This window comes from Squalius cephalus (assembly GCF_949319135.1).
Source record: "Squalius cephalus genome assembly, chromosome: 23".
Taxonomy (NCBI): Eukaryota; Metazoa; Chordata; class Actinopteri; order Cypriniformes; family Leuciscidae; genus Squalius; species Squalius cephalus.
In genome coordinates, this window is record NC_137144.1 from 9,827,423 (window position 1) to 10,067,881 (window position 240,459).

At 37.2% G+C, this 240,459-nt stretch overlaps 6 protein-coding genes and 1 long non-coding RNA gene across 15 annotated transcripts; 4 read left to right on the forward strand and 3 right to left on the reverse strand.

The window, feature by feature from the left end:
- Positions 1 to 482: 482 nt before the first annotated feature.
- Positions 483 to 23,361, reverse strand: mrpl23 (mitochondrial ribosomal protein L23). The gene is made up of 5 exons (XM_079859934.1): positions 22,976 to 23,361; positions 22,066 to 22,188; positions 14,428 to 14,510; positions 9,464 to 9,537; positions 483 to 1,224 (listed from the first exon to the last, which is right to left on the reverse strand). Exons 1-5 carry the CDS (start codon positions 22,990 to 22,992, stop codon positions 1,060 to 1,062), a joined length of 462 nt encoding a protein of 153 aa, XP_079716060.1. The 5' UTR covers positions 22,993 to 23,361; the 3' UTR covers positions 483 to 1,059.
- A 12,134-nt stretch (positions 23,362 to 35,495) lies between these two features.
- LOC307151787 (SITS-binding protein) lies at positions 35,496 to 71,638 on the forward strand. The gene is made up of 10 exons (XM_079859950.1): positions 35,496 to 36,310; positions 37,912 to 38,083; positions 51,575 to 51,782; positions 53,370 to 53,517; positions 61,083 to 61,277; positions 62,941 to 63,191; positions 63,865 to 64,001; positions 64,895 to 65,016; positions 66,998 to 67,177; positions 68,153 to 71,638. Exons 1-10 carry the CDS (start codon positions 35,840 to 35,842, stop codon positions 68,327 to 68,329), a joined length of 2,061 nt encoding a protein of 686 aa, XP_079716076.1. The 5' UTR covers positions 35,496 to 35,839; the 3' UTR covers positions 68,330 to 71,638.
- Positions 71,639 to 72,627: 989 nt separating this feature from the next.
- Positions 72,628 to 77,328, forward strand: LOC307151696. The gene is made up of 5 exons (XR_013819917.1): positions 72,628 to 73,040; positions 73,270 to 73,301; positions 73,466 to 73,712; positions 74,120 to 74,284; positions 76,849 to 77,328. It is a non-coding gene; the product is annotated as an uncharacterized lncRNA (long non-coding RNA).
- A 7,564-nt stretch (positions 77,329 to 84,892) lies between these two features.
- cpt1ab (carnitine palmitoyltransferase 1Ab (liver)) lies at positions 84,893 to 112,194 on the reverse strand. Of its 7 annotated transcripts, XM_079859948.1 has the most exons (20): positions 111,733 to 111,876; positions 110,948 to 110,998; positions 106,596 to 106,776; positions 105,429 to 105,571; positions 101,947 to 102,118; positions 101,495 to 101,596; positions 101,227 to 101,364; positions 100,284 to 100,361; positions 99,835 to 99,942; positions 95,997 to 96,081; positions 94,404 to 94,599; positions 91,609 to 91,797; positions 91,086 to 91,191; positions 90,706 to 90,822; positions 90,456 to 90,620; positions 88,703 to 88,837; positions 88,472 to 88,624; positions 87,507 to 87,620; positions 86,400 to 86,492; positions 84,893 to 86,056 (listed from the first exon to the last, which is right to left on the reverse strand). In XM_079859948.1, exons 3-20 carry the CDS (start codon positions 106,734 to 106,736, stop codon positions 85,967 to 85,969), a joined length of 2,325 nt encoding a protein of 774 aa, XP_079716074.1. In that variant the 5' UTR covers positions 106,737 to 106,776; positions 110,948 to 110,998; positions 111,733 to 111,876; the 3' UTR covers positions 84,893 to 85,966. The 7 variants fall into 7 exon arrangements, with proteins under 7 accessions (XP_079716074.1, XP_079716072.1, XP_079716069.1 ...); XM_079859946.1 differs by lacking the exons at positions 110,948 to 110,998; positions 111,733 to 111,876 and adding an exon at positions 112,025 to 112,194; XM_079859943.1 differs by lacking the exons at positions 95,997 to 96,081; positions 110,948 to 110,998; positions 111,733 to 111,876 and adding exons at positions 96,977 to 97,064; positions 112,025 to 112,172.
- A 5,444-nt stretch (positions 112,195 to 117,638) lies between these two features.
- nap1l4a (nucleosome assembly protein 1-like 4a) lies at positions 117,639 to 142,154 on the forward strand. Of its 3 annotated transcripts, XM_079859953.1 has the most exons (15): positions 117,642 to 117,722; positions 120,398 to 120,444; positions 121,896 to 121,974; positions 123,853 to 124,012; positions 124,831 to 124,914; positions 125,072 to 125,203; positions 127,337 to 127,408; positions 127,505 to 127,644; positions 128,453 to 128,598; positions 135,164 to 135,180; positions 135,587 to 135,706; positions 136,031 to 136,066; positions 136,145 to 136,195; positions 137,364 to 137,396; positions 141,200 to 142,154. In XM_079859953.1, the coding sequence occupies exons 2-14, from the start codon at positions 120,411 to 120,413 to the stop codon at positions 137,367 to 137,369; spliced, it is 1,077 nt and encodes a 358-aa protein (XP_079716079.1). In that variant the 5' UTR covers positions 117,642 to 117,722; positions 120,398 to 120,410; the 3' UTR covers positions 137,370 to 137,396; positions 141,200 to 142,154. The 3 variants fall into 3 exon arrangements, with proteins under 3 accessions (XP_079716077.1, XP_079716079.1, XP_079716078.1); XM_079859951.1 differs by lacking the exon at positions 137,364 to 137,396 and having other exon boundaries at positions 117,639 to 117,722; XM_079859952.1 differs by lacking the exon at positions 137,364 to 137,396 and having other exon boundaries at positions 117,690 to 117,722; positions 120,395 to 120,444.
- Positions 142,155 to 157,238: 15,084 nt separating this feature from the next.
- Positions 157,239 to 158,343, forward strand: phlda2 (pleckstrin homology-like domain, family A, member 2). The gene is made up of 2 exons (XM_079859659.1): positions 157,239 to 157,852; positions 158,200 to 158,343. Exon 1 carries the CDS (start codon positions 157,302 to 157,304, stop codon positions 157,824 to 157,826), a length of 525 nt encoding a protein of 174 aa, XP_079715785.1. The 5' UTR covers positions 157,239 to 157,301; the 3' UTR covers positions 157,827 to 157,852; positions 158,200 to 158,343.
- A 19,848-nt stretch (positions 158,344 to 178,191) lies between these two features.
- On the reverse strand, positions 178,192 to 237,726 carry osbpl5 (oxysterol binding protein-like 5). Its single transcript, XM_079859893.1, has 22 exons — positions 237,288 to 237,726; positions 211,398 to 211,554; positions 210,181 to 210,254; positions 205,366 to 205,446; positions 203,875 to 203,976; positions 203,591 to 203,794; positions 203,430 to 203,514; positions 203,181 to 203,343; positions 190,100 to 190,301; positions 188,552 to 188,736; positions 188,353 to 188,434; positions 187,673 to 187,771; positions 185,631 to 185,727; positions 185,420 to 185,518; positions 184,629 to 184,726; positions 184,450 to 184,539; positions 183,071 to 183,207; positions 181,908 to 182,087; positions 181,621 to 181,750; positions 181,359 to 181,473; positions 179,994 to 180,096; positions 178,192 to 179,920 (listed from the first exon to the last, which is right to left on the reverse strand). Exons 2-22 carry the CDS (start codon positions 211,531 to 211,533, stop codon positions 179,785 to 179,787), a joined length of 2,598 nt encoding a protein of 865 aa, XP_079716019.1. The 5' UTR covers positions 211,534 to 211,554; positions 237,288 to 237,726; the 3' UTR covers positions 178,192 to 179,784.
- Positions 237,727 to 240,459: the final 2,733 nt, after the last annotated feature.

Sequence of the window (240,459 nt, forward strand, 5' to 3'; positions counted from 1 at the left end):
ATCTGTGCCAGCTGTGTGTGTAAAGTTCAGTTAAATGCATTGTGTTTCAAGGTTTTTATAAGGTTTGGGCAAGAGAAGGAGAGTTGATTGGATTGTCAAGGGGAGGGATGCTGGGACGAAGGAGGCCAACCTTGGCAACCATTGCAAGACTTCCCGAATATAACGTGGACTCTCCTCGTTCTTTCAAGCAATGAGGATACTGGACAAAAATCCAGGGTTCTTTCTTTGCTGTCCAGCTGCTCCCTTACAAGGAATTGTTTTGCCTTAAATCAAAATTCTTTATTGCAGTGCAGGGGGTACTTGACTACAAGTACAAAACAGAGGGCAAATGTTATCAATATTGACATTCTCCCTGGCGAACACCAGGTTGGCTGAGTGAGGTAAGCCTCTCTGGTATGAAAACTGGCAAGCGGTTATCCAACACATCTGTGGGGAATACCTAACTCTAGAGACAACAGGGTTGAAGAAAACACAAAAACAAGTCATGTTGTACTGTTTTATTGGAATTGAAGTATGCAGGGTTCTTTTTTTTTCTTTTTTTTTTTTTTTTAGCATTAACAGTATGATTTTGCATGAAGAACTGGAGTCACTTCATTAGATTGACAATTTTACCGCAACTAGTTCATGAAATGTCTTGAAGATCCACAAGGGGAAAAGGGAAGAAAGAAAAATTGGATAAACTTTAAACAAAAGGAAGTGTATGCTCAAGAACTTTGCAAGGAATATCTTAGTTCAAGCAAGTTTCTGAGACCTGTGGGAGGAGAACATAACCTGACTTTCATGACAAGGCAGATGCTCAGAAGTGATCGTATGCTTTGTAGACATTAGTATTTTCTGACAGAGCACATGATTCTATTCGAGTAATGAGTTTCCAAGCCTTCTCTCAGGCAGTCTGACTTTCCATCAAGTCAGATCAGATCACTGCAAACGGCCCTCTATAGACATTAGTCAGATCACTGTAAATGGCTCTTCCTGCACAAATACATAATCTACAATACACCACATTCTTCATTCAGCTGTTGCCTCTCTGAAGTCATTCTTCATTCAACACTTGTCTGTCTAGAGGCCAAACCATTCAGTAACTCCTCCTCTTCTGGGATCTGGTTTCTGCCTCTGACGCTCGTCCTCCATGAACTTCTCCTGCATCTCCTCAACAGAGCCCTCCTCATTCTTCTTATCCTTCTCGGGAAAGATATCTGGGAACTGGAAGGTTTGCTGCTGAGCCTGCAGGAAACACAGGAATTGTTAAAGGTTTAAAGGAAGATTACATGTCTGTCAGGAACATTCTGTTTGTCTGTTTGGCATAAACATAGGTTCACAACAGGTTTAATGGTCACTGATGTCCCTGATTTTTTTTAATTGGCTACTCCAATGTCCATGTGTCGGGGGAAGGGAAGGAAATTTACATTATGTGGGTAGGAGGTGTGTTGAGGGGGGATTGCTTGACTATGATGTACGAAGACAGGAAAATAAATTGTTCATCGATTCCTCTTTACTGGACAGAAGAGTGTGGCTTTTCCGGAGCTCTGCTTTCCAACACTGGCCCTGAAATACTCCAAAAATAATCACCATCACCATATCTCAGGGGCCTGGTCCTTATAGAATAAATGTCAATTTTATTGTAAAGACAGAAAGGGGGCATAGTATCGTATATGACAGCAGAAAGATAATGTGCTGGTGCCACCAATCATACCAGACCTGGAAGACATGCCACTCCATACCAGAAATCATTAATGCTGTTCCAAAGATAAAACAAGGTGCAGCAACAGCAGTAAACAGGGATTGCAGTGAGTTTGTGAATGAAAAGCAGTGCCTTTCTGAAACAAATGCTTCTAGTGGGATGATCTATTATTTTGGCCTGTTTTTTTTAAGTGTGCAAAATGACAAAGAATAGTGGAGGGGAAAAAGGAGAAAAACAACAAGTGAACCAACTAAAATCAACAGCTTGGCCTCCAAGACTCTGCAGTGGTGCTCAATCCCTACCAACTAGAAATGCAAAACCCCACACTATAAACAGAGAGTCCAGCCAAATGAAAGTACAAGAACCAAACCTATTAAAAACAGGGCCTTAGTAACAAGAGTACTAAAATGGATGCCAAAAATGTCTGTTCCTTCACCTGTAGTAAACTCTCCTTGAAAAAACAAAAAAAAAGACACTGTGACTGAAGACTGGCAAGGGGACCCGTTCGCATGACAATCCAAGAGTGGAGTTCAAAAGTTTGGATGTTCTAGCCCTGACAGAGGGCTGATTAACAAAAACAAGTCACCACATGATTGTTCAACATATTCAGATCAACAAAACATTAATGTACCTTTAAAAATTGACTAATGGACCAGCACGGATGTTTGTACATGTACACAGTTTGATTTAACAAAGAGAACAGCATTAATATTACCATTTCAAATGTAAGTGCTGCATATGCATGTTTATTGTGTAATATTATGGAAATGTGGATATATAGTCATGTAATATATTATCCTGAAAAGTGCTGGAAGAATCGATTGGGCACTGACATGCCCCCAACCCCAATGAGTAAAAAAAAAAAAAAAAGTTTTAGGAAAAAGGAAGACTAAAGCATGGAAGAAAAATGTTGTTGTTGGGTTCAACCCAAAATCTGTCTCTGTTATATTAACCCTCCCTCCCCCTATCCCTCAATAATTCAGGCCCTAAATGTACACCATAACCTGTACATTCAGTGGCTTAACAGAAAGCATGTCTATGCCTGATGAGCCCCTGTGAGCAAGAGAAGTTTCTTATTATATTAGGAGTTAAAGCAGAAAAACAGCAGTGTCAAAAACATGTAAAACCAATGAACAGGAAACAATGAATTAATGTATCATTTTAATCTTTTGCACCATGGTTTGTGAAGACAGGTGTGTTATTGCTTAAAGAAATTGGACATACAATATTTGTTCAAAGGGGCTCTTGACTTATAAAGGAGGAACTTCAGTCTAATCTAGCAACTAATATATCATATAAACTTGGGGTTGGGCTTGGGCATGTGAGCAACAACCTAATAATGCCCTAGCAATAACTGAGAACACCATTGCAATGATCTAGCAACATCCAAGCAATCATCCTGTCCCAGAACACCTTACGAACCACTGAGTACAGAAAATATTGGGAAGGTTGTTAGCCAACACTGTGGTGGCACATTTCATACGGGCAAGCACAACTTGCAATTGTAAAAATGTATTTATATATATATATATATATATATATATATATATTATATATATATATATATATATATATATATATATATATATATATATATATATGACAACCAAAGGTGGAGGGGGAGTGTTCAGAGAACCTCTTTGCAAGCAGTCCCTATTTTGGCAATTACATTTGGTGTTGATAGTGTCACAAAAATCACACACTTCAACTTTAATGGCCCAACTTTAAAGATTCCTAAAGTAACCACCCTAACACTAGTACTCTTGGTGAACTCTAGTGACTCACATCCCACAATCACTTCCACGATCAGTCAAACAGGAACAGCTGGCATGACTTGGGCCAGTCTGAAAGGATTAGCAGTAGATGGGGTTTCCGTACATAAAGCACCACCCTCTCCTCTGTAGTCACTGCCTTATCTCCACTGTTTGCTCTTTGACAATGATTGCTGAACTATTAGACAGAAGCAGAAGCTCCAATTTACAAGCAGGCTTTCCAAAATGTGTCCTCTTCATATTCCCATATATGAGTGGAGAAGAAAATTAACAAGTTCTCTCTCGAAAAAAAAACTGCAAGCACAATAAAACAGTATGAACTGGTCAGGGAATATCAACTAAGAGTTTGTAATACTCAAATGTACTATCAAGTTCATTAGCAAAATTCTTCTGCCAGACTGGTATCAAGACCTGGGTGTATGCTGATATCTCCTCAGAGACATTCATTTTTCTTCTCATGTTTATATCTATTTCTCTTTGGCCAATCGCAGCTGCAAGAATGAAACTATGACAATTGAGATTTATTTTGCACCAAGTTAATGCCAGAAATTTTTTTGTAAATCTGTTCTATGTATGTGACTGCATTTTCATGATGTTTAATGACGAGGGGATATTTGCGTAATGTTGGAAGTCTATTAACAAGTTCATTACCATACAGGGGAGCAGGAAATGTATGGAGATGCTTGTAAACAGCTCTCTTTGCCAGTCTCACTGGGTGGGCCACACTGCTACTTCCTCTAAGTCTACAGTCTTAGCTGACAACCAATACTCACTAACCACAGATATTTGGCTGTTCTAAGATACTTCATATCTCTTGGTCTTGACACACACTATACATAAAAAATGAGCGTGAATCGAGCCAAAAGAGACAACAATGGTGGGACAGTGGGGACAGGCTCCTGATAAAAAGATTTGCAGCTTTAATGGTTTTTGCAAATCACAGTGGTAAGTTCAGGGCAGTTATATGGCTAGGCAGAAATTCCAAGGATAGTCTCAGTAGCGAAGACCCAGGTTGAGACAAACAAATGGAAAACTCCCAGACCACAAGGGAAGAGTCAGATGTTCTCAATGAGTGCTTGACCTCTACTCCATCCCAATAAACTGGCAAATTTGGTGCGACCTTAAACCACAGTGACCAACAAAATGCTATGTGGATGGGTTTGTTTATGTAAAAGTATGATTGTGTTTAAGTGGAATGCAGCCTATGTGCAATCCAAAAAACGTAAAAACAATATAGACTATTTGGGACAATTCTAGCATTTTATATTTGATCTGAATTTGCGTTGTATATTATGTTGGAGAAACACCAAAATCATATATTTGATTCACAGGGAAAACATGAATAAAAAAATAAAAATAAAAAAGTACACCATGCAAGTTGCTTTGCACTCTATTCGTGCAAACGTTACATTTACGTTACATTTACAAACCATCCACCAAATTTGTAAATGTAACGTAAAAAAAAAAAAAAAAAAAAAAAAAAAAAAAATCATCATACCGAAACAAATAAGCAATTATTTGTCTTGGAAACTGAAGACTATGACTTCTACATGTATGGAATGGGATGAATAAGGCAAGTTTATTACACAAAGAGTACTGGTCAGTTTTTGTCCCCAAAGTTGTTGCACCCTCTATGAAAAACAGCATGGACCAATAGCACTAATGTAAAGCATTTCAGAGAGAATGAAAGATATGGCCCATCTGAGGCCCAGCTGGTCCATTGCCAGTCTGTCTGTCTGCCCTGCTTCACTCTTGACGCCTAGACTGCCTCCCAGCAGAGGACCATCGTTTGTGCATAAACACTTCCTTTGGGCATGGATACAGTGGCCCAGCTGTCAAAACCTGACCGGCCACAGCAGTAGAGAACATGATTCATGCAATGCGTTCCCCATGCCAAGACACAGCTACCCTGCCAAACATATGTGGGGGTCCAGAGCCTTTGTTCCCAAAACCACTCTAATGAATCTTCAACGCCAAGGAAAAGTGTGTGGAGGGAAAAATTAAACAAAACATATTTCCTCAATGAGGACAGCTATAAGCCAGACGTTTTTGTACCCTTACTGTAAAACAGAAGCATGTTTCCAATGCAACTCGGGAACTGTTTCTCATACACATTGGCGTAGACAATCGGCTGGCACATACTCTGGCTTGTTAAATCATTACAGTCAAGCCAAGTGGTCAGTCTAAAGTAAGGGGCGGCAAAGTCTCCATTCAGAGTGGTATCAGCCCTTATGTCATTTTAAGCCACTGAGTCACTCATTCCATGATCGCAGTGATGACAGTTGTGACCAATCGACTTGTTCAGACTTGCCCGAGTCCTGGCTATTTTTTGGTTCTCTAGGATATTGGACCCTGTCAACAGCAATCAAAGATAAACCCTACATTTGCACATAGAGTCTTGAACCTCTCCCTAAATCTCTGGTGTAAACAATACACAAAAGAAAATAGAGTGGGAAAGGGAAAGTCAGAAACAGAGATAGAAGTAGCAGGGAAATGGAGGGGGTGGTACCATAACAGGAAAAGCATTGCTAGTATCTGAGGAATTTATTTTGAAAATTTTACTGAAATAAAGCTGGGTGGTGCCTGGACATTTTGAGAGAGATAAAAACAGTAATGGGGTGGTAAAAGGTCAGGTACAATCAGAGCAGTCAGTTTGAAGGAAATGCAAGAAACACACAGCACACAACTTATAAAGGACATGGAGTGGAGGTGGAGGGAGGGACTTCAATATCATCTCCTTTGCTTTGCGTCTGCTGGCACTCACAGAGGCTGTCTCGTAGTTGACATACACTGGGGAGCTGAGTGTGTGTGTGTGTGTGTGTGTGTTTTCTTCAAACAGGATGCCAGAGACCCCGCTGGCCTTTCCATTATTCATGCTGTGTTTCTTTCATCCGAACACAGCGTTATGAAAGTCCTTGTGGTCGATGAAATACTGTACATTTGTAAATAAAAATGGTAGTAAAATAGACCATTCTTCCTAAAAATGTCCTACCTACATACACACCCAATTCAAATGATAAATGGAATGGTTTTTTCCACCATTGAAATAAATGCCATAAAACATTTTATCTTTCTATTTTACGATGATCTTTTCTATTCTACAATAACAAACGTATAAATCACACCTATATATTAAACGTACCTCATACTTTTCTGTTCAATAATCACACTTACCTTGTACCTTTTTTATTCTACAATGACAAACTTACCTTATACATTTGCTACAATGATAAGCTTTCCTTATATCTGTTCTATTCTACAGTACAATGATAAACTTACCTTGTACCTTCTCCAAATGACAAACTTACCTCTTCTATTCTACAATTATAAACCTGACTCACATTGTTTGCGAAATCAATACTTCAAAACATGTTTGAACGCATGCAACATGTGAATTACTTATAGACATGTCAGTTTTTTTCTTTAATTACTTTGACTTACAGCACTCTGAACTACAAGGAACACATGACAGCAACTTTGTAGGGTCCTACAATCAACACCACTGAAGCCAAACGTTGCCATCTAGTGTTGATACGATCACAATGTGAACTTTTACAAGCCTTCAAAACTCAAAACAGCAAAAATTGCAAGGGTGTTAATTTGTGCAGGGTATTTGGTGGGGGAGATGTGTGTAACAGGAAGGAACCCATTTGAATAGAAAAATAATAGTATGCCTTAGCAAGGTTGAGTTTCAGTCAGTTTTGTTCAGTGGTAATTGAGCAGAGTGTGCTCACAAGTTCAGGTGGAACATTGCGATCTGATCTGAAAGGTAGCCTGGCTACCAGCTGATCTAGACCGAAACACGGCGCGAAAAAATAACGACTCAGCAACAAGCTCTCAAACAACAACAAACATCCATTAGTACCAACAACAGTTGCCTTGTCTTGCCAAACACTGATGCTTGCAACAAGACCCTTGTGGAAAAAGCAGGGGGGATGAATATAAACTGTTGCTGTCAACAAACGGGCAAACTTGAGTGTTCCCACAAAAACTTTGCTTTGTGGGGTAGTAAGTGTTTCAATGATGAAAATGTATACCACAGTATAGATCAGTGAAATCTTCAGTTCAGTGGGGGCATGTGATTCTGATTGGGTGCGTCTATACAATAAATTGTTATGTCCATTATACCAGCCAGCCAGGAAAACTACAGACGTGACATCAACAAACAGAACCTTTATCCTGGGACCAAACAGGTCACGGCCTTGCAAAGAGAAGCACAGGATATCATTGCATCTAACTAGAGCGTTGCTTGCAAAACGGCCGTATGCAAAGCTTTGATATTGTCTCAAGATTTTATGTTGCTTAAGATTTCCCTGACCCCTGTCTGGACCTCCCTGTTCTGGCACGACTCCACGGTGCCCTCACTCACCTCGCTTTATGTGTTGACTCCATCCGCAACTCTCTCAACCTCCTTGATGAACTCTCTCTCCTTCACACTCCTCCCCACTGTGGGGAGGTCTGATGAGAGAGTGGCCGTCAAGGAACCGTACTAACAACTTTTTCTGCGAGCCTGGAGTTTGTAAAATCTGGGGGTTCAGAGAAAGGGGAGTTGTAGAGAGAGTTCTTCGCCGTATTGCCTCTGGAATATTAGCTGATGTAGTGTATTGGGGGATGGGCCGGCGGGGGGAACCATTGAGGGTATCCAACCACAGAACACTCCCCCACATGTGGTGTCAATTAGGAACAATCTTGTTTTTACCCAGCACTGAATAGAGAGGAGGGCTTTTCTTGGGCAGTGTTTTTTTCTCTTTGCAGACCTGCTGGAGGAAAAGAAAAAGGCCGGAAATTTGGTTTCATATCAGTGTTTTTTTTGCCACAGTCTGAGATTTTTTAGCTTGCATGTTATTCACACATAAATAAGCATGACTTTCTGAAAGACTGAACAACAAGGAAGTGATTCTCTCCTCAAATGTTTAAGCAAATATGGCACTGTATCTGAAAGAAGACAAATGTTAGGAACAGGATGCAGTAATTCTCCGGATCCAAGTCCCTTACTGGGTTTATGAGAAGGTTGAATTGACAGCGCAAAGCCACACAGGAAGTCATTCAACTCTTGTCAAGAGGAAGTTCACCTTTAAATATTAATTTGCTTTTCAGTTTTGTATCCCATTACAAGCTGCTCTGTTTTGACAACTTTAATTATTTATCCCTGTCTTGATTGATGGCTAAAAAAAACAGCAGCACAAGTACAAACAATCTAATTCTTCCCTTACAAACTAAAAACCATAAAGAAACAAAAGCAGTTTTCGCGAATGAATCAAAGAACATCAGATTAAAGTATTTTCACGCCGGCATACTTCAAACACACTCGGTATCAACAGCCCAGGGCTCAGCCCAAATGCAGGTGTGAACCCAGCAGTGTGGTTCACCACTGGATTGCGACCAACGTTAACGTTCTGATGCCCCAAGAAACAACTCTCCCATCCACCCATAACAATAACCATAGCGCTCTGAGAACTTAACTCTCTGTACTATAATTCCTGCATAAAATCTGGCATGTAACCAAAGACGACCTTTTGCCTTCTTGGCCAAAGCCAGAACCCAAACTAACATCTTTCTCAGGAGGGCAGGGAATAATGTGTGGGAGAGACAGAAGCTAAACAAGCAGTGCTGGGACTTTGAGGTGAGGGTTTCGCATCAAAGAGTACCTGTGCCTCAGGCTTTTTTTTTTTGACGGAACATAAGCTGTGACAGGCCCTCAAAACAAGAACGAGAAGAAACAAAAAACTGGGACTCAAATGCCCAAGCATGTGAATGCCCAAGCCCATTTCTCAAGGGAGTCTTGTTTTGTTTAATAACTTCAACTAAAAAAAATGCATCTGACCCAGGCACGTCTAATTAAAAAAAAAAAAATCTTTAAAAGATTATTTTACAGTTGACGTCCTTCACTTTGAATTGTCCTGTGCTAATGAAAATCAAGATAGCCAGAAGGGACCACAAGAACAGACAGGAACTTTCACAATGCATGTCAGACCCCTTCAAGTGTGGGCCCAAACTAGACAACACTCACCAGTTGAACGTATGCCACTTTGTAATCTGGCCTCTTCACCCGCTGGTTTAAGTGGTTTCTTTTCTTGTTTGAACCTTGGTAGGAGAAAAAAAACGGAAGTGATTAACATTTAGTTAAAAGATTATTACATCAATAATTAACAATTGCACCAATTAATACCATAATACAAATTTAATTTAGCATTTTATATTTAGAAATAAATCTTTTTGCACTTTGATTTGGTGGCACTAGATGAGGCACAAATCACATACATAAATACTGTTAAAACTGCTCTTCTTTTTACTTGCGTCTAAAATGTATTTTTGTTTAACATGTTATGTTATGCACAGCAGCTCAGATATCCATTATATGACTTTTAGGGTTACAAGGGTTGGTTTTATAAGAAGCCCATGTCTTCAGTCCTGTTAACTGTGAAATGCATGTGAATCTTTTCCCAGGTTAAAGGAGAACTCCGGTCAATTTTAACATTGAGCTCATTTTTTTGTAAATTTGGAGTGCTGTCAGTACAGAGAACAACACAAAAATCGGTGTTGCCTACACCGTGTTATCCTCTTTTTAAAATTTGCACCCTGTTGACTTCAATGGGGCAAGTTTTAAACCTGCTTTTAGCCTCTTAACATCCTTGATGTGTCATTACAAGTGCACCAGCCATGTGAGTGATTCCTTCTGAGTGAACACGAGTGAGTCTGACTGCAGTAGATGTGAAAGATATGAATAAAAGTGATGTTATTTCAGCCAGCGCACATACCTGTATTTACATCCTGTTTTCGGCTGAAGTCCACAGTAGTCGATTGTCGAGTTCGGGCGCATGATCGTACGTACTAAACCTATGCGCGTGAACTCGACAATCGACTACTGTGGACTTCAGCCGAAAACAGGATGTAAATACAGGTATGTGCGCTGGCTGAAATAACATCACTTTTATTCATATCTTGCACATCTACTGCAGTCAGATTCACCGTGTTCACTCTGCAGGAATAACTCACATTGGCTGTGCACTTGTAATGACACATCAAGGATGTTAAGAGGCTAAAAGCAGGTTTAAAACTTGCCCCATTGAAGTCAACAGGGTGCAAATTTTAAAAAGAGGATAACACGATGTAGGCAACACCGATTTGTGTCGTTGTTCTCTGTACTGACAGCACTCCAAATTTACAAAAAAATGAGCTCAATGTTAAAATTGACCGGAGTTCTCCTTTAATGCACACAAAACCCAGAGAAAGATGTCAAGAAGTGCATTTGAATCAGATCACTTTCAAGAAAACAAAAGCATACACAGAGGACATAAGGATTAAATAATTAAAACTCATAACAGGATAAATTCGGTGGACACTGGAAAAAGTGTGTTTCACTGGAGATACTAAAGCATGATATTTGATTCACTGCGCAAGTTCGAAAGGTGCTTCAGAGTTTAAAGGAATAGTTCTTAGCTCTTTTTCAACTTGATAGAGACCACATCTGTTAACACCAAAATGTTATTTAACAGTGGTTCATAGAACTTGAGTGCTACATCTCAGGTCTCCTGAACCCCTACAATAGCTTTGTATGAGATACAGGCCAAAATGTAAGTGAATATTCACTAATTCACTGACAGTCAATTTTGGATCTTAATAGCTGTAGTTACTAGGAACTGCTGTTGTATGAAAACGATTGTTCTTACGTCTTCCACAGTGGGAAGCTCTGCAATACTAAAAAGTATGAAATTACATGAGAATAATGTAAAAATGTTGGGGTGAAATCATCTTTAAAAACTTTCTCAAGTTAAAAGTTTCAATGGCGGCTTGTGTGATGAGTTTTCTTATACATCACAGAAAGAATTGGCAGTCTTCCTTTACTAGTACAAGGAAACCCTAAACACACAAACACTCCCTCCATTTAGGGTCAACTCAACGGTCAACCCACAAAACAGGTGAGAAGCGCTTTTGTTCATGTATGCGAACCGTGTTTCCATTCCAGTACTCCCACCCAACATTATATAGTATAAATAAATATTCAATCAAGCTCTCTTTTGAGGTTGTGTGTTGGCTGGCTACTATTATGTTACAAATCCCAGGCCTGAGGGGTAGTTATAGAAACCCCTTTCCAAAATACTCAGTAGGAAAAAGAATAGATGCCTTGAGCCCGGGGGTTCCACCCGCGCCCCCCTTTTCTCCACATCCTTTAAACCATCAGCGAAGTGGAACACATGACGCAGAGCGGGACACCTTCTCTGACGTGGTCTATTTCACCTAATGGGTGTTCTGCATTTTTTTTTTTTCAGCTTTTACATTGTGGCTGTAAAAATGGCCACTTTGCTTACTGGCCCTATCCAGCGTTGGCGTGGAAACCTCACGGAAAAATCACAGTGGCGTAAACCCAACTGGCAGCTCGTAAAAGTGGTTCCCTCTGCGTTAACCAGACGGTAAAGCCTTTAATAACCCCTGCATTATTTACTTACCCGTTGGCATTATTGTTTGATATATTAACATAACATTTATGCTTTGAAGGAATAGTTCGACTTTTAAAAGTATGTTATTATCTCATGTCGTTCCAAACCCAAGACTTACTTTCTTATGTGGAACAAAAAATTGAGATTTTGAAAAAACTCTAAGCAAACTGTCTCTTTTCCATACAATAACAGCTCATAGTGACCACAGATGTTAAACTCCAAAAAAAAATTCATGAAGTGATCGATACAACTTATGCGTTATATTCTAAGTTCTCAAGTCATACATTATTTTTGTGCGAGGAACAGACATACATTTTAAAGTTTACTCTCAGTAGGCTGTTAACTTGCGAGCGGATCATTGAGTCACTGAGTTCAGAACTCAGATTCATGAATTTGTCCAGTTTGAAAACCAGATCAACCAGTTCACTGAAAAGAAAAGGCTCAAAAAAATGTATGATCTTACATCTATTATGCCTAATAAATGTGTAATGTCATGTAAAATGACTTCATCAATTAAATCGCTAAAACCCATTTAAGGAAAAACAAAAACAGTTAATAATGACTTCACGTTGAAAAGGAAGTAGTGACAGATTTTCTTTATGTAATGTACATTCAAGTAAAAAAAAAAAACAAAGAAAAAAAATCAAAAGATGGGTGGAGGGAGAATTATTGTGTCTATAGACTTGTTCGGATGGAGGCAGATCTGAATGTGAGCTTGAAATGTATGCAAGCAGTGAGGTTTATGAAAACTAAATGATTGCAGTCCAGAATACATCACTGGAAGTCTGACATTTCACTGAAATATCGAATTATGACCAAAAAATGATGAGGTCAAATATTAAATGAAACCTATGCAAAAAGGAATTGTTCACAATAAGATCACTAACATGCATTTAGGAAATAGATTTCCTAAATGCATTTTAATGCTGTCTTGAAATTTAAAGGTGCGTTCAAATAATTACGAGATTTCAACTTGTAAAACAAACGTGCAAGTCCTCGTAGAGCTGATAATTCCATTACTAGGGATGCACTGATACGAACATTTAGACCGATGCCGATAACCGATAATTCTTTATATTAGAAAGCCGATAACCGATATATTGGCCGATAAATCTAAATCCACATTTTTATGTCATTTTTGAGAGCCTGATTTCAAAAACAAAAGTTTCACCATTAAAATCCATGTTCTAAACACACAACTATGATGTTCTCATTATAATTTTATGTAGCCTATATAACAGACTTACGCTGCACATGTTGCACTGAACTGTATTTTCCTCAATCTGAAGTGTCTCAGCTGAAGGAAATAATCCATTATTTATCGGCTTTAATATATCGGGCAAATTTTCTTATCGGGCCGATAACGATAACATTAAAAATTAACCGATATCAGCCGATACCGATATGGTGGCTGATATATCGTGCATCTCTAACTGTCTTTGGAATGGCATGAAGGTGAATAACTAAAGTAAAATTTTTGGGTGAACTACTGCTGTAATCTGGATTGTAAAAAAAAAACAAAAAAAAACACACACACACACACACACACACAGGTTGTGTAACATTTCTGGCTCACTTTGTAAAGAAATAAACAGGGCAGGGCATCCTAGGACAACTGTTGATCAGACCGCTACAGCAATGGACAGAGAGATAAGCAGCTGTGTGTGGAATCACGCAAACCACTCCTTCTTTCATTTCCCTCTCCCTCCCTCCCTAAGCGTCTCACATTTTATCCCAAACACAGTTCACTGAATTAGCCATACGTTTATACATATAATTCAAATGCTGTCAATTATCTCCAAAACATCTTGTCAGTATTGATCGTTCTCATTGACTTACATGCGTATCACCCCTATCTAGGTGACCGACCTAAACAAGTGACAAACACACAACATTGGTGAATTATTGAATAAGGGCTTCTTCATAAGGTTAAGACTAGTTGACGGACCCATCACTGTTATATTTACGCTATCAGCTGAGTTTAGCATGCGTTGTTAAGCGAAAGTGTAAAAAAGAGTGAGAGGGTGCTAAAAGGACATGCTCTTGCATTCAAAAACAGCTGGCTGGAACACACTGGAGAATGGAACAGAATCCAGGGGTCTTGATGCTTTTTGTTTTTTATTCATCAAGCTGTCTTAAAAATTTAACTATTGTGGAGCAAGACACTAAAATGACTTGAGACCTGACACAATTGTAAGTGCGTCTTTTCGATTTAAAGTTGTGCAATTTAAAATGTTGCTGATGGTGTTTCCAAATTAAAGAGGAAATATATTTTCATAAACCATAAAAAATATAGATCCCCCCCCCCCCCCCCCCCCAAAAAAATTCCATCTATCAAACGTTTTTTTTTATAGCGCCACAGTTACACCGTTCAAAGCTTTTCAAAATATCCGCAAGAAATGGTTAGCTTGTAAATGTCTGCTCATATAAAGATGGGATAAACTGCGAATATCTGTCATCTGCTTTAAAAGAGCCTTAGCTCTGTAAATGAGTGAAATTCTAAATCAAATATGATGATAAACAAAGATTTACTCACAGTATTGGATCCTTGTGCGTACAGCTGCAACAGGAACGCTGTAGATCTTTTCTAGATAATTTCTGACATCAAACTTGGTCATTCTGAAAGAAAATTGAAATGGATAGAGATTTAGAGTTGCCATGGAGCAAGAGAACAAAATATGAAACTATATGGCTTTCTAAAGTTCAACCCTAGAATGTACGTCATATGGAAGCATTTAAGACAGTAATTCACAACTTTTTTTGGTTCACAATGCATCTTTAAAAGTTACAAATGTCCTGTGACCCCACCCCACCGCTGCATCTCTGGTGACCACAAGCTTGAGAACCCCTAGTTTAACTTTGAATGTTTTATTTTAATGAATGTTAAGGACTGAAATGACACAAAATGCATTGAACATTTTTGGATCTCACATGTGGCAAATTATGTTCATCTATATTTCTTGTGACCTCAAGGATGAGAAGCCCTAGTTTAAGTTTGAAACATTCTGTTTTCTGAGGACCAAAAAATGACGTGAAAAGCATTTTGTGACATGCTTTCATTGCGTGAATAAACAAAAGAAAATTGTATCATTATGCTTTCAGTTACAGAAGACCCGACAAGAACCATTCAGAAAATATGACGCTGGAGCTAACAGGCAGAACATACTGAACTGCTTTGAAAAACAAGGATGTTTGTCCACATGTCAGTCCAAATAATAAGCACAGATTTATTCAATTTTTTTAAGGAGAGGGTTTCCAAGAAACCTAACAAACAGATGCTCCATCGGAAAGAGTATCAAACACACATCTCAACTCCAGGGTGTGATGCCCAGATTTCAATGAAGTGGAGTGGAGTTTTGGCCACGTAATTTATGTGAGAGAGGAGAAGCGTACAAGCGCACATTTGTCTGTGTGAAAGTTACAGAGAGGCGATTCCTAGAAAGCAGAGCACTCGAGCCATAGTGAGATGAATAGTTAGTAGACCTAAGTGCTCTCTAAGATTTTGGAGAGGAGAATTCGAGATCTTTTTCGATTTTGCCCCCCTGGTGACCTTGACCACTCTGCCAACAGGAAGGACCTTTGCTTCCCTATTTACTTCTATTGCTGTATAGGGCTGGAGTGAATTAAAGCCTACGGTTAATGTGCAGGAGTTAGATGAGTTCAAGACTGAGTTCTGCATCAATCTTTTTTTTTAAGCAGTTTGAGGAGAATTGGGACACGATGCCGCCTGGAATCGACCCCACATCTCCCACATGAGCAGCACAGCTCAATGTGTCTGGAAAATGTATTCAAACCACAAGGCCGCATCTCAAAAAGTTAATCTTGGAAGGCAGGAAAAAATACCACATTGAGCCTTGGTGCTTAAATGGGAAACCCAGGTTCAAGTTTGGCGTGCAACATATTTTCTTTTTTCCTTGATAATTCCGTGTAATCGTTCACTTCATCTATCATACAGAGAAGGGTTTGCGAACCCCTGAGGGTTCATGGGGGAACTGCAGGGGGACAGTGAGTTGAAGAAAATATAATAATTGATTAAATCATGACAGTGTTTTATTATAATACATACAGTATATAAAATTACTATTCTTACATATATAGGCCAGAGGGGACCGACTGACCATATTTTTTTTAAAGAATCACTCATATAAATACAAAATTGTGAAGAGTGACATGCCATTCAATTATAGATTTAATAACCATTTAATAACCACTTCATTTATTCTGTAAACTTTTAGTCTATTTGAATGAAGTTTATTGGTTCCACTCCACAGAATCAATTAAATGAAGCACTGGGCAACGAGGTCATGACCTTCAGCAGATGTAAAGTGTCTTGTGCCTGTGTGGCTTATCTTTTGTAAGCACTGACGTCTTATAAAGATAGAGACCTCCTTGTTGTTCAATCCTCTCCTCCTACTGTGAGTTTGAGCTGCGCCCCACCCTTCACACATAAACAGTCCACGCTCATCCCTAAACATGTGCACTCACACCGCCCAATTCCAAGGCTTTCCAAGTAGGTGACTCAGAGGTAGCGGGACAAAACACTCCAAATTTTGAGGAAATCCAAAAAAAGGGGGATCTTTTGTTAGCCCATGACCTCTAGGTTACATTCACACCACTGGGACTATAAAGGCGGCGAGAGAGTGAACAAATAGCTTTAATGAACTAAGAAAAGATCATTAAAATTAAATTACTTAAAAGCAAATGTAAATAAAAAGATGAAAGATCAAATGTTGATGATGGATCAAATACTTAAAAAGGCACATAGAATGGTAAATAAACGAGGTTAAACAAATCCTGCAAGTACAAACACTTTGTAAAGAGGCCCTCTTTCACAAAAACAAGCGCTTTGAAATTCTTTGGCTCTGATAATCACTATGCAAACCAGGTTGGTTTCAAGCAAAACAACTCCTTGCCAAAGTGGAGGGTATCTTTGAAAAGTAGAAAGTGAAGAGGTTTAATGTTTTAATGATATCTCTGTTGCTTTGTCTACTTTCATACTGTTTGCGATGGGACTGTGTCAAAAGCAGCTCTAGAGGAGACAAAACAGTTCTTGATGTCCAGCGAGGCAGCAGTGGCTACAAAACAAGAGAAAAAAATAAATAAAAAAAACGCTTCCTTTGATTGCACTGGCAAAAAAAAAAGTTTCGATTCAGGTGACAAGGATGCCTGGTGCAGATTAAGACACTTAAGATCACAAAACAGTCTGTAAAAACAAAGGAGTAAGAGCAGGTAAATAAAAAAAAATAAAAAAAACTTCCTCTTAGCACTTGCGCAAGTGATAACATATAGCCCCAATTACAAACGTGTGTGGTTTGGAACACATACTGGCGGAATAATAACCGAGGAACAAGCCTCCACCGTCACTGCCTTAGATGTACGCCCTGAGGTTCTACAGAAAACAAAGCAGACTTTGTCCTCTTTTCTTCTGTGGACTCCGATTAGACCCATTATTAACAGTCTGACTGCCTGTTTCGTATTACACCGCAGCAATGCAATAATTACGGCTGGATTTTTAGTGACGTTTAACAAACGTCATCAATAAAGGGACGAGATGTTGGATTTTAAGTAGGTGAAAGAGCTGTAAACAAATCTGAGAGTGTCAGGAAGCACCGAGGCATCATCGGCCATGCAACCGCACACCGAAACGTCATCACGGGTTTTGTTACGAAATGCTGTGTTGCATCTTACCGGTCTGCAATTATAGTTAAGCATCACTTAAGATGCTTCAATTCTTTGTGAACATCATGCAAAATAAGATACCCACTCTGCAATTTACAGTGTCAGAACGAAATACATTTGTGAGATTTGTCTGCCACCTAGTGGAACGTAATGCAACTGCATCATTGTAAAATATGGATTTCTGTTACATAATATTAAAGGGGACATGAACTGAGAAATCTATAATTTGACATAGCAAGATGTCATTATATTACAAAAACATCCTGTAAGTTTCAGAACTCAAAACTTCCTTGTTAGTCCAAAAACAGCTTTTATTGAAACCAAGCTCTGAAGACGACTCGTTTCGGATTTTGTAACATTATGACATATTTGACAAGTGCTTTCGACTTCGGCTGGATGTAACCGGTCGGCCAGTCGGGGAGGAGCTGAAAATGGAGACGTGAAGTCGGACACTTTCCGCTTCCCGTAGAAGCAGTGTTTGCATACTTTATCACAGCTGAAGTGAAATAAATGCAATATTTGACAAATACACAGATGTTTCAGAGACGTTTTCATTCAATACTTTATGTACTGCTTAATACAGCGTCTGTTTGTGCAATAAAGTTCAACATGTATGCTTATAAACCTATACTATTTAAATACCAATGAAGTGGGGTCTACAGTTGTGTCGTCACCAGAGCTCGAAATGCTCTCGCGGTACTTTGATGCCATTACGTCATCAGAGATACTGAGAAAATAGTTGCTAGGAAAATAGTTATTTAATTTCAACTATGTGAATGTCTCAGCTGAGCATTATTTGTTTGTTTAGTACATGATTTCACTGTGGATTCTTTGGTAAATCCATTGCACAGGCTTTGCAAACTTTTACTGTAAGATATGGACCCGACTGTAATGCCACAATATGTAAGTAACGGTGTTAATTCTAATGCCTGATCTGTGACCTGTGATTTCTGATATGACTCATGTAGTCAGACGTTATTTGTCTTAAAATTGTGTATTACTGTTTATCCGTCAGTAAATCAAGCCAGTCACTAAACAGTCAACCTCACATTGTTTCTCTGAGTAGCATGAAAACATGATTAAAATTTGTGATTAAATTATATACAGAAAGCGATCAAAGAATATTATAATCGCTGGAGCTGTCAATCACACAGCGCAAGTTTATCAGTAACGGAGCTCTGGACTCTCGCAAAAACTTCCATTATAATCAATGACGCTGTTACACTGCACAATGAATCTCTTATTTAGCCTGGCAAGCATCAAGATGTATAGGTCTGGCAACTCACCATAGACACGGCTCAATCCGAGAGGCGGGATAAACGGCTGTCTTTCAAATTCCCTCTGCACGCAATAGGACAGCGCTTCAACCAACCAGAGCGTTTTCCCAACAGTGGAGCTAACGTTAGTTGATAGATTCAACTTTTGCCATATCTGGCCGGCAAAACTACGGACACATCTTCCTTTTTTAAGAATGACTTGAGTGCCATTCTTTGTTCTTTTCTCAAAGAAAAGCTTAACTCCAATTCCTCCAGAGTCGCGGCCAAAGCTGATTCGAAAGACCGCTGTTCGTCATCAGCCAATCTTTGTTTTCAAGTAGCAGGGAATTCACACGGAACCGTCACAACTCTGTACATGGCTTTAACCAGTAGATGTCCTCAGCATGCTATGTGTCGAGTCAATCTAGCTAGCGTAATCAGTCTAATCTAACAGTAAATTTAGCTGATGAAGTCAATGTAGCAGAATAAAAACAACACCTAGTTTTTTTTACTGCATCTTCAAAGGAAGTAAGAAGACAATGTTGTCAAAACTAGCACTGGATACCTGAGATCATTTTATGTTACGCTGTTAGCTAGCCTGGCATAATGATCTCATTCTCAGCTCCGTTAATACTTCTCACCAATTGTTTTCCATATATATATATTTTTTTTTAAAGTATCCTCACTTCTCCGCAATGTCATCTGCCATTTTAAATGCGCGAGGCCTTAAATTAGACAGGGCTCCAAACAAAAAAATCAATTAAGGAGCCAATGGCTCCTATAGGGGAAAAAAACAGGCGCCAAATAATTTTTTTAAGAGCCACATAACAATGCACTTACTTCTAGTCACCCTGTTGTGTGCATGTCTCTCCTCTTCTTACAGTTTCAGCATTTTCATCTTGTGAATGTTCTGGGAACTGGAGCTTATTTGGTAACTGAATGTCACTTCCGACTTATGAACTATTTCATAAGTTCATATTTTGGCGCTTTCACTCAGTGAAACGTTCACGCAAAGCATCTCATTTCATGACGTTAACAAAACAAATGAAGCGATAGGCTAGGGGTGGGCGATATGGCAAAAATATCATATCAAAATTTTTTTCAGGAAAATCACAATTCACGATTTTATCACGATTCTTTTTTATGTTGGTTTTACTATTTTGTGACTGAGCATTACAGCCAAACTAATGTCCATATTTTAAAAACAAAGCCTTAGGTAACAAAATATAAAATAAAAAAGAATGGCAGAAAGGGGCGAAGATAAAAAATGTAGTCATTATTTTCTTTGTTATTAAATATTCAGATCAAAGATAAACATTACACATACACAACTTAATATACAAATGAAATAAAGAGTGTTTTGTTTTCAGCTACAGTAGGTGTATTTAACAGTAGCATTGAAGAAAGTAATTAAATTAACAAATATGAAAATAAAACAAAACATAGACTTCACTGTATAAATTATAAATTGATACTTATTAAAGCTACTATTAAAGTTATCAGTCAAGAGCAGTGAGTAATTTTCTCTTTGCATTTTGTTGTTTCATTAACATCAAAGGGATAGTTCTAAAAATTCAAATTGTCATAATTTACTCTCTCAAGTTGTTTTAAACTTGAATATTTTTTTTTTTCTTCTGTTGAAAATAAAAGTTATTTGGATGAATGTGGGTAACCAAACAGTTGATGTACCCCAGTGACTTCCATAGTATATTTTTCTCCTTTGGAAGTCAATGGGGACCAGCTACTGTTTGGTTACCCACATTCTTCAAATTGTTAATATTAGAAAATATTAGAAGGAAATTAATACAGTTTTGGAACAACATTAGAGTGCGTAAATAATGAGATAATTTTTATTTTTGGGTGAACTATCCCTTTAAGAACAAGCGGCATTTGCTACTGTCTCTTTAAGAGCTGCGCGCGACGCGTCTAATATACAAGCATTTGACAAGCAGATTTTCTCTCAATTTTCTCAAGTTTGCTTTCACTTTAGACATACAGTATTAGCACAATAAGACTCGAAAGATAACTTAGTCCAGTATCCAGGCGCTGGTAGACAGGCTTTTAGTGCATGTGAGCTTCACATGTACGCGCTGAGAAACGCACACAGAACAGCGCATCAGCACGCGAATTAAATGTTTAACCGACAAGGCATTAAAGCACATGCAAATTAATAACTTTTGTGAACTGCAGTGTCCCGTTCCGCTGCGTTAACATTTTATGTGAATATACGTCGCGTTGTTCAGTAGGGGACAGAGGCGCCAGAACAGCAACTAGAATGCACGATTCTACGATATTTCTTCAAAAGCAGATCGTGGAGACATTTTAATCGTCCATGATCAAAAATCGTCATATCGCACACCCCTACGATAGGCTACTGGTTATAAAACATGCACGTAGGATGGAAATTTTACAATTAAAGGGAGTTAATTTGTATTGTCGCCAATGGCGACCTTGGCAGAAATTTCACTCGCAAATAAATATTTTTGGTCGCAAATGCGACCATTTTAGTCGCAGTTTGGAGCCCTGTTAGAATGGACTTTGATTGGCTGTCAGTGTTTTATCGTTCAACAGCTGGAAAAAAATCCTTCTGAAAGTGATCCCAACAATATCGTTTCTCTAGTTATCGTTGTAGCTATGGTGTGGACTCTGCTATTCTTTTATTTTGAGAATGTTTTTTTTTAACTTTATCGTTATCTTTACACTACGTTATGGTTCTTGGTGTGAACAAGCCTTTAGATATGATGAAAGCATCACTGAGAGTGCAGAAATCGAGTTGCAATGATGAGATCACTGCATTCATGTCTGTCAACAGCTATATGCTTATCGCTGCAACCTTTCAAGCAACGGGAGTGAGATCTTAATATTACGCTATAATCAACACTTTTCACGATTAGTTAATCTCGAAGCTGTAACAGTAAAAACGTAGTAAAAGTTTCTGAGAGAGTTCCACATGTAATACTTAGTTCATATGCAAAGATGTTAGCCAATCATAGCAGTGGGCGTTTATTTAAGTCTCACAGCAGACACACCCCTTCAAACAGAGAGTTTAAATCTAGGGCTAAAATCAGGGTAGTTTTATTTCTAAATTATGACAATTTTTTATGTCAAAATCATTCTAAACAAAAAAAATATAATAATAATAAAATATAAAGTTCATGACCCCTTTAATGCATCAACTAATTAATAACACAACAGTGACACAATTGGTTGTATTGATGAAAATGGCATTAAACACTTACTCCATAGGAATGCGAAACTGTACTGTATCAGGTGGCTGTTCTCTGCCTGGTCTGACCAGGGTCAGGTTGAAGGTGGGTCGAAATATTCTCAGCTGTGGGTTACCCAGCTGGAATAAAGGGTATCTGAACAAAAGGCAGAAGAGAAATGACATGAAATTCAATTACCGTTCCATTTATTCATATTCCAATGTATTACCATACTTTCAAAAAGCTAAAATAAAACTATGGTATATATGACTTTTAGGAGTCTTGCGCTTCAAAGTTAATACCTATAGGAGAATATTCGAGTTCTTGGAAGGAAAAAGTAATTTTCCAGGTAAAGTTCAGAAGTTTATGCGGTTTCAAGTTTTTTTCCATAAACACACACACACACACACACACACACACACACACATATATATATATATATATATATATATATATATAAAATCACTTTTGGTAATGGTACTTTTGGTAATGGTACTATGATTGCCATATTACCAAATACATGGTACTCAGGCATAGCCTAACACTTTAAATTCATGGTACCATGGCTAAAAAAACACATGTTTTTACTAGTATTATGAATATACTATTATCTTATCAATTAACTAGAATTATTCTTTCCCCATGTCCAAAATATCATTGCATTATTCTGGGATATTGTCCAAAAACATAGTATTGTCGTGGCACCATGTTCAAAGCATTACCATGGTACCACGTCCAAAACATGGTATTATCATGGTGTAACGTTACGCCCCAAAACATGTTAATAAGATTTGGCAGTTTTTATAAGTGCTCGCATTAGTAGTTTAAGTATACTGTAGATCTACACAGGTACACATTTTGTAATGTTACTGTTTATATAGATAAACAAAACATCAGCTTAGATTTACATCATTAGATAAAATAAAACACTGAAAACACTTACAGTATCCGTTTCGACATGTCCTGCAAATATTATAGACGTCTACAATCACATGTGCTTGTTATGTTATTTTCATATGCTCAAGGTCCTCGAGCACTGCTGTGCTGTGAAAACTGCGCGGACAAGAGTCTGAACATGTTCAAAATAAAAGCCCTGTTATCCACACTGTTGTCCAAGGCTCTCGTTAAATACATAAATGTGGAGTATAAAATAAATACACGTTTAATATCTACTTCAAACATTGGATTGTGGTTATGAAAACGAGAACAAAAGTCAGTTAATGTGAATATTTTCTTATGTCCATTGTGTCCTTATGTCCATTATGTTCTTATGTCCTCATGTCCTTAAGAAAGATTTCCTGTTAGAACTTTTATTTTGATTTAATTGTCGTGACGTAATCTTGACGTCGTTTAACGTCCTCTGCCTTGTTTCTTCATGTCACATTTCTATTTCCGCCATATAATGAAAGTTTCCTTAGACATTTAATATATTTCCAGTTAGAACCATGTATCTTTCACCAGATCTCTATAGAAATGCTTTCAAAATGATCTAATTGTTTATTGGAGTTGCTCTTTTGAAAAGTATTTTGGGTGTGTATAAAAAATATTTGGTGTCTGTCTGTCCCCGGAAATGCCCCCGTTTTACAGCAAGTTCAAAACACCTAGCAAATACACTGCAAACAAGCCCGAACAACATGCTGGTTTACGAGAGCAATCGTGTAGCGATTCTTTTCACCAACAGAGGGGACTACAAGATACATGATTTTAAAGTTTCATAGCATTTGAACATTAACAGAAATGCAGTTATAGCTGAAAGATTTACAAACAAAGACTGTGATTACATTCCGTTTTTACATCACATTCTACACCACATACCAAACAATAAGTAAAGACAAAGGGAGGAAAAAGAAGTAGCCTAAATGAATAAAAAGAAAAGTAGGGGAGTTTTTTATAGGCTATAAAACTCCAATAAAGAATACAAAGACTTTGCTTTGGGACATTTCATCCTTCTCAATGTCTCCAAATATAATAGAAAAGTAGAGCTTAACTCTGTGAAGCTGACTTGAAACAATCTACATTGTTAAAAGCGCTATATAAATGAGGATGACTTGACTTGACTTGACTTGGCCTATGTAAAATTTCAGCAAAAGCAACCAATTATTTATTACACAAGATACCTTTTTATCCTTAATTAACAAACCAAACTTAAAGGGTTAGTTCACCCAAAACTAAAAATGATCCAATAATTTACCCACCCCAGACAGCAACATACTGCAAACATGTCGGCCCAGATCCGGCCCACATCTGGGCCATGTGGAATCCACGTGCACCGGATTTGGGCCGACATTATGTTGCTGTCTGGGACGACTTCTGGCTTCTTTGAGCCGAACACAATCAGAGTTGTAATTAAAAACATCATGGCTCTTCCAAGCTTTATAATGGGAGTGAATGGAGTTTTTGAAGCCCGAAAAAGCGCATCCATCCATCCATCCATCATAAAAGTAATCCATACGGCTCCAGGGGGTTAATAAAGACTTTCTGAAGCGAAGCGATGCGTTTTTGTAAGAAAAATATCCATTAATAACTTAATTAATCCGGTAAGATGCGAGTCTAGTTCCGGAGGAAGAGAAATGAGTTGCCTCTAATTTCTGGATGTAGATGCCTCTCGCGGTTCAAACTAACAGGGCTGGGCAACAAACTCAAGCTCCTCCCACATTTCTCTTTAAAAATTCTCATTTTAGACTTCTAATACGTGACCCGTGTTTTGTTTTTCTCTATCCTGTGCGCTTTCGCGTTCATCAATACGTCATGTGTCGGGTCAGAGGTCACTCTTCAGCCGGAACTAGACTCCAACAATTCACCCCACATTGGTGGTGCTAATTGACTTTTACACGACTTGCTAGAAGTTACATAATTTCCTCGGAGGGGAAAACAACTATAGGATCAGAGTAAGCCACATTTATCTCTTTTAAAAGGTTATGAATATTTACATTGTCCCAACAGACATGACATCTAAAGACTTCTCCAACAAGTGTCAGTGGCGCAAAGCCCTTTTCCGTCAAAAGAGGGAAACCTTTCCTCACGACAATGATCTGCAAACCTGAACCAACACTGACTCAAATTTCTATGGGTGTTATAATAACTGTACACTTTTCAAAGCCTAATATTCTTCACTGTTATTAGCCTATGGCAGGATTATTTTCACCCCAACTTGTAATTTCACATTTGCACCTTTTATTTATATTATTACTGTGGGGAAAAAACTCAGAACTGTCATAGAAATCTGTAATTTCTTACATGATTAGTTATTTAATTTCACTTTTATTTATCAAAAATCTCACAAAGATTCTTTTCACCAGAGACAAACGTTACCTGGTCCTCAATATAATTGTTTATGGAGTACCTGTGTGAGATTAGAAAGAGCTCTTGGGTTTAAGACAGTTGGCCGAGGCTCTTGTAATTGAAGCAAGAGCTCCTTGTCAAGGTGCCAATGTTTAGCAAAGGGTGGGCTCGGGTGGGTTAGAGGAGACATACTCGTGCAACTCGACTCCTCTCAACCTTCAAGCAAAGGTCTGTTCACACACTGTTTTCCAACGCTGCCATTTATAGATTGGACCATGCAGTTTGTTTGTGACTGAAACTGATGCCTGCTCTGTGGCGGGGTGAAATCTGAAATGATTATTTCTCATGAAATACGTCTTAATTAGCTTTATTATTTATAAATACTTGTTCAGACTACTACTACTAATCACACTGCTTATAACATTAGACTCATTGTTGGTTTGCTCTTTAAAAAAAGATCGGTCAAGCGATTCAGTAATGTATTTGATTCATTGACGTAAGTAATGTCCACAGTTTTTCTTTTTTAATAAAAAACGCTTGCAAATTAATGAGTAAATTATTTGAATTTAATGTTAAACTCTTCAGTTCTGTATCATTGCTACCATCACTCAGTTCAACAAAATTCTATTACAAAAGAAGTCAAGATCATTTATTTGCATGGAAAATTGGTCAAGGCAATCAGAATGGAAATTTGTTTAGCAAGATAAAATATGTGGACCAAAAAAATAACTAAAAATTGGGGTTAACTGTGGTGGAGACGCCAGGAGTGCAGTCGCGAGAAAAGCTATGGAAACTTTCCCAGCTTGGGTTATATTAAATATCCAAAGGGAAATTGTAAATTGAAGATCCAGACAGGAAGATGGAAAAGTATTTTCGCTTAAAGTGAATACTTGTGCTTGTAAAGGTCTTTGTGCTTTTTTTTTTTTTTTTTTTACTTTTGTCAAACAGCATTTTATATTTCCTTGAGGGACTGCCATGCCACTCATATTTTCCGTTATTGCATTGACTGGGATATTATGTTACATGAATGTACATGAAAAAGATCTGCAACTGTAAAACTCAAGGTGGTCCAAAACATTCCAGACGACTTGCTCCATGAGAATCCATGAGAATAGGAGAGATGGATATATGTGTGCAGATGCAAACAGTTGAGCAGTCCAATTCTTTCAATAATTTAATACTGCAATCTCTCTTCGTGACTTTAATGTATCTGTTTTAATGACATACAGTGGGGTTCAAAAATCTGTGAACACATTGAAAATCGTATTTTTTGTACTTGAGCAAATAAAAAATATTAAAATAGAATTGAGTTAATATGAATAAATAAATAAATTCAAAAATAAAAATATTGTTCTGCAGATAATATTTAAAGTTAATTTATTATTAATTTATTGATATATTTATTTAAGTGCAAAAGAGGGAAATAAATAAACACAAATAGGGAACATAAAATAAAAATAATTGTTCTGTCGATATAATTTAACATGTTGTGTTATGTGATATCATATCTATTATTTATTTATTCATTCAAGTAAAAGAGGTAAACAAATAAATAAAAACAAAGTAATTTTTCCGCTGAAATTGTCTTTTAAAATGTAAAACGGAAGCATTTACACAGATATACCAATCAAAATTTTGTGTCATTCACTAAATCATTTATTATCCTGTATATACTACCGTTTATTTTTCACGCTTCACTCCCACAGTCTGTGGAAAGCAGAGCCAGCCACCAATCATTCAAGCTGTTATTTATAGCACTTCTCAACGGAGTCATATAGTTGATGTGTAAATTGAGACTCTTCCTTTGGACATGGCCCCAAAGCACGCTCAACTCTAACCCTGAGCCAAGGCCACTGTAAAGATGAACTTGGCAAAGTCACACACACATCCACAGACATGAGCAGAAGATGGAACTGGCAAGCCTTTGCTGCAAATCTGAACATTAATCAAAATAAATAAGGCTGATGGGTGAAAGGAAAATGGGGGCAACCAGTAGTCAGCTGATAGGTGAAGCCGTCTAGTGGTTATGTGATTATTGGAGAAGAGTGAACAGCAAAGGTGAGGTTCCCACAGCCTTATCCAATGACCAGAGCCCTGCCAGCAGAATCCTGAGGTGCAAAAGGGCTGACTTACAGAATCTGAGCCAGTCGCAACTAATCTTCAAGGCATTTAGGCTATTGGCCGCTTCGACACTTCGGTGCTTTACTATCAGAAGTTCTTTCTCTATGAGTTTTCTGGGAAAGCTAGGGATAGAAAGACAGACAGACAGATGATAGATACTGTAGATAGACAGATTTTACTTTGGACAATACACAATTCCCATACGTTTTTGTTCCCTTTTGAAGGAACTCCACGTTGCATCTGACATTGACGCTATGGGGATCGCCTCAGCGTGACTGTCTCAAGCATGTGTGCAACTATCCCAGTCCTGATTGGCGCAACATTACCCTGTGACCCTTCCACTGAGAATGCTCCCCAACCGCCCGGCCCTCTTTGATGAGAGCGACCAGGTTTGCGCCCCCTGTGGCTCAGGTCCAATCATGGGGGTCGCAAATGGAGCTAGCGGAGGAGTGTGAGATGGGATCAGCCCTTTCTCTGCTCTCACCCACGGGTTCCAGTGATTTCACTCAAGATACAGAAGCCTGCGATCATGGATATCGTGAGCATCGAGGCAGGGGATTTAGAGGACTCGCCACCTCTTTCCCCTGCTTACGAGGAGCTGGTGGAGATTATCACTCAGGCCATAGCTAAATTAAACATCGATTGGCGGGCCGAGAAGCAGGAAGCATGTCGCAAGAGTGAACTGGACGAGTATACTTGCCTAGCAAAGCTCAATCGTTGAGGCCTGCTCTTCTTTTCAGATCTCCACACCGAGGTGTGGAGGTCTTGGAGCAAGCCATTCTCGTCTAGTATATCCCACTTCACACAAGCTCGGGTGCACTTGCTCTTCCGCGGAAGGGCGCAGCGGCCTCCAGCAAACACATATCTCAGTTTCTGCCTGGTATATTTGTGTCACTGAGATGTGTGCCCTCTCTAAGGGGGGTTCTACCAAATTTGGTTCGGTTGCTCCCTGCCAGTCAGCCACTGCTGGGGCAAGATCCTCGAGGGCGGCTCAACTCGAGGTTTGAGGAGAGGGCATCATCTCTCTTGGCACATAAACTGCCTGGAGAAGATGGCTGTATTTCTAGCTTTGAAGTACTTCCTCCCAGATCTCAGGCTATCACGTTCTTGTCTGTCCAGACAACCCATCGGAAGTCTCGTACATAAATCATCAGGAGGGTCTGTGGTCACATCCTCTTTGCAGACTGGTGCACCATAACTTTTTGTGGTCTCAGGGCAAGCTGGTCTCCCAGAGTGCAGATTACATCCCTGGGTATCTGAATCAGGGAGCACCATTTAATAACCTGTTTCATATGTGGCACTTTGAGGCCTGAAGTTCACGTGAGGTTTCCGGCCTGGGATTTGGCCCGTGGAGCTAGAAGGGTTGTCTCTGGCATCCTTCGAGGCCCTGGACTCAGCATCTGAGAAATTCCTTACACTAAAAATGGCATTTCTCTTGATGTTTATGTTCCTTAAGAGGGTAGGAGATTGGCAGGCTCTGTCAGTTGCCTCCTCCTGCCTAGAGTTTGCCCAGGGTAGGGTCAAAGCCATCTTACACCCTAGCCATCTTACACTTTAGGTATATGCCTAAAGTACCTACGATCTTGCAATCTATGTTCTTGCAGGCCTGTCATCCTCATCCTTTTGTGTCGGCGGACCAAAAGAAGCTCAATCTGCTTTGCCCAGTAAGGGCTCTTGAGTCTTGCGTCTACCGGACTACCCAGTGGCGTAAGACTGACCAGCTGCTGGTTTGCTTCGGGTTCACCCGATATTCCTTCACATCTGCTTGTGAGAGCCCACGCTAATAGCATGGCAGCTTCTAAAGCTTTATTGTCAGAAGTCTCACTTCAAGAAGTATGTGATGCTGGCTGGTCTTCCCCGCACACTTTTATAAGGTTTTATAGCCTGGATCACAAATGTTTTAGTCCCTAGCTGTGCTCTTAATGACTTCTCACTAGGACAGGCATTCATCAGTATGGCGCAGTGGGTATTTTGTTCCCAATAGCATCAATGTCAGACACAGCATGGAGTTCCCTCAAAAGGGAATGTCTCAGGCCTGCATGCCTGTGAGTGGCTTGCTTCAGCCATTCAGTAACACTATTTTTTTTCTGGGAATCCTTTACAGCTTCCACTATAAAGTATTGTCTATTGTTATAAGGGTAATTAAGAATAGGTGTGCCCATACTTTACTTTGGTGTACATGCATATGTATTAATCATATTTGTGGTGTAGGCTATTCAAATATTTATTTGAACTAATTTTAAATGGTTGTATTCAAAAACTGTGAGTTGTGATGATTTTTGATGTTACATGTTAAATTATGTACTAGACTTGTTTTTAAAATCAGAATTAGAATTCACATTTACTGGCCAAGTTACATTTACAAAGAAAATGACTTGGTGGTGTGCTCCAAGTAAATATGCTATATACTCACAACAAACATTTCACACAATATCAAATATTTGCACATACAAGATATACACTCACCTAAAGGATTATTAGGAACACCATACTAATACTGTGTTTGACCCCCTTTCGCCTTCAGAACTGCCTTAATTCTACGTGGCACTGATTCAACAAGGTGCTGAAAGCATTCTTTAGAAATGTTGGCCCATATTGATAGGATAGCATCTTGCAGTTGATGGAGATTTGTGGGATGCACATCCAGGGCACGAAGCTCCCGTTCCACCACATCCCAAAGATGCTATATTGGGTTGAGATCTGGTGACTGTGGGGGCCATTTTAGTACAGTGAACTCATTGTCATGTTCAAGAAACCAATTTGAAATGATTCGAGCTTTGTGACATGGTGCATTATCCTGCTGGAAGTAGCCATCAGAAGAAAAGGGATGGACATGGTCAGAAACAATGCTCAGGTAGGCCGTGGCATTTAAACGATGCCCAATTGGCACTAAGGGGCCTAAAGTGTGCCAAGAAAACATCCCCCACACCATTGCACCACCACCACCAGCCTGCACAGTGGTAACAAGGCATGATGGATCCATGTTCTCATTCTGTTTACGCCAAATTCTGACTCTACCATCTGAATGTCTCAACAGAAATCGAGACTCATCAGACCAGGCAACATTTTTCCAGTCTTCAACTGTCCAATTTTGGTGAGCTCGTGCGAATTGTAGCCTCTTTTTCCTATTTGTAGTGGAGATGAGTGGTACCCGGTGGGGTCTTCTGCTGTTGTAGCCCATCCGCCTCAAGGTTGTGCGTGTTGTGGCTTCACAAATGCTTTGCTGCATACCTCGGTTGTAACGAGTGGTTATTTCAGTCAAAGTTGCTCTTCTATCAGCTTGAATCAGTCGGCCCATTCTCCTCTGACCTCTAGCATCAACAAGGCATTTTCGCCCACAGGACTGCCACATACTGGATGTTTTTCCCTTTTCACACCATTCTTTGTAAACCCTAGAAATGGTTGTGCGTGAAAATCCCATTAACTGAGCCGATTGTGAAATACTCAGACCGGCCCGTTTGGCACCAACAACCATGCCACGCTCAAAATTGCTTAAATCACCTTTCTTTCCCATTCTGACATTCAGTTTGGAGTTCAGGAGATTGTCTTGACCAGGACCACACCCCTAAATGCATTGAAGCAACTGCCATGTGATTGGTTGATTAGATAATTGATTCTCATTGCATTAATGAGAAATTGAACAGGTGTTCCTAATAATCCTTTAGGTGAGTGTATATGATCAATGATATACAGTAGCGCTCTTTGTAACAGACTAAATTTTCCCATGATCCTCCATGGAACCTGATCACGTACACATGCCCCTCGTCAGCACTCCAAGGAGGCAATGGAGGAAGTGCCTCCTCAAAAAACAAAATTGGAGTCTGAATGAACAAAATTATGTTGTTAATGGGAAGACAAGTAAACAACTCACCCATTTAGAAATCACCGCTTACACGAGTGAAAACATGATGACTGTGGGTTAGTGAGCAATCAGCTTGGTGAAATTAAAGGTACATCTTCATGTCTGTGACTAATGTTTACCAAGCTTGATGACTGATGATCTGAAAATAAGTTGAATATTAAAAAGAACAGCTGAGAGTTCACAAATAAAATATATAGTTTAAATTATTACTTTAGTTATTATTTTTGAATAAATGTAAAAATGATTAAAAACACTAACTTGATGAGATTTATACTTGGCTTTGATAAACAGAACAATAATAACATTGTTAATGTAAAAATACAAAATAGAATTCCTCATTTCAGACACCACTGCACGCCACTGCTATAAATCTTCAGCACATAAACAGAGTCTTTAGCTATGTTTCAATCAAAAGTTGTGAATTTAAATTGTGCGTAAATCCAGCGAGTCGAAGAGAAAATAATCGTCACTTCCTGATAAACTGGCACTAAATATCACTAAGAAAAATGGAAGGTGCTGCAGTAGAAGCCATGTTATCTTGTATTCAGATGCCTGGTGTTTGTGAACGCAATCATGTGATGCACTTCTGAGAGGGAATTATACCAAACCACTTTGATAACAGACTTAGCTCAGGCATTACAGAATGATGCTGGTTGGTCTAGTTATGCCATCCCATCGAAAAGTCACGTCTTTTTTGATTGCGCATCAAGAAATGTATTCGGTAAAAGTGTTTCCATTGTAGTTTATGCGCATGTTGTCATATCGCATAAAAATATTATCTGACTATTTTGAGGGCATATGTATTTATGCACATTTTTAGAACTTATGCGCATCTTGGCGTTTCCATCCAGCGTTTCTTTATGCGATATCCCAAAATGCGCATACAAATAGGTGGATGAACACATAGCTTTTGTCTGGCCTTATCTAGAGCAACGGACCCACTTACCTGGATACAAACCTTGTGAGAACGGTCCAAGTCATCTCCTTGTCTCCGTGTCTTCTCCTGGTGATCCACTCTGTGCTCCTTGTCTTGTTTTCTCCTTGTGTTTGTGCTACAATTTCCGTCTGCAACAGATAAGATTCAAGTTATCATTCTGCTTGGTCACTCCACAATCTGCCATCCAAGTCTCTACTCCCCTGCCTTGTGTTCATCCTGCTGTTGGTTCAATAAAGTCACCATTGTGTTCTCCAATTCTGCCTCTATCGTCTCTGTATCTGTGTATACTCTGACAGAAGGCCAGACTCAAACCAAAATGAACCCAGCTGTATATTCCAGTCCTCTCCCTTGCACAAGATGGCCATCCCCTGGAAGACTGTGGATGAGTACATGGCGCAACAGCACCTTAAAGACCTGTTTCTGGAGTGGACTGGATGAATTCCTATTCCAACTGTTGCTAGCGGGATCTACCACCTGCAATCTGGCACACTATATGGACTATGCTCTGTGGTCGAGTGGCTCACCATTCACTGTCAGAGAGATGGAAGAAGAGGACATTCAGCCGCAACCTCCTCACCCCACGACCACCATACAGTCATCATCGATCCTTGTTCCAGTGACCCCACCTGCCTGGGAACTCCTCCCTAGTCCTTTCCAACTCCTCCTTTCGCCAGCCACGGACCCAGAGCCAGTGCCTATGCCCACCAAGGACCCAAAGCCAGAGCCCACCACAGACCCAGAGCCAAAGCCAGCCGAGCCTGACCAGGTGTGTAAGCCGGCCCCAATGTCCATCCAGGAGCTCAAATCTGAGCCATTGTCCGTCCAGGAGCCTAAACCTGCAATACGAATACCAGTGGACACTGAGCATGAGCCCACCACACACATGGAGCCAGGGCCTGCTACTGTTTGGTCTCGTTCAATCTCCTGACTCCTTTGCCTTCTCCACAGGTCCTGCCTGACTTCCAAGCTCCTTCGCCCACTCTGTTAGTACCACCCAACTCCAAGACTCCTTTGTCGCCGCTGGTTCCGCCCAGCCACAAGTTTAATTTTTCACCCAGCCTCTGGGTGAAACACTGCACTGACTTCAAGCTCCTTGGCCCCGCCTTAGCTGGTCCCATCAAGTTCTCCACCTCTGGCCTGGCTTCCCGGCTCTGCCTTGGGCTTTCCGTATACCAGCATTGCCTATGTGCGCAGATCCCCTGGCTCAACCTCGGGCCTCCGAGCCGATGACTCCACCTTGGCCTGTTAATCCTTCAGCTCCACCTTGGCTCGACGCTCCCTCGGCTACACCGTGCTCCCTCATCCCTCTGGCGTTGCATTGGTCAGGCATCATCCTGGTTGCACCATGGACTTCCAGTGCCTCCGGCTACACCTCTTCTCTCCTCCCCTCCAGCTCCACCAGGCTCCTCCTTTCCTTCCGGCTTCATAGTTGTCCTCAATCCACCGGCTATGCGACGGTGTTGTAAGCCCTGTCTCCACTTCAGTCCTGCGAGCCTGTAGTTCCGCCATGGCCCTCAAGTCCAGCGGTGTCACACTGGGTCTTCCTCTACTCAGCTCCACCTGGGTCTCCACCTCTCCCGACTTCACCTCAGTCAGTTGTGCTCCTGGCTCCTCTGTTCATTGGTTTCACCATGGGCATTCATCCTAATGGCTCTGCTTTTGGAGCCACTGTACATGAGGAATATAGGATTACTGTCACGGACACAGTACACTGTATCTTTGATATCCACACCAAGTAATTTCCTTGTCAACCTCTTAGTCATCTCTGTGTATCTGTGTCTTCTCCTGGTGATCTCCTCTGTGCTCCTCGTCTTGTCTGCTCCCTGTTGTTATGGTAGCGCAGAAAATAGGAGAGGAGAGGATCTAGTTGCAGAAATAAACACATAGATTTACATACGTTTTTTTGGAAAGACAATGACTGACACCAGACAACTGAAACACAGGTGTATATATACACAGGACTACAAGAGGCTAACAAAACATAGGTGCAGGTAATAAAGACACAGGTGCGAGAGTCCTAGAACACACAACGCACTAAACACAAGGGAAATCGTGACACCTGTGTGCTCCAATCTCTGCCAGCAACAGGTAAGATTCAAATTTTCATTCTGTTTGGTCATACCATGATATGCCATCCAAGTCACTAGTCATGTGCCTTGTGTTAATCCTAAAATTGACTCAACAAACTCTGTTTCTGTATATACTCACACCCCTTTGTCTGTGTATACTCTTACACTATTTTTGACTGAATTTATTAAACTATTAAAATTGTTTTAAAATTAAAATGAATAGAGATTGTAATATTTTTTGGCATACAGAAACTATGCCAGTAAGCATTACGTTTTATTAATAATCAGAAAAGTAGTTTTGTTTGTCTATATTTTGTCCACTAAATTCATTGTGGTGAAATTTATATGCATATGGCAAGACATAAACAGAAAATACTTCATTTGAAATATGATTTCAATAAAATAGAAAATTGTTTTTATTTGCATTTATGTATTATTATTATTATTATTGTGTATACATTCAAGAAATAATGAAAAAAATGAAAAATGAAATAATAAAAAAATTATATATATAATAATAATAATAATTATTATTATTATTATTATTTTGTTTTTTTGTTGTTGTTGTTTTTTTTGTCAAGAATGGTATTAGTGTTATTCAACCTATAAGAGTAAATTACTTGGCACGTGTTTTAAACTAAAATACGTCTTTTTATCATTTGAGACATCTTTATTTGTCAATGCCTTATACTTAGAATGCACAAAATACAATAAACGCAAACAATATAATATACATGATATACAATTCATAGCAACACAAATGTACAGTACTCACACGATGCAATGCATAATGATGCAGATGGAGCGGTACTGTAGTGAGGAGAATAAAATAAAACCTTAAACAATAATATATATTTTCAGCTTTCCTCTGGTGAAAATTAGACCAAAAGTGTGGGAGTAATCGCCTACTTGGTGCACCTGCTGAAACATTGCGCGCAAGGTTGATGCGTGTCTCTTGCGCGTATGTATATGCGAGTAAATCACTCTGCACGCGCGTCTCCAAAATGCCAAGCGCGTGCACTCAGAATGAGAATGGGTGATTCATCACACACTGCGCTCTGTCCGGCCCCTGATCAGGGGCCCCGGTAATCGCAAAGCTCGCCTAATCACTTTCTCTTTACCTTTCTGAAGAAGCAGTATGGAGTTACGTCACACCAGCGCGCAAAAGTGCCGGCCAAGCAAATAAGCCGCTGAGGAGCTATTTGTAGGCATTGCTGCCAAACCCGGGTAAGGCTACTCACTCTTCTGCGATCAATGCTTTAAACTTGCTATTGCACTAGAAGTAGCATGCATTACATTTCTGATTTATTCTGGAATGATTCTGCTTGGAGAACTTGACCTGGATCCGTTGATGACCGGCGGCCGGTGCGCGCAACAACGCAATTAGATCCAATTCAAAAATTCACATTCACAGACAATCGAACGCGTTACCGTGAAGGACCGGGACATGATGACGATTCTGCATGTTTTAGCAGCGAGATTGTTATTTTTTATCATCACTTTCGATTAGATTGTTTCTTTCTTTCTGAAATCACCATGCCACACACTCGCAACAGGAACCCAAGTCCAATCCCAGAGGTGACATGGGACACGGGGTTGAAAGAGATGAACGAGACCTGGAAAGGGGCTATTGCATGCTTGGGAGTTGCTATTTTTTTTGTCATGACAATTGGGATCATTTATTGGCAAGTTGTGGATCAGCCCAACAAGAACTGGATCCTTAAGGGGAGCTTTAGTGGGCTCATTTGGGAGAGACGGACGCAAACTCTGGTCATACAGACACTGACTGAGGACAAGACTTTTGCGGAGATAGACGTGGAGAACGTGGGGAACACTGATATTGAGGTTCCGTTCGTGAGGAACATGTGCTGGCTTAACAAAACCGAGTTCTGCTACACTTGGGATTCGGTCGCAGAGGTGAAGATATCTTTGGAATCAGAAGAGGACTCGGATACTGAGTGCTACAGTGTAACCTGGACTCCAATTCACTGCCATGTGGATCTGAAGGTAAAATATCATTAGAACTTTACTCTTGAAAATATAGGTTATGTTACAGAACCAAAAGAGGTTTTTTTATAGCCTGCACGATGTCTTTGAAAACCATTTGAAAGTCCCACAAAAAAACTTTGCATTCTTTTTCAAAAACAAAACTATCGTATTTGTTTCCTCCACACATATGATTTGAAGAACCTTAACATCAATAACTTTTACTCAAAATGTATAAGAACTACCAAACCAAAAACCAGGTAAAATAGTAAATCTGTGAGAGTTGTGCTTGCATGTGCAGTGACTTTCAGGGGGGGTTTGGGTTTTAAAAATTTCGACAGGAAATTTCTCGCACGGAAACCAAACAGAGTTATAGCTAAACGTCAAACGTAAAGTCTGTTAAACAAAACACTATTTTTGTGAAATATTTGTAATATGAAAATTAAAATCATATAATGAAAATCCTCGCTATATATATTATTATCGCTATAATGTTCGCTGTAGTTGCTATGGTTACCTCGCTATCAATTATCGCCCGATGAAAATACGCGCCATGACTAACTTGTAATCTCATTTTTGTGGATACTAACTGAAACATGGGGCTAATCCATCCATTCTCCAAATTGCTTTATCCTCCACATAATTAGGCCTTATGTAAAATATCTACTTTTAAGACCTCCATCTTTTTGTTTTGACTTCCTTTCAAGTATTAATTATAAAGTGGGTCAGACCCCCTTAATAAACAAATAATTATTAAGTGGTTTCTTGTTTCACAGTGTTGAATAAGAATATAGCTAACGTGTGAATATGTGTTTACTTCCAGCATTTATCTTTATTTAACTTTTTTTTTTTAAATGTATTATTTAATTAGGGGCTTTTGTGTGATTTTTGTGTGATTTTAAAGAGTACAATTGGTTCTCTTATTTTTTTATATAGTAATATTGTTATTAATGCTGTCAAATCATATATGTGTGTGTACATATATATACATACACATATAAACACATACATACACATTATATAAACACTAACTTTTATGTTAGATGTGATTAATCACGATGAATCGATTTGACGCCACTTAATAAATAAATAAAAACATATTTGCATTAAATGATAAAAACATATTTACTTTGCCTTCCTACCTGCCGAATGCATATCTAAAGCAGGGTTTAAAGTTCACTAGACTGAAAAGGCCTCAAAGATAATGTACAATGTTCCATACATTTCACAGATATCCGATAAGACAGGGACTTTCTTTGTTCAGCAAGGACCTAAAGCAGTTCGGAAGTTTTCTAGTTTAATCCCTTCATTTTGCACATTTCATACCTCAGTAATGCTCTGGCATGTGTTATTTCAGATTTAAGCCTAAGAACACATTGTTCAGTCCAATCCTTTGACTTTTAGATGTTCTGCACCTGTTTGTATGTGTTATGATAGCCTAAAGCTTCTTTGCTAGATATGCATGTCCAGATTTTGCTCACTGATGAAGACCTTATTCAATCTATATGAAGGAACTCAATATTGATCAATATTGGTACTTTCACATGCAATAAACTATCAAGTTTTGGTATAAAGATGGCCCATGATACATTTTAAGGATAGTTATCCTCTCTCTCTCTCAGGACTGCTTTTCCATGGTGAATATTTCATGGTACGGAGGAGCCAGTGTCCATGCGCTCAACTGGCCGATAAACGATGCCAACATTTCTATGCAGCCCTTCACAGTCAGCGACCTTAGGGACAACCCTTCTGGCTTCGGATCAGTTTTAGAGCGCTACTTCCTGGGATCCTCAGGTAAGCAAAGAGGAGCTCTGCGTCATTAACCTCCTCAGCCAAATTTGGCCACCCTGTACTTTCACACATTGCTGACCAGACCAAACATGTATTTACTTGGGACAATGTACACAATTCAAAACACCCTCGGGCCTGAGATCGCGGGGACCTACTGTACATAGAGAGCGTAACACAATACGGATGGTTACTTCTGCTTGGTGAAAGAATGCAAAACAAAGGACATCGGATTTGAGTCTGAACCCATTGGTATTTGTCAGCAGATGTCTGGTGTTTATATAGAGAGTTAATTAAGCAAACAATCTCAGAGGCAGATTTAAATAACCATTGTGTTTATGTCTGGCTGTTATTTTGATTGGAGGCAGGGTGGAGGATGTTCACAGACAGATGCAGTGAATTCAAACATTATTCCAAATTTTTTACATTTTAGTGTAGTAGATTTATTTCACACACACAAAAATACTATGTCACGACAACGTGAATTTTCAGAAAAAAATAAAATAAATATGAATCATAATTATTAATATTTATAATATTAATAAACATTTTCATATTCATTCAGTATATTTAATAGTTATTGAGATCCTTATTTGGCAAAATTATTGGGCATTTTTTTAAATCTGCAGTTCCATAGCAAATTGTATTATTATTTTTATAGTGTAAGTTATGGTGTACTCCGGTTCGTGATGAAATTACTCTTATGAACAATTGCTCATAAGTTACGGGTTTGAATCAGTTTAATGAATCCTTCACTGAACTCATTGAATCTGTCAGAGTGTCTCGAAATTAAGCATGTTTTGTGTTTTAAGGATTGTGAAACGTAAATCATAGGGGTGTACATATCAAGATATTGAACTCACGATACAACATTATTGCGATACTCATATGGTAAAAGGTTAACAAAAAATGTTCTGTTGATTAAAATGGTACATTTGGTATTACATTGGGTGTGTAAATGAACAGGCTTGGAAACCCAAAGCACAGGACAATAATGACACCAGAATAAAAATATTTATGATTCTGAAGCTGAAAACAGAATTATTTTAGACAAATATGCTTGCACTCTTTCACTGACTAGATATATTTAAAATAATGTAGGCCAGTTTTTACTGGTAACATTAGACATTTGGCATTTTCAGGACCCACATATATTCCCAGATTGCATTATTATACATTATATTCAACATTATATTGTAGTTTAATGCAGTACTGACACTAAAACTCTGAAAACTTGAATTTTTTCTCACACAGTAATTTTTATTTTGGTTGAACTATACACAATACAGATTGTCACTATCCAAGATACATATTGTTGCATTTTTCTATTGCGATATACAGTATTGTGACAAGATATATTGTTGCACCCCTAGTAAATCACTATCATTACTCATCGGTTGCTGATATGTTCAGTTATTACAAGGCTCTGTGGAATACTTGATTCTGATTGGTCAATCGCGCCATCGGTGAGCTAATAAAATATTAAACCTCCGTCGAATCAATATTTTATGTACAGTTATTTAATTATGCCATCCAGTATCGTAGCCTCCGCTTCGGGTCGGGGTCCTGATCACCCTGTCGGTGTTTATTCTGAGATAACAACCGGTTTGATGTCCAGACAGACGATTCAACCACACAGCAGAAACCAGACCGCCATCGACCTCCAGTACAGCACCGCGTCAATGCCTTGAGCTGGAAAAAGCTATAAAATTCAAGCTTCCCAGATACATGTCTCATTATTGACATGTGAAGGAAGTTTGAAACCACCACGACTCTTCCTAGAATTGACCATGTGGCTAAATGTGGTATTCTAAGAATCTGTAAGGTCAAGAAGGTGATGAAGAGCCCCACGGCTCCTCGGGAAGACCTTCAGATTACCTGTGTAAAGATAGGAGGTCCTGTCACTAACCATCACTACAACACTTCGTCAATCACTTTAGGATGAAGGAGTTCCCAAACTGTCTTCTGTAAAATGGCTGTCCACGGTCCATGAGTTGAATAAAAAAAATGAAATAAAATATTTGCAATTGACACAGAACATCAATGTTGAATCCATCAACTTTGAACAATTAATTAAATGATGCTTGAGCTATATAATGCATCTGTAGCTCAGGATTGAAATGGATGTCAAATGAGACCCCAAATGAGTAATCTGTATTTGTTATTTTATTGTTTTTTGTTATTCTTTTTAAAAAAATAGCCCAAACATTTTCATTTCCTGATCAAATTGTCTCTTTTTGTCCTGTCACCTCTTATATTATACCAATAAAATGGCAGAGGAGCCAACAAATTTAATACGTTTTTTTAAATCATAAATATCATGCCATACTTAGCATTTGGAGTATATTTAAAATTCACAAGCATTGTACTCTTAGTGTACACACACTATAAGTGTTGTAGTATGTGTGAGCATGATATTCATTGTAGGTCTAGAAAGTGTCATTATCAGTAGCCACGTTTTCATTACAGATTTGAGCAAAACTTTTGCGATATTTTCTAAATGTCAATAAAAAACGATTGCGAAATTACCGATGTTATGCGACTGAAAAGTAATTTCTTTTTTCCTCTCGTGATAAGTCATTCCAACAATCATGGCGTCGGGTTGGTAGGTTTACATATATCCCAGCCACCAACTAGCCATTGGCGTGGTATTCAAGCTTTAATGGCAAGGAAAGGCCCTTATACTTGGGAGCGGCACGTATGAGGTGTTTGTTGGTGTTTCTCCCTCATATCTGCTTTGAGGTCTTGATTGTGGCATTTTTAAGTGGTTTAGAATCCAGTATTCCGGTAATTCTTTTGTCTTTTGTCTCTTTTCATCTTTTGTCCAAACATACCACGGCATCTTAGCCTGGGTTTCCCCATGCTGCCTTGCACGATTTTATTCTAGGCAGCCTGGATTCCATGGACCAGATTTTCGCCTCAGCGAGGGGACCAATCACAGAACGGGGAGGGAGCAGCAAGACGATGACGACGTCTCGGATAAACTCGGTGGTTTTTTCGATAAAAACTATGTCTGTAGAGTGTCCATACCTTCTACCCTCATGTTTGTCTTGCACAAACGGCAATAGTCGCTGAACGCCATCGTGTACACATAAATGTCTGACCCATCGTCTTCTTCCTCGTCGAATTTCTGTCGCTCTACATACGTCATCTGGTATAATTGAAACGATTGGCTTTGAGCTACGTACAGGCGCATTTGATAGACATTCGTAGCGCCCAATAAACGGCTCTGGGCATTCGTAAACCACGCCTCAAATACGAGAAAATGAACATGTGGTTCCCAGACCACGTCTCAATGAGACGAGGTCTGACGTTAGCCAGGCTAACGGCATCTACGTCAGGTGATCTGTAAATGCGCAAAAACTGTTTCCATTGAGAGTTCTTGTTTCCATTGGGCGTATTTTCAATTCGCAATTTCAATTTGCGCATTTGAAGGGTAATGGAAACACGGCTGGTGACATACAGTTTGCAAAATGCCCAAGATTTGTTTCAAAATGACTGCTGGGAAAAACAACAAAACAAAACGCCAATTGTACTTTGTAGCGGTTCCACCTTGGAGCTTACAGTTTACTGCCAGTAAAACCAACAAAACAGACAAAACACAAACAATGGCTTTCAGTGGATTAGTTAATTTTTAGAATAAGTAACACAGCATTTTAACACAGGCTACTTTTAGTAGTAATCAGTGTTGGGGAAAGTTACTTTTAAAAGTAATGTGATACAATATTGCATTACTCCCTAAAAACTAATTGCATTACCTAGTTTTTCATGGAAACTAATTTCATTTGTGTTACTTTTTCTCACCTGGACTGGGCTTGCTCCATTTTGCAAAGGTAAAGGACCTTTCAGTGCCGTATACGCAGGTCTTGAGCCCCTGCCTTTTTAATTGCTAATAGTAAAGTGCGATTGCTCCCCATTTCTCTCAACATGGGACATTAGAGCTATCAGTCAATACATGGGAAAACAATGCACTTATTTGAAAAAGTAACTCAGATATTTCATTCACTGGTTACTTGAAAAAAGTAATCTGATTACGTAACTCGCATTACTTGTAACGCATTACCCCCAACACTGGTATTAACGTTGCCCAACACTAGTGGTAAACAGCTGCCAACTTTACTCACATTCATGCTGCAAATATACCACTTTTTGGATTTCTTACCTGGTTTGATAAATGTTCAGTTAATGGCTAATAATGTCATCGAAGGGGCGTTGCGATGACCCCTCGTGCTTCGGGCCACCAGGCGTGCCATGAGAGGCTTGTTTAGGTGGGCAGCTGGTCTCTAAACATGGTTACCACTCACAGCCGAGACACCCTCACACTCACACAGCACCTCGTCACCCGCACACAATCCAGCAATTAATAACCCGACTTACTCAACACAGTCACGCTGCTTTTTTCGTGCGGGCGCATTGTTTGCAGCCTCATCGGTGTCTTCCAAGTTTTGCGTGTGAGCTTTCGGCTGCTGAAAGGTGAAAGTGTTAATCTGCGTCCCAGACGGCTGAACAGAATTAGATTAAAGCGAAAGGGCATGCCATCAGCTAAGGACATAATATTCATCATGTGATACAAACAAAGGCCTTTTATGATTTCCTAGATCATTGTTTGCACAGGCCCACAAAGAGTTATGTAACGGCATGAGCAGTTCAACCGAAACAGTCGTATGATTTTAATCCCTTTTCCACCTCGCTAGAGGACGGCCTTGATTTCGGAGAGACCTCTCAAACCCCTCTGTAATCGGCTCACTTTTGAGACAGAAATGTTGAGCTTCCTGCCAATGCAGCTGTCTTGCGTTGCCAAGTAACCACAGACATATCATGGTATATAATGCCCAGTGGCATAACAATGACAATCATGTTGGCTCAGATTCGTAAGGCGACCCAGCAGCTGCCTGTGGTCACGGCTCTCGCCTTCTATTGGTCGGCGATGTGTTGATAATGGACATAATTGTTTTTCCTGAGTTGCCGCTCTGCAGCCAAATGGCATGTTGTCGTGCAGGCCTGTAAAACGACCTGGGGCAAACCCAAAGGTAAACTTTTCAGCACTGTATATTTACATTTAGGCCTTGAAATCGGATAGTGGTTTTAAACCGATTGGTTATGTGGGGATTCGGTCGTGCGACGTCTGTCAAATAGCTTTGTCCACTTTGTTGATGAGAGACATTATTGATGTGTCCAGGCAAGTCATGTCCTGTCCAAACTGATGACTGAATCATCTCTTAACGAGATGGTGACATATTTAGATTTTGCTAGTCTCCAAGTAATGATTGTCCCTCTGTGTCCACGTGTGTTAGCTGTGTGTTTCATACGCCAATTCATTGTTGACACATTTATTCAAGTGTGTTGTTATTATACTTCTTTTAAAATAAAAATAAGAAGGTATACTTTCAGTCTATTTTTTATGTACTTCTCAGAAATATACTTACAATTTCACTTAAGTATACTTGACAGAAAATGTATTTGGCCTACACTTGTACATAATCTTTGATCGAGATATACAATCAAGTATTCTAAGTATACTTGGCTTGTAGTAGTTGTGTTTACTCTTTTGATTGAGTAGAATACTAAATACTTTTTTACTGTCTTAGAAACTTATATTATTTGAAAAAAACAGATATGTTCCTAATTCTGAGTATCTGAATTTTTTGCGTAGGCTAGTCCACTGGTAGAGTACATAGGAATTTACTTTACATTTCCCCGCCATTGACAGAATATCCATGTTTTCACTGTTATACGGTAGGGGGCGCTATTACACATCTTCTCTCCAGATCAAAACACAGGTGATGAAGAAGCAGAAACAAGTGATAGAGTATTGCTTACGCAAATGTAAAATAACGTGATCATCAAACATTAAACAGCATATAAGTTCAAAACTGCCAGACGTTAACGAATGAAATGTCGACTTAGGAAAGGTTAACATCTGTGAAACTTTAGGCGTGTTGATGGACTCAATCTTCTCCATCTGTGTTTAGATCATGGTTCTGAATCCCATCTGGACGTAGTCCTTGACAAAAATGCGTTTTTCTCAGCTTTTTGTTTAAAAATTAGCTTTTTTTTTATGACACTTACATTCAAGTGTTGATAACAAAGGATGCATGAAGCTATAATAAAATGTTTTTAAAATGGAAAGAGTTCAAGTACAGTTAAAGGTATATTTCAAGTATAGCCTACTATAGCATACTCAAAAAGTGCCAAAAAATATATAAATATTAAACTATAAGTATGATGTTATGTTCACTTAAAGAAAACTTCCAAGTATAAAACTACTACATTATGAAAAATATAGTTTACTGAGAGTATACTTCAAAATGTACTTTCATAAACTAAAAAATGTGCTACAAGTATTTGACTTGTAAAAGTTCATTTGTAGTTGCAGTACAAAAAAAAAAAAAAAAAAATAGTTGTGTACTCAGTTCACTACTGTTATACTTAAAGTATACTCCTATTACATTGATATTAGTATACTTACATAAATTATACTTCAATTAGCCTATACAGTATAGTTCATTTCATACTTAAGTAAAGTTCAAGTATATTTTAAGTATACTTATTTTTTGTAAGGGTAAATATATGTAAATAAATGTAAATGGTGGCTGCAACATATCATTGTTTTCAACAAAATTACACAGTGATTTTTGCCAATCAAAATCAGACATTTGTGAATGATACAATAAAACAGTTTCGATAACTTAAGACTCGAGTTGCCTAGACTTTTAAATGTACAATTTCGGTTCTCTTGTTTTTGAATGGACACATACACGCAAAATTATGTCAAAATGCCTGTCTCTGCGAGTATCCTCATAAACACAGTCGCTTATTGCTTATGTGAATGTAAACAACTGAGATAGAAAACAGATGCGTATAATCATTATATTGGATTAGTGCATTCGATCTGAAAGTGACAGTATCCTGCTGACTGTCAATAATGTTAATCAAACAACACAATACAAAGAGTACATCACATTTTTTAAGCTTTAACAAATATTATTTCAATTTAATTTATACAGTGTCTACTGTGCAGTTATTTTGCATTTGATTATTCAATTTCTGTTTGAACTTTGTTCTATTGCATTTATCTATGCTTGTAATTTTATTATTTTCTATGCAGATTGACTCCCCTACAAAATCACCCCAATCGTTCTAGAATGATTAATTCTTTCCAAATTTAGCTTTTCAAGTCATCTGCTGAAATTGTTTTCATATCGCAATATATATCACAGAAAAACAAAATATAGCAGTGTCAGTTTTATTCCAATATTGTGCAGCCCTATCCTTTGGTGTAAATCCATGGGATTTTTAATCTCATTTTATTTTCTGCCAGGTGAACGTCATAAACACAAATCCAAAAATGTATTTGGTGTTTGTAAAAATCACTAATCTTAAGTATAAGCAATAGTAATAGTGATACTTGACGTGGAAAACACCACTGATAAACAGTTGTGTGACGTGTGAGATTGAAGTAGAGCTGCTCGATTAATCGTTAAAAGGTTGCAATCTCGATTTAACACCAACATGATCTTATTCCTAAATGACAACGATTCGGCTATGTCTATTAAACCTTTGACAAGTACAATCACAGCACACATTAAAATCTGCATTTGTCATGAGTCAGTCTTCTCAAACACACAGTATAGTAAAAGTTTACACTGACGTCTATGGTAGTGATCAAAATAGAGTAAATCAGCCTTTGAAAGTAACTTGACACTTCAAATAAAGATTGAATCAATTACATTGTTACACCAGTAGGTGGCGACAAGTGACTGATAAAAGATTTATTTGTCATTGAATCATTCATTCAAGAGATTTGTTCAAAAACACAGAGTCAAATTACGTAAGTATATGAGTGAGTCGTTGAATCATTCTTTCAAACCAATTTTTAAAAAAATATTCCAAATTAATGAAATATTTGTGGACTGCAGCAATTAACATTTTGTCAGAACCTCTTGAAAATTACGTTATTTTGTTTAGTTGCCTGTTCAGAATCGTGGGAGAATATTGATCTTTATTTAAAAAAAAAAAAAAAAAAAAAATGTGATTCTCCAATTATCCAGAAGTGCAGCTCTAGGCTGAAGTCATGTTGAAGATTGGCAATTTTTTGTATCAGTCCAGAGTCGGACGCTTCGAGTTTTACCCTTCAAAAGCTTGGAGGCCCCTTTCTTAAGGCGTGAATAACATGGAATCTGCACAGAGGGGAATAAATAACTGTCATTTGCTGACGTTTAAGAGACTTTTGGCTTGAGTTATGAGCAAGGTGGGTTCTACAGAAGTTGAAAAAGAGGGGGAGCAGTCTCTTATTTTTAGAATAATTCCCCACGGTAACTACTACCAGCTTTCCTGAAATATTTTCCACTCTGTCTTTACAGCAAAGATGAATAACAGCATCCCATCCCACTTTTTCACCTAATATGGCCTGGATGGGAGCAGAGAGTGGAACCATTTTTTAACAATAAATGAATGATTCTTGGATATGCTTAGTGCTATTTTAAATTATGTCAATAAATAATAACAGTGTATCATATAACCTGATAAAGAAAGAACTGAAAACATGTAGTTCTATTCAGTTTCAGCCGTTGCTTTGTCTTCCAGTTGGCTAGTCAGAGCTGTGAATTTTGAGTTTGAGCATTCAAACACACTCTCTTGTATGTTTGGATTGGAAAAGTTGAACATAAGCTCTCATTTTTTGACTTAAAGGGATGGGTAACTCAAAAATGAATATTTTGTTGTCTTTACACACCATCATGTTCCAAACCTGTATGATATTATTTCTTCTGTACAAGCCAAGATTGTTTCAACTGTTTTTGTTAATATAATGAAAGTCAATGGGGTCCAAAACAACACTGCACTCCACTGACTTTCATTTTATGAAAAAAATAAAAAAATAAATAAATCTGGAAGGTTTTTCAAAATATTTTGCATTCTACAGAAGCAAGAAAGCCTAAAAGGTTTGGAACAACATGCTGGTGAGTGAATGACATGATTTTTAGCATGAACTGGCCCTTTAAGAAAACGTATACAAAATCTTATGCCGAAAGTTTGGCTTTTTTCCTTAACTTGGCAAAGTCTATAGCAGGTGCGATACCACGCAGACCTTACACCCGTACACACTATTATTTATAAACGCTAGCCACGACAGCAACCTTCATATCTCTCCAAGTCTAATCTGCAGTGATAAATAGAGGGAACTGGTGAAGTTTGCCAAAGAATCTTATTTAAGAGATGTTTCTCTCTGAGTCTCGCAATATAAAAGGGAAAAGGAAACTAACGAGACAATAACTTTTGATGGAGAACAAAATTCCATTCGGAGTCTGTAATTGACTTTTACACATTACACATATTTTAAACCTCAGTGAACGCAAAGCAAAAATGAATCTTAACTTTACAATGTACAAATAATCATCACAGAATAGTGCACATTGCAACCCATTTAGATACCATTTGTCTAATTAATTGTAGGAACAAGAATAACACACACTTAGTTTAAGCTGTATTTATTAGCTTTATTTAAGCTTTTGAGGCACAAATCACAAGATGAATAGAAATGTTAAATAACTACTTACTACACTGTAAAAAAAATATTATTGGAATATGTATTACAAGAAAATACAGTAACTTTATTTTGATGGTCCACTTCAGACATTCAACTAACTAAAAGTACACTGTAAACCTGAATAAGTTGGCAAAACTCAAAAAATTGAGTCACTTCAATTCAAAGTTTAAGTAAGCAGAACTGGCAGATTTTTAATTGCTCTTAACTTGAAATATTTAAGTAATCTAACTCATACTTTTCACTTAGTAATTATTATTACTATCATGTATTTATCATTATTTATGATAAATTATAAATGTAATATCAACTTATTTTAAGTTGATTAAAATAAGTTGATGTAATTATCATGTAATATCAACTTATTTTAGTGGTAGAAACTTAACTAACTAGGCTAATTCAGTAAATGCTAACTTGCTAATTTGTAACACAATGCATTGTGCATATAGTAATTGCTGAATGATACGGTGATATAGAGCATTTAAAATAGCTGTTCTTAAACTAAGCTCATGCTCCACTTGTCACCATGATGGTAACCCCCCAAAAAACCACATAATAGGTTGCACAAAAAAACAGACAAGGATAAGCTTAGTCCCAGACTAAAATGCCTGTTTAAACTGTCTTAAATGTCCTAATTGAACTAACGCCTAATCCTGGTTTAATCTATAACACCTATAACACTTAGTTTTAGCATTTACTCTCCCTTTCGAGTGTCATGGCAAAGCATGCTGGGAAATAGAAATCCCAGCCCAGTTTCAGTTCAATTTAAGTTTGTCTAAATGAAAAGAAACAAATTCATAAAGCTCTAAATCAATTAAACAGTTTTGGGAACTTAAAAGAAAAAGAAAGTTCTATATACTGATAAAAGTTAGTTGATAGAGCTAATTTGCTAAATTTAAGTTTACCCTACTCAAACCAATTAATTATTTGGATCATTATGGGTTTACAGCGTAACTTTGCAAGAATAACTAAATAATCAATAGACTACAAGAATAAGCATAGTATGCATTATGAAATGCCTTACAGTTGTTAAGTGTGTCCCCGGCTTAAACCCTATAAAGCCTGTCGTACACATTTTTCTACATGTTTTTTTTGTCGTCTGATTGATAGTTTTTTATCAAGTAAAAGGCCTTTAATATAATTCTACAAATGTCCCCCTTCAGCTCGTGGTTCACGTGTCTTTATTCTGTGAATTCTTTACTGAAATCTAAGCAAACTTAAGAATAACTTAGTAATACTTCAAGATGAACACTTGCTAGACAAGCAACATAAGGTTTACTTGATTATATCATTTTTTTTAGATAAATCATGTTAAAAATATAAAACATTAGGTTTTTAAGGAATGCTTATTCGTTTGTCTTTGTATTGTTTGCAATGCGTTATATATTTTGTCCCCCACAATTAAAACTAGAGTTTTTATCAACTAAGCATTTAAATATCATCTTACTAAGACATTATTGGGAGATATATTGTGTGACAACTGATATTTATATGCATTTTATGTAAGTAGTCTGTTATAAAGATCTGATTGATTGTTTGATTTACATGACATCAGAATTTCATCTCACTTTTTGGCCATATAAATATAAGCAACTGCACTCAGTTTGGGCCTCTGAATAAAACACGTTTTATTCTTTCTCGTGTATGAGCTCCATATTCTACTATATCATACAGTATATGAGCCATAAAATCGAGATGCGTCAAATATAACTCTGTAGTCAACAGAGTTTTTTTTTACAAATATTTTGTCTAAAGGTAAAAAAAAAACGTTTAAATTCCTGATGGATTTTCTTATATGTCAGGCTTTACTGGCTTAAAGCGAAGAATAATGAAAATTCTGTCCTCATTACTCACTCTCAAGTTGTTCCAAACCTGTATGAGTTTCTTTCTTCTGTTGAACACAAAACAAGATATTTTGAAGAACGTTGGTAATCAGACAGTTGACGGACCCCATTGACTTCCATAGTGTAGAAAAGAAAATACTATGGAAGTCAATGGGGACCAGAAACTGTTTGGTTACTGATATCCTTCAAAATATCTTGTTTTGTGTTCAACAGAAGAAAGAAACTCAAACAGGTTTGGAACAACTTGAGGGTGATGTGAACAAAATGATGACAGAATTTCTATTTATGGGTGAATTAACCCTTTAATGTAATATTTTTGGTGCTATTCTATAGAGACCCAAGATTTATCGATGCACCTGAGTTTGAAGAATCAATAATTCTTGAATAATAATGAATAATTCTTTCATTCATTTCATAATTCTGAAATGATGTAGTGCTTATCGCAGGACAATATTTCTTGAGATGTATTGTTTTGTGGCTTGTTTTGTGGGTTGAATCGGCAGAGTTTGGTTAGATGTGCGGGCAGTTGGACGGAAGGTCCCGTGTGTGTGTGTGTGTGTGTGTGTCCACACTGGGGTTCATTGACATGGTGGTGAAATCCGAGAAGCGGGAAGAATTCCAGGGAGGGCAGCTACATCTGCGGACATAATTATCTGCTTCACATAATCTCAACTTTTCAGGTGCGGAAAGACATCAGAAGCAGCCCTCATAAACCACCCACCTTCTCAGAAAGCTTTGAAAATAGAAATATTCAATTATAAATTCCAATGTTTCCTGTTCCAAATGTCACAGGCCCCAAATTTCCATGATACATCAGGCTGTAAAGGCTGCTTCTCTGGGGTAGGTCGAAAAACGGTATTTGGTTTCGTTCATGCTGTGTCTGCCATTCACACAGAGTCACGAATGGAGTTACAGGAGTTAACGTGTCATCTGAAATCACCTGACGTCTCCGCAGCGTCTCATGCATGTATTGAGTATTGAAAACCAAGACTATATGCATGTCAACATCATTGAATGGACTCCAAACTTCTCTTCAGCATTTTAGTTCCGATGAAAGGACTTTTCTTTTTGCGTTGACGTATTTCCAGGACGTTGTGGCGGGACATACACAATTCAAAAGTTGTTGTTTTTAAAGAAATGAATCATTTTATTCAGCAAAGACACATTAAACTGATCAAAAGTGACAGTAAAGACATTTTATAATGTTACAAAAAATGTATTTCAAATGAATGCTGTATTTTATAACTTCAGTTAACCAAAGAATCCTGTTTTCAAAAAAAGAATATACAGTATCGGTCAAAAGTTTGTAAGCATTACTATTTGTAATGTCTTCTGCTCACCAAGGCTTCATTTTTTTGTAAATCAATAAAATCAATTTTTGAACCTTCAGGATTTTTTCTTGAATAAAAAGTTAAAAAGAACAGCATTTATTCAAAATAGAAATCTTTCTATCACTTTTTATCAATTTAACCATCCTTGTTGAATAAAAGTATTCATTGCTTTCAAAAAAAGAAAGAAAAGAAAAAATACTGACCCCAAACTTTTGAACGGTAGTGTGTATTATTAGAAAATATTTCTATTTTAAATAAATGCTGTTCTTTTTAAACTTGTTATTCATCAAAGAATCCTGAAAAAAAGTATCACAGGTTATTAAAAAAATATTAAGTAGCGCAACTGTTTCCAACATTGATAATACATCAGCATATTAGAAGGATTTCTGAAGGGTCATGTGACACTGACACAAAATTCAGCTTTGACATCACAGGAATTTTTATCACATTTCTTTTTCATCACATTTTATAATATATTCAAACAAAACATTGTTCTTTTAATTTGTAATAATATTACACAATATTACTGTTTTTACTGTGTTTTGATCAAATCAATGCTGCTGAGCAGAAGAGACTTCAGTATTTGATTGGACAAAAATATGTAGACGCCCCTGAGTGCGCGATGATGTCATCAATATTTTTATGTGTGTGTGTGTCGTCAACTTTTAGGAGTACACTAGCATAACAGACGTGGACTAAAAGCAACATTGATTGGGGATTTCCAATAATGCAAAGCTGGCCATCAGTAATCCAGTGGTGTTGTGGTTTTCTTTTAAAGGTGTGTCAGTTCTCGTGGCCCCAAACATCCCACTACATGTAGGATTGGAAAGCAGACAGCATTACTGTTTGCAGACGCCCCCCAGTATGGAGCGCATGCCTCTGGAGTACACCGTGTGTGTTGGACACGACATTAAGGCCGTCCATCAGGAGTCAATAAACCGGCTCTCCACAGCCAGACGAGAGCTGCCAAACATGGATGTCTTACGGTACTACAGATTTAAAAACTCTCTTTCTACTTCTTCCATTGTTATATTTTTTACTTTGAATTTCTAGGGATGCACAATAGTGTTTTCTTTATTATTAGAAGTATCTGTCCAATATTAGAAGCAGACACTTTTAATGCTAAAAAGTGATCCATTGATTTTACTGTACATCATAATGTTTTGATTTCTGATTCACTTTCTAGATTAATGTAAATCAATACTGCTGATACTGTGTTCAAGATTTTTTTTAAATTCCTTACTATGGTGTGGTGCCGATTTTAGTATAATTTATGTACTATATAATTTTGGTTAATATTTTCAATTTGATTTTTGACAATTTTGTTTCAACTTTCATTTTAGTGAAAGTTTTAGTCATTTTGATGTTTTTTGGGGCATTTTTATTAGTTTTTATTTTAAATGTCTATATAGTTTTAGTCTTTAGTTTATTTACTTTTAGTTATTTTAGTACTTCAAATTTGTATGTTTTGGCCATTCATGTGTTTGGGGCCTGAAAACTAACTTTTGAAAACACGATTTGAAGTGCAAGTTTTTGAAAACGACGCTATTGTCGGGGTGTAAACTACAAAAACATGAATTTGTGAAAACGGTGAAGTCATGTGCATGCGTATTATGTATTTAGACTTACGCCGCCTTCACACTGGCAGTTGAAATCAGCTCCGTAATACGCAATACGCCCCCAGCGGACGTCGTACTACACCGTTGAAAAGCGTCGGAAGCTTCGGAACCGAGTAGAACAAAAATGGTGGAGAGATTAGAACGGTTGATTTTGTCAGTGTCAGAATGTACAATTCTGTATGATCCCTCGGATGAGGGTTATAGAGACATTAATCGGAAGGCTGCTGCGTGGAGGAAAGTTCCCCAGGACGTTGACATGTCAGGTCGGCTAAATGTGATATTGTGGTATATAGGGCTTTTAATTGTATTAATTGCCCTAATAACGTTAGAAAATAATGAAAATAAAAAAATTACATGACAACTTATCGTTATAAAATCATTATTTATTTTATTAAAATTTAAGAATTCAGGTTTGTTTATCAGTACCATAGCAACGCTAACTTCCGCTGGAATTGTCGGATAGGAACCGTCCGTAGCCTTTCGCAAGAGTTAAATTTTTTGAACGCATCCGGATGACCAACTGACACGATTTTTTTCGCACCGCACTCGTCCGGACCCGGTTCGGACCCATTCGCATGCGGTCTGCGAATCTCCATAAGAAATTAATGACTTCCGGCCGTTTCGAAGCCGTATCGGAGCTGATTTCAACTGCCAGTGTGAAGGCGGTGTTAGTCTATTGGCACGTAGTGTTTCTCTACAAAGTGACATCGCCATCTACTGGCCTGGCATGTATAATACAGTGTTTTTAGTCGTTTTTGCGGATCCATGTGAACAGGGATTGTTTTGACCATGTTGTCATCTGTAAACGAAAAAAGCAAACGAAAACCGTTTTTAGTACATCGTTGTTATGTAAACGTACCCTTAGTTTTAGTTAGCGATAATTACCTTAGTGTGGTGTACTATGATGTATAACCTTTAATCTAACACCTCTAGCCTAACAATATTTCTCTTAAGGCTGCCCTTCTGGAAGCTTCTAGCAAATGTGGACTCTGGGGCCAAGCTAGAGAGAGAGCTGAGAACCTTCTCAAACCGGCTGAAGCGGCTTCACCTGGAGGGAGTCATCGGCCTCGACGAACATTCCACAGCCCTCCTCGCCAACATGGTGAGTGACGCTCGCAGTCCCAACACAAAATCACCCTCTGCCTCCATCCCTCAAGTTTGACTGTTCTGTATTTAAACCAGCTAACAGAGGCGTAAAGAGTACCTGACAACCATACAGCGAAAATGACCCCATTACAAGTTACAAGTCACCAATTCCAATAAGACTTGAGTAATGTCAGTATCAGATTTGACCAGTATTTTACTCGTACTGAATGTTGGCTCAAAGATGCACTAGTCCTCTACGCCAATGAAAAACAGGAAATGGTTGATTTGCGAGGAGAGCAATCATGTTTATTTCCTAAAATAAAAATAACACTGAACACCTCAAAATTGCAAAATGGATGCTCAAGAAACATTTCGTAGTATTATCAATGTTGAAAACAGTTGCGCTGCTTAATGTGTTTGTGGAATACGTGATACAATTTTTTTTCAGGATTCTTTGACGAATATAAAGTTCAAAAGAACAGTGTTTATTTGAAATATAAATATTTTGTAGCATGATGAATGTCTTTATATTTAATTAAAATAAATATTACTTTTGAACTATACTGTATATATTTGAAAAGATTAGTATCAATCTAATTAGCCTGAAAATAATAGTAACTATGTATGGCTTGTTTCGAAAAGTAAAAAAGAAAACCACAACAAACAATGAAAGCCAGTAATAACCCAGATTGCCCCTGGCGAGTGTTGTGTGTGTATCTGCAGCAGATTCCCCGTGTCTGACCTTCAGTGTGTGCAGTTTAATCTCCAGCCGTCAGCGGCTCAGGCTCTGCACCTGTTATAGCTACGGGTCTTTAGGCCTTCGTTTTCCTGCCGAACACCCTCACACACTGCAGAGAACCAACAGCACTGCATTTTCTATCCTTTCAAAAAAACAGTGTGCATGTTAAAAATGATCATTTATGCGTTCATTTTGTGTGTTTTACGTCTATATTTGTATATGGTTGAGTAAAAATAAATAATCAGTAACAGCTATCATTAACTAAAACCAATGCATAAAAAAGCATTTGTTACTCTAAATAAAATAAACTTTTTAAACTGAAATAAAATAAAATAAAATCTAAAAAAAGTTCTAAAGTTCTATAAGTTCTACTAAAACTAAATAAAATAAAATAAAAAAAGTTAATAAATACTATATAGACATATATAATACAACAAAAAAAATACAACAACAAAATGACAAAATATCAGTGACAAAAATAAAGTGAAAACTAAAATCTAATCCAATATATGATCAAAAACTATAATAGTAATTCAATGATTCAATATTTTATATATATATATATATATATATATATATATATATAATTATATAGATTCTTCATTATCGGCAATTTCAATGGCCGCTATACATAAGCCGTCCGCCATATTGGAACAGTCAAAGCTGGTCCGTCAACACTCGAGAGCAAATTGAGTGGATGTGATTGCAATAGACTTTAGCTGATGTTTTTGCTAAACTAACACAATACAACAAGATGAAGGCATCAGCTAAAAACAACATTAAAAAGTTACAGTAAAAACATGTCATATTGAGTTAATACATATAAAAACACAAACCAACACATTCTCACCTGTGAAAGGTTATCCCATTTCTTTGTGATTTGAAATCTCAGCGGTTTCATAACCAGAAGCTGCACAATGTTGTGGCATCATTGGCTGCGTCCGAAAACTGAAAAATGCTGCCTTCGGAGGACGCATTACAAGGCAGGAAGGCATCAAGACACGTCCGAATCCAAAGTTAGCTTCAAGATAAATTCATCTGATCGATTTTTGAAGTTAGCATAGATGTATTCTTCACTGCCTTTGAGTCTAAAAAATAAAGATGGCATCTAAAAGCAGCGGTTGCTGGTCAGTTTGTGTGAAAATGTACGTTTTTGACCAACGTTTTCCACTTCTGATGTCATTTCTAGTGAGAAATGCAAAGTCATTGCCTGATAAGGCAGCAAAGCAACAAGACACACTGACTGTTGCAAGATGGCGGGCGGCCCAAGGTGTCTGGAGCGCTCGAATGTGGCATCTACATATCTATGGTTACCAACATAGTTCAATGATTTGGTGTTTCTCGAAACCATAGTTCCAACGAACATTCGCAAACAACGTCGGAAAGCTCACTAACTGTGGTTAGAAACATAGTTTCTTGTTAAAACGATGTGTGGACATAAATAGATCATGCATCTATTAAATGCATTCAATATCTTTCATCCCATTTATATATATATACACTCACCTAAAGGATTATTAGGAACACCTGTTCAATTTCTCATTAATGCAATTATCTAATCAACCAATCACATGGCAGTTGCTTCAATGCATTTAGGGGTGTGGCCCTGGTCAAGACAATCTCCTGAACTCCAAACTGAATGTCAGAATGGGAAAGAAAGGTGATTTAAGCAATTTTGAGCGTGGCATGGTTGTTGGTGCCAGACGGGCCGGTCTGAGTATTTCACAATCTGCTCAGTTAATGGGATTTTCACGCACAACCATTTCTAGGGTTTACAAAGAATGGTGTGAAAAGGGAAAAACATCCAGTATGCGGCAGTCCTGTGGGCAAAAATGCCTTGTTGATGCTAGAGGTCAGAGGAGAATGGGCCGACTGATTCAAGCTGATAGAAGAGCAACTTTGACTGAAATAACCACTCGTTACAACCGAGGTATGCAGCAAAGCATTTGTGAAGCCACAACACGCACAACCTTGAGGCGGATGGGCTACAACAGCAGAAGACCCCACCGGGTACCACTCATCTCCACTACAAATAGGAAAAAGAGGCTACAATTCGCACGAGCTCACCAAAATTGGACAGTTGAAGACTGGAAAAATGTTGCCTGGTCTGATGAGTCTCGATTTCTGTTGAGACATTCAGATGGTAGAGTCAGAATTTGGCGTAAACAGAATGAGAACATGGATCCATCATGCCTTGTTACCACTGTGCAGGCTGCTGGTGGTGGTGCAATGGTGTGGGGGATGTTTTCTTGGCACACTTTAGGCCCCTTAGTGCCAATTGGGCATCGTTTAAATGCCACGGCCTACCTGAGCATTGTTTCTGACCATGTCCATCCCTTTATGACCACCATGTACCCATCCTCTGATGGCTACTTCCAGCAGGATAATGCACCATGTCACAAAGCTCGAATCATTTCAAATTGGTTTCTTGAACATGACAATGAGTTCACTGTACTAAAATGGCCCCCACAGTCACCAGATCTCAACCCAATAGAGCATCTTTGGGATGTGGTGGAACGGGAGCTTCGTGCCCTGGATGTGCATCCCACAAATCTCCATCAACTGCAAGATGCTATCCTATCAATATGGGCCAACATTTCTAAAGAATGCTTTCAGCACCTTGTTGAATCAATGCCACGTAGAATTAAGGCAGTTCTGAAGGCGAAAGGGGGTCAAACACAGTATTAGTATGGTGTTCCTAATAATTCTTTAGGTGAGTGTATATATATACAGTATGTGCGCATGAAGGAAGCCCAAAGTAATATGCATGAGGAAACCCAAGATGAATAAAATAAAATAAAACGACTGGGAATAAAAACAGTGAAGTAGTCCTCAGTTCATTACAGTGCAGTGGAGAAAACTGCTGACTGAATGAACCGCATGTATACGCGAGCAAAGTGTATAGGCAAAATACTGCATTTTAAATGAACTATAATAATATTAAATACATTAATTGGGAACTCGAGCAGATTAATTAGCAGAAGTTATTACCCCGCCGCCTGCATGTGACGTCATTAACAACAGTCTTATGTTGTTGAACTAACGTGGTTCAAACGACAAAGATGTTTCGGAAAACAAACTAGTCGTGACTAGCTAGTTTATGCAATGGTGGTTCAGCAGTGAGTTACGTCGTTATAAGGGAAATACACCCCAGTAAGAGTATAACAAACTATGTATTAAATGAATTTTATACCATGGTCTGTCTGAATACTCGATTCTGATTGGCTGGCAATAAAACGGTTTCATGCACAAGTAGTTCCAAGTCAGTTTAATCACTGTTCTGTATTAATGGGCTGTTTTTATTAAAACGCGCACGCATATATGTCACTTGGCATATATGAAACATTCAGGATCACAGAAACGCTTAAGAAAATACTGAATCGCTACATTATATTTCCCAGCAACGAGGGGGTTGCATTGCTATTTTGAAGTAATTAAACTCACAGCTTGGTTGTTAATAGAGAGAGACGCCGAACAGACGCAGACACGCATCTCTCAAATAAAAAAAAAAAACATAAATTTTTTGTCAATATACTGCATTATTTTCAAATCGTGGAAAGTTGTCAACATGAACTTAGTTTCTTCAAAAATGTGATGCCTTTTTTACCGCTGTGTTACTGTAGTTTGAGCAGAGTGGAATAGATGAGATTAAAGTGTTTACAATGCGTGTTTATTGCGATTAAAATCTGTACATGCCACATATTTTACTATGATTATGGTTGCTACGGTTATGAGCTTAATCGCATCAATTTGATCAGATTATTGTGTTTACATGTGGAAAGTTTAATCGCAACATTCTCATTATAATCGCATTACAAGGGTGCATGTAAATGCAGTCATTGTTACATTTTACAATTCGCCTTTGCATCCAAATAGTGACCGCTAATGTGCACAACCATTATATAAAATATATGAAAATCTGTGCATATAGCACTGTGCATTTGAAACAGATCTAGGGTCTTTGTTTAAGCAGATTTTGAATTTTTATTAGACTTTATTAGACCAAATTAAAAAAACATACTATTTTGATCAAAAAACAGTTAAAACAGATAGTTCATGCCATCATTTACTAACCCACATGTCATACCAAACCTGAATGACTCAGTGAACAAACTAGTGACCACTAGTGGTGCATAAATGACAAACTTTCCTGCGGTTGATCGTGAGGTTTCTGAAGGTACTCATTATAATCACAAACACAGGCTATGGGTTCTGGCAGAACACGTTTGGTTTTTATACCGATGTGCATACCAGGCCGAGTTACCAAGGGACGCGGGAACACTGTGTTCAAGTCGAAACGTCTCACGTTAAAAGCCACCAGCTGGGCTGTTAAGTTCAGTCTGACAGAACAAAAACAGTCAGAGTTGGTCAGTGTTACGGACATGAAAGGCTTGATTCTTCTAAGCGGATCTGCAGTCGCTGGAGAGGTCAGGGAAGTGCGATCTGATCCCCTGAGAGAAAGACACACATCTCTGGTTCACTCAAATGCCAGCGGGGAACTGGTTTCCAATTAGGTGATACTTGTTATGCTATGGAGACTGATATAGTGTACCAGTGTGGGCCATCTGTGTCACGTCAGCTGTAGATTTTTGTATAATAACACGGCTTTTTGCTACTTTTACGTATTTGGCAGACGTTAAAATGCATTCAGGTCATATATTTTAGCACAACACAGACTGTAAAAAGCGGGTGAGACTTGAACCTGAATTTCCCACATGAGCACCACAGCCAAACACCAAGCCACGACTCCAACAACACTTTTTAACATCATGCTAATGGTAAATATCACTATGTAGTAATGAGACTGTTTATATTGATGTTGGTCTCGGAAAACTTTTATACCTTTTTCAACACGACTCTAAAAATGTAATGTGGCGCAGCCGTTAAATAAAAAGTAGTGACATATTTTTCTTACACCCTGAATACATCTCTACCTTATGTTTTTAAAATATATTTTTTCAATGTATAGGTTTTTTTATTATTATTTATTTATAAATATCATTATGTTTTTGGAGTGTCGCACCATATGGCATTTAACAACCTGAACTTACACTTCCTTGCCATAAAAGGTCAGTTTTGGGGTCCTCTATTATATAATTTCCTGTTTTATTTTATTATAATTTTTTGTGCATGTTACCCAGACAACAACATAGTTTCGGCCCAGACCCGGCCCACATCTGGTATGTGTGGATTTCATGTGTACCAGATGTGGGCCGGATCTGGGCCGACACTATGTTGATGTGTAGTTGCACCACATGACTTGATATAAATACATAAATAAATAAATAAATATGGTTCATACGACAGTTATCACCCAGACATTTCTGACTTCAGGCCCCCAAAATATTTCAAAATGAATTTAAATTCAGAAATTAAAAACATGAAAACCATTCAGCTATTTATTTTATTGGTTTGAAGTTACTAAATTTAAAAAAAACAATAACTTCAGCCCCTATTAATGTACATGTATAATATTGTGTAATATTTATACAATAATAAAAACAGGCAAAACAGTTTAGATTTATAATATATCCCTCTATATTGGTTCACGTCCATAATATACAAGAATACAAAAATACTAACATCTGTATTGGCCAGAAAAATGCTTAAGAATTTCCATTTTAGGTCTGTCTTTATTTATTGTTTATATACATTTTTGAGTAGTCAAGTCATTGTTCTGCATGCATGCTTGACTGATCTCAAAACTCAGTGGTTCGTTTCACAGCTGAATTCCTCTAGGAAGATTAGAGGCAGGTGAAGGAGAAAAAATGGGAACTTTTTGCCAAGAAAAGAATGTTCTCTATGTCTAAAACACTTAAAAGGCTTATCAGAACATTAACGTCAATGTAAAGCTGAGTGCAGCCCTCCTTTTACAATAACTCATGACTTAATTTCTTACTTTCATATGCATTTTTTCATACCCCATTCTCATGATTATATCTTTCCTTCCATTTCACTTATACGTTTTGAAAACAACATATTTCAGATGTGGTAGGCTCGATTTCTCTGTGAAATTTGTTTTATAATGCATACAATTATAATGTTTTGATTATGACCTCAACTAACAAAAACCAAGGACTTTATAACAAATATGTCAGTGAATCATAATTGTTTGTGTATCTGATACGCGTACCACACGTTCCCATATCCCAACCTGAATAAACGTCTTACCACTAAATTGCAGTGGAAAACCTTCCATTGTGGGACAGTTATACAAAACTCCAATTGGGAAACAATCTCAATGCTTGTTTTTTTTTTTCTTTGCTATAGTTTCCATTTTAGCTTGAAATAACACAGTCATAAGCAAAACCAACAGCTTGACTTGGAATGAATTTGGTTATAAACACACTTGCCAGTATTCGCTATTTATTGCACAGATTCCTCATAAGCGCAGCGCTTGGTATGCCTGTACGATATGATTAATATAAATGACATTATTGTTATATTTTCTCAGACATCGTGGCACTGTTAGCGACTGTCATGGTAAAAACATTAATAGGGGTATTATTTTCAGTGATGGTGAAACAATAATATTTTCCGTACTGTTAAAACAATCAACAACATTTGAATCCCGAGACGTTAAAGCTGGCTCCTGCCAACATCTGTAATACCCGACGGCCTACAAAAGAAAACGGCTACTTACCGGCAAAGTGTGTGTTAGTGAAACCCTGATTTGAACTCATTTTTAAACCAATAGTGGAAATTGTCATGTTAGCCAAATGCCATAGTATTATAGGCCCTGTTTACAGTAAGGTTCAATGTGTCATTTCTGCACCACTGTTTTTAGCAGGTGCCGTTGGCCAGACAAAGAGATCTTTGCTAATTATTTCTTGTCTTTGTAGGACCACAGCTACCTCAATGGAAAGAAAAGGACGTCTAAGAGACAGACCAGGGACCTCCCTTTTGTAAAGCTTCTAAACATTTCCATCACCCTGTCCCCGTACCTGAGTGTGGACTCGCAGCTGTTTCAGACCTCCATTCAGACGGGCGTTGAAGACTTCTGGCTGAGCCTGCCCTCAGGACCACAGGGACGACTGGTAACACCGGCTCTTTGCTTAGCACTGTGTCTGTCTTGTCCTTTATGCACTGGGGTGTATGGGTAAATGGCATGAAGCCAGTTAGTTTCTTTGATATGCTATTTTCACTTCAATTTTAGTTAACGTTTTGGGGACACTTTATTTTAAGGTGGCATAGTTACATTGTACATACTCAGATGAGTACTGAGTAATATTAATTAGCTACATGTACTTACTATAGAGTTACAGTAAGGGTTTGGTTTAGGGTTAGTTACTTATAATTATGCATAATTTACTGTTATTACTATAGTAAGTACATGCAGTGTCACGTCACCTTAAAATAAAGTGTTATCAAAGTTTTAGTAATTTTGTTGTGTTGGTTTAAGAAAATTATATATATATATATATATATATATATATATATATATATATATATATATATATATCTTAGTGCTGTCAATCGATTAAAAAATATTAATATTAATTAATCACGATTAAAAACATCAGAGATTTTATTCTTTTTATATTGTAATAATTTTACAGTTACTCTCCAAATTAATGTAGAAACAACTTAAAGACAGTATATTTTAAATATTTGTTGGCAACTTTTTATGAATGAAGGCCGGTATCACTGATACTAATACTGGTCTGATGTAAAATTACAGTATAATTGAAAGCTATCAATTTCGACATTTATTAGGCTTTAAAAAAATAACAACTTTTAATTTAAGTGAACTTAAAAAGATCTTCATATCAACCCATAATAAATGTCATATTTACCACATGTCCTTATCAAAGTATATATATAGAAATTGGATAAAGTTATCAAACACTTTACAGTGTTTACACTTTATATAGATTTATCCTTATTTCATATTGACTTTGATTCTTTTATTTTTAGTTATTTTAGTTTTCAACTTAAACTAAACCAAAATGAGAAATCGTGCCTTGGCAACTAGCTCAAATAAAATTCAAAATAAGTTTCAGTGTTTTATTTTATTTCAGTTAATGTTTAATTTCAAGTAGTTTTTTGTTTTAGTTAACGTTAATAACCGTGTGATGCCTTTTTTTTCCAGGATCTATATGTTTAATCAAAAATACATAAAAAAAATGTAATTCAGACAAACAATGACTTGATATTTTTTGGGGGAGAAAGTATAAAATAAAAATGTGAGGGTGGTGCGACTGTCCTGATAAGAATAATAATGAAAAATAGCCTTTTATGAAAAATACATTTTTATAAAAATAAATTATTTTTAATTCTATTTAATTATATTAATAAGTAGTTTGGAAGTAGTTTTGAGAAGCCAAGGATAGTTCATTTTATAAAATGTCATGTGGCGCAACTCAAACAAAAAAATTATGACTTAAATTCATAGTAGTAGTAAAAATATTTTTACCTGAAATAATTTATTTAAAACCTTTATAAAGATTAAGATGTGTACACGTAAATGTACTCAAGGTATAAGGGGAAAAAGCAATTTTACTTGATGGCTACATGACATTTAAGAGTCATTAAATCTAACCATTTCTTGAAAATGGCATAAACGTTTTTCAGAAAGATATGACCTCAAAATAACTTCTTTTTTTTAAAGAACTCAGCATGTTTTAAACAATTGTCTTATTTGTTATTTACCTACATTACCTGTTCATTATTATTTTGACACTATTTCTCTTTCATAAGGTGCCTATGTTGACTCAGTGGAAAGGAAAGTACAGTGTGAAGCTCAACATCACCAACCCAAAAGCCACGAATTGGTTTCTGGACAAAGTGGACAGCTTACATAGTCATTTGGGCATGGAGTATGTCATCCTGGAAGGCGGTGAGGGAAACCTTTTCGAGGAACAGGCATCGGTCGGGGATGAATACATCAGACTCCTTGCGGACCTGGCAGAGAAGATCGGGGACAATACCATTGTGACCTCAGGAACAAGGTATTTGGTGTAATTGTTTAAATAATCCGGATCAATCACTGAATTTGCCAAGTAGGTCATGGATCAACATCCTTGTTGGTCCTAAAAACTGATTTTAGGTTAGATTTAGGGCTGGGGTTGGGATTTACAGGTGGTACGATTAAGTTTGTTTCACCGGAATGTTGTTCAAGGATCAACCGGAAATGTTAATCCAAAAATTCGAACCCATTTGGCAAAATCATGACCATCAACTGCTACCTACCACAATTGAGACTTTGTTCAGAAAGGGAACCAAAATCTGTAGTTATACTGTCTAAACCACCCAAAAAAAAAGCGTACGTGTGATTTGAAATCTGATTAAAATGGATTTTGGAAGATCTTATTTTATGATTTACCATGTTATCAGCACTGTGGATATACCATGTGCAACTACAGGCACGATTTCCAGTTTTTCATCCCCTCTTTCCGCATTAACAGCTACTCATATTTGTTGTAGAAGAAAGCCTCTTTGCATTTTTCTGACTCCAGTGTCATTCACCATTGCAAGATGCAACTTATATCGATTATGGTTTGAACAATCAGATCTATAATGTGCAAAAGATCACATGTGGGCAGTCACTCATTTGAAAAACAACTTTCCCATATGAAAAAATATGTTGTATTGTTTTGTAAATGGCCAATTTTGGTTGCACAGGTCTAGCCACAAACCGCTGTTCATCCGCATGAGCGCACTACAGTCAGACTGGAGTTACTCCGGCCTCAAGGGCATCATTCCATCCCTGCTGCATCACAGTCTCCTGGGATATCATTTCTTCATTCCTGATGCAGTAGGTAATACCTGCCCACACACACATGAATACACATTTACACACATTTATCTTTTGTGATGATGCATACCATAGATAAAGACAATATAATTTAATCAACTGTCTTCTTGAATCCTTTACAAAAACAAAGGAGTATCTTCACCGCTAACTGGCTCACAGTTGTATAGTACACAGGATGGTACGAGTAAATCTTTCAAGAACTTGACCAGGTCACACTATGGAAGCCTGTTTCCGCCACAGAATAAAACACAAAAAGGTAATTGCGACTTTTTACATCTTAGAATTGCAAGATATAAACTCGCAATTGCGTGTTATACAGTCAGAACTCTTGAGTTTATAACACGCAATTGCGACTTTAATCACGATTCTGACTTTATTTCTCAGATGTAAACTCGCAATTGTGAGATAAAAAGTCGCAATTATCTTTTAAAATGTTTTATTCTGTGGCGGAAACCAGCTTCCATACATTTCACCCACAAATCAAAGGAAAAAAATATTATATTTTGCATTAAGAAAATGAAGCCTCTTTTTAGGACAGTTATGACTGTTTTACTTTGACAATTAGGCACATTTCACTCACAAATTCATGTAATAATAAACTGTATACATATGTTAGATGTTAAATATATTGATTTAGATTCTCAAAAAATGCATTCCAGTTCAGAATCACAACTAAGAATATTGGGAAAAGCAGCAATGACAATTAAGCACTAAATTCTCATGAAAATAATAATCCCCCATTGCAAACAATTCCTGATTATCCTAAAAGATCTTTTCAATATAGGCAGCACTTTCTATTATATCATATACAATTTTGTATAAAATCGTTTTGAATAATTCCATATGATTATATATTTCTTTTGTACATGTGAATGCATTTGCATTCCTCAATGGCAGGAGGCTCTTTCTCTGCCGAACTGGTTGCAGACGACGAGCTCTTCGTTCGCTGGCTGGGAATCGCAGCCTTTCTTCCTGTCATCAGCTTCCAGACACCTCCGTGGGTCTTTGAGAAGGAATGGGTGAGTGCAGCAAGGACGGGTCCTCGGCCCTATCCGGGTTTAGCTTTCAGTTCAGTTTTTTCCCCCCCGTTGTGGTCAGGAAAGAAAAAGGGATAACGTGGAGCTAAGTGTAATAAAGACTGAGTTCCCTGGTAGGAAAACTGGGCGCAATATGTTGACCATTGAGAGTTAAACGCCTCAGAATGAGAGATTTCTTTTTCACTCTTAACATAACATTAGGAATCTAATACTCATTCACTCCATGGTGTATCATGAGAATGCCCTTCTCCAAACACTAGCTAAATACATACCAGAATATCTAGTCTCAAGCACTGATATATTTGAGCCCATAGAGCCCGGTTTGAGTTTAGGACCGGCACAGAGGATCCTCCAGGTGGCCGTTTTTCTTGCATTTCATGGTGTAATTGCTTGGCCTTTCCCCAACATCACCTGTGGTTAAGGGTCCATCTGGACTGCATTAGTGTCTCTTTCAAATTTATGACTCTCAATCTTAACTGTAATGAGAACCGCTGCACCAGGAATAATGAATCGCTGGATAAGTGGAAAAGAAAATTTCCAGAGACAATTACAGGTTTCGTTTGTGATTTGACTTTGCAGTCCAGAATAGAGGGTGGTTCTTTTTTTCTAATCACTGGTAGAAGTAGATCTTTCAATGCATTTCATTGCTACGAGTGGACGCATGTGGTTATATTTAGCAGGAAGTAGAGGGACAGCTGACTTTGAAAATGAAAATTCTGAAAGCTAATCACTGCCATTACAATGATCAGGCACTGAAGTTTCAAGCTTAAAGGGATAGTCCACCCAGAAATGAAAATGAAGTCATCATTTACTCACCCTGGTGTTGTTCCAATGCCATTTTTTCTTATTTTTCAGACCACAAAAGAATAATATTTTTTTTAAATGTCCTGCTCACGGTTGTCCATATAATGGCAGTGAATAGCGATCGGCATCAAGCTTTAAAAAAAAAAAAAAAAGTATCACGGAATATACGACACATGTCGCATGGGATCATTCTAAGTGTTGGAATCCAAGGTATGTGTCACATGGGGTCATTCTGAGATGCTTTAGCATCTTTTTTTAAAGCTTGATGCTGGTTGCTATTCATTGCCATTATATGGAGGCAGGACATTTTTTATAAATGCTCATTTTGTGGTCCAAAAAATACAAAAACAATGACATATACGACATTGGAACAATACCAGGGTGAATAAATGATTACTTAATTTTCATTTTTGGGTGAACCCTATAAAAAAATAACACATTCTAAAGTATTCTAAAAGTCGCCTTACGATTACTTAACATTTTCTCATTTTGTGTCTGAGGATAAAAGGATTTGGAATGGCATTGGGAGAATAAACTATGACAATTTTAGGGTGAACAATCCCTTTAAGAACTTTATGACTTCTATTTCAGTGAGAAAATAGTATTGGAACATGCACTGGTTTTGATCTTGGCTCATGGATATTATCTGGACAGTCTTAACCCATTTAAATCATAATTAATTAGTATTGATGTTAAATGTGCTGATCATACTGAAATGTTTTACTTGCCTTTATTTTCCATTCTGTTTGATTGGCCTCTGCAGGCAGTGTGTGTGTGTGTGTACTAGCTTTTGTGCGATTACCCAACACCAACACCCATTAGAGACTCAATGACTATGTTGGGTCTAAATAGGAGGAAAACGGGAATGGAAGCCACAGGCCTGTTTTCCCCATTTAAAATTAGACCGAACTCCGGCAGTTATTCAAAATTCATCTCATGAAACTTTTTTCAACTAGAGAATACATTTTTTATGAACGTGGTTTTGCTTTGTTTCCGTCACCAGAGGCTGGCTAGGATGTTAACTGAAGGATGTGACCTCTCAAGGAATGTTAGAAACGAACCACAGCAGAACTAGACGAGAACAGTGTCGAACAAAACTCACATCCTCTTTCATATAAGTTTTATTAAGCATTCACTGACAGTCTCACCTTCCGTCTAGGTCCTAAACCTCACCAGATTCTACATAGCCAAGCACCACGACTTTGTCGTTCCTTTGATCCTGAAATACGCAGAAGAATGGCAAGAAGCTGGAAACCCCATCTACAGACCGCTGTGGTGGCTTAGTCCAAATGACCCAATCACATTCACCATTGATGATGAGTTCCTCATTGGAGATGAGGTAAGCTGCTTCCAATCGGCACATTTAGGAGTAACCTGAGTGTAAACTCCTTGCTCAAAGACAGTGACCGTGATTTTACCAAGAAGGACATGTTCCTGGATCATTTGTTGGTTTTAGAACAACACAGTCCAAACCTAACCTGAAATCAGAAGGAGATTATATGTTTTCAGTGTTAATTTTCGTCAACAAAAGTTACGTTTTTTAAATAATTTTTTACTTCATCGGAATGATAAGAAACTTGGTAAAGGTGAAAACCACGGACATGATTCGAAAAGATTAAATGGTCACACTTCTATTGTTCGTGGTAAAAAATAAGCGCATTGGAAATGAATGGGAGACGAAGTTCATCTAGTGGAAACATTTGGTACTACGCCCAAACAAAATCTTCCTGAAAATTAATTTTTTGAGATATCAACCTCAAATTTGGAACAAAGCTTGTTTAGATGTATGGCGTTGATTTTCCCACATTTTTTGAGTAAAATGTGTTTTGGAAAATATATATTTCATATAAAGATTGAAAATCTTTTCTTGCAATTTTCACAGCAATAAAAGTAAAACTAACTTTTTCCAAGTTCACTTTTTAAACTTTTTTCACTTCAGCAATAATCTGCCAAGTGTCGTCTTTAAAAAGAAACCAAACAAGTCTTTGTTCAAAAGCATTAAAGATTTAGGACAGTTTAAGTTGGAAATTTGATTTTCAGGTCCAAGCTCAAAAAGTGAATAAATGGATTATAACTACAGCACCATATACAGCACAATATAATATAGTACAGCACAATATAATATAGTACCATAAAATCCCCTAAAAATACTAAATATTAAAGAAAAAACATTATCAAACTAAAATATAGTACATTCATTTCATTGAAAAAAACAAAAACAATCCTGTCATTTTTGACGGCCATGCAAAGAGCACCAGAGGGTTACGTGATCTCTGTTATTGTATACTTGAAGTTGTTCTCTTTTGTTTTCTAGGTTCTTGTTGCTCCGGTTACAGAGAAAGGAGCTTTACAAAGAGACATTTACCTGCCAGAGAGTGCCTTTCAGTGGCAGGACACTAACAATGCTCAAGTGTTTGATGGAGGGACGTTTCTGGAAAGTTACCCGGTCGGCCTTGGGGACGTGCCAGTTTTTGTACGACGGAGATCCTGAGGCTTACTTACAACTTTTTTCTATTTTCACTTGTGCTGATCTCAAATTGCACTTTCCATAAAGACCATTATCTGCGTCTCAAGGAATCTTGAGATTAGGTAGAAGATAATTTTACATTTGCACTTTAAAAATCAAAGTGATCTGTATTTTCTCATGATTTTTAGATCCCTCTCGTTTTTCTTCACCACTTGTTTTGTTGTTTCATGAGATTTTTGGGGGGATTTTTACTTCTTCAGAACGCCGTTTACATTTGATAAATTTATAAAAATCTTATAGCCTCTTAAAGTTAAATTGTTATCATGATATGGAGCTAGAAATCAAACCCTTTGCTTAAAAACAATCAATGGAATTTTACGAAGACCAAACAATCGAATGAAAATTGAGAAAGACTCTACAAGGACAAACCAATGCGCTAAATGGATGAAGATGAAAACCTTAAACATCACTCATCTCAGCTGGGTTTTTACTTGAACTTTGCTGAATACTTGCTGTAGTTTGTAATGTTTAAACTGTACCTCAAGTTCTCATGGTGTTTTTTTGATGCAAATTTTTCAGCATGAACTGTGAGAGAAGCACTTATTGATTGAGGAGACTGAAATTAAGGGCTTTTAACGTGAATAGCACAATCATTTTTTTTTTACTATATACAAAAATATTGAAGATCAATCAATAGTAGTAGAATATGAGCCAATGGTAAATATTTTTTTTCATAGCTGTACAGTCTTAGTTTTAATGCAGAACACACAAGGACAAATTGTTTCTTCATAATGGTTGTTTTTGAGAGATTTTGATATTATGCTGATTTTAATAATTATTTGTTTAGATTCTTACAATTGACCAGATTAACCAATATGGTATTTCTAGATATTAATTAATTCATACTGTAGGACAATATTGAAGGTAGAATTAGAGTTTTGTATTTATATCACTTCAGACTAAACTTAATCATTCGTTGACGACGTCTGCCTTAACTTAGAAAAACTTTGATGATTGTAGCGGCATTTGTACGTTTTGTGGTCATGTTTAAAATACCTGGTTTTATGAAATATAGTTGCTAATTGTTAGAAAGCTGAATTCCACCATTACAAATAATTTTACAGCCTGAGGGCAACATTTGTCCTGTAGAATTGTGGTTTAAAGTGCTCCTATTATGCAATATTAAAGGTTCCTAAATTCTTTTGGAGGTCTCCTACAATCGGTTTACATGCATCAGAAAAGGTCAAAAACACTTTAATTTTCTCATAATATACATTGCAGCATCAGCTCTTTTCTCTCATTGTCTGAAACAGCTCGATCAAGGATTCAGTCTAAACCCCTCCTTTCCGAGAGCCTACTCTGTTCTGATTGGTCAGATGACCCAGTCTGCTGTGATTGGTCGACTCTGTTCTGATTGGTCAGATGACCCAGTCTGCTGTGATTGGTCTACTCTGCTCTGATTGGTCAGATGGCCCAGTCTGCTGTGATTGGTCTACTCTGCTCTGATTGGTCAGACGGCCTAATCTGCTGTGATTGGTCTACTCTGCTCTGATTGGTCAGACGGCCCAGTCTGTTGTGATTGGTCTACTCTGCTCTGATTGGTCAGATGGCCCAGTCTGTTGTGATTGGTCTACTCTGCTCTGATTGGTCAGATGGTCCAGTCTGTTGTGATTGGTCTACTCTGCTCTGATTGGTCAAATGCCTCAGTTGTGATTGGCCTACTCTGCTCTAATTGGTCAGACGGCCCAGTCTGTTGTGATTAGTCTACTCTGCTCTGATTTCGGTTTTCAATCTAATCAAGTGTTTACAGGTCCTATAGAATGGATTAGAAAAAGTTTTTTTTTTCCCACCCCTCTCAAACCGATTAAAATTGTATTCAGTTTGTGCATTTTAATTTCAATTGAGGTGCTTACAAGGAGCATTTTCATTCGGATTGGACTTTTAAATCGATTGTAATCGCAATACAATGCTCCACATAAACGGACAGTAATGATGTCGTCGATTTTACTGTATTAATTCGTGCATGAGTCCTCATCTTTTGGATGTGGATGCAAAGTGGCTCCGCCCTCCTACGTACTTCTGCTCAATTTTCATTTTCCTTCAGTACTCTGTCTGGGTTTGCGGTATATTCTTAGGTTTTCTCCGGCCAAATTTTTACCGGTCCAATCAGCGAACAGAGGGAGTGGCTGAGAACGTTGAGGTTGTGCGCTTGTTTGAGTTGTAGGGTTTACGTCACGACCAAACGTTAGCGATTGGTTATGACAGATCCAGAGTGGCTCTGGGCAGATCCAATAGCAGAGTACCCGCCTTCAAGGAAGTTAACGCTCGTCATTGGAGAGTGGCCGGACTCTCTGTACAAATGAAATGTACGAGAGTCTGGTAGGACCAGGATAAAGTGGATGTGCTTTCGCAAAGTAGAAAACAGCGACAACTACAGTGTTTAAGGGTCAAAGTAGATGTTCGCAGGCAGCCAATGAAGACCATAGGTGGGTACAAGTGTGTTACAAACCTAGATTTGTAACAGAAAGTGAGACTTTTTCGGCACTTCCGAATTGATCCTTTCTTTTAGGAGACAATAAATGTGTTGTGCACTTTGATCTTTAAAACTTTGGAGACCTTTTACATTCACAAATAGCTATGTTACACACTGCATGAATGGCAATATTCGAAAAAAGCATAATAGGGGCACTTTACGTGAGTTTGGCAAAATCCAGATGAACTTTTAAAATAATTTGATAGATGTGCTGCTACTCAGCTTGTGAATCTCTTGTCTTGACAAGGTCCAACCTTGGATCATTGGTCCCTGTGCTAAAACACTAAATCACAATCACCACCATGTGAATCTACAGTGCAGAGAGAGGAGAACTTGATCAGTATCACCTGATACGTGTGGCCTACTGGGAATGTCCTCTTAATCATCACTGTGATTTTGAATGTTTACTGTATCTGCAGGTTTCTCAGGTCAAAGATATCAAATCCAAAAGAAAGAAAATGTCTTACGCCCCAGCGCACTGTTAATGTCTTAATCTCTTGATGCTCTTTTCATTTGAGCATTTACAGAAGAGACTAATTGTGATGATCTTATATAGAATGGTGTTTTGGGAGCCTTGTTTTGCTTGTATTTTATATTAAAATGCTACGCTATGAAAATGATATTCTGAAAAGTTCCCTGCTGAGCAATCTTTGACGTTTTCTTTTTAGAAATCAGGTGCCACAAGCCAATCAGCAATATGCATATATCATATATGACTCTGCCATTCAACTTTTCTGTCTTCTGTTAATCTGAAAAATAGAGATGTCAATCTGCAATAAAGTTTACATTTTGTTACTGTATAGGAGCCTGTTGTTTGCAAACTAAATCCTATGAAACCTGTCAAGATCATGTCCCATTTATTCTACCCCAAAGTCAAAAGAAGCAAAGGAGAAGGCATAAAGAAATATAAACCAATTTTGGGAAAATAGCTTTTCTGTTGTTGATGAAAATTCTCATTATTATAAATTGGGGAGGAAAATGTACTATTTAAAATGTTATGTTAACATGAATATTATATGTGTAATTTTATGTAGATATATTACATAATATTGCATAGTATTATTAAATATTATCTAAACTATTTACACATTCAACGATTTAATCATTCAGGTGAAAAATGTAAATAATAATGAGAATAACTGTGAAAATGGCACAGTGCAAAATATAGACATAGGCTTCATTGCAGAATAAAATAAAACGTATTCATTCACTTAAGTCTCGAACACATAATTACCATATGCATAATATATGCATACAGTATGTGTAGAATTGCATGCAAATAGAAATACACCAATTTAGAGGTGTTGGAATTCCCACCTTTGTCATTGTAGAAGTAGCCAACATCTGACCCTTCAATAAACACAGGGATATTCAAGTAAGCGTCCACTCTCACAGTATCAGTGGCTCTGCTGACGATGAAAACCTGCACTAATTCCACTTAAACCCAATATAAATTATTTATAGTAGGAGCATGCAAACGGAATCATTTGGAAAACACATACAGGGGGCCCCCTACCTATTCCATTACAGGCATAGGTAAAAAAAGAGATAAATTTCATGTGTAAGAATAGTTTACCTATAAAATTTGCTCTGCTGGTGTTTCACGAGTTCATCAGTTAAGTCATATCATACAGCTAACTATAAATGTCTTTCCTCAGACTCCACAGCTGCACACAAACTACACTACACTGTAAAACTTTACTGTAAATTTACAGCGAATTTCCTACAGAATTGTACTGTATTTCCATAATACAGTATTAGGCTGTATATTTTACAGAACAGCTGTAAATATACAGCACATTTCTGTTTTCAACCCGATAAATTCGTAATACAGTATCATACTGTAAAAGCACTGCATTGTGGGATTGATTTCTTTCGCGCTCAATTCAGTTCAAATGTGACGCGAGCCGACATGTAGCTACTACAGGCAAACTTGATTTGTCAGCGGGATTCAACTGAACAGAATAATCATTCCTGTTAACAAGATAAACAGTGTCTGCGAATCTGTGAGCAATTTTTAAGCTTTTGTGAGCTTCGGTTCGTGTTTGAAACATTAGTTGTCTGTGACGCAGCAGAAAATGGGCGACATTAATGTTACATGAAGACGGATGGAAGAATTTGTCATCTGAATAACCTGCGCCTGTGACGATTAGTGGGATTTAGAGTTTGAGAAGATGGAAAATTGTTCAACTGAGTGATACGGTAAGCCAATATATTTTGTTTTTTTGCGTTCGCATTTCTACATTGTTTTCACAAATGCTTATTTGGTTTGATTTTGCGATCGCGGTTTTCTACCGCGGCCGCGCAAACAATTCACTCTGTTCCACCTGTTTACCAAGTAAGTTAACGTTAACTTCGATATTTCACATAATAGGCAACATATACCATGTTATTTGCATGACCTGCTTTTGATATATATTTTTCGTTTCAGGCTTTGTAATCTGATGACGGTCCAGTGCTAATGTAAGTGCTTTTAAGTAGTGTTACAGTTATAGTCTATGTGGTAAAATAAAATAAAAAATGCTATCAAATGCTGTCAGTTCTGTGATCGTGCTTTTGAATCGTTGTCAGAATTTTCAATTTTGCTAGCATAAAAAAATCCATGTTAATGCTGTTTTCAAATGTAGTATTCCTGATTGCCATGCCATATGTTCCTACAAATTGCCTAACAATTCAAAGAGAAGTTAGACGGTGTTATCCTTCAAGCAGATAAGTAGATGATATTCAACAAATCTCATTAATCTGTAATATATGTTTTATGTTTTGGTTCTGTTGATCATGGTTGTGCTGTCCTTTTTAAAAATTGTTTCAGGAATTTGCAACGCTGATGTCCAGCAATCTACATTTGCCAGAGAGTCCACGCCTTATTTCCTGGTATGTATTAAAGGTTTAAGTTTAAACCTAAAATGAAAAGCCATCATTTACTCACTCCACTGCAAAATATGTTTTTCTTAATTAGTGTTTTTTTCTTGTTTCCAGTCCAGATATCTAAAATTCTTACATGAAGAAGCATTTAATTGACAAGTAAAAAGTGTCTTGTTTTCTGAAAGAATAAGTAAAAATTTAGTGAGTTTATGCTTAAAACAAGCAAAATAATATGGCAGTGCGTTTTAGTGTTCTTCTAACCCTAATCAATTTTAATTTTTAGGTGAAAATTTTAATTTATAGAACTATGAATAGATAGACAACTACATCGAACCACAGTGGAACCCACAATAGTTATTTAAATTATTAATATTATTTATTAATTCATTTTATTTGTATTTTTTTTTCAATTACAGGTCAATCTCTAAGCAACCAGTGCTGGACATTACGTTTGGAAGGTCAAGGTGTGTGTGGAAAGGATCACAGCCTAACTTCATCGCTGGCCTGGCAGCGCTGTTTGCCTCCTCCTATAACTTCAGCTTGCAGTACAGGAAGAGGCAGCACCTTGAGTTTGTTCAGAGGTTAGTCATTAGCATATTTGCCATTCATATAAATATTAGACTGAATTGTGACTTGTCTTGACAGTATTTATTAAGCTGACTGACTACTGGTATGAACAATATGGCCCTGGTTTCCATACTGGGCTTAGCTTAATTAGTTCACCCAAAAATGAAAATTATGTCATTAATGACTCACCCTCATGTCACTCCAAACCCGTAAGACCTCCGTTTCTCTTCTGAAGACATCTTAAGATATTTTAAATTTATTCCGAGAGGATTTCTGTCCCTCCATTGTAAGTGAATATATACATTTTGGTCCAAAATGAACAAAAACTACGACTTTATTCAACATTGTATTCTCTTCCGGTCTGTTTTCCATCCGCGTTCACGAGTCCACATTGACGCTGCTGACGTGTTATCTGGTGCGTCAATATGGACTCGTGAATGCGGATGGAAAACAGACCGGAAGAGAATACAATGTTGAATAAAGTCGTAGTTTTTGTTCATTTTGGACCAAAATGTATATTCGATGCTTCAAAACATTCTAAATAACCCACTGATGTCACATGGACTACTTTGATGATGTCTTTATTACCTTTATGGACGTGAACAGTGACACGTCCATTGACTTACAATGGAGGGACAGAAAGCTCTCGGAATAAATCTAAAATATCTTAAGATGTCTTCAGAAGAGTTCAGAGGTCTTACGGGTTTGGAGTGACATGAGGGTGAGTCATTAATGACATCATTTTCATTTTTGGGTGAACTAACCCTTTAAGACAGGTCTAGGCCTTAATAAAATTAGGGTATTTAAGCAGCTTTTATAAAAATGTCTAATAAAAAAAAAAACATTACTGGTGTGCATCTTGAGACAAAACAGTGGCAGTCACATATTTAAGATATGTCTGTGCAAGTTGTTTTCAGTTGAAGGATTAGTGTAAATTCTATCATTAATTACTCACCCTCATGTTGTTCCAAACCTGTAAGACCTTTGTTAATCTTCAGAACACAAATGAAGATATTTTTGATGAAATCTGAGAGGTTTCTGAACCAGCCATAGACAGAAATGTCTTTGCAATTTTCAAGGCCCAGAAAGGTAGTAAAAACATTGTTTAAATAATCCATGCAACTACAGTGGTGCAACCTGTTTTGTGCACAAAAAAAAAAAAAAAAAAAAAAAACCGACATTATTCAACAATCTCTACTCTTTCACGTCATTCTCCTACGCTGTTGACGTAGTGTAAACAGTGTCAAGTCACCTTCATTTATATAGCGCTTTTAACAATATAGATTGTTTCAAAGCAGCTTAACAGTGATAATAGGAAATTACAGTAACATAGATTGTTTTGGCTTTACAGCAGCTCTAGAATAAAGTTATTAGATCGACTATTTTTGACTGTCAAAATGCAGGCGGACACAGCTTCCGTGAGTTGTTCAAAATCTTTATTTTTGGTAAACTCTGTGTACACAAACAATGTTCTCAATGCTCTGGAGTTCATGTGTAGAGCCCCTGGTGATACTTAGAGCACAGTTTCATGTTGTGTCGAGCCTCCTTAGTGTTTTAAAAAATAGCGATTTTTAATGCTATCATAGTCCAAGCACTCCCATTCAAAAGGCAATTAGACCGAAAACGAAAATACGGTCAAACTTAAGTGGCGTTTCCATCCTAATTATGCTTTTAAATGAAAGTTTGCCTCTGGTAGATTAACAAAAAGACCCTAGGTTGCATTTTGGCGAGAGTTACCCTTTAATACACTCCGGCCTACTCATCCTCACAAAACAGTGTAGGAGAATGACATGTAAGAGAAGAGGTTATTTTGGGGTTATTTTGCGCACAAAAAGTATTCTCGTCACTTCATAATATTAAGGTTGAACCACTGTAGTTATATGTTCTATTTACCAATGTTTTTACCACCTTTCTGGGCTTTGAGAGTTGCAATGACATTGATGTCAATGGAGGGACAGAAACCTCCCAGATTTCATCAAAAATATCTTAATTTGTGTTCCAAAGACGAACGAAAGTCTTAAGGGTGAGCAATAATGACAGAATTTTCATTTTTGGGTGCAAACATGCATTTTAGTCTGGTAAATGTCATGTTTAACATTATCATGTAGTCATGTATGCAATAAACATTGCAAGGCTTGCAATTAAAGTTAAATTATTTCTGTCACAAAGGTTTGGGCTGGATTCTGGCAATGTGTGCTCTATATAAACAGAGTCTATGGCTGTCTTTCCACTGATACTCTGATGGGACCTGATGAGGGGATGATATTAAAAGTTGTAGAATAAAACTTTAAATCTGGCAACCCCACTTCCAAAAGTTTAGTTAGTTGACAGTGCGCATGTAAACAGACACATTGAGTTGATGTATTTTAACCAGGGCAGAAAAAATATCAGTTATTGATCACAACATCCAACATTGCATTTTTTTTTATGTTGTTCAGTTTTATCCAAACAGATTAGTCGTTAAAACCGATATCTGTTTTTTATTTACACATCTTTTGTGCTGTCTCTCTCTGTCAAAATATATAAACTCAGTCCATAATATTTCATTGTTTTTTTTCCTTTCTTTTCTGCCTTTTAGACGATTTCCTGACATCAATCCTGAACGTGGATCAAAAACAAAGAAAGGACAAGTAACTTCAAACAAAACTGGCCAAGTTGTGCAAAAAAAGAACACTGTAAGCCTACAGGTGTCCTCACTTCTGCGAAAACTTGAAGACTTTGAATGGGATTTCGTTTGCACTTGTATGGACTTCAAAACAGAAACAGCAATTCACTGCCATTATAAAGCTTGGAAGAGCCAGGACATTTTTTAATATATCTCCGATTGTATTCGTCTGAAAGAAGAATGTCATATAGACCTAGGATGACTTGAGGGTGAGTAAATTTGAGCTAATTTAATTTTTTGGGTGAACTATCCCTTTAATTAAGTGCTAAGTGTTACCTGTTTGTTGTTAAGTGTTAAAATTGCATTTTATGTTTAAAAAAAATTTAGCCAACATGTTCACAGAAGGCAATTTTCTGATCTTTGCTTTTAACCAAAATAAATGTTTTAAAACCCAGAAAATGTTGTTTTCTTTTTCCTAGTGTGACTACTATACAATTTATTGCTGTAGACAAGTTTAATATTGTAAAAGTATGTGGTGTATTTGGTAATTACAGTGGAGTACTGTAAATGCTGTTTACTGTACTAGTGCTGTAAAAATACAGTATGTGGCTGGCAACCCAGCTGCCAGTATTTTACTGTAAATTTACAGTACAATGTTTTACAGTACAATACTGTAAATGCTGTCTACAGTACTAGTTCTGTAAAAATACAGTATGTGGCTGGAAACCCAGCTGCCAGTATTTTACTGTAAATTTACAGTACAACGTTTTACAGTACAATACTGTAAATGCTGTTTACAGTACTAGTTCTGTAAAAATACAGTATGTGGCTGGCAACCCAGCTGCCAGTATTTTACTGTAAATTTACAGTGAAAAGTTTTACAGTGTAGTTGTGAAATTGTGGGCTGAGGCTACTTTTAAAATAGTCTATTAAAGGGAAAAAGTTTCGTATGAAAAGTTTTTTTTAACTAGTGTGAAAAGTGTGTGGCATCTGATAATAGTTGAGATGCGGTTTGGAGAACTTTCTGTGTTTTGAATAACAGCATGCAATAGACCAAACATTTTTTGAGGTAGTACGCACATTAAATGTGCTTTCAGTCGTCTTTTGGCATGGCGTTAGCATCGCTGTTGGTTGGTGTATTTTAACTACCTGTACCTGTACCACAATGGATGCTTACATTTTACATTTGTGCATTTGGCAGACGCTTTAAGCGACTTACATTGCATTTCAAGGAACACATTTACATTCTTATCAGTTCTTGCTTTCCCTGGGAATTGAACTCATGACCTTGGTTACAAGAGCCAATGCTCTACTGTTTGAGCTACAGGGACGTTAAACGGGATTCAGCACGATCGTCTTTGAGTTTAAGTAAATTACACTGAGAGTACTAGTCTTAAAGAGCGATCAATACTGACACTTTTCACAGACTCTGATTATGCGTTTCCACATCACATTTATAGCTAATCTAGTAAAGTTTTTCATATTTTTATTAAAAAGTAAATACATTACTTTGTGTTAGGCTATAATTACCTTAGTCAATGACAAACAAAAAATGAACGCTGCTGTGAGGATGTTTCTTCAAATACAGCGGCTCAAATACCCCCCCACAATAATAAGGGGTGACCCGAGCCGTGCAATACATAATTAAAACACTTTTTATAGAAATGTATTACGCCTGTATGCGATTCAGATGACTTTTAGAAAAACTTAACAAATAAGGGGAAAAAACACTGAATGCACCTTTAAGAATAGTAGCCTACCTATAAACATCCCCCATATTTAGGTTGAAAGTGTTGATGGTCTTGGCAGACAAGAACGCAATCCCCGAAATATAAGCTGCTGTGGAAATGGGTTATTGAATGTCTTCACTGGGAGTAACACTGTAGAGAAAATGTGTGTGCTTCCTGTTTTGCACTTATGAGATATTTGGCACCTTGCAATGGTTTTAAGAGTCTGCCTGATATACGGTATCTGAGGACCAACAGAATATCCTTTAAGACCCACAGCTAGCAGGGTGGTACAACTGTCTATGCGTTAGAAATAAGATGCAGGATACTATTAGGATTACCGGTACACGTATAGGAACTGACCTTTTATACAGTTCCCTTTACTTGAATGCTTCCATGTATTGACAAATGAGAAGCGCAATCTTGCAGGAAATTTGACTGGGAATATTATTTAGGCCTACTTGAGTCTTGCCTTTTTATTCAGTGTTAAAAGAATGTTCTGGGTTTAATATAAGATTTACTATCTTGAATCAACTTGAATTAAAAAAATAAAATGAAATTGTGTATCTACAGTTGTGATGTAATTTCCAGTACAACCAATGATTTTGCTCCTAATAAAGGTTTTCCAAAGATTAGTGGAAACAATGTGGGAAAAAAGAAGACATATAAAGTGTGACAAAAATATATAAATATTAAGATGTCACTTTAATGGTCAGCCTATATGTTGTGTAATATGATATAAATATACTAACTTATATATTACAGTTGTGTTATATGATAGGAAAATATACTAACCTACTAATATATTACAACATATTATATACTTTGGTACATAAAACATTTAAGGGAATAAAGCACATATATAATAACCCTTTTTCTGTATGTCAAGGACACTGTGGTGAAAGTGGGCATTCTAAGAAGAGGGCAGAGTGTGGATTTATATGTAGGTTACAGTTGACAAACATAGATAAATGTATGGCCCTGCAGCTATTTTACAGAGCAAAAACATAATTCAGTAGAGATTTCATGCCAAAAAGCCCTCCACAGACTGTGATTAAAGATGAACATATTACATGTTCAAGAGACGCCATCTACTGGAGAAACAAATAACATGCTTAATAAACAGCTTAATTAAACCAGCTTTAACAAATACATAGATAGGGCTACATTTTAGACTGGGTCACCACCACTCTTTTCAAATTATCATTAGTTTTCTGTACAAACAATATTTGTATTGAATTTCTATTTTCAACCAAACAAAGGATGGACGGTTGTCTGGCTATCACCAGACCAAACTCAATCTTTTAAGATTGAACATTGGTCTGGAGAGTCTGCTCAACGGGATCAGCTATTTTGCATAGTTCAAATGACTCTGTACACAATTGGATAGTCCTTCAACCAATCAGACCAACGATCCGGGTGCCGTACTTTGAAGAGCGACGCGAAAACTCCAGGCAAGAAATGTGTCAACAAACGTGTTGATCAGCGGTTTGCAGAAGCAGCAATGGCATCGAGCGATTTTTGCAGGTTAGGCAAAAAAAAAACATGACAGTTAGTGGTATTTACACCCACTCGAGCGATTTGTTTGCTAAAAAGAAACCATTGAGCATCGTCGAGAGGTTAAAAGGAATTGGACAGAGCCGTAACGGCTCTGGAATTGGATTGGATTAAACCCGCCAATTGCGCGCTAGGTGGATAAGCCAGTTTGTGATTGGTTCCCGCAAATTTGTAAAGGAAGCAGCAGAGATAAATGTACAGGTTTCCAGCCTGAGCTGCAGGTTGAAATCAAATCGCCGGCAGATCAGGCTGAGTTTACCCAATCTAGACGGACGGACTATAACCCGAAGAAAACCCATGCATTCAGACGCTTCGAGAACATGCAAACTCCACACAGAAAGGCCTGTCTATGTATATTTTTGATATGCTTTTTGTGTAATAGGATATATTAGGAAAACATTTATTGTTTGTATAATTTAAAATGAAAATTCTGTTAAAGCATGTACAGATCATAGTCCCTTGGGAAATGTCTGCACAGCATTGCAAACAACAGACAAACAGGCATTGCAAACAACAGACCCCTTGTGACCATGTCGTCGTGGACCTGCAATATCGCGGGTACTTTCTCCTGATGTGGTACTCTGGAGAGGAGTGCGCTGCTGTGCCTGGACGAAAGAGATTCTGTCAGATGTGTGATAAGTTTACATTAATATATGATAATAGATACAGAAAAATAATCCAGCAAGGACAAAATAAAATATATATCTATATATATAATACATACCCCAGTATGACTTATAGGGCGAGAATGTCCTTGCGTACTTTGGATGTCTCCCTGTTAATGAGAAGGTTCTCCAATTTGATGTCACAGTGGAAACAGCACATGTGCGCAACCTTAATCGTCACATGACTCGCTAGCCCCTCTTCGAGGCTTCCACTGCGATGCCTCAGGAAGTCAACTAAATTCTAACAGGGAGAGGAACATTCAAGGACCATGAAAAAAGGGTCAGGGTGGTCCTGCCAGTCCAGCAGCCTGATGATCTCTGGCATGCCTGGGCCTTTATTTGCCAGTATTGTGAGGGCGATCTTCTATGGAAAGGGTTTGGGGTGATTAGGCATCTAACTTTTATCATGGTTAGATAGAGGTGGTTTCTCAAATAGGGATTTATCCCAGTCTTAGACCTCTTTGTTAATTGTAAAAAAAAAATGTTTTGTCTGTGATTGTTAATATGAGATGTTTTATATTTTTTGGATAGTCCAGTCTACTTACCAGGAACACACATTCCATGTCTTTGGTCTTCGTGATGTATTTTAGGGCCATCTGATCAGCAAAACAAGCAATTAACTTGGAGACTACACTAGGAGACTTTAAAGTGATGTCAGAAGGATGAGATAAGACAATTGCTTTCTAGATCAGGTTTCACATATATTTAGTTGCTTTAAGATCACCACGCCAAAACCAGCTTGCCCCAGCTGGTTGTCCATAGTGTTGCAGCTGAAGATGTAGTCTATTAAAAGATGAAACACACTATATTGACAAAAGTTTTGGGACGTCTGCATTTACATGCACATTAACTTTAATGACATCCCATTCTTAATTCGTAGGGTTTAATATGGAGTTGGCCCACCCTTTGCAGCTGTAACAGCTTCAACTCTTCTGGGACGACTGTCCACAAGGTTTAGGAGTGTGTTTATGGGTTTTTTTGACCATTCTTCTAGAAGCACATTTGTGAGGTCAGGCACTGATGTTGGACGAGAAGTCCTGGCTCGCAGTCTCCGCTCTAATTCATCCCAAAGCTGTTCTATCGGGTTGAGGTCAGGACTCTGTGCAGGACAGTCAAGTTCCTCCACACCAAACTCGCTCAGCCATGTCTTTATGGACCTTGCTTTGTGCACTGGTGCGCAGTCATGTTGGAACAGGAGCATCCCCAAACTGTTCCCACAAAGTTGGGAGCATGAAATTGTCCAAAATGTCTTGGTATGCTGAAGCACTAAGAGTTCCTTTCCCTGGAACTAAGGGGCCAACACACTGTTCTTGAGCTAATCTGAAGGCCACACGAAGTTTGGAGGTCTGTAGCTATTGACTCTACAGAAATTTGCAGACTTCTGCGCACTGTGCGCCTCAGCATGTGCTGACCCTGCTCTGTGATTTTACATGGCCTACCACTTCGTGACTGAGTTGCTGTTTTTCTGAATTGCTTCCACTTTGTTATAATAATAATACCACTAACAGTTGACCGTAGAATATTTAGTAGAGAGGAAATTTCACAAATGGAAATATTGCACATTTGGCAACCTATCACAAGAATTCATTGAGCTCCTGAGAGCGACCCATTTTTTCAGAAATGTTTGTAAAAGCAGTCTGCATGCCTAGGTGATTAAAATCTTCAAGTGTGTGGCCAGCCATAGGTGTGTTTGACTTTGGCTGTGACTGGACGTAACCGATTGGTGAGATTTGCCGCTTCATGTAGCAACAGAAACACTTTTCATTTAATATTTTATGCACTGTGTACAGTGCAACCTTCAACAATAGCCTGGGTCGTATGCATGGTTTTACGGAGCCCCTAAAGGACATGGTGGTGGGAGAAAAAATATGAGAGGAGTAAAAATAATAAGTTGATACTTTTGCGTTCTCTCACAAAATGTTTTCGTTCCCCTGAGAAACTTTGCACTCTCTTGCAAAACCTTTTGAGCTCTTTGCAAGCGAACGCAAAGTTTCCCAGCTGAACACAAACGTTTTTGCGAGGGAACCCCAGAAATGTTACCCAAGTACTTTAAAATTCCTAGGGGTGACTGAGGACCGCCAAAACATTAATATCTGGTGACTTTGGATATCTAGAATATCTATGACTTTTTATCATATTTATTTAATCATTTTTTTATTCATATTATGTAACAAACATTAATGTAAGCATGTGCTTCCGATGATTTAATTAGTTCAATTTTACATTTTAATGAACTGTAATGGGCTTTGCTAAATTGCCACGGTTAACTTGTTAAGGTATCAAAATTGGCTACTGTTTAAGTGATGACAATGGGGGGGGGGGGGAGCATTCATTGATGATGACTAAATTAAAGGGATAGTTCACCCAAAAATGAAAATTCTGTCAGTAATTACTCACCCTCATGTTGTTCCAACCCCGTAAGACCTTCGTTCATCTTCGGAACACAAATTTAGATATTTTTGATTAAATCTGAGCGCTGTCTCACTCCTCCATAGGCTTCTAAGGGACTGAAACTTGCTGGCCCAGAAAAGTTATTAAAGAGATCGTTAATATAGTCCAAGTGACTCCAGTGGCTTAATTGTAAGTTAATCAAGCGACGAGAATACTTTTTGTGCGCTAAAAAAACCCAAAATAACGACTTTATTCCACTATTCATTTCCTTCTCTCTGGGCCTCGAGTGAGTTTACGTAGTATAACTGCGCAGCGCGTCACACACATGACCAGCGTCGGCCAATAGTGAGCCTACGTGGTGACGTGTAACACAGACGCGCTGCGCAAAAACACTACGTAAACTCACTCGAGGCCCAGAGAGAAGGAAATGAATAGTGGAATAAAGTCGTTATTTTTTTTATTTTTTTTGCGCACAAAAAGTATTCTCGTCGCTTGATAAACTTAAGATTGAGCCACTGGAGTCACTTGGACTATATTAACGATCTCTTTAATAACTTTTCTGGGCAAGCAAGTTTCAGTCCCTTAGAAGCCTATGGAGGAGTGAGACAGCGCTCAGATTTAATCAAAAATATCTTAATTTGTGTTCCGAAGATGAACGAAGGTCTTACAGGGTTGAAACAACATGAGGGTGAGTAATTACTGACAGAATTTTCATTTTTGGGTGAACTATCCCTTTAAGCCACAAACCATGCCAGATTATAAGAGATAAGTAAGCATTCTTTTAGATCTGAAAAATGGGATGTCCTCATTCAACTAAATTCACATACTACTCATTATCATCACAATAATCAGCGTTAGCCTGGTAGTTTACCTCTCCTCAGCTTATGAATAATCGTCTGACTGAGTGCAAGTCGAGGATTCCAGTGGTAAAAGTGAAGGAGGACGAACACAGCGAGGGAACGAGGCCAAGGCGTATTTTAACTCTTACTAAAAATGGTCTAGCGACATCACTGCTTTGCTTTCTAGTGTTGGCAGCGCAAGGATACCAGAAAGCCACTGTTTACAATCAACGATTCACTCATATGAAGCTCTGCCGCCTAGAAAAGTAGTCATACTAATAAAAATGACAATTTAGACAATTTTACAGCTCAAATAACACACCTATTGTAAGGAAGAGTTAATATTAGAACTTTAGCAAAAACTAAACTTGACATTTCTTCTTTTCAATCCTTCAGAATGTCTTTTCCTGTATTCCCTGTATGCAGTACAGGATGTAAAAGCTGCTGTCCATAGAGCTTAACCTTCACCAGACAATTCATAAGTTGAATTAGTTTATAGGTGTGACATCTGAGTGTCTTTAAAATAAAAAACAAAACAAGACCTAACTACTGTCCTATTTCAGACTGTCATTTCACTAGTTTATATCACCATCTGGTGGTGGCATCAAAGACGGCTTTTTTTTAGCATTTGTAAAATTACTTGAATAAATATATATTCATATGAATTTGTTTTATTTTAAGACCACATAAAACCACATTACAATGTGAAAAAAGAATTTCCTATATGTTTAAACATATTATTATTTATATTACAAAACCTATATGTTAAAACATTAAATATACTTTCAGTACCCACTTTACATAATCCACTAACAATATAAAGCAAACATTCAAATCGCAGTCTTAAAAGTCAACTTTTATTGTGTTTCACTGTGTCGAAAATTACAGTAACAATGCCAAACAGTTCCTACAGTATATCACACCTTTGCTGCAAACATGAGGTCTATAGTGTGATAAAAATATATATTTGATACATTGCACAACACATCTAGTGACATCTTCCCTTTAAATTGTATTAATTTTTTGCAATCATGTATTTATAGTCAAGAATAATTATTTTTCAATACATCCATAAGCACACTTTCAAAAAAATCTGATGAGGAGCTGATAAATAAATAGCACACGTTTCTGTCATTGAGAAACAACATATATACCGTACTTGTGAATGATATCTCAGTTTCTTCTCACTTGGCTTTGTTAGTGCACACAAGTGCAGAATGGAAAAAAAAAAACACCTTTTTGTGAACATACAGCGAGCTTCATTATGTGGAGTGTGGTTTGAGTGTTGTGAGTCCTACAAATAAGTTATTTTTGAGCATGTGCAAATACAAAAACACAAGTGACAGAAAAATATGTATTGTTGCCCTATATTATTGAAATATTTGGCACGTCTTCCCTGTATATCTTCCCTGTAACCTGTCACAGTGTTACTTCAGAAACAATTCAACTCACAACAAAGTGAATTAGTTGCAAACCTGAGAAATTCATCTGAAAAAAAAAAAAAAAACCTAGTTCAATGTTTGAACACAAGAGCAAAAGTGAAAATCTGAATGTACAGCAGCACAGAAAGGCAACAGCTCTCTGCTGGATCTTCAAGCACATTCACATTCATTCTAGAGATTAAGGCAACTGTGTATGAATACACCCCAGAACAAGCAAAAATATCTCATACAATCTGTGATATAACTCCCCAACCACAATGTATTTCTTGTCATTTACACTCGAAAACAATGCAATTTAACCAAATGCCCAGATAACATGCTCCATCCAATTTAAATTACCATTCTTTGAATTATAATTTAAATTAAAACCAACAATTTCTCTGTACATGCCTAATGAGGATCAGCCCTCTGTTTCAAATATTTTAAAATGATTTCCCTTTTTCAGAGATGAGACAACAAGACAAGATAGATCACTTGTCTTTAGCTTTGTTGTCAAGCTGGAAAAGCTCCAGGATTTCAAGCATCGCCTGTTTAATGTGATTTCCAAAGCGGTGAGAATCCTAAAAATTACAAGGAAAAGTGAAAGAGATGAATATATTACCGTGATTAACCGCATCTAACATAAAAGTTTGTGTTTATATAATATATAGGTGTATGTACACTATGTATATATATATATATATATATATATATATATATATATATATATATATATATATATATATATATATATATATATAATATAAACACAAACTTTTACATATTATATGAAACAAACTTTTATGTTAGATGTGATTAATCGATTTGACAGCACTAATTATATTACAAATTATTAATGATTATATATATATATGATATTATATACTGTATTATTATATTTGAGATAGAATAAAGTAAACTCACAGTCTCTGGGCTAGAGTGTTTGCTGGATATGTGGAAGTTGATGAAGTCTTCTCCAAGAATAATATATGATACACCATAACCATCATCAGCAACCTAAACAAAACACATATTGGTCACATACTGGTAAAAGAAAATAAATGAAAATATGTAATAAACACTTTTTTCTTTATAAACCCTGAAAACATGTTATTAAGTTCCGTAAAATATATGTACCGTTCAAAAGGTTGAAAGTTTTCTTAAAAAATAAATTCATAGTTTTATTCACCAAGGATGCATTAAATTGATCAAAAGTAACAGAAAAGACATTTTCACACAAAAAAAAATGAAGCAGCACAACTTTTTTTTAAGATTGATAATAATGAGAAATGTTTCTTGAGCAGCAAATCAGCATATTAGAATGATTTCTGAAGGATCATGTGACACTGAAGACTGGAGTAATGATGCTGAACATTCAGCTTTGATCACAGAAATAAATACCATTTTAATAGATATTCAAATAGAAAACAGTTATTTTTAATTATAATAATATTTCAGAATATTAATGTTTTTACTGTATCTCGGATCAAATAAATGCAGAAGAGGAATAAATGACATGTATTAAAATGGAAAACAGATATGTTAAATTGTAACATTTCTCAATATTTACTGTACTTTTGATCAAATGAATGCAGCCTTGATGAGCAATCATACCAACCCCAAAGTTTTAAACAGTGATGTATACCAACAGTTGCATCATTTCCAGGTAGGACACAGTGTTAGAAACAAGATGTTGAACTTAGGCACGTCCCGATTTTACCAAGTTAGATGTGTTCCAGGGTCAACATATTTAGCTGATTCTGGAACAACATTCCCGTCCGAAATTTTAGTCCTAACCATATCCTTACCCCTAAATCTAACTCTACCTATAACGTATCCCTAAAATCAGAGGGAAACGACAGCTGAATAACACTGATGTAGAAGCACCTAACCCTGGTTTTAAGCCTAAACTTGACAAACCGTAACCTTGTCCCTCAAATCTGATTGACTGGAATGTTGTTCCAGGATGAACAAATATGTTGATCCAGGAACATGTTCCACTTGATGAAATCAGGTTCTGCTTGAACTTACCGGTCCAAATCCACCTCCGCTGGTGACATATTCGGGATGTCTCTTTAAATCAAACAGCTCGACTTGTTGGAGAGGAGTCTGACTGGTGGACAACCTCCAGGGCTCGGACAACACCTGGAACAAACCCAACCCGTCACAAACTACACAGCTTCCAAAGGGCTATCCAAAAAAATATATACATGAATTAGTAGGGGTGGAACGGTACACAAAAATAGAACGAAAAGTGTAGTATGACCGCTCCTTTAGTTTGAAGTGCTTAATATAAAGTACATCCCATGTTTAAGGGCGTTTTCACACCTGAAAGTCCGCACCAAGGTCCGAACCAAAGTTCATGTTTTGATACATTTTATACATTTGGTAGGTTCTGGTTTGGTTTCACATTGCAATTATGCGAGCGCACTAAAGAACTTTACATGACATAATTGCGTCCTGTCATCATCATCTATGTGGGCTGCTTCTTGACATTGATTGGTTTGTAAACGGACGTGTGTCTGAAGTTAGCGTATTGTCAATTCGGCGGGTAACTTTGACAAGAATAAAAAAAAAAAAAAACTTTGACAAGAATGAATGAACAAACGAACGAACCTTTGTTCAGTTTGATCCGGAACGAGACTACCTCTTTTTGTCGGACCAAATTTCGTCTGTTTGGTCCGGGGGAGGTTTGTAAACGGATGTGCGTCTGATGTCAGCGTGTTGTCAATTCGGCGGATTTTGATTCGGATCAAACTGAAAAGTCCGAAAATCCAAACCAAACAAGGTAGGTGTGAAAGGGCCCTGGACGGTGCACTTATCCGACAGAAGCTCACTCTGTAAACTTTGTTATTTTTATTTTTTATTTTAGATGGGTTCATTTTAGATATAAACGATATTGTCGATATTAAAACAAAAATGAAAATGCTTGGTAAGGATACGTGTACCATTGCACCCCTATGAAATGGCACTTTATTTTGTGTCAGGTCTCAAACCTCTTTGAGGAAAGCTGAATCTTCACCGAGGTACTTGGACACTAAGTAGAGGCAGAAAAGATGGCGGTCGATGCCGTTTCCTGTCATGGCCAGTCTGTACAAATCCTGGTGCTTTTCCGCTGCCACTTTCAGCAGCTTCAACTTCTCTTCTCTCTGAGAAAATAAAAAGACATGTTGGAATTAGCAAACACACTCACTCTGAAACTAGCTAGCCATTTAAATCAACCCCACCGTTGCTTTTTCATTCATCATGGCTCGGACGAAATCGCAGGTCTGGGTGGTGCAGGAGCGCACGGTCTCAGTGCGGCCCTCTCTGAACAGACGTGTCATGGACGCTTCGTACGTCAGGCAGAACTTGCCTTTATCCTGCAGGAGGAAAAATTGAACATATTATACAGAAATCTGATGAGGAATCCACAAAGATCTAAAGAATCTCATGGTGTGTTCACAATTGTAGTTCTCTTGGATCTTTTGGTCCGGACCAAAAACGTAAATGATACAATTCGTCCTGAGAACTCGTGAAGAGCTTATAAAAAGGAGACAAAACAGCGATAGAAATTCCTCGGTCACACACACAAACGAAGATCTGCTGCGAGGAGACGCACTTCCGACGCCTGTACCGAAGTGTGATGGACAACATTACTCCTATGGTGAGAAAAACAGGTATGCTTTGAACATTCACGTCCTTTTTAGGGTCGCATCACGTCCTATTTTTGGTTCGTTTACATGTTTTTGGTCTATGTTGCTTTCATATTTCACTCAAACCGCACCGCAACAGAGTTAGTTTGGAAGTGGACCGAGATCTCATGAAAAGGGTGGTCTCGGTCCGCTTGTTTGGTGCGCATCAGGGTTCGGATGGCAGCGTTCACACTTATTCAAATGAGCTGCACTAACAGAGCAATCGCACCAGAGTTCATTTTAATTAGAGATGCACTGATATGAAAATTTTGCCCAATACCGATAACCGATAATTCTTTATATTTGAAAGCCGATTACCAATATGTTGGCCGATATATAAATCCAAATTTTTACATAATTTTTGAGAGCCTGATTACAAAAGCAATAATTTCATGTAGATTAACTTAACTGTTTCACTTAACTGTGTTTTCCTTTTTTGAAGTGATTCCAATCATATTTTAAGCAATTCAAAACCATCTTGGCGAACAGTGCCAACAGTTCGAAAGGAAATAATCCATTATTTATCAGCTTTAATATATCGGCCAAATTTTCTTGTCGATAACGACAACATTAACATATATCGGCCGATACCGATATGGATGCCGATATATCGTGCATCCCTAGTTTTAATCGAACCCAACCTGGGGTGTTTCCAGTACAAAAACATAATTCACTGCTTCACTACTATAGTACGACGCATTGTTGAAGAAATCAACTAGCTAGTCACGACTGTTTCCCGAAACTGTATTGTCGCCAATTGGTCGTTCAACCACGTTGGTTTATGACGTCACGCACGCGGTGGAGTAATAACTTCTTTTAATTAATCTGTTTGAGATCGAATCAATGCTAGATGTTTTGCTGTAAATTACGGACATGGCATCTGAGGACTATTTCTCATTTTTCTCAGTTACTTTGCTTTATTTCCAGATTCAATCATAGGCTCGTTCTTACGCACTAGAGCTCGTTCTCACATGCGCACTCTTCAAAAGAAGTTTTAAATCTCTTGACAAACTAAAAGATGTAAAAGACATTTGCACTGAATGTCAGCTTGCTTATTTTGCTCAAGATAAGGATTTGAGTCCACATGTCGTGCAAACATGAAACTATGCTTCTAACCACAGGTGGAGAGCTGTCGTTCCAAACACACAACTTTGCAATGCTGTTTGCGAATGTTCGTTGGAACGATGGTTTTGGGAAACACCGACTCTGGGGACGTTGGGGAACTTACGAACATAGTTGGCTAACGATGCTTTTGGGAAACGCACCCCTGCCAAGTGTGAACACACCCTCAGAAAACCTCTCGTACTCTGAAGTGTGCCAGCTGGAGGGCGATCTGAATAAAGCCGTCAGGGCTTGTCTTGCATTTCTTGATCATGCCTTTGCCAAAGTCGCTGAAGGGGAATATGTGCATGTCCACGTCGTCCGCCAGAGCTTGGGCCACTTTCAGAGAGCTGTCGATCACTGTCTGGCACTGTGAAGGAAAGAGGTATTTCTATATTAAACTATGAAGAGCAAGTGGAGCATATCTGAAGTGCACAATAAACATCTTAACTGACCTCTTCTGGGATGTCCCACTGCAGTCTCTGGGGTCCCGGGAGGTTGGGGTGGGGGTTTCCTTTGCAGTGTCCATCCTCACTATAGCCCAGTCGCACTGGATCCGATGACAAGACGTGCTACCACACACATACACGCAAAATATTTATAAGCATTACATTACATGCATTAATGTTCAAAAGTTTGAGTTCAGCAAGATTTTTTGGGGAAAGAAATTCGTTTATTCAGCAGGGATGCATTAAATTGATCAAAAGCAACAGTAAAGACGTTTATAATGTTACAAAAGATTTCTATTTCAAATAAATACTGTTCTTGAGAAATTTCTATTCATCAAATCTAACACTTCATATATCTCAATATTTCAATGAATTGGTTTCTTCACCTCCCACAAATGGCCAACGACGGGCGCATCGGCCCAGGAGTGTTCTGCATTCAATCCCATAGTGCCGTTCTTGAACACAATAAGGTTGAAAGACTTATCGAACCATCTGGAGAAAAAAAACACACACACAATGAAGTGAAATAAAACACTATTATATCTCTTCTGCTGACTAAGCCTGCATTTGTTTGATCAAAAATATAGTTAAGTTGTGAAATATTATTATAATATACAATAAACTTAATATTTCCTTAATATATGTTAAAATGTCATTTATTCCTGTGATCAAAGCTGAATTTTTCAGCATTTTTGTGGATTTTTGATAAATGGAAAGTTAAAGAAAAAAGTATTTATTTAAAAATACAAATCTTTTGTAACATTATAAATGTGTTTACTGTCACTTGATTAGTTAAATCCTTTAAAAACTTTTGAACAGTGTACATTCAATTAAAAAATGAAATGATTTCCTGAAAGAAATATATTATGTTTCAAAATAAGTGATTTTATCAAGAGAGCTCTTAGTCACCTGTCATAACACTTTCCATGGAGCAGAGATTTGCCGTATCTGTCCAGCGACTGGACCGGATTGTCCGGCTCAAAAAGCTGTTCGCTGTCATCCAGAGTAACAAAGAAAGCGGCCTTCTCCACAGCATCCAGAGACTGCTTGTTCTTCCCGCGACTGAAGAACTGTGTGCGGGCTTTGGCCCAGGGAACTCTGGGTAATGGGGAACAAAAGCACAGATATAATCACTTGGCTCATTGCATGTTCTTTAATTAGCTTTGATCACATTTCATTGAACAGAAAGAGAGGAAATACAGTTTCCTGAATGAAAGCTGAGATTTTTAGATTTAGCAGCTGCAGAATGTTCTCCTCCCTTAATTAAAGAACCCATATTATGCCCTTTTACAAAGTCTTGATTTGTTTTTGGGGTCTTCTAGAAATGATTTGAATGTTCAAAAAACACATTATTTTTCACATATTTGACATTGTTGCAGTGTAACCGGTCCTACTCGACCCAGTCTGAGCGGGACTTGAACCAGGGTCTTCGGTGCGCTAACAAGGACGCTAAAGACCGCAACCATTAATGTCAGTTGCTAGCCAGGGGACTGAGGCTTACACACACAACTCTTACTGGCCTACGTCCGTTAGCATCACCTCTCTTCCTCGTCTGTCAGTAATGCTCTGTTTACAGTAGTTCCTGTCTCTATGAAGCCTATTCTAAAGCCAAGTCAAGTCACCTTCATTTATATGGCACTTTTAACAATATAGTGTAACGACTGAGACAAATCAGACACAAGTATTTGTTATAGTTTATCAAATAATATTTAAAACTCACTCTGGGATCTGAAGTCCCATCCCCCCAACAAGGGCAAGAAGGTCTTGGTTACCATGACCACGATCAGATAAGTTGGTTTTATTGCTGTTAGAAATATGGTCACGTGGTCGAGACAGAGACAATGGGGAAGACAGAAACTTTAAAACAGACTTTGCTGCATTCATTTATCGATGAACTGATCTATAAATGAGCATGCATCCCAGAACATTTTGTGAATGACTTACTGTCTTGTGTAATGTCTTTTTATACTTTATTTTGTTGATGCTGTGTATTTTACAATAGAATCAACGGTCACCTATACCATGTTTGGTCTCTATAAATTGGTACTTTGAACGTGAATATGATCGTGTATATGATATGCCGATAGCTGCGCAACATATTAGTATTACAAGAATCTTTCTTAGTTTCTTCATCAGAAACCAATCCAGCTGCACATGCAAATGAGGACGCTTAAAACCAAGATTCATAAATCAACCACAGAGGAATTTTCCCACTTGGAAATTCCACCCTTCTCATTGGTCAAGCAAACCCGGAGAGGTGGGGCCTTTCTCAAGCTTAATTAGAGACAAATTCACAGTGACTCTCTCTCTCTCTCTTCTGGCTCTACTGCTGCCTCTTCGGGGTGATGTCTGTGGGGACCCCCCCACTGGGGCCCATGGGCCCCGGCAGGCTGTGACCACCGCCTGTTATGCTTTCACTCTCCCAAAGGAGTCAGACTATATTTTCTTCAATCCAACTCAGAAGAAAACTGCAACCTTACCATCACTGAATGGGCAACGATCAACTCTTGGCCTTCTCGGTACGTCCAGCGTGGCCTCAGCAGGCCCCAGGGCACCAGGCCTCGACTCACCACAGCCATGTGCTCATTCAGGAGAGAGAGGACTCTCTCCACCACAACAGCATCAAGGACAACCTCAGGAGTTCAACGTCTTCATTCAATGCAGAAGAAGTCCATCGCAACTCCCACCATTTGCTCTGCGTGTCCTCTCCGGCCCAGAGCTGGCAAGCCACGATCTGCACTCCAGCCATGAGAACAGAGTCGAACTAACCATGCAAGTTTATCATATCTTCTTCATCCAGCGGAGAAGAAAACGATTGCAACTTCAACAACTTCAATTTTCAACCACTTCAAGAATTGTGTCCACTGCACAGACCATGCGAGTATCACTTTAATGAGGTGCTCTGAAAATGATAAGCTGATGGTTCTTTTCATAGTTAAATGGATCTTTTCCATAGTTCCATTTCCTGCTTCCAGTTCCATATCACTCACCATTTTACCTATGCATGTTTGTATGTATGTTTGTTTAGTTTGTGATTTAGTTAATAAAACTTGTACACAATATGTATTTGGTTCTGATTCTCTGCTTGCAACAAAGTCTATTTTTCGATCTTGATCTTGTTACATGCTCTAAGCGCTGTACATGCTAAGAAATAATTATTTTTCGGTGGCCATGAAAGATACGCTTTTCTTAGAATAAATGAATAATCAAAAGAATTCGTTGGACGAACTGATTAATTGATTGTAATATTAATTTAGCATCACATTTTATGTGATTTTTTTTGCCATTTCAATTGGATATGCACAAAAATCGGATTTGGACTGACAGAGTGAACGTAGCTTAACACACTACTAACGCAACTCAACCAGGCCCAGCCCCATATGTTTTGGACAGGGATTATTTAAATGAGGAATGTTGTGATGTGTTCGTTCCCAGAAGAAAACTCAAGAGTACAATCAAGGAGTTTCAGGGAGTTCAGAAACTGTGACACTGATATAGAAAATAACTCCCTTTGGAGTGACTATGTAACTTTGCACACCCCTAATGCTCCAACAGCAACATTACACACTAAAGAAAGTTGAAAGTGTAAAAAAGCATAATATGTCCTCTTTAATGCAATCTCATTTTCCAATTTTCCAGGCTGCCAAAAGTTAAAATATTCTAAAAAAAAATAAAAAATAATAATAAATAAATAAAAACGCCACCTGTCGCCCGCTGTCAAAGCGGCCAGCATCTCCTCTCCTGGCTGAGGCTCGGACTTGTCCATCAAGATCCTTTCAATCTGCTGCTCAATCTCTCGAGGCAACAGCAACCGTCCATCGTAAAACATCCACACCTTGTAAAAGCGGCCCTTGTGGAATACGGCGATGTGTTTGCTCTCATTCACATGCTGAAGGACGTCTGATGAAGAACATGGAGGTGTATAAATGTGCATGAAATCAAAGTAACATTATTCTGTGGCTCATTCAACAATTATTTGTGCAACTGAAGTTGTCATATTTAGACTGTATTTGTTATGGGTTACATGATTAATGGTGGTGGTCAGAAAACAATGATGAGAAAAGCAGGTGGAAAAAAAGGCAAAGTACAGAAGAAAGGCCAAACGCTTGTTTTCTACACTGGACACATATACATTAAGACACGTATTACATGATTACTAACCAAATATATAAAAATGAAATATTAATTTGAGTGAAAAAAGATTTATGTAAGAAATCGGCTGCATGTGAAAACAGTCAATTATACAGTTTATGCAAAAAATATTTGGATTAGAATCAATGGAGTAAAACTTTCCATAGAGCTGTGTAATAAAAATATATATTTTATTATATTATACAAAATATATAAAATTATAATTTTAAATTAATATTTTTATGAAGTACAAGTTTGATTATACTTGATTATACTACATAAAAATTATATATTTTTATGTAGTACTATGAAATAATTCATAGTAATAAATTAGTAATACATTATTTAGTATTATTACACTATAAATGCTATATAAACACTATAAATGGACTCTGAATTATAGTTATTAATATATTAATATACTATATATATATATATATATATTAGTTTAGTAATAATTTATTATTAGATTTTAATAGTAATAATTAGCGACTATATTTCATAGATTTTCACATTATACTTTATTATATTATATTATCATTATATTAATTTTCTAAAATGCCATAAGTCAAAGTCATTAGTTGGTACAAACTAGAACTAATTCAACATTTAAAACTACTCACACTCTTGTTTCCCATTTGATTATTATATTACATTAATTTTCTAAATAATACTGTAGATCATAAGTGATCTGATGATAAATGATACTGTAAGTCATAAGATAAAGTATATTAGTTACTAATCTAGAATCAATTCAGCATTTAAAACCACTCACACGCTTGTGTCCCTCTTGAGTTTATGTTAGAAATGAGTGGCAATAAAAATAACAGATATCTTTCACTGGAACCACTGCATGATGGGTGTAAAACATGCTATTTCCTGTTCCTCGTTCATCCTGGTTAAGATTACAGGTTAATCATTAAATCACACAATAGATTATCAAGTTATGAAACAGTTAAGCGCATGTTAAGCACACAAAACAAATTCCCCGCCATCTGCTTCTTAACATCCACTATATAGAGTGTTTAAAGCAAACCCAAATCACAGTGTTGTGAACCAAACCGACTAGCGCATGCATTTAGGCCAACAGCAGTCACTCACTAGCATCTTAAAGCGGATTAATTGTCAAATAAAGGCGCGTGAAGCAGGCTCGAGGGAAGCTCTACCTGCTTCTACACCTGGAGTTCGACTGGTGTTGAACATACGCTCGTACTGGGACGAGCACATGGGGATAGTGTTTAAAACCATGAGCTGTGAAGCAGAAGGGAAGGTCAAACACTAACAGAGGAACAAGGAAGAAACCCAAAATACCACTATGGAAACCTGGAGGGGAAAACAGAGTAATGGAAAACTGGAAACAAAAAGAAAAAAGTGTGAGGAGTGAAGTGAAGGATCATCAGGAGGAATGAATTCAACATGGTGACTTCGCCTCCAGATAACAGCACAGTACTGGCTACAGTCAAATTAATAAGCAAAAGATATAGTCTAATAACAATTTCAAAACAGTGTTGACCGATATATTGTTCAGGCTGATAAAATGTATGATATATGCTATTTTAAGATTATTTGTTAGTGGTCACATGATATGTGTTTTCCAATGGTCCAGGCCAATTTTTACGGTGACTGATTGACAATATATATATATATTTATAAGTTTAAAGATTGCAAAATGAAAAATTAATAAAAATATTTTATACAATAGAATGGCTGTTACCTAACAAGATATTAATTGAATTATTTTCTGTGCCCTCCTCCACTGATATTTGCACACTTGGTAAATATGAGCAAAGACGGCTGTAATAATAAATCTCCATTGTTTTTCCTTTTAATCTTTCATTCAAAAACTTCAGATTCTATGGTCAGATGAAACTAAAAAAAAAAGAGCTTTTTGGCAGCAAACCATGGGCTTTGGTCTCAACTGATTAATCATTAAATTATATGATATCATATAAATTGTCCATCATTGTCCACCCTGCTAGAAATCAGCCAATAAAAAGCCTGTATCAGTGGACCACTGCAAGTGAATACGCAGCACTATTCTAGTGTCTACTGTGCTGTTGTCCTGAGGCTGAGTCTGCATGTTTCTGGAGCTGAGGAAGGAGCGCGGGTGAGCTGTGGGTCGTGTCGGACGAGCCCCTCCTCTTACCTGTCTCAAGCCCGGGAATGCGGGACGAGTTAAACATCCGCTCCCACTGTGCCGAGCACAGCGGCACGCGATTCTCCAGCAAGAATAACTGTGCATGTGGTGTGTGAGTACACATAGCAAACACAGCAACGTCCGGGTGTGAGGAACAAAACAGAAGATCGTTTATGAGGGGGGCTCTTTCACAGTCATGCAGAAAGAGTAGAGAGAGAGAGAGAGAGAGAGAGAGAGAGAGAGAGAGAGAGAGAGAGAGAGAGAGGCATGGTATGACATGACAAACAGCCTTTTTCATCATGGGTCTACTGATTTGGTCATTATACAGTACAAATGAAAACAAAACAAAATCAACAGACACCAACATGCACTAAAACGAATTTGACATGAAGTAGGAGAGACAAAAACATTCTTATAAAACAATATATAGCAACGACTGCAAATGTGATATTGATTTTACTCAACAGTTCAATAAATAAGAAGTTAACATTGTATTATATTTTAGACACAATATTGTCTGCTTTTGTTAAATTTGGCCAATGAAAATATTACTTATAAAGCCAGAGCAGAACTGTTGTGCATTACACACAACACACAGCGTTGTTTCGTTTCTGTGCTTTTTGAATCTGTGTTTTAAGCGAATCAGTCGGGTGAACCAATGATTCAATGGTCCATTCATAAAGAGAGTCATTTACTTCTTCATTGCTGAATGAATCAGCCGTTTGAATGAATGAAATTAATGAATGACTCAATGTTTTACTCATTTAGACATTTACTGCCACCTAGTATATATACAGTGCTATGCATAAGTTTAGACACCCATACTAAAGTTGACTAAAAAGAGGAATAAAAAATCATCTTTTGGAAATTGAACTTAATGCCTTAATTTAAAAAATGAGGAAAAATCCAACCTTTAAGGACACCAATTTTCTTTGTGAATGAATAATGTATCGTAAATAAATAAATGTTCTTCCTTAAAATACAGGGTGCATAAGTTTGGACACCCCTATGTTAAATTCCCATAGAGGCAGGCAGATTTTTATTTTTAAAGGCCAGTTACTTCATGGATCCAGGATACTATGCATCCTGATAAAGTTCCCTTGGCCTCTGGAATTAAAATAGCCCCACATCATCACATAGCCTTCACCATACCTGGAGATTGGCATGGTTTTATTTCAGTTAGCCTAATAGCTGGTTTGATTTGCATTAAGAGATGATCTTATGGAAAGTACCCCATGCCAATCTCTTTTTAGTCAACTTTAGCATGGGTGTCTAAACTTATGCATAGCACTGTATATATATATATATATATATATATTTTTTTTTTTTTTTTTTTTTTTTTTTTTTTTTTTTCATATTAATAAAAAAACCATCATTCCTCACCCTCATGGCCATTGAAGCCTAAACGTTTGTGTAATAAAATCTACGTCGAATCAAATACTTTTTGTAATGTCTTTTTGATGCTTTTCTCATTTAACACAATAATGACCTTAAATGATCTTTTGGGGGTAATTTCTCAGCCAAATTTGATGTGTGATTAATATGTGATTAATTAGATTAATTCATTTTACAATATTACTGTTTTACTGTATTTTTACCAAATAAACGCAGCCTTGGTGAGCATCAGAGACTTCTTTCAAAAAACATAAAAAAAACGTACAAACCCCAAACTTTTGAATGGTAGTGTGTATGTATACTTAATAATATATCATACTGCATGTAGTATAATTCATTCACTGCACTGTCAAATTTAATGATTTAATATATATAATATAAAATGTAATTATCATGTAAAACAAGATATCATGTTTTCACAATATACGGTGACTAATGCCAAGATTTTGGCCACCTCTACTGCATGCTATAGAGCAACATTAGCTTTTACTAAATGTATCTACAAATAAAAGCAATAAACTAACCAACTAGCCCAAGCCTCATCATTTCCTTCTGTGAAGTCAAAGACCTTGTGATCGTTAAAGCTCAATTTACAGAAGAAGTTAATGTTTCATCTGAAGTTCTGAGTAGTGCTTTACCGCAACTAACCCATACATTACCCTGACCTATGAAAAACATTAACAATCCAAGAGAACGTACTTTACTTAAGGGAATACATCACCCCAAAGAGGCACTTTTAAAAAGACCAACTTTTAAACCTGGCCCATTATGACTGCTCAGTAAAACCGGAATAATGTGAATAAGATTTGAGAGTTTTTTTGGCCTGTTTCACACAGAAAGCAATCGTATGACTTCAAAAAGCTTGATAAATACATAAGTCATGAGTCATATTGACTAGTTTCATGGTGTGTGTTTTTTTTTTTTGTTATTTATGGACAATGAGTTGTATGGAAAACAGCGGCTTGGACATTTCAACAAAATATCTGAGTGTTCCAAACTATTGCAAACTATTTCTTTAAATCTAAGATCTATTATGTAGGCACACCAATGAAGTAAAAGAATCGCAGAGTCCACACCACAAATATAACAATAACGGCACAGAGTATACTATATTGTTGGAATTACTTTCAAAACAAATTTTTCTACTGATGAACGATATAAATAATGATAGCCAATCCTGCTTTAAAGAGCTTGAGCATTTAAACTGCCGCGCATGCTTATAATAAACAGAACAATGTTGTGCGTTGGTGTGGACATTATCGTTATAGTCATCTTTATAGTTATCGTTCTTGGTGTGAACGGGGTTTTAAAGTGGATATTCTTCATGCAGACACTTAAAAGTGTGTGGTTTCCTTCGTCAGTGGTAAAACTAAGCCATTATCCTTAAATAGAACGATGGTAAAAAAATTATGTATTGATTTAATGTAAAATAGACAAATATGCTTGTGTTAAAGACTCTTTTGTGGACTCACTGGTTTGATCTGCGCTCTGTCCAGTTTTCTTCTGTACATCATGAGTGCGTGGATGGAATTACCAGCACGGGCAGCTTGGATGGAAGTCGGGATCACATAGAGGAAGTCCTGATAAAGACAGAGAAAGTGACATTCACTCTACTGAGATGTTGCCATTGAACAGTGTTATGAATTACAGATATGAATGTATTACAGGAACAATCTCCCTTGAGCAACCTTGAGTTAAATTAGTTACAATCAACTTTCCAGTCACCATCTCTAAGCCTTAATCGCTACACTACACAAATTGGTGCCGTGACCCGGATGTCAGATTTTAAAACTGTTTGTGCTACAAGCTTTCATGTTAATGGTTTATTTTTGAGTTTCATCATCTTCATTATGTTTTTGACAACTTGACTATTTATTTATTTATAACAAAAAACTAACTATCCATTTCATAACAGCCTTACCATTGCATAGTAGTTGCTGTTGACCATGATTGGTCCTCGACCTCTGAGATAAATATACTCTTCCCACCAGTCGCTGACCTGAGAGGATGACAGTAGAACCAAATCTCAAATAAAGGTACATTAAGGTTCATAATTTAAGAAGCTTCATGCTATTTTGAAAGAAAGATGTACTTGAAATACACTGATGAGCCAGAACATTATGACCAGTCACAGCAGGTGAAGCGAATATCATTGATCATCTCCTAACAAGGCCACATATTAAGGTCTGGGTAGATTAGATGGTAAGCAAACAATCAGTTATTGTAATTAACGTGTTGGATGCAGGAGAAATGGGCAGGAATAAAGATCTGAGTGACTTTGACAATGGGCAAATTATGGCAAGGCGACTGTGTCAGAGTATCTCTGAAACGGCAAGGCTTGTGTGTTGCTCCTGGTCAGCAGTGGTTAGAATTTACCAACAGTGGTCCGAGGAGGCAACAAAGGCTATACCGTCTGGTCCGAGCCAACAGAAGGTCTACTGTCACACAAAATTTTAATGACGGTTATGGGAGGAATGTGTCACAACACTAGATGTTTAGATCTCTAGATCTCAATCCAATTGAGCATCTGTGGGATGTGCTGGACCAGCAAGTTCAATCCACGGAGGCTAAACCTCGCAACCTACAGGACTTGAAGGATCTGCTGCTAACCTCTTAGTGCCAGAAACCACAGGACACCTTCAGGGGTCTCGTAGAGTCCATGCCTCGGCGGGTCGGTGCTGTTTTGGCAGCACGCAGAGGACCAACGGCATATTAGACAGGCCGCCGTATTGTTTTGGCTCATCAGTTTAGGTTCCAAGGCATTTTTATAAACAGATATAATAAGACTGCAATTTTTTTTTAAATGTTCCCCAAATCCCTCAAGAAAAGAGAAACTTTGAATAGTAGGCGCAGTGTGAACTTACATAATTGGATGTCCACAAGGATTTGAGCTTCAAGTACCACTGCAGTTTGGGGCCCAAGTTCTTCTCAAAGTCCTTTGCCAACCCCTCCATACGTTTGTACTGTTCATCGTCCATCAGAGGACGAGCTGACTCGAGATACTGAAAACATTTTTTTATAGGTGTGAAGAAGTGAGGGTACTTTTAAGAAAAAAATTGTTGAAATGGTTGTCACATTTGATCTATTAATGAATACGATCATTTTAGGACACAATGAAAATGCTTGACTTACTCTTCTGACGGTGTCTTTTACAAGAGGCACTGGCAAACGCGGCAGTGAACTCTGGAAGCTGTAGAGCATTGGCTTTTGCCCAGAAAATAACTTCACCAATACCTGAGGTGATAATATTAGGTCACGAGTCAGACATGAGACAAACATGAATACTTTCCAATGATAAAACCAGACATATTCCAGTGATATCAGAAGAGCAATGACACAATGACTTGGAGAACACTTCTAAAGAAATATGCCATTACTGGAACAGTGCTGATTTTATGTTATTAAAACAAATTCATTAAGACTTTGGACTCTAGCTGAATATACATAGGAAAATATTTACAAAGCTGGGTTGAAGTGTTAAACAAACAGTACATATGGACAGAGTCATATGGACTACAGAAATGGCTATTTCTTTTAGGTAAATTATTCTTTTAAGTGAAATTCTCCATCAGGGCCACACTCACCAGCCAAATCTTTGTTTTCAGGGATAAAGATCCATGGCGACTGAACATCCAGCCATGCCAGGACAGCAAGCACTTAAGGATGTTCCTCATAACGAAAGTCACAGTAATCCACAATCCTGTCCCAACCAGCACACCACCAACAATACGCTGCCCTTCTTCTGTTACATACTTACTGCAGGCAAACACAGCCATTAGGTGTGAAATGATCAGCAATGCCCTGTAATTCTATGGTAAAAATTACCATAGTTTCCACCAAAATACTGTAGTTGCTGAAAAATGCTGTAGTAGTTTGGTTTTGCTTCCAGTACACTACTGTAAAATCATAATAAATACTGGATGTCATTTACAGTTGATTTATTTGATTAAAATAATACTTTAATATGAATTTCAGAGACATGGGATTGTTTGTTTTGTGACTGCTCATAAAGTAAGCGGGAAGACTGTGTGTGATATAGTAATAAAAACTGTTCAGGGAGTTACTTGTATAACATTGTAATCTGTTTTGAAGATAATAGATAAAAAAAAAACTACAAATAGAAACCTTTGATGCTTGAACTTTCTGCTCTCCTGCTCTCAAGGTCATTAGTGCATTTTACTGCACATTACAGGCATCATGGTCTATGGACCTTTCATGCTTTACAAAATGTTACCATTGTAACCACAGTATCTCCCAAAACAAAACAAAACAAAACAAAACAAAACAATAAAACACAACAAAAAAGTACTACAAAACAAGCAATCAAATGTTTACAAATGACAGATACAGTTGTAATCAATATTATTCAACCAAAATCAGGTTTATTGGCAAAATTGACAGACTTTTAGCTGTTTGCAGTGAACAAATCAAACAAAAAATAATTGAAGTAGCTCAACACAACAAATGTTTCAAGTGGTTTCCCCCAAATTCAACTGAAAATTCAACTTTTAATGACTTCTGCAGTCTCAAAATTATACACCCCCCTGAATAGAATCCCTCACAACAGCACAAATCTGCAGAACAGGCGTCGTCTCAAGCACACCTGATGCAACTAATCAAGGGCTTCATTAGCTGCACCAGGTGTGCATGACCTAGAACACATGAAAAATCTGAACTAGCTCGGTTTGTTGAGAGTCACGATGAGGAATGGGCTAAGATTCTCAGAAACGCTGCCAGAAGCTGGTGTCTGGTTATACATCTCATTTGCAGCAGGTCATAACAGCAAAAGGATGTTCTACTAAGTACTAAAGATGCTTGCCATGAAGGGGTTGAATAATTTTGAGACAGCAGAAGTCATTAAAAGTTGAATTTTCAGTTGAATTTGGGGAAACCACTTAAAGCATTTGTTGTGGTGAGCTATTTCAATTGTTCATTTGCTTGATTTGTTCATTGTAAATAGGGTTGGGAACCGAAAATCGGTTCTTATCCAGAACCGTTAGTGTTTTGAAAAAATACTTCATTTATAAAGCTTGCGTAAGCACAAAACGGGGCTGAAAACATGCGTACGCCAGTTCCTGCGCAAAAGGTGGGATTTATAAAGAAAAACTTGAAGGGAAAATTTGCGCACCTGCACGCAAACTCTGACCCATGCGTACGAACGTTTTGGAGATGGAGCACTTTGGCGACACCGATGGTGAGCTGGAGTTAAATGTATTTTTGTATTTGTATGTATTTTAACCACAGAGATAATTGCTTATCATGATAATACCAGATTGTCTGAGAAAATAGCCCAAGACCTATCTGTTTCCATTAAAAATATAAATCAATTAAAAATACAATTCGGCAAGTGGAAAAGATTGAGAAAAACGTTCTCTGAAATGTATTTTACACTATTTGATTTATGTAGGCTATTCAAAAACAAGGCAAGGATAGACAACTACTTGATTTGTATTAATGTAATGTTTCTTGTACCGTTTATATCATTTGCATATGATTATTCATCCACGTGATAACGTTTAAGTTATCACGTGGATGAATAATCATATGCAAATGATATGTAGATGAGGATCTGCATAGTAAAACTAGGCGTTGTAAGCTCCATATATGGTTATTTCGGGTGGAGACGCATGTACGCACAATCTTCCGCTGACTGGGATTTATAATGTGAATTCTGCGCAGGTTCTGGCGTACGCACGGTTTTATAAGTCTGAATATTTTTTTGCGTACGCCATTTTTGGCTTTCGGGCGCACGTACACTTTTAGTAAGGTTCCTACGCACATTTTTATAAATGAGGCCCCTGGTGCGATGTGTGGGCGAAGTGCTAGGAGCTTAAAGGACAAGTTCGGTATTTTACACTTAAAGCCCTGTTTACAGATCGTTTCTGATGAAATAGAACAGTTAAGATTAAAATGTGGACACATGCTGCTGTCCCGAGAATTTTAGGTTTATTTCGATTTCCCCCCCACCTACACAATGGCAGCCTATGGGCACTGGAACAATCCTTCATAAAACGCATTAAACTTTCGTTTACAAAGACGTGAAACTCACCGAGTGGTCAGGGGTGTCCACTGATATGCTCACAAAAAAATCACTGCAAAAGATGCTTTCCAACAGGTGTTTTACCATTCGTTGTAAAACTGTGGACCTATTTTTCCAAAAGTCTCACACCTGTAGATTCTTCCGTTGAGAGCTTGAATAATAAACACTCCAGCCCAGTTGGTGGCGATAATGCACCTTTGCCAATTACAAGCAAACCACTGGAATTTAATTGAATACACAGAAGAAGCAGAAGAAGAAGCGGCGGAGTAATACCGTACCGCACACAGCCCATCCAATTCAAGTCAATGGAGTTGGACAAAAACTACGATAAAACCTGTTGGAAAGCATCTTTTGCAGCGATTTTTGTGTGAGCATATCAGTGGACACCCCTGACCACTCGGTGAGTTTCACGTCTTTGTAATCGAAAGTTTAATGCGTTTTAGGAAGGAGTGTTCCAGTGCCCATAGGCTGCCATTGTGTAGGTGGGGGGGAGAAGCGAAATAAACCTAAAATTCTCGGGACAGCAGCATGTGTCCACATTTTTATCTCAACCATTCTATTTCATCAGAAACGATCTGTAAACAGGGCTTTAAGTGTAAAATACCGAACTTGTCCTTTAAATCCTTTAATAGCGACGTCTCACCTCATGAATATTAAAATAGTAATGAATGCACTGGCCCTCGCGCTAAATATATACGTTTTGCGTCAGATATCAACGCAGAGAGAGAGAGAGATTATGTTTACATAATAAAATATTATGTTTCACCTGTCTGGATCTTACATGTGTGTTCAAGCATATTCTACCCCTTCTGAGAGGGTATTCTCCACTGCTGGAGATACAATAAGCTATAGGAGAGGTCCCAAATGATCCTAGAGAATGCAGAAATGTTTATTTTCCTTCATAAACCTGATTTGCAATGAGGTTGAATAATTTTGATTACAACTGTATACTTTCTCCCAATAACAAATTCCAAATACGTTGTTAATAACTACAGAATAACAGATGACAGTTTATCAGTGGGTTACCTGATTGGTAGGTGTGTCGATAGTTTAGTGAATATCCCAAGGGAGGGGTCTATTTTGGCATATTTGGTGGTGGACACATAACCCACCAGAACAACCAGGAGCCCTGAAGGACTTCCTGGATAGACCCCAGTCATGACACCATTCTACAGAAACACAGAATAATGTAATATTACAAATGTATAATATAATATAATATAATATAATATAATATAATATAATATAATATAATATAATATAATATAATATAATATAATATAATATAATATATAGGTCAAAACACAATACTAGTCTCAGCTTACATGGACAATTATCATATCATATACAGTATATCACAGTTCTAATACTACTTTTAAAGGGATAGTTCACTTTGAAATTAAATTTTGGTATGTTTTAGCTTACCTGAAGGGCATCCAAGATGTAGGTGTCTTTTTTTCCGCAGTAGTTTCAATTTTGATATTTTTAGGTCAAACCGTTCTTGTCTGACAGTCATATCATCCAGGTCTATGGTCACGGTCTCAAAGAGCATGCACAGAGTCCAAATTAAAACAATTCCCCATCGTCCAAATTAAACAATTCCCCATCGTAAGTACACATTGATGGCCTAAGACACGAAACGAGTGGTTTGTGTGAGAAAACGAACAGTATTTATATCGTTTTTACCTCTTATAACACAACCACGTCCAAGTAATCTGAGGGCGCGGGCGCTTCCTGCTGTGTGTCGTGTACGCAGACTGGTGCATAGATATATATACACTAGATGTCGCATTAAAGACATTCGTTCCAATGAACTGCCGTAGCCAAGGCGACATCTAGTGTATATATCTATGCACCAGTCTGCGTACACGACACGTGGACTCTGTGCATGCTCTTTGAGACCGTGACCATAGACCTGCATGATATGACTGTCAGACAAGAACGGTTTGACCTAAAAATATCAAAATTGAAACTACTGCGGAAAAAAGACACCTACATCTTGGATGCCCTTCAGGTAAGTTAAAACATACCAAAATTTAATTTCAAAGTGAACTATCCCTTTAAAAAACACAAACTATCTTCAAATAATCAATTCAACTTTGTGACATTCCGAGGCGAGTGCTGATTAGATAGCACTATTCATGTACATTAACTACTTAATCAATTCCAAAAGAAAGTCAGCTGTGAGGTCACCTTGAACCTGATGAACCTCTTCTTCCAGGAGTGAAGGCCTGACAGGTAGACCTGGCGCAAGGCCTCGTGGCACAGATGCAAGTCGATGCCATCAGGAGTGACGGTGAACTGGAAGGCCACCGCCTGATGCGCTTCTGCCATGCTGACTGCACACTGTCACTGCCTCGCTGAGTCAAAGAGCCTTTATAGACAAGAGACATGAATAAAGTTTTATTGGAGAGATTAGCTAAATGACTCACAATTCAGAAGAATGTACTGAAACTTTATAAATCATTATTATTAATGTGAAAAAAACAACTGCTCCATGGAACAATGATGGTATCAGATGGTAATATCAAAGACTTTAGATATACAAAGATGGTGCAGTCATATTACTATGAATGGGAGAACCTACAACACACAATATGGCGGAATAAGCCCCGCCTCCTACATAAAAGAGTCATTGTGCCAGTTTTTAATCGTGATTTAGAAACGAAATTTGTTGACAGTTGTTGTCAGACTTCATTGGTGATTTCAAATATGAAATTAAATAGTAAGCTTGGTGAACAGCTTTGATGTTTCCCCATTCAAAGAGATGTAAAATGCAGAGTAAAATGACTACCCTCAAATGGACTTTGGTAATAAATGTAAAAATTGCTTCTATAGTGCATTTTTTAAATCTAATACAAACATTGTATTACAAATTATATCAGAGTTTTTCACAAATTGAGTAGAATTGAAAAATTATAATTATTATAGAAGGGATATGAACAAACATTGTAACATTATGTAGCATAAAACCACCTAATGTGAATTTCATAATATGTTGCTGTAATAAAACATTAGTTGTAATCTAATCACATTTGTATTGCTGTTCAGTGTGACCTCAAGCATTTAACTGCAAGACATCGGATTACACAATGTGCTTTGTTCATGAGTCATGACCTCTGCAACTCTTTCACAAGTGTTTGTATTGTAAACATCACTCTGATGTAAATAAAGATGCAGGGATGTTTGAAAGGTCAAAATGACGTCTGACTTTTTGGAGAAATCATCATAAAATGAAAGTTTAATGGGGTCATGAATTGATAAATAAAATGTTCCTTGATCTTTTGGGTAAGAGGTCTTTGTACCATTAAAACATCCTGCAAGTTTCATAGCTTAAAATGTCCTCCTCATTATAAACAAAGTATTTAATTAATCAAGCTCCGAAAACAGCTCGTTTTGATATTGGGTGCAAATATGCAAATCACAAGACATTGATGAAAAGTTACATCATCACACCATAGGCCCCACCCACTGCCATTCAGTCACTAAAAGGGATAGTTCACCCAAAAATGATCTCATAATTGACTAACCCTCAAGCCATTCTGTGTGTATATGACTTTATTCTTTCAGCCAAACACAATCGGAGTTACATTAAAAAATATCCTGGCTCTTCCCAGCTTTATAATGGGAGTGAATGGAGTTTTTGAAGCCCAAAAAAGCACATCCATCCATCATAAAAGTAATCCATGCGTCGGGTCAGAGGTCACTCACCCGCCTGAACTAGACCCGTGTACGACCGTTACCGGAAGCAAGTGATTATAGTTTATAAAGTTATAAATATGTAGATTTTTCTTACAAAAACGCGTCGCTTCGCTTCAGAAGGCTTTTGATTAAAATAATGTTTTATTTTTTGGGAACATCTATGGTGACAATCATACCTGGCAAAACAGGTTGAATTGGATTGGAACGATTGGAACACTGTTAATGACCCTTTTTTTGGGTTGTTTTCTTTTTGTATTCGTAGACAGTTCCAATACACTGATATATTTCATCTAAATTTCCAATTAAATTGTCGTGATGAATGGAGGCACAGAAATTCTGATAAGATAGACTTCACTTGGAGTAGCCTAATAAAGATCTAGAACTGACTTTTGGTTAACGTCTGAGGAACTTGGAAATAAAATTCAGGAGATTAACATTGTGCCTTCTGTCTTCAGTGACCATACAATGATCCATAACAGTCTTGAAGATACAAGAACTCAAGGATTCAATTTCAACTACTGGAAATTAGACAATTCACTTCTTGTATACAATGTAAGAATAATGTTAAAAGTATGATGAGGATATGTTACAATAATGCTACAATATAACATTGTAGCTTATATGAAACAAATTGGGAAAGTATGCAATATGAAACTAGAAAATTTGCAATCTCAAGAATGAAATAGCCAAAGCCAACAGAAACAGAGAAAATTATATACATTTTAATTATACCCAATTCATTAATATAATTCTAAAGAAATTCAACATGGCTATGAAAAGAAGCTAAAACATATTTTAAAGTCTTAAATCTATTCTTTGAATAATTTGTATTCTTTGAAATTCTTTGTACTAATTTATAGACATTTATAGAATTTCTTGCTGCTTTCTCAATTCAATTCAAATATACTATTTGTTTATCATAATATTTGATTTGATGTAATTGATATGTTATTGACCTTGTATGTTCATTGTATTGCTAGGGCCCTATAATTTCCGCGATCACGGAATCGCGGACGGAATCGCGGAATTGGCAAATTAACGCGGAATCTAGTGTCAACGCAGAATTTCGCGGAATTTTACATATTTGGAATAAAATTCTGTTTTTGTGTGGGAGAAAAACGTATGTCTGAGGAAAATCGCATATAAAGATCGAGCGGAGAGAGCCAGTCGCGCGCGCGTCTTCAAACTGTCTCTCACTCCCTCGCGCTTGTTAATCTAAATCAATTGACACAATGGTAAAAGATCGGAAGAACGAAGTTTCACGTGGAGCATTCGGATATTTTTTTCCTGAATTAGGCTACCGCTGGGTGTGAATTGTGCAAAAAAAAAAATACCTTTTTTACCTTGCCGCCTTCTCTGAAAAGCGTTCTGCCCATTCAGCTGACATAAAAACACTTTCAATAAACTAAACAAAACCTATCCAATGATGAAATGTTTTCTGTGTTGACAAATCTTGTGCGATGTCCTATCTGCCGGGATAATCACACAACGCGTACAAGTCTGCTAATGATACGTCCGATTCGCGAACTAATGACTCCTTTGAACCGATTCACTTTAATGAATGGTTAAAACAACTGATCTGTCCAACACTGAATCGGTTCGGTGTATAACAAAATCGTACAATAAGGTTCCATTTATTAAACTCTAGTTAACTAGATCAGTTAACATTAACTATTAATAAACTGCACTTCTACAGCATTTATTAATCTTTATTAATGTTAATTTCACCATTTAGTAGCCTACATTATTTAAATGAAAAGTTGTATTTGTTAACATTAGTTAGCTTAATGCACTGTGTGGAGTAACATACAAATACAGGGTTAGGGTTAACTAAGATTAACAAAGATTAATAAATACAGTAACAAATGTATTGCTCGTGGTTCATGTTAGTTAGCCTAATACATTCACTAATGTAAACAAACCAAACCACATTTAACACCTCTTAAAATGAGAATTTTGTTTGTTACCTCAATAAATTTAGGGTCATTCCTATTTTATTTGTGTACATTTTAATCATTAACATTAAAAACACTTTTTTTACGACTAAAATAACAGTAAAGGGTAAAAAAAAACTGAATCCCCAAAAATTAAAACAGAAAAAACGGAATTTGCAAAAATTAAAACGGAAAAAACGGAATTTGGGAAAAAATAAAACGGAATTTGGGAAAAAATAAAACGGATTTTATAGGGCCCTATATTGCCCTTGTATGTTCACCAGTAACGATGGCTTAAAGGTATAGTGGAGGATTTTTTACTTCCGGGTGGATCACCTATACTATTGGTCCTCCTAATTGTCAATCATTCTGGTGAATCAATCAAACTTGTTCAAAAAGTGGAGAGGGCGGGTCTTATCTAAAATTCGGAAAGATCCTCCACTATACCTTTAACCAATTATGTGAATTTGGGACGGGTCTATCTGTTTGTCCAATCAATGGCAGACAGGACTGTTTGAATATTGAATAAAGCAAATATGAATATATATCAAAATGCATGAATCAAAAGTTCCATGACATATAATGCACAGTAGCCTAACTAATAAACTGTTCAGCAATGCTATTATGTGTAGTGTAATGTACATATTAATATAATCGTAAAAATAAAACAATATTATAAATTATATATTACAGTGTTAAAGCACAAATACACAGACTTCCTTGTTCAATCACCACATAAAAAAGTCTATACGTTATCAAAGGGACATAAATGCAATATTATTTTCATAAGGTCATTGTTAATTGTTTATAACAGTGATACTATCATCATATAACGCGAATCTAATAAAGAATACCATGAAGGTCATATTTTGTCAAGAAGGTGCTATGTTATGTATTAGCAAGTCATACCTCAGTCCCCCAGCAGCGGTGAATCACGTGATGCAATGGTGCAGATGGAAACTAGGGGAAAGGTCACGCGCGCGGGACCGCCATTATGGGTCACAGACACAGTGATTTAATAAGTTTGCATTATATATTCTGCCTCAACGGGTACCGACTTACTTTATAGTACAACAGAAAGAGGATCTATCGGCTATTTAAATAGTTGTATATCTATTTGCATAGTTCCTGCTCTATGATCGAACTATTCTATTAAAGGGACACTTCACTAAAATATGAAAATGCAACTAACGTTAATCTTATTTCAAACCCATATGACTGTGTATCTTCCGTGGGACACAAAATTAAATATTAGGCAGTGTTTAGGGACTTTCCTTCCCTTCCATAGCATCTATTTTGCTTACAATGGAAGTAAATGGTGACTGCTGTCATGTATCTCCTTTTGGGAACACATGCTATATGAGGGTGAGTAAATAATCATAGTATTTTAAATTTTGAATGAACTGTTCCTTACTTATAGTAATAACATGGGCAATGTGTTATTAATATATCTAGCCTACATTAAAATGTAAATAAACATTTGCATAAATTAGGCTGCATTTCACACACTTCACATTAGTAAACTTATTTGTCCCAAATCGAAACTATGAAGCAAGAGGAGCTATCGGCATCACGTTGACAAGTCCCGCTGATTACATTGCAATCAACAACAACAACAACAACAACACAATCTAACGAATTCCAATGCAACTCGCTTTGGCGAGATGCCCTCACACACCCGGCAATCCACTGACCTCGTCGTGCAACACACACACACCAGGTGCTCTTGGGTGTCAGAATGTCAACAATACACATGCATAAACAAACAAAAACTAATCGCACACCATGCTTTATTCAAAGAAAACGGTGTTGTTGTCTGGTATCACCTTGCGTTTCTCAGTAGCACGCAAGTGTCATCATGCCGTAGAGGACAGGAATACACCAGGCTGTGCGCGGACCCGTGCACTTTCACCCACTTACTCCACATTCAATCTCTTGCTGCAGCTTGAATAGGCTATATAGAGTTGATGTATTCTGGATTCTTACCTCTACGTCCTTTCCTGAAATATGGACGATGTGGATTACTGTTTCGCTGTAGGAGACGTGCCGGTTTGCCGCCGCCTGCTTTTAGTGAAAGATATGAATGAATGAATGTAACAAGGGTAATTTAGCAAACCCGCCCCCCCCCCCCCCCCCCCCCCCCCACGTGACGTCACGCTGTGCAGAGAGCGGCGCGCGCGGCTAGTTCAAGCGACGTCCTGGAAGATATGGATTGTAAATGTGACATCAAAGGATTCAACTCTTTTTCCACATATATAATTATGAACAGGGAAACGTAGAAATTAGCAAAAAGAAATAGCAAACAGCCTGTCCCCATGGTAGCGAAATCACTAGAGAAGCCAATTAGCAGCCTTGTTCAGGTGGGAGTATAACAAGTGCAGATGCAAATCTGATGTTTACTGTTCCTTCTTTTAGGAAGAAGGATATATATATATATATATATATATATATATATATATATATATATATATATATATATATATATATAGCCTATATATTTAGAGTGTATAATAATCCAGTGTATAATAAGGATGACTTCGACTTCCCTTACGAAAAATAAGTTTATTCAAGTGTGCTATTAGTATAGGCTACTTCTTTTAAACTAAAAATAAGATAGTATACTTTCAGTCTACTTTGAATAGCCTACTTCACAGAAATATACTTTATGTACTTCTCAAAAAGATACTTAAAATTGCACTTAACCCAGCAAGCAATTTTGCGTTTAATAGACGTCTAATAGTCGTTTAATAGCTAAATCGTGACTACAGATTGACCATGACATGAAATTCCACTTACATCTTATAGAAATTATTGACATTGGTAACATGATGGGATATCAACCTTCGCATGCGCTGGCCAAAAACTACAATGAATCAGTTTTGACTAAGTGGACTACAAATAGCATAGAAATTAAATGAAACCAATCACATTGTAATCACTGTTGACTTAGCTTACATGATGGCATATCACATCAGTTTACTTTTGAAATGTAATAGGTTACAGATTACAAGTTATTAAAATGTAATAAGGGTCATTCCGTGTCAAATCAACCAAATTTCTGAAACTTCCCCAGCTCAAATTTTTTATTTTGTTAATATATATATATATATATATATATATATATATATTTTTTTTTTTTTTTTTTTTTTTTTTTTTTTTTCTGTACAAAGACAAACATAAATAGTGATGAAATAATTAATTGGTTTGAGTAGGACAAACTTAAATTAAACGAATTAGTTCACTCAAATTAACTTTTATGAGTATTTAGCACTTTCTTTTTCTTTCAAGTTCACAGAACTGATATATTTTAAGTAAACTGAACAGTTTCATTGTTTTGAGTTTTATGAAATTATTTATTTTAATTTAGACAAACTTAAAGGTATAGCGGAGGATTTTCTTTTTCCGGGTGGATCATCAAAACTATTGGTCCTCCTAAGTGTCAATCATTCTGGTGATATGTTTACGTAAGGCCGTCGTACGTGCTCGTGCACACGATTCACACGATGGCGTGCGCTCAAAACACAGGTTGGGCTTCCCACTGATGCCTCAGTCGCGAAGTTTCTACTTGACAGGTAAAGTTTGGCATGCTATTTGGAGAAATCCATTTAAAATCACTGCTATAGTAAAAGTTAATGTAAGCTATGATTAGCTCGTGCATACGTTTATTAGGCGTTCCCTCTCGGGAGCAGGTAGAGTGTTGCGCATGTGCATTTTTTCAAAAAGTGGAGAGGGCGGTTCTTTTCTAAAATTCGGGAAAATCCTCCGCTACACCTTTAAGTTTAACTGAAACGGCTGGGAGTCTATTTCCCAGCATGCTTTGCTGATGGCATCCGAAAGGGAGAGTAATGCTAAAATTAAGTGTAATATAATGGGTTTTTTTTGTGTAAGATTAATGTTAAGTGGGAGATTTAGTAGTGATTAATGTTTTGTTATGCTAATTTAGAATAATTTCTGTTAATGTTGGCTTTAGGATAGTAACCATCATGGTGACAAGTGGTGCATGCAGCTTGATTTGAGAGCAAATAATCCCTTTATATTGTTGCACTCATACAGCAAGTGCTTCTGTATAACATACTATTGCTAATATGTTAGCAAATTAATATGTTAGCATATTAGCTTTTAAAAGCTAACTAAGTTTATACTAATAAAAGTGTTCACATTGAGATTACATGAAAGTTTTAAGTTAATTGTATGAATTAATATACTCATACATTTTAATTGTTCTTAACTTGAAATGTTTAAGTACAAAATAAAAATCTGCTAGTTCTGCTTACTTAAACTTTGAATTTCAGAACGTAAAAAATTTGAGGCAATTGATTGCCTTAAATGTTTTGAGTTCTGCCAACTTATTCGGGTTTACAGTGTACTTCATAGATTTAAGTTATATTCACTGAATGGAATTTGTACTATTAACTTTATTTACCCAAGTTATCTTAACAATAAGTTATTGAGTTACTTGGACACAAATCAAATATGTTTTATGCTTAAATTGTTTGAGTTAATAAACTTAAAATGATTTAAGGCAATCGGTTTCCTCAAACGGTTTGAGTTGAACTAACTCATCAGGTTTTACAGTGTAGGCCTATGTTTTAATTAAACATTGATGGATCAAAAGATTTTGTGGGAAAATAAATTATTAAAGTGGTTTCTTTCACCTAAAAATCATATAAATGTGTGAGGTGGCGAGGAGGGCCTTGCTCTCTGGAGGTAAAAGAATCACCGGGGCAAAAGGCCCTCATTATTGATACAAACACAGATTAAGTAATATGTTCTGCATAATATCTAATACTTTTTCAAAACTATTTTCTGTTTATTTTAATAAATAAAGGAAATATATTTTTGTTTAATAAATATATATTTAAATAAATATTTAAAAACTATAGAATCTGGAAGCTTAAGGAGATACCATAAAAAATGTATATGGCATTAGTAACAATAGATATAGTTTACTATATGAAATTATTAATTTAATATTTTATGCGGCAAGTTTTGTGCCATCTAGTGGTTTAGAGGAGAATAAAATCAATGCTCCTTTATGCATAGAAGCAGATATTAGTTAACAGCCTCCCGAAAGTTTGTAAAAATCATTTTATTATTACATATGACCGATATTGCAAAATCATCAATCACATTTAACATCTGCAAAATAAAATCATTCTCTAACTCTTTAATAAAAGATTTCCTTTATAGAATTAAATAAGAAATAGGTCAATGTAAAAAAAAAAAACATTTAAGTTTGTTTCAGTTTAAAGAGCAATATGTCCATTTTTATTTTCCCTCTTGAACTTCTAAGACAGAATCTTCCATCTTTTTTTATATGTATCAATTATAATTAATTACATGTTGCCTGCAAACCCATATCTCAGCGTTCACTGATGCGTCCAGGTCACACTCTCTCACCATTATATGTTTGGTCAACGCGACTGCTCTCATGTTTTGCCGCAGGACAGCAATTGTGAGTAAATCTTCTGTCATCTTTGCAGGACTGTGATATGAAGAGTGTGCAAAGTAACATATTTTAGCAACAGTGTGAAAGTGAATAGCATGATATAGCTTTTGGCTTGTTTAGTTGGGGACATTTAATATTCAACAATATTATTGATGTGCCTTACTTAAGATGGACGCAATTTTCTTCTAAAAATAAACTTTGTTGTATTACTGCTTTTATACAATCTGCATTGTAAAAAGCGCTATATAAATAAAGGTGACTTGACTTGGCATAACAGGCACAATAGCGGTATAAACATGAATATCTATTGATATGCGTCACATGACTAAACTTACTTCGTTGTTTTTAAACACCTCCGTTTTGACAGTATGCCTACACACTAACGCGTTTTCAAAAAGCTTCGTTTTCACTAATAAAACCTCCGTCTCAGTGTGGACGGAAGGCCAAAATGGAGAGAAAAAGATTTCAAAAGAAAACGTATTAGCGTGGACAAGGCTTTAGAACAGGTGAGAAAAGTTCCAGTTTCTCATTTTTAGGTGTAAATTATGAAGTCATGTAAAGAGCGTCAGGAAACTACATAGAGTTCAATATTCTCATAACATGGTCGTCATTTATAAATGACGGTATACCGTCGGTACTTCTCCTGGATGTTTCCGTCTCAGGTCCTTCATCTCATCCTGAGCTCTTGTTTTGGTGGATTTTTTCATCAAACGGAAAGAGATCTTCTGAACAGATGACACTTCTGGAGTGGCTGTGACCGGTTTTACACCTGGAATGAAAAAAACTGAAATAAATTCATTACACTTAGAACTGGTGAGATTTTCAATGAAACTTTCCATGAAACTTGCCCTTCATTATGTACTTGGGAGGGCAGTTTATATCTGTGCCTGGAGGAAAGAGTGTTTGTCTGATGTGTAAGTCTCTACCACAGCATGTCCTCTCAACATCCACCCAACATACGAGTGTTGAGTAGTTCACCCAAAAATGAAAATTAGCCCATGATTTACTCACCCTGAGGTGTATATGGCAGACGAATAAAATGTGAGTTATATTAAAAAATGTCCTGGCTCCTCCAAGCTTTATAATGGGAGTGAATGGGTATATTTTTTTGGAAGTCCATGATAAAAGAAGCGAAGAGATGCATTTGTGTAAGAAAAATATCCATATTTAAAACTTTATCGACTAAAATAACTAGCTTCACGAAATGTCTACCCATGGAGAGGAAACGACTGAAGCTTTGGGGATGTTGATGGACTCGATCTTCTCCATCTGTGTTTTGATCATCGCTCTGAATCCCATCCGGACGTAGTCTTTGAAAAAATCTTTAGTCTTTTGTTTAAAATGTTACTTTTTTAATCAAGTGTTGATTAAAAAAAGTAAGCATGAAGCTAGAATAAAATGTTTTTAAAATGGTAAGAGTTTAAGTACAAACATTCCTGAATAGGACAGTAGTATACAAGTGCAAAAATAATATATAAATAGTATAAATATGATGTTATGTTCACTTAAAGAAAACATACAAGTATATACTTGCAGTATAAAATTACTAAACTAGTACAGTAGTTTACTGAGAGTAGTTCAAAGTGTACTTTCACAAACTATAAAATATGCTACAAGTATTTGACTAGTCAGTCATAGACTAGTCATTGACTATCAGTATAGCTATAAGTTAACTAAACTAAAAACTTAGTTGTAAACTACTTGTGTACTCAAAGTTTACTACTGTAACACTTAAAGTGGGCAAATAATCCCAAGTATTGAAACAGTACACTTACAAGTATACTTTTAGTACATTGATAGTATACTTACTACATGTTACATAACAAGCATTATCTTGCAGATCTGAGAACTGTTACATTTTTAGGACGTAGAATTATAAATGAATAGTTGCTGGTCCTGCACAACAGGGCATTGCACTCTATTATCTATAAAGTATTAGATTATGCATTTGTAGGGCATTCATAAAGAATTCTTTGTAGTTATTACTCAATACGTAATAAAATAGTATTCGATACGAGTACGCTACACGGTACACACACTGCAACATGCGCTCTTCTGACGAACTGAGACAGTCGCAACCAATGAGGTTTCGGAATACAGAGGCGCGCCTCTGATTGGCCAGTGCACGTGACCAATGACAGCCAGTCGTCCAATGAGAGTTGAGGATGATGCGACATGCCATCGCACTTCTCCGTCTGCTAGAAGCGTGAGGACGGTCTGGAGCGTAACGTGGGGGTAAGTCAAAGAAAATATTATTTTTTTTAATCGCGATTAGAGCTGAAGCCTCGTGGTTTGGAAATAGTTTATGTGGTTTTAAAGAGCTATAACGACTTCGTCCCAAGACTTTATAATGTTTGAAACTGAGGTGTTGAGAGATATGCATGCTGCACATGTGCATTGGGATATTTAACTGCCATTAACACATGCATGACAGTACAGTGACAGCAACAAGACATGCAGTTCCACTGGTGTGTTACAGCTGCTCAGGCTTCTTCTTTTACCAGAGTTTTTCTTTAGGTAGTTTTTCTAAAAAAAAAAAAAAAAAAAAAAAAACCATTAAAAAAAAAAAAAAAACAGACAAACAAATAGACAGGTTACTTGACATTGATAACATATAATTATCAGTTTATCATAAGGAAACATAAAGACACTTAAAGGAGTTTTTAATAGCCTAACTCATACGATATGTCTTTCTGTGATGCACACTTCATGTTATGATTGACAGCTATGATTAACTGATCCACTTGTTTTGCAAACCACTCATATCATAATCATCCTCATCACCTACTTTAGTAATTCAAGCCATGCTGGTGTTAGTCACACTTTTATGTGATTACTGCATCTTACAAATACAGAAGGGACATGTTACATTATTGTTATTAATAATACTTTTTTACACCCACTGTAAACGTTTCTCTTTGAGCTTTGGTAAGGGGTGTCTGAAATGCAAGTTTATGCACAACTGCCAGCCTGCATGAGATGTTCTTAAAGGGATAGTTCACCCAAAAATTGAAATCCTGTCATTATTTACTCACCCTCATGTCGTTCCAAACTTCGTAACACAGATGAAGATATTTTTAATGAAATCTGAGCGATTTCTGTTCCTCCATTAACAGCTACGCAACTACCACATAGAGATCGTAAAACTAATTTTCTGAAGAGACTCGATCGCTTTATATGATGAACAGACTGAATTCAGGCTTTTATTCAGGCCCATAAACATTAATCAGCGAACATAAACAAAAAAAGCTCAACCGAACCTGCTTGACACACAAGAATGAACCTCATTGGTTCTTGCTGAAGCTCAAAAGTGCTGCGTAACAAGAGAATGAACCTCATTGGTTCTTACATGTCAAGCTAACTTGCTTGAGCCTCTGTTTACCACAACTGATGTGTGCGTTGATGAATGTTTATATGTGAATAAAAACCTAAATTCAATCTGTTGCTTATATAAAGCGATCGAGTCTCTTCAGAAAATTTGGACTAAACCGCTCGATTAATATTGGATTAGTATTACGATCTCTTTATGAACTATTTGAAGCTTTAAATGGGTAGTTGCAGTGACTGTCAATGAAGGAACAGAAAGCTCTCAGATTTCATCAAAAATATCTTTAATTGTGTTTCGAAGATGAAAGAAAGTCTTACGGGTTTGGAAGGACATGAGATGTGAGAGGGTGAGAAATTAATGACAGAATGTTTGAGTGAACTATCCCTTTAAGACTCTAGAGACGCTAGCAACTTCAAATACCTGTTTGCTGCTCAACCATGGCTCTTTTTTATCTGCCCTTTTAATACAATTAATTTGTTTGACAGAAACTTCTCTTAAAGGGATAGTTCACCCAAAAAGTTAAATTCTGTCATCATTTACTCACCCACAAGTTATTCCAAACCTGTATTAATTTCTTTCTTCTGATGAACAATGAACAAAAAGGGTGGCTGACCGCACACTGATCCACTCAAGACTGGAAAAGTCTACAAAAACATTTATTTTATTTTATGATATGAGTACGCTACACGGTATAAAACAAATAGACACTGAAGATAGCACTGTACTGAAGATAGCAATGTGCTGAAACGTTTGCTTGCTGGTGTCTATTTGTTTTTAACTCGCGTGCACTTTGCACTTTTTGCACGATGCAATTTATAAAATAAAAAAATGTTTTTGTAGACTTTTCCAGTCTTGAGTAGATCAGTGTGCACTGTGCGGTCAGCCGCCCTTTTTGTTCATTCCTCAATATACCATTGGCTCTACGCACCTGTAGTATAAGGACTTTTTTCCTGTTTGGAGCGCTACATATTTTTTCTAGTTTCTTCTGATGAACAAAAGAGAAGATATTTTGAAGAATATGTTGATGGACCCCACTGACTTCCATAGTATGGAATTCAGATGTGTTCATCAGAAGAAAGAAATTCATTCAGGTTTGGAACAACTTGAGGGTGAGTAAATAATGACAGAATTAAATTTTTTGGGTGAAATATCCCTTTAATGAGCCTTTTAACTGACCGAGTTCTTCTGTGCTCTAAATCACTCACAAGTCTTTTTATAGTTTGATATTCTCTATTCAGTTTTCACAAAATATTGCACCATTTCATGCTTTCATCTTCAGACAGATCTTTCTTTCTCTATATTGCATGAGAACTGTGACTTGCTTAATAATGTGGAACAACCTTTTTAAGTACGTTTTCCATTTGCCTAAGTAGACCTGGCAAACTACAAACCTCTCTGAGATTGATACCAGTTATCCAAAAGATGTGAGGAATAAAACAAACAATTTATTTGAAAAGCTAAAATCTGAATGTTTATTGTACTGAAATGTCACTTGCATAGGCTAATAGTTTGGAACACAGTATATGCCTTTTCAATGTGAGCATGCCACTTACTTGTCTTAATTTCTTTCTTTGATAAATAGCTGAGGAGTGAAAATGGATAAAAAAAATGAAAAGAGTGAAGCCAAAGGTAGGTTTTTAGTGTTGTGTGTTTATATAATTGACAATTTTTCAGCCCCCATTGCATATCATGTTTATTGGCAACATTTACAGACTTTCAGCTGTTTGCAATGAACAAATCAAACAAAGGTATTGAAATTGCTCAACACAACAAATGTTTCAAGTGGTTTCCCCAAATTCAACTGAAAATGCAACTTTTAATGATTATTCAGTCCCCTGAAAAGAATCCCTCACAACAGCACAAATCTGTCAGAACAGGCGTCGTCTCAAGCACACCTGATGCAACTAATCAAGGGCTTCATTAGTTGCACCAGGTGTGCTTGAGCTAGAACACATAAATATCTGAACTGGCTCGGTTTGTTGAGTGTCACGATTGACTGCATGTTATAAATATGTTTAAGTCAAAAGACCCAAAAGTGCTCAAAAAATCATATAAATAAGCCACAGAAGTTTGGGATTCTGTTCTGTGGAGCGATGAAACAAAACTGGAACTTTTCAGCCCTATGGATCAGCGGGTCTGGATGAAGAAGAATGAAGCATATGCTGAAAAGAACACACGGTCTACAGTTCAGCATGTGGAGCTCGGTGATGCTCTGGGGCTGCTTTACATCCTCTGGCACTGGAAACCTGCAGCGTGTGGAGGGCAAGTTGGATTCATTGAAGTATCAGGAAATCCTAGAAGAAATGCTGTCTGTGAGGAAGCTGAAGCTGAAGCCACATGCATTGGACCTTCCAACAGGACAATTATCCCAAGCATACCTCAAATTCCACCAAGGTTTGTTTGCAGAAGAAGTCCTGGAAGACTCTACAGTGGCCATCACAGTCACCTCACTTGAACACCATAGAAAATCATCTCGTTTGCAGCAGGTCATAACAGCAAATGGATGTTCTACTTAGTACTAAAGATGCTTTCCATGAAGGGGTTGAATATTTTTGAGACGGCAGAAGTCATTAAAAGTTGCTTTTCCAGTCGAATTTAGAGACACTTATGTTTGATTTTTATTATTACAAACGGCTGAAAGTCTGCAAATCTTGCCAATAAACCTGATTTGCCAATCATTTTGATTACAACTGTTTGTTTGTGTGTATATATATATATATATATATATATATATATATAATATAATATAATATAATATAATATATATATATATATATATATATATATATATATATATATATATATATATATATATATATATATATATAGCCTATATATTAGCGTTTAATGAAAATTTTACTTCTTTCTGTAGAAATACATTTTTAAAACCAGGATCATTTTATTTTTATGTTTCCCAGGAAGAAGCATATTTTTCATTAAATGCTAAGTTTTCTTTACCAAAAAAGTTATAAGAATTTACAATAATTTATTACGTTTTTTAAGCAGTAATACCCTGAAATTATACAGCTATCTCTTTGACCGCTGTACATATGATACATTTGCTTTCATTTTTTTTCAAGGGAAAGGAGGAAATAAACCTCCTCAGTCCGATAAACCTTCTCAGTCTGACAAACCAGAGGGCTTTTTACAAGTAGAAAGGTATGAAGCAATTTTATTTAAGCACATTTTTATTTTAGAAAGCAAAGATGATAAATAAAATCACATGTTTCTATATGGTGGCTCAAATTCTGTATTTGATAAACCTAACATTTTGTTAAACTTCTTTTGTATAATATCTGTGAAGTTTCAAAAACTTGTGCTTCGTAAACATTTGTAAAGGTTACTAAACTTGTGTTTTGAAAACATCTATAAAGTTTCATAATCCCTTTTCATTTGTTAGGTTCCGTAACGTGTTGTTTTAGTAAATGTCTGAATTTTTATAAACTTGTTTCATAAAACTTAGCAAATTTGTGTTTTGTAAATATCTGTTAAGTGTCATAGTCCGTTTTTATTTAAATTCTGTAACGTGTTGTTTTATTAAACGTCTATAAAGTTTTGTAAACTTAATTCATAATCCTGTGAAAATTTAGCGAACTTGTGTTTTGTAAACATCTGTCATAAACTTGTTTCATTTAAGTTCTGTTACTTGTTGTTTTAGTAAACATCTGTAAAGTTTCGTAAACTTGTTTCGTAGGCCCTGTTCACACCTGGTATTAAGATGCGTTTTGGTCGATCGGATCACAAGTTGATGACGCTAAATACGGGTGTAAACGGGGTCTAAAATGTTTCAAGCTTGTCAACTTTTAACCACTTCCAGATGTACACTACCGGTCAAATGTTTTAGATCAGTAAGATTTTTAATGTTGTTAAAAGAAGTCTCTTCTGCTCACCAAGGCTGCATGTATTTGAAAAAACAAAAACAAAAAACAGTAATATTGTGAAATATTATGACAATTTAAAATGACTGTTTTCTATTTTAATATATTTTAAAATGTAATTTATTCCTCATCATTTTCAGCATCATTACTCCAGTCTTCAGTGTCACATGATCCTTCAGAAATCATTCTAATATGATGATTTGATGCTCAAGAAACATTCATTATTATTTTCAATGTTGAAAACAGTTGTGCAATTAAAAACAAAATGAAAGTTCAAAAGAACTGCATTTATTTAAAATATAATCTTTTCTAACATTATAAATGTCTTTACTGTAACTTTTGATCAATTTAACTCATCATTGATGAATAAAAGTATTTTATCATTTATTTCCCCCAAACATAAAATAAAAATTCTTACTGACCCCAAACTTTTGAACGGTAGTGTTTAATGTTACAAAAGCTTTCTATTTCAGATAAATGCTATTATTTTGAACTTTCTATTCATCAAAGAATCCTGAATTAAAAATGTAAAAAACTGTTTTCAACATTGATAATAATCATAAATGTTTCCTGAGCATCAAGTGATTTCTGAAGGATCATGTGACACTGAAGACTGGAGTAATAATTCAGCTTTGATCACGGGAATAAATTACACTTTACTATATATTCACATAGAAAACAGCTGTTTTAAATTGTAATAATATTTCACAATATTATTATTATTATTATTTTTAATCAAATATAGGCAGCCTTGGTGAACAGAAAAGTCTTCTTTTAAAAACATTAAAAATCTTACCTATCTAAAACTTTTGATCGGTAATGTAGTCGAAAACGCATTTGACCGGATTGCTTTCATGGCCGAATGTGTTCGAACAGCCACAAAAGACGCCTACTCTCCTCCTTCTGACCTAATGCGTAAACATTATGGGAAGCGCTAGCCAGACGGGATTTAAACTTTGTCGGCTGAAGACCCAAGTTTAGTTTAAAGACGAAAAACGTATCTGTCAAATTTAGCTAACTTGTGTTTTGTAAACATAATGTGTCATAAACTTGATTTTCATCTGTTAAGTTCTTTAACATGTTTTAGTAAATGTCTGTAAAGTTTCTCAAACTTGTAATAGTGTTGTGTAAAACTGTTGCCTAACTTTTGGCTATCTAGAATACCGAATTTCAACCTCCTGCCCAAATCCATAAAGAGAAGAGTTTATGCCCTAAAGAGGCTCCAGCTCCAGAGTGCCAACATAGAGGCGAAGTTCTACGAAGAGGTCCATGAGCTTGAGAGGAAGTATGCTGGCCTTTACCAGCCTATGTTTGACAAGGTATGCAAACGAATCCCTGTAGTACCAATTATCTGTTTAAACTCGCTCGGTGCAAGTTAGTTCAGAGCTGGTTTACTTAAAGTCCCCCTGTAGTCAATAATGTATCCCTTAAAACTAATCTTTGATCACCAAAATGACATATTTAAATGTTTTTTTCCTTGATTAAAAAATGATTCATGCCTTAAAATAGCTTGAATGTAAATCTACACCCCTGCCTCATTTAGTATATGCGGTTCTATGAATATGCAAATTTAGCCCCGCCTCCACTCACTCACTCCAGCTCAGAGATCCACTCGTTGACGATCACACGTTGACCTGATTGGTTCCAAGGTAGTTTGTGACGTCAGAAACACCAGCGATTTCAAACCACGTTTTTGAGACTGTCTTTGGTTCACTGCAGTTTTAAAGAGAAAATACTCAGCAATGGTGTTGACTTATGCATTTGTACATGGTTTGTCTTAAAGCTTATTAAAAACATCACACAGACGTATAAACAACATTGTGTATGGTCACAATATGAGTGTTTAAGTCAACAAAGAGCCGACTGGTCTCATTCAAGCATGGCCATTTCCTTGGCTGGTGATGAGCTAGTAGTTCAACTTTTACCCACAATGCATATAAAGGGAAGCCAACCTTCCTGTTACAGGCCTGTCCAAAGAAATATTTTCAAGACCAGCATGAAACAGAATTATAAAAAATGTCTTTGTACAGGCAAATATGCTTCAGTTTTGTCTTACATAATTGTTTGCGAATTGATTGCTATGAGTGTTGTGCCCTTGAAATGTTGTTGTCACATAACACAATGCTTCTGTGTTCAGAGACGGGAGATTGTGACTGGTGCTGTTGAACCCACAGATGAGGAATGCGAATGGCAAAGTGACAAGGAGGAAGACGAGCTTGCTGTAAGTTGATACTTGTGAGAATCCTGAAACCACATCATATCAATTGCAAATACCTATTTTCTTGGCAAACCTTTCTATGGAAGCCCTGAGCTATTGAACTTCTCATTTAGAGATTGCGTGCTAATGGTCGATTTTATAAACCGAATTACACCCACAGGCAGATTTGCAGAAAAAAGCTGCTCTGGAGGAGAAGCAGGCAGATTCAGCCAGCGCCGTTGATCCGAAAGGAATCCCGGATTTCTGGCTCACCATCTTTAAACATGTGGATATGCTTGGAGAAATGCTGCAGGTGAACTTTCACATTACTTCTGCTTAATGTTTTCGCCAAAGCTTTTGCAGAAGACATGTTTACATCGCAGTCAGATTCAGATTCGGACAGGTTTCAGGTTTGGGGTCATTTTCCTTATTTTTTTAATGAGTTCCTTTTGATTAGAGGGAAAAATATTTGCTAATATGGTTTTTAATGTGAATTTTAAATAGATTTTAATGGTATTTTGGTGAAATAATAAAGCAATAAGCTACGCATTAAGGCCCTGATGTACTCACTGCAAAGTTATTTTTCAAAAAAAATAAAAATTGGAGGGGTAAAAAGAAGTTTGAAATGCGTGACCAGCGAAACTGTTAGCAAACATCCCAACGACACCCACACTGCTGAGAACGACGTTTAGATGAATCCCTAAATATGAGTTGCACGCTTTCCTTTCCTTTCAAAAACAAAATAACCACACAACAAAAATGAGAGCGGTGAGAAAACAACAGTTAAGAAAGCATCTGATCATAGCGAGCTCTGCAATTCGCCACTCCAGTCAAGTCACGTCACGTTTAATTATATACCACTTTATGCAATATATTGCTTTAAATCAAACAGCTTTACAGTATTAAACATGAAAAAACAGTATCAGTGTCGCTTTCAATTACAATTACAACTTCACTTTCTACTATAAAGCGACTTCATGTTCATGTTTTTACTCGTGGCCGTCTGACCTCGAGGGACTGAACAGAAGAACTAAACCAAAAAAGATTTCCATGTTAAAGAAGGCGGGGCCTCAGAGCCACACCTACCTGTTACATCATCACCACTGACCAATGGTAGTTCGCTCTGGCAAGCTGGTCCGAACTCCCGAAACGAACACCAAACAAAGCAAGTTTTGGCCTGATTTTGTTTGAAATGACGTCACACCAGTTATTTATTCGATTTCGCTTGAAGTGAATTTGCCACAGTTTAGGGCTTTTGTTATGAACAACATGAACTACTGGCCAATAATACTAATATTATCATTACACATTTTATCATAATAACAATAATAATACATATTTTAACTGTAGAGTCACTGTGGCCAGATTTTGGAGCTAGAGCTATACATTTTATAACAGATAAACATTGCATTTTATTGGACAGTCCTGCCTTTGTGTTTTTTTGTTTTTGTTTTTTAAAGGTATAGCGGGGGATTTTCCCGAATTTTAGAAAAGAACCGCCCTCTCCACTTTTTGAAAAAATGCAAATGCGCAACACTGTACCTGCTCCCGAGAGGGAACGCCTATTAAACATGTGCACGAGAGAGCATGCACGAGCTAATCATAGCTTACATTAACTTTTATTAGCAGTGATTTAAATGGATTTCTCCAAATAGCATGCCAAACTTTACCTGTCAAGAAACTTCGCGACTGAGGCATCAGTGGGAAGCCCAACCTGTGTTTTCAGCGCACGCCATCGTGTGAATCGTGTGCACGAGCACGTACGACGGCCTTACGTAAACATATCACCAGAATGATTGACACTTAGGAGGACCAATAGTCTTGATGATCCACCCGGAAAAAGAAAATCCTCCGCTATACCTTTAAGTAAGCTCACTTAAGGACTTGTTTATTTAGATTTTACCAGACAAAGTATTATAATTTTTATAATATGTGCATTTAAAATATCTTGCGTAATTTTAAACTGCTCTATTTTTAGTTTGGTTTTTGTTTTGTATTTACGCAGCTCTTGTGTAACGTTTAACTTTGCTCTTGCCATGAAAATAGCCTCAGCTGCTGACATGTCATTAAAAATGTTAGTCCTATTAACTACTATAAGGACATTGCATAAATCAATGATGACTGCTTTGACCCTTTGCATAAAGGGTTGATGTGGTTTTTACAGGATGTGGTTTTTGTGACAGGAAGCCCTTAGAGGATATGCAAGTTTGTATCGGTACATGCACAGTTCACATGTAATTTGATTATGTTGTCATTTAATGTATAATTTTCTTGATTTCATTTAAATAATCAAGTGATCAGTAGGACTGTACAGAGTCTGTATCCTCAGAGTCGGTATTTTGCGGATTCTCTCAGCCATGTTTCTTCCATTCCACACAGTGATTTCCGAAGTTGAATCCATGCCGGCTTAGGCTAACCCTCCTGGGATCTTTTTTGTTTCCTGTAGGAGCATGATGAGCCAATCCTGAAACACTTGCAGGACATCACTGTGAAGTTTTCTGAGCCTGGACAGCCAATGGTTTGTCAAACCAGCTAAACTAGCCTCTGTTTACTTATAAACCCATATATACAGGTATCAATTTTGATATTGTTCAATTGTTTGTCAAAAAAACAGAGTTTCACGTTAGAGTTCCACTTTGAGCCAAACAGTTTCTTCAGTAACTCGGTCCTCACTAAAGTCTACAAGATGAAATCAGAGCCGGACGCAGAAGATCCATTCTCTTTCGAGGGGCCGGAGATCGTGGACTGTGAAGGGTAAGATGGAAAACTAGTTAGTGGTGCTTTCTAATACAAATCCTAACCAAAAGTCTTTAAGTATATACCCTACCAATCAAAGGTTTGAAATTCAGTTTTTTTTTATTTATTTATTTTTTAAAGAAATCTCTTGTGCTCACCAAGGCTGCATTTATCTGATCAAAATACAGTAAAACAATAATATTGTGCAGCAAAGGTGTGTAGGCACCTATTGTAATCGTTGGCGTTCTTCTTCTTCCGCTCAAAGTCTATGGCAGCCCATAAAACCTCTTGTGGGAAAGTTGTGAAATTTGGCACACATTTAGAGGACAGTCTGTATTATAACCATAGCAAATTTGGAGTCTCTAATTCAAACCCTCTAGCGCCACCAACTGTTCAAATGTGTACTCACGTTTTTGCTAATATCTTTTGAACTGTAAGGGCTAGAAACCTCAAGACGATTCGATCGCACCCTAGAAATTTTCCGAAATTGAACCAGATCATCTTCAGAACATGGCAACAAAAAGTTATGGAATTCAAATTGATTTGTCAAACCATTCTTACGCACAAATGAATTCGACGAAGAGCACGCCAAAATGCCACTGTACCACTGTATATCACTGTATTTACTTATTTTAAACGCATAAAACATCTTAATTATTCCAGGTAGTGTAGAATTGATTTAGCATGAATGACACATCAATTTGTGGCTTGTTTGGGAGAGAATTAAACATTTTCACTTGGCATTTACATTTGATTCTGTTCTTTACATAAATCTGGACTAACAGTGTTTCTAAATTATGCATTTTTCCATTTTTTGTTTTTTTAGTTGTAAGATTGACTGGCAAAAAGGCAAAGATGTGACAGTAAAAATTGTTAAAAAGAAACAGAAACACAAAGGAAGAGGGACCATTCGGACTGTCTCCAAAGAGATTCCACAAGATTCATTCTTCAACTTCTTCTCTCCGGTTAAATGTAAGTTACACTGCAGCAACAAATTCATCATTTTGAACCTTTTGGTTGAATTTAGTAGTTTTATTATTTCGTTTGGATTTGGTTTCCCAGGCAGAAGAATAGAGAATCACCATAAACTGTAGAACAAAAGATTAAGCCTCATCTTAGTTTGAGAAACAATCTAAACAGATCTCATAGTTTAGCATTACGAGAGTGTGACAGACTGAGTCATTTGGTCTTGTTGGTATGATTGAATTAGACTGAAATCTTGGGATTAAGATAATTGAGTGTGTTTTCAAATGGATTGGCATCTTTTCTTGTTTAATGGCGTTTCATTAAAAGGCTCTTGAAATATGATTTATATCAGGTAGTGAATTGGTTTGGTTTATTGAATTGGTTTGTTGATTTTTCAAAAATATGATTGGATGATCATAAGATTTTACAGTCCATTTTAGGGTTGCATCTTGTGACCTCACTTCCTGTTTGTTGGTAGTTTAGATGTCTTTGGTCCATGTTGCGTTCATATTTCAGTGGAACCGCACCAGAGTTCGTTTGGAAGTGGTCCGAGACCCTATGAAAAGGTGCGTCTCGATCCGCTTGTTTGGTGGAAGCATTCACACTAACAGAGCAATCGCACCAGAATTAGTTTTAATTAAACCAAACTTGCCAAGTGTGAAAACACCCCCTAAGGCCATGTCCACACTAATACGTTTTCGTTTAAAAACACACTGAGACGGCGTTTTTATTCATGAAAACGAAGCTTTTTTGAAAACGCACTCCAAAGTGGATACATTTGAAAACCCTGTTTTCACGTGGTAGTGTGGACTGTGAAACCGGTGGTATTTAAAAACGATGACGTAAATTTAGTCATGTGACGCATATTGTACCAATAGATATTCATGTTTATACCAGTATTGTGCCTGCTATGTGCTATTCACTTTCACACTGTTGCTAAAAATATTCTACATTGCACACTCTTCATATCACAGTCCTGCAAAGATGACAGAATTTACTCACATTTGCTGTCCTGTGGCAATACATGAGAGCAGTCGCGTTTTAGACCAAACATATGGTGACTGCGTGCGACCTGGACCGCATCAGTGAATACTAAATAAAATTATCCTGTCAGAAGAATTGCGCAATAACTTCCTTAAGTAAGGAGAATTTAGTGTTTCAGGCGTTTTTCAGAAGTTTCTCATCCACACTGAAACGCCTGAAAACGCTAGTGTGGGCGGAGAGCGTTTATAAACGAAAACGCCGTTTTCAAATGTATCTGGATTAATGTAGACGTAGCCTAAGTGTTTCAGGTCATGAGGAATATCAGCCTTAAAGGTCCACTTGAAACATGCAGCATTATACAATGTCTTGATGTCATTTCCACTTAAACAGGAAGACACAGAGGGACATAACAAGCAGCTCCTCCCTTTTTTAAAATAGCCAATAGCATTTAGTTTATATCACGGTGCGGCCAGAGCCGTTGAGCTCGGGGAAAAAGCAGCAGCTTCCTTTCTAATCTCGAACCGTTTCTCCTCCTGATCTCCTCCATATTGTTGTAATATATAGCTTTCTGTGTAAAACTCAAATGGGTCTTAGCATGACACTAATGTGAAACCAGACTTCATTCGCCCCAATGGAAAGCATATTTACTCTGAATCGTTCCCTATCCCCTATATAGTGCACTGTGCCATTCATCATGTAGAAAATAGTAAATGTGTGAACAAGTGACCGGTTTTAGCCGCAGCTTCAGCATCTATTTATGATGTAAGGGGCGGGACTCTTCAGATTCTAGAGAGCATTTGATTGGACATAAAATCTGATGAGAAGCTGAAGTGCAGAGTGATGTCATCAAATCACTGCTCCATGTTGGCGGAAGTGAGAGACTGAGTTTTAATGCCTATATTTTCTAATTAATAATTTTTTCATTGTTTTGAATCTGATAGATGCCTGATAGATATCAGTAAGGCTAACATATTCATACTAAAAGCCAAAAAAACTTCAATTGTGGTGTCATGGGGACTTTAAAAACTGTGAAATTTCTCTCAAATTCTATTTTTGATGGCATACACACGTTTAATTAGATGCTACAAAATTACTTTTTAGTGTTTTCTGGACAGCAGGGGGCGTCACACAATTATGTTTGTCTGGATTGGTGGACTATCCACTGGGGGGCAAATGCTTCCAACTCAGAACTATTTTGTATGTAATACAAACTTCCTCCAGGTGGCGCTTGACAGCTCAGCTTGTTCATCTTCAGCAGTGGTCTGGACAAAAATACACCTCAATCAAATTTTTGGCCCCACTTTATATTAGATGTCTTGAACTACTATGTACTAACCTTTAAATTAATCATTTGATACAGTGCACTTGTGTACATGCATGTTTTTACATTGTACGTATATTTAAGATACCGTAATATAGTTACAGCTGTAATTAATTTCTGTGATGACATCTATAATTACACTGTTGACCTCCTCTTACACCTTAACCCACCCTTAAACCTACCTATACCACCAAACCTGTCCCTAACCTTACCCGTATCCCACCTTAATAGCAGTGTAGATATTTAATTAACACAATAACTACATTGTCCTTTTTTTACATAGTACATAGTAGTTAAAGACACCCAATTAAAAACAAAAATGTGACCAAATTTTTAATAGTCAATGAATTGAAAATAACAGTTAACGGTTAAAGCAGGAATATTGACAGAATACCTGATTAATTAGGGACAGCAACAATATAATCATAATAATAATCAGGGTTTGAAATGAACTTTTCACTCACCAGCCAACTCAAGTGACCAGCCATTGAGAACTTCTACTAGCCAAAACATATATATGACAAATAAACCAGATTATCAAAGTCACAAATTACATTTAAGTACAGTGCTATGCATAAGTTTAGACACCCATACTAAAGTTGACTAAAAAGAGGAATAAAAAATCATCTTTTGGAAACTGAACTTAATGCCTTAATTAAAAAAATTAGGAAAAATCCAACCTTTAAGGACACCAATTTTCTTTGTGAATGAATAATGTATCGTAAATAAATATTAAAATAGCCCCACATCATCACATAGCCTTCACCATACCTAGAGATTGGCATGGTTTTATTTCAGTTAGCCTAATAGCTGGTTTGATTTGCATTGAGAGATGATCTTATGGAAAGTACTCCATGCCAATCTCTAGGTATGGTGAAGGCTATGTGATGATATGGGGCTATTTTAATTCCAAAGGCCAAGGGAACTTTATCAGGATGCATAGTATCCTGGATCCATGAAGTAACTGGCCTTTAAAAATAAAAATCTGCCTGCCTCTATGGGAATTTAACATAGGGGTGTCCAAACTTATGCACCCTGTATTTTAAGGAAGAACATTTATTTATTTACCATACATTATTCATTCACAAAGAAAATTGGTGTCCTTAAAGGTTGGATTTTTCCTAATTTTTTTAATTAAGGCATTAAGTTCAGTTTCCAAAAGATGATTTTTTATTCCTCTTTTTAGTCAACTTTAGCATGGGTGTCTAAACTTATGCATAGCACTGTATATGTAATATTAAATCTGTATTGCTTTCAGCTTTATGACAGTCAGTCACTGTTTGTGCATAGATTAATAAAAAAATAAAAATAATTCTCTGTGACTTCTCTAATAATTGCCAAAGACGCTTTATGCCCAAAAAAGTGGCGTCAATGAGTTTGAATGAAAGTATTTGATAAAACAGCACAAACGAAAAGAGGAATTGCGATCTAAATTATTTCTCTATATGAAGCATATTTATTCAAGCCACAAAAACAAACCTGTTACTGAAAAATGCACAATACACAATACATACATATGTCCTGTTTGAATGGAAAACTATGATTTAGAAATTTGTTTGCGTATTCTGTTCTGATGAGAACAGTTCATTAATGTGACTGGTGACAATTATATATTTTCCTCAAAACAAAAACCTAGTTGTGTTTGATAATTCAGTGTAGATTTAAACTGACATTTCTTTTTTTAATCAAGACAGAATGTTTCCTAGTGATGCATAGGTTTGCATTTATAGGCACAAATATATATTTCAATCAGATTTTTAAAGAAAATCAGGAAGTAAACAGAGGAGAACCAATAGGGGTCAGTGACCTACGGTTGCGATTGGCTGATTTTAGAAAGTGTGCGGTCAAAGAAAACTGATTTCCGTCAGCCTGTAAAAGTCATTCTCTACAAATAAATAAATATAAATATAGCCCTAAATTTAAGATGTATGTATTTGAATTGCATATGAAAATTGGATTACACCATTTTAACAAACAAATGTGATGCATATTCGTCAGCAATTAAAAAAAAAAATTTTTTTAAATATGCAATAATCAAGTTTGGATATCTATCAAAAAATGAATCTCATACATTTAAACTAATTGAATATTGCTCGTTCCACAGCTAGCCATATTTTAACCATGTTCATACTTTTTTGTGCATTTTTGTTCATTTTCACATCGAACAGCTGTATTATATAATAACAGCTCTATTATATTCTTAGCCATTTTAACCCATTAAAACCGGATCACACATCTGTGTGTGTTTAAGTCCTTTTTCAGCAGGCGTTTTAGGCCTAAATGGGTTAATAAATGCATTTCGAAAATGCTTTTAAACAAAATCATTTTTTTAGTGCCTGTTTCTAACCTGTTCTACTTATGACTGACTCGCAGTCATATTTAGGCCAAGATATGTTTATTGCATGTGTGTGTGTGTGTGTGAAGGTTCTCAATAACACAGGTCAAAGGAAAGCAGTCGCTACAACAGGGCGTTTGATTGTTTGAAGAGATTCTTCAGTTTTTAATAGCAAAACACAGTCAAAAAGCCTTTCATCCCAGCCAAGGAATGTCAGTTGAATTTGTATCTTCAACCGTCATGACATTGCAGTGTTTCCTTCACCTCGAGAAGCCTTCCAAAAATGCTTTGCTTTGAATGCTTTAGATTTTTTAAGCGCTATGTTTCCCGTCAGCCGCGACAGGTAAAGAATGCCGCCCGTCCTGCACACAGACTGTGGGAAAGTGACACGATTACAGTCAATGAACGCGGCGCCGGATGTGTGCAATTTAGCTGTTACTGCGGTGATTTCCACAACATTCCCGTCTTAGGAGTGGCATTTACACTGAAAAGGTTGAACTGAATGATGTAATGCTTTCTGTGTTTCAAGTCACCATTATTTATAGAGCGCTTTATATAATTCAGACTGTTTTGAGGCAGCTTTACAGTGATAACAGGAAAATGATGCATTTCGGCTGTTGAAGTCAGTTCAGTGTTGATCTTGTAAAGATCATCAATTATTAAATTAGTTATTTTCATCTATTAAGCAGTCCTGCAAAAAATGTCATCATCCAGATCAGTTCAGTTCTAGTTCAGAAGAGTCAGTACAGTCCGATCAATAATATTGTTGAATATTAAGTGTCCCCCAATGAAGTAAGTCTTCAAATTGAGAAGAAAGTGGGATTTGCGAAGGTCCACATGAAGAGACGTCTCCTTTGATCAGGACCTTTTCAACGTATGACTTGCGGCTGTATGGCTGAATCTCACAAAACCTGTCAGGAACATGTCTTGCTCATATTTCACACTAAAATAGAAAGAAAATTCGGGACTGTTTTACATTGTTACCCTGTTTTCATGACAAATAACCATTTTCACCCCAAATTCTTATTAACAATAATAAGCAATTTTTGCATTCTGGTATGAAGGAAAATTGAAATACATTTAAATAAAATGTATTAGTGCATCATGGTAGTATTTACTATACTGTTTTAATTTTATTTTTTTAATTATATGATTACATTATATACAGATATATTAGTCTCTAATGCTCTCCAAAGCTGCATTTATTTGATCAAAAATGCAATAAAAACTGTAATATTGTGAAATATTATTGCATTTTAAACCCGTTTTCTATTTTACTATATTGTAAAATGTCATTTATTCCTGTGATTGGCTGATATTTGCGTTAACAAACAGTTGAACAGGTGTACTATATATATATATATATATATATATATATATATATATATATATATATATATATATATATATATATATATTAGGGCTGTCAAACGATTAATCGCGGTTAAGCGCATCCAAAATAAAAGTTTGTTTTTACATAATATATGTGTGTGTACGGTGTATAATTATTTTCTATATATAAATACACACACATGCATGTATATATTTAAGAAATATTTGCATGTATATACTGTGTATATATATTTATATAATATATAATTTATATTATATATAAATATTTTATATATAAATAACACATTTTTCTTAAATATATATGCATGTGTGTGTATTTATATATAGAAAATAATTATACTCCATACACAGACACATATATTATGTAAACACAAACTTTTATTTTGGATGCGATTAATCGCGATTAATCGTTTGACAGCCCTAATATATATATATATATATATATATATATATATATATATATAAAAAAAATCAGAAATACCATAAAATGTATTATGAAATATTATCACAATTTAAATGGTCTGTTTACTATTTCTAGTCCTGTTCTAGTATTAATACTTTTTTCCTTTCTTTTCTAGCGTCACCTGATGGAATGGTGAGTGAGACTTCCTTGCGTTCTCAGTGTTTTGTTGTGTTTGTAAACATGTGAATCATTGCAGTATTCAGTACACGTCTTTTAGCTGCCTACACAAACACACACTGTAGCGCAAGTTTAGAAAACACGTCACGGACAGGAAACACTGAAAGAGTTCTTGCGTCAGTTACGGTCAACTCTTCATATAGTAACGTACATGTGGCTGCTTAAACACAAGTACAGTCATTCCACAAGGATTTGTTAGGTAGCTTCTCTAAACTCAAGCATGTCACACACTGAATGTATTTCATTAATATGAAATGAGGAGATGCTGTTTTCAATCCTGTAATTGTTAAAAGTAAAAGACACCTTTAAGTTTTTAAGTCAACAAAAGTATGCTGTCTGCTCACTGTGTGTTTGTGTCCAGGATGAAGACTTGGACTTCACTCTAGCTGCAGATTTTGAGACCGGGCACTTCTTCCGGGAGAGGGTCATTCCCAGAGCCGTGCTTTATTTCACAGGAGAGGCCTTAGAAGACGACGATAGTGTACGTCCACTCTGTTGACTATTAATCCTGTGAAAAATGTACAAAAAAAAAAATAATGTATGTGTTTGCTCTGCTTTGGCTTAGAGGGTTATGTAGTATTTCATTTTATTGGGATTTATTTTGGAACTTTATTTTAGGTTTGGGTCCTGGGACTGGTCACCTTTTTATTTTTATTCAGTTGATTTTTATCATTTTTAATCACAAATAAATTAACCTCAATGACAATATTGAATTAAATATTCAATATATATCACCCTGTTTCTTTGTTGAATCAAATAGTACATTTGATTTATAATATTTCTGTAATTCCATGCCGTTTTGCAGTTTGAAGAGGAGGATCTTGAAGAGGGAGAGGAGGAGGTGAGACTCATTTGATAGACTGCCTTATTTATTTTTGGGCAATAAAAAATTAAAAAGCAAAATGTTATTGTCATTCAGGACCTGGATGAGGAAGGTGAAGAAGAGGATGAGGGAGATATTGACCCCACGGTGAGAATTTAAATCCTCTGTTTTCCGGTTTCTTAATTTTTTTTTTTTTTTTGCAATTGATTAATTTGAGCAATGTGATTTTTGGGGCGAGATTTCAGTAGGTCACTTAATATTTTTATGTTTTAATTAATTTCTGCAAGTTCTGCTAGGATATTAGGCTGTTTGAAATAGAATACTGGAAAATTAGTACATACTGTATGCTGCTATACTGTATATATATTTATACCATGGTCTGGGTGACCTGACAATGGACACCTCGTCGGGCATTAACCCTTACATATATATATATATATATATATATATATATATATATATATATATATACATATATACATATACATACACACATATATATATATATATATATATATATATATATATATATATATATATATATATATATATATACACACACACACACACACACACACACACACACACACACACACACACACACACACACACACACACACACACACACACACACACACACACACACACATATATCACATCCCTAATATAAATAAATAAAAGTGGTACAATCAGGTTCATTAGTTACCGTTAGTTAGTGTATTAACTAACATGAACTAACCATGAGCAATACATTTGTTACTGTATTTGTTCATCTTTGTTAATGTTAGTTAATAATAAAGCTGTTCATTGTGTGTTCATTTTAGTTCACAGTGGCTTGACTAATGTTAACAAGATTTTAATAAAGTATTAGTAAATGTTGAAATTAACATTAACAAAGAAGATTAATAAATACTGTATAAGTGCAGCTCATTATTAGTGCATGCTAACTAATGTAGTTAATAAACCTTACTGTAAATTGTTACCATATAATATGAGAAACAGTATAAAATAGGCAGCCACAAACATAGTATGCTACACATATGACTTACTGTTTATATTTGAAATCCAGATTTTAATGCAAAAATGTCTCAACTTTTAGCAATTTGAGAAATTTGCATTGTAGGATACATCGTAGTAGTGTTCTGTTCCAAGCAGAGCTGTCTCTGAATACTTAAATAGACTTTTATTGCTAATCTGTGTTTGATTGAAGTGGTCTGGATTGAAAGTGGTCTGATTAACTTGTATGGTGCTCATAATCAGTTGCATGCCTGACGTGTAAACCTGTGTGTTTGTTCCTCCACTTCCCCTTTTACAGGCATAATTCATTTCTCACTTCATGCATTTCTAGGTAAGAGACACCAGAAGGGATGTGGCTCTCTTTCCCATCAATCTTTCCCATCTTCCCTTTATTTTTATTCTAGTCTTTCTCCTCTGCTTTAACTCTTATGTCACTTTCACATGAGAGGGTTGTGTGTGGATCAAAGGTTAACTGACTGTTAAGTTTGGTTTGAAAACAGCGGTCTGGATTTCGGTTCATGTGAACCGCAGTCTGTAGCTGAGTAACTATGTTACTGCTAGTAATTATGTACATTTACATGTGTCTTTGCTAATTGAAAATAGTAATAAAAATAAATGTTATTTTCTTTCATAAAACTTTCTACCGTTCAGATATCAGGTTTTGTTGATGTTAGACGATGATCAATAATGTTTAGTAAAGATGTGCAGCACAACTACTTTCATTAACGTTTAAATAGAACTTTTGTAACAGACTAGTCTAACAAAGATCAAAAAGCAGTCAAAAACGCCTTGTATATGAATATCTATTTGAAATAGCCTACTTAAATCTATGACTCAAACCATCAAATCTCACACTGAATGGGTTATATATAGTCAATGTCTATAAAAAACCTTGTATCTCCAAAAACACAACTTTTCGAAAAATGGGAAAAACACTATTTTTTTTAATAGTTAAACACTATGTTGTCAAATTTGATATTGTGGCTTTATATATGGTCAAACACTTGCATGTGTCATCATATTATTAACATTTTACCAAAATCAAGCTCAAATGGAGTTACGACCAGCGAACTTTGGAGAATAGCGAACTTTGGAGAATATCGAACATGCGTGTTTTTGTCCATCAACAGAACGAGTAACCGTGGCAGTAAGTGCATCGCATTACGTTTTCATCAACTTACAGATTATTGTAAAAATGAAATTCTACGCACAGTACTGGCTATGACTCGATGACAAACACATAAAACATCAGCCTTTATAGTATAGTTACACTGTACTTATTCAAAGAACCAGTCCTTTATTAACCCTTGCATTACAAACAAGCAGAGACGGTCCAAACTGTACAGCACTGTGTCGGTAAGATCCAATGGAGGTACGAGGTTTAGTCACAAGCTCTTTTTAATACTTTTCATTGGTTAAATATCTGCAAAACCCACAGACAGACGTAAAGGGTAACCAATTGTAATGATTTATGAAAAAAATAAAAGGAAATATGGAGACAGCGACGATATATGCGATGTGCTTTCATTGTACATTAAACTTAAGCGTTCAGTTAATCAACGGTAGCCAACATAGACTCATTTATTAAAATCAGCAGGCAGTGCAGGACCAATAGATACAAACTCAATAGCATATTATAAACAGTATTCCTCAAATAAAAGTTGGTAAACATATGTCCACACACCAAGTTAGCGTTGTTCTTTACAATGGCAACCTCTTGTGCATCCGGGTTTGAACACACATTTCGTGAATGAAAAGTAGCTGTAAACAAAAACGGTACTAAAAGCTTGACATGTACCGGCAGCTATACAATATTTAAGGGTGTTCTGTTCATTAAGATATTAATATAGGATCTTGTTGTCAAGCAAAGTTTCCCCTTTAAATCGGTATAAAACGAGTGCATACAAGATCAGAGGTAAAATGAAATTATTTTGTTTTACGCTCCAGGTTGATTTGCAGTAGAAACACAGTTTACTCGAACAGTCTCACACATCCCTACTTTCTAGTAGTACTTTGGTGAAAGTATTTCGCTGAAGTTCCCTGTGAACGTAAGTTTAAAAGCAGATCAGACAGGAGGACACGACAATCAAACTTGGAATTGGACAAACAAAAGTGTGAAAATGACATTTGTGAAGTTTTTCTTAGACATTGACGACTAAACTTCTCAATTCTAAATTAACCTTAAAGGTGAAGTACATAATTTTTTCACAGTAAAATACTTATGGTTAGTCATGACAGATTAACCTCTGGCTTAATAGACTGGTGCAGGTATGACATCAGAACCTTGAAAGACTAATTCACCGATGGTTCCTCCGTGATTTTCCTTTGGGGTTTTATAATAGGCTTTTTCAATTTGCACTATATTGCCAAAAGTTTTGGGACATCTGCATTTACATGCACATAATGACATCCCATTCCTAATCCGTTGGATTTAATATCAAGTTGGCCCACCCTTTGCAGCTGTAACAGCTTCAACTCTTCTGGGACGGCTGTCCACAAGGTTTAGGAGTGTGTTTATGGGTTTTTTGACCATTCTTCTAGAAGTGCATTAGTGAGGTCAGGCACTGATGTTGGATGAGAAATCCTGGCTCACAGTCTCCGCTCTAATTCATCCCAAAGCTGTTCTATCAGGTTGAGGTCAGGACTCTGTGCAGGCCAGTCAAGTTTCTCCACACCAAACTCGCTCATCCATGTCTTTATGGACCTTGCTTTGTGCACTGGTGCGCAGTCATGTTGGAACAGGAACATCCCCAAACTGTTCCCACAAAGTTGAAATTGTCCATAATGTCTTGGTATGCCAAAGCATTAAGAGTTCTTTCACTGGAACTAAGGGGCCAAGCCCTGAAAAACAACCCCACACCATAATCCCCCCTCCACCAAACTTTACACTTGGCACGATGCAGTCAGGCAAGTCCCGTTCTCCTGGCGACTGTCAAACCCAGACTCGTCCATCGGATTGCCAGACAGAGAAGTGTGATTCGTCACTCCAGAGAACACGTCTCCACTGCTCTAGAGTCCAGTGGCGGTGGCTTTACACCACAGCATCCGACACTTTGCATTGCACTTGGTGATGTAAGGCTTGGATGCAGCTGCTCGGCCATGGAAACCCATTCCATGAAGCTCTACGCACTGTTCTTGAGCTAATCTGAAGGCCACACAAAGTTTGGAGGTCTGTAGCTATTGACTCATCAGAAACTGGGCGACTTCTGTGCGCCTCATCATGCGTTGACCCTGCACTGTGAACGTGGCCTACCACTTCGTGGCTGAGTTGCTGTTGTTCCCAATTGCTTCCACTTTGTTATAATACCACTAACAGTTGACCGTGGAATATTTAGTAGTGAGGAAATTTCACGAATGGACTTATTGCACAGGTGGCAACCTATCACATTACCGCTTGAATTCACTGAGCTCCTGAGAGCGACCCATTCTTTCACAGATGTTTGTAGAAGCGTCTGCAAGCCTAGGTGCTTGATTTTATACAACTGTGACCATGGAAGTGATTGGAAAAACCTGAATTCAATGATTTGGAGGGGTGTCCCAATACTTTAAGCAATACAGTGAATGTGTAATATAAAGCCTGTGCTGAACATAACTTGACTATACTTTGACATTTTGTTCTACAACGTAAATAACGCACATCCATAGCGAAAAGACAAATTTTGAAGCAGTTATGTTCATTTTTGAAAACATGCGTTTTTAATAAGAAACTAAATAAGACAGCTTGGGGTGCGAGTGTGTGTAATTTACGCCATTGAACAAAATGTCAGTGTATTAAGTTATATTTACCACAGGCTTTATTTTTCTCATAAATGGATAAAAACCCATTCTCAAACCCCATAGGAAAATCTCAAAGGAACCAGTGGCGAATTAGACTTTCGGGTTCTGACATCATACCTGAGCCAGTCTATTGCATGTTTTGGGGGCGGGACTAACCAATGACAGACAGGGGTGGTGCCAAAACCTTTTTGGAAACAATATTTCTGCAATTACGTTTGATGCAACTACTGGTGCAGAAATTTCATACTTCACCTTTACCAAACCAAGCATGTATTATGAATGAATTAAACTATTGAACTACTTCCCCAGTGCCTGAATTAATACTCTTACTCTTTTATCTCCGCCTTGTTCTTCCAGAAAGACCCTCCTCCTGCAGAGTGCAAACAGCAGTAAGACTCGTGAACGGACAGCCACGGCACAACTCGGCTGTCCGTCAGACAATTCGACGATGTGGATGCAGGCCTAATTTCCTCGTGGACTCGCCACACTAATGCAATAGGAAACCAAACACTGTTTAGGAAATGCATGTTTGTTTATTTCTCTACTGTGTACTTTTACAGAAATGACCTCAGTGTTCTCATTCATAAGTTCCAAAATTTAGCCCACAAATTGCGTAACGTATTAAAGAAGTACTACGTTTTGTTTTTGACTCAGAAACCTTTTCTATATTCGAAATGTTTGCCTAGAGCTGGTGTCTGAGGTCCAGCAAAGATGCCATGTGTTTTGAATTCTTAACCTCCGTTTGCAACCTTAGCCATTTTTGCAGCATAGCTGGTTTATGGACACTCCCCAGATGATATAAACTCCAAGGCATCGTCCAGTGTAGCATCACTCAGGGTTTTTTTTGCCAACAAAATGAGCCTGCTGTCTTCTGGAATTTGACATAACTGAAATTTCCGATAACGCTGTTACAATGTAGTTTATTAAAGTGTTTTGATGTGAATCGTCCTGCTCATTGGTTGCTGGACGATGTGGTTTGAGGTTATAGAATTCTTATGATTTGTCTCCAGGGTTGGGCGTCATCGAATTCCCAATCCTTGCGTGACGTAACGCATATCCATGCCATGCACGTTGACATGGGATTTCAACCATATTTTCTTTCGCCATGTGGTTATGTGTCGAGTTGCTTGCATTCATGCACAGAATTGCATCAGTTACAGTATTGAGAATGTTAACAAGCAGATCTTAAAGCTATTGCAGGTTTACCTTGCGTTTGAACTGTGTGAAAGCCATAGCCTTATCTGGAACTTCTTTGGTTTGTAATGCATTGTTTCCATTTTGTACAAAATAGACAAAGATTCTATTAAATGTTGTGCGACGTGATGCTTGCTCTTTTTTTAAAAAGATTATATAAAAGTGCATGACTGTGAAATCTGACTTCACTTGGTGAATAGAGTTGGAAGAACCCATATCTAAGGACCAGAAAATCATAGAAACCTGCAGGTAGGCTCTCAGTAAGCAATCACCCAGAATGCACTAGCAAATACATAGCAGCAGGTTTAAAATCACTCAGAATGCACCAGCAACCAAATATCAACGCTTTGACTACCGCCACCTCAACATCATGGCTCCAGGTTTTGCATAGGCAAACTGTTCACATTTCCTTCAAGTTTTGGATCGGTAAGATTTTTATTGTTTTTAAAAGAAGGCTCTTCTGCTCACCAAGGCTGCATTTATTTGATTAAAAATACAAAAAAGAACAGTAATGTGAAATATTATTTCAATTTAAAACAGCTGTTTTCTATGTGAATATACAGTAGAGTAATTTATTCCCGTGATCAAAGCTGAATTATTACTCCAGTCTTCAGTGTCACATGATCCTTCAGAAATCACTTGATGCTCAAGAAACATTTATGATTATTATCAATGTTGAAAACAGTTATTTACATTTGTATTTTAGGATTCTTCGATGAATAGAGAGTTTAAAATAACAGCATTTATCTGAAATGGAAAGCTTTTGTAACATTAAACACTACCCTTCAAAAGTTTGGGGTCAGTAAGAATTTTTATTTTATTTTTGGGGAAAGAAATAAAATAAATAAATACTTTTATTCATCAAGGATGAGTTAAATTGATCAAAAGTTACAGTAAAGACATTTATAATGTTACAAAAGATTCCATTTAAAATAAATGCTGTTCTTTTGAACTTTCTATTCATCAAAGAACCCTGCAAAAAATGCGCACAACTGCTTTCAACATTGATAATAATAATGTTTTTTTGAGCATCAAATCAGTATATTAAAATGATTTCTGAAGGATCATGTGACACTGAAGACTGAAGTAATGATGCTGAAAATTCGGCTTTGATCACAGGAATAAATTACATTTTACAATATATTCAAGAAAACAGTTATTTTAAATTGTCATAATATTTAACAATAATTTACTTTTTTTTTATTATTCTTTTTTTTTTTTTATCAAATAAATGCAGACTTGGTGAGCAGAAGAGACTTCTTTTAAAAACATTAAAATTCTTACCGATCCAAAACTTTTAACTGGTAGTGTATGTTGTTCTGTTTAAGAGAAATGAAATGCTTGAAATAACCATGGAGGGCTATAATTACAATGTGAGCGCAATTAGGTGGAAATGATTGGGAAGCTGATCCCCCACCGAACCAGATTCCATGAACCGTCAGCTATGTGTGGAATCTCAACACTGACAGCTCTAGAGCAGCGCTCATGAACTACTTCACCAATGTGAGGCGGCTTTGTGTCAAATACTTCCTAGCATTCTCCTAGTACTTTCTCAAGTGTGTAATCCGCTGGTTTAGATTCCGTAAAACGGGATCGGTTCTGTGCGGTATCATTCGCACCTCATGCTCTGGTTTCTTTCGGCAGTGCTTTTGTTGCTCAAAGTTATCTTAAAACGTTGTTATACTTCAGAGTGGAATGAGCAGCATTTGTCTCCTTTGTTCACTGCTGTTTTTTATCATCATGGCATGGTTGGAATGACATTATTGTCATTTTTCACGAAAGCAGTTAAAAAACTTCTCACGGTGTGATATGCAAATATCGGCATGTCTCGGATTAAAAATACACTAAAAAATAAAACAAATCAATAGTACTTTCTTAAATGTATACAAATTGTATGTAAAATCACTTTTGATGAAGAGTCAAGTCTTTTTAGGAGGCTACAAGCTGTTCCACGTAGGGGTGGTCCACCCTCATGGTGGCGGCCATGTTGGGATCACATGACCAGCTGAATACTATTTATTTTTTATCTCTTTAAAATTCTTATTTTCAAAAAACGTTTGATAGCTGTCAGTATAAAGTCGAAGACCACATACCACTCAAATAAACAACAAAAATTACGTATTGCACTTTTATGGGGGTAATGATATTTAATTGCGGTGTGGAGAAATATTTTGTGATTTTTGATGCATACGAATTACGAAAGCATATTTTATGGGCTTATTGTGTGGGCTTAAATTAAAGGAAGTAGTACTTTGCACTACATTAAATAGATTTTTTCTCAATTTTTATATCTATTAATGTATTATAACAGACCGAACATCTTCATTTAAAGACCGAACAAAGAATCTGTTATCCAGTTTGCTCTGTTGATTAGGAGAAAGTTCAAACACCCACATAGTTTTAAATGTCACATTCATTGTCCATTACACACATGTAAACACTCTTTCTTTCTCACCCTCACAATTTATCTCAAATTATGATGTCACTTTCACTTATATACTTATTATATATAATAAGTATAAAATAACATGTTATTGCTGCCACTTTTCATGATGTGTCAATTTTATGTAATTGTTTATCCAAAATTTTATGGAATGATCCATTTTTAATAAGGTGGAAAAGTATGCGGTAACTGGGTTGAATTTAATGCTGTTTAATGCTGTGATCATAAATTCAAATGTTTATACAAATGATGTTACTTTCTGGGTGCCAGTTTTACAGAATTATGGGAAAAATTATGCGGTAACAGATTGTAACACACTGTTGCCTCTTTACATGTCATGTAAATTTTATGTTAGATTATTGTTTATCTAAATTATGTTACTTCCTGGGTGTCGATAAGGGGAAATAACTGGTAATATTAGTAACAGTAACTGGGTTGAATTCAATACTGTTATATGATAAAGCCACTTTTCATCCTGTGTTCATTTATACCTTAAATAATTGTTTATGCACATTATGTTACTTTCTGGATGTCTCAGTTTTATAGAATTAGTGTGGAAAAAAAAAAAAGTCATGCGGTAACAGTGTTGATTTTAACATTGTTTTATTATTATTGACACTTTTAGATGCAGTTCATTTTATGTAAGATAATTGTTTATCCAAATTATGAAACTTACTGGGTGTCACAATTTTACAGAATTTTCCATTATTTATTAAGGGGTGAAAGAATCATGCAGTAACAGGGTTGATTTGAACAAGGTTATGTGAAAGATTTTCATACTATGTTAGTTTTATCTGAATTATCTAACATTTAATACTTAACTGTAAACTGATTTGTGTTTTTTATTGCTTTAATGTAATGGAACTCCATTTTGTACCTTATTCATGAAAAGAGTAACCCTTTGTATTATCAAGAAGACCCACAATGCCTTGTGTTTGTCTTTGAGTTTCATGTGTTTGTCCTCAGTGGATTAACACCACTTAACACCACACATTCAAGAGCTTCAAGTTTGAAGTCCTAAATCCTTCCTTCAAGTCACACTTTACAAGAACCCCTAGGTTTCTTCCCCAGCTGCCCTTTGTAGTGAGTCTGCCTTTGCCTTTTACGGCTGCCCGGTTTGCTTGACCACAAGAACCACTGAACCCCTTGTGTGAGGTCCTGCAATGTCCCACAGCGGAAACAACCGTCACTAAGAGCTCAACAGAGAGATTTGTGTTCTGTCTCGGATGGGCGGCACAAAAATAAGTGCTTTATTGTGGCATCTAGATGTCTGATAATGCAAGGAGGCGCCATAACTCAAGCTGCGCTAATAATTAATGGGAAATGACTGCAATACTGTAATACAAAACACAATGAAGTGCTATTAAGATCTCTGTTATGGAAAATGATATACCAGTTATTCAGTTTGTCTCCATCTGGTAGTTTACGTAAATCTTTATCCCAGCGTATTACCGCACACAGCTGCCGCGAATGACGATGTTTTATCTCTGCTGACAGTTGCCGTCACTGGGTATAAAAATACATTACTACTGTGTACAGTATGTTCCCACAGATCTAAACACAACAAACATCTGTCTGATTATTTCAGGGCTTTTTGGTCTCCATCCAGGGCCACATTAATGCACAGGCTTACCTGGGTTTAAGCCCCGGGCTGAGGGGACCCGGTGTTTGACAGATTGAAATTGATTACTAGAATTTACATTGTTTTGACTTTAGAGGCAGTTTCAGGCTGTTTTTTTTTTTTTTTTTTTTTTTTGTCCGTACAGAACATTTCAACGTAGAGATGCACGCTATCTCACGACCAATTTGTTGGTAATTCGTACGATTTGTCTAAACCCCAGTGACGGGTAGGTTTAGGGGCGGGGTCAGGGGTAGGTCATTCGGACGAATTCATACGAATTGGGCAACTCGTAAAATATGTAAGATTGAGCAAAAATCGTACGAATTACGATTAGTTATTACGATTACGAATAGTGATGACGCTGAAGCGCGGGATCGTTCGCCAGCTGTATAGGCTACGTAATGCACAAATTTATGATCGAATCAGAGAAAAAAAATGCACAAGCGTGGTTTCTCGAGAGAGAAATCGCAGCTCATAAGCAAACTTAAGACACTGCTGAGACATTACAAGTCACATCGATGTCACGTGTCTTTACGGGATTTTTATGGGTTGTGTGTGAACGCAATCGCTGATTCTGGAAAATCACTGGCAGTGTGAATGAACCAAAATCAAACGAACCTGGGTCAAATCCCGGGTCACTTTATCCATGTATTTTCCGGAATCTCTGTGTGAAAGGGGTTTTATATAGCGCTTTTCTAGGTACTCAAAGCGCTTCACATATGGAAGGATGGAATCTCCTCATCCACCTGGATGATGCGACGGCAGCCATATTGAGCCAGAACGCCAATCACACACCATCTTACTGGTGGAGAGGAGACAGAGCTATGAAGCCAATGATTATAGGGATGATTAGGAGGCCATGATGGACAGGGGCCAATGGGCAAATTTGGCCAGGATGCCGGGGTTACACCCCTACTCTTTTCCGAAGGACATCCTGGGATTTTTAATGACCACAGAGAGTCTCATTCGAAGGACAGTGCTCTTTGACAGTACAGTGTCCCCGTCACACTGGGGCGTTAGGACCCACACAGACCACAGGGTGAGCACCCCCTGCTGGCCTCACTAACACCTATTCCAGCAGCAATCTGGTTTTTCCCAGGAGGTCTCCCAACCAGGTAGCCTACTAACCAGGCTCAGCCCCTGCTTAGCTTCAGTGGGCAACCAGTCTTGGGCTACAGGGTGATAAGGCTGTTGCCGTGAGATCGAGTTGGATGCACAATATCGAAATAAATATCGCAATATGGCTTAGAGCAATTATCAAATCGTGAAGGGTGTGATTTAGTAAAATAAATATTTTGACTGGATTTCAGAGTGAAGTGCACCACTGTGTTCATCTACACGTGCAACTATACAGCGTCTTTGGTCACTGACTGTAAATGAACAAACCCGATCTGATGCGTTGAAATACTGTATCGGTTTAATGTTTGAAAATTAATTAAGATGTAAATAATAGTATTGGAATTTTATAGCAGTAGGCCCTACTATAAAAAAAAAATGAATTCTCGATTTTAAAAAAAATACACAATACAAATAATAACTATTATTATTTTATAGTTGTATTGATTAAGTCAAAAAGGTTTTCCGTATGGGACACACACACACACACACACACACACACACACACACACACACACACACACACACACACACAAACTAATGTTGTATTTTCTTGTTTTCATGTTTCATGGGGACTTTCCTTAGACATGATTTTTATACTGTACAAACTGTATATTCTCTCCCCTTACACTAACCCGACCCCTAAACCTGCCCATCACACAAAACTTTCTACATTATACATTTTCAAAAAACATCACTTAGTATGATTTATAAGCTGTTTTCCTCATGGGAACCAAAAAATGTCCCCACAAGGACAAGGATTTCTGATATTGCCATATTTGTGGGGACATTTTGTCCCAATAAAGTAGGATTTATCAGGCACTGTACACACACACACACACACACACACACACACACACACACACACACACACACACACACAGAGAGATACACTCAAAAGTCTTCAGATTAAAAAGACTTTAGAAAAGTTATATAGAGATCCAACAAAATCACCCCAATTATTCTAGAATGATTAATTATTTCCATAGTATTCTAGTGTAAACACCTGCATTTTTTTTATATCACAATTTATATTGCAGAAAAGCTAAATACAGTATCTCAATGCTATATGTTTTTCCAATATCATGCAGTCTGTTGGCTATAACTGTATGGGCAAAAACAGTTGAAACATTCTTCAAAATATCTAATTTGTGTTCTGCAGAAGAAGAAAAATCACAGGTTTGGAATGACATGCTGCTAAGTAAATGATGACCGAAGTTTCATTTGTGGGTGAATCATCCCTTAAGTTAATCAGTCTTATATATATATATTTTGTAAATGGATTAGAAAGACATCATTAATTAGACTTACATAATATCTAAACAGACCGGCACAGCTAATCTCAGATATAAATGTTGAGTCATTTGGTGATGTTAGCTTATTCATGAAAATGTCAGGGCTTATTATATGCTCATATTGAAACAATAGTTAAGTATATTACTTGCTTGTCATGCTCTGTATACAAAGGATCTTACAATACAATTCGAGGAACAGGCCTTCTAAGCTTTATACTAGGAATTAAGGGTTTACCACTCTAGTTCACAAGTAACACCTACCTGGGAATAAAAAAAATAAAAAAACACCATCAGCCCAGATCTTTTTACTAATTCATGTTTCTTTAACCATCCTGCAATGTCATTGCTGTTCCCTATGTATGCTAAGTATGCAAAGCTTGTTTGGATTGTAAACAAGTAAAATAGAAAGATGAATTGAGATAAAAAGGCACAGATATGCGGCTTCATAAACATAATATGCTGTCAGTGTGAATTGTGTTATTATAACTGCCACGTACAACTAATCTAATGGTCTTTTTTAATGCTAATGATCTTTCCCTAAGTTTATGCATAGTATATTATATTAACATTTTGTGCAGGATAAATAGAGTCATTATGAGCAAGTCATTGAATTACTGATCCTTTTTTTTTTTCTTTTTCTTTTAAATACCACAAACGAGCAAAGTACATGTTTTGTTTTCTCCATTTTGTCATTGCTCAGCATAACTTTTAAGGACAGTATGATTCATTCCAGTTGCCTAACTTGAATTGTGAATCCATTCACCAAAAATATTTGTTCACGGATTCGTTCAGTAACTCTTTATGCAGGTTAAATCGCAGTTGGCCTATAGGTGGCGACAAGTCTTTTTGAGCGATTCACTGAATCACTGAACGCAGTCGGTAACATGTCGTTCACCAAATAAGTGTTCTCATTCCTTTTTTAAAAACACCAAAATAGTGTTTAAAGGGCCCCTATTATGGATTTTTTTGAAAATGACCTTTCATGTAGTGTGTAACATAGCTCTAAGTGAATGAAAACATCCTACAAAGTTTTAAATCTGAAAGTGCACCGTTTATAAAGTTATTGTCTTTCAAATGTAAGAGTCGACTCTAAGTCAATGAAATTAATCGTTTTTCAAACGAGTCATAAGCCCTTTTGTTGTGATGTCAAGACGAAACATTAGCATATTGCCCGCCCACTTATTGCACGCGCAGACACCAGGGAAAACTTGAACCTCAAACACTGCAGCTGATTCCTGTGGATACTGGATAGCATCATGTCGAGAAGACACTGTGCTCTACAATGTGAAGGTAAAGCCATCATCTTTACCACGATACCACAGTAGTATAATCATAAACTTTTGCTGTGACCTTTATTTTACTGAGACTAATTCTTAAATCTCGGAGTTCAATGCAGGATTCGCAAACCGCTTGCTCTTGAAAGATGGTGTTCAAAATACTCAGTTTTGAGTTTTATATTGTGTAGGTCTCCTGCTAACTGGCTAACTCACGTTATTACTGTCTTACTGAAACACTTCTGCTAATCAGTTGTGGGCCACGATTACCTAAAACTGTGTCTATTAATGCAGATTGTCTGTCGTTCTCACTACTTTGAGGAAAGATTAAGCATGGAGCAAGATTTGTTTTTACCAACTGAGAGAAAGCCCTAACCCCGCCCCCTGAGTGTTTGGTATTATACAGAGATCAGCCAGGTGTGGACATGCAAAATCGGCAGCTGAGTTACAAATAAGACCGGCTAGTCTGTTATCCAACCATGTATATGTTTTTTCTCAGTGCGTAAATGATTACGGACCACACATTTGTGAAGTAACATATACAGTACAAACTCCTTTGAATAAATAAGTTCAACTGGGATTCCCTCTCGTATTTCTCTTACCGGAAACACACACCACCATCTTGACTGCATTAATCCTGAACCCTTGACCGTCCCATACGCTCGAATACCAACGTTTATGTAACATCACTCATTTACGCTAGAGCTCGGCTAATGTATGCACTGTTATTGTCATAGTTTCCACATGTTCACCGCAATAAATTACAAAATTACTCGGTAAATAAATAAGTACAAGTAAAATAATCGGTTTGTTGACGGACATGCACTTGTTAATGCTGATGGTGAGGAGTTACAGTTGCAACATCTCATAATGTACTTCAAAATGAGTTGTGTGTCACTGTCACTGAGAAACGTCCTGTTCGAGTTGTTCTTGCGATGGAGGTTCGGGCTGAATGAATAGTTCTTTCAATGTTTCATCATCGGACTTGTGGTCAGACTGATATGGTAAAATCCACGTCATTGTTCGTTACTGTGTTTAGTTTACGGTGTAGGAAGCCTCAGGACAAGCAGAGCTGACATTGTTATAACAATGGGCGTTTTTGTTTTCGACACTCGCGCTGAACGCGGTAGACCAATCTCAACAGACTGAGCTGTCTGGCCAATCAGAGCAGAGGGAAGGAGGGATTTAGAGAGATTGATTCATCTGACGAGTCGTTTGTGGTGATGTGCAAATGTATATTGTGAGAAAATGAAACTGTTTTCTGTCCTTTGATGCATGTAAACCTGTTGTAGGAGACTCCAAAACAACATTAGGAAACTTTAATATAGCATAGTAAGGGCACTTTAAGTCCGGTCATAATTTTGTGTAAGTCAGTTACATAAAAAAGTTAAATTGGTCTAATTTGAATCCAAAAAGTAAGACTGATTACGATTACGGTCTGGGAATAATAGCAGAACCGACCGACCGACCAGGACAAAACAGGAACACACACAAAAAAACACAATTAACCAGCACAGAAAACACAGGGAGAATAAGGGTGTACATGACCACAATGTACTAAAAACATAAATGTTTTTTCCTTTGTACAGACGCCAACATTGTCAAAATGATCCCTGTCGCACGGATCCGCGAGAATGGATAAAAACGCTGTATTATTCATGCCAGGCCAGTAGTTGGCGATGTCACTTTGTAGAGAAACACTACGCGCATGACGTCACCGTTTTCTCAAATTTACATCTATGTAGTTTACACAGAGATGATGACGATATCGTTTTCAAAAACTTAAACTTTGAGAAACCCATTTTCGTGTAAACAGCCCCTAATTAGGGAAGGAAACAAGTCAAGTCAAGTCACCTTTATTTATATAGCGCTTTTTACAATACAGATTGCATCAAAGCAGCTTCACAGTGATTACATGAAAATAATACAACAAAGTTTGTTTCTAGAAGAAAATTGCATCATCGTCCACCTTAAGTAAGGCAGATCAATAATAATGTTGAATATTAAATGTCCCCAACTAAGCAAGCCAAACGCCAAGGCAACAGTGGCAAGGAACCAAAACTCCATCAGTGACAGAATGGAGAATAAAACCTTGGGAGAACCCAGGCTCAGTCGGAGGCCAGTTCTCCTCTGGCCAACGAGCAAACAGTGTATGATTATGATCCAGGCAGCATTACAGGTCAGAATTCAGATTGGATCAGAACATTCAGAATATTTATCCAGCGCCATCACGCCAGTATGGAGACGAGTTTGTTGAGGATCAGTGCCGATGGCTGTTGTGTCGATGAGGCCTTCACAGGGCTGATGAGGCTGGCACTTTAGGGATGCGTCGTGGATGGGTCCAGGCGCAGGTCCACCATCTGCCCGGATCCGGCTGACTTCAGTAAACCTCAGAATAAACAGAAAGACTAGCATTGGCATAGATGCCATTCTTCTTATGATGTAACGAGTACATCAGGTGTTATAGGAAGTGTTCCCGATTCCGGCTGCTAATCTATGCAGCCTAATAATCATTTAACTGATTTGAATAATATGAATGTATAATGTTTGATATGAATGTCAGGTAAAAGAGATGCGTTTTTAGTCTAGATTTAAACTGACAGACTGTGTCTGCTTCCCGGACAATGTTAGGAAGACTGTTCCAGAGTTTAGGTGCTAAATAGGAAAAGGATCTACCTCCAGCAGTCGATTTTGATATTCTAGGTATTATCAACTGGCTGGAATTTTGAGATCGCAATAGACGTGAAGGACTATAATGCGTTAAGAGCTCGCTCAAGTACTGGGGAGCATCCAGTTTTTTATATCAGTTATGCATTCCGTTAATTTTGTGAATTGGTGCAAAGAAATATAGAGCTGAGTATCATCAGCATAACAGTGAAAACTAATGCCATGCTTCCTAATGATATCTCCTAATGGTAGCATGTACAGAGTGAACAGCAACGGTCCTAGTACTGAGCCTTGTGGTACGCCATACTGAACTTTTGATCGATATTACATAATTTACTGCTACAAACTGATAACAGTCAGATAAGTATGAGTTAAGCGTGCAGTGCAACCACGTGCTAGTGCAATTCCACTCATGCCAACATCATTTTCGATTCTATTCAAAAGAATGTTGTGGTCGATAGTATCAAATGCAGCACTAAGATCAAGTAACACTAATAGAGAGATACAACCACAATCAGATGATAAGAGCAAATCATTTGTGACTCTAACGAGAGCTGCCTCAGTACAATGGTACGGTCTAAATCCGGACTGAATATCCTCACAGATATCATTTCTTTCTAAAAAGGATCATAGTTGTGAGGATACTGCCTTTTCTATTAATTTTGACAGAAAAGGTAGATTCAAGATCAGCCTGTAATTGACTAATTCTGTAGGATCAAGTTGCGTTTTTTTAATAAGAGGTTTAATAATAGCCAGTTTAAAAGTTTTCGGTAAATATCCTAGTTACAAAGATGAATTAATGATATTAAGAAGAAGATCTATGATCTCCTGAAGCATCTCTTTCAATAGCTTAGTCAGTATAGGGTCTAACATACATGCTAATTTTTAATCAATTATCATTTATTCAGGCATTTTCCTGGATTGTTATACTGTAGTCCCAGTGGTTTGTTTATGGCGAATTAGGTTTATATTAAAAGCTATCAGGCTTTGTTAAGGCACTTGGCTTCCTGACCCACATGTGTCAGCACTTCTCATCCCTGTGCATTGTTTCACAATAGTTTCTCATGGCTCTCTTGGACGTTTGCGCCATTTGTTCTTTTTCCCACGATATGGCAGCACTTGCTCTGGCTTATCTGAACAATGCTTCAAATAACTACAGGGACTCATCGCTGTGCGTTCTGGCCAAGAGGGCTACATACGTTTATGAGTGTGAGGAAAGAGGTGAAGCTTTTTTTCCTGAGAGATCAAGCTTGGAGATCAAGCTGCCAAAAATAGGTCTCCCAAACAATTGTAGAGGAGAGCTCTTGAGAGAGATAGGGGTTTGACAGGCGAGGAATCCTGCTGGAGAAGCGTCAGGTAACAGCTGCAGTGTTTTTGTGGCTCTGGCCTTTCACTGCAGACTGGTTTCATCATAAATAATGCCATATCATAACTGTTTCCAATCCATTCAGCTTGGTTTCACTGGCATATTTTCTCATTTTGGTTCTCCTAGGACAATGATACTGCAGTACAGTGATGTATAAAATGTAATGATATATTTTGATAAACTGTTGTAGAAGGTGATTTAAAGAACACCTTTTTGTGTTGAACTGAATTCTACACTTTCTTTTGCAACATCAAGTGTCAAATAATCTGGAAACATCTGATGAAATGTAACATTTTATATAATGTTATTATATCACCTTCGCCAATAATATTGTTAATTAGTATTTTTGCTCATAATAAGTGCAATAGTTGTATCCCTTGATTTTGAATCTTGCCTTCGGACTTTTCTTGTATTTGCCAGAAAGGTTTTTGAAAATCTGTTTTTCACCAACATTTTATGGGTTATTTTCTTTTACTAAGGCAAACAAACAGTGTTGTTTTAGTATTATTTATATACTTTATAGTATTTATTAATATTTTGAATTAGCTTTTATTTGTATATATTCAGGTTTTTTCCCCAATTTAATATCACTGTGTGCTTTTGTCTTTATATATATATATATATATATATATATATATATATATATATATATATATATATATATTTAGCTTGAATTAATTTTTATTTTAGTTTTAGTAATTTTATTTACAACTTATGAACCTTTAAATAGACATTTGTTTGTATATTTCTTTAAGAAAATGTTCCTTTGATTAAAGGAAAATCAACTTTTTAGCCTTTTCAACAACAATTCATTTCTAAAATCCCATAAGCTACATTTTATATTAACCCTATGCATGAACCTAAAAAGCAAAACCTACACAGATGCATAAAGGGATTCAAAATGGCCCATATTGGAATTAATGGTTTTCTTAAAAAAATTCTTTAAAAAATCCTTATTAAGGAAAGATACGCCAATGTTAATATATCAAACATGTTTATTTGTTTACTTTCACTGTATATATGCATTATAAAATATCAAATTGAATATTTTTAAAATGCAGTTTTAGTAAACTATTTTAGATACTGTAGAGTTTATTCAAGTTTGAACTTCACTTCCTACATTTCTCACACAGAGCATGTGAATATGATCTTTTTCGGACAGAGACAGAACATTTCACATCAGATTTGCACCTTTCTAAGCATAACTTTTGGGCAGAGTTTGCACCTCTTCCTTTGTTTGAGCCTCCTCGTTCTCTACCACGGTCTATGAATCCAGTAAAGGGTCCATTGGAATGTGAACTTCAGGATCATGGCAGAAGTAGAAGTTCATCCAGGTACTTTTTTGCCTTCTGTTTTACAAATACTGGGAACTCAGACATACTACTCATTTCACAAGCTGCTTTTCACCTATAGTATGGACATATGCATATTGTGTCTGAGGCAAATTCTTGGCTCAGAGCAACAACAACAAAAATGTCACAAGAGCTTTGAGGTTTTTAAAATATATATGTTGAGTCACTATTCCATAGGAAATGACTACGGGTCAATTTGACCCCCTTTATGCATTCTAAGGTTAAACTAGATTATACACAGTGACATACTTATTCAACAGTGGCTTGATTTATTAAATTAGAGCAACTTAAGAAGCTTTTGTGAAGTGAAGGTGGAGACTGATTACAGTATGAATCACATCATTGAGGTTATTCATAAACCGGACAGCCATGAACTTGAACAGACTTGATTGGTTAAACCAGGTTAAAATCCAAATCATTCAGTCTATGAGCAGCAAAATAGCCCCTCTTTCATTTCTCTGGAAATTAATCATCGAGGTGAAATGTGTTTCTTATAAACCAGTCTAAACTTCCTTTCTCAGATCCCAACTATCATCCCACTTGTGTCCCAAAACCTTGATATGACTTCCCACAGATAATGAGGTCACTGCCTGGATTCAAAACACACCCACTGGAAACCATATTGGGTTCTAGAGGACAAGTTGCCTTTCTTGGAATATGAGGTTAGACAATGAACCAGAAAAAATGCAGCCGCTAGCCGCAGGTTTTCCTCTGATCTTGTTATAATGGATCATACTAGAATATATGGCTATGATCAGATCCGAAAGCGACCTATGGACAGAGCTGGAATGAGGTGTGTAAAATCCCAGAACTCCTTGTTTGGCAAGACTCCTCCTTCTGTTATCAATGTGAGTCATTCGACAGACATGCCCTCTCTTTACTGCTCTCCTTGATGACATTTCACACACACACACACACACACACCCTGGCCGTTTCCATAAAACATCCCACTTGGAGGAAATGAAAGGAGAGGGAAAGATGGTTCATCAAAGCACGTTTGATAGCACTGGCAGTCTATTAAGATTGGATTTTGGAACTGCTGTTTTCAAAGATGAAATGTAGCGGAAATGACCTAATATGGCATAAACACACTTCAAAATGAACAGTCACACTTTATATTACTTCATTAATGAGTTACTCAACTCTGTTATATTTGAGGAATAGTTGTAAAATGTCATACATGTATCACACACACCCTTAAAACCCTTATTATACAAACTATGCTCATATTATCCATATTTATAACCATCATGATATGCAATAAACAGAAGGCCTTCACCCATAAACAGCTAAGGCAAAAAATCTGTCTGTCTATCCATCCATAGTTATCTGTAGTTATGATTATATTATAAGACTCTTTACTATTTTAGAAAACTGAAATAACAAAAAAAAAAAAAAGGAAATTATTTATAGTAAAATTATATATTTTAAATGTATTTGCCAGAAGTTTTTTTTTTATTATTTTTTTTTTTTTATCATTTTATCATTTTAGAGGTAATTTTCTCTTATTTATAATGCATATATTATATAGACCTATATGCACAGTTGATCCAAAACATTATGACCAATCACAAATGAAGTGTATAGTGGAATATACATACATATATTTTATTATAATATATACAGTATATATATATATATACAATTTTGTCTTATATTTGACTTCTTTGTTTAAATTCTATCTCTGCAGTCTGGACCAACTTCATGAGGTGCATCCTGGGATTGTGGGAGTTCCTATACAGTAGCCTATGCTGGGCACTAGGCTTTTAATAAAATAAAATAAAATAAATGATAAAATAAAATAAAATAAAAAATATGTATTATAATATTGCAAATAATTAGCAAATGAATTCATTATTCATGATTCATTATTTATTCAAATATAATTGTTTATTCTAATATTTAAAAATAAAATTGACGTTTTTGATGAACAGTGTGACTGGGATTCGACAGAAGTGGTTTTAATGGTCTCGCTGAGTTCTGACATGTCGAGTTGCCTGTCGCCCACGCGCTTCCATTGATACTGGAGCAACAGTTGACGTGACGTCATGTGGGCCGGGCTGCGGAGGCTTAAAAAAGGTCCCGTTCTCCTCCTCAAACCTACTCGAGTCTGTCTGGATCTTACGCACGCATGAAGAAGCACACAGTCGGCCGGAGACTTCAGCGGAGATTATACGAAGCTCTTGGACATTCGTATTCTTGTCTTTTCGTCCATAACCCAAAGATAACTCAAAACGCCACCGAAATGACGGGCTCTGACATCTCCCACGTCCTGAAGGAAGGAGAGCTGGAAAAGAGGAGCGATAATCTCCTCCAGTTCTGGAAGAGGAAGACGTGCGTTCTCACCACGGACAGCCTGAACATCTACACCGATAACCAGAAGAAGAACAGGAGCAAAGAGCTCAAGCTGCAGTCCATTAAGAAGGTGGACTGTGTGGAGCGCACTGGGAAGTTCGTCTACTTCACGATTGTGACTACAGACAATAAGGAGATTGACTTTAGGTGCTCGGGCGAGGAGAACTGCTGGAATGCCGTGATCACAATGGCTCTGATTGACTTTCAGAACAGAAAAGCCATTCAGGACTTTAAAACACGCCAGGAATCGGAGAACCCTTCTCTGGGACAGCAAGAGAGATGCGAGGCTAGAGCACCGTGAGATGTGGCCAATCCAACACACACATGGTGAGAAAGAAATCATGTTCATCTATGTATTTGTCTTAAAAATAAAGGTTCCAAAATTGGCGTTTTCGCAGCAATGCCATTAAAGAACCGTTTTTGGTTATTTAGAACCATTTTCCCGTATCTAAAGAACCTTTAGAACCTTTTGTGGAATGGAAAGATTCCATGGATGTTAAAGTTGCTTCATAATGCCAATAAAGAACCTTTATTTTTCAATTGTTTGACATAATTAGTAGTCTATAGTTGAGTTGGACAACTATTTGATCTGAACACTATCAATTGAACTGAGGCTTTATAGTTCAGTAATGTTATATACGGAAAACTTATTCTCCCTCTTGTTTCGTTTAGAGATACAGCAAACTGAATCTTGAAGTTTGGACCAAAGCATGTCTGAAAGGAGCGCGTGTGCTCAGAATAAGGACTGTGGTTGAGCTGGTCTGTGAAGGTCTTCGGAAGAATAAACCTGCAATGATTTCAACAAGCAAAACCCTCAAGACTGAATCCTTGGACTTTCTTAACCGCCTCGATAAGGCTCTGGATATGTACATGTAAATGCATCTTATTTATTTTTCCAAAGGAATGCTGCGAATACCAATGTTGTATTAAGTTATTTCATGATGTATTTATTTAAATAAATTTGCATAAAACTGAGCTTGTATTTGGACTTCATTATTTATATTAAAATAGTTCAATTAAAAAACAATCAGGTAACACTTAACAATAAGGTTCTATTTGGGATTAGTTAACAGCAATGAAAGAATTATGGTCACACTTTAAGTTAGGTGTCTTTATTATACTTCAGAAACAAAATTTATGTACATAATAAGCACTGTATCAAATGATTCACTTAAATGTTAGTACTATGATACACTAACATTTAAATTAATCATTTGATACACATCTAGTTGAATGTACTTAATTTTATTTAGTTACCTCAGCTCGATTCAATTTAGTTGATTTGAGTATAATAAATTTAGTAATTCCACCCTTGTTTAATGATGTTTATTAATCTTAGTTAATATCCCAGACAACATAGTGTCGGCCCAGATCCGGCCCACATCTGGCACGCGTTGAATCCAGATGTACCAGATGTGGGCCGGATCTGGGCCGACACTTGCTGTCTCAATTTAAAGATTTACATTGCTAAAATCAAAAGTTATATCTGTTAATATTATATAATGGACCTAAACGAGTAGTATTTTTATTAACTAACTAACAAACTGACCTTATTGTAAAGTTTTATCAAAACTATGCATGAAAATAATTTTTCATATCATAATGTGGTTGTGCACTAGTGTTGTAGTACAGCACCATAATTTAAAAAAACAACAAGATGGCATGTCAGCGTTTACATGTTTCCAGAAGTTATTTTGTGGCTTTTGTCAGAAAACCAGGCGTTTCTTGAGGGAGTGGAAAGTCCCTTATAGTGGAAGTGACTTGTTCATTCAGAAATGTGGCGTCAGTGATCATGCGTCAGATAAATCGCTCAATAGACCTGTTGTATAGCATAGCAATACGCTTATGTTGTGCACCGCACCCATTGAGAACACTAAAAATGTTATAATATTTGACTTAAAAAATGTGTAAAAAAGACAAAAGCCAATCCCTATAATGCTTTATTGAGGCTATAACCTTCACATTTGCCCTTCTGAACAGGTGTAGGCGTATAGATTAGATTATAAACGAGTGATCCACCCAAAGTACAATACACTGCCGCCTTATCAAGGCATGTGATGACAGGAAACCGCTCATTTCGTGTTATAAATGTGTCATTTCTTCAGTCAGCTTTAAAACTCCTTTACAAAGAGGGCACAATTATATTTTCATAGTTTTTTGTTGGATATAATGCAGTGAGGTTTGATTAAGCAGACTCCTCCTTTGTTGAAGTTGAAGTGCATGTGTCAGTTTAGAGTAAGTGAGAGAAGCCAAGCTCTCGGTGGTATTACGCAGCTTTACAGATTATTGAGCGCTGGGCTTTGAAGTTGTTTATGGATCAAAGGGACACACTGATCTAAGGAGCAGAATCCAGTCAAGTAATATGTCTGGCTCATTTGGCCCCTCAGCGACGGGTTCCTGGGGGGCTCCTGAGGGGCTCCTGAGGGGCTCCTGGAGGCTCAGTTTCACTTTGTATTCTCTCCTGAGGTCTGGATGTGTCCGGATATCTGGATGAAGACATTTATAACTCACTACCATAAACTCAGCATATGACATAGCTATTTAAAGTTCTCTCTCTATCATCTTATTGAGTTTTAATTGTTTATGAGTCATAAAAAGAAGAAGAAGAAAAGAGATGTGTTGATTAACAAAAGATTTATACTCTGATTTATTTCTCACTCTTTTTGTTTGAAACATTTACATTGTTGGCATTGATATGCCAATAAATTTGGTTACTATCAGCTATGACTAGGGATTGTTTTTATTATGAAATGTTTTATGCTACTTTTTATGAAATATAAATTCACTGAGGGTACATTACTCATAAACTAGGCCTAAGCCACTGTTACATTCACAATAGAGCTCGGCCTCATGTCCATTATTGCTTTTATAATTTAGGCCACACATTTTCATTTCAATGTTTTTAATGCATTTCATTAAGTAAATATTTCATAAAACAAAACTGGATACATTTTGGGGTTATTTTTTATTATTATAAGCTTTTCATGTGGCGTAGGATCCGTGTGTACCATAGGAAGTGTGTTTACAAAAAAAAAAAAATATATATATATATATATATATACAGGACACAATTTTTCATTTTTCATTATTTAATAATTGATTTATTCATTTAGTTTAATAAAATATATATTTTTTTTCAGTTAAATTATTTTTATTAAGTATTTAATTCAGCATATTTGAGTAAAATTAGGAGTTTTGTGAAGCATTGTATTATGTGTATTTAATAAAACATATTTAGGACACAAATTGTCCTTTAAATGTTTTTATTATTTATCAAGTGTTGTAGTGTATTTATTACAACAACAACAACAAAAAAAATTTGGAAAATGTTTCTTATTAATGTTTTCATTAATATGATTAAGATTTTTTTTAATTAAAAAAATATTCAGTACACAATTGTTTTTGTTTACATTTTTTAAATGAATGTATTAAGCATTTAGTTTAATAAAACATTTTTTTATGAAATGATTAATTATGTGTTTATTTAATGAAACGTATTTAGGACACAAATTTTCATTTCAATTTTTTTATTATTTATTAAGAATTTTAGTCTATTCAATAAATAAAACACCCATTTTTGAACAATTTTTCATAGTAATGTTTTTCTAATTGTTTTATTATTCTATTAAGATTGTTTTAATTATTAATTTAATAATTTAATTTTTATAAATCATTTATATTAGTTTTTTATTAATTTATTAAGCATTTAGTTTAATAAAGCAAAATTGGACAATTTCTTCTGTTAAATATTTTTCTATTTAGCATTTCATTTACCATATTTTTGGAAAATTAGGATACAATTTTTTATAAAGTTTTTAATTATGTGTATTTATTAAAACATATACGACACACATTTTCAATTAAATATATTTGTTTAATTTTTATTTATATATATATATATATATATATATATATATATATATATATATATATATATATATATATATAATTTTTATTTTTTTATTAAGATTATTAAAATAAAAAACAGGACACAATTCCTTTAAATAGTTATATATTAGTGTAATCCTTCCTGTAAGACATTATGGTTGTAATGGTTTACACAGAGACACAATGCAATCAACAGTATTTACTTTCTGTGTCTCAAACAAACACTAGAAGTATGAGAGCCCATCAAACTTCACAGTCATGCAGGTGGAGCCGGAGAGTGTTGTATACTTAGGGCTGGGTTTACAACGGAAAAGTGTCTTTCGCCCCATATCTAAAAGATAAGCTGCACCCACAAAGTCACTTGTTTGATCTTAAAATTGCCATACCTTTATGAATCATTACTGCCTTATGAATCATGTCTCTATAAACAAAAAGATCCACAGTCATTGCGTAGTGCTCAATCATATGACTGATTCTACAGACAACTTAACCATTACTTTTGAGACCATTTTCACTTTCAACTTTTTCATTTCATTTGAACTTCCATTTCTTTTTTACAAAATTATGACATTATTATTCATTATCTTGATTCAATAGTTATACTTATACTCACTATTAAATTACAAAATAAAATAACAAAAATAAATTCCCAGAATGTTCTGAGAATATCAATAAATTAAGCACAAACACCTAGGGCAAAAAAGAAAAATAATAAGTACTTTTTCCATTGACGAGCCCGCTTGTATGACATCTTAATATGCTTGTGTCAATATCATATTTGATCTTTTTTTTGGATTTGCCCTCACAGTCAGGTAAGCCCTCACCTGAGTCATACCTCACATTCTTTACCTGTGACCGCACAACGTAAAAAAAAAAACAGACAATCACAGACCCCGTGAAAGAACAGACTCCTAAAATGGCATTCAAATGTGCTGGCAAATGGAGTCATTCATCTATTGTAGTTGTGAAATGTTTGTGTGTATAGAGGTATTTATAATGGACCATATCCGTTTTTTTTAAGCAGTGCCTCAATTCTTTGTGGGCATGCATATAACCTGAATGTTTGGCTTCAGGCATTTGAAGCATTTAAAGACACACTCAGATGTCGCCTGATAATTAATACTTTGACAAGTTCCTTCCTGTGAGATCAAATTTCAAAATCAGGTTTTAAAAAAAGCACAAAGTAAAATCAGTTGAAATGAAAGAATGGGATTCCTAAACTGCCATAGATATCTTACAGAATATATATATCTCTTAAAGAAGATTGTTACATATGACATATATGTCACACCCTGAATGACAAAATAAAACCCACAAATCCGATTTTATATTGAATTGTAAACCACAATTGTTCAAACTGCTTAAGTGTCCAGATCTTTTAGGTTGAATATCCTGTCTGAAAATGTGGTCATTTTTAATAACATCTGTTAGAAAACTACATAATAATGCATCATGTTCTGCAGCTGTCTAGAAAGCCACAGAGTGAGAATGAAAGTAAAGTACAATCTCTCTGAGGTAAAGTTAAATACATTTGCACTTTCACAGCCTATAGCTCAAGTTTTCTGAGAAACGCATTACAAACTCTGGGTGGAAAGTCCCTGGCACAAGCTTTTTTTTTGACCTCTCATTACTCATTCACATCTCTCCACCTCCGGCTCGGTGTCCTGCTTTCTTTAAATTAAGTAATGCAAACCTCTAACGAGTCATCTTAAGGTGTTACCTAGTCACGGAAACCCCCTGATCAATTGCTTGGGACATAACAACACAAATAATCATGGATAAACTTTGATGACTGATGACTCTAGTCTTGTTCTCCCAGAAAACAACGCAATGATATTTGGAGAAAACGAGTCGGTTGTGCACAGATTTGGTTATGTATTATTATTACCTGGAGCAGTAATTGTCTATTTCGCACACTAATGCACATGTGGACTCACTCACACGCAACCAGAAAGAAAGCCACGACCTCATTTCCTCTTCCGACACTTTGTCCTGTCCCGAGGTTGGGAATTTCGTGCACCTGTGCTAGGAGCAGCTGTGCCTTTTCTTTTGAATCCGTGATTTATGTTGCCAGTGTTTAACTTGGGCTCGGCCGGGCTGTAACAGTGAAAGCGTAGGAGGAATTTGCACATTAGGGGTCCAGCCGCAGAGGATGTGCTCCATTGTGTCCGTGATACAATAGCCCGTCTATTTATCTATTCTTTTGGCAGGATGGATCGAAAATGAATGAAGATATGGGCAGGTTGTTAAATTGAAATGTCAAGTGATCCTGTATCTGTAAATCAATATGATCTCAAGATCTATTAAATAGACGGACGTTTAGGATTATACGAGTCTAGATGTCTCTTTTCCACATGGCTATCTGTGAAACTCCCCAAAGAGACTATAATGGGATTTTTGGCGCAGTTCGGTTGCTACAATCACTGTAGTTTGCAGACAATGCAATTCCTCCTATGGGAGAGTTTTTCAAGACCAGACTGTTATTTGATATAAGAGTCTGCATGGGAAAGAGAAAAGGTATCCTTCCCATGGTCAATACTAAAATCCAACCCGGAAAAATCAAGCATTTAAAAGTTCATATTCCACCCAGATTTAAAGGAGAACTCCAGTCAATTTTAAAGGACAAGTTCGGTATTTTACACTTAAAGCCCTGTTTACAGATCGTTTCTGATGAAATAGAACGGTTAAGATTAAAATGTGGACACATGCTGCTGTCCCGAGAATTTTAGGTTTATTTCGCTTCTCCCCCCCACCTACAGAACGGCAGCCTATGGGCACTGGAACAATCCTTCCTAAAACGCATTAAACTTTCGATTACAAAGACATGAAACTCACCGAGTGGTCAGGGGTGTTCACTGATATGCTCATACAAAAATCGCTGCAAAAGATGCTTTCCAACAGGTTTTATCGTAGTTTTTGTCCAACTCCATTGACTTGAATTGGATGGGCTGTGTGCGGTACGGTATTACTCCGCCGCTTCTTCTTCTGCTTCTTCTGTGTATTCAATCAAATGCCAGTGGTTTGCTTGCAATTGGTAAAGGTGCATTATCGCCACCAACTGGGCTGGAGTGTTTATTATTCAAGCTCTCAACGGACGAATCTACGGGTGTGAGACGTTTGGAAAAATAGGTCCACAGTTTTACAACGAATGGTAAAACACCTGTTGGAAAGCATATTTTGCAGTGATTTTTGTATGAGCATATCAGTGAACACCCCTGACCACTCGGTGAGTTTCACGTCTTTGTAAACGAAAGTTTAATGCGTTTTATGAAGGATTGTTCCAGTGCCCATAGGCTGCCATTGTGTAAGTGGGGGGGAAAGCGAAATAAACCTAAAATTCTCGGGACAGCAGCATGTGTCCACATTTTAATCTTAACCGTTCTATTTCATCAGAAACGATCTGTAAACAGGGCTTTAAGTGTAAAATACCGAACTTGTCCTTTAACATTGAGCTCATGTTTGTGTAAATTTGGAGTGCTGTCAGTACAGAGAACAACGACAAAAATTGGTGTTGCCTACAACGAGTTATCCTCTTTTTAAAATTTGCACCCTGTTGACTTCAATGGGGCAAGTTTTAAACCTGCTTTTAGCCTCTTAACATCCTTGATGTGTCATTTCAAGTGCACAGCCAATGTGAGTTATTCCTGCAGAGTGAACACGGTGAATCTGACTGCAGTAGATGTGAAAGATATGAATAAAAATGTTAATTCGGCCAGCGCTCATACCTGTATTTATTTCCTGCTTTCGGTCGAAGTCCACAGTAGTCGACTGTCGAGTTCTCCACTGTTGCTTAGCTACCTATGATCACGCGCGTGAACTCGACAATCGACTACTGTGGACTTCGACCGAAAACAGGAAATAAATATAGGTATGTGCGCTGGCCGAATTAACTTCATTTTTATTCATATCTTTCACATCTACTGCAGTCAGATTCACCCGTGTTCACTCTGCAGGAATCACTCACATGGCTGGGCACTTGTAATGACACATCAAGGATGTTAAGAGGCTAAAAGCAGGTTTAAAACTTGCCCCATTGAAGTCAACAGGGTGCAAATTTTAAAAAGAGGATAACACGGTGTAGGCAACACCGATTTTTGTCGTTGTTCTCTGTACTGACAGCATTCCAAATTTACAAAAAAATGAGCTCAATGTTAAAATTGACCGGAGTTCTCCTTTAATGGAATCCAAGACATACACCAACACAATTGGAAGGCCTTTCTTTGGTGCACCTGAACGTGACTGAGAGGAATGGAGGAGAAAATAAAAAGCTCTTGAGTATACAGTAGACACCACTGTGAGGTGTGTATGGGCCTTAAGACCACATGACCTGAACCGACTGTGAATACAAATATTCTGAATGTTTTGATCCAGTCTGACTTCTGACCTGTAATGCTGCCTGAATCATAGTCATACACTGTTCGCTCGTTGGCCAGAGGAGAACTGGCCCCGACTGAGCCTGGTTTCTCCCAAGGTTTCTTTCTCCATTCTGTCACTGATGGAGTTTTGGTTCCTGCCACTGTCGCCTTTGGCTTGCTTAGTTGGGCACATTTAATATTCAACAATATTATTGATCTGCCTGCATTGACACCATTATATGAGAACTGAACTGAGCTGGACGATGACGTCTCTATTTTCTCCAGAGCGGCTATATATATAAATAAACTAAATTAAAGGGATAGTTCACCCAAAAATGAAAATTAGCCATGAATTACTCACCCTAAAGTCATCCTAGCTGTATAGACCTTATGTAGCCTCAAACGCCACAGAAAGAGGAAGTGTAAACAGTGCTACAAAACAAAGCTAATTTGTCAGTAAAAGGGCAAGTAAACTTTCGTTATACATTATTTCGTTAGTTTGCGGTTATTAGCTGACATGGCCAACATAATGGGAGCACACTATTTCTGTGCTGAGGCGGTCGGATGGTGTAAATGTATTGCATCCTTCAAGGATCGCCATTAGCGACTGGGAGGATGACATGAGAAAGTGGCCAGAAATACTGTACGGGGATATATTCAATTATTTTGTGCTGTCCCTTGGAGTAGATGGTGCCGCTGTGAAAAACTACAAGAGCACTGAAGACTACCAGTACCTTCACAGTGGTAAAGTGGGTCGTGTGTTACTCCACCAAGTAGGTCTGAAATATATATTAATTAATTAATTATTAATAATGAATGAATATATATATAAATAAATATATATATGGGGAAACTATTGACCCACGTGATGTAACATGAATTGTGTGCAGCTTTTCAAATTCATACCATTAGTATATCAGTACGTTCATATTAATAGAATAAAATGTAGCCTTATGGGTAATGTGGATTATACTAACATGCTATTTGTGTATCACAGAACTGGAGAATTGTAGATAATCTGTAAGTATCTAGTCAAATCTCATATTGGAGAAAAAAGATAAGTACATAGTGTGTCAAGGTTAAGTGATTATAATTTGCTGTAAATCGATGTGTACGGTTGTCTGCCGGAAGTTATTTTAGTCGATAAAGTTTTAAATATGGATATTTTTCTTACAAGAACGCTTCACTTCAGAAGACCTTTATTATCACTGTAAAGCTACTTTGAAACAATCTGTATTGTAAAAAGCGCTATATAAATAAAGGTGACTTGATTTGAATACTCTCATATTTTAAGGTCAAACACAAAATCACTCATTTATTTGCTCCCCATGTAGACTCAGACAGACACGTTCTCACAAGTCTAACTCAAAGATGAAAGAGTCTGTGCATGCAAAACGGTTACTGCTATAACTGAAATGGATATAATTATAGTACGTGCAATCTAAATAATGTACTACACAAATTCCACTTACCTATGTCTAGTGCAACATAAGCCCTCAAGCTCCACTGTCCTGCAGTGGAGTTTAACTCCAACCCTAATCAAGCTCACATGCCTGTACCTTTCCTGAAGACCTTGACTGAATTCAAAATCTCCCCCTATACCCTCAAATAGGGCGTTATTTGAGGGGACAGACATTTGGAGTGGTGTCCGAAACCATAGTAGACGTTACTGAGTGCACTTATTCAGTCCCACATTGCACTGCCATAACGAGTGTACAACCGATGTTCGCTCAACGGCTGTCCGAATTCATTCACTCCTTTTCATTCACTCCTTCAAGTGAACAGTATTAGTGGACTAATGTAGGGAGTTAGTTATAACTTACTTAAGCTGGACTATGTAGCCTCTGACTATGTAGCCTCTGAATGTTCCTGTTATCTCTGTAAAGCTGCTTTGAAACAATCTGTATCGTAAAAAGCGCTATATAAATAAAGGTGACTTGACTTGACTCGAAGAGTGAATGAGAGTTTAGGGGGTGATTTCGGATTCAGCCCTTGATTAGCTTGTTCAGCTGTGTTTGATTAGTGTTGGAGCTAAACTTTGCGGGATTGTGGACTTCGAGGGTCAGAGGCTACATCTACAACAAAACATTTTCTAACAAAAACGTATTAGTGTGGACAAGGCCAGAGAAACCCAGTGGATTCATTTTAGGAGGGTATAATGTTGTCTTAAATGGAACAATTAACATTATATACTGCAGAGATGCATTGACCATTTACAGAAATGATTAATTTTAAAATTAGGTTAACATTAGGATTAGCTATTTTTATACCCAAAGTTACTAGACCACAGAGCTGGTTGTTAGAGAGATATATATTTTATTCCCAGGTCTTATTCCCTTTATTTCCTGCCTTTTTCCCAACTAAACTGATGTTACTGTATTTAAAAAAAATGTGGTGTTCGTTTTATGAGTTCGAAATAGCTTGCCAAAGCAATCAAAAGTTCGCTCCGGCTCGTAAACATCTTCAAACTACCATTGGTCTGTGGTGATGATGTAATAGGTAGGTGTGTCTCTGAGGCTCCGCCTTCTTTGACGTGGAATCTTCTCCGGATCAATTCTTCTTTTCCATCGAGGTCAGACATCTGCGAGTTAAAAAATGAACACCAGAGAGCTGCTTTATAAGAGACACTGACACTGTTTTTCATGTTTAATGCTGTAAAGCTGCTTGATTTTAAGCAATCTGTTGTATAAAGTGTTATTTAAATAAACATGACGTGACTATACTGAAGTGCCGAATTGCAGAGCTTGTGCAAACAATTCCCAACGATAAGATTAGATGCTATCTTTTCTGCTTTTTTCTCATGTTTTTATTCTTGTTTTGTGTTCATTTTGTTAGTGAGAGGAAAGTGTGTGGCATATATTTACATATTCATCTAAACGCCGCTCTCAGCAGTGTGGGCGGTATCAGGATGTTCACTAACATTATATCACTGCTCACATATTTCTAACTTCTTTTTACCCCTAAGCAAAGAATGAAAAAGAACTTGGCGGGGCCTTTAGGTATATGCAACTGGTCCTACTCAAAGTGGGATTGAAGCCAGCTTCAACCAGCATGGGATACGAGTGTGCTTACAAATGTAACCAGGCCTACTCGACCTGCTCCGAGCGGGATTCGAACTAGGATCTCCAGCATGCAGGTGGGCGTGTCAACAAGGATGCTTAAGACCGAAGCTTCTAGCGTCAGTCGCTAGCATGCCTCTTGAGGCCAGGGGAGTGAGGTTTACACGTACATCTCTTACTGCCCTACGTCCATTACATTCACCCCCCTAAACCTCACTCCCATCTGGGTCACGGCACCAAATGTAACCAGGCCTACTCGACCTGCTCCGAGTGGGATTCGTACCGGGGTCTCCGGCGTGGGAGGCGCGTGCTAACAAAGACACTAAAGGCCACAGCCGCTAATGCGCCTCTTGAGGCCAGGGAAGTGAGGTTTACATGCATAGCTCTTACTGGCCTAAGTTACACAAGGATGCTAAAAACTGCAGCTTTTAGAGTCTGTCACTAGTGTTGCTCTTGGGGCCAGTGGAGTGAGGTTTTATCTCCACAGATCTTATAAGCTGGCCTCCTTTACTTTCACACCCATCTGGCTCACAGAATCAGTGCAACAGTTTCTGCTCCAACTAGCGACAACCAGCATGGGTGGCATGCACTAGCACGCATGCTAAAGACCACAGTCTCTCACATCATTCGCTAGTAAACCTCACCTCTTTAGGCCAGGGGAGTAATGTTTTACCTGCAAAGCTCTTACCAGCTAGCCTCCATTACATATACTTCAAGAATAAAATCAAAGCGCACTTTCATTCTCAGATATGTTGATAGCCAATAGCAGTTCTAGATGAGTCTGGAGCCTACATTTGGATATTTCACCAGAGGCATGCATGATCTATTTGCTGGCATGTTGACTCAAGTTGATCAATTCAAATCCTCAACCTCATTTGAAAGACAGTGTTAATAAGCCAAGAGAAGCTCGGAGAGGATCCAGGAGAGGGTTGGGGATCAACTTCAACAGGCTGGGCAATGTCAGGGTCAGTCTTGCCTTTCTAACACCTCTCTGCTGCCATCCGCTCAGGTCTCAAGTCTTGGTAAAAGCATAAGATTGTATTACAAACACATACAAGCTCAGTCCACCATCCCTGCCCCCAGCACATACATTTTTGTACATACTACACCCCCACAGCTGTGCCCGAGACGGCAGGGTCTTGTTTATCGTACCCAATGCAGCTGTCCATGACGGCAACTGCCAGCGGAGGATTAAACAGAAGACAAGAAGTAGCAGGGAGGAAGCAATGTGACGGAACCAAGATAAAAGGGTGAAATCTAGTTCCTTTAGGAATGTTCTCTTTCTCAATAAATAAATAAAAATCCCCATATATATTAGATCACAGAGCGGGACTAAGACAAGGTTTGCTCCCCCGTTATTCATACAGGATATTACAGAGAGTGGAAAGGATCAGAAATTACCATCAGCCAGGACTTGAACTTGGGTTGTTCAAAGCATGTCCACACTTTGTGTGAGTTTGCTGCCCACAAGGCTTTCAGCTCTGACAGAAAAAAAAGTCTGAGATGGTGGACAAAGGCCAGAGGTTAGCATATCCAGTAATCTCAGTGGCAGCATTCAAGAAACAGTAGACAAAAAATACCCGGATAACCAATAACATCTGCCAAGATTCTGAAGTGCACATCCAGAGATGTTTCCCATGAAGCCATGGTAGAGGAGTTATCAAATTCATAAATGGTAGGGAACAGTGACATGGCTAAAATTTGTAGGTCTCATGACAATGTCAACATGGCGGATGTAGTATGTCTGCAAAGCAAGTTCATCAAATCCAGCACAATATGTTAATTTCTATGCTGAGTACATGCTGATTTTTGCTTATGAAACCACATCATTTTTAGTCAATTACATGAGCCATAAATATCATGTGACTAATCGCTCTGGCACTTCAGGAAAATTACATCATGACAACTGGCTTGATGGCCTAATGGCCCAACAAAAACACAGTCAGAACAGTCAGAACTACTTTCCTGAGCTGGACCAACTATAATGCCATTTCTTGCTTAGGTCATCAAGTTTTTATATTTCTGTATTATGTTGTATAACCTAATTTCACTTGAATGTTGAGTTCACAGGCCTGTCCTGACATGCTGCATCTTTGGATACACTCAGGCGATCATACCTCTGTCCCACAACATTATATTTCCTGGTGCAGTGGGTTTAGTGCTAGACTGTCAACAAAGGGTTGAAGGTTCTTGCAAGACACAATCCTTGAGCTCTCACCACTGTGCCCTTGAGTAAGGCACTCAGGTTACTCCAGAGGGATTGTCCCTAAATAAGTGTGTTGTATGTTGCTTTGAGTAAAAGTGTCTAGATGATAACTTCCTCCATTATACAATGGGATGTGATTTTTCTGTTGGTGTGCAAAGTGAAGTTACATTTCACAGACATTTTTATCCAAACACAACTTTTAAATGTATGCATTTTATGCTTTCCCTGGGAATCGAACTCACAAACTTTCGATTTGTTTGAGACACAGGAACGTGCTGAATGGGTTCCAGCCAGGAACTTTTATGCAGTCCTCACATGTGGAGGTAGTATAATTACAGAAGCTTGTGGTAAACGCCTTTTTGAGGTAGATTCAAGAATCTGAACATTGTCAAGTGAAAGAGATTCCAGCAGACTTTTAGATCTGCTCTTTCAACGGTCACTTCTTTGAAGACTTGGTGGCATGTCCTTGCCCTATGTAGAATACCTACGAGAGTAGTAACAGTATTGAATTTCGTCCATTTGTAAATCATCCTGTCAACTTATCACGGACCAAGTGCTAAGAAACCCTTTCAAGTCCTCCACGGCTTCTTCTGAGGTCCTTTGATATCTCTTTCACTATGGCACATTGCACCTGAATAGGCATCTATTTCGAAAATAGGTATTCTATATATGACAGACCTCTGTTATTTTAGTATAATTGAGATAGTATAATAGATTTTATTAGTAGTTTGAATTAGTTTTTATTTTTATAACTTCTGTTTTCATTTTCATTTTTGCAAAATGTTTAGTAATTTTGTCGTGTAAATGCACCCTTAGTTTATTTATATTTTAAATGGATTACAACACTCCAAGGTATCCCGTATCTTCTTCCATAAGATGTCTCATTATCATAATTAATAGGACTACTTCAATTTTTATGAGCCATGCATTCACAAATCCTTCAAAAACACCACAAATGTTTTCTCAGAACTCTGTAAAAATGTGATTCACAACAATTGTTGAAATACACTTTCTTTCAAAATCTCTTTCAAGTACTTGTCAAAACAAACTGTCCTTTTTCATTGTGGGTGTGCTAGCATGACTATGGATCTTAGCACGAGCATGTATTTTTCCTTGCAGGCATCAATCACAGCAAGTCGCTTTGCAAGTCATTTGTTCAACAAGACCTGACAAGCTCAATTCAGTCAGTCATGACCCACCCTTCTAATGGAGGATCAATTTTTCTTTCAAAACAGGTCACAGCAATCTACCATGACGCCCTACCCGTGGCGTCATGGTAGAAGAAAACAAATGGGGCTCTGTTTATCACAACCGCTCATCTCATCTTCCGGTACTTTGAAATATGGGCAGCTGACAAATTGGTTTCCAACATATTGCAATGAATTTGATTTTGAGGAACGCTGATAAATAAATATAATATATAATATAACAAATACATAAATACAAATGTATGTATGTATGTTTTGGGTACACCAAAATTTAACAAGGCTAACTCCGGTCCCCAGTTCAAATCCCAGCTGAGCAAAGCAGACATTCTGTTTCTGATCACTAGTTTGATAAGAAAATAAATTTAATTAAAAAGATATATGCCATGAAAATCTTCTTGCTTCTTAAGTAAATTCGTGTTGTTTTAAAAGTGTTTCGATTTTTGTACTAAAAAAAGACCAAAAATATTGATTGAGAAATACTGATTAATAAAATTATCCGCCATCTTCAACATGTTTGCCAAGACATATTTATTTGTAGAAAAATTTATTTAGAGTTTACAAGGGGAAAAAACTTGTTGTAGGCTATTATAAGTTACAGGAACTAAGTGACAGGTAGTATTTATTAATGACACTACCTACTTAGATAAATATACTCAACTATTGTCGTAAAATCAAAGTTTCATTTAAGGTACACTCTTCAAAAATAATCAGAATGGATAATCTAATGTAAATTATGAACTCTACCTCGCATTCTTTATTATACAACAGTTAGTTCTGGTCCTTGAATTTGATTGGTTAAGCGATGTTCCATGACCTTTAATATAATGATTAGGCCTGTTTGATTCCAGATTTTCAAGGTAATTTTGACAAACACAAAAGAATACACTTCTGTTTAACATGCAAATTTAATGTCCTAGTGTTGGTTGTTTATTATCTCAGTGTTGATTTAGTATTAATCCAGCATTGTACGTTCTCAATTCTGTGTTGGTTTAATGTTGATTGAGTGTTGATTTGCATTGATTCAGTGTTTGATGTGTGATTCATTGAATTCAACTTTGATTCAGTATTTATAGTGTTGGTTTAATGGTGATTCAGTGTTTCCCTGAGCATAAAGCACATAATAAAACATATAATACCTGTGTGACATTGCACAAAGTTTCATACTTAGGGATATAGTAATCCTAAATATGAAAAATAGTAATCATGGTTTTCTTATGCCTAATTATACTACATGGAAACTACAGTATTGATTATTGTACACTGTGGTTAACTGCATCCTTCCTCAAAACATTTTTTTTTTACTGCTCCTGTAGACTGCAATGAATGTGTCTGAAATTGTGATTCATAGCAGAGCTGAGCATGTCTGTCTGCAAATGATCTCTGCTTTGACCTATAGTGAACATGTCAAGGCATGACTCTGATGCCTCCCTGTGCTCTGTAATCTGAGATGGCTCAGGGGAAACACAGGAGTGGTAATTACTGGGCAAACATCCGCAAGAACAACCCAAACTTTGTCCTCCCAACACACCTAAGTCTACCATTAGTAGCCTGCCCTCTCACCTTATTAGCCATGGTTGTTGTACATAATAAAATAGTTGTAAAGTTTAGAAGTTTTAGAAGAACACTATTAAGTGGAAGACAAATACTGGTGAGAAAAGTAATGGGGGTGTGTGTGTGGGGGGGGGGGGATTAATTTGGAAATTATGTAATTTGGAAATTACAAAATTAGATTTAAACTCACATCACTTGCATAAGCACCATGGCGCAACATGTCAAAACGTGCACTAACTGCTACAGTAGGTCACTACTCCAACAATGTAGTGGATTCTTTTATCCAGAGCAACTAACAGTGTGATTATTAAAAGTTCAGTCTAGTGATTCAGTAGTTAGTTGTCCAACAATTAAGTAGTCCATCAGAAAAGGTTATATCAATGTTGTAGTCTGAATGAAATCCTATTGGCTGTTTGTTTTTTGCCAAGTTGGACCATCTATCCATCATCCAAACCGCTTGTCCTGGGTCTTTGGTCAAGGGAGCTGGAACCCATACCAGTGTCTTGGGAAACACCATGGACAGATGGCCAATCCATCCATCACTCATGAAAGATACTCACCTATGGACAATTCACCCATCTTGCATGTCTTCGGATTGAGAGCAAACCAGAGCGCCCAGAGGAAACCCACTGCAGCATGGGGAGAACATACAAACTCAACACAGAAAGGTCTCCTGCATCAGCCAGGACTCAAACTGGGGACATTCTTGCTGTAAGGCAGCGGTGCTACCCATTAAACCACTGAGCTGGACAAAGATATCTAGTTAATTGTAACTTTATCCAGCATTTATGCACACTACAAGGCCTTGGCTTTGTGAGTTTCTTAAGACTGACTAGTTGTCCAGAAAACTGAAAAGTTATTTTTGAAATGATGTAGTTTGGAAATACTTTTCAAAGACACAAATGACTCAAACCATGTGGAAAATCAGACAGGAGCCTTCTAGTTACCAGACTTACATGACACTATGCTACACTACCTTTTCATTGCATTTACCAAAGCTAACAACACTAAATATTGTCTTACCGACTGTCACAAGCAAGTCCCTTCGCCAATTATCTTTGAATGGGTCACTGTGTACCTAATGCGTACATGCATAGCAACATGAAGAAGACAACACAGACCACCTTGTGGAGAGTCACATTCCAAAGAAGCAAATCTCCAAATGTATGACTACACTGGGCACATTACAGCTGAACAAAGACGCTTTGCAGGCCTTGGAGGCACGCCAAGAGCATCCAGAAACCGCTAACAAAGAAAGGTGTGACAGAAAGAACCCAAGAGGACCACCATCCCTCAGAGGGTCTAGACTTACACACTGTAAGTACTGTCTGAACACCCACATCCGCTCTACTGTCAATCATGCATGGTTTGCTTCCACCTAAAAGCATCTATTGAGGTTTGACCATTTGATAGACATATTGTCCTCAGGCATCAAATCTTATGTTCATGTTTTGTAGTCCCAGAAAACACATTACACAGCTGTAGGAGGATGGAATTCTTTTGTGCAGAGTCCAGCACACATGTGACCTAATTAGGCCCTGCCTTTACAGAGCGCTTCCGTCTTCCCCCGCATGTATCCAAGCACAAAGGTCCAGTGTATGCGCCCACTCGCAGATATGTAGCCTGTAGGCCTTGGCACTGTTGCAACTACTGTTGTCCCTCCTGAACTTGTCCATCAATGTGATGGGCTGACATATGGCTAATGAATGATCACCATGTAGACAATAAACAAACAGTTACCATGTAAACATTTATCAAATGACTCAATGCTAAAAAAGTGCTGACTAACAGTGAATTATCTTTATGTGTTTCTGTATTGGATACAGCATAAACTTGCTTTTAACAAGGTTAAAGGCTCAGGGAAGGAGGAGGAGGGAACCGGCGAACGTCCAATGTAAAGTTTTAATTATAAAATAAACAAACAACAAAATGAAAGTAAAGCAGCAGCCCATCACAGACGACTGCCGCACAAACATAAACAAAAACAAAGTAAAGTCCAGGCTTGGTCCTGGTCTTCTATTACTCCTTTTATCCATCTGGAGCTCCACCGTGAGACTCGAGACTGGGGTGGCGCACAGGTGACGCTCAATAGCACTTGTAGCACTGCTTGCCACATACCCTTATCGCCCCTCGCAGGCCGGAGGGGTACCCTCCCAACCGAGGCTACAGCACCTGGGGGTAAGGACAGACGAGGCGAGAGAAAAGGAGACAGGATGAGAGAGAATAAAATCTTGGTCCAGTTCCCAAAACACACTGCCGCTCGGTCCTCAACCAGCTGGAAGAACTTCTTCTAGCGGTGGCACTGGATGCCCCAGGTGGACGGCCTTATTCTCCCCCTGTCCCCTGAAGGCCGGTGATGGTTTGTCCTTGTCGTGTCCGGCAGAGAGACACGGAAGTCGGCAAATGGCGACACCTCCTCCATCCCGACAGCAGCCGCCCCTCCATGCTTTGGTGGACGGAGGCGAGTATATCCGTCCCCTTGTCGAGCCCTCCAGCTCCACTGCCTCAAGCGTCCTCGGCTGCAGATTCTGCTCAATCCAACTCAATGGCACCGCGACTTCCCCACAGCGGCGAGGGCTCTGTGACAGCGTGTCCCTCCTTCCTCACAAGTGTTTGGCTCGAATATAACAATGTTTAAAGTTCAGGGAAGAAGGAGGAGGGATCCGGCGAATGTTCAAGAAACTTTCATCCCAAAAATAAACAAACAACAAATGAAAGTAAAGCGGCAGCTCCTCACGACTGCCGCATATAAACATGATAAACCAACATAAATAGTCTAGGCCTGGTCCTCTCTTTAACATTTCTGGAGCTCCTCCATGAGATTTGAGACCGGTGTGTCGCCAGGTGGCTCTCATTAGCACTCGTGCCACCGGCCTCGCTCCGTTCCCACGGCTCTCTGCCCCACCCTGCTTGCCACATTGATGTTGCAATAACCTAAAACCAAGCAATCATGATTGAGATGTTGTACTAAAATAGAACTTGTCTCCTAACCTACAGCTTTATTTGACGGTGTATTGCTTAAACGTAGCAATCACTGAAGTATATCACTGACTCATATGCTCCCAAATAACCACACCCAACTTCTGCCTGGAGGCGTTTTCTACATTCAGTTTCAATGAAAATGTTACCTACATAGGAAGGTTGAGGAAGTAGTTATCTTTTGTTTTCTTTAACCAGATAAGAGACAGCAGACCGCAAATTATGCACTTTTATTCACAGGTCTGCATTTGCTCAGGGAAGTGAAGGAAGGGGTTTTTCAGACACTACTGACTTTTTTACCATGTCCCAACAAGCCCTAGCACTGCCTGCTGTGACAAAGAAAAGAAAACTCCAACCGCAAAGACCTCTGAAAAAGAAAATGAACTTGAACTTTTTGCCCAAATCTTATGCACAAAACTCACCATCCCAAAGCAAGGGTTTGTGGGTCGTTGATATGTGATTGCTAGGGTGTTTTGGTGGATGCCAGGGCAGCTGCTAATGTGTTATGTGTGTTATTAGCATGTGACTAAGATTCTGTGTGTTATTAGCATGTTACTAATAAGTTTTTACTATGTTGTAGGTGAAAAATGGTATGTAAAACAAGTAGCATGTCCGAATTTATGGTACTGATAAAACAGTTGGTGTAAACTACCCAGATGACGTGCACGTCCATTTGAGGCCATGGGAGAGAAAATGAATGACAGTGAAGTGACACAACTGATGCTGGTAGGTCACAAGATAATGACAAAATGACAAATGTAGTATGTCCAGATGTCATTTATAATACACACATTCATATTAGACAGTTTATTCCTCATCAAATGAAGTATCTAGTCAAAGAATATGCAATTGTGGATGCACTTTAAGTGATTGCTCCTGCTAGCATGTTGCTATTGTGTTTGAGTGGTTGTTAGCATGTTGCTAATGTGTTTTGAGTGGCCACATTTATCCGCTCTAGACATGTCGAACGCATCTGCCATCTTAGAACGGTTAACATTGCAGATGCTGTTGTAACTCACATTACAAGTAAATGAGTTTTCCAAGATGGCACAACATTTAGCAGCCTCTGGTTGTAAAAACCACAGATTTCAGAATCTTGAAGTGGGACAGGTGAGAATGTGTTGGTCTCTTTTTTTTTAAATGGATTAACTCAATATTACAAGCTTTTAAACTACAGTAACTTTTTAATGTCGTGTTAGCTAATGCTGTCTGTTTTGTATTGTGTTTAGCTAAATCATCTGCTGAAGTCTTTTCCACATATAGATATTCATCCATGCATATAACTAGGTAGCAGACGCACAGTCAACTTGCTGTTGACCGGCTTTGACAGTCCCAAAACTTTTGAACAATCTTTGTAAAACTAATCTAAATGCTTTCCTTATTGTGTTTGTGAATGTTTTAAAGAAGACAAAGCAACATGTCGAAATGTAAAACTTTACTGTGGTGCTGTAATTGCAACAATCATTAACAAACAGTGAGCCATTCATTTCATTCAGGGAAGATAACTGTACTGAGTGCTCTGTAAAAAAAGGAAAAGGCAAATGAAAAATTATTTTTAAATTTCAATGGGTTGAACTATGGCTCAAGAACACAAGCATCATTCAAGCACAAATTTCCTATATGAATCCTGCATTGGAAGCTTTGTACTTTGACCTTAACAGTTCCCCACCAAGGGGTCAATTTACAACACAATAAAAACCTCGAGTAGAGAACGCAATATGATGCTCTACTGGACTTGCTCCCAGAAAACCTGAATGAACGTGTTCTTAAAAACAGTATGATTACATATAAAACAAATCAAGTGAAATGATCAAATAAATACATTCTCAATTTCAAATGTTTCAAACAAATATATACACTTTAGATTACCCAGTCACGCCTTCGCTATCGAACGTATCACACTTCATCGGAGCAACATCAATGAACTGGAACTTCCCAGAAGGCCTCACGTGTCTCTATTGGGACTGACCTAGCCAATGCCTTACAAACAGTCATGAATATGAATGTCTTGGGGTGTGTGTTCACACTTGGCGTGTTTGGCCCGATTAAACCGAACCCTGGTGCGATTGCTCTTGTTAGTGCGGTTCATTTGAATAAGTGCGAACGCTGCAAACCCTGGTGCACCAAACAAGCGGACTGAGAGCACTTGGTTCACTTCCAAACAAACTTTGGTGTGGTTCGACTAGTCTGTATTGCGTTCATATTTCAAAGACATGTAAACGAACCAAAAACAGGAAGATAAGACCCTAAAAAGGGCAGAAAGCTCGGGTTGTATCCCTATGCCTTTAGGTTCGGTGTCAAAATGCCAATCTGAACGCTAGTCCGGACCAAACGAACCAAGCGAATCGAACTACAAGTGTGAACACACCTTCAGTCTTATGGCTGATTGATCATAGTGCTACCGTCAATTCTTCATCTAAATCTACAGTACGCATTTGGTGTCGGAGCATTGTTTTCCATTGTGTAGTGTACAATCAAGTTTGTAAACATGTACTCTTCTTTGTATTGTTCTATACAGAAACACTGTTTTGGTAAAATAATAAAATGAGCAAATTTGTGTGGTTGAAAGCATAAAGAAATAGCACTGGCGGACTTCACTGACTTTTCTTTTGTTTGTTTTTTCTCCTTTTTGGCTTCAGTGTTAAGGCCCGGTGTATAAATGGAAGAGGAGTTCTCGGTAACGCACACACAGACAAAAACCCATTCAACTGCATTCAAATGTGACACAAATAGATTACCAATATTGCCAAGAAACAGTGCGTAGGGAAGAGGGAACATCAATTAACAAGAGTGGCAGTACAGTATTTTACATCCACTCTCAAATGATTATCTGTCATATGAATTAAAACAAGAGTCTCTTTCTCTCTAATTGAAGTGCTTAGTGCTTGATGGTGGGCTACGGTTGGTAGCAACATCACGGTGGGGCATTCAAGGGGCTGTGTGATGGTGATCGTTTGGCTGTGTTTATTGCTAGGCAACGATTGCTAGGCGATGGTCGCTAGGTGACGGCATCTCAAGTGAAGACGTAGTTGATGAGTAGCTGAAAGAGCAACAGCATGCAGAGGATGAGACAGTGACGACCGCTCAAGGACTTGCTCTCCTCCTCCGTCTTGTGTCGCGCTATCTGACGACCCAGTGCACTCAGGTTTCTGAAGATACAGGGATCAGTGTTAGAAATATAGAGTATAGCACTGAATGCAGTATTTCAAAGGGTGTACTTGCCTCTGTATGTCTTGCTGTGTTTTCTGTATAGCTGCAACTGAGGCCTCTATGAGAGCGATGTCCTTCACTTCTTTAGTACATCTTCCACACTGGCTCAGAAAGCCTGATGAAGTCAAGATGAGACACATAAAACAAAGTCTTCAATTCTTTTTTCAAGCACTGCATTTTATTTGATAATAAATAGATATTTTTAAATAAATTGTTTTATTATAAATATTTATTTTAGTTTTTTAATCATTTGTTTTATGATACATTATTTGTTTCATATATTTTTGTTTAATTTGTTTAATACAATTATATATATATATATATATATATATATATATATATTCATATTCATATATATTTATATATATATACATACACACTGTATATGTTTTTATATATTTTTTTTTATAATACTTTTTTTATAATACATTTTTTATAATATATATTTTCTTTGTTTTATAATAAATATTTATTTTTGTTTTTTTTAATAATGTCTGTTTTAGACTAAATTATTTATTTATGTATATTTTTGGTTTATAATATTTATTTTTGTTTACTATAATTATATATTCATAATTTATATATATATATATATATATATATATATATATATATATATATATATATATATATATATATATATATATATATATATATATATATAATTGTTTTTTATAATTTATCTAATTATAATAATCGATTTCTTTATCTTTATATTTATACATACAAACACACACATTTTATTTTATTTTATAATAGTTTTATTTTAGAATATATTTTTATTTTAAAATACTTTTTCATTTCATAATAAAAACAAAATCCTTTTATAATACACATTTATTGTTTGGGATATTTTATAAAAAACAGATTATTTTATAATAATTTTGTTAATTTTATTTTGTAATAAAAATACATATATTTATATAAATATTTTATATTTAAATAGATTCTTTTTCCATTTTATTTTAAATATAAAAGCATTCTCAAGCTGTTTGGATTGAATCAGTTCTTTGTTTTACTTCATGTTCTTCTTGTCTTGTTTTTGTTGTTGTTATTTGTTTGTTTTCTTAAATGGTCAAATAGTGTATAAATATTTTATTAAATTTTATACAGGCATTTAAAAGTTGTGTCCAAATGATATTTGTAAGTACAACTAGTTTACTCAGTCAATTAGTTTAGTCCTTTATAGCCTAGTGGATCTGAGAAACTACTTCCTAATCTGATTGGATTAGATATATTTGAAGTCTTAGTAATAGTCAATAGACTCACAAACTATTTTAACTGCCGCAAGAACCGTTTATTCACCTCTTAACTATCAGAATACAAACGCTTCTGTTTGCTTATGGTGTGTGTAAGTCTGACGGGACGAGGACTTGCCTTCGTTGTCGGATGACTCGTGGTTGGGTTCTGGTGTGGTGCTGCTGCTCTCTGTGTTCTGACTGCAGCTGGACGGCTGGCTGCTAGACTTCCTGTGTTTGCCATTCACCCGCAGCTGAGAAACACACACACACACACACACACACACCTGTCGAGTCAAACACACCCTGAAGGGCCATCGGCTCACCTAAAGGAGCCCAGGAAGAATCCTTCTTCAGAAAATACTAGGAAATCCTGGGACTAAGTTTCCTGTGTGACTCACCTTCTTCTGTCCAGCCCAGTTCTGGCTGTAGGAGAAACTGTTGCGTTGGCGCTGGGATTTCTCTTTCGTCTGGATGATGCCTTCTTTCTCAAACTGTACCAGGGAGCGCTCCGGATCCCACGGCTTAGTGCTGAAAAAGTAATCGTAATGAGGAGATTATTAATTATGGAAATGCTACCAAATTTGGGGATTTGTAACCAATGGAAATTAGGGTATCAGTTCATTTAGCTTTAAATCACATTCATTTTCTGTAGCGTTCACATTAATAAGTGGCTCACTGAACATACTCTGCATATTTGTAGTGCCACTCATTAGTGTCAGTGTTGAGAGTGAAGAGACGTGGGTTCCAGGGTTTCTCGCTTCTCTCTCTGGCTTCCTGACGCTGAGCTTCTTCCAGAACAAACTTCTCCTGGGTGGCACTGTTCTGGTCTTTATCGGTGATCGCTCGGGTCACATGCTGCCACAGCCTGCAGGGAAATACACCAGAAGCTTAACATCTTATAAAAGCCATTATTGTTTAGTCACGACACATTTTTCACAGCGCTTTGATGTGGCGTAACATAAACCAGAAAGATTAGGTCATTTTGATTGACACATATTCTTTGGTGATTTAGAGGTCAAGATTCAAGAGATCTAGGAAGTGATTTTTCTCCATTGACAGCCATGTAAATGACAACATTCTTGCAAGCAAAATATAAACTGCTAATATTTCATTTCATTACTGTACATGTTTTACCTGAGCTTGAGTTTGTGAGAGGCTCTTAAAGTGAAATAGATGAATTGCTTTTATTTCTTAACAAAAAACACATAGAAATATAAAAATAATAGCTATATATTTTTTAATACATTTATAAATCATCATAAATATTTCTATAAATTAAAATGAACAAAAATAATAAAGCAAATATATCTATAAAAAACAATGGTTACCCTTTATTTTAGTCCTTGTTACACATTACATGTAGTTACTGTAGTAATAACTATAAATTATGCATAATTACATGCTAATTAACTAACATGTAGTTAATTATTATTACACAGTACTTAAATGCATAATTACACTGTGACACGGACAGTGTATAGTGTATGACATATATATATATATATAAAATAAATAAATAAATAAAGTATTACAATATACAATATAAATGTGTGCATATATATAGAGATATATATTAAAATAAAATAAACAAACACAAATATAAAATTTTATATAATAATATATTATAGAAAAGAATAATTATTTATAATAATAATAATAATAAAATATTTGTATACAAATGATAATTATTAATATAAACTAATATACATACAAAAAATAAAAACAAATAAATCAGCTTAAACAATTGAGAAATATATAGTAAATTACAAATAAAATAGCATATAGACAATCCATTTTGCAGCAATTTCTTTCCCTGTTGTCTTTGTTTGTGAATGTGTGTCTGTGTACCTCTGAGACTCGAACGCCTCCTGCTGGTCCATCTGCACCACCTGTCTCTTCAGCCTCTGTCTGCGTATGTCAGGCCCGGGGTTCCACAGCACCTCCTGCTGGCCCGTCTTCTTCTCCATCAGGTGCACTTTACCATCCTGGGGGAAGATGTGGAATTAAACACGCCTGTGAGATCATGTGCTGTCAGCCATTGTGATACGCAATGCTGTAGCCTGTGCTCTTCAATTTTTGCCTAAATTTCACCCAAGGGATCAGTAAAGTTATCTTATCTTCTCTTATCTTTGAAGAGACACCTGGAGGATTAAGTTAGCCACAATCCTTTCAATGCACATAGAGGATTGATCAATCAATCAATCAATCAATCAATCAATCAATCAATCAATCAATCAATCAATCAATCAATCAATCAATCAGTCAACCTATCTATCTACTTATTTATCTATCTACTTATTTATCTATCTTCCTGTAAGCTACTGATGAAACCAGCCAAAAATATTTAATATTTAAAGGGGTCATGACATGATAAATCAAATTTGCCTTGATCTATTGACATATAAGGGATCTTTGTACCATTAAAACATCCTGGAAGTTTCATAACTTCAAACATCCTCATTATTATAAACAAAGCAATTATTTAATCAATTTCCGAAAATGCCTCGTTTTGATATTGCAGGATTTGTGATGTCACACAGGCAAATACATGTGCACATTACTGCCTCAAGAGCAAGACATCGACGAATAGTTACATCATCACATCATAGGCCCCGCCCACTTAACGGCTGACATTTGCCTACACTGGATGTGAGCAAAAGCGAAAAGAATCCATTGTAATCACTGATGCTGTCTACACTGGACACAGGATACAGATGAGTGTTCAGTTTGTGACACTCAACGCGCTCGAGTCTGTCGACAATATGACAAATGGAAGAGTGGAAGAGGAAATAGAAGGAAAGAACGTTTGCTTTAACACGTCCAGTTTCAACAGCTCATACAGACTTTAGAAGGCTCCCAGCGTCGGAAACAAGTGGATAGTTTATTTTAACGGTGTCCTGGATCGTGTCCCCGATCGTGTCGGAGGATTATATACTTTGCAAACAAGGCACACATTAAATGGAGAGTTTGCACAGAAGCTTTTGTTGAAAGATGAAGATCCAACTGTATTGGATCTGACAGCAGCGGCATCACAAACCTTAAGTGATTTGATAATGCTTTGTCTTAACATTTTAAGTGAACCTCAAGGAACATACTAAAATAAAAAAATAAAATCCATGCCATGACCCCTTTAAAATTTATTATTTAAAATATTAAAAAAAAAAAAAAAAATTGAGGAAATGTTGGTGACGTGGACTTTTCTTTTATGCATCCGAAAATTCTCCTACCCAGTGGCCATCTACTGTTGCCAGAACGTCTTCCCCCATGCGTATCTTTCCAGAAATCTGGTTAACGTTGCAAGAGCTGCCAAGAAAAGGCTGGGACAGAGAGAAAGACAACAGTTGTAAGATTATGATTAAAAAAAAGAAATGAAGTGTCATTGGTGAGGTTTGGAACTCCAGAATACCTTCAATTTGAATTCAAGTTCTGTATAACATTGTGTTTTTTCACACTCAATTGTGATTTTCCCACCAAGCTCCAAAGTCATTGTACCATACAGAATACCTGTAAGAAATTCACAGTTTCTGTTTATTAATGTTTCATGAAAACATTAACAGTTTTCTCATTATTTACTCACCTTAATATTATTCCAAAAACTAACTAAAATAATATAATATGGTTTTGGAATAAAATGATGGTGAGTAAATAATGATACAATTATTTATTTATTTTTAGTTACGATTACAAAAAAAAAAAAAAAAATTATATATATATATATATATATATATATATATATATATATATATATATATATATATATATATATATATATATATATATATATATATATATATATATATATATATATAATTTTTTTTTTTTTTGTAATCGTAACTAAAAATAAATAAATAATTGTAATTGGCTTAAAGAAATAGTACACCCATAAATAATGAATATATATATATATATATATATATATATATATATATATATATATATATAGTACACCTATAAATAATGAATATATATATACAGTATATATATATATATATATATATATATATAATATATATATATATATATATATATATATATATATATATATATTCATTATTTATAGGTGTACTATATATATATATATATATATATATATATATATATATATATATATTCATTATTTATGGGTGTACTATTTCTTTAAGCCATAATTCAGCATGATTTAATTATGAAATTTAGATTCAGATTGAAGTCCATCACCTTTACAGTGAGCGTATGGCATTGTGATGATGTACTCTTCATCTCGGGGCAAAAACAAGAGCCTGGCCTTTCCATCTAGTATCGCCGACAGTGAGTTCCCTTTAAGAAATGACACTGAGGTTATAACCAGTATCAAACAAGAGAAGCACAAAGGTTGTGTGTTGAAATCTCTGTATGTCTGTATTTGAACTTCAGCATGAAATTTACATACCATAAAATTTGGATTTGGCCAGAATGCTTCCACTAATGCAGAATCCATCTTTCTTATTGCTGATGTAGAAGGCTGAAACAGGAGGGTGATGAGAAACCTGAAAGTACAAAAGTGAACTGCTTATCAGATGAGCTTATCGGTTTCCATTGCAAACAGAGATTGTAGTCATGTTTACAATATATGCACAGCAAGACAAATGTCCTAGCAACACCGTTCATTACATTAAGATTCACTAGAAAGTGTCCAAATACTTGTTTTAAAGGGTTAGTTCACCCAAAAATGAAAATTCTGTCAGTAATTACTCACCCTCATGTTGTTCCAACCGCGTAAGACCTTCGTTCATCTTCGGAACACAAATTAAGATATTTTTGATTAAATCTGAGCGCTGATCACTCCTCCATAGGCTTCTAAGTGATTGAAACTTGCTGGCCCAGAAAAGTTATTAAAGAGATCGTTAATATAGTCCAAGTGACTCCAGTGGCTCAATCTTAAGTATATCAAGCGGCGAGAATACTTTTTGTGTGCAAAAACAAACAAAAATAACGACTTTATTCTACTATTCATTTCCTTCTCTCTGGGCCTCGTAGTGTTTTTGCGTAGCGCGTCTGTGTTGCACGTCATCACGCATCACACACATGACAAGCGTCGACCAATAGTGAGCCTACGTGGTGACGTGTAACACAGACGCGCTGCGCAAAAACACTACGTAAACTAACTCGAGGCTCAGAGAGAAGGAAATGAATAGTGGAATAAAGTCGTTATTTTTTAAAAAAATTTTTAGTGCACAAAAAGTATTCTCGTCGCTTGATAAACTTAAGATTGAGCCACTGGAGTCACTTGGACTATATTAACGATCTCTTTAATAACTTTTCTTGGCCAGCAAGTTTCAGTCCCTTAGAAGCCTATGGAGGAGTGAGACAGCGCTCAGATTTAATCAAAAATATCTTAATTTGTGTTCCGAAGATGAACGAAGGTCTTACAGGGTTGGAACAACATGAGGGTGAGTAATTACTGACAGAATTTTCATTTTTGGGTGAACTAACCCTTTAATATCAGTATATTGTTTTAAAATGCCACTTGGATTGATACTTTGCATTTAAAGAGATAGTTCACCCAAATATGACAATTCTGTCATTAATTATTACTCGCCCTCACGTCATTCCAAACCCGTAAGACTTCCCGTTCATCTTCGGAACACAAGTGAATATTCTTTAATGAAATCTGAGTGATTTCTGTCCCTCCATTGACAGTTCACACAACTCTTCAAAAAGTTATATAAAGATCATAAAACGAGTCCATATGAATTGAGCAGTTTAGTCCAAATTTTCTGAAGAGACTCGATCGCTTTATATGATGAACAGGTGGAAGCTCAATAATGCTTGCTTGACGTGCGAGAACCAATGAGGTTCATTCTCGTGTGTTATGCAACACGTTTGAGCTTCAGCAAGAACCAATGAGGTTCATTCTCGTGTGTTACGCAGCACGTTTGAGCTTCAGCAAGAACCAATGAGGTTCATTTTTGTGTTTACACAGCACGATGACTTTCTGCAAGAACCAATGAGGTTCATTCTCATGTTACTCAGCACGTTTGAGCTTCAGCAAGAACCAATGGGGTTTGTTCTCGCACATTAAACAAGTACATTTGAGCTTCTGTTTATGTTCGATGATCAATGTTATTATTATTAGTAAGCTTAAATTCTTTTTTTTAATCATATAAAGTGATCGAGTCTCTTCAGGAAATTTTGTCTAAACTGCTCAATTCATATGGATTAGTTTTACAATCTCTTTATGAACTTTTTGAAGCATCAAAGTGGTAGTTGCATAGACTGTCAATGGAGGGACAGAAAGCTCTCAGATTTCATTAAAAATCTCTTCATTTGTGTTCTGAAGATGAACTAAAGTCTTACGTGTGGAACAACATAGGGTGAGACAACATAATTGATGACAATTTTGGGTGAACTAACCCTTTAATGCAATGTCAAATATTTTTTAAGTGTGACAGTCCAAACACTTTTTAAAACCACATAATTCTAGAGTCTCACCTGCTCTGCTATGTAAAATGTACAGCTGTCTGTTTGTGGATGCAGCCAACAGCATCGAAACATTTCTCCTAGAATAGGGTTGTATGGTTTCTTCAGACCCTGAAAGACATACAAATGAACACCCGTAAGAATTTTTATTTTTAAATTAAAAAAAAAAAAATTATTTAGCAAGGGCGCATTAAATTGACCAAAATAGACAGTAGGGACAATTATAATGTAACAAAGGTTTTCTATTCATAAAAAAAGTATAAAGGTTTCCACAAAAATATTAAGCAACGTTTCAGCATTAATAATAATACAAATGTTTCTTGAGCAGCAAATCAGCATTTTAGAATGATTTCTGAAGGATCATGTGACACTGAAGACTGGCGTAATGATGCTGAAAATTCAGCTTTACCATCACAGGAATAAATTACATATTAAAATATATTAAAATAGAACAGTTATTTTAAATTGTAATAATATTTCACAAAATGTAACAGTTTTTAGTTACTATATTTTTCATCAAATTAATGCAGCCTTAGCTAGCATAAGGCACTTATTTCAAAAACATATTTAAAATATTACCGACCCCAAACTTTTGAACTATATTTTGGTGTTTTCATCCAGTTATTTTGACGAGATATCCCAAAATATGCATAAAACTCTCAGTCCAAAAATTAGCACTTCACCCAACTTGCCTTTGGTTTCTTGTAGAAGCCTGACAGATACCAGCGCAAGACCTGCTTCATCCTGCAGTAGGGGCTCTCTTCCGTCACAGCCCTAAAACAAAATTATATATGATGATTATCTCTTTTCCAACAAACCCTGTGAAACTTCAAAATGCTAATTTTAGTAAAATGCGGCTGGCTGCAGTAGTGATGCTAATGAGGTGCTTACTGGGACAGCAGGTCAGCATGGTAATAGTAATCTGACAGCTTGTCCAGAAATGAACGCGGCTCCAGGATAAACGTTGGCAAAACCACTTTAGACAGGTCCATCCCTGGCCTCAGCTGCTTCAGGAGAGTCCAAATTAAACCCTTATTCTCATCTGAGACTGTCTCGACCTGGGACGCCTCACCAGCCTGTGATGACAACAGAAAATATATATATTTACCTTGAATGCCATTTAAGTCGTTTTGGATAAAAGCATCTGCTAAATGCAAAAATGTAAAATGTTAATGCAACTGTTAAAAAAGATACCCATTGTCATCAGTAGTGGTCTTTGCTATATTTCAGCCGTTTCACACACCAGAAACACCGGAAATTAACGGGGGCTTAGGGCAAAAATACCACCAAATTTGATAAAAAAGCTCTCAAAATTCAAGGTATGGGACAAAAAAATGTCCCTGTATGAGTTCTTGATATGAGTTAGTGCTGTTTTCCCGATTATAAGCACAACTGCAAACACGATATTGATTTTGTTAAACAGTTCAATAAACAAGAGGTTAAAGGGATGGTTTGAAGTAATTTCAACCTAGGGGGTCCTTTGCACCATGACCTCGAGCCAAACACCCCCCCCCAGAAGCTTTTTTTCCCTTGGTCGAACATTATTAAAGTTAGAGCTTATTTCGAGATATCAGCCGAATGGCTTAGTGCAGGCGCTAATGAATCCAAGGTTGTATCTCGTAAATTACCCCACTAATAATGCCTGGAATGGTACCACACAACTACAGTAGTACAAATAGGTTCTGCACTCATAAAACGAGGCATTGGAAAGTTTGTAAGTACATCAGGAGTTTATTTAAATAACACTTGCCTGATGGCTTATGCTACCGCTAACCCGGACGTCGAGGTCCCTTCCGTGATTTGGGAAAAGCCCGTAAAAGTCCTGGCAGAAAGCGATGCATAGGGATGTAATGGTGCAAACAAAGGACCCTAGGTTTAAATGACTCCGAACCATCCCTTTAATACTAGGTGACCAATTAACCAATTAAAAAGGTATTCATGCCTGTATGACATTACGCTGTAGCCACATTGGACCAGCGGTTTGGAAAATTAATGGATGGATGATTCAGTTGCAGGTGCCATCTTCTGGTTAGACGTGGGAATTTATTTGGCGCACGACTCTCACGGTGCATTATGGGTATTCTCTAGCTGTTGAGCGTACAACGGTTGTACACTCATTATTGCGGTGCATTGTGGGATTGAATGAGTGCACGCAATAACGTCCACTATGGTTTCAGACACCACTACAAATGGCTGTTCCCTCAAATAATGCCATATTTAAAGGTATTTTTAAGCTGAAAATTTTACTTTTAAGGGCAAATTTTAATTGGTTAAAATACAATTTCTATTTGTTTTAGTTAGTCTTCACTGACAGGAAAACACAATTTTCAAAAAACACAATCACTGCATAACCGAAACACAATTAAATTTGTGCTGGTTAGACAAAGCAGTTCATTCAGGCCAAACAGAGACTGTGATAAAGCCAAATTAAGTTATCACCTCTCCCATCTCTTCATGGGCTTCTTCAACGAATGCTGTTGCCTGGAGGCACACATCATCTGATTGGTCCATATCACTTTCCTCAGTTAATCTGCCTCCATTCTCATTGGCTGCATTGTCGGAGTCTTCATGCGTCTCCCTCTCCGATTTGTCTGAGTTGGCGTCGTTCTCCATATGATTTTCCAACATGGAGTCATTCAACCTTTAAAAAACACAAACAAATGACCATGTGAGATTTGTTCCGGGTGCAATTTGTACACTTACATTTTATATTTATTTTTAAACATGCTTAATTATTTATTATTTCATACACTCTTTCATTTGTTCTTTTAATAATAATTGTTTATTCTGCTTCTGCCTTTGAAATTGATTTGTTATGTTCACGTTCAAAGCCTGTCGAGATCAGTTGCCAAAGCAACAAATCACATGACGATCATCTTCATGAGTAATTTGAAGGACAGGACCGTCACCATGGTCACAAGAGGTTCATTATATGAGCATACATTCAAAATTCCTGTTTTGTCCCATTTAATGCTTCAGGCAAAACATCTCTAAAGAGAAATATGAGGCATCTGACTAGTAAAAAGGTCTTACATTAGTAATCTGACCATTAGCAAAACGCATGACATAAAACAATCTCTTTGTGTCACCACACACAGAGATAAGAGGAAAACCAGCATATGTCCTGCGTCGCTGGCTGTCAGCAGGCTTGCAAGCCAAACAATAAATGTGTCCTTACCTTGCTAAGTATATTTTATTCCTGAAACTCCAAAGATTGAATCAAAATGACCAAACACACAAATGGCTTCAGTTTACAGTCAAAACACAGAGATTTCCCACTATAGTTCCGGTTTCGACTGGTGTTTGCATAGGAAAGCTCCGCAGTAATGTGTTTTCCAAAGCTGTTTTTCCAGCCTAGCAGCTTCTCTGATGCGTGCACACGCTTGTACGAGTGTGTTTGTTTGTGCTGATGGTGGTGTTGAGTTTACATTCTCCTCATCTCTTCCTGCTCCTCTGCCTTTCACGTAAACCTTTAGGGCACAGTTGATTGGACGAGAGCTTCAAAGTGGCCAGAAAGAGGCAGGGTTTGGAATAAATGATTGCCAGCTCAAGCATTTCACTGGCAAACAATGTCTCTTTCTCTCAGGTATGCAAACACTATGTAATTTAAACACACTTTGAATCTTATTTGATTATTTTGTGGAGAATGTAAATTAATTATTAATGTTTGGTGATATCTCATGTCATGGGTATAAGCATGTGTTTCAGCTACTTATTTTGAATGATAGCATTATAGGATTTAAAATGTAATTTTTAAAATTTAAATTTAATGAATAAAGGTGTAAAAATAATATAACGAATAATAAAATTGTGTTTCGTGGAAATCAATCAATCTAATTTATATCACATACAATTTTTTATTTGATCACATCATTACTAATGATGTTCGCAAAACCAGAGAGATTTACCAACTGCATAGCAACACCATCACCAAATCAAAACCAGATCAGAAAACCAACACACTAAAAACATCTTGGGTTACGACTGTAACCCTTGTTCCCTGAGAAGGGACGACACTAGCTACGTTTACATAGACACCTTTTGGTCCAATCGGAAGGAATTCAATACGATTGATGAATGCGAACACAGTGTTTACATGAACGATAAATAAAGTAATTGGGTTGATGTGCCACAAGTTTCAAATCGGAATAGATTTTTTGACATGCGCACACTGCACAAATATACAGGAGTTACGCTGTTTGCGCATAACTATGCTCCTCTATTGGTTCTTTATTTGTTTTAAACAGCAGATGTAATATTAATCCGTCTCTAGTCATGATTTGGAGACAATGAGCATATTAACCGTTTTGCAGTGCTGCTTATATTCATCACGCAGTAAAAATGCCCCACCCCGCGGCCAAAACCAGTCGTCTGTGGATGAGGATCCAAAACAAGGACTGGTGGGACGTTGTCCTGCTTCACTTCACAGACGCTGAGTGAAATGAGAATTTTAGAATGACGGGACACTTATTTATATGACACTTTATTCAACAGGAAGAACAGCTCTTTCCACGCATCATACGTCATTTACGCTATTCAACGTCATTGCACATGCGCAGTCCTTTCAGTTTTGGTTTTAAATCCGATTAAGTGTTTACATGTTCTCTTGATCGGATTACAAAAGGAATAAACCACCCCTTTCAATCGGATCGAAATTTCATTCGGATCGAGCTCAATCGGATCGATTAAGGTGTTTACATGAAGTTTTTTTAGTCCGATTGAGCCGTCAATCCAATTATAAGCGTTCATGTAAACGCAGCTACCGTGTTAGCTTCTGATAGGTCGAAACAAGTCGTTCTCAGGCACTCAGGAGGTGTGGCACAGGGACGCAGTGTCTCGTCACCGTTGTACCGTTACCGTCGTAACCTGAGACGTTCCCTTTCGAGGGAACTCGCGCTGCGTCGAAGACGACACTTTGGGGAACGACATACCCACTGCACCACAATGACTAGTGCCTGTCCTGGTGTGAAGCTTGTCTGGCACAACTCAGGACGTAAGGACTTAAGAAACCGCTGTGGAGGGCAGATCCAGGCTGTAATACTTATGAAAGTGTGTGGGAAAGCCCAGCCAGCAGCATTACAGACCTCTTGAAGGGAAACCCCCGATAGCAGGGCTTTGGAGGATGCCAGTTCTCTAATCGAGTGGGCTCTTATAAGGAGAAGCGAAGGAAGACTGCACGCCTCATACGCTGAATAAATAGTCTCCACAATCCACCATCTAATGGTATGCTTAGAAGCAGGGGAACCCTTCTTAAGTGACCCAAAACAAACAAGTAGCTGGTCCGACTTCCTCCAGCACAAGGACCTACGTACATAGGCCTCCAAGGTCCAGACATGGCATATTAGATGTAGCTTTTCCTGATCAGCCGACACATGTGGTGGAGAATGAAAAGCCTGCAAGATAACAGACCATGCCACATTAGATGGCACATTCAGCACGTAACCTTGCCTAGGGTGGAGAATGGCCTTTACTCTTCCAGGAGCGAACTCGAGGCTAGAGGGAGCAACAGATAGTGCCTGCAGGTCCCCAACTCTCTTGAGGAACATAATAGCTAGCAGGAAGCCCACTTTTAAAGAGAGAAACTTTTCCGACACCTCATCAGTGGATTCGAAGGGTGCCAAGAACCACTGCCAGGTCCAAAACAGGAACCCTGGCGTAGACGACATGCCTCATCCTCCGAGCACCACGAAGGAAACAAACAATTAGTTGGTGCCTCCCCATAGGACCATTGCTTAAAGGCGTGTGGAAGGCAGCTATGGCCGCCACACAGACCTTCAGTGTGGACGGGGAAAGGCCACCAGAGTAATGACTTTGGAGGAACTTCAGCACTGAAGCTACTGGGCAGTTAACTGGCTCAAGCTGGCGTTCTCTGCACCATAAAACAAAGATTTTCCACTTTAAGGCATAACGTTTCCTTGTGGAGGGAGCTCTAGAGTTTAAGATGGTCTCGGTTGAGAGACCAGCACTTACGAAATGGTCCCCCTCAGGGGCCAGACCCATAGCTTCCACAGCTCCGGCCGAGGGGTGGTGTATTGAGCCCTCAGCTTGAGATAGAAGGACCCTCCTGATTGGAATCTGCCAAGCAGGGCTTGCCAGAAGCAAACCCTGCCTCGACAGGATGTCTGCCCCCACATTTCCGTCCCCGGGAATGAACATTGCACTGAGTGAGAGTAGTTTGCCCTGGGACCATAGGAGAACCAGATGCGCTAGTCTGTACAGAGGGCGTGACCTCAGGCTCTCCTGCTGATTTATATAAGAGACCACCAACGTATTGTCTTTCAAACTAGAACATGATGGCCTCTGAGGTCCGGCAGGAAATGTCTCAGAGCCAGAAACACAGCCAACATCTACAGGCAATTGATGTGCCATGAAATATGATGGTCCTTCCATAGACCTCTGGTAAAGCGGCCCTCCATGACCGCTCCCCAGCCCGTGAAGGATGCGTCCGTAGTCATGGTTTTCCGCTGACACGGCGCTCCCACTGTAGGGGTCTCATGTACAGAAGGCCAAAAGGTATTATGTTAGACGCTGCCACCAGAAGCCCCAGTACTCTCTGAAAGTGTTTGACAGTGATGGCTTGACCTAGCTTGATGTTGGTGACTGTAGTAAAGATCATCTTAATTCGAGCAGGAGACAACTGTGCCCACAACGTAACTGAGTCACATACTACCCCTAGGAATTTAGTTCTCTGCTGAGTGAACTCTTCTTGACATTGAGTCTCAACCCCAAGCACTTTAGTTAACGAAGAACGGCATCTAGATGCCGAACCGCCGTCTCCTCCAACTGAGCTAGGATGAGCCAGTCGTTGATATAACTGATTATTCGAATGCCCTGAAGCCTCAATGGAGCTAGAGCAGCATCCATACACTTTGTGAAGGTGCGAGGGGATAACGCTTGGCCGAACGGAAATATTGGTACATTTTTCCCCCAAAAGCAAACCTCAGGAACGTCCTGTGTTGAGGAAGGATGGATATATGGAAGTACATGTCCTTGAGATGTACTGTGACAAACCAGTCCTCGGATCTGATTTTATTCACAATGATAGGGATAGTTAACATCTTGAACCTGAATCTCCTCAGAAAATGATTCAAAACCTTGAGATCTATAATGGGTCGCAACCCCCCATCCTTTTTGGGAACTATGAAGTGCCGGCTGTAGAACCCAGCTTCCCTTTTGCGAGAAGGAACACACTCTATGGCTTCCTTTGCTAAAAGCCCTCCTGTTCCATCACCCGACCTTGCTCGGGGTTGACAATAGTCAATAATCGCAATACTGGTAAAAAAGAAAATGCAATTAGTTTATTTTCCAAAATCGTTCAGCCCTACCCGCCGCCATATATGCCTTGCCCACCAATACAGATGTTGTACGACAGGGTTTGGTGTATTTTCTACCGGGTGTTCAAAATTTGTTTCCCGGCTAACAGCCTAACTCACGTTAATACTGTGCTATTAATGCAGTCTGTCATTCATGCTACTTTGTGTAAAGATAAAGGATGGAGCAAGATTTGTTTTACAAACGTTTATGTTAAATCAGTCATTCAAGTTAGTGCTGGGCAGAGCCATAGAGAGAAAGAGTTGCGACACTCCCATAGACCTCCGTTGTAAAAAATGGCGGCGCTTTTAACCGCCTACTTCCGGGATTTGAAGATCGGATTAGTTCCAAACACTGTCATTTGGGCGTTGGACACCATTCACTTACATTGCTGCGCGTCGAGTTGTTCCAGAGTTAAGTTGCTGAAATATTGACCTCTTTTGAATTGTCAACTGTCTATATTGTATCAGAGGCCCTTTGCGATGCTTATACTGGTCTTCATTTGTACATGCACAGTGTAATTATTTATATTTTATGTTGGTTGTTTCAACCAATTTTCAAGCACTGCCTGCTAGCTAGTGCGACTTCGTCAGCTGTGACAGTAAGAGTTCGGTAATGAATCGCTACCACCTTTATAGCAACTTTTATTTAATTTCATTTTTTGGGATATACTAACTTTTCATTATGTTTTATTGTCTTGAGTGAAGCGGCTTGTGAGAACAATGCTGGACTGGACCTCTAGGATTGTTATGGGATCACCAGTCCTGTCTGTTTCATGGATCACCTGCCCCTGGTTTTTGTTTTTCTTGTTCACACACACTCACACAAGCACACATTTTTGTTGTCTGTCATTGTTTAATAAAAAATATTTAAGCGAACTCTGAACGGACCGCCACGGCAGACCTCTTTGCGTGATCACGAAGGTAGGCTAATGGCTGAATCAAAATTTATAAGCAAAATCACGGGAATCAATAGCCTAATACAGCCCAGTTGTGCTAAAATAAATATCATGAGACGTCCATCATCAGATTAATGATATGGAAAAGTTAAGTTAAGCCAGTGCTACTACCCATGTGAACATGAACACTAAGCTTTTCCCTCCAAAAATATAGCCTGAAACTTATCTCCAAATGCAAAACTGATATTAACAAAATGCAATAATGCAATAACAGCTGAAAAAGTACTTGGGTGTGTGTTTTATTTTATATTTACCGTTCAATAATGCAATCGCTGCTGTCTGTCCCATAGAAGAACATGACAGCCAGCGTATGTTTTGGAACTATTGGGGCTTACATGAACCATGTGACAGCCATAGCGGCGACATCAAAGAGTGTCGCAACTCTTTCTCTCTATGGCTCTGGTGCTGGGCTAACGTATGCACCATTATTGATACAGTTCCCATTGGATATTGATATTCAATATCAGATATTGATGTACAATTGCTGAACTTTAGGAAGCCTCCTGAGGTGAAGTTCAGTTATGGTAAAGGGCATTTAGCTTCCGAAACATGAGCTGTATGCGGTAGACCAATAACAACAGACTGGGCCATCTGGCCAATCAGAGCAGAGTAGGCTCACGGAAAGGAGGGATAAAGAGAGACTAATTCATCCATTGAGTTGTTTGAGAATCAAAAAAAAAAAAAAAAATGTGGTGATGTGCAATGTATATTATGAGAAAATTAAAAGTTTTTTGACCTTAGATGCATTTAAACCTATTGTAAGAGACCTACAAAACCTTTTCTTACTCTTTTACTGTATAAGTGTGTGTGTGTTTAAAATGTCATCTTAACATCTTCATAAGGCCACCAAGAGTGTATGATTTTTGCGTATGATTTCAGTTGTTCCAGCATTTTTTTTCGTAAATTTAGAACAGATTTTAGAATGATGAAGTATCAAGTTTTGATGAATCATGATTTGTTCATGAAAACATTTTTCATGGAGATTTCACGCACAAATTCGTGCGTACATACGTTTAGTGAATGAGACCCACTGCTTAATAAATCCTGCACTTTTATTTTCTGCCTTTTGCAACCCATGGATGAGAGAAGAACTGACCAGAAAAAATGGGTCTAGCAGCAGTTCCTTCTCCTCTCCCAGGGAGATCTGTCCTCACCGGCGTTCAGTGAGGCTTTGTTTAGATCTGGTCCATTATGATGACGCCAGTCTCTGCATGTTTTTCTGGGCAGGTCTAAATCAACAGACGAAAGCCTGCTCGGAGATGCCCTCGAGGGACCTTCTAGGATTATTTGGACTGGGAATTTTCCCAATGCGGATCCCCCTACATCATCTGGGAGACTGAAGAGCAGTGCTAATTTCGTTAATGAAAACTATGACGAAAAATGTTCGTTGACGACCTTTTTTTCCCAAGACAAGACGATGAGAGACGACACCCACGTCATTAAACGATAACTGTGACTATATCAACACATGCAATATCGTTGATGAAAAAAGACGAGACTGAAATGTGTTTACATTTCTTTTAAAAAACACTTGTTTTTGTTGAATAAAGGAGGAGACAACACATTACAGACTGTTTTTACGAGCGTTCATGCTTACGGTAGCCAGATTTCAATAATTTAAACCCCCAGTCAGAGCTTTTCTGTTAAAAGAACACATTTTCTACCCGGTCTTTCCAATAGTATCTGGCAACTATGCGCTTGTGAGCGTGTTCCCTCTACACTGCTGAAAAATGATCTGAAAACACAGACAAGTAAGATGGAGTTCAGCAATCTTCATTTGAGATTTTCTACTTAAACTAAAGTGTCATTCAGTCGGTCTGTGTTCATCAAAATGCAGGCTGATATCCAGCAGTGTTTTAAGCGTTCATCATATTATACGAGCAAGAATGCAATTTTTCCTGATTATCCACACAATTTCAAATGTGACATTGATTTTATACAACAGTTAAAAAAAGGGTAATATTAAGTGATGTACTACATTTAAAACAGTATTGTCAGTAGGCTATATCATTGCTTCTTTATTTTGCAACAAAAGCCACAGCAGAACTACAGCACACAGCGGTGATTCGAGAACGAATCTGTGGCTTTGAACGAATCGTGAGATTCATTGATCTGTTCATAAATACAGCCACTTGATTTGTTACTGAATAAATGAATGACTCGATGACTCACCCATAAAGACAGTGACTTACCTTTAATTTAATTTAAAAGTATCACAAAAGTATAACATTGTTTTATTTAAAGCATTATTTATTTTATAAAGGTATTTATAAAGGTAAAAAATGAACTGGAAAAATCGATCAAAGGGGGAAAATATTGTCCCTTAATGGAAAAGGTGTGACTGCAGTCTAAGTGGAAGAAAGGGGGTATGGCACTCTAAAAAATTGGAGAACCACTGAACTAAGGAAAAGAGATATGTAGAATTTCACAAGTGCATCTGCTAAAGAGTGCAATGTCAATATAGCCGGTTACCTTGATTCAAATTTCTCATAAGCTTAGGCTAATTGAACTGGCCTAGAGAGAAAAATTATGACATTTTTAATAAAGACTACATATAAAATAGCTACCAAAATTAATGTCGGTAACTGCAGTTTGACTAAAAGTAATGACTAAAAGTTGACAAAAAAATGCAATGACTTTTCGTCAACTAAAACTAGACCAAAACTATGAAAGACAAAAAATGACTAAAATGTGACTAAGACCAATAAGCATTTTCGTCTGAAGATGAAGACTAAATCAAAAATGGCTGCCAAAATTAACCCTGCTGAAGAGGATTCTGAATCACCTGAGCCCATCCAGCCATCCACCATGATCATCATAGACTGTAAGCCTGAGCCCACTGCAGACCCCGAGCCCGCCAATAATCCCATGGCAGAGCCGAAGCCTGAGCCTATCTCTGCCTCGGAGCCAGAGCCCAATAAGAGTTCTGACCAGGTGCATGAGCTGGCAACACAGTCTATCTAAGTGGACATCTTTGTAGAGTATGAGGGCATGACGTGGAGCCCTGCCCATACACCTTCTGCTGAGGGTGAGCTGAGCACCAAGTCTGTTTCGTTGTCAAGCATCATATCAGTGTGGATTATGATGCTCCCACAATGCCTCCCACTCCCAATTCCTCTCTCTTCGGCCAAGAAGGCTGTTTTTGAACTCTTAGCCTGTCCTGTTTCGGCCAAGGAGGCCATTTTTGAACTCTCAGCCTGTCTTGAATCGGCCAAGGACACCATTTTTTGAACTCTCTGCCTATCCTGTTTCAGCAGAGGAGGCAGTCTCGTAACCCTCTGCCCATGCTATCCAGTTCCTCAGTCCTGTCTCCGCTGGCTCCAGTAGTTGGCTCCCCCTGAACTCCTTGCTCCCTTGGCTCCAGCTGGAATCGTTGTCCTTACAGCTACATGTGAGTGACGAGGGCTTCCTCATCCCTCGGCCTCCACCTTGGTCAGTTGTTGCTCTGCTTTTGCCATGGACTTCTAGGCCCTTGTCTGCAACTTGGCCCTCCACCCATCATCTCCTCCCTGACTTCTCTTTTGTTCTGGGTTGTACTGTCTTCAGCTTTGCATCCTCATTCTAAGACCCATCTATGCATGGCCACCCTCCTCTGTAGGACTTTTGTTGTTGTTTTAAGGTTGTTGGTTTTTTATTGGGGGGGGATCATGGCACTATCCATGACTGACGTGTTTAATTCGCTCTCCTGACAATAATGTAATTTTGTATGTCTATTAGTGTTGTTATGCGTCTTAAACGCATATTTTATGCATGTGACAGTAAGATACAGTAAGGAAGAACTTTTGGATATCGGCAAAGTACACCACAAACTTAAATATCACCTGTTGGACTGTGACGTTCTATTACATCTGGACCCAACCAACACCAGCCGGCAAGACACAGCAGCACAGCATAGGAGACTGTATACCTAGATGCTGTGTTCATTGTGTCTGGTGATTTTAACCATTGCGACCTCAGGAATATTCTCCTTATGTACCATCAGAATGTGTGTAATAACATTTTTGACCAAGTGTACAGCAATGTGGAAAATGCTTAAAAGGCTGTGCCCCGGTCACACTTTGGACAGTCAGATCCCATCTCAGTGTTTCTCTATCCAGCCTACAGACAACTCCTCCAATAATTAAAACTGTTAAAGTGTGGAATGAAGAACCGAAGTTATTGCTTCAGGACTGCTTTGAGAGTACAAATTGGGGTGTGTTTAAAAAATTGCTGCTCTAAGAGGGTATGCCAATGTGGACTTGGAGTATGCTGCAGCTGTTTACTGCATACTGATATACTTTTATCTGATTACATCAGCAAATGCACTGAGAACATCAAGCCCACAAAAATCTGTAAGATCTATCCCATTGACAAACCTTGGATCAACTGCGAGGTGCCATGTTATGTGCTCGCTCCACCGCATTTACCTCAGGTGACATTGAGGAATATAAAAATGCCAGTAACAATCTATGAAAATCAATCAGAAAGGACAAGAGACATTACAGTTTGACGCTGAAGGGATATTACACCACAGCAGCTTCCCGGCGCATGTGGAAAGGCTTGCAGCACATCACGGAGTACTGACAGAAGAGCCATGGAGCCACGATTAACAATGCTACACTCCCAGATAAGCTGAACGAGTTCTATGCTCGATTTGAGGCCCTAAACATCCGCCATCAGCAAAGGTGTAAGTCCTCTATCTGGACTTAGAGGGCACATTGGACATGCCACTCACCATGTCATCAGCGGAAGTCCGAATGGCTCTGAAGAGAACAAACCTACAGAAGGCAGCCGGCCCAGATAACATCCCCAGGCGAGCACTTAGGGTTTGCTTGTCGGAACTGGCTGATGTGTTTACAGACATCTACAATCTGTCCCTCGCTCAGGCCTTGGTGCCTACCTGCTTTTAGTCCACCACAATTGTGCCCCTCCCAAAGAAAAACACTGCGACCTGCCTGAATGATTATTGTCCAGTTGTACTCACACCAATTGTTATGAAGTGTTTTGAAAGTAAAGTTATGTATTACATAAAAAGGATAATCCCAGCCACTTTGGACCCACTTTAATTTGCATATCGCCAAAATCGGTCCACTGATGATGCTGTTACTGCCATCCACACAGCCCTCACACATTTGGAGGGTAAGAATTCATATGTGAGAATGCTATTTATTGATTACACCTCAGCATTTAACACAGTCATACGACTATGGCTCTCCGAAAAGCTCCTTGCCCTCGGGCTGACACCCTGCCTCTGTAACTGGGTGCTAAACTTCCTGACACAGACAGACCACAGTCAAGGAAACCGGACATCAGGCATCCGAACTGTGAGCACAGGGATCCCCCAAGGCTGTGTCCTGAGCCCGCTGCTGTATACCATATTCACCTATGACTGTGTGGCCTGTCAAACCAATACCAGGATTATAAAGTTTGCGGATTATACTACAGTCATTGGACTGATCACTGGTGGAGAGGAAACATCATACAGAAGAGAGGTGGCAGGACTGTTGGCCTGATGTCAGGAAAATAATCTCTCCTTAAATGTACAGAAGACCAAGGAGATGATTATTGATCGTAGGAGGAGGAAGGAGCAGCATACCCCAATTTACATTGGTGAGACAGAGGTGGAGAGGGTGAAAACCTTTAAATTCCTCGGAACCTACATCAGCGAGGATCTCACCTGGTCTCACAACAACCAGCAGCGACTGTACTTCTTAAGAAGGTTGAGGAAGTTTGGCATGGCAAGCGAAATCCTCAGCAACTTTTACAGATGTTCAGTTGAAAGTGTGATCACCGCTTTTCAGGATAGGAAAGCACTCCAGCATGTGATAAAAACAGCACAGTTCATATGTGGAGTAGCCTTCCCATTACTTCAGGATACTTACAGCAGGTCATCAGGAGGGCCCACAACATCATCAGGGACATCCACATCCACAACACAATCTCTTCACACTGCTGCCGTCTGGGAGACGGTACATGAGTGTGAAATCAAGAACAAAAGACTCAAACAGTTATTATCCACAAGCCATTAGACTCCTGAACAACACATGAAACACTATCTCCCCATTATCTTACAGACTGTTATCTTGATTGTTGCACAATGGATATTTTGGCACTTTTTTTGTGTATCTGTTTGTATTTATATGGTATATTTTGTGTAAGGTAGACTTGCAAAGTAAGAATCTCATTGTGTGGTCAAAAACGTGGACTTTTACTGTGCATATGACAATAAATATTGTATCTTGTGTTTAATGGTGGTATCCATTTAGTCCACTATTCATTTAATGCATTAAAGGTTTTGTAAGAGCATAAATAGATAACTGTTGCAGTAACAAACTCTGAAGATGGCTGATAATAACGTAGTTGTAAAATGTTCAATAGCTATTCTACACTTTTTGGCATTTTATTGATAGACAAAAATGACAAGGAGATAAGACTGGGAAGGATCTAGATACAATGTGTCGCAGACTCAAACCTAATTTTCCCACATGAGCACCAAAGTTATAAAAATGGGGATCCCATGAACTAACCACTTAGAAATGAGCCCAACATACAAGAGAAGATAGATGATATATATAAAATTTGCCCCAAAATTGTTTGAGAAGTCATAGGCAAATATTTGTGGCACTAATAACTATTCTACAAAAATCTGAACAATTTATACTTTCATGTAATTTAGTTGCACTGTATGAACGGTTTTGTGGCAAAAAAAACAAACATTTTTTTTCATTAAACATAGTTAATGCAAATAGTTTTGGTGCTAGAAACTGTTTGCAAAACATTCATACCTTGAAGTCATAGAGTAACATCATAGCTGATGTAAACAGTTTTGGTGCCAAAATTGAGAATTTTTGTCATTAGCATCGTCATTAGAACGGCCGCATCTGAGGCAATAAGTGCATCGCATTAGGTTTTCATCAACTTACAGGTTATAACGTTTATTGTAACGTTAACGACGACACCCCCCCCCCCCCCCCCCCCAAAAAAAAAAACCTGTACATATTATATTGTTTCAATGTCCTTGTCCTATAGAAATTAAAGCAAATAGTTTAGGTGGCAGAAATTGATTGCAAATAATTCATACATTGATTTCATAGTTGATGCAATTAGCTTTGGTGCCAAAAAAAGTGTAATTTACTTGCTCTGTATCTAATATGAATAGTTTTGGAGCCAAAAATGATCTTTGAATATTCAATTATTTTATGGCACTTGTCAAGTGACATGCTGAAAACAGTATGGTGATGTAGAGAGTTCAGACAGCTGGGAAACACTCACTGCAGGAGGTCCTGGTCTGTGAGAGCCGAGCACTGCAGCAGCTGCAATATGTGTGAGGACTCCGAGGAGCTGCTCAGATCTCCATCCCTGCAGCTCTTCGCCGTCATCTTCGACAAGCTGGAGCAGCTGAGGGCCAGTTCCAGAGCGTCCATCCAACAGCGTCCTGGAGCAAACGACATTAGGCTGTAGCCCTCAGGTGGACTCCATATTGAGAAGGCAGTTTTACAGAAGATAAATGCTTATGCTCACCATCAGATTCAGATGCTGCCCTGAAGATCAGGTAATTACTAGGCAAGGGTTGTGTGATGGAACCAACGGTTTCTCCTTTAGGACCCTAAAAAAACACAGACACCAATCAATCCCAACAATAAGGTCAAGAAAACATGTTCTTGAAGATGTTCTTGTCTAACCTTCATGGCCCATATGGACTTATCCAGCGGATGGTAGAGTTTGAAGCAGAATCCGTCCTTCTTTGAGGGTCTTTCGATGAGTTTGCAGGCGTTGAGAAGAATCGTTCCCACCCAGTGATCCGAACCGGGCGTCTTGTATATCAGGAGGATGCCAGGCTTCAGGATGCACCATAATTTCGTCCAGCTCTTCAATGATCCCCGAATCTGATACATCCAAGAACCACATCTTAAAGCTGTTGCGAAATGATTCATTGTTAGAATGAAAACCAATTAGGTTTACTAACCTTTAGCCAGTTGGACATAATAACCACACTTGGATCCTTTAGTGCACTGAACAGTTCATTGGCGACCCTCTTCTTTTCCTGGCGATAGTTCTTTTTCTGAACCTACAATATAAAAGGTTAAGGTTTAATGCATTGCTCAAACATCAGCTAGGGGGCGTAAGTGGGCAGCAAAATGTCTAAAAACCTTGTTGAACACTAGAGTGCACCATATACAATACTAAAGAGCAACAAACCAACAAAAGATATACAGTAGCTGCAAGCATAAATTAGTGGAATCTAAAGATGCGTTTTTTTAGTAATTAAAAAAAAAAAGTTTTGGTTTGTTTTCTATGAATTCTCTGTTGAACAATTTATCTAAAGATTCTTAAAAACCTGATAGAGCTTGGGTATTTTGTGTGGTTGATTTTTATAGCATCGCAGATAACACTTCATATTGATGATTGCATATACCTCTTTTAATTTTTAAATCTCTCTTTTAATGCTTTTATTTTAGATTGAGGAGAAGAAATCTGCCAGTCAATGCAAGCATCACTCATCTCGAACCTAATCATTTTTGTTTTCGTAAAAGGATAACCCAAAATTAACATTAGAGTCTATGAGTTGCACTGATGACCTTACATTTTAATGTCTAGATTGAAAACTCAACAAATTTATGTACATTTTAGAGTTAGGAACATATAAATTTATAACGGCTTTTGTCAAAGATGATGAAAAAAAGAGTTTAATAATTTTAGTAATAACACTGACAAGACCAGTTTATTTTATATACTATTAAAGTAGTTTTGAATTGACTTTATTCTGGCTTTATTATTGGCTTTTTATACTTTCAGTTCAGTTTTTTGTTTTGTTTTAGTAATATATTTGATGTGCTCTTTTTATTAGTTTTTTATTTAGCTTTATTTTTATTTCAGTTTCAGTTTTACTGAGATTTATTTAGTTGCCATGCAACATTTCTAATTTTTGTTTACATTTTTTTTATTTAATCTTTTCATCAAATACTTATAATTTATTTTATTTCAAGTAACAAAAATGGGTTTAATATTTATAGTTAACAATAACAACACTAGACGAGTGGTTCATTACATAAAGATTTTTCAAGGATTCACAGAAAATTTTAAATACCAAAAACATTTTCACAACAGAACGTTAAGAAAGGTCCTTAATTGAGGCAAATGTGTTCCTACTTCCTAGTGAGATGTTTCCGTACATCCGTCCCAAAAATGACAAAAAAGCCCTAACCAGTCCCTAGCCACATGCAAAGTTTGGTGAGATAACATTTGTTGCTGTTCAAACTTCAAAGTAAAAAGATGAAAAACAGGCCAGATGAAAAGCTGGATTCAATATTTGTATAAATATTTTAGTATTTCCTCTGCTTATAGAGGAAGTGCCTGTACGCAGGTTCTGTGCCGTCCACCTGTTGACACCGCAACCAAGCTGCTGTTTTGAGAAACTGGGTCAGGAACTCAGCCTTGAGTGGGAAGCACATCATACCTTAAGCGATTCTTTCCTTGCCAGCTTCTCCGTGGGCGAGGAAGACTCCTTCTCCAAACCAATAAACATTCTGGACTCCGACTGAGGCAAAGATTGCAAAACAGAAAATCCCATAAAAAGTCCACATGAGATCAAAATTGACCATGTTTGCTTTTTTAATACATGTTCATGAGCTTAATATGAACAATTCACCACTGCACATTATTCCAAAAAAATAAATAAATAAATAAATAAAAAAAGATTTGTAGTCATTTTGCTCCACCTATTAAGTGACTTGATAACATTTGACATTTTTTCCTCATTGAATATCCTTACATTACGGAAACAAAACGGCTTGGGAATGCCGTTTCATGCTCACTTTCCCATCATAATCATATTAAGTAAGTATATTAATTTAGAAATTGTAATGCAAATGAAGCAACTTCCAGCTACAACTCTTTCACACTAACTGCAATAGGAGCCAGGCTAAATGCAGCAGGTCTGTTTGGTCAGCTGTGGGTGTCAGTTGAACCATGGAGAAGACAGCTTCCCTCTTAGGCTCAAATTAGCCTGTAAACCAGATGATTGAGTGTGGAGTCCAGAATAACACCAGTAATGTTATTTCACAGTTTTATATTCAGGGGTGTTACAAAAAATAAAACAATACAAATATTACAAAATGTGACATGATAAAGTATATAAATCACTAGTTTTTCTAAAATAACACCGTCCCAACAGCGACATGAGCAGGTAAATTTGTAGCGGGAGTCCTTGTCTCTCTTGCCTCCCCTGACCCTATTGAGTTTTAACAGACCCCCTAAAGGGGAGGTTTGGTGGGAGGTAAGAGAATGAATGGGGGAAAGTGACATTATAGGAGGCAATGGCTGTGCCCGAAATCGCCCCATATTAAATGTACGGTGGGCAATTTCGGAGAGGCTAGCAATAGCATGTTAGCTTTCAAAGCATGAGATCCCACCCTTCAGAGTATCTCCAGAGCAGAGTCTGAAAAGCATCACGAGAGACGGCGATGAATTACCTCATGTCTCAAACCACATACCATTACAATAATGAACGTAATCAACTTACAGAGCTCTTACTTGTCCCACCTGATTGCTGCAGATTCATTTCGGCATTGATAGTGTTGACATAGGAACGCAAATCCGAGTCTGAGGACGTAAACCGCTCCAGATAGAACATCACAGGTTTCCATCTCGTAATTACGGTTACGACATGGGGTGAACGCAGCATAAGCTCATTGTTTTAGTTCAGGAGGAACTAGCCTATAAAAGACGGCTGCTGTTTGTGTGTGGCGCTCGGTGACTGTCTGTCTACAACTCTGCATCACCTTACAGACAGAGATGGGAAGTAACAAAGTACAAATACTTCGTTCCTGTACTCAAGTAGATTTTTAATTTACTTTCCTATTTATTTTTGTTACGATTTTTTACTTTTACTCCTTACATTTTTAACACAAATATCGGTACTTTCTACTCCTTACATTTTACAAAATTGGCTCGTTACTTTAGTTTCAAATAATTTCAGTGGAGTTACCGTTATTATTTTTCGCGCCATCAACCCTTCGCAGGGAGTTTGATTGACAGGCGATCTGAAAACCAAATCTGCACACAAAAACAATTGGTTTCACCAACCACTCAAAACCAAAACAAATAGTGTTCCAACCAATCTCAAACCTCACAACACCCACCCCTGTCGGTGATTGGTTGGAACACTATTTGTTTTGGTTTTGAGTGGTTGGTGAAACCAATTGTTTTCGTGTGCAGATCTCAGAGCCTAGGCTGCCTACAGAGACACGTTTTTTTGACGGCCTGCTTATGGAGCGGGCAGCTAGCGGATCGTTAGGAAAGATTAGATGAATGTCATAAAAAAAAATTTGGCCTGAAATCACTGATACAACCTTTAACATTGAAGGATTTGAACTTGAAAAACGAAGTGTACCGACGTCTTTCCGCAGTTAAAACAACTTTCCTTCTTATGTTCATTCATGTTTATTTGATGCTATAAATTAACTAGAAGGAAGAGATGAACGGTTCACAAGCAACTTTAACTGATTGATCTGTCAGACACATTAAAGAGACACAAAACGGTATTCATTGTTTAAATTTCTGTTAAAAATGACTACATTTTTTTATTTTATACATTTTATAAATGACTTTGTTTCATATAAAAAATAACCTGGTCTGTCCTGTCTGTCAATGTGTTGTCAGTGTCCTCTCTGCTCCGCGATGTATTTTTCAGTGCGTGGGAACGGCGTCGGACATAGCAACAGTAACTAAAGGGGGCGGGTCTTTGCGAACGGTCATACGTTGCACTTGACGCACCACTACAAGACGACTCGGCAGATTCGGCGGCATTCATTCGCGGCAAATCATTACATACATGTAGATTCCTTTAAATGTTAAGGAGAAGATTAAAAAAGAGAAACTGGATCTGTGAATTCTCACAGAATCACAATTGAATATCTTGCTACTCAGTCAGAATCTTATTAACCTGGAGTACCAGTCTGTCACAATAATCATATAGGCTATGTGATGTTTTAGGCCTATTGGCAGACATCCATTTAAAATGTAGGCAATGGCATATAAAGAACCTTTTTTCCAAAACCACTTAAGTTTATCAGCTTGCACTCTAGTAACATTTGTGTGGTCCAGGTAGCTTTGCATAAAAAAATGGTTGTCATTCGCAAGGCTACTTTTACTTTTATACTTTAAGTAAATTTCCAAGCCTGAACGTCATTACTTTTACTTGAGTAAAGAAGTTAAATCAGTACTTCTACTTTTACCAGAGTATTTTTTAACATAAATATCTGTACTTCTACTTGAGTACGGGAAGTGAGTACTTTTGCCATCTCTGCTTACAGAACAAACTGATGATGTTGTGATGTCTGTGCGAACAGGTGCGCAGGTGTAGGTTTGCAACAGGTTGACAGGCAGGTAGGACATCCTATCATTGCATTCGGACAAACATTTTTTGGTCCTGAGACTCCCACAGAAGATATATGTTCATGTTTTAATATTTAGACCACTTCTATTATTGATTGCTATCAGGAAGTTTCAACCAGTATAACAACAAGTATTTATGAAACAAATTGCCTACCCTACCTTTAAATAAGTCACTAAATCCGAAACGTTATGGAGTGCACTGATTCAGTCCCATAATGCACCGCTATGAACGTACAATTGATGTACATTCAACGGCTAGAGAATACCCATAATGCACTGTGAGGGTCGAGCCGAATAAGTTCCTGTGTCTGACCAGAAGATGGCGCCCGCAACCATTTATTTTCCAAACCATTGGTCCAATGTGGCTACAGCATTATATCATACAGGTATAATTACCTTTTTAATTGATTATTAAATTGTTTAATTAAAGTTTATACATAGGTTCCATGACGGAGTTCAAGATAAATATTTTCATTACTACCTGGAGCTGCCAGTTTTCTAATCATTCAAATGATTTTTAAACAGCAAGCAAAAAATATGCCAACTAAGCGGCAGCCCTTCCAGGGAACTCAGTGTCCGAATTCACTCACTCGTTTTCATTCACTTCTTCAAGTGGACTATATTAGTGGAGTAATGTAGGGAATAGTGAATGAGGGAATAGGGGGTGATTTCGTACACAACTAATGCCTCCATCGCACTATGATTGGTTTGTTAATCCTGTCTTGTTTTTGTGTGCGTTTGTGAATCGGTCTGAATGAACAAAATGATGGCGTTAATGGGAAGAATATTTAAAAAGTAAGTAAACAACTCACCCACTTAGATATCACCACTTTATGACGCGTCAAAATCAAACTTAAAATGCCCTTAAAACATGATTTGTGGCAGATTTTTTAGTGAGCAATTAGCTTGGTGAACTTAAAGGTACATCTTCATGTATGTAACCAGTGTTTAGAGAGTTTGATAACTGATGATCCAGAAATAAGTTGACTATTAAAAGAATAGCTGAATATCAGTTCAAAAATAAAATATATTGTTTAAATTATTACTGTCTTTAGTTATTTTTAATAAATGTAAAAATGCTTAAAGCACTAACTTGATGAGATTTAAACTTGGTTACATTAAACAGATGATTAATAACATTGTTAATGTAAAAATACAAAACAGAAGTGGATTTAGTTTCTGTTCTTCTTCTTTTGATGTAACGTAATGTTTATTTTACCAGGAAAATGTGACAACAAAGTGTAACTGGGACATTTGTTTTATATATATAAAAAAAAGAGGACTTTGACTCCTCATTTCAACACACCACTGCGCCATATAAATAGTAAGTAATCAAAATATTATCCGAATATCCAACTAATAGTTACAGTAGTTGCAGGTGCAATGCTAATTTTTTTTTTTTTTCCAGGCTTTTTTTTCCAGGCTTATACAAATGTGATGCATTAATGTTATAGTTCAATGTCTCACATGGGTGAATGAATGACAGGCTTTTACTCTAGATTCGACCATTAAAAACACATGATGCAGACAAATGCGTTTTATATGTGCCTGTTTTGGCTCTGATTTACTAAAAGCTTTTACCGGATGTAAAACTGTTTGAGCGAAATTAATAAGGAAGACTGTAATTGGTTGAGTTTTGACATGCGCTAATTGCAGGTCATTTCGCTTCGCATTAGCAGAGGTCTAGTGAATCCTTTAAGCTTTCATTTAGCAGCATTTAGAAATAAACTATTAAAAGGTTAACTAGTAAGCGGGTTGAAATGATAGATGTGTTATGGAAATGCTCTTCAACCAGCAAGTACAGTGAATTTTCTTTCCCATCTGCATTATTTTGTCGTCACATTCCCTGCAGGCAGTCAACAAAAGATGAACGCACCACGCTGCTGGGCGACCGGGCCGGGCTGACCTCGTCCCTCGGTAAGGGCAAACCGTTCCGCTCCGTTTCATTACCTGGAGAACACACACATGCACACACACGCACGCACACACCCACACCAGCAAACGAACACCTCATTAATATCAAGGGCAATAAATTATAATCACCAGGACTATGAATACACATGTAACGCTACAGTAAATAACATTTTAGCAGTATATCAGAGGATATCAAAACATATCCAGCTCAGTTAAAGATTAAATGAAATACATTTTTTTACACTTTCTGTTTGTAGTACATGTCCCTTATTGTGCAGTTGTTTGTAGCATGTAGCTGTGTGGTTTCTATGATATTCTAAGTGGTTGTCAGGGCATTGCTATGCAGTTGCTATGGTGTTCTGAGTGGTTGCCAGGGATGGTTTGAAGCTAGGTTGTTCTAGAGCCATTAAAAACAGGGTTCTGACATTCCCATAGGAATTGAGGAATGCGGAAGTAAAGCGTGTCATGGAGCAACCAATAGTTCCAAACAACCAATAGTTCCAGCATTGAATCCCATTCATTTCAGTGTGTCCCAATTACACTCGCTGGAAAGTTGATGAAATTATTGCATATTTTGAGATTTTATTGCATTAATTAGTTGAAGCGCGTTATAGTTAGATCGTTAGACTCTAATTGCAGTTAGATAACATGAGCAGCACTGCAACAGCTACTAACCAGATGCTATCTGTCATATTTTAACAGTTTTAATCTCTCTGCGATCTTTCTCTCCAAGTAGGAGGTCGAAGAAGTTTCGTATAGCGCCTGGATATATAATAAAGAGTTGAATGCAATTGCCTTGTTATATAAAACACTATTTAGAACTTATTTCTTGGGTTAAATTCAGTATGCTAGCATCATTCATTTATACTCACCCGTCGTGAATGCTTATGAGTATCATAAAATAACATTAAGATGTTAACAACATCAAGGGCACTATTTTAACGAACTAAGCACATGGTCTAAAGCGCAGGGCGCAAGTGCACTTGGGGCGTGTCTGAATCCACTTTTGCTAGTTTAACGACAGGGAAAAATGGTCGGCGCTTGGTCTAAAAGTGTTGTTCCTATTCTCATAATGAGTAATGGGTGTGTTCTGGGCGTAACGTGCAATAAACCAATCAGAGTCTCATCTCCCATTCCCACACATTTAAGCTTCCACACATTTAAGAATAGAATGGATACCTGGGCTGAGTGGGTACAGTTCATGGTCTCCTCCATAGGACAGGTTGCGGGTCAATAGACGCGAGTCGATCTGGGGAGGTGACGTGGCTGTGGGACAGAGAGAGAACCGTCTGCGGAACAAGTTCTCCTCCTTCATTGTGTCAGCCAGTCTGTCCACCTGCAGGAGAAAGGAGGAATATCATTATAGTGTGTAGCAGCATAATGCACCGAAATACTAATGGATCATCACACTCATACACACACAAATGAATGTTAATGCTGCGGTGTTATGCAGCCCTTTTCCTTAACAGAGGTAATAGATAATCAGCAAAGCAAAGTGGGAGTGTGTGAGCAAATGTATGTGTCCGGATGAACCTGTTCCAGAAAGCTTATGCAACACAAAAATGGATGCTAAACGAGAAGAGCAGCAGACAGAATCTAAATATTTTAAGACGAAGTCTGTAAATGTGAGTTTGCAAACTGAACTGATTCTAGTGAGGAGAGTGCCATCTACAAGAAAACACAACTTTCTAATGTGTTGTCCAAGCAAATTACTCATTCATATATTAAGAATCATAAAAAAAACCCTCAAACTCAAAGTTACAAGTTTGAATCAGTCCTTCAAAAAAAAAAAAAAAAAAACTTACTGAATCCATTCTGAATCTCATAAACCTAACCCCATCCATCCATCCATGTGTATACAGATTTCAAAATCAACCACAACCAATGGCGCAGTATTTTTTGTTATTTAAAGGCCACATTAGTAATATGCGCCTATAGGCGGGTTCACAACGCGCTTACAATCTGCTTATTACACACACAGGGATTCGCAGCAGCACACAAACATGCCAAATATTAAAAATAAAAGGATTACAATGTAAAAGATTATTATTGTGTACATAAAGTTATGGTGGAATCCGGAATCTTGTCCCGTAGATGGTCTGTTTTGTGCTTTAACCTCGCGCATGAGCAGATCCGTTTCCTCGCTAGAAAAGCGTTCAGTCTTTCCGCTTGCAAATTCCGCCATGTAAATAGCGAATCCGCCATGGCACGAGCACAACTGGCTTTTAAAGGGAATGGGAGATGAGACTCTAATTGGTTTATTGCACGTAACGCCCAAAACACACCCATTACTCATTATAAGAATAGGGAAAGACCATGCGCTTAGATCATTAAAGGCCCCTTATAAGTCCTAGAAACTTACCTTACCTTTAAATATTCACTAAATCACTCCATTACCCACATGCATTCTTTAGATAATTAGGTTTGAAATCTAGGGCTGCGAAATGAAAGGTTTAAGGTTACATAAGATGACACTAATCAAAGTAGCAAGTCTAAACAGCATGGGCTTTTAGTTGCAGAGCATCTGAATCAAGTTCCCAGCATCATTCCTTCTCATGTAAAGGAGCTAAAAATAGTCTTTCTGCTGCAGTGTGGGTCTGACGGGGGGTGTGGGAGCTGCCGTCTGTAAGGTGCACAGTTACAAACCCCGCTCTACCTCTCTTTCTCTCACCAGTGCTCTGCAGGGTAATGAACCCCACCCTGCATGTGGCCAGGCAGCCAGATGAACCAATCACAGCTCAGGGCAGGACGGGATGGATTCAATTGGCCGCGCATCTGGCTGCTGTTCAGTTTTACTCTGTTTATAAGACTATGAGCGGCAGAGAGACGAAAACACATCCTGAATAGACTAAAAAAATAGAACACCCTGCAAAAAGAATGTAGAAAAGCCCTTTTATATACATGACAATGACGAAAGAGATCTCTTTAAAGGTGAGGTGTGCAATTTTTGTTTTCAATGTTAAAGGAACAGTTCACTCAAAAATGAAAATCGTTTACTCGTTTCATATTCGTTTGACTTTCTTTCCTCCATGGAAAACAAAACAATAAAATAAAATAGAAATGAATGACAACCAAGGCTGTCAAAAAGGACAAAACAATCACATAACATATTTAGAATGGCTCCAAGTCGTTATTTTTGTCCAATCTAATCATTTATTCAAAAATATATTAAACAAAAATGCAATTCACACATACTGTACAATGACTTCAGTGCAAAAGTTTCTATAATGAGCATGTTTTTAGATTCTGTGTTATTAGACTGTAGTATGAAGCTGGAACGATTGCTAACTTTCATTACGCCGCAGACACCGCTTCCGCTTCTTCCAGTCAAGCGTATGTGGGGTAATGCAGCGCTGTTTTGTAATTTACATTTCTCTGTTGAAAATGATGTTATAACTGAACTATCTGAACTCTTGACTTATCTATGTTCCATGTCTCCAAATGTTATCATGCTGGGTGATTTTAACATTCATATAGATAACGTCAATAATACATTTACAAGTGAATTTTTATCATGTTTGGATTCCTTTGGTATGCAACAATTTAACACACTCCCCACTCATACTAAGGGGCACACTCTTGATCTTGTTTGCGGTTCTGGTATAACATCTTATAATTGTACTGTTTCTGATCTGTCCATATCAGATCACCTGCTGGTGGTCCTTTTGTGACAGTTTTTAAGGCAAACCCATGTCATCCGATCACATTTCTGAATATTAAGAACATTGATGTGCCTACTCTTGCTGATGAACTTGCCATCTTCGCCAGTAAATCTGATTTCTCTACTGTTGATGAACTGGTTACATATTACAATGATGGACTGAACATGATTTTAGATGAATTCGCACCTGTGAAAACTCGAACTGTTTCATTTGTACATTCAGCTTCTTGGTTTACACCTGAACTGCGTGAACTTAAAACTAAAGGCCGTAGGTTAGAGCGGTTGTACGTCAGGTCTGGCCTTACTGTTCATAAAGAAATGTATGCTGAACATATTCAAAATTATAAAAATGCACTGTCCAAAGCTAAATCTGATTACTACTCCAACATAATTGGAGTTAGCAATGGGAACTCCAGGTCTCTTTTCTTGGTGGTAAACAATATTCTGCAACCACCTGATTCTTTGCCATCTGAAATGCATTCCATTGACTTATGTGATCGCTTTTTGATTTTTTTTGCATCTAAGGTTGAAAATGTACATCAGCAATTACTTACAGGTACTTTCTACAATGACTCCTGTCAGTCTATCACTCACACACCTCCCCACTCTGTTTTCTCTACCTTTACACTACCAACTACTTCAGAGATAGTGGGTCTGATAGATAAATCTAAATCTTCGACTTGTCATTTAGACCCCCTACCAGCTCCTTTAGTGAAAGCTTGTTTACCAGCCCTGTCGCCATTGATTACAAAAATTGTTCACGCTCACTTGTTTCTGGCTCTGTATCTCCATCTCTTAAATCTGCTATTATTACTCCCATACTTAAGAAACCAGGGGGTGATCCATTTAATTTTGATAATTTTCATCCAATTTCAAATTTACCATTTATCTCTAAGGTAGTGGAAAAGTGTATTGCAATTCAAATTCATGAACATCTTTCCAATAATAAATTGTATGAACAATTCCAATCTGGTTTTTGTACCCACCATAGCACTGAGACTGCTCTTGTCAGAATAACCAATGATCTACTGTTGGCAGCTGACTCTGGGCTTTTAACCATACTTGTGCTTCTTGACTTGAGCGCTGCCTTTGATACTGTCTCACATAAGATACTTCTTGACAGGTTAGCTTCTATTGGGATTACTGGCACTGCTCTGTCTTGGTTTAGGTCATATCTACAGTATCTGCACGCAGTCAGCGTATTCAATTAAAACGTTTTAGATCAAGAACATCTACAGTCACCACTGGTGTTCCCCAGGGTTCTGTTTTGGGCCCGCTTCTTTTCATTATTTATATGCTCCCTCTTGGTTATATTTTGAGGAAATATGGTATTACATTTTCACTGTTATGTGGATGACACCCAACTTTACATGTCTGCCAAACCCACTGGGTCTTTTCCTACCTTCTACTGAGCACATTTCTCCAGTTCTTCAGCAATTGCACTGGCTTCCAGTAAAGTATAGAGTTGAATTCAAGATCTTGCTACTTACTAATAATCTACTTACGTGCACTTCATAATCTTGCACCCCAATACCTTACTCAGCTTCTCCATGTTTACACTCCTTCACGTGCTCTCAGATCTTCATCTTCAATTTCTCTTGTGGTACCTCGGATTCGACTAACTAGCATGGGTGCCAGATCTTTTAGTTATGCTGCCGCCCGCCTATGGAACACTCTTCCCCTTGATGTTCGCAATAGCAATTGCTTGTTGACTTTTAAAACGTGTCTTAAGACAAATCTTTTATACAGGCTTTTTTATAAAATGTTTTATTGAGTCTTTACTGCACTTTATCTATGCGGCTTGTTTGTTGTGTGTTTTGTCTTAACAAAACACCTTGGGTGTTTTGCAACAAACCAACTTGACCTTGGGTTTTATGAAAGGTGCCATTAAATAAAATGCATTATTATTATTATTATAACGTTACTGAGCTAGATCGATATTAGAATATCATATTAATAAATACTGGATGGCTTGTGTAGCTAAATTGCATGCAATTAATTTTAAAACGTATTGTATGACGTAGAAAATGCTGCATTACTGTTACTAAAAATAAAGCTGCATCTGATTATGTTATGTTAGCCACTTGACAAAAGAGTGTTTTTCTCTGAGGCATGGTAAAAACATGGTACTCGCGGAAAATCAGTGTTGAGCTATAACTAGGGCTGCACGATTATAACAAAAATCATAATTGCCGATTATTCCCTTGAAATTGTAATTGCGATTATTAATTACGATTATCACAATTTACATTGAAAATATATATATATATATATATATATATATATATATATATATATATATTTACACAAAAAATATTTTACACAATTACTATCCCCGTTTACTTAACATACACATAAATTGTAAGAATATGACTAATAGTAAAGACTACTAATAAACAGTAGGCCTATGCTAAAGCTATTAAATAGCAGTCCCAAACTTTGTGTTAATACAATGTTGGTATGAGCCACCACAGCCATTTAAAAATATAAAAAATAACACAAAATGAAAATAAAGTGGCATTTTGGGGTTAATATGGAAATGACATGGTGAATACACAATACTAACAAGACTGTTAATGAAACATGGAAACTTCTCCTGGTGATTAGAATGAAAATCATACCTGCATGCAAATCCTTCTCAGCTAACACACGACATACCACCAGTAACGTGATTTATTGGTATTTTACTTTTATTTCGTGACTTACTAATTTACCACGGAACGACGTTGCATGCTCGTAGTTTCTTTTGCACTTTATATACAGTGAAGCGAGCGATATACAGTGAAGCGAGCGATACACAGCGCGCGTCGCCGCATTTGCGCATGCAATTGAAGAGTGTGTGCTACGAGCACAGTATAACGGCTGACAGGGCAGGAAAGTCCGTTTTTCTGAGGGGAAAGACTTTTTATTTCAGCGTACACTTACGTCCCTGCCTGGTTGTTCCTATTGTGCTGGGTTTTCTGAAGTAGACTCGCGCCTCTCATAACATAACATGCTCTAAACATGCACGCATAGTGGATTTTCTTTTGTAATCGCGGCTTTGAACGATTACGTAATCGTGGCATCCGTAATCGTAATCGCGATTAGAAATTCGATTAATTGTGCAGCCCTAGCTATAACAATGATACGTTTTCTGTCATTTGTTCCCTTGTCTAATAAAACATACAGTATATTAAAGCGTCTTTGGTGTTTCCATGGTTTCTGCAAAATAAAACCGTAAATCGAGGGTAACGTAGGTATGGCGTCACTGACCGGCGACACGATGACACCATCCGTGTCCTGGTTAAAATTGCTTATTTCTAGGATAATGTAAGTACACAAGTCAACAAAATACATAACACTATTCTAGTGGGTTTTGGATATTTGAATCCAAATATCTTACATATTGTGCCTTTAAGACTTTTCATTTGATGGTTACACCACATTTTTCATTCAGTCATTCAATGTAGACTTTTCTTGAAAATGGTATAAAAGATTTAAACCAACTTGCCTACAAAAAGGACATGTTTGTAATGTTAAATGAAAATGTCTTTGTGAGACAAAGACCTGGCTGATAGGCCAAGGGGCATTTCATGGACTGTTTCAAAAGCTCATTTATTGATATGACAATTCCTACATTGAAATGGGCATGGCTAATAATGATTGTAATTCTAAATTTAACAAACTGCCACATTTAATTTTAGATTTAGGCGAACAAGTGCAGATCTAGTGGTGGTTTGCAATAAAAGTGTCAGGAAAAATAATACACTGCCATTATTCATACAAAAACAGCCTAAAGTTTTACAGGCGAGCCATTCATTTCTTGTGACACTCTTGGAGTCACTCTATATTTACAGAGAAAAACTGTAAAAAGGCTCATTGTGTGTGCGTGCCTGATTCGTGCAAACAGCCATTGTTTAGATGTTTCCATTCATAGCTGGCAGTCATCATAATTTGATGAGGGTTTTGACCCTGCATGCCTGCACTATGATCCATTCTTGTAATCGTTAAACTGAGATGAGTAAATGAATGGTAAAAATCTGAACAGAACAACAAGAGCGAAGCCAAGCCACCGTCGGCCCAGCCTACCGAGCGTCCGTCCTCCTGTGACCCGGCAACTCTTGATTTAAGGTCTGGCACTCCACAGCAGCTTCAAAACACTCCCTACTGAGACTTCAGAAGAAAACAAGCCTTTATCCTGGCAGCTGACATCTTTAATCGCTTATGAACAAAGCCAGCAAAGAGACTAAATCCCGAGAGAGGTTGACACAGCTAGCGCGGCTATGACAACTAAATGGATCTCAGTGTAAAAGTACCAGAGTGAAGTTAGAGAACACTTTTGCCTAATACACTTTTTAGCTCAGATTCTTATTGCAATGTTCCTTTGCATAAAATCGCAAGTATGTGTATGTAGTATTTATGTCTTGGCCTGTATAAAAGGTGTTTGTTGTGTTTGAACTGGTTTTGAGGATGATAATCTTGCTGAGAACTCATCTTTAGAGAGCATGCTTACCGTTAATGAAAGGTTGTGTGTTAAGGCCCTTATATAGAGATGGTTTGGTCATTTTGGTAATTTAGTCATTTGTTTTATGCAAATGACTAACCTTGAGCTTGCAGTTGCTCATTTATAATACTCCAAATTCATTAACATTAGAACGCGTTTGAGAACAAATTCATGTGCATACGCATTTTTTTGCGAATTCCAGCAGGGGGAAACTTTTCGTGAGAAGTTCTCCTGTGTGTGTAAAGTGAAAAATCAAGGCAAAAATAATCAAAGCATGTGTTCAACACAGTTTCACTAAATGAAAATAAAATATTTAGGGCCAGATTTACTAAACAGGGCAAATTAGCGTGAGAGCGCAATTCCAAAAAAGCTCAGATGGGAGTGGAAAGCTACTGATGTCTTAATTACGACGACAAATTAAAGAACAGAGACGGAGTCAGATCATTTCCATAATGACCAAGGAGCAGCGCAAATTACCGTCTGGTTTAAGACGCGATTTTTTGGTGCGTTAAATAATAATACCAGTAAATTGACTAGCGAAAACCGTAGTAAATCCCCTATCCAGGTCTTTGTGCCACACACAAAGACATTTACAAAGTTTTCATTTAACATTAGAAACAAGCTGTTGGTAAATATGGCCCTTAATAAGATATTTATTTATTTACATGCACCAATAAAAAGGTATTTTAATAAACAGCCATGCTTACATTAATTGGTATTTTACTAAAACATAAAATAACTATTTCTGAGTGATGACACAAATTAATCGCTGGTTTTTGCCAATGATTTGAACCATGCAATTATAAAGGAACTGGTTTATGGATACTCCGACAGATCAGTATCGGTCGGATAATTACACTCTATGACTCGGTTGGTAGTCACTTAAGTTGGTCGGTCTCACAAATTTTTATGACGTGAAAGCGTGATTTTTTTCCGCCAAACCAGTTCAGCAGAAATTCCGCCCTGCAGCTGATTTCATTGGTTAAGGTTACAGTGACGGGTTGGTTTAGGGATCAGTGTTTGGTGTAGGCAATCAGTATAGTGATTGACATGACCGATGAAATCTTTAGAATTGGCTGCAGGGTGGGATTTCCGCTGAACTGGTTTGGAATTTTTTTTTTTTTTTTAAATCACGCGATATAAAACCGTAAAAAGTCGCTGCCAACACGCCGTTGAGATCGTGATCCAATGTTTTCCACTCTCTTACAGCTGGAGTGTGCTTGGACTGGATCGATCGCTCAGATTGACAAGTCTTGATTTACAGCTTGGTTTCCAGATGAAACAGCGCTGGAAGATCATCACTCATCAACCAGGATCTTACTACTTGTTACTTATTCTATGTAATTATAAATATGTCTATGCTTTGTGGCGTTTACACATGTAATTATTTCTTATGTTAAGTAAAACTTTCCCTTGTTTGGAGGTTTTTTTTTTTTACTTTTGAGAATAAAGGGTAATAAATTGCATCACCTTTTCTGGAGTTTTCTCAGAAGAGTTATTACCTTCACACATAATCAAAACCTATTTTCTTCGTAATTTGAGACCATGCACTTGACGATAACTTGTTTTTTTGCCTTCAGGGTGTTAGGGGTTAAGCAAATTTTAACCCCATGCTTTCACCCCTCCAATATCCATTAGCTTTGTGACATGATCCTGTTTGACAACTGAGTGAACGTCTGTCTGTGGGTCACTGGACCTCCCAGCGTACAGACGGACTTCACGCCTGCTGGGTTCAGATAATCTCCACCCTTACTGGGCTTTTAATCCAACTCCTAGCACTGGATTTAAAGCCTGGCCAAATGACCTATTTACTACTGTTGGCACCACAGCAGCAGACAGAGCATGACATATCTCACGACACAAGGTCTCTGACATATATCGTGTGGTGGCCTCATTTTCACAAACCGAAGCTTCCACTGAAGCGGAAAGAAATACATAGGACTGAATGAAACATAAAGAATGGAGACTTAGATACTTACAAACGGATTTAGTTAAATGGTGAATGGATTGACAAAGTCAACATGTAATCAAACTGATCAAATTAATTTCCTCAATACACGTTCCTGGTCTTATTGTGCATGATCCCAATATCAGGAATTATTATGCTTTTACACCAAATTAAATTTTACTACCTTATCTAACTTGACTTGTCATGAAAAATATCTGATATTTTGAGAGACTTTTTGACCTTGACACAGTTATGTGGGTCTACAGTGGTCCTCTCTATGTGGTGAATGAAGTACACAAATCAAGCACTTCACTAAAAGTATAGATGCCCTAATATAAACATATATAAAATACAATATTCCTTTTCAATTTTACTAGATTTAGAAAAGTAGACTTGATTTTTAAATATAGGCAAATATTAAGAGTAAGAAATTACTGAATGCACTGAAAACATTATTTTATTTATCAATTTTATATACTCCATCCTACAATTGTAACAATAGCGGGAGCTTTATTCAAAGAGTGCAGGACAACTGGGAAAACAGGATACAGTCTTTAGAATAGCTCATAAGTTTAACATAGGCATATCCACAGGAGATTCTCAAAAAGTAAACTCAGCATTCATCCATAATACCCGTCAAGGTCATTTCAGGAGGCAGTGTGAAGACATAAACCAAAACTCATGACAGAAAAGTAGTCACTGGCAAGCATCACATTTCTTCAGAAGCAGGGATAAAAGTCGAAGTAGAAGATCTCAAATAAGGAATGAACCTCAAACAGAAATGCATACTCAGTCTCTTTGCATACAACTGAAATGAAAATTCATTGAAGACAAAACTGATGATTTTCTTTCCTGCTTTTTTCAACTTTTCAGCTATATATTATCTCTTTTTCTAATAAATAATAATAGGGCATTTCATTTTCAAGAATTTCATTCTTTTAATGAGCCTTTTTTCTTCATTATGACAGTTGTACAATTTTTGATGCCATTTTTAATGGTTTTTGTTTTTTAATAACTTGACAGATCAAAAATAGCATCAATTTACTAACTAATGTAACATCCAATTTTCAAAATCCAATTAATTCCAGATTTTTTTCTGTAATTGAATATCCTGTCCCTCAAATTACCATTGACTTCAATTTGGTCAAAAATAATATTGCCTTTTTGTTTGGTTAGCATGAGCGTAAAACTATTCCAAACAACCAGGGCAAGGTGTTGGGTTTCTTACAAGTTAAGAAAACGGAATGTCTATTTACACCCAATGCAAATAGGCTGTCTTGTTGGCAGAGGCTATTTACATTAACCCCGCCCCCCACCACTGTCTGAACCAGACAAAATGACAAAAAACCAGCTGATAACAGGATCAATAGTGTGGAGAGTACGGCTGGTGACGTCAGCTGTTGACTCGACTGACCTGAGTTCCAATCCGTCTTTTTCCGAACTCATTCTTTTCCCTTTTCCCATTGCATATCAGCTTGGAGAGGAGTTTACTTTAAATAAAAATTCTGAAATATCCGAAAAGTGGAAATTAAGTGCCTAATGGGTATTTAATAGTGGGAATAGTGTTTAACAGGTAGGGTTAGGGGTGGGGTATCTGTATAGAGTATAAATAGCATCTAACAACTATTTACACTTTAGTGCACAGAAAATACTGCTATTAGTGCAAATAGCTGCTGCCTTCATTTTTTTTAAATCCTAACCCATCATGATTTTAAACTGGTTAAACCGGCTTAAGACATACACCTGAAGGCGATACCTTCATATTAGCGTTGTTAAGTCGGACTGAAGTTTGAACCTAAAGGTTCTCAAGTGTGCTAAATGGAGATCAGGGTGGTATTTTTGGGCCCTCACATGGGAAAAGTCTAAAAACATTGGCTTCCCACTGAGTCTCTTTAAATAGACTGACAGCAAGGCCCCTGCACTCTTGGCTCCATTAATGATGTGTTCTGCCTCATGGGCTGCCATGACCAATAACAAGGTCGCTCCGAACTAGCTTGTACCTTCATCCTGGGGGCTGACAGTGCTCATTCTGACTTTCTTGTCTGAGAAGCAGCAATTACGTTCCTTGAGAGGCTTGATTAGGTGCTATTCAGGGACACAGCCGCTTAAAGGAACTGAGCAAATGTTGTTCTTGAAGGCCAGGGTAACCCCTGAATGCCACAGAAATATATTCTTAAAGGGATAGTTTACCCAAAAAAAGAAAGTTTTGTCATCATTTACTCACACTCAAGTTGTTCCAAACCTGTATGGATCTTTCAAATCTTTCTTCTGCTAAACACAAAACAACATATTTTGAAGAATGTTTGTAACCAAACAGTTGATGAGGCCCATTGGCTTCAATAGTATTTTTTTTCCATCCTATGGAAGTCAATGGGGTTCATCAACATATTCTTCAAAATATCTTCTTTTGTGTCCAGCAGAAGAAAGAAATTCATACAGGTTTGAAACAACTTGACGGTGAGTAAATGATGACAGAATTGTCATTTCTGGGTGAACTATCCCTTAAGAGGCCTGGAAACAAAGCCAGGTTTTAAAATTATTAAAGGAATATCCCCCCCAAAAACTGTCTTATTGTCAGAGCCTGTCATTAATTACTCGCCTTCATGTTGCTTCAAACCAGTATGATACTTTTTTTTTTTTTTTAACCCCTCCGATTTGATATTTGAGTTTGTTAAAGTCTAAATACTGAATGAATCATTCAGGCCTGTTCTGTAAACCAGATCAAACAATTCATTGAACAGAAATGACTCAAAAGAATGAGACATCACAACTACTCTCAAGATTTTCGGTGAATAACGACTTAAATTTCTGTCTTTTCTCACAGCTTCAGAAGACTAGAAATATACTCATATTAACTACTTTTATGTCTTTTTTGAAGCTTGAAAGCTCCAGTCCTGATTTCATTGTACCGGTATTCATTGTAACTGCATGGACCAGTACATTCCTCAACATTTCTCTTTTTGTGATCCACAGAATGAAGTTTAGGGAAACGGTTTTGGATTGATATGAGGGAGAGTAAATAATGGCATTTTTGGGTAACTATTCTTTTGAGATATTGAGAAAAACCAAACAACACAAGCTCTACAGTATTGAATGCAGGCTCTTATGAAACACGATTGTGTCCACTAGTGAGGTAGAGCTTTAGTCTAAGTGTTTTATTTATTCATTGGCGTGTGCTGCATTAGAGCCCAGCTAATGGTGCCATGCCTGTACCTCAGCACTATTTTGAGCAGGTTGTGTCTTTCCATCATAACCCAATCACATCACACACTCTATTTAACACAGACTTTAATGTGTCTTATGTAGGTCAAAGCAAATGAAAGAGAATTCAAAGACTTCAGTAAAATATCTCCCTCCCTCTTCTACCACCCCACATAGCCTAATTTCTGCAGTTTTTTGAGGTTTCCGAAATTAAACCCTGTTTCTTATCCTTCCCGTTCACATTCCAATCAGCACTAATTGCAATCAAGGACAGTGCTAAACATAATTGCAATCTAAACTAAAGTGTTTTAGGGTACGTTTACACGCCAACAATGTACTAAATACAAAAAAGTAGTTCCTTTGCGTTTTTCGCGTACAGATGACAATCTTGTCAAAATGATTACTGTTCAAATGAATTCGTAAAAACAACTAAAAACGCTGTATTATTCATGCCAGGCCAGTAGATGGCAATGTCGCTTTGCAAAGAAACCCTTCGTGTATGCGCATGATGTCACCATTTTCACAAATTCGGGATTTTGTTGTTTACATGGAGAAGATAATGGTATCGTTTTCAAAAAATTGCACTTTGAAACCAGTTTTCAAAAGTTTGTGTTTTTAGGTCCCCAAAACTCAGTTGATGTGTAACACACGCTGCTTATTTAAAAATGTATAACAGCATAAATAAAAGGTCCAACTAATACTTGCATGTTTTATAAATACTAACATTTAAATAACATTTGACTCTTTCACATTAATATGACTTTTTTCATATTACAGAAATGAGAATTGTGCTTAATTGTGACCAATTAAAGTAATGAAATGATGCACTTAAACAATGTTAATAGTAAAATAAAATGAAATAAAATAAAATCCCATTTCTTTCTTTTGGTTTTGGGATGAAATATGGCCTGGACATGCGCTTGCACACTCAGTACTGACACCAAATTCCAGATTTTCCTAGAGAAAAAGAACAGTCTTTTGCTGCATTAGATTAATCTGAATTTTTCACGTTAAAGTGCTGATAGAATAATACAGCAAATACCAGCTCAACTGTTAAAGCGGAGTTTGGATTACCTAAAATGTGATGATTTATAATCTGACATGAAAGAGGACAAATGCTAATGGATGTGATCACTGATGGCTATCTTTAACATGATGGAAAAAGCATCAAGATTTTGACCTTTAGTGCCCTTTTCCCAGAGAGGCATATGTCTATTTCTGTCCTGATGTCCTCTGAGGTTATTGACTGAATCATGGTGAATAGAAACCAGCTCTGGACTGCAATAATTAACACATGGTCATTTGGTTTCAGAGAATGCTAATGTAACTTGAAGTGTGGATAGAACCAAATGCATGTATTGTGGGCGAACACTCAATTAAACTGGGAAAGGAGGTGGAATTATAAACTGTACACATTTAATAATCTGCTCTGGTCACCATTGCGTGGTTTGACATTGTTTGAACCTGATCCCCCACTGGGTGCCCATCTAAAAGCAATCGTTACGAATAACGATTTTTGAAGAAACAGCTCATCTAAAACAAAACAAAAAATCATTTACTCAGCCTAATGTCACTCTAAACCTGATTAATTTTCTTCTTTCTGTCCAAGCTGCATTTTTCTTTACAAAACAATAATGATACAAGTACTATTAATATAGCACACCATTTATATGGACTACGTTTTATGTACTTCTATGGTATTCTTTTGTTCTTTTTAGAATGAAACAGCAACTTGCCACTGCTTTATGGAAAAGAGCAGCTTGAGCATTCTACTAAATATCTCCTTTTGTGTTCCACAGAAGAAAGACATTCATATGGGATTGAAACAGTATGTGGATGACTAAATTAATTAGATTTTTGATTGAACAATTCCTTTAACTCAAACTCCTTTAAGGTCAAACGGATAGTCGCAGTCAGGGGTTTAATGATCTAACCAATGAGTTGCATCAGTCATTGCTGGCTTGAAAACTCAGAAGAAAGTTAGAAGCCAGAACTGCTTGATAGCAACAATGCTGATAATGACATGGGGGTGTTTTCCCCCATTTCCTACTATAAAAAAACACATCACCAAAGTACTGTCATTAAAGTATTACAAAGTGATAGTTTGCTCAAATAATAGCTCACTATAGCATTAACCGATCTTTAAAGGCCATCATTAACCAAGTCAACCCTGTAGAGGCCTTTTTGGTGAGCTGCTAGTTATAATTATTCGAATCGAGAGTCTTACAATGCAAAGTTTGCTTAATTTTTTTCTTTATCTAAGAATCACATCCATACTCATATCATTCCAAACCTGACTGGTTACATCTGCAGAAGACAGAAGAAAATATTTTGAACAACGTTCACAGAAAATGTCCATACAATACAAATAAATGGGGTCCAATCAGTGTTTTGGACCCCACTGACTTTTATTGCGTGGACATTTTTCAGAATATCTTTTTTTTGTGTGTGCTCCACAGAAGAAAGTCAAACAGGTTTGGATTGGAACGACAAGAGTAAATGAGTAAATGATCACCGCTAAAATTCACATGACAACAGCCCTGTCTACTAACCTATCACACAGTTATTCAAAGTCTTTTAAAGTCAACTCCATGAAACCTTGACCACGTCCTATAAAACTTTGTAAACATAACACAAATCACGCTTGCTCGGTCAATGATTATAGATGTCCCATTTACAAACCAAACAAAACAACCAAAACATACAGTCTCGGTTGACAGTAAATCCTGGAGGAATCGCTTTGGTGGAACCTGGATTCAAAATGTGTTCAAGTTAAACTACGCTTGGATTGATTCACCTTATTCACTGTTCCTGACATTGTTTCCCCTTCTGAATTCCTTAAAAATGTGCTCACGAGCAAACAATAGCAGCAAAAAACCATCGGTGCGGTAAGCTTCATTTTGAAATGTGTCTAGATAAAATAATCTGCAGAGATAATCAGAAGCATTTCTCATTCCTGTGAGCCTTATACAAAAACACTGAGGGGAAATGCAGCTGCCGGCCCCCTCTTATTCCTCTGATAGGCTGAAATGGCGTCTGGTGATATTTTCTCACTCAGCGAGCTCGAAAGCAGAATTGACCTCATGTCTCTCAGCACCTTTAAAAAAACAGTTCCCTGCTGCATAAACGCAAGCGTGAAACTTGATTGCAACTGACTTAAGAACAGAATTCATATTATTCTCTTGGGGAGAGGGGTGTTTCTTACTTACTTTTGTTAAAGTAGTTATTTCGCCATGAACTCAACTAAATACCACCATGCTAGGCTTGCTGAAATAGTCGGTGTTACACGGTGTTCAGCAGCACAACGGTTACAGATTTCATTTATCACGTGACGAGATTGAGATGAGCTGACTGACAAGACTATGGCGGAAGATTTGGTTTCAAAGCTAAATGTAAAAGTGCCTATTTGCCAATGTTTTGGATTTAAAACTAATGCTAATAGGGAACCTCTACACATTAATGAGGCAATCTGTAAACTTTGCCTGATGAATGGCAGCATCCGGAGGTAACACAAGTCGATTAACCGGTGGGAAAATCCTCACCGTCACATCTCTACACCGTACCAATAAAGACTTAAAAGGTTTACAGATTGATCTCGCAGAACGACATTTTAAAATTACACAAAAGTTAATTGCTCTACTGCAGTTGTGTGACTTATACAATGACTTTCATGGGAGTTAAAAAGATTTCTGACTTTTTTTAAAGGCATTTTAAACATCTGCAATTTTTTTTTACTGAAAACGTAAAAATAATTGTTTATGTAACACAATTCAAATTGTAATTTTATGCCGCATTTGGCTAAATGTTAGTTGTCTAAAATTGTTTTAAAAGAAAGCACTATAATGTTTTTGGGATATATTTGCAATATCTAAATCTATAATAATTATTAATAAATGACACTACCACAATGGAAATAGCCAGAGCAGCATACTGTTGTGATAGATAATAGAGGTAAAAATGTTCAGAATTAATCAAATAAGTTCATCATTTTGTATGTGTACGTGTATTACTTATACGTTTTACTTTTTTCATAAAAAAAATATTTAATACATTTTTCTATTTTCCATGTTCTGACATTATTTTATTAACCCAATTCTCAATTAATACATTTCAATTTGAATGCCATAATTTATGCCGACTTTAAGAAAAAAAACTCACAGAGAGTGGATGATTTTCATTACTCTATTACAAAAAAATGAGGATTAAATTAAATATGATTTGCGTTATAATAATGGTAATGACATTTTTGCATTAGAGTAATTAAAATTCACTGCAAATGTGCTTAACTGTCAATAGTCCTAAAACTGGTTTAATTGTCTCATGCAATTGTATCAAAATGATCTAAAGAACATACAATGTAACATCAAGAACGTTTTATCTGGAATCATATAACAACTCATGATTTTACTACAACAACAAAGTAGATAAAACTGAAACTTTGTAGACTATAGTTTAAGCCAGTTTGCCCATAACCGCAATAGGCGTTCTCTGCTTAAATGATGGTTAGTTGGAAAGCACAGCTGACCTCTCTCTGTACATCAACTCCCCATGGGCCGTTACTATACTCAGCCCCAGCCAAACACACACACACACACCGGCTCTGCAGAGGTGCGCCCCTGGCCTGTTTGTTTACACTCTGCGTTGGTTGCCAAGGTAAACATAAGTGGGGAGGGCTGGTGAGCACAGGGGTGTGTGAAATCCGTCCCTCGCCCCCCTGCATGTGTTCAGTGCCACATGAGATCCCTGTATGTATACCGTTACTGTCAAAGAGAAGACTTTGGCTATAAGCCCTTTTTCAAACCTTAAAGAAAGCCAGTGGCAAAAAAGCGCATGGTACAGTGATGGTATCAGATGGTGATACCAAAATACTATGATACTAAAATAAAATGAAAATTATAAAGCTTCAAAAATCCAAAAAACCCTCATTTCATTCCAAGCACATCTGCTGTTATATATTTATACTGGGTTCCACAGAAAAAAGATAACATCATAGGCCTAAGGTTTGGAAAAACATGAGGGCGAGTAAATAATTACAAAATTGGCATTTTCAGCTGATCCATTTCCTCATCTAATGGTCTTTAATCGTACCACTTGACACTGTTGTAGACATTTGATAACTTGTCTACAGGATTTTTGGATGTGAGCTGGGCAGAACTTGGCACATCCCTGCCTGGATTTCTTCCTCCTCACAATTCACCTCTTGTATGTTTATATTGTCTTTCTTCCCTAAGCGTTCTTCCGACATAAGAAGGAGAGAACAGACTTGTTTACTCTTCATGAAGCACAGTCAGGCGTTAAGTACAGACTTGATTGGAGTGTTTATGTACCTTGGATGGAACATCTAGTGGGGCCAATTACAGCTCAGGACAGCGAAATCTCTGAGGAAGCGTTCTCCGCCACTGCACAAAGATCTCCGTTTCCAGATGGCATAACATTAAGGGAACACTGTGATCCATTTAGTTTCTTCGGATCTGTGAACAATTTTGGATCACGCTCAGGCTCAATGTTCACTTCTTTGAAATATTTTTGACAAGGTCATATTTATAGACAATTAAAGTTTAAAGGCCAACTGAAGTGCCTTGACACACGCAGCATTATTCAGTGTGTTGATGTGATTTCCACTGAAACAGGAAGACAGGGTGGGACATATCAAGCAACTCATCCCCTTTTTGCAAATAGCGTTTTGTTGTTATCACAGCTCTCCCATACTAAAAGACATAATTAAATTTGGATTTCATAGGGACTTTAATACTGCTAGCTAGCATGAAACACTAGCATGAAGCGCTTGTGTTAACATAACTACTTGCGTAAAATATATTATGGGCTTAAATGAATCCGGTGTGTTACAGAGAGACATTAAAAATATGCAGAGTGGGGGAACTGAGAACCACTGGTCTAGTGCATGAATTTTATAAGGTTAATATGTCATCCAACATTGGCTTCTGATAGCCCCGCCCCCTCTGCTCTGTACGGAAAGCTGCGACTGTTAAGTGCATTAAGTGTCTAACATTCCACACATGTTTTTTTTTTTTGTTTTTTTCACTTAATTAAGTGCATCATCCAGGTATTTGAAGTGCACTTTTTATTTCTGGAATTTTCAGTGTGAACACACTACTCGCACTACTACATAATGTAAAAGAATGGTGCATAAGATACACAAATTGAGACACACCTACAGCTTAAAACAGATACACACACGACACGCTGCTGTGAGCAAGTAAGACATGCTGCTGTTGTACAATATAATGTACATAAATTACCTGTAGCAGATCTATACAGGTGGAGCTGGGGAAGGTGGAGGGATTTCGAAGGCAAATGCTACCCAAGTATTTGAAGGTTGAGCGCACAAGCTAATTGGCTATGCTACAAAAGTACCTGTAGCATTTATTGGGTCTAATTTTGCCATTTCACAGCTAAATTAACCCCTACACATTGTGATCTTTGTGACTAGGTTCTATGTGCAGATATAGAGCCTAAATGACTAGCTAGCATGAAGCGTTGTTTACTTGTGTAAAATATGCTGTGGGCGAGTTACATTAATGGATAATGGATTAGCACATGCACATGTTAAATGTTCTTATTGTAATAATCATTTATTGGGTCTAATTTAGCAATTTCACTTAAATGAACTTCTAGTCTTTGTAGTTATTGTGTCTAGGTTGTGCATGCAGATACAGAAGCTAAAGCTAACATGAAACACTAGCATTGAAACATTCTGCCATAAATTATGTTGAGGACATTACTGTAATGGACTAGCAGGTAGCACACACACTCTGAAATGTTGAGTTGCGGAGCTCATGGGTGGTAATGTATGATATTAAATTGGGCCTTTTCTATATTCAGTTTCCTTTTCCAGTTCCATCATTACCTGTTCAATTTCCACTATATCTAAAATGTCCTACATAGTTTCCCCATCTTTCTCTGCCACTTTGCTGTGTCATTCTGTAACAAGCCTCCCGTGAGTGTGTGCAGAATAGCACACACTCTTTTAACATAGTCACACTGCAGTCTCAGAGGAGGAAAAGTAGGGCAGGATGTCTTCCACTGCTCCAAACACCGAACGTCAGGGCTGGGAGAACTTGAACAGCGGCCTGGAGCATCTGATGCCATATACACTTTATGAGGGAGGAAGAGAGAGATAATCTAGAAGCTTCCTCTGTAATCATGGCTTTATAAATCAGGTAAAATGGATAAATGAGACAATGAAAAAATACAGGCAAGAGAAAGGAAACCCTCAGGCCAGACCATTGTTATTGGCAATGGCAACACGGCGCTAAATGATTTAAGTGACTGCTAGATGACGACAAATGTAGCATGAACAATAACCTATGAGCAGATTTATTCAATTTTGACAGACATAAAACATTTACAATGGGGTACACAACACATTGTGTATCCATAGTATTTACCATAATCATGCACCAAGGGGCCAATGTTTGACTAGTTAGCATTAGCAGCTGCTAGCACCATTCTAGGCCCAAAAAGTATATTTTTCCATTGACAATCATTTCTGTGGTCCGATGATGGCAGATTCAAATCTCGTAATTCAGGGGCTTAAAATGCATTGTAAAAGTCAGATCAAATCATGGTTCGTAAGGGAAGGAAAAGAAGGAAGTTTGGTTTTGTGTACGCACATACACTTAGCTGTGCAAACATGCCATGAGCTACTTTACTCAATGAAAGACAAATACAGCATGACTGATATTAAACTCCTAAAGCCAGAGATTAGCAACTAAAGCTCACAACATAGATGTGTTTATTACATTGCGTTTCTGTACAAACGCCTTTCTGAAAAGCACATATATAAAACATTGCTAAAATCAGCCAACCGCCCCCAGACAGATGAAAACAGCTGCTGCACTTTCTTTTTTTTTTTATATATCATGCTGGTATTGAGCTGAATTGTTTCTGAAAGGAAGCCGGAAAAACTGCGCCATATCAGTGGATTTAGTAAGAGATGAATGAAGGATGACTGAGGCAGAAAACTATTATGTTTGGATTCTAAGTGTGGGAGAAAGTCGTATTCACATCTGCCCACTTACAATGCATAACACAGTAGGGTGACCTTTTGCTTCTTCAAAAACTTTCCAGAGTAATGCAACATCTAGAGTAACACATCTAATTGCACATTCAATATGAATATAAAACAGGCTATTTCTTGGATGCTAGACATAGATGACTATATAACCTCTAGACAATAGATGACTATATAGCCTCAAGTAGTGTACTTCCCGTCGCCTGTAAATACTGGATCACTGATACACTTTGTAAACTATTGCTATAAGAGACTGACATATATTTAAACAAAAACATTCTTCATTCTCCATTGCCAAGCAATACTCTATGTATCTGCCTAACAAAGCAGACAGTGAGATCTTCACATACTGGATTAGGTGGAAGGTATTAAGCAGGATGCTTTTAAGGAAATAAGGCTGACAGTTCCACAACAAACACCACTTAGATGTTGTCAAAAACCGGAACAGAAAACTAAAGGACATTCTATTACGCTACAATAACAACACAACAGTCCAAACAAAGCTAAACCTTGAGATAATCCTTTAGCATTAGCATTTTCTTAACATTTAACAACTTTGAAGTAGGGATGCACAACATCGGCGCTTGTTGCCTTGTCAATAAGATAGCCTGGTGATGCGTCTGCGATATCTCACATGTGCGCAAGGAGTGTGAGTGTGCGACAATGCTCCACACATGAGTAACACTGGGTTTGAGTGTCATTGTTTGTCTGGAGCTGCTGTGCTGTTGGCAACTAACAACGAACTCTTGTTTGTATTTACTCTTGTGTATGTGTGTTCATTTTTTGTCCTTCCTTGTCGTTTGTTCATCATCTTCGCTTTATTTTTCGTGAAGCATTATTTTGTTGCACTTTTGCTAGGATAAATAGACATCCACTCTTAATGCAAGAGTGTGTAACGGAGGTCAGCTAGCGAGAGTTGTGCAGGCTGAAGACTGATAGAGAATGCGGTGTTTACTGTTTAGCGTCCTTGTTAGTACACTCACCTCACCAGCAATCGTGTTCGAGGCCGACTCGGAGCAGGGCGGTTAGGGTTGGTGGGTGAGCTTTGGAGGCGGAGCAATGAAGAGAGGGGTGTGTTTGTTTGGGTTGATTTCAAATATCAACAATGTTCAGCAATGACTTTGATAAATAACATACTGCACCTTTAAAGAGTGGCAAAACAACATTTATAGTTTGAATTTCACAATAAAAATTGACAGACAAGCTTTTGGTGATTACAGGATAACATGCGCACTACAAATGTTTAGCGAAGTTCATGCATCAACAGTTGCACAGACTAAAAGATTTTAGATTTAAAAATCCATATCATTACGATTAAAATTGAGAAATGAATATTGTCAATCCAGAGCTAAGTGTCCACACAGCTGACATGTTTAAATGTTTTGGCTTATCCACGTTGTGTGCATGGCATAGACGCTGAACAACACACAAATTTAATTAAACGTCTGTTACAGCCACTGATTTCGGCCCTCTAAAACCACTTCGGATCGAAAGTAGCTGAAATTTCAGTGCATCCCTATAGTGTATTGCTTAAAATGAACAAAACTTGGACTAAAATACACATTTAAAATGTACAATCTTTGGAAAAAACAGATCAAATTACTGATGACTCATCCTGTACTCATGGGTGTGTCCAAATTTTTGTCCAATCGCATGCTCTCTAGAATGAAATTGTTCCTTACCTTTACACCACCTGGCATACATAGAAATATGGTGCACCGCAGTACCAAAAGTCTCACCCGATAATACAAAATATACATACAGTGCATCTGTCATTAAATTGGTCAATAATTGTGTTCACATGCGCCAACTGTCCATACCTGATTGGCACACCTAGATTTTTGCCCATCAATTTACATATACAACAATCCTGATGGCAGGGCCGGCCCGAGGCATAAGCGACCTAAGCGGCTGCTTGGGGCCCCCTCGCCACCAGGGGGCCCCCAAGCGAGTTTTTTTTTTTTTTTTTACATATTAATTAACTTAAACAAGTGACATAAATGAATGAATGGATTAATAATTCAAGACAAGAAAATTCTGATTTCATGATCAATATACCTGCCTACAACTGCTGCTGTGTCTGCCAGTGTTTGAGTCATGCGCATAACCTCGCGTGCATAGACAATTCGTGCGAAAAGTCACAGTAATGTTAAGCCATGTCACAAAAATTTGATTTGATCAATGATTTATCCTTTAAGTTTAATAATATTCAGAACAGAACAAGAATAAAAAAATAACTATAAACAAGCCAAAACGAAATAATTTAAAGCGAAAGTGAAAGCGGCGTTGGGCTCACGTATCTCTCTCATTAGAATCAAAATGTTTCAACATTCGCGATGGATTTGGATGGCAAACTATTCTTTATTATAGGCTTTGTACTTCACCCACGTTCCAATATCGAGGGAAAAAATCATTCTCTTCACATGCGCAAAAATGTGCATGGAAACATCACAGTGGAGCGGTGCTTAGGCTACGCAGCGCTGAATGGTACGAATTGTAGGCTACTAGGCTACTGACTATTTAAACAGAGCAGTGTAATTTTTATATGTTAGGTTGACTATTTTATTATTATATTTTATTACGGCTATAACGAACAGGCTGCGATGTCAAGATTGCAATGCTGGAATATGTTGTGTGTGTGTGTGTGTGTGTGTGTGTGTGAGGCGCGGGCGCGATCGAACAGTGGAAACATAAAAACATACTCTGTCATGTTCATACAAGACATCATTCAAACTGCTAAGTGTTGCAAAACGTTGGAGGATATTTTGCAAATGATTTTTTTTTATATGTTTTGTGACAATTTGTTTTCAGAAGTTTCAAAGAGTTAGTAAAATAGTAAAGAAAAAGTTAAAACATTTTTATTTAAGTATATCTATTTTTTATTAAGTATTTACTTTGTATGAATACATAACCTCATTGTATTAATTTATAATGTAACATTATAGAGTGACATTGTGTCAATAATCGTCAAGCACAGGTGACTCCGCATGGTGGGAGGGGGCCCCCAAATCAAATTCTGCTAAAGGCCCCCAAAAGGCTCCGGCCGGCACTGCCTGATGGGCCCGATCAAGGCTACGTCTCTCAAAAACATATAAGCCCAAGTGGATCGAAGACACCATTGGTGCAAATGGCTTATGATGCTTTTAGGGAACTCAGCCCAGTTCAGCAGAAAAACGCATTTCAAAGTCACCACAAAATCAAATTGGACAATTAAAAAAATGTTTTTAATATTGCAGTTTTTTAAATAAATGATTTACCCATGCACATCATTATATATTATAATATACATTATAGTCATTTTTAATCAAAGCAACATCTCTTCTCTTCTCTGATGACGTGTTTACTGGCGCGAGGGCGGGACAACCTGTCACTCACATGAGATCCACCAATAGCAAACCACAACCATCCAATCAATTCCTGAAGGACAAAATCAAGTCCCGCCCTAAAAAAAAATTCTCATGCAAGAAGCTGTTACACTTGGATATACAACATCACAATAGGGAAGAAAAGAAGATCGCAACCTCCGTTTCTAAGTAAATAAGTGGATAATGCAAAGTTTTCTTTGCACTTGATGTTAAAACATAATAACACACCTTTTGTAACCTGAGAAATAAAAATAAGCATCTAGTAATTATTATCAGCCATAATTTCTACATCAATGCATCCCTAAGTGCGACAGCAACGGTTCATAAACAGTTAACAACATTAAAAAAAAAATCATTGCCCACTCACATGTAAATGCACTTCTAGAAACAACTTGGCCATATTTCAAGGTTTCAAGCATGAGTCAAGCATGAGTAATCAGCAGTTCCTATTGGACCGTGGTACTTGTGGATAAGAGGCTAAATATGAAGAGTTTGGCACTACAGGAATGTAGCAGCTCCAAGCAAATTAACACAGAGCTCTGTTACAATTTTTGTCATGATGCTAAAACAATCTTGCAAGCGACAATCTTGTAACCTTGAAGTCAATCTAGAACAGCATTTCCAAACCTTTTAATCTTCACGACATGACATATTTCAAAGGGAAACAGGATATATTCAACAAAGAAACCATGTAGGTTGGGACTTTTTATTTATTATTTCAATTTAGTTTTGTTCATTTTATCCACCAGGAATTGAAGTGTTCATGGAGTACACAATTCAACCGCCATTGGTCGAAAAAACAAATAGCCCCACCCCAAACTGATGCTATTGGCTGAGCCAATGTTGCACTCCAAAACACAAAGAAATGTGGTAGTATACTACAAAGCCACAGTGTTTACTCTTTTCAGGAGAATTGACTTAAAGTTTTAGTCTGTGCATATTACGTCCCCTCCCCCCCTCTCCCCCTGTTAAAATCCAACAACAGCTCTATAGCATTAGTTATCAGAAACCATTGTAAATAGCTCAGCTGAAAATACAGGAAGTGCAAGGCTGACCAGTCAATGACCCCTAAAAAAAGAATTCAGCTGTCTGGGATTCTCACTAATAGCAATCAGTGAGAAAATCGACACAGTTGGAACAGGAGGGTACGAATAAATTAAAAAAAGAACAAACACTGGGCTGTTAGGGCAGCTTGATTCTTGGTTTGCTCTTCCCGACATGTCACTGGAGACTTCTGTTCAAGCAATCTGCTACTGAATGTCAACTAGTGGTCGGCCGTTTGAATGAGCAGGGTTTAACTGCATGTGTATATGTTCTATATCCTATATCTAGATATATTTATCCAAATGAAAGAGAAACATCAGCAAACTCATATTAGGTTGCCACACTATTCACACCCCACTGCTGGTGGGAATGGGATGATTTAGGCTGATGTCAGCAGGGTCATGGCAAAATGATGTATTAAGAAACACACTTCTAAGGTGCAAAAAGAGTGATGCTAAGCAAAAATAATATTAATATAATACATTTAATATAATATAATGTCAACAATAATATTAAGAATATATAATCAATATTCCATAATATAACCGTATTGATTCATTATTTATTATTTTTCCCATTATTCTTTATTTATTTTTATTAAACTGATAGATGCTAAAGCATTCACCCTTCAGTGAATATTATTCACAATATTATACTTTATTGCTTAATTATTCTTTTCTATTTAAAAATCTATTAAATATCATTGTATTATATAATATAAAACCTTATTAAATATGTATATATTGCCTAAACATTAAATGTAATTATATATGAAACTATGTCCTCTAAAGCGACCTGCGTTCAAGAAAGGCGCAATATTAACAATTTTTAATATTATTACTGTTGCTGTTATTTTAAAAGTTAAAATATGAAAATATTTTCTTAAAATTTTATTATGAATTTGAAGATTGTTAAACAATATTGATATTAAAATATGAATATTTAATGTAACACATTATTTGGAATTCCATACTTTGGATGTCTGACAGCTGTGTGGGTTTTTGCCAATAGGATTCTGTTCAATAATGTCTAAATAAGGGAGGGGACGGATGGACAATAGGCGACTTTATATCAAATAACACATCAACTGCAGAGAAGAAAAATATAACGGAATAATTCAGCGCTGTAACGTTTAAAATGATTCGTGCTGGTTAGGGATGGATGGATGGATGGATGCCGGAGAGGAAATCAATAATCACATCCAAATGCAAATAATAAGTGATGCTCGTTTGTGGTTATTTATGCTAAACAGCCCATCATCCCATCCTGATTCAAAGCATCAGCTGTAATACAGTCATATTAGGCTATCATATTATCGCAGATTTCTCTTACCTCTGTTGCAACTTCACCCCTCGAAGATAGAAACGTGGCAGGAGATCTAGTCGTATCCGAATGACTTCATCTCGGATCGAGAACGGGTCGGTTTGGGTTTGATTGGCTTCCTAACACTTCAACAACCGTCAATTATGTAGGCTATTACATGGAATGGAACTGTGAGACGCTCGCGTTTGTCCCGAAACAAAGTAACACTCGCGCCTTATGCCGTCTCAAAATGTGGAAAGGCCGCTCGTAACGCTGATTTCCAAACGCGATACAGTTGGAAGTTGAGAGTTAACCGCGCACAGCTGCATCCTCAAGAGATAGAAGATGGTGGAGAGATAAAATAGCGGTCCATAGTGTGCCATAACCGCTGGCGTACAGCTGTAATCTGGGAGCGCGGACGGAAGGAAATGCCTTTGGAGGAAAGGAGGCGCTTAACCAGCCAGAGAGTGCTGGATTTAACCCTCGTGAAGCCTGACGTCATTCTTGACAGCAGAACTTTTCACATTCAGGTTCTGTTTCACTTAAGTATTTAAGAAAAGCATATTCAGATCTGTCCATACAACTGTTCTATTGAGGTTGAGGCTATTAAACATTTTATCATGGCTCTTTTATCCATAATATATAAAAGCATAAACTGTAACAACAACAAAAATGTAAAAATGGGCATGAAAATACACCAAATTTTATAACATTTTTGTTTTACAAAACAGTAAAGATGGGATGTAAAAGGCTGCATGTTTCATTACTTTAATATTATTGCATGCATTAGATATTCAGACAACTTTATTCTGAATGAATACGGTATTGTGTTTATTATGTAGGCTATAGAGAAATATTTGCAATTGCAAGATGCTTCACGGACAATATTTATGTAACAATACAATATTTATGATGTTTCATTAAAATTGTACTCATTCATTTTCCCCTTTGTTTTTTTTTTTTTTTGTTTGTTTTTTTAAATAGTAAAGTAAAAATGGAGTATGGACACAATTTTACATAATCTGATAAACTGAACAATTGTTATGAAGACAGTTTAGGATAGATGGATAGATTTTTTTCTGGATCTAAATCAGTGGTTGATTTATCAACATTAATAATCACTCACTGTCATTTGATATGAATTAACTCAAAAGGTATCAATATATGTTTAGCATAATAATGCATAATTCAGGAAGTCAACAGGAAATGGTCAAGCTGATTTTCCTGGTGACTGTAAAACCCAGTGTGAAAAAATGTCTGTTTGATATTTCTGATTACCTTACTAATATGTGTAATGACAGGAAAAGTGTTTGGCTGCCCTCTGGTGACGTGCAATGAATGTGCAAGAAACATGCACAGAGCACTTTGTGAAAGGACCAAAATTTTTAATGATGTCAATGTGTTAAATCATGTCTGTGTGTAAAGAGATGTTTATTTAAAGTGTTCGAGAGGTGATAACAGTCTCAGTAAAAAAAAAAAAAAAAACAAAAAAAAACATCAAAATCTATACAAAAGTAACAAAGAAAAAATGGCAAACAAAAACTGTACAAAACCAATAAAGATAAGAAATAAAGTTATAAATATATACACGAAAACTTAAATAATTAGTAAAGAAGTAAATAAGGTAGTAAAGAATTTATCATGGCACCAAACCTGCACGCTCGCTTGCCAGGTCAACTGATAAACTTACATTGGTTTGGGGCTCCCATTTAAAGCCCAAGCTCCTCCCCTTTGACTAATCCATCTTCAGCTAGTATGTACATATTTACAATAAGGAATAAATACATATAACAACATTCACACCATATATATATATATATATACACTATAAAATAAATATAAATAGTAAAAAATAGTAAAAAATAAACAGAACAATAACTTAATATTTCTGACATCCCCTTATAAGACAAACAATAGACTCGTCGCTGCGTGGTGCTCGAGTTTTGCCGGCCGACGGAGAAGACCGATGCTGCGCGTCTGAAATCGAATACTTCACTACTATATGGTAAGCGAAAAACAGTATGCCAACATAGTTGTAGTATGACCGAGTACATAGTATTCCCCGGATGAAAAGTCCCCGAATGATCTACCCCAGATAGCACACGTACGTCTGCAAGATGTCTGTTAAAGATCACTTCATCTGGAAAGCATCTGCTGTTTACTAACATCTGATAGACATCTTTAAGATGTCAGTTTAACATACATTCTAAATCATTACATCTTAAAGACATTTTCTAAACGTCTATTTGACATCTGACAGGAAATCCGATGTCAAATAGACGTGGAAAGGAGTTTCGTGATCTGATTGGTTGAATTATACAGGATGACCGGGAGACGTGTGTCTCGCGTTCTTTAACTGTCCGCCTGGAAACAAATGCCGTGAAGCCAAAACCCCTCGTGGAAAAAGAACGCCGTCGTGTTTACAACTGTGACAATGAGCGCTTACCAGGATCAACTAAACGCTGGATATTCAAAAGTATGTAAAGTTTGCGGCTCCATTGTTGCGGTAAACTTGCACGTTCTTGAATGAATAATTTATTGCACGCCAATCTGTTATTGTAGGGACATCAACATTATATTTTCACGCACCTAAACATGCCACAGAACAAAACAAATTGTGATTAGTTGCGTTACATGTCAGTCAAATGTCCTCTTGGGTGGTCCTTGGCCAAGAAAAGCTGCGATAGAGTCCAGACCTTATGCCATCAGTCTGAAGGTCTGGCTAGGCGAGACTATTTAGAATGTCCTTTTTAATGGTCGCAAAGTAAGTTCAAATTCAAATGTAGTACCTACGCAGACAGTACGTGATTTCGGATGCACCGCGACTACACAGACACTAACAAACACGGGACACATGCAAGTATTAAAGGAGAAGTTCACTTTTAAAATGAAAATTCTGTCATCATATACTCACCCTCATGTTGTTTCAAACCTGTATGAATTTCTTTCTTCTGCTGAACAGAAAAGAAGATATTTAGAAGATTATCAGTAACCAGACAGTTTTTGGGTCCCAATGACTTCCATAGTAGGAAAAAAATATACTATGGAAGTCAATGGGACCCAAAAACTGTCTGGTTACTGATAATCTTCTAAATATCTTCTTTTCTGTTCAGCAGAAGAAAGAAATTCATACAGGTTTGAAACAACATGAGGGTGGGTATATGATGACAGAATTTTCATTTTAAAAGTGAACTTCTCCTTT

Coding starts and splice junctions, on each gene's coding strand:
- osbpl5 (XM_079859893.1), bottom strand. CDS start 211,533: ATGAAGGAGGAGAACTTGTTCCGCAGACGGTTCTCTCTCTGTCCCACA. Junction 203,515..203,590: donor AGTCCATATGGGCCATGAAG/GTTAGACAAGAA, acceptor GTGTTTTTTTAG/GGTCCTAAAGGAGAAACCGT. Junction 188,435..188,551: donor CATGCTGACCTGCTGTCCCA/GTAAGCACCTCA, acceptor ATTTTGTTTTAG/GGCTGTGACGGAAGAGAGCC.
- cpt1ab (XM_079859943.1), bottom strand. CDS start 106,736: ATGGCAGAAGCGCATCAGGCGGTGGCCTTCCAGTTCACCGTCACTCCT. Junction 101,365..101,494: donor TAAAAGACACCGTCAGAAGA/GTAAGTCAAGCA, acceptor AAATGTTTTCAG/TATCTCGAGTCAGCTCGTCC. Junction 100,362..101,226: donor CCTTGTGGACATCCAATTAT/GTAAGTTCACAC, acceptor TCATCCTCTCAG/GTCAGCGACTGGTGGGAAGA.
- nap1l4a (XM_079859951.1), top strand. CDS start 120,411: ATGGATAAAAAAAATGAAAAGAGTGAAGCCAAAG. Junction 125,204..127,336: donor TGCTTGGAGAAATGCTGCAG/GTGAACTTTCAC, acceptor TGTTTCCTGTAG/GAGCATGATGAGCCAATCCT. Junction 136,196..141,199: donor AGGGAGATATTGACCCCACG/GTGAGAATTTAA, acceptor TTGTTCTTCCAG/AAAGACCCTCCTCCTGCAGA.
- LOC307151787 (XM_079859950.1), top strand. CDS start 35,840: ATGCCACACACTCGCAACAGGAACCCAAGTCCAATCCCAGAGGTGACA. Junction 63,192..63,864: donor ATTGTGACCTCAGGAACAAG/GTATTTGGTGTA, acceptor TTGGTTGCACAG/GTCTAGCCACAAACCGCTGT. Junction 64,002..64,894: donor CTTCATTCCTGATGCAGTAG/GTAATACCTGCC, acceptor CCTCAATGGCAG/GAGGCTCTTTCTCTGCCGAA.
- mrpl23 (XM_079859934.1), bottom strand. Junction 9,538..14,427: donor ACGCACAAGGATCCAATACT/GTGAGTAAATCT, acceptor TCTCCTACCAAG/GTTCAAACAAGAAAAGAAAC. Junction 1,225..9,463: donor AAGTGGCATACGTTCAACTG/GTGAGTGTTGTC, acceptor TGTTTCCTGCAG/GCTCAGCAGCAAACCTTCCA.
- phlda2 (XM_079859659.1), top strand. CDS start 157,302: ATGAAGAAGCACACAGTCGGCCGGAGACTTCAGCGGAGATTATACGAA.